Below are 288358 nucleotides of genomic sequence, written 5' to 3' on the forward strand. Positions count from 1 at the left end.
GGACAAGAACTAAGGGTGCACTGTGTAGCCATGTCTGGTCTCCTATATATTATGACAAGTACTAAGGGTGCACGGTGTAGCCATGTCTTGGTCCCCTGCATATTAGGACAAGCATTAGGGTGCACTGTGTAGTCATGTCTGGGTCCCCTATATTTGAGGACAAGTACTAAGGGTGCACTGTATAGTCATGTCTGGGTCTCCTGTATATTAGGATAAGTACTAAGGGTGCACTGTGTAGCCATGTCTGGGCCCCCTGTTTATTAGGACAAGTACTAAGGGGGCACTGTGTAGCCATGTCTGGTCCCCTATATATTAGGACAAGTACTAAGGGTGTACTGTGTAGTCATGTCTGGGTCCCCTGTGTATTAGGACAAGCATTAGGGTTCACTGTGTAGTCATGTCTGGGTCCCCTATATATTAGGACAAGTACTAAGGGTGCACTGTGTAGCCATGTCTGGATCCCCTATATATTAAGACAAGTACTAAGGGTGCACTGTGTAGCCATGTCTGCGCCCCTTATGTATTAGAACAAGTACTAAGGGTGCACTGTGTAGCCATGTCTTGGTCCCCTGCATATTAGGACAAGTACTAAAGGTGCACTGTGTAGCCATGTCTTTGTTCCCCCGCATATTAGGACAAGAACTAAGGGTGCACTGTGTAGCCATGTCTTGGTTCCCTGCATATTAAGACAAGTACTAAGGGTGAACTGTGTAGCCATGTCTGGGTCCCCTATATATTAGGACAAGTACTAAGGGTGCACTATGTACCCATATTTGGTCTCCTATATATTAGGACAAGTACGAAGGGTGCACTGTGTAGCCATATCTGGTCTCCTATATATTAGGACAAGTACTAAGGGTGCACTGTGTAGCCATGTCTGGGTCCCCTGCATATTAGGACAAGTACTAAGGGTGAACTGTGTAGCCATGTCTTTGTTCCCCTGCATATTAGGACAAGTACTAAGGGTGCACTGTGTGGCCATGTCTGGGTCCCCTATATATTAGGACAAGTACTAAGGGTGCACTGTGTAGCCATGTCTGGTCCCCTATATATAAGGACAAGTACTAAGGGTGTACTGTGTAGCCATGTCTGGTCCCCTATATATTAGGACAAGTACTAAGGGTGCACTGTGTAGTCATGTCTGGGTCCCCTATATATTAGGACAAGTACTAAGGGTGCACTGTGTAGCCATGTCTGGTCCCCTATATATTAGGACAAGTACTAAGGGTGCACTGTGTAGTCATGTCTGGGTCCCCTATATATTAGGACAAGTACTAAGGGTGTACTGTGTAGTCATGTCTGCCTCCCCTGTGTATTAGGGCAAGCATTAGGGTGCACTGTGTAGTCATGTCTGGGTCCCCTATATATTAGGACAAGTACTAAGGGTGCACTGTGTAGCCATGTCTGGGTCCCCTATATATTAGGACAAGTACTAATGGTGCACTGTGTAGCCATGTCTGCGCCCCTTAGGTATTAGAACAAGTACTAAGGCTGCACTGTGTAGCCACGTCTGGGTCCCTATGTATTAGGACAAGTACTAAGGGTGCACTGTGTAGCCATGTCTGGGTCTCCTATATATTAGGACAAGTACTAAGGGTGCACTGTGTTGCCATGTCTGTGTCCTCTGTATATTAGGACAAGTACTAAGGGTGCACTGTGTAGCCATGTCTGGGTCCCCTATATATTAGGACAAGTACTAAGGGTGCACTGTGTAGCCATATCTAGTATCCTATATATTAGGACAAGTACTAAGGGTGCACTGTGTAGCCATGTCTTTGTTCCCCTGCATATTAGGACAAGTACTAAGGGTGCACTGTGTACCCATATCTGGTCTCCTATATATTAGGACAAGTACCAAGGGTGCACTGTGAACCCGTATCTGGTCTCTTATATATTAGGACAAGTACTAAGGGTGCACTGTGTAGCCATATCTGGTCTCCTATATATTAGGACAAGTACTAAGGGTGCACTGTGTATTCACGTCTGGGTCCGCCGCATATTAGGACAAGTACTAAAGGTGCACTGTGTAGTCATGTCTGGGTCCCTATATATTAGGACAAGTACTAAGGGTGCACTGTGTAGCCATGTCTGGTCCCCTATATATGAGGACAAGTACTAAGGGTGCACTGTGTAGCCATATCTGGTCTCCTATATATTAGGACAAGTACTAAGGGTGCACTGTGTAGCCATATCTGGTCTCCTATATATTAGGACAAGTACTAAGGGTGCACTGTGTAGTCACGTCTGGGTCCGCCGCATATTAGGACAAGTACTAAAGGTGCACTGTGTAGTCATGTCTGGGTGCCTATATATTAGGACAAGTACTAAGGGTGCACTGTGTAGCCATGTCTGGTCCCCTATATATTAGGACAAGTACTAAGGGTACACTGTGTAGCTATATTGGGTCTCCTATATATTAGGACAAGTACTAAGGGTGCACTGTGTAGCCATATCTGGTCTCCTATATATTAGGACAAGTACTAAGGGTGCACTGTGTAGCCATGTCTGGGTCCCCTGCATATTAGGACAAGTACTAAGGGTGCACGGTGTAGCCATGTCTTGGTCCCCTGCATATTAGGACAAGCATTAGGGTGCACTGTGTAGTCATGTCTGGGTCCCCTATATATTAGGACAAGTACTAAGGGTGCACTGTGTAGCCATGTCTGGGTCTCCTATATATTAGGACAAGTACTAAGGGTGCACTGTGTAGTCATGTCTGGGTCCCCTATATATTAGGACAAGTACTAAGGGTGCACTGTGTAGCCATGTCTGGTCTCCTATATATTAGGACAAGTACTAAGGGTGCACTGTGTAGTCATGTCTGGGTCCCCTATATATTAGGACAAGTACTAAGGGTGCACTGTGTAGCCATGTCTGGGTCACCTATATATTAGGACAAGTACTAAGGGTGCACTGTGTAGCCATGTCGTGGTTCCCTGCATATTAGGACAAGCATTAGGGTGCACTGTGTAGTCATGTCTGGGTCCCTTATATATTAGGACAAGTACTAAGGGTGCACTGTGTAGCCATGTCTGGTCTCCTATATATTAGGACAAGTACTAAGGGTGCAATGTGTAGCCATGTATGGGTCGCCTATATATTAGGACAAGTACTAAGGGTGCACGGTGTAGCCATGTCTTGGTCCCCTGCATATTAGGACAAGCATTAGGGTGCACTGTGTAGTCATGTCTGGGTCACCTATATATTAGGACAAGTACTAAGGGTGCACTGTGTAGCCATGTCTGGTCTCCTATATATTAGGACAAGTACTAAGGGTGCACTGTGTAGCCATATCTGGTTTCCTATATATTAGGACAAGTACTAAGGGTGCACTGTGTAGCCATGTCGTGGTCCCCTGCATATTAGATCAAGCATTATGGTGCACTGTGTGGTCATGTATGGGCCCCCTGTATATTAGGACAAGTACTAAGGGTGCACTGTGTAGCCATGTCTGGGTCTCCTATATATTAGGACAAGTACTAAGGGTGCGCTGTGTAGTCATGTCTGGGTCTCCTGTATATTAGGACAAGTACTAAGGCTGCACTGTTTAGTCATGTCTGGTCCCCTATATATTAGGACAAGTACTAAGGGTGCACTGTGTAGTCATGTCTGGTCCCCTATATATTGGGAGAAGTACTAAGGGTGCACGGTGTAGCCATGTCTTGGTCCCCTGCATATTAGGACAAGCATTAGGGTGCACTGTGTAGTCATGTCTGGGTCACCTATATATTAGGACAAGTACTAAGGGTGCACTGTGTAGCCATGTATGGGTCGCCTATATATTAGGACAAGTACTAAGGGTGCACGGTGTAGCCATGTCTTGGTCCCCTGCATATTAGGACAAGCATTAGGGTGCACTGTGTAGTCATGTCTGGGTCACCTATATATTAGGACAAGTACTAAGGGTGCACCGTGTAGTCATGTCTTGGTTCCTATATATTAGGACAAGTACTAAGGGTGCACTGTGTAGTCATGTCTTGGTCCCTATATATTAGGACAAGTACTAAGGGTGCACTGTGTAGTCATGTCTGGGTCCCTATATATTAGGACAAGTACTAAGGGTGCACTGTGTAGCCATGTCTGGTCTCCTATATATTAGGACAAGTACTAAGGGTGCACTGTGTAGCCATGTCGTGGTCCCCTGCAAATTAGGACAAGCATTAGGGTGCACTGTTTAGTCATGTCTGGGTCCCCTATATATTAGGACAAGCACTAAGGGTGCACTGTGTAGCCATGTCTGGGTCTCCTGTATATTAGGATAAGTACTAAGGGTGCACTGTGTAGCCATGTCTGGGCCCCCTGTATATTAGGACAAGTACTAAGGGTGCACTGTGTAGCCATGTCTGGGCCCCCTGTATACTAGGACAAGTACTAAGGGGGCACTGTGTAGCCATGTCTGTTCCCCTATACATTAGGACAAGTACTAAGGGTGCACTGTGTAGTCATGTCTGGGTCTCCTGTATATTAGGATAAGTACTAAGGGTGCACTGTGTAGTCATGTCTGGGTCCCCTATATATTAGGACAAGTACTAAGGGTGCACTGTGTAGCCATGTCTGCGCCCCTTATGTATTAGGACAAGTACTAAGGGTGCACTGTGTAGCCATATCTGAGTCCCCTACATATATTAGAACAAGTACTAAGGGTGCACTGTGTAGTCATGTGTGGGTCCCTGTATATTAGGACAAGTACTAAGGGTGCACTGTGTAGCCATGTCTGGGTCTCCTGTATATTAGGACAAGTACTAAGGGTGCACTGTGTAGCCATGTCTTGGTCCCCTGCATATTAGGACCAGTACTAAGTGTGCACTGTGTAGCCATATCTGGCCTCCTATATATTAGGACAAGTACTAAGGGTGCACTGTGTAGCCATGTCTTTGTTCCCCTGCATATTAGGACAAGTACTAAGGGTGCACTGTGTAGTCATGTCTGGGTCTCCTATATATTAGGACAAGTACTAAGGGTGCACTGTGTAGCCATGTCTGAGTCATCTATGTATTAGGACAAGTACTAAGGGTGCACTGTGTAGCCATGTCTGGGTCTTCTGTATATTAGGACAAGTACTAAGGGTGCACTGTGTAGCCATGTCTGGTCTCCCATATATTAGGACAAGTACTAAGGGTGCACTGTTTAGTCATGTCTGGTCTGCTGTATATTAGGACAAGTACTAAGGGTGCACTGTGTAGCCATGTCTGGACTCCTATATATTAGGACAAGTACTAAGGGTGCACTGTTTAATCATGTCTGCCCTCCTGTATATTAGGATAAGTACTATACGTGCACTCTGTAGTCATGTCTGGGTCCCTATATATTAGGACAAGTACTTAGGTTGCACTGTGTAGTCATGTCTGGGTCCCTATATATTAGGACAAGTACTAAGGGTGCACTGTGTAGTCATGTGTGGTCTCCTGTATATTAGGACAAGTACTAAGGGTGCACTGTGTAGCCATGTCTGGGTCCCCTATATATTAGGACTAGTACTAACGGTGCACTGTGTAGCCATGTCTGGTCCCTATATATTAGGACAAGTACTAAGGGTGCACTGTGTAGTCACGTCTGGGTCCGCTGCATATATTAGGACAAGTACTAAGGGTGCACTGTGTAGTCATGTCTGGTTCCCCTATATATTAGGACTAGTACTAACGGTGCACTGTGTAGCCATGTCCGGTCACTATATATTAGGAGAAGTACTAAGGGTGCACTGTGTAGCCATATCTGGTCTCCTATATATATTAGGACAAGTACTAAGGGTGCACTGTGTAGCCATATCTGGTCTCCTATATATTAGGACAAGTACTAAGGGTGCACTGTGTAGCCATATCTGGTCTCCTATATATTAGGACAAGTACTAAGGGTGCACTGTGTAGTCATGTCTGGGTCCCCCGCATATTAGGACAAGTACTAAAGGTGCACTGTGTAGACATGTCTGGGTCCCTATATATTAGGACAAGTACTAAGGGTGCACTGTGTAGTTTTGTCTGGGTCTCCTGTATATTAGGACAAGTACTAAGGGTGCACTGTGTAGCCATGTCTGGGTCCCCTATATATTAGGACAAGTACTAAGGGTACACTGTGTAGCCATATTGGGTCTCCTATATATTAGGACAAGTACTAAGGCTGCTCTGTGTAGCCATATCTGGTCTCCTATATATTAGGACAAGTACTAAGCGTGCACTGTGTAGCCATGTCTGGGTCCCCTGCATATTAGGACAAGTACTAAGGGTGCACTGTGTAGCCATGTCTGGTCTCCTATATATTATGACAAGTACTAAGGGTGCACGGTGTAGCCATGTCTTGGTCCCCTGCATATTAGGACAAGCATTAGTGTGCACTGTGTAGTCATGTCTGGGTCCCCTATATTTGAGGACAAGTACTAAGGGTGCACTGTATAGTCATGTCTGGGTCTCCTGTATATTAGGATAAGTACTAAGGGGGCACTGTGTAGCCATGTCTGGTCCCCTATATATTAGGACAAGTACTAAGGGTGTACTGTGTAGTCATGTCTGGGTCCCCTGTGTATTAGGACAAGCATTAGGGTTCACTGTGTAGTCATGTCTGGGTCCCCTATATATTAGGACAAGTACTAAGGGTGCACTGTGTAGCCATGTCTGGATCCCCTATATATTAAGACAAGTACTAAGGGTGCACTGTGTAGCCATGTCTGCGCCCCTTATGTATTAGAACAAGTACTAAGGGTGCACTGTGTAGCCATGTCTTGGTCCCCTGCATATTAGGACAAGTACTAAAGGTGCACTGTGTAGCCATGTCTTTGTTCCCCCGCATATTAGGACAAGAACCAAGGGTGCACTGTGTAGCCATGTCTTGGTTCCCTGCATATTAAGACAAGTACTAAGGGTGAACTGTGTAGCCATGTGTGGGTCCCCTATATATTAGGACAAGTACTAAGGGTGCACTATGTACCCATATTTGGTCTCCTATATATTAGGACAAGTACGAAGGGTGCACTGTGTAGCCATATCTGGTCTCCTATATATTAGGACAAGTACTAAGGGTGCACTGTGTAGCCATGTCTGGGTCCCCTGCATATTAGGACAAGTACTAAGGGTGAACTGTGTAGCCATGTCTTTGTTCCCCTGCATATTAGGACAAGTACTAAGGGTGCACTGTGTGGCCATGTCTGGGTCCCCTATATATTAGGACAAGTACTAAGGGTGCACTGTGTAGCCCTGTCTGGTCCCCTATATATAAGGACAAGTACTAAGGGTGTACTGTGTAGCCATGTCTGGTCCCCTATATATTAGGACAAGTACTAAGGGTGCACTGTGTAGTCATGTCTGGGTCCCCTATATATTAGGACAAGTACTAAGGGTGCACTGTGTAGCCATGTCTGGTCCCCTATATATTAGGACAAGTACTAAGGGTGCACTGTGTAGTCACGTCTGGGTCCGCTGCATATATTAGGACAAGTACTAAGGGTGCACTGTGTAGTCATGTCTGGTTCCCCTATATATTAGGACTAGTACTAACGGTGCACTGTGTAGCCATGTCCGGTCACTATATATTAGGAGAAGTACTAAGGGTGCACTGTGTAGTCATGTCTGGGTCCCCTGTATATTAGGACAAGTACTAAGGGTGCACTGTGTAGCCATGTCTGAGTCCCTATATATTAGAACAAGTACTAACTGTGCCCTGTGGAGCCATGTCCGGTCCCTATATATTAGGAGAAGTACTAAGGGTGCACTGTGTAGTCATGTCTGGGTCTGCTGTATATTAGGACAAGTACTAAGGGTGCACTGTGTAGTCATGTCTGGTCCCTATATATTAGGACAAGTACTAAGGGTGCACTGTGTAGTCATGTGTGGTCTCCTATATATTAGGACAAGTACTAAGGGTGCACTGTGTAGCCATATCTGGTCTCCTATATATTAGGACAAGTACTAAGGGTGCACTGTGTAGCCGTATCTGGTCTCCTATATATTAGGACAAGTACTAAGCGTGCACTGTGTAGCCATGTCTTTGTTCCTCTGCATATTAGGACAAGTGCTAAGGGTGCACTGTGTAGCCATGTCTGCGCCCCTTATGTATTAGAACAAGTACTAAGGGTGCACTGTGTAGCCATGTCTGGGTCCTCTGTATATTAGGACAAGTACTAAGGGTGCACTGTGTAGCCATGTCTGGGTCCCCTATATATTAGGACAAGTACTAAGGGTGCACTGTGTAGCCATATCTGGTCTCCTATATATTAGGACAAGTACTAAGGGTGCACTGTGTAGCCATATCTGGTCTCCTATATATATTAGGACAAGTACTAAGGGTGCACTGTGTAGCCATATCTGGTCTCCTATATATTAGGACAAGTACTAAGGGTGCACTGTGTAGCCATATCTGGTCTCCTATATATTAGGACAAGTACTAAGGGTGCACTGTGTAGTCATGTCTGGGTCCCCCGCATATTAGGACAAGTACTAAAGGTGCACTGTGTAGTCATGTCTGGGTCCCTATATATTAGGACAAGTACTAAGGGTGCACTGTGTAGTTTTGTCTGGGTCTCCTGTATATTAGGACAAGTACTAAGGGTGCACTGTGTAGCCATGTCTGGGTCCCCTATATATTAGGACAAGTACTAAGGGTACACTGTGTAGCCATATTGGGTCTCCTATATATTAGGACAAGTACTAAGGCTGCTCTGTGTAGCCATATCTGGTCTCCTATATATTAGGACAAGTACTAAGCGTGCACTGTGTAGCCATGTCTGGGTCCCCTGCATATTAGGACAAGTACTAAGGGTGCACTGTGTAGCCATGTCTGGTCTCCTATATATTATGACAAGTACTAAGGGTGCACGGTGTAGCCATGTCTTGGTCCCCTGCATATTAGGACAAGCATTAGTGTGCACTGTGTAGTCATGTCTGGGTCCCCTATATTTGAGGACAAGTACTAAGGGTGCACTGTATAGTCATGTCTGGGTCTCCTGTATATTAGGATAAGTACTAAGGGTGCACTGTGTAGCTATGTCTGGGCCCCCTGTTTATTAGGACAAGTACTAAGGGGGCACTGTGTAGCCATGTCTGGTCCCCTATATATTAGGACAAGTACTAAGGGTGTACTGTGTAGTCATGTCTGGGTCCCCTGTGTATTAGGACAAGCATTAGGGTTCACTGTGTAGTCATGTCTGGGTCCCCTATATATTAGGACAAGTACTAAGGGTGCACTGTGTAGCCATGTCTGGATCCCCTATATATTAAGACAAGTACTAAGGGTGCACTGTGTAGCCATGTCTGCGCCCCTTATGTATTAGAACAAGTACTAAGGGTGCACTGTGTAGCCATGTCTTGGTCCCCTGCATATTAGGACAAGTACTAAAGGTGCACTGTGTAGCCATGTCTTTGTTCCCCCGCATATTAGGACAAGAACTAAGGGTGCACTGTGTAGCCATGTCTTGGTTCCCTGCATATTAAGACAAGTACTAAGGGTGAACTGTGTAGCCATGTCTGGGTCCCCTATATATTAGGACAAGTACTAAGGGTGCACTATGTACCCATATTTGGTCTCCTATATATTAGGACAAGTACGAAGGGTGCACTGTGTAGCCATATCTGGTCTCCTATATATTAGGACAAGTACTAAGGGTGCACTGTGTAGCCATGTCTGGGTCCCCTGCATATTAGGACAAGTACTAAGGGTGAACTGTGTAGCCATGTCTTTGTTCCCCTGCATATTAGGACAAGTACTAAGGGTGCAATGTGTGGCCATGTCTGGGTCCCCTATATATTAGGACAAGTACTAAGGGTGCACTGTGTAGCCATGTCTGGTCCCCTATATATTAGGACAAGTACTAAGGGTGCACTGTGTAGTCATGTCTGGGTCCCCTATATATTAGGACAAGTACTAAGGGTGTACTGTGTAGTCATGTCTGCCTCCCCTGTGTATTAGGGCAAGCATTAGGGTGCACTGTGTAGTCATGTCTGGGTCCCCTATATATTAGGACAAGTACTAAGGGTGCACTGTGTAGCCATGTCTGGGTCCCCTATATATTAGGACAAGTACTAAGGGTGCACTGTGTAGCCATGTCTGCGCCCCTTAGGTATTAGAACAAGTACTAAGGCTGCACTGTGTAGCCACGTCTGGGTCCCTATGTATTAGGACAAGTACTAAGGGTGCACTGTGTAGCCATGTCTGGGTCTCCTATATATTAGGACAAGTACTAAGGGTGCACTGTGTAGCCATGTCTGTGTCCTCTGTATATTAGGACAAGTACTAAGGGTGCACTGTGTAGCCATGTCTGGGTCCCCTATATATTAGGACAAGTACTAAGGGTGCACTGTGTAGCCATATCTAGTATCCTATATATTAGGACAAGTACTAAGGGTGCACTGTGTAGCCATGTCTGGGTCCCCTGCATATTAGGACAAGTACTAAGGGTGCACTGTGTAGCCATGTCTTTGTTCCCCTGCATATTAGGACAAGTACTAAGTGTGCACTGTGTACCCATATCTGGTCTCCTATATATTAGGACAAGTACCAAGGGGGCACTGTGAACCCGTTTCTGGTCTCTTATATATTAGGACAAGTACTAAGGGTGCACTGTGTAGCCATATCTGGTCTCCTATATATTAGGACAAGTACTAAAGGTGCACTGTGTAGTCATGTCTGGGTCCCTATATATTAGGACAAGTACTAAGGGTGCACTGTGTAGCCATGTCTGGTCCCCTATATATGAGGACAAGTACTAAGGGTGCACTATGTAGCCATATCTGGTCTCCTATATATTAGGACAAGTACTAAGGGTGCACTGTGTAGCCATATCTGGTCTCCTATATATTAGGACAAGTACTAAGGGTGCACTGTGTAGTCACGTCTGGGTCCGCCGCATATTAGGACAAGTACTAAAGGTGCACTGTGTAGTCATGTCTGGGTGCCTATATATTAGGACAAGTACTAAGGGTGCACTGTGTAGCCATGTCTGGTCCCCTATATATTAGGACAAGTACTAAGGGTACACTGTGTAGCTATATTGGGTCTCCTATATATTAGGACAAGTACTAAGGGTGCACTGTGTAGCCATATCTGGTCTCCTATATATTAGGACAAGTACTAAGGGTGCACTGTGTAGCCATGTCTGGGTCCCCTGCATATTAGGACAAGTACTAAGGGTGCACGGTGCAGCGATGTCTTGGTCCCCTGCATATTAGGACAAGCATTAGGGTGCACTGTGTAGTCATGTCTGGGTCCCCTATATATTAGGACAAGTACTAAGGGTGCACTGTGTAGCCATGTCTGGGTCTCCTATATATTAGGACAAGTACTAAGGGTGCACTGTGTAGTCATGTCTGGGTCCCCTATATATTAGGACAAGTACTAAGGGTGCACTGTGTAGCCATGTCTGGTCTCCTATATATTAGGACAAGTACTAAGGGTGCACTGTGTAGTCATGTCTGGGTCCCCTATATATTAGGACAAGTACTAAGGGTGCACTGTGTAGTCATGTCTGGGTCCCCTATATATTAGGACTAGTACTAATGGTGCACTGTGTAGCCATGTCTGGTCCCCTATATATTAGGACAATTACTAAGGGTGTACAGTGTAGTCATGTCTGCGTCCCCTGTGTATTAGGACAAGCATTAGGGTGCACTGTGTAGCCATGTCTGGGTCCCCTATATATTAGGACAAATACTAAGGGTGCACTGTGTAGCCACGTCTGGGTCCCTATGTATTAGAACAAGTACTAAGGGTGCACTGTGTATCCATATCTGGTATCCTATATATTAGGAGAAGTACTAAGGGTGCACTGTGTAGCCATGTCTGGGTCCCCTGCATATTAGGTCAAGTACTAAGGGTGCACGGTGTAGCCATGTCTTGGTCCCCTGCATATTAGGACAAGCATTAGGGTGCACTGTGTAGTCATGTCTGCGTCCCCTATATATTAGGACAAGTACTAAGGGTGCATTGTGTAGCCATGTCTGGGTCTCCTATATATTAGGACAAGTACTAAGGGTGCACTGTGTAGTCATGTCTGGGTGCCTATATATTAGGACAAGTACTAAGGGTGCACTGTGTAGCCATGTCTGGTACCCTATATATTAGGACAAGTACTAAAAGTACACTGTGTAGCCATATTGGGTCTCCTATATATTAGGACAAGTACTAAGGGTGCACTGTGTAGCCATATCTGGTCTCCTATATATTAGGACAAGTACTAAGGGTGCACTGTGTAGCCATGTCTGGGTCCCCTGCATATTAGGACAAGTACTTAGGGTGCACTGTGTAGCCATGTCTGCTCTCCTATATATTAGGACAAGTACTAAGGGTGCACGGTGTAGCCATGTCTTGGTCCCCTGCATATTAGGACAAGCATTAGGGTGCACTGTGTAGTCATGTCTGGGTCCCCTATATATTAGGACAAGTACTAAGGGTGCACTGTGTAGCCATGTCTGGGTCTCCTATATATTAGGACAAGTACTAAGGGTGCACTGTGTAGTCATGACTGGTCCCCTATATATTAGGACAAGTACTAAGGGTGCACTGTGTAGCCATGTCTGGTCCCCTATATATTAGGACAAGTACTAAGGGTGCACTGTGTAGTCATGTCTGGGTCCCCTATATATTAGGACAAGTACTAAGGGTGTACTGTGTAGCCATGTCTGGTCCCCTATATATTAGGACAAGTACTAAGGGTGCACTGTGTAGCCATGTCTGGTCCCCTATATATTAGGACAATTACTAAGGGTGTACAGTGTAGTCATGTCTGCGTCCTCTGTGTATTAGGACAAGCATTAGGGTGCACTGTGTAGTCATGTCTGGGTCCCCTATATATTAGGACAAGTACTAAGGGTGCACTGTGTAGCCATGTCTGGGTCCCCTATATATTAGGACAAATACTAAGGGTGCACTGTGCAACCATGTCTGCGCCCCTTATGTATTAGAACAAGTACTAAGGCTGCACTGTGTAGCAACGTCTGGGTCCCTATGTATTAGAACAAGTACTAAGGGTGCACTGTGTAGCCATATCTGGTATCCTATATATTAGGACAAGTACTAAGGGTGCACTGTGTAGCCATGTCTGGGTCCCCTGCATATTAGGACAAGTACTAAGGGTGCACTGTGTAGCCATGTCTTTGTTCCCCTGCATATTAGGACAAGTACTAAGGGTGCACTGTGTACCCATATCTGGTCTCCTATATATTAGGACAAGTACTAAGGGTGCACTGTGTAGTCATGTCTGGGTCCCCATATATTAGGACAAGTACTACGGGTGCACTTATGTAGTCATGTCTGGGTCCCTATATATTAGGACAAGTACTAAGGGTGCACTGTGTAGTCACGTCTGGGTCCCCCATATATTAGGACAAGTACTAAGGGTGCACTGTGTAGCCATGTCTGGGTACCCATATATTAGGAGAAGTACTAAGCGTGCACTGTGTAGTCATGTCTGGGTCCCTATATATTAGGACAAGTACTATAGTTGTCCTGTGTAGCTATGTCTTGGTCCATTGCATATTAGGACAAGTACTAAGGGTGCACTGTGTATCCATGTGTGGGTGCCCTATATATTAGGACAAGTACTAAGGATGCACTGTGTATCCATGTGTGGGTGCCCTATATATTAGGACAAGTATTAAGGGTGCCCTGTGTAGTAATGTCTGGGTCCTCATATATATAAGGACAAGTACTAAGGGTGCACTGTGTAGCCATGTCTGGGTCCCTATATATTAGGACAAGTACTAAGGGTGCACTGTGTAGTCATGTCTGGGTCTCCTGTATATTAGGACAAGTACTAAGGGTGCACTGTTTAGTCATGTCTGGTCCCCTATATATTAGGACAAGTACTAAGGGTACACTGTGTAGCCATATTGGGTCTCCTATATATTAGGACAAGTACTAAGGCTGCTCTGTGTAGCCATATCTGGTCTCCTATATATTAGGACAAGTACTAAGCGTGCACTGTGTAGCCATGTCTGGGTCCCCTGCATATTAGGACAAGTACTAAGGGTGCACTGTGTAGCCATGTCTGGTCTCCTATATATTATGACAAGTACTAAGGGTGCACGGTGTAGCCATGTCTTGGTCCCCTGCATATTAGGACAAGCATTAGGGTGCACTGTGTAGTCATGTCTGGGTCCCCTATATTTGAGGACAAGTACTAAAGGTGCACTGTATAGTCATGTCTGGGTCTCCTGTATATTAGGATAAGTACTAAGGGTGCACTGTGTAGCCATGTCTGGGCCCCCTGTTTATTAGGACAAGTACTAAGGGGGCACTGTGTAGCCATGTCTGGTCCCCTATATATTAGGACAAGTACTAAGGGTGTACTGTGTAGTCATGTCTGGGTCCCCTGTGTATTAGGACAAGCATTAGGGTTCACTGTGTAGTCATGTCTGGGTCCACTATATATTAGGACAAGTACTAAGGGTGCACTGTGTAGCCATGTCTGGATCCCCTATATATTAAGACAAGTACTAAGGGTGCACTGTGTAGCCATGTCTGCGCCCCTTATGTATTAGAACAAGTACTAAGGGTGCACTGTGTAGCCATGTCTTGGTCCCCTGCATATTAGGACAAGTACTAAAGGTGCACTGTGTAGCCATGTCTTTGTTCCCCCGCATATTAGGACAAGAACTAAGGGTGCACTGTGTAGCCATGTCTTGGTTCCCTGCATATTAAGACAAGTACTAAGGGTGAACTGTGTAGCCATGTCTGGGTCCCCTATATATTAGGACAAGTACTAAGGGTGCACTATGTACCCATATTTGGTCTCCTATATATTAGGACAAGTACGAAGGGTGCACTGTGTAGCCATATCTGGTCTCCTATATATTAGGACAAGTACTAAGTGTGCACTGTGTAGCCATGTCTGGGTCCCCTGCATATTAGGACAAGTACTAAGGGTGAACTGTGTAGCCATGTCTTTGTTCCCCTGCATATTAGGACAAGTACTAAGGGTGCACTGTGTGGCCTTGTCTGGGTCCCCTATATATTAGGACAAGTACTAAGGGTGCACTGTGTAGCCATGTCTGGTCCCCTATATATAAGGACAAGTACTAAGGGTGTACTGTGTAGCCATGTCTGGTCCCCTATATATTAGGACAAGTACTAAGGGTGCACTGTGTAGTCATGTCTGGGTCCCCTATATATTAGGACAAGTACTAAGGGTGCACTGTGTAGCCATGTCTGGTCCCCTATATATTAGGACAAGTACTAAGGGTGCACTGTGTAGTCATGTCTGGGTCCCCTATATATTAGGACAAGTACTAAGGGTGTACTGTGTAGTCATGTCTGCCTCCCCTGTGTATTAGGGCAAGCATTAGGGTGCACTGTGTAGTCATGTCTGGGTCCGCTATATATTAGGACAAGTACTAAGGGTGCACTGTGTAGCCATGTCTGGGTCCCCTATATATTAGGACAAGTACTAAGGGTGCACTGTGTAGCCATGTCTGCGCCCCTTAGGTATTAGAACAAGTACTAAGGCTGCACTGTGTAGCCACGTCTGGGTCCCTATGTATTAGGACAAGTACTAAGGGTGCACTGTGTAGCCATGTCTGGGTCTCCTATATATTAGGACAAGTACTAAGGGTGCACTGTGTAGCCATGTCTGTGTCCTCTGTATATTAGGACAAGTACTAAGGGTGCACTGTGTAGCCATGTCTGGGTCCCCTATATATTAGGACAAGTACTAAGGGTGCACTGTGTAGCCATATCTAGTATTCTATATATTAGGACAAGTACTAAGGGTGCACTGTGTAGCCATGTCTGGGTCCCCTGCATATTAGGACAAGTACTAAGGGTGCACTGTGTAGCCATGTCTTTGTTCCCCTGCATATTAGGACAAGTACTAATGGTGCACTGTGTAACCATATCTGGTCTCCTATATATTAGGACAAGTACCAAGGGTGCACTGTGAACCCGTATCTGGTCTCTTATATATTAGGACAAGTACTAAGGGTGCACTGTGTAGCCATATCTGGTCTCCTATATATTAGGACAAGTACTAAGGGTGCACTGTGTATTCACGTCTGGGTCCGCCGCATATTAGGACAAGTACTAAAGGTGCACTGTGTAGTCATGTCTGGGTCCCTATATATTAGGACAAGTACTAAGGGTGCACTGTGTAGCCATGTCTGGTCCCCTATATATGAGGACAAGTACTAAGGGTGCACTGTGTAGCCATATCTGGTCTCCTATATATTAGGACAAGTACTAAGGGTGCACTGTGTAGCCATATCTGGTCTCCTATATATTAGGACAAGTACTAAGGGTGCTCTGTGTAGTCACGTCTGGGTCCGCCGCATATTAGGACAAGTACTAAAGGTGCACTGTGTAGTCATGTCTGGGTGCCTATATATTAGGACAAGTACTAAGGGTGCACTGTGTAGTCATGTCTGGGTCCCCTATATATTAGGACAAGTACTAAGGGTGCACTGTGCAGCCATGTCTGGGTCTCCTATATATTAGGACAAGTACTAAGGGTGCACTGTGTAGTCATCTCTGGGTCCCCTATATATTAGGACAAGTACTAAGGGTGCACTGTGTAGCCATGTCTGGTCTCCTATATATTAGGACAAGTACTAAGGGTGCACTGTGTAGTCATGTCTGGGTCCCCTATATATTAGGACAAGTACTAAGGGTGCACTGTGTAGTCATGTCTGGGTCCCCTATATATTAGGACTAGTACTAATGGTGCACTGTGTAGCCATGTCTGGTCCCCTATATATTAGGACAATTACTAAGGGTGTACAGTGTAGTCATGTCTGCGTCCCCTGTGTATTAGGACAAGCATTAGGGTGCACTGTGTAGCCATGTCTGGGTCCCCTATATATTAGGACAAATACTAAGGGTGCACTGTGTAGCCACGTCTGGGTCCCTATGTATTAGAACAAGTACTAAGGGTGCACTGTGTATCCATATCTGGTATCCTATATATTAGGAGAAGTACTAAGGGTGCACTGTGTAGCCATGTCTGGGTCCCCTGCATATTAGGTCAAGTACTAAGGGTGCACTGTGTAGCCATGTCTGGTCCCCTATATATTAGGACAAGTACTAAGGGTTCACTGTGTAGCCATATTGGGTCTCCTATATATTAGGACAAGTACTAAGGGTGCACTGTGTAGCCATATCTGGTCTCCTATATATTAGGACAAGTACTAAGCGTGCACTGTGTAGCCATGTCTGGGTCCCCTGCATATTAGGACAAGTACTAAGGGTGCACTGTGTAGCCATGTCTGGTCTCCTATATATTAGGACAAGTACTAAGGGTGCACGGTGCAGCCATGTCTTGGTCCCCTGCATATTAGGACAAGCATTAGGGTGCACTGTGTAGTCATGTCTGGGTCCCCTATATATTAGGACAAGTACTAAGGGTGCATTGTGTAGCCATGTCTGGGTCTCCTATATATTAGGACAAGTACTAAGGGTGCACTGTGTAGTCATGTCTGGGTGCCTATATATTAGGACAAGTACTAAGGGTGCACTGTGTAGCCATGTCTGGTCCCCTATATATTAGGACAAGTACTAAAAGTACACTGTGTAGCCATATTGGGTCTCCTATATATTAGGACAAGTACCAAGGGTGCACTGTGTAGCCATATCTGGTCTCCTATATATTAGGACAAGTACTAAGGGTGCACTGTGTAGCCATGTCTGGGTCCCCTGCATATTAGGACAAGTACTTAGGGTGCACTGTGTAGCCATGTCTGCTCTCCTATATATTAGGACAAGTACTAAGGGTGCACGGTGTAGCCATGTCTTGGTCCCCTGCATATTAGGACAAGCATTAGGGTGCACTGTGTAGTCATGTCTGGGTCCCCTATATATTAGGACAAGTACTAAGGGTGCACTGTGTAGCCATGTCTGGGTCTCCTATATATTAGGACAAGTACTAAGGGTGCACTGTGTAGTCATGTCTGGTCCCCTTTATATTAGGACAAGTACTAAGGGTGCACTGTGTAGCCATGTCTGGTCCCCTATATATTAGGACAAGTACTAAGGGTGCACTGTGTAGTCATGTCTGGGTCCCCTATATATTAGGACAAGTACTAAGGGTGTACTGTGTAGCCATGTCTGGTCCCCTATATATTAGGACAAGTACTAAGGGTGCACTGTGTAGCCATGTCTGGTCCCCTATATATTAGGACAATTACTAAGGGTGTACAGTGTAGTCATGTCTGCGTCCCCTGTGTATTAGGACAAGCATTAGGGTGCACTGTGTAGTCATGTCTGGGTCCCCTATATATTAGGACAAGTACTAAGGGTGCACTGTGTAGCCATGTCTGGGTCCCCTATATATTAGGACAAATACTAAGGGTGCACTGTGCAACCATGTCTGCGCCCCTTATGTATTAGAACAAGTACTAAGGCTGCACTGTGTAGCAACGTCTGGGTCCCTATGTACTAGAACAAGTACTAAGGGTGCACTGTGTAGCCATATCTGGTATCCTATATATTAGGACAAGTACTAAGGGTGCACTGTGTAGCCATGTCTGGGTCCCCTGCATATTAGGACAAGTACTAAGGGTGCACTGTGTAGCCATGTCTTTGTTCCCCTGCATATTAGGACAAGTACTAAGGGTGCACTGTGTACCCATATCTGGTCTCCTATATATTAGGACAAGTACTAAGGGTGCACTGTGAAGTCATGTCTGGGTCCCCATATATTAGGACAAGTACTACGGGTGCACTGTGTAGTCATGTCTGGGTCCCTATATATTAGGACAAGTACTAAGGGTGCACTGTGTAGTCACGTCTGGGTCCCCCATATATTAGGACAAGTACTAAGGGTGCACTGTGTAGCCATGTCTGGGTACCCATATATTAGGAGAAGTACTAAGCGTGCACTGTGTAGTCATGTCTGGGTCCCTATATTTTAGGACAAGTACTATAGGTGTCCTGTGTAGCTATGTCTTGGTCCATTGCATATTAGGACAAGTACTAAGGGTGCACTGTGTATCCATGTGTGGGTGCCCTATATATTAGGACAAGTACTAAGGATGCACTGTGTATCCATGTGTGGGTGCCCTATATATTAGGACAAGTATTAAGGGTGCCCTGTGTAGTAATGTCTGGGTCCTCATATATATAAGGACAAGTACTAAGGGTGCACTGTGTAGCCATGTCTGGGTCGCTATATATTAGGACAAGTACTAAGGGTGCACTGTGTAGTCATGTCTGGGTCTCCTGTATATTAGGACAAGTACTAAGGGTGCACTGTTTAGTCATGTCTGGTCCCCTATATATTAGGACAAGTACTAAGGGTGCACTGTGTAGTCATGTCTGGTCCCCTATATATTAGGACAAGTACTAAGGGTGCACTGTGTAGCCATATCTGGTCCCCTATATATTAGGACAAGTACTAAGGGTGCACGGTGTAGCCATGTCTTGGTCCCCTGCATATTAGGACAAGCATTAGGGGGCACTGTGTAGTCATGTCTGGGTCACCTATATATTAGGACAAGTACTAAGGGTGCACTGTGTAGCCATGTCTAGGTCTCCTATATATTAGGACAAGTACTAAGGGTTCACTGTGTAGACATGTCTGGTCCCCTATATATTAGGACAAGTACTAAGGGTGCACGGTGTACACATGTCTTGGTCCCCTGCATATTAGGACAAGCATTAGGGTGCACTGTGTAGTCATGTCTGGGTCACCTATATATTAGGACAAGTACTAAGGGTGCACTGTGTAGCCATGTCTGGGTCTCCTATATATTAGGACAAGTACTGAGGGTGCACTGTGTAGCCATGTCTGGTCCCCTATATATTAGGACTAGTACTAAGGGTGCACTGTGTAGTCATGTCTGGGTCCCCTATATATTAGGACAAGTACTAAGGGTGTACTGTGTAGCCATGTCTGGTCCCCTATATATTAGGACAAGTACTAAGGGTGCACGGTGTAGTCATTTCTGGGTCCCCTATATATTAGGACAAGTACTAAGAGTGCACTGTGTAGCCATGTCTGGTCCCCTATATATTAGGACAAGTACTAAGGGTGTACTGTGTAGTCATGTCTGGGTCCCCTGTGTATTAAGACAAGCATTAGGGTGCACTGTGTAGTCATGTCTGGGTCCCCTATATATTAGGACAAGTACTAAGGGTGCACTGTGTAGTCATGTCTGGGTCCCCTATATATTAGGGCAAGTACTAAGGGTGCACTGTGTAGTCATGTCTGGGTCCCCTATATATTAGGACAAGTACTAAGGGTGCACTGTGTAGTCATGTCTGGGTCCCCCATATATTAGGACAAGTACTAAGGGTGCACTGTGTAGCCATGTCTGGGTACCCATATATTAGGAGAAGTACTAAGCGTGCACTGTGTAGTCATGTCTGGGTCCCTATATATTAGGACAAGTACTATAGGTGTCCTGTGTAGCTATGTCTTGGTCCATTGCATATTAGGACAAGTACTAAGGGTGCACTGTGTATCCATGTGTGGGTGCCCTATATATTAGGACAAGTACTAAGGATGCACTGTGTATCCATGTGTGGGTGCCCTATATATTAGGACAAGTATTAAGGGTGCCCTGTGTAGTATTGTCTGGGTCCTCATATATATAAGGACAAGTACTAAGGGTGCACTGTGTAGCCATGTCTGGGTCCCTATATATTAGGACAAGTACTAAGGGTGCACTGTGTAGTCATGTCTGGGTCTCCTGTATATTAGGACAAGTACTAAGGGTGCACTGTTTAGTCATGTCTGGGTCTCCTGTATATTAGGACAAGTACTTAGGGTGCACTGTGTAGCCATGTCTGAGTCCCTATATATTAGGATAAGTACTAAGGGTGCACTGTGTAGTCATGTCTGGGTCTCCTATATATTAGGACAAGTACTAAGGGTGCACTGTGTAGTCATGTCTGGGTCTCCTGTATATTAGGATAAGTACTAAGGGTGCACTGTGTAGCCATGTCTGGGCCCCCTGTATATTAGGACAAGTACTAAGGGGGCACTGTGTAGCCATGTCTGGTCCCCTATATATTAGGACAAGTACTAAGGGTGTACTGTGTAGTCATGTCTGGGTTCCCTGTGTATTAGGACAAGCATTAGGGTGCACTGTGTAGTCATGTCTGGGTCCCCTATATATTAGGACAAGTACTAAGGGTGCACTGTGTAGCCATGTCTGGTCCCCTATATATTAGGACAAGTACTAAGGGTGCACTGTTTAGTCATGTCTGGGTCTCCTATATATTAGGACAAGTACTAAGGGTGCACTGTGTAGTCATGTCTGGGTCTCCTGTATATTAGGATAAGTACTAAGGGTGCACTGTGTAGCCATGTCTGGGCCCCCTGTCTATTAGGACAAGTACTAAGGGGGCACTGTGTAGCCATGTCTGGTCCCCTATATATTAGGACAAGTACTAAGGGTGTACTGTGTAGTCATGTCTGGGTCCCTTGTGTATTAGGACAAGCATTAGGGTGCACTGTGTAGTCATGTCTGGGTCACCTATATATCAGGACAAGTACTAAGGGTGCACTGTGTAGCCATGTCTGGGTACCCTATATATTAGGACAAGTACTAAGGGTGCACTGTGTAGCCATGTCTTGGTCCCCTGCATATTAGGACAAGTACTAAGGGAGCACTGTGTAGCCATGTCTTTGTTCCCCTGCATATAAGGACAAGTACTAAGGCTGTATTGTGTAGCCATGTCTGCGCCCCTTATGTATTAGAACAAGTACTAAGGGTGCACTGTGTAGCCATGTCTGGGTCCTCTGTATATTAGGACAAGTACTAAGGGTGCACTGTGTAGCCATGTCTTGGTCCCCTGCATATTAGGACAAGTACTAAGGGTGCACTGTGTAGCCATGTCTTTGTTCCCCTGCATATAAGGACAAGTACTAAGGCTGTATTGTGTAGCCATGTCTGCGCCCCTTATGTATTAGAACAAGTAGTAAGGGTGCACTGTGTAGCCATGTCTGGGTCCTCTGTATATTAGGACAAGTACTAAGGGTGCACTGTGTAGCAATATCTGGTCTCCTATATATTAGGACAAGTACTAAGGGTGCACTGTGTAGCCATATCTGGTCTCCTATATATTAGGACAAGTACTAAGGGTGCACTGTGTAGCCGTATCTGGTCTCCTATATATTTGGACAAGTACTAAGGGTGTACTGTGTAGGTATGTCTGGGTCCCCTGCATATTAGGACAAGTACTAAGGGTGCACTGTGTAGCCATGTCTGGGTCCCCTGCATATTAGGACAAGCACTAAGGGTGCAATGTGTAGCCATGTCTTTGTTCCCCTGCATATTGGGACAAGTACTAAGGGTGCACTGTGTGGCCATGTCTGGGTCCCCTATATATTAGGACTAGTACTAAGGGTGCACTGTGTAGCCATGTCTGGTCCCCTATATATTAGGACAAGTACTAAGGGTGTACTGTGTAGCCATGTCTGGTCCCCTATATATTAGGACAAGTACTAAGGGTGCCCTTTGTTGTCATGTCTGGGTCCCCTATATATTAGGACAAGTACTAAGGGTGCACTGTGTAGCCATGTCTGGTCCCCTATATATTAGGACAAGTACTAAGGGTGCACTGTGTAGCCTTGTCTGGGTCCCCTATATATTAGGACAAGTACTAAGGGTGTACTGTGTAGCCCTGTCTTGGTCCCCTGCATATTAGGACAAGTACTAAGGGTGCACTGTGTAGCCATATCTGGTCTCCTATATATTAGGACAATTACTAAGGGTGCACTGTGTAGTCATGTCTGGGTCCCTATATATTAGGACAAGTACTAAAGGTGCACTCTGTAGTCATGTCTGGGTCACTATATATTAGGACAAGTACTAAGGGTGCACTGTGTAGTCATGTCTGGGTCCCTATATATTAGAACAAGTACTAAGTGTGCCCTGTGTAACCATGTCTGGGTCCCCAGTGTATTAGAACAAGCATTAGGGTGCACTGTGTATTCATGTCTGGGTCCCCTATATATTAGGACAAGTACTAAGGGTGCACTGTGTGCCCATATCTGGTCTCCTATATATTAGGACAAGTACTAAGCGTGCACTGTGTAGCCATATCTGGTCTGCTATATATTAGGATAAGTACTGAGGGTGCACTGTGTAGTCATGTCTGGGTCCCTATATATTAGGACAAGTACTAAGGGTGCACTGTGTAGCCATGTCTGGGTCCCTTTATATTAGGATAAGTACTAAGGGTGCACTGTGTAGCCATGTCTGGGTCCCTGTATATTAGGACAAGTACTAAGGGTGCACTCTGTAATCATGTCTGGGTCCCTATATATTAGGACAAGTACTAAGGGTGCACTGTGTAGTCATGTCTGGGTCCCTATATATTAGAACAAGTACTAAGGGTGCACTGTGTAGCCATGTCTTGGTCCCCTGCATATTAGGACAAGTACTAAGGGTGCACTGTGTAGCCATCTCTTTGTTCCCCTGCATATAAGGACAAGTACTAAGGCTGTATTGTGTAGCCATGTCTGCGCCCCTATGTATTAGAACAAGCACTAAGGGTGCACTGTGTAGCCATGTCTGGGTCCTCTGTATGTTAGGACAAGTACTAAGGGTGCACTGTGTAGCCATGTCTGAGTCCTCTATATATTAGGACAAGTACTAAGGGTGCACTGTGTCGCCATATCTGGTCTCCTATATATTAGGACAAGTACTAAGGGTGCACTGTGTAGCCATGTCTGGGTCCCCTGCATATTAGGACAAGTACTAAGGGTGCACTGTGTAGCCATGTCTTTGTTCCCCTACATATTAGGACAAGTACTAAGGGTGCACTGTGTGGCCATGTCTGGGTCCCCTATATATTAGGACAAGTACTAAGGGTGCACTGTGTAGCCATGTCTGGTCCCCTATATATTAGGACAAGTACTAAGGGTGTACTGTGTAGCCATGTCTGGTCCCCTATATATTAGGACAAGTACTAAGGGTGCACGGTGTAGTCATGTCTGGGTCCCCTATATATTAGGACAAGTACTAAGCGTGCACTGTGTAGCCATGTCTTGGTCCCCTGCATATTAGGACAAGCATTAGGGTGCACTGTGTAGTCATGTCTGGGTCCCCTATATATTAGGACAAGTACTAAGGGTGCACTGTGTAGCCATGTCTGGTCCCCTATATATTAGGACAAGTACTAAGGGTGCACTGTGTAGTCATGTCTGGGTCTCCTATATATTAGGACAAGTACTAAGGGTGCACTGTGTAGTCATGTCTGGGTCTCCTGTATATTAGGATAAGTACTAAGGGTGCACTGTGTAGCCATGTCTGGGCCCCCTGTCTATTAGGACAAGTACTAAGGGGGCACTGTGTAGCCATGTCTGGTCCCCTATATATTAGGACAAGTACTAAGGGTGTACTGTGTAGTCATGTCTGGGTCCCCTGTGTATTAGGACAAGCATTAGGGTGCACTGTGTAGTCATGTCTGGGTCACCTATATATCAGGACAAGTACTAAGGGTGCACTGTGTAGCCATGTCTGGGCCCCCTGTATATTAGGACAAGTACTAAGGGGGCACTGTGTAGCCATGTCTGGTCCCCTATATATTAGGACAAGTACTAAGGGTGTACTGAGTAGTCATGTCTGGGTCCCCTGTGTATTAGGACAAGCATTAGGGTGCACTGTGTAGTCATGGCTGGGTCCCCTATATATTAGGACAAGTACTAAGGGTGCACTGTGTAGCCATGTCTGGGTCCCCTATATATTAGGACAAGTACTAAGGGTGCACTGTGTAGCCATGTCTGGGTCTCCTATATATTAGGACAAGTACTAAGGGTGCACTGTGTAGTCATGTCTGGGTCCCCTATATATTAGGACAATAACTAAGGGTGCACTGTGTAGCCATGTCTGGTCCCCTATATATTAGGACAAGTACTAAGGGTGCACTGTGTAGTCATGTCTGGGTCTCCTGTATATTAGGATAAGTACTAAGAGTGTACTGTGTAGCCATGTCTGGTCCCCTATATATTAGGAAAAGTACTAAGGGTGCATTGTGTAGCCATGTCTGGTCCCCTATATATTAGGACAAGTACTAAGGGTGCACTGTGTAGTCATGTCTGGGTCCCCTATATATTAGGACAATAACTAAGGGTGCACTGTGTAGCCATGTCTGGTCCCCTATATATTAGGACAATAACTAAGGGTGCACTGTGTAGCCATGTCTGGTCCCCTATATATTAGGACAAGTACTAAGGGTGTACTGTGTAGCCATGTCTGGTCCCCTATATATTAGGAAAAGTACTAAGGGTGCATTGTGTAGCCATGTCTGGTCCCCTATATATTAGGACAAGTACTAAGGGTGCACTGTGTAGTCATGTCTGGGTCCCCTATATATTAGGACAAGTACTAAGGGTGTACTGTGTAGTCATGTCTGGGTCCCCTATATATTAGGACAAGTACTAAGGGTGCACTGTGTAGTCATTTCTGGGTCCCCTATATATTAGGACAAGTACTAAGAGTGCACTGTGTAGCCATGTCTGGTCCCCTATATATTAGGACAAGTACTAAGGGTGTACTGTGTAGTCATGTCTGGGTCCCCTGTGTATTAGGACAAGCATTAGGGTGCACTGTGTAGTCATGTCTGGGTCCCCTATATATTAGGACAAGTACTAAGGGTGCACTGTGTAGTCATGTCTGGGTCTCCTGTATATTAGGACAAGTACTAAGGGTGCACTGTGTAACCATATCTGGTCTCCTATATATTAGGACAAGTACTAAGGGTGCACTGGGTAGCCATATCTGGTCTCCTATATATTAGGACAAGTACTAAGGGTGCACTGTGTAGCCATATCTGGTCTCCTATATATTAGGACAAGTACTAAGGGTGTACTGTGTAGTCATGTCTGGGTCCCCTATATATTAGGACAAGTACTAAGGGTGCACTGTGTAGCCATGTCTGAGTCCCTATATATTAGGATAAGTACTAAGGGTGCACTGTGTAGTCATGTCTGGGTCTCCTGTATATTAGGATAAGTACTAAGGGTGCACTGTGTAGCCATGTCTGGGCCCCCTGTATATTAGGACAAGTACTAAGCGTGCACTGTGTAGCCATGTCTGGTCCCCTATATATTAGGACAAGTACTAAGGGTGTACTGTGTAGTCACGTCTGGGTCCCCTGTGTATTAGGACAAGCATTAGGGTGCACTGTGTAGTCATGTCTGGGTCCCCTATATATTAGGACAAGTACTAAGGGTGCACTGTGTAGCCATGTCTGGGTCCCCTATATTTTAGGACAAGTACTAAGGGTGCACTGTGTAGTCATGTCTGGGTCTCCTGTATATTAGGATAAGTACTAAGGGTGCACTGTGTAGTCATTTCCGGGTCCCCTATATATTAGGACAAGTACTAAGAGTGCACTGTGTAGCCATGTCTGGTCCCCTATATATTAGGACAAGTACTAAGGGTGTACTGTGTAGTCATGTCTGGGTCCCCTGCATATTAGGACAAGTACTAAGGGTGTACTGTGTAGCCATGTGTTGGTTCCCAGCATATTAAGACAAGTACTAAGGCTGTTTTGTGTAGCCATGTCTGCGCCCCTTATGTATTAGAACAAGTACTAAGGGTGCACTGTGTCGCCATGTCTAGGTCCCCTGCATATTAGGACAAGTACTAAGGGTGCACTATGTAGCCATGTCTGGGTCCCCTATATATTGGGAAAAGTACTAAGGGTGCACTATGTACCCATATTTGGTCTCCTATATATTAGGACAAGTACTAAGGGTGCACTATGTACCCATATTTGGTCTCCTATATATTAGGACAAATACTAAGGGTGCACTGTGTAGCCATATCTGGTCTCATATATATTAGGACAAGTACTAAGGGTGCACTGTGTAGCCATGTCTTTGTTCCCCTACATATTAGGACAAGTACTAAGGGTGCACTGTGTGGCCATATCTGGGTCCCCTATATATTAGGACAAGTACTAAGGGTGCACTGTGTAGCCATGTCTGTTCCCCTATATATTAGGACAAGTACTAAGGGTGTACTGTGTAGCCATGTCTGGTCCCCTATATATTAGGACAAGTACTAAGGGTGCACTGTGTAGTCATGTCTGGGTCCCCTATATATTAGGACAAGTACTAAGCGTGCACTGTGTAGCCATGTCTTGGTCCCCTGCCTATTAGGACAAGCATTAGGGTGCACTGTGTAGTCATGTCTGGGTCCCCTATATATTAGGACAAGTACTAAGGGTGCACTGTGTAGCCATGTCTGGTCCCCTATATATTAGGACAAGTACTAAGGGTGCACTGTGTAGTCATGTCTGGGTCTCCTAAATATTAGGACAAGTACTAAGGGTGCACTGTGTAGTCATGTCTGGGTCTCCTGTATATTAGGATAAGTACTAAGGGTGCACTGTGTAGCCATGTCTGGGCCCCCTGTATATTAGGACAAGTACTAAGGGGGCACTGTGTAGCCATGTCTGGTCCCCTATATATTAGGACAAGTACTAAGGGTGTACTGTGTAGTCATGTCTGGGTCCCCTGTGTATTAGGACAAGCATTAGGGTGCACTGTGTAGTCATGTCTGGGTCCCCTATATATTAGGACAAGTACTAAGGGTGCACTGTGTAGCCATGTCTGGGTCTCCTATATATTAGGACAAGTACTAAGGGTGCACTGTGTAGTCATGTCTGGGTCTCCTGTATATTAGGATAAGTACTAAGGGTGCACTGTGTAGCCATGTCTGGGCCCCCTGTCTATTAGGACAAGTACTAAGGGGGCACTGTGTAGCCATGTCTGGTCCCCTATATATTAGGACAAGTACTAAGGGTGTACTGTGTAGTCATGTCTGGGTCCCCTGTGTATTAGGACAAGCATTAGGGTGCACTGTGTAGTCATGTCTGGGTCACCTATATATCAGGACAAGTACTAAGGGTGCACTGTGTAGCCATGTCTGGGCCCCCTGTATATTAGGACAAGTACTAAGGGGGCACTGTGTAGCCATGTCTGGTCCCCTATATATTAGGACAAGTACTAAGGGTGTACTGAGTAGTCATGTCTGGGTCCCCTGTGTATTAGGACAAGCATTAGGGTGCACTGTGTAGTCATGGCTGGGTCCCCTATATATTAGGACAAGTACTAAGGGTGCACTGTGTAGCCATGTCTGGGTCCCCTATATATTAGGACAAGTACTAAGGGTGCACTGTGTAGCCATGTCTGGGTCTCCTATATATTAGGACAAGTACTAAGGGTGCACTGTGTAGTCATGTCTGGGTCCCCTATATATTAGGACAATAACTAAGGGTGCACTGTGTAGCCATGTCTGGTCCCCTATATATTAGGACAAGTACTAAGGGTGCACTGTGTAGTCATGTCTGGGTCTCCTGTATATTAGGATAAGTACTAAGAGTGTACTGTGTAGCCATGTCTGGTCCCCTATATATTAGGAAAAGTACTAAGGGTGCATTGTGTAGCCATGTCTGGTCCCCTATATATTAGGACAAGTACTAAGGGTGCACTGTGTAGTCATGTCTGGGTCCCCTATATATTAGGACAATAACTAAGGGTGCACTGTGTAGCCATGTCTGGTCCCCTATATATTAGGACAATAACTAAGGGTGCACTGTGTAGCCATGTCTGGTCCCCTATATATTAGGACAAGTACTAAGGGTGTACTGTGTAGCCATGTCTGGTCCCCTATATATTAGGAAAAGTACTAAGGGTGCATTGTGTAGCCATGTCTGGTCCCCTATATATTAGGACAAGTACTAAGGGTGCACTGTGTAGTCATGTCTGGGTCCCCTATATATTAGGACAAGTACTAAGGGTGTACTGTGTAGTCATGTCTGGGTCCCCTATATATTAGGACAAGTACTAAGGGTGCACTGTGTAGTCATTTCTGGGTCCCCTATATATTAGGACAAGTACTAAGAGTGCACTGTGTAGCCATGTCTGGTCCCCTATATATTAGGACAAGTACTAAGGGTGTACTGTGTAGTCATGTCTGGGTCCCCTGTGTATTAGGACAAGCATTAGGGTGCACTGTGTAGTCATGTCTGGGTCCCCTATATATTAGGACAAGTACTAAGGGTGCACTGTGTAGTCATGTCTGGGTCTCCTGTATATTAGGACAAGTACTAAGGGTGCACTGTGTAACCATATCTGGTCTCCTATATATTAGGACAAGTACTAAGGGTGCACTGGGTAGCCATATCTGGTCTCCTATATATTAGGACAAGTACTAAGGGTGCACTGTGTAGCCATATCTGGTCTCCTATATATTAGGACAAGTACTAAGGGTGTACTGTGTAGTCATGTCTGGGTCCCCTATATATTAGGACAAGTACTAAGGGTGCACTGTGTAGCCATGTCTGAGTCCCTATATATTAGGATAAGTACTAAGGGTGCACTGTGTAGTCATGTCTGGGTCTCCTGTATATTAGGATAAGTACTAAGGGTGCACTGTGTAGCCATGTCTGGGCCCCCTGTATATTAGGACAAGTACTAAGCGTGCACTGTGTAGCCATGTCTGGTCCCCTATATATTAGGACAAGTACTAAGGGTGTACTGTGTAGTCACGTCTGGGTCCCCTGTGTATTAGGACAAGCATTAGGGTGCACTGTGTAGTCATGTCTGGGTCCCCTATATATTAGGACAAGTACTAAGGGTGCACTGTGTAGCCATGTCTGGGTCCCCTATATTTTAGGACAAGTACTAAGGGTGCACTGTGTAGTCATGTCTGGGTCTCCTGTATATTAGGATAAGTACTAAGGGTGCACTGTGTAGTCATTTCCGGGTCCCCTATATATTAGGACAAGTACTAAGAGTGCACTGTGTAGCCATGTCTGGTCCCCTATATATTAGGACAAGTACTAAGGGTGTACTGTGTAGTCATGTCTGGGTCCCCTGCATATTAAGACAAGTACTAAGGGTGTACTGTGTAGCCATGTGTTGGTTCCCAGCATATTAAGACAAGTACTAAGGCTGTTTTGTGTAGCCATGTCTGCGCCCCTTATGTATTAGAACAAGTACTAAGGGTGCACTGTGTCGCCATGTCTAGGTCCCCTGCATATTAGGACAAGTACTAAGGGTGCACTATTTAGCCATGTCTGGGTCCCCTGCATATTAGGACAAGTACTAAGGGTGCACTATTTAGCCATGTCTGGGTCCCCTATATATTGGGAAAAGTACTAAGGGTGCACTATGTACCCATATTTGGTCTCCTATATATTAGGACAAGTACTAAGGGTGCACTATGTACCCATATTTGGTCTCCTATATATTAGGACAAATACTAAGGGTGCACTGTGTAGCCATATCTGGTCTCATATATATTAGGACAAGTACTAAGGGTGCACTGTGTAGCCATGTCTTTGTTCCCCTACATATTAGGACAAGTACTAAGGGTGCACTGTGTGGCCATATCTGGGTCCCCTATATATTAGGACAAGTACTAAGGGTGCACTGTGTAGCCATGTCTGGTCCCCTATATATTAGGACAAGTACTAAGGGTGTACTGTGTAGCCATGTCTGGTCCCCTATATATTAGGACAAGTACTAAGGGTGCACTGTGTAGTCATGTCTGGGTCCCCTATATATTAGGACAAGTACTAAGCGTGCACTGTGTAGCCATGTCTTGGTCCCCTGCCTATTAGGACAAGCATTAGGGTGCACTGTGTAGTCATGTCTGGGTCCCCTATATATTAGGACAAGTACTAAGGGTGCACTGTGTAGCCATGTCTGGTCCCCTATATATTAGGACAAGTACTAAGGGTGCACTGTGTAGTCATGTCTGGGTCTCCTAAATATTAGGACAAGTACTAAGGGTGCACTGTGTAGTCATGTCTGGGTCTCCTGTATATTAGGATAAGTACTAAGGGTGCACTGTGTAGCCATGTCTGGGCCCCCTGTATATTAGGACAAGTACTAAGGGGGCACTGTGTAGCCATGTCTGGTCCCCTATATATTAGGACAAGTACTAAGGGTGTACTGTGTAGTCATGTCTGGGTCCCCTGTGTATTAGGACAAGCATTAGGGTGCACTGTGTAGTCATGTCTGGGTCCCCTATATATTAGGACAAGTACTAAGGGTGCACTGTGTAGCCATGTCTGGGTCTCCTATATATTAGGACAAGTACTAAGGGTGCACTGTGTAGTCATGTCTGGGTCCCCTATATATTAGGACAATAACTAAGGGTGCACTGTGTAGTCATGTCTGGGTCCCCTATATATTAGGACAAGTACTAAGGGTGCACTGTGTAGCCATGTCTGGGTCTCCTATATATTAGGACAAGTACTAAGGGTGCACTGTGTAGTCATGTCTGGGTCCCCTATATATTAGGACAATAACTAAGGGTGCACTGTGTAGCCATGTCTGGTCCCCTATATATTAGGACAAGTACTAAGGGTGCACTGTGTAGTCATGTCTGGGTCTCCTGTATATTAGGATAAGTACTAAGGGTGTACTGTGTAGCCATGTCTGGTCCCCTATATATTAGGAAAAGTACTAAGGGTGCATTGTGTAGCCATGTCTGGTCCCCTATATATTAGGACAAGTACTAAGGGTGCACTGTGTAGTCATGTCTGGGTCCCCTATATATTAGGACAAGTACTAAGATTGTACTGTGTAGCCATGTCTGGTCCCCTATATATTAGGACAAGTACTAAGGGTGCACTGTGTAGTCATTTCTGGGTCCCCTATATATTAGGACAAGTACTAAGAGTGCACTGTGTAGCTATGTCTGGTCCACTATATATTATGACAAGTACTAAGGGTGTACTGTGTAGTCATGTCTGGGTCCCCTGTGTATTAGGACAAGCATTAGGGTGCACTGTGTAGTCATGTCTGGGTCCCCTATATATTAGGACAAGTACTAAGGGTGCACTGTGTAGTCATGTCTGGGTCTCCTGTATATTAGGACAAGTACTAAGGGTGCACTGTGTAACCATATCTGGTCTCCTATATATTAGGACAAGTACTAAGGGTGTACTGTGTAGCCATGTCTGGTCCCCTATATATTAGGACAAGTACTAAGGGTGCACTGTGTAGTCATGTCTGGGTCCCCTATATATTAGGACAAGTACTAAGCGTGCACTGTGTAGCCATGTCTTGGTCCCCTGCCTATTAGGACAAGCATTAGGGTGCACTGTGTAGTCATGTCTGGGTCCCCTATATATTAGGACAAGTACTAAGGGTGCACTGTGTAGCCATGTCTGGTCCCCTATATATTAGGACAAGTACTAAGGGTGCACTGTGTAGTCATGTCTGGGTCTCCTAAATATTAGGACAAGTACTAAGGGTGCACTGTGTAGTCATGTCTGGGTCTCCTGTATATTAGGATAAGTACTAAGGGTGCACTGTGTAGCCATGTCTGGGCCCCCTGTATATTAGGACAAGTACTAAGGGGGCACTGTGTAGCCATGTCTGGTCCCCTATATATTAGGACAAGTACTAAGGGTGTACTGTGTAGTCATGTCTGGGTCCCCTATGTATTAGGACAAGCATTAGGGTGCACTGTGTAGTCATGTCTGGGTCCCCTATATATTAGGACAAGTACTAAGTGTGCACTGTGTAGCCATGTCTGGGTCCCCTATATATTAGGACAAGTACTAAGGGTGCACTGTGTAGCCATGTCTGGGTCTCCTATATATTAGGACAAGTACTAAGGGTGCACTGTGTAGTCATGTCTGGGTCCCCTATATATTAGGACAATAACTAAGGGTGCACTGTGTAGCCATGTCTGGTCCCCTATATATTAGGACAAGTACTAAGGGTGCACTGTGTAGTCATGTCTGGGTCTCCTGTATATTAGGATAAGTACTAAGGGTGTACTGTGTAGCCATGTCTGGTCCCCTATATATTAGGAAAAGTACTAAGGGTGCATTGTGTAGCCATGTCTGGTCCCCTATATATTAGGACAAGTACTAAGGGTGCACTGTGTAGTCATGTCTGTGTCCCCTATATATTAGGACAAGTACTAAGATTGTACTGTGTAGCCATGTCTGGTCCCCTATATATTAGGACAAGTACTAAGGGTGCACTGTGTAGTCATTTCTGGGTCCCCTATATATTAGGACAAGTACTAAGAGTGTACTGTGTAGCTATGTCTGGTCCCCTATATATTATGACAAGTACTAAGGGTGTACTGTGTAGTCATGTCTGGGTCCCCTGTGTATTAGGACAAGCATTAGGGTGCACTGTGTAGTCATGTCTGGGTCCCCTATATATTAGGACAAGTACTAAGGGTGCACTGTGTAGTCATGTCTGGGTCTCCTGTATATTAGGACAAGTACTAAGGGTGCACTGTGTAACCATATCTGGTCTCCTATATATTAGGACAAGTACTAAGGGTGCACTGGGTAGCCATATCTGGTCTCCTATATATTAGGACAAGTACTAAGGGTGCACTGTGTAGCCATATCTGGTCTCCTATATATTAGGACAAGTACTAAGCGTGCACTGTGTAGCCATGTCTTGGTCCCCTGCATATTAGGACAAGCATTAGGGTGCACTGTGTAGTCATGTCTGGGTCCCCTATATATTAGGACAAGTACTAAGGGTGCACTGTGTAGCCATGTCTGAGTCCCTATATATTAGGATAAGTACTAAGGGTGCACTGTGTAGTCATGTCTGGGTTTCCTGTATATTAGGATAAGTACTAAGGGTGCACTGTGTAGCCATGTCTGGGCCCCCTGTATATTTGGACAAGTACTAAGCGTGCACTGTGTAGCCATGTCTGGTCCCCTATATATTAGGACAAGTACTAAGGGTGTACTGTGTAGTCATGTTTGGGTCCCCTGTGTATTAGGACAAGCATTAGGGTGCACTGTGTAGTCATGTCTGGGTCCCCTATATATTAGGACAAGTACTAAGGGTGCACTGTGTAGCCATGTCTGGGTCCCCTATATTTTAGGACAAGTACTAAGGGTGCACTGTGTAGTCATGTCTGGGTCTCCTGTATATTAGGATAAGTACTAAGGGTGCACTGTGTAGTCATTTCCGGGTCCCCTATATATTAGGACAAGTACTAAGAGTGCACTGTGTAGCCATGTCTGGTCCCCTATATATTAGGACAAGTACTAAGGGTGCACTGTGTCGCCATGTCTAGGTCCCCTGCATATTAGGACAAGTACTAAGGGTGCACTATGTAGCCATGTCTGGGTCCCCTATATATTAGGAAAAGTACTAAGGGTGCACTATGTACCCATATTTGGTCTCCTATATATTAGGACAAGTACTAAGGGTGCACTATGTACCCATATTTGGTCTCCTATATATTAGGACAAATACTAAGGGTGCACTGTGTAGCCATATCTGGTCTCATATAAATTAGGACAAGTACTAAGGGTGCACTGTGTAGCCATGTCTTTGTTCCCCTACATATTAGGACAAGTACTAAGGGTGCACTGTGTGGCCATGTCTGGGTCCCCTATATATTAGGACAAGTACTTAGGGTGCACTGTGTAGCCATGTCTGGTCCCCTATATATTAGGACAAGTACTAAAGGTGTACTGTGTAGCCATGTCTGGTCCCCTATATATTAGGACAAGTACTAAGGGTGCACTGTGTAGTCATGTCTGGGTCCCCTATATATTAGGACAAGTACTAAGCGTGCACTGTGTAGCCATGTCTTGGTCCCCTGCATATTAGGACAAGCATTAGGGTGCACTGTGTAGTCATGTCTGGGTCCCCTATATATTAGGACAAGTACTAAGGGTGCACTGTGTAGCCATGTCTGGTCCCCTATATATTAGGACAAGTACTAAGGGTGCACTGTGTAGTCATGTCTGGGTCTCCTATATAGTAGGACAAGTACTAAGGGTGCACTGTGTAGTCATGTCTGGGTCTCCTGTATATTAGGATAAGTACTAAGGGTGCACTGTGTAGACATGTCTGGGCCCCCTGTCTATTAGGACAAGTACTAAGGGGGCACTGTGTAGCCATGTCTGGTCCCCTATATATTAGGACAAGTACTAAGGGTGTACTGTGTAGTCATGTCTGGGTCCCCTGTGTATTAGGACAAGCATTAGGGTGCACTGTGTAGTCATGTCTGGGTCACCTATATATCAGGACAAGTACTAAGGGTGCACTGTGTAGCCATGTCTGGGTCCCCTATATATTAGGACAAGTACTAATGGTGCACTGTGTAGCCATGTCTTGGTCCCCTGCATATTAGGACAAGTACTAAGGGAGCACTGTGTAGCCATGTCTTTGTTCCCCTGCATATAAGGACAAGTACTAAGGCTGTATTGTGTAGCCATGTCTGCGCCCCTTATGTATTAGAACAAGTACTAAGGGTGCACTGTGTAGCCATGTCTGGGTCCTCTGTATATTAGGACAAGTACTAAGGGTGCACTGTGTAGCCATGTCTTGGTCCCCTGCATATTAGGACAAGTACTAAGGGTGCACTGTGTAGCCATGTCTTTGTTCCCCTGCATATAAGGACAAGTACTAAGGCTGTATTGTGTAGCCATGTCTGCGCCCCTTATGTATTTGAACAAGTACTAAGGGTGCACTGTGTAGCCATGTCTGGGTCCTCTGTATATTAGGACAACTACTAAGGGTGCACTGTGTAGCCATGTCTGGGTCCCCTATATATTAGGACAAGTACTAAGGGTGCACTGTGTAGCCATGTCTGCGCCCCTTATGTATTAGAACAAGTACTAAGGCTGCACTGTGTAGCCACGTCTGGGTCCCTATGTATTAGGACAAGTACTTAGGGTGCACTGTGTAGCCATGTCTGGGTCTCCTATATATTAGGACAAGTACTAAGGGTGTACTGTGTAGCAATGTCTGGGTCCCCTATATATTAGGACAAGTACTAAGGGTGCACTGTGTAGCCATGTCTTTGTTCCCCTGCATATTAGGACAAGTTCTAAGGGGGCACTGTGTAGCCATGTCTGCGCCCCTTATGTATTAGAGCAAGTACTAAGGCTGCAATGTGTAGCCACGTCTGGGTCCCTATGTATTAGGACAGGTACTAAGGGTGTACTGTGTAGCCATGTCTGCTCCCCTATATATTAGGACAAGTACTAAGGGTGCACTGCGTAGTCATGTCTGGGTCCCCTATATATTAGGACAAGTACTAAGGGTGCACTGTGTAGCCATGTCTGGTCCCCTATATATTAGGACAAGTACTAAGGGTGTACTGTGTAGTCATGTCTGGGTCCCCAGTGTATTAGAACAAGCATTAGGGTGCACTGTGTAGTCATGTCTGGGTCCCCTATATATTAGGACAAGTACTAACGGTGCACTGTGTAGCCATGTCTGGGTCCCCTATATATTGGGACAAGTACTAAGGGTGCACTGTGTAGCCATGTCTGCGCCCCTTATGTATTAGAACAATTACTAAGGCTGCACTGTGTAGCCACGTCTGGGTCCCTATGTATTAGGACAAGTATTACGGGTGCACTGTGTAGCCATGTCTGGGTCTCCTATATATTAGGACAAGTACTAAGGGTGCACTGTGTAGCTATGTCTGGGTCCCCTATATATTAGGACAAGTACTAAGGGTGCACTGTGTAGCCATGTCTTTGTTCCCCTGCATATTAGGACAAGTACTAAGGGTGCACTGTGTAGCCATGTCTTTGTTCCCCTACATATTAAGACAAGTACTAAGGCTGTATTGTGTAGCCATGTCTGCGCCCGTTATGTATTAGAACAAGTGCTAACTGTGCCCTGTGGAGCCATGTCTGGTCTCCTACATATTAGGACAAGTACTAAGGGTGCACTGTGTACCCATATCTGGTCTCCTATATATTAGGACAAGTACTAAGGGTGCACTGTGTAGCCATATCTGGTCTCCTATATATTAGGACAAGTACTAAGGGTGCACTGTGTAGTCACATCTGGGTCCCCTGCATATTACGACAAGTACTAAGGGTGCACTGTGTAGCCATATCTGGTCCCCTATATATTAGGAAAAGTACTAAGGGTGCACTGTGTACCCATATCTGGTCTCCTATATATTAGGACAAGTACTAAGGGTGCATTGTGTAGCCATGTCTGGGTCTCCTGTATATTAGGACAAGTACTAAGGGTGCACTTTGTAGCCATGTCTGGGTCCCTATATATAAGGACAAGTACTAAGCGTGCACTGTGTAGCCATATCTGGTCTCCTATATATTAGGATAAGTACTAAGGGTGCACTGTGTAGTCATGTCTGGGTCCCTATATATTAGGACAAGTACTAAGGGTGCACTTTGTAGCCATGTCTGGGTCCCTATATATAAGGATAAGTACTAAGGGTGCACTGTGTAGCCATGTCTAGGTCCCCTATAAATTAGGACAAGTACTAAGGGTGCACTGTGTAGTCATATCTGGGTCCCTATGTATTAGAACAAGTACTAAGGGTGCACTGTGTAGCCATGTCTGGGTCCCTATATATTAGGATAAGTACTAAGGGTGCACTGTGTAGCCATGTCTGGGTCCCTATATATTAGGATAAGTACTAAGGGTGCACTGTGTAGCCATGTCTGGTCCCCTATATATTAGGACAAGTACTAAGGGTGCACTGTGTAGTCATGTCTGGGTCTCCTGTATATTAGGATAAGTACTAAGGGTGCACTGTGTAGCCATGTCTGGGCCCCCTGTATATTAGGACAAGTACTAAGGGTGCACTGTGTAGCCATGTCTGGTCCCCTATATATTAGGACAAGTACTAAGGGTGTACTGTGCAGTCATGTCTGGGTCCCCTGTGTATTAGGACAAGCATTAGGGTGCACTGTGTAGTCATGTCTGGGTCCCCTACATATTAGGACAAGTACTAAGGGTGCACTGTGTAGCCATGTCTGGGTCCCCTATATATTAGGACAAGTACTAAGGGTGCACTGTGTAGCCATGTCTGCGCCCCTTATGCATTAGAACAACTACTAAGGGTGCACTGTGTAGCCATGTCTTGGTCCCCTGCATATTAGGACAAGTACTAAAGGTGCACTGTGTAGCCATGTCTTGGTCCCCTGCATATTAAGACAAGTACTAAGGCTGTATTGTGTAGCCATGTCTGCGCCCCTTATGTATTAGAACAAGTACTAAGGGTGCACTGTGTAGCCATGTCTGGGTCCTCTGTATATTAGGACAAGTACTAAGGGTGCACTGTGTAGCCATGTCTGGTCTCCTATATATTAGGACAAGTACTAAGAGTGTACTATGTAGCCATGTCTGGGTCCCCTGCATATTAGGACAAGTACTAAGGCTGTATTGTGTAGCCATGTCTGCGCCCCTTATGTATTAGAACAAGTGCTAACTGTGCCCTGTGGAGCCATGTCTGGTCTCCTACATATTAGGACAAGTACTAAGGGTGCACTGTGTACCCATATCTGGTCTCCTATATATTAGGACAAGTACTAAGGGTGCACTGTGTAGCCATATCTGGTCTCCTATATATTAGGACAAGTACTAAGGGTCCACTGTGTAGTCACATCTGGGTCCCCTGCATATTAGGACAAGTACTAAGGGTGCACTGTGTAGCCATATCTGGTCCCCTATATATTAGGACAAGTACTAAGGGTGCACTGTGTAGCCATGTCTTTGTTCCCCTGCATATTAGGACAAGTTCTAAGGGGGCACTGTGTAGCCATGTCTGCGCCCCTTATGTATTAGAGCAAGTACTAAGGCTGCAATGTGTAGCCACGTTTGGGTCCCTATGTATTAGGACAGGTACTAAGGGTGTACTGTGTAGCCATGTCTGCTCCCCTATATATTAGGACAAGTACTAAGGGTGCACTGCGTAGTCATGTCTGGGTCCCCTATATATTAGGACAAGTACTAAGGGTGCACTGTGTAGCCATGTCTGGTCCCCTATATATTAGGACAAGTACTAAGGGTGTACTGTGTAGTCATGTCTGGGTCCCCAGTGTATTAGAACAAGCATTAGGGTGCACTGTGTAGTCATGTCTGGGTCCCCTATATATTAGGACAAGTACTAACGGTGCACTGTGTAGCCATGTCTGGGTCCTCTGTATATTAGGTCAAGTACTAAGGGTGCACTGTGTAGCCATATCTGGTCTCCTATATATTAGGACAAGTACTAAGGGTGCACTGTGTGGCTTTGTCTGGGTCCCCTATATATTAGGACAAGTACTAAGGGTGCACTGTGTAGCCATGTCTGGTCCCCTATATATTAGGACAAGTACTAAGGGTGCACTGTGTTGTCATGTCTGGGTCCCCTATATATTAGGACAAGTACTAAGGGTGCACTGTGTAGCCATGTCTGCGCCCCTTATGTATTAGAACAAGTACTAAGGGTGCACTGTGTAGCCACGTCTGGATCCCTATGTATTAGGACAAGTACTAAGGGAGCACTGTGTAGCCATGTCTGGATCCCCTATATATTAGGACAAGTACTAAGGGTGCACTGTGTAGCCATGTCTGGGTCTCCTGTATATTAGGACAAGTACTAAGGGTGCACTGTGTAGCCATGTCTTTGTTCCCCTGCATATTAGGACAAGTACTAAGGCTGTATTGTGTAGCCATGTCTGCGCCCCTTATGTATTAGAACAAGTACTAAGGGTGCACTGTGTAGCCATGTCTGGGTCCCCTATATATTAGGACAAGTACTAAGGGTGCACTGTGTAGCCATGTCTGCGCCCCTTATGTATTAGAACAAGTACTAAGGCTGCACTGTGTAGCCACGTCTGGGTCCCTATGTATTAGGACAAGTATTACGGGTGCACTGTGTAGCCATGTCTGGGTCTCCTATATATTAGGACAAGTACTAAGGGTGCACTGTGTAGCTATGTCTGGGTCCCCTATATATTAGGACAAGTACTAAGGGTGCACTGTGTAGCCATGTCTTTGTTCCCCTGCATATTAGGACAAGTACTAAGGGTGCACTGTGTAGCCATGTCTTTGTTCCCCTGCATATTAAGACAAGTACTAAGGCTGTATTGTGTAGCCATGTCTGCGCCCGTTATGTATTAGAACAAGTGCTAACTGTGCCCTGTGGAGCCATGTCTGGTCTCCTACATATTAGGACAAGTACTAAGGGTGCACTGTGTACCCATATCTGGTCTCCTATATATTAGGACAAGTACTAAGGGTGCACTGTGTAGCCATATCTGGTCTCCTATATATTAGGACAAGTACTAAGGGTGCACTGTGTAGTCACATCTGGGTCCCCTGCATATTACGACAAGTACTAAGGGTGCACTGTGTAGCCATATCTGGTCCCCTATATATTAGGAAAAGTACTAAGGGTGCACTGTGTACCCATATCTGGTCTCCTATATATTAGGACAAGTACTAAGGGTGCATTGTGTAGCCATGTCTGGGTCTCCTGTATATTAGGACAAGTACTAAGGGTGCACTTTGTAGCCATGTCTGGGTCCCTATATATAAGGACAAGTACTAAGCGTGCACTGTGTAGCCATATCTGGTCTCCTATATATTAGGATAAGTACTAAGGGTGCACTGTGTAGTCATGTCTGGGTCCCTATATATTAGGACAAGTACTAAGGGTGCACTTTGTAGCCATGTCTGGGTCCCTATATATAAGGATAAGTACTAAGGGTGCACTGTGTAGCCATGTCTAGGTCCCCTATAAATTAGGACAAGTACTAAGGGTGCACTGTGTAGTCATATCTGGGTCCCTATGTATTAGAACAAGTACTAAGGGTGCACTGTGTAGCCATGTCTGGGTCCCTATATATTAGGATAAGTACTAAGGGTGCACTGTGTAGCCATGTCTGGGTCCCTATATATTAGGATAAGTACTAAGGGTGCACTGTGTAGCCATGTCTGGTCCCCTATATATTAGGACAAGTACTAAGGGTGCACTGTGTAGTCATGTCTGGGTCTCCTGTATATTAGGATAAGTACTAAGGGTGCACTGTGTAGCCATGTCTGGGCCCCCTGTATATTAGGACAAGTACTAAGGGTGCACTGTGTAGCCATGTCTGGTCCCCTATATATTAGGACAAGTACTAAGGGTGTACTGTGCAGTCATGTCTGGGTCCCCTGTGTATTAGGACAAGCATTAGGGTGCACTGTGTAGTCATGTCTGGGTCCCCTACATATTAGGACAAGTACTAAGGGTGCACTGTGTAGCCATGTCTGGGTCCCCTATATATTAGGACAAGTACTAAGGGTGCACTGTGTAGCCATGTCTGCGCCCCTTATGCATTAGAACAACTACTAAGGGTGCACTGTGTAGCCATGTCTTGGTCCCCTGCATATTAGGACAAGTACTAAAGGTGCACTGTGTAGCCATGTCTTGGTCCCCTGCATATTAAGACAAGTACTAAGGCTGTATTGTGTAGCCATGTCTGCGCCCCTTATGTATTAGAACAAGTACTAAGGGTGCACTGTGTAGCCATGTCTGGGTCCTCTGTATATTAGGACAAGTACTAAGGGTGCACTGTGTAGCCATGTCTGGTCTCCTATATATTAGGGCAAGTACTAAGAGTGTACTATGTAGCCATGTCTGGGTCCCCTGCATATTAGGACAAGTACTAAGGCTGTATTGTGTAGCCATGTCTGCGCCCCTTATGTATTAGAACAAGTGCTAACTGTGCCCTGTGGAGCCATGTCTGGTCTCCTACATATTAGGACAAGTACTAAGGGTGCACTGTGTACCCATATCTGGTCTCCTATATATTAGGACAAGTACTAAGGGTGCACTGTGTAGCCATATCTGGTCTCCTATATATTAGGACAAGTACTAAGGGTCCACTGTGTAGTCACATCTGGGTCCCCTGCATATTAGGACAAGTACTAAGGGTGCACTGTGTAGCCATATCTGGTCCCCTATATATTAGGACAAGTACTAAGGGTGCACTGTGTACCCATATCTGGTCTCCTATATATTAGGACAAGTACTAAGGGTGCACTGTGTAGCCATGTCTGGGTCTCCTGTATATTAGGACAAGTACTAAGGGTGCACTTTGTAGCCATGTCTGGGTCCCTATATATAAGGACAAGTACTAAGCGTGCACTGTGTAGCCATATCTGGTCTCCTATATATTAGGATAAGTACTAAGGGTGCACTGTGTAGTCATGTCTGGGTCCCTATATATTAGGACAAGTACTAAGGGTGCACTTTGTAGCCATGTCTGGGTCCCTATATATAAGGATAAGTACTAAGGGTGCACTGTGTAGCCATGTCTGGGTCCCTATATATTAGGACAATTACTAAGGGTGCACTGTGTAGTCATGTCTGGGTCCCTATGTATTAGAACAAGTACTAAGGGTGCACTGTGTAGCCATGTCTGGGTCCCTATATATTAGGATAAGTACTAAGGGTGCACTGTGTAGCCATGTCTGGGTCCCTATATATTAGGATAAGTACTAAGGGTGCACTGTGTAGCCATGTCTGGTCCCCTATATATTAGGACAAGTACTAAGGGTGCACTGTGTAGTCATGTCTGGGTCTCCCGTATATTAGGATAAGTACTAAGGGTGCACTGTGTAGCCATGTCTGGGCCCCCTGTATATTAGGACAAGTACTAAGGGTGCACTGTGTAGCCATGTCTGGTCCCCTATATATTAGGACAAGTACTAAGGGTGTACTGTGTAGTCTTGTCTGGGTCCCCTGTGTATTAGGACAAGCATTAGGGTGCACTGTGTAGTCATGTCTGGGTCCCCTACATATTAGGACAAGTACTAAGGGTGCACTGTGTAGCCATGTCTGGGTCCCCTATATATTAGGACAAGTACTAAGGGTGCACTGTGTAGCCATGTCTGCGCCCCTTATGCATTAGAACAACTACTAAGGGTGCACTGTGTAGCCATGTCTTGGTCCCCTGCATATTAGGACAAGTACTAAGGGTGCACTGTGTAGCCATGTCTTGGTCCCCTGCATATTAAGACAAGTACTAAGGCTGTATTGTGTAGCCATGTCTGCGCCCCTTATGTATTAGAACAAGTACTAAGTTGCACTGTGTAGCCATGTCTGGGTCCTCTGTATATTAGGACAAGTACTAAGGGTGCACTGTGTAGCCATGTCTGGTCTCCTATATATTAGGACAAGTACTAAGAGTGTACTATGTAGCCATGTCTGGGTCCCCTGCATATTAGGACAAGTACTAATGGAGCAGTATGTGGCCATGTCTTGGTCCCCTGCATATTAAGACAAGTACTAAGGCTGTATTGTGTAGCCATGTCTGCGCCCCTTATGTATTAGAACAAGTGCTAACTGTGCCCTGTGGAGCCATGTCTGGTCTCCTACATATTAGGACAAGTACTAAGGGTGCACTGTGTACCCATATCTGGTCTCCTATATATTAGGACAAGTACTAAGGGTGCACTGTGTAGCCATATCTAGTCTCCTATATATTAGGACAAGTACTAAGGGTGCACTGTGTAGTCACATCTGGGTCCCCTGCATATTAGGACAAGTACTAAGGGTGCACTGTGTAGCCATATCTGGTCCCCTATATATTAGGACAAGAACTAAGGGTGCACTGTGTACCCATATCTGGTCTCCTATATATTAGGACAAGTACTAGGGGTGCACTGTGTAGCCATGTCTGGGTCTCCTGTATATTAGGACAAGTACTAAGGGTGCACTGTATAGCCATGTCTGGTCTCCTATATATTAGGACAAGTACTAAGCGTGCACTGTGTAGCCATATCTGGTCTCCTATATATTAGGATAAGTACTAAGGGTGCACTGTGTAGTCATGTCTGGGTCCCTATATATTAGGACAAGTACTAAGGGTGCACTGTGTAGCCATGTCTGGGTCCCTATATATTAGGACAAGTACTAAGGGTGCACTGTGTAGTCATGTCTAGGTCCCTATGTATTAGGACAAGTACTAAGGGTGCACTGTGTAGCCATGTCTGGGTCCCTATATATTAGGATAAGTACTAAGGGTGCTCTGTGTAGCCATGTCTGGGTACCTATATATTAGGATAAGTACTAAGGGTGCACTGTGTAGCCATGTCTGGTCCCCTATATATTAGGACAAGTACTAAGGGTGCACTGTGTAGTCATGTCTGGGTCTCCTTTATATTAGGATAAGAACTAAGGGTGCACTGTGTAGCCATGTCTGGGCCCCCTGTATATTAGGACAAGTACTAAGGGGGCACTGTGTAGCCATGTCTGGTCCCCTATATATTAGGACAAGTACTAAGGGTGTACTGTGTAGTCATGTCTGGGTCCCCTGTGTATTAGGACAAGCATTAGGGTGCACTGTGTAGTCATGTCTGGGTCCCCTATATATTAGGACAAGTACTAAGGGTGCACTGTGTAGCCATGTCTGGGTCCCCTATATATTAGGACAAGTACTAAGGGTGCACTGTGTAGCCATGTCTGCGCCCCTTATGCATTAGAACAACTACTAAGGGTGCACTGTGTAGTCATGTCTTGGTCCCCTGCATATTAGGACAAGTACTAAGGGTGCACTGTGTAGCCATGTCTTTGTTCCCCTGCATATAAGGACAAGTACTAAGGCTGTATTGTGTAGCCATGTCTGCGCCCCTTATGTATTAGAACAAGTACTAAGGGTGCACTGTGTAGCCATGTCTGGGTCCTCTGTATATTAGGACAAGTACTAAGGGTGCACTGTGTAGCCATATCTGGTCTCCTATATATTAGGACAAGTACTAAGGGTGCACTGTGTAGCCATATCTGGTCCCCTATATATTAGGACAAGTACTAAGGGTGCACTGTGTAGCCGTATCTGGTCTCCTATATATTAGGACAAGTACTAAGGGTGTACTGTGTAGCCATGTCTAGGTCCCCTGCATATTAGGACAAGTACTAAGGGTGCACTGTGTAGCGATGTCAGGGTCCCCTGCATATTAGGACAAGTACTAAGGGTGCACTGTGTAGCCATGTCTTTGTTCCCCTGCATATTAGGACAAGTACTAAGGGTGCACTGTGTGGCCATGTCTGCGTACCCTATATATTAGGACAAGTACTAAGGGTGCACTGTGTAGTCATGTCTGGTCCCCTATATATTAGGACAAGTACTAAGGGTGAACTGTGTTGTCATGTCTGGGTCCCCTATATATTAGGACAAGTACTAAGGGTGCACTGTGTAGCCATGTCTGGCCCCCTATATATTAGGACAAGTACTAAGGGTGCACTGTGTAGCCATGTCTGGGTCCACTATATATTAGGACAAGTACTAAGGGTGTACTGTGTAGCCATGTCTGGTCCCCTAAATATTAGGACAAGTACTAAGGGTGCACTGTGTAGTCATGTCTGGGTCCCCTATATATTAGGACAAGTACTAAGGGTGCGTTGTGTAGCCATGTCTGGTCCCCTATATATTAGGACAAGTACTAAGGGTGCACTGTGTAGTCATGTCTGGGTCCCCTATACATTAGGACAAGTACTAAGGGTGCACTGTGTAGCCATGTCTGGGTCCCCTATATTTTAGGACAAGTACTAAGGGTGCACTGTGTAGCCATGTCTGGGTCCCCTATATATTAGGACAAGTACTAAGGGTGCACTGTGTAGCCATGTCTGCGCCCCTTATGTATTAGAACAAGTACTAAGGCTGCACTGTGTAGCCACGTCTGGGTCCCTATGTATTAGGACAAGTACTTAGGGTGCACTGTGTAGCCATGTCTGGGTCTCCTATATATTAGGACAAGTACTAAGGGTGTACTGTGTAGCAATGTTTGGGTCCCCTATATATTAGGACAAGTACTAAGGGTGCACTGTGTAGCCATGTCTTTGTTCCCCTGCATATTAGGACAAGTACTAAGGGGGCACTGTGTAGCCATGTCTGCGCCCCTTATGTATTAGAGCAAGTACTAAGGCTGCAATGTGTAGCCACGTCTGGGTCCCTATGTATTAGGACAGGTACTAAGGGTGTACTGTGTAGCCATGTCTGCTCCCCTATATATTAGGACAAGTACTAAGGGTGCACTGTGTAGCCATGTCTGGTCCCCTATATATTAGGACAAGTACTAAGGGTGTACTGTGTAGTCATGTCTGGGTCCCCAGTGTATTAGAACAAGCATTAGGGTGCACTGTGTAGTCATGTCTGGGTCCCCTATATATTAGGACAAGTACTAACGGTGCACTGTGTAGCCATGTCTGGGTCCCCTATATATTAGGACAAGTACTAAGGGTGCACTGTGTAGCCATGTCTGCGCCCCTTATGTATTAGAACAAGTACTAAGGCTGCACTGTGTAGCCACGTCTGGGTCCCTATGTATTAGGACAAGTACTAAGGGTGCACTGTGTAGCCATGTCTGGGTCTCCTATATATTAGGACAAGTACTAAGGGTGCACTGTGTAGCTATGTCTGGGTCCCCTATATATTAGGACAAGTACTAAGGGTGCACTGTGTAGCCATGTCTTTGTTCCCCTGCATATTAGGACAAGTACTAAGGGTGCACTGTGTAGCCATGTCTTTGTTCCCCTGCATATTAAGACAAGTACTAAGGCTGTATTGTGTAGCCATGTCTGCGCCCGTTATGTATTAGAACAAGTGCTAACTGTGCCCTGTGGAGCCATGACTGGTCTCCTACATATTAGGACAAGTACTAAGGGTGCACTGTGTACCCATATCTGGTCTCCTATATATTAGGACAAGTACTAAGGGTGCACTGTGTAGCCATATCTGGTCTCCTATATATTAGGACAAGTACTAAGGGTGCACTGTGTAGTCACATCTGGGTCCCCTGCATATTACGACAAGTACTAAGGCTGCACTGTGTAGCCATATCTGGTCCCCTATATATTAGGACAAGTACTAAGGGTGCACTGTGTACCCATATCTGGTCTCCTATATATTAGGACAAGTACTAAGGGTGCATTGTGTAGCCATGTCTGGGTCTCCTGTATATTAGGACAAGTACTAAGGGTGCACTTTGTAGCCATGTCTGGGTCCCTATATATAAGGACAAGTACTAAGCGTGCACTGTGTAGCCATATCTGGTCTCCTATATATTAGGATAAGTACAAAGGGTGCACTGTGTAGTCATGTCTGGGTCCCTATATATTAGGACAAGTACTAAGGGTGCACTTTGTAGCCATGTCTGGGTCCCTATATATAAGGATAAGTACTAAGGGTGCACTGTGTAGCCATGTCTGGGTCCCTATATATTAGGACAATTACTAAGGGTGCACTGTGTAGTCATGTCTGGGTCCCTATGTATTAGAACAAGTACTAAGGGTGCACTGTGTAGCCATGTCTGGGTCCCTGTATATTAGGATAAGTACTAAGGGTGCACTGTGTAGCCATGTCTGGGTCCCTATATATTAGGATAAGTACTAAGGGTGCACTGTGTAGCCATGTCTGGTCCCCTATATATTAGGACAAGTACTAAGGGTGCACTGTGTAGTCATGTCTGGGTCTCCTGTATATTAGGATAAGTACTAAGGGTGCACTGTGTAGCCATGTCTGGGCCCCCTGTATATTAGGACAAGTACTAAGGGTGCACTGTGTAGCCATGTCTGGTCCCCTATATATTAGGACAAGTACTAAGGGTGTACTGTGTAGTCATGTCTGGGTCCCCTGTGTATTAGGACAAGCATTAGGGTGCACTGTGTAGTCATGTCTGGGTCCCCTACATATTAGGACAAGTACTAAGGGTGCACTGTGTAGCCATGTCTGGGTCCCCTATATATTAGGACAAGTACTAAGGGTGCACTGTGTAGCCGTGTCTGCGCCCCTTATGCATTAGAACAACTACTAAGGGTGCACTGTGTAGCCATGTCTTGGTCCCCTGCATATTAGGACAAGTACTAAGGGTGCACTGTGTAGCCATGTCTTGGTCCCCTACATATTAAGACAAGTACTAAGGCTGTATTGTGTAGCCATGTCTGCGCCCCTTATGTATTAGAACAAGTACTAAGTTGCACTGTGTAGCCATGTCTGGGTCCTCTGTATATTAGGACAAGTACTAAGGGTGCACTGTGTAGCCATGTCTGGGTCCTCTGTATATTAGGACAAGTACTAAGAGTGTACTATGTAGCCATGTCTGGGTCCCCTGCATATTAGGACAAGTACTAATGGTGCAGTATGTGGCCATGTCTTGGTCCCCTGCATATTAAGACAAGTACTAAGGCTGTATTGTGTAGCCATGTCTGCGCCCCTTATGTATTAGAACAAGTGCTAACTGTGCCCTGTGGAGCCATGTCTGGTCTCCTACATATTAGGACAAGTACTAAGGGTGCACTGTGTACCCATATCTGGTCTCCTATATATTAGGACAAGTACTAAGGGTGCACTGTGTAGCCATATCTAGTCTCCTATATATTAGGACAAGTACTAAGGGTGCACTGTGTAGTCACATCTGGGTCCCCTGCATATTAGGACAAGTACTAAGGGTGCACTGTGTAGCCATATCTGGTCCCCTATATATTAGGACAAGAACTAAGGGTGCACTGTGTACCCATATCTGGTCTCCTATATATTAGGACAAGTACTAGGGGTGCACTGTGTAGCCATGTCTGGGTCTCCTGTATATTAGGACAAGTGCTAAGGGTGCACTGTATAGCCATGTCTGGTCTCCTATATATTAGGACAAGTACTAAGCGTGCACTGTGTAGTCATATCTGGTCTCCTATATATTAGGATAAGTACTAAGGGTGCACTGTGTAGTCATGTCTGGGTCCCTATATATTAGGACAAGTACTAAGGGTGCACTGTGTAGCCATGTCTGGGTCCCTATATATTAGGACAAGTACTAAGGGTGCACTGTGTAGTCATGTCTGGGTCCCTATGTATTAGGACAAGTACTAAGGGTGCACTGTGTAGCCAGGTCTGGGTCCCTATATATTAGGATAAGTACTAAGGGTGCTCTGTGTAGTCATGTCTGGGTACCTATATATTAGGACAAGTACTAAGGGTGCACTGTGTAGTCATGTCTGGGTCTCCTTTATATTAGGATAAGAACTAAGGGTGCACTGTGTAGCCATGTCTGGGCCCCCTGTATATTAGGACAAGTACTAAGGGGGCACTGTGTAGCCATGTCTGGTCCCATATATATTAGGTCAAGTACTAAGGGTGTACTGTGTAGTCATGTCTGGGTCCCCTGTGTATTAGGACAAGCATTAGGGTGCACTGTGTAGTCATGTCTGGGTCCCCTATATATTAGGACAAGTACTAAGGGTGCACTGTGTAGCCATGTCTGGTCCCCTATATATTAGGACAAGTACTAAGGGTGCACTGTGTAGTCATGTCTGGGTCTCCTTTATATTAGGATAAGAACTAAGGGTGCACTGTGTAGCCATGTCTGGGCCCCCTGTATATTAGGACAAGTACTAAGGGGGCACTGTGTAGCCATGTCTGGTCCCATATATATTAGGTCAAGTACTAAGGGTGTACTGTGTAGTCATGTCTGGGTCCCCTGTGTATTAGGACAAGCATTAGGGTGCACTGTGTAGTCATGTCTGGGTCCCCTATATATTAGGACAAGTACTAAGGGTGCACTGTGTAGCCATGTCTGGGTCCCCTATATATTAGGACAAGTACTAAGGGTGCACTGTGTAGCCATGTCTGCGCCACTTATGCATTAGAACAACTACTAAGGGTGCACTGTGTAGTCATGTCTTGGTCCCCTGCATATTAGGACAAGTACTAAGGGTGCACTGTGTAGCCATGTCTTTGTTCCCCTGCATATAAGGACAAGTACTAAGGCTGTATTGTGTAGCCATGTCTGCGCCCCTTATGTATTAGAACAAGTACTAAGGGTGCACTGTGTAGCCATGTCTGGGTCCTCTGTATATTAGGACAAGTACTAAGGGTGCACTGTGTAGCCATATCTGGTCCCCTATATATTAGGACAAGTACTAAGGGTGCACTGTGTAGCCGTATCTGGTCTCCTATATATTAGGAAAAGTACTAAGGGTGTACTGTGTAGCCATGTCTGGGTCCCCTGCATATTAGGACAAGTACTAAGGGTGCACTGTGTAGCGATGTCTGGGTCCCCTGCATATTAGGACAAGTACTAAGGGTGCACTGTGTAGCCATGTCTTTGTTCCCCTGCACATTAGGACAAGTACTAAGGGTGCACTGTGTGGCCATGTCTGGGTACCCTATATATTAGGACAAGTACTAAGGGTGCACTGTGTAGTCATGTCTGGTCCCCTATATATTAGGACAAGTACTAAGGGTGTACTGTGTAGCCATGTTTGGTCCCCTATATATTAGGACAAGTACTAAGGGTGAACTGTGTTGTCATGTCTGGGTCCCCTATATATTAGGACAAGTACTAAGGGTGCACTGTGTAGCCATGTCTGGCCCCCTATATATTAGGACAAGTACTAAGGGTGCACTGTGTAGCCATGTCTGGGTCCACTATATATTAGGACAAGTACTAAGGGTGTACTGTGTAGCCATGTCTGGTCCCCTAAATATTAGGACAAGTACTAAGGGTGCACTGTGTAGTCATGTCTGGGTCCCCTATATATTAGGACAAGTACTAAGGGTGCGTTGTGTAGCCATGTCTGGTCCCCTATATATTAGGACAAGTACTAAGGGTGCACTGTGTAGTCATGTCTGGGTCCCCTATACATTAGGACAAGTACTAAGGGTGCACTGTGTAGCCATGTCTGGGTCCCGTATATTTTAGGACAAGTACTAAGGGTGCACTGTGTAGCCATGTCTGGGTCCCCTATATATTAGGACAAGTACTAAGGGTGCACTGTGTAGCCACGTCTGGGTCCCTATGTATTAGGACAAGTACTATGGATGCACTGTGTAGCCATGTCTGGGTCCCCTATATATTAGGACAAGTACTAAGGGTGCACTGTGTAGCCATGTCTGCGCCCCTTATGTATTAGAACAAGTACTAAGGCTGCACTGTGTAGCCACGTCTGGGTCCCTATGTATTAGGACAAGTACTAAGGGTGCACTGTGTAGCCATGTCTGGGTCTCCTATATATTAGGACAAGTACTAAGGGTGTACTGTGTAGCAATGTCTGGGTCCCCTATATATTAGGACAAGTACTAAGGGTGCACTGTGTAGCAATGTCTTTGTTCCCCTGCATATTAGGACAAGTACTAAGGGGGCACTGTGTAGCCATGTCTACGCCCCTTATGTATTAGAGCAAGTACTAAGGCTGCAATGTGTAGCCACGTCTGGGTCCCTATGTATTAGGACAGGTACTAAGGGTGTACTGTGTAGCCATGTCTGCTCCCCTATATATTAGGACAAGTACTAAGGGTGCACTGCGTAGTCATGTCTGGGTCCCCTATATATTAGGACAAGTACTAAGGGTGCACTGTGTAGCCATGTCTGGTCCCCTATATATTAGGACAAGTACTAAGGGTGTACTGTGTAGTCATGTCTGGGTCCCCAGTGTATTAGAACAAGCATTAGGGTGCACTGTGTAGTCATGTCTGGGTCCCCTATATATTAGGACAAGTACTAACGGTGCACTGTGTAGCCATGTCTGGGTCCCCTATATATTAGGACAAGTACTAAGGGTGCACTGTGTAGCCATGTCTGCGCCCCTTATGTATTAGAACAAGTACTAAGGCTGCACTGTGTAGCCACGTCTGGGTCCCTATGTATTAGGACAAGTACTAAGGGTGCACTGTGTAGCCATGTCTGGGTCTCCGATATATTAGGACAAGTACTAAGGGTGCACTGTGTAGCTATGTCTGGGTCCCCTATATATTAGGACAAGTACTAAGGGTGCACTGTGTAGCCATGTCTTTGTTCCCCTGCATATTAGGACAAGTACTAAGGGTGCACTGTGTAGCCATGTCTTTGTTCCCCTGCATATTAAGACAAGTACTAGGGCTGTATTGTTTAGCCATGTCTGTTCCCCTTATGTGATTGTTCTCAGCAAGAGAAACGACGTAATCTTGTAGATATGATACCTTTTAATGGCTAACAAAAATACATGATGTTATAATAGCGAGCTTTCGTACCAACGCAGGGTACTTCTTCCGGCTAAAATGGATTGGATCTGAAGAGGCATGCATATTTATACACACTTATAACATACATACTTATGACAAGGCACAGATATGGATGTGATTGGTTCGCACTTAAAAGGAGTTCTGCAAAACAGAAAACAAACTTTTTTTGTCTAGGCACTGATAGCGGAGTGAAAGTTTTATGATCCCTAAATTACTGTTGGAGGGGGGGAGGTCAGCAGGCTTGACTTTCTACAAGAGATACACAAACATTTTTAGCTAAATACTGATAAGGGAGTGAAAGTTAATGGCCCCTGAATTACTGCTGATGGGGGTCTTATCTGTGCAATCAAGTCTCACACTTCCCATTCACGCATAAATCCTGGGGAATAATTTAACCCAGTATTCAGCGTGTCAAAGGTTGTTATCAATTTATATTCCCAAATTCTTCTGTGGTTTTGTGACTTGAAACCACCCTTCAATATCAAAACTCTCATATCTCCTATGTCATGACCGTGGTTAGAGAAGTGTTCGGCCACAGGTAATTCTCTTCTTCTGTGTTCAATCGTGTGGCGATGAGATCTCATCCTGGCTTTGAGTTTCTGTCCTGTTTCTCCAACATAAAGACCCCCAACAGGACATTTACTGCACATGATTAGGTACACCACATTGGACGAGGAACATGTAAATGTCCCTGGGATCTTATAGTCCTGCTGTGTGTTGGGAATCCGTATCCTGTCCGCAGTCAGTATATGTGAGCAGGTCTTACAGCTCCTTACATTACAGGGATAAGTTCCTTTTTGTGTGTCAGAGGGTAATGCACTCCTGATTATAAAGTTCCTCAAGTTAGGGGGTTGCCTGTAACACAGAAGCGGAGGGTCCGGGAATATGGTTTTCAGACGGTCATCCTTGTGCAGGGTATGGTGGAGTTTTCTTGCGGTTTTCCTTAGTACCTCTAGTTGCGGATTGTAGGTCACTACTAGAGGCACACGATTGTTTCTTTCCTTCTCCTTGTATTGGAGTAGTTGACTTCTGGGTATCCTGGTGGCTCTGGTGATTTGGTCATCAATTGAGGTGGGATGGTAGCCCTGATTTATAAATGTTCTTTTAAGATGGTACAAGTGTTCCTCTCTGTCTGTTGGGTTGGAGCAGATCCGGTTGTATCTGATGGCCTGGCTGTAGACAATGGACTTTTTGATGTGTTTAGGATGGAAACTGTCCCATCTGAGGTATGTAGGCCGATCAATCGGTTTTTGGTACAGGGATGTCTGTATTGAGTTATTTGAAATCTTTATGGTGGTGTCCAAAAAGTTGATTTCTGTATGCGAGTAGTTTAATGTCAGGTTTATGGTGGGGTGGAATGCATTGAATCTTTCATGGAATTTTATTAATTCTTGTTCGGTGTTGGTCCAGATGATCATGATGTCATCAATGTAGCGGAAGTAGGCCAATGGTTTGCTGGGGCAAGAGGCCAGAAAGTCACTCTCCAGTTTTGCCATAAAAAGGTTGGCATATTGCGGTGCCATTTTACTGCCCATGGCAGTCCCTGTGAGTTGCAGGAATTTCTCTTTGCCAAAGGAGAAATAATTGTGTGTGAGAATGAATCTTGTGAGTTGTAGCACTGCATCAGAGGCAACCCCATTGGCCTCAAGGTGCGCCTGGCAGGCAGTCAGTCCATCCTCGTGTGGGATGTTGGAATACAAGGATTCCACATCCATAGTGGCCAGGATGGTGCCATTGGGGAGGGGACCTACAGTTGACAGTTTGTTCAGTAGGTCCGTGGTGTCTTGCAGGTAGCTGATTGTGTTTCTCACCAGTGGTTTGAGGATGCCTTCCACCCATCCTGAGATTCCTTCAGTGAGGGTTCCCACACCTGAGATAATCGGTCTTCCTGGGTTGCCAGCTTTGTGTAGTTTTGGAAGCATGTAGAATGTCCCCACCTTGGGGTTCTCCGGTATCAAGTCCAGAAGTTTTGTGGAGCCCACAGACAGGCTTCTAATGACCCTTCTCAATTCCCTCACATATGTCTGAGTCGGGTCTTGATTCAGTTTGGTGTAGTATCTGGTGTCCGTCAGCTGTCTGTTTGCTTCCTTTTTGTAGTCCGATGTGTTCATGAGGACTATAGCACCACCCTTATCTGCAGGCTTAATTGTGATTTCCTTGTTGCTCTTAAGTGCATGGATGGCCCTTCTTTCCTGCATATTGATATTAAATGTTTCACTTCCATGCTTGTCCAGTATAGTGGATTGCACTGCATGCCTAAAGGAGTCTATGTATTTGTCCAAAGTGCGACTCCGGCCAGGAGGGGGCGTCCAATCAGACTTCTTTTTGGCCCCAAGTTTATCCTGTGTTTGTGTGCTTGAAAGGCCTGTGTCCTCTTTATCATGAAAGAATTCTTTCAGTCTTAGTCTTCTGAAATATTCCTCCATGTCACTACAAAGTTCCGTTTTGTCAAGTGTTTTAGTGGGACAGAATGAAAGTCCCCTGGAGAGGACACTGAGCTCCACCTTACTGGGGTTGTGAGATGACAGATTGATAACACAGCTGACTTTACCTTTGTCCGTGTCCCGTTGGGGGTTCTGTTCCCTCCCGCCAGACTCGGGGTGCTCCTGATCTGTGTTTGGGTACAGGCCTGCTTTGAGTCGAAGTCTCTGGAGTTTCTTTTCCTTGTTCTGAATAAGGCAGCATCGTAGTGTTGTGTAAAAGTGTTGCATTTCCAGGTTCACGTCCTCTGTAAGTGTATTTCTTAAAGTTTGTATGTCCATGAGGGCCTTATTCTTGTTGCTGTAGAAGACGTGGATAAGGTGATTCCGCAGTCTCTCAGAAGTCCTGTGGCAAAGACGTTGTGCATAACGAGTGTTGTAAGTGTGCAGAGTTGGGTTCTTTAGGCAGAGGCCTTTGGGAATTAGATGTTCCTTCTTGCATCTGGCTAGAAAGAAAATGTCGCTGTCCAGTTGTGCCAACTTCTTCAGAAGATGTTTCAGTTCCATTTTTGTACGGTACATTCTGGTATCCTCCATTAGGTATAATGAAAACAAAGATCTGGTACCGTGTTAGCCAGTAGAGCAAAATGTGATTGTTCTCAGCAAGAGAAACGACGTAATCTTGTAGATATGATACCTTTTAATGGCTAACAAAAATACATGATGTTATAATAGCGAGCTTTCGTACCAACGCAGGGTACTTCTTCCGGCTAAAATGGATTGGATCTGAAGAGGCATGCATATTTATACACACTTATAACATACATACTTATGACAAGGCACAGATATGGATGTGATTGGTTCGCACTTAAAAGGAGTTCTGCAAAACAGAAAACAAACTTTTTTTGTCTAGGCACTGATAGCGGAGTGAAAGTTTTATGATCCCTAAATTACTGTTGGAGGGGGGGAGGTCAGCAGGCTTGACTTTCTACAAGAGATACACAAACATTTTTAGCTAAATACTGATAAGGGAGTGAAAGTTAATGGCCCCTGAATTACTGCTGATGGGGGTCTTATCTGTGCAATCAAGTCTCACACTTCCCATTCACGCATAAATCCTGGGGAATAATTTAACCCAGTATTCAGCGTGTCAAAGGTTGTTATCAATTTATATTCCCAAATTCTTCTGTGGTTTTGTGACTTGAAACCACCCTTCAATATCAAAACTCTCATATCTCCTATGTCATGACCGTGGTTAGAGAAGTGTTCGGCCACAGGTAATTCTCTTCTTCTGTGTTCAATCGTGTGGCGATGAGATCTCATCCTGGCTTTGAGTTTCTGTCCTGTTTCTCCAACATAAAGACCCCCAACAGGACATTTACTGCACATGATTAGGTACACCACATTGGACGAGGAACATGTAAATGTCCCTGGGATCTTATAGTCCTGCTGTGTGTTGGGAATCCGTATCCTGTCCGCAGTCAGTATATGTGAGCAGGTCTTACAGCTCCTTACATTACAGGGATAAGTTCCTTTTTGTGTGTCAGAGGGTAATGCACTCCTGATTATAAAGTTCCTCAAGTTAGGGGGTTGCCTGTAACACAGAAGCGGAGGGTCCGGGAATATGGTTTTCAGACGGTCATCCTTGTGCAGGGTATGGTGGAGTTTTCTTGCGGTTTTCCTTAGTACCTCTAGTTGCGGATTGTAGGTCACTACTAGAGGCACACGATTGTTTCTTTCCTTCTCCTTGTATTGGAGTAGTTGACTTCTGGGTATCCTGGTGGCTCTGGTGATTTGGTCATCAATTGAGGTGGGATGGTAGCCCTGATTTATAAATGTTCTTTTAAGATGGTACAAGTGTTCCTCTCTGTCTGTTGGGTTGGAGCAGATCCGGTTGTATCTGATGGCCTGGCTGTAGACAATGGACTTTTTGATGTGTTTAGGATGGAAACTGTCCCATCTGAGGTATGTAGGCCGATCAATCGGTTTTTGGTACAGGGATGTCTGTATTGAGTTATTTGAAATCTTTATGGTGGTGTCCAAAAAGTTGATTTCTGTATGCGAGTAGTTTAATGTCAGGTTTATGGTGGGGTGGAATGCATTGAATCTTTCATGGAATTTTATTAATTCTTGTTCGGTGTTGGTCCAGATGATCATGATGTCATCAATGTAGCGGAAGTAGGCCAATGGTTTGCTGGGGCAAGAGGCCAGAAAGTCACTCTCCAGTTTTGCCATAAAAAGGTTGGCATATTGCGGTGCCATTTTACTGCCCATGGCAGTCCCTGTGAGTTGCAGGAATTTCTCTTTGCCAAAGGAGAAATAATTGTGTGTGAGAATGAATCTTGTGAGTTGTAGCACTGCATCAGAGGCAACCCCATTGGCCTCAAGGTGCGCCTGGCAGGCAGTCAGTCCATCCTCGTGTGGGATGTTGGAATACAAGGATTCCACATCCATAGTGGCCAGGATGGTGCCATTGGGGAGGGGACCTACAGTTGACAGTTTGTTCAGTAGGTCCGTGGTGTCTTGCAGGTAGCTGATTGTGTTTCTCACCAGTGGTTTGAGGATGCCTTCCACCCATCCTGAGATTCCTTCAGTGAGGGTTCCCACACCTGAGATAATCGGTCTTCCTGGGTTGCCAGCTTTGTGTAGTTTTGGAAGCATGTAGAATGTCCCCACCTTGGGGTTCTCCGGTATCAAGTCCAGAAGTTTTGTGGAGCCCACAGACAGGCTTCTAATGACCCTTCTCAATTCCCTCACATATGTCTGAGTCGGGTCTTGATTCAGTTTGGTGTAGTATCTGGTGTCCGTCAGCTGTCTGTTTGCTTCCTTTTTGTAGTCCGATGTGTTCATGAGGACTATAGCACCACCCTTATCTGCAGGCTTAATTGTGATTTCCTTGTTGCTCTTAAGTGCATGGATGGCCCTTCTTTCCTGCATATTGATATTAAATGTTTCACTTCCATGCTTGTCCAGTATAGTGGATTGCACTGCATGCCTAAAGGAGTCTATGTATTTGTCCAAAGTGCGACTCCGGCCAGGAGGGGGCGTCCAATCAGACTTCTTTTTGGCCCCAAGTTTATCCTGTGTTTGTGTGCTTGAAAGGCCTGTGTCCTCTTTATCATGAAAGAATTCTTTCAGTCTTAGTCTTCTGAAATATTCCTCCATGTCACTACAAAGTTCCGTTTTGTCAAGTGTTTTAGTGGGACAGAATGAAAGTCCCCTGGAGAGGACACTGAGCTCCACCTTACTGGGGTTGTGAGAGTGAGCTACCTGCAAGACACCACGGACCTACTGAACAAACTGTCAACTGTAGGTCCCCTCCCCAATGGCACCATCCTGGCCACTATGGATGTGGAATCCTTGTATTCCAACATCCCACACGAGGATGGACTGACTGCCTGCCAGGCGCACCTTGAGGCCAATGGGGTTGCCTCTGATGCAGTGCTACAACTCACAAGATTCATTCTCACACACAATTATTTCTCCTTTGGCAAAGAGAAATTCCTGCAACTCACAGGGACTGCCATGGGCAGTAAAATGGCACCGCAATATGCCAACCTTTTTATGGCAAAACTGGAGAGTGACTTTCTGGCCTCTTGCCCCAGCAAACCATTGGCCTACTTCCGCTACATTGATGACATCATGATCATCTGGACCAACACCGAACAAGAATTAATAAAATTCCATGAAAGATTCAATGCATTCCACCCCACCATAAACCTGACATTAAACTACTCGCATACAGAAATCAACTTTTTGGACACCACCATAAAGATTTCAAATAACTCAATACAGACATCCCTGTACCAAAAACCGATTGATCGGCCTACATACCTCAGATGGGACAGTTTCCATCCTAAACACATCAAAAAGTCCATTGTCTACAGCCAGGCCATCAGATACAACCGGATCTGCTCCAACCCAACAGACAGAGAGGAACACTTGTACCATCTTAAAAGAACATTTATAAATCAGGGCTACCATCCCACCTCAATTGATGACCAAATCACCAGAGCCACCAGGATACCCAGAAGTCAACTACTCCAATACAAGGAGAAGGAAAGAAACAATCGTGTGCCTCTAGTAGTGACCTACAATCCGCAACTAGAGGTACTAAGGAAAACCGCAAGAAAACTCCACCATACCCTGCACAAGGATGACCGTCTGAAAACCATATTCCCGGACCCTCCGCTTCTGTGTTACAGGCAACCCCCTAACTTGAGGAACTTTATAATCAGGAGTGCATTACCCTCTGACACACAAAAAGGAACTTATCCCTGTAATGTAAGGAGCTGTAAGACCTGCTCACATATACTGACTGCGGACAGGATACGGATTCCCAACACACAGCAGGACTATAAGATCCCAGGGACATTTACATGTTCCTCGTCCAATGTGGTGTACCTAATCATGTGCAGTAAATGTCCTGTTGGGGGTCTTTATGTTGGAGAAACAGGACAGAAACTCAAAGCCAGGATGAGATCTCATCGCCACACGATTGAACACAGAAGAAGAGAATTACCTGTGGCCGAACACTTCTCTAACCACGGTCATGACATAGGAGATATGAGAGTTTTGATATTGAAGGGTGGTTTCAAGTCACAAAACCACAGAAGAATTTGGGAATATAAATTGATAACAACCTTTGACACGCTGAATACTGGGTTAAATTATTCCCCAGGATTTATGCGTGAATGGGAAGTGTGAGACTTGATTGCACAGATAAGACCCCCATCAGCAGTAATTCAGGGGCCATTAACTTTCACTCCCTTATCAGTATTTAGCTAAAAATGTTTGTGTATCTCTTGTAGAAAGTCAAGCCTGCTGACCTCCCCCCCTCCAACAGTAATTTAGGGATCATAAAACTTTCACTCCGCTATCAGTGCCTAGACAAAAAAAGTTTGTTTTCTGTTTTGCAGAACTCCTTTTAAGTGCGAACCAATCACATCCATATCTGTGCCTTGTCATAAGTATGTATGTTATAAGTGTGTATAAATATGCATGCCTCTTCAGATCCAATCCATTTTAGCCGGAAGAAGTACCCTGCGTTGGTACGAAAGCTCGCTATTATAACATCATGTATTTTTGTTAGCCATTAAAAGGTATCATATCTACAAGATTACGTCGTTTCTCTTGCTGAGAACAATCACATTTTGCTCTACTGGCTAACACGGTACCAGATCTTTGTTTTCATTATACCTAATGGAGGATACCAGAATGTACCGTACAAAAATGGAACTGAAACATCTTCTGAAGAAGTTGGCACAACTGGACAGCGACATTTTCTTTCTAGCCAGATGCAAGAAGGAACATCTAATTCCCAAAGGCCTCTGCCTAAAGAACCCAACTCTGCACACTTACAACACTCGTTATGCACAACGTCTTTGCTACAGGACTTCTGAGAGACTGCGGAATCACCTTATCCACGTCTTCTACAGCAACAAGAATAAGGCCCTCATGGACATACAAACTTTAAGAAATACACTTACAGAGGACGTGAACCTGGAAATGCAACACTTTTACACAACACTACGATGCTGCCTTATTCAGAACAAGGAAAAGAAACTCCAGAGACTTCGACTCAAAGCAGGCCTGTACCCAAACACAGATCAGGAGCACCCCGAGTCTGGCGGGAGGGAACAGAACCCCCAACGGGACACGGACAAAGGTAAAGTCAGCTGTGTTATCAATCTGTCATCTCACAACCCCAGTAAGGTGGAGCTCAGTGTCCTCTCCAGGGGACTTTCATTCTGTCCCACTAAAACACTTGACAAAACGGAACTTTGTAGTGACATGGAGGAATATTTCAGAAGACTAAGACTGAAAGAATTCTTTCATGATAAAGAGGACACAGGCCTTTCAAGCACACAAACACAGGATAAACTTGGGGCCAAAAAGAAGTCTGATTGGACGCCCCCTCCTGGCCGGAGTCGCACTTTGGACAAATACATAGACTCCTTTAGGCATGCAGTGCAATCCACTATACTGGACAAGCATGGAAGTGAAACATTTAATATCAATATGCAGGAAAGAAGGGCCATCCATGCACTTAAGAGCAACAAGGAAATCACAATTAAGCCTGCAGATAAGGGTGGTGCTATAGTCCTCATGAACACATCGGACTACAAAAAGGAAGCAAACAGACAGCTGACGGACACCAGATACTACACCAAACTGAATCAAGACCCGACTCAGACATATGTGAGGGAATTGAGAAGGGTCATTAGAAGCCTGTCTGTGGGCTCCACAAAACTTCTGGACTTGATACCGGAGAACCCCAAGGTGGGGACATTCTACATGCTTCCAAAACTACACAAAGCTGGCAACCCAGGAAGACCGATTATCTCAGGTGTGGGAACCCTCACTGAAGGAATCTCAGGATGGGTGGAAGGCATCCTCAAACCACTGGTGAGAAACACAATCAGCTACCTGCAAGACACCACGGACCTACTGAACAAACTGTCAACTGTAGGTCCCCTCCCCAATGGCACCATCCTGGCCACTATGGATGTGGAATCCTTGTATTCCAACATCCCACACGAGGATGGACTGACTGCCTGCCAGGCGCACCTTGAGGCCAATGGGGTTGCCTCTGATGCAGTGCTACAACTCACAAGATTCATTCTCACACACAATTATTTCTCCTTTGGCAAAGAGAAATTCCTGCAACTCACAGGGACTGCCATGGGCAGTAAAATGGCACCGCAATATGCCAACCTTTTTATGGCAAAACTGGAGAGTGACTTTCTGGCCTCTTGCCCCAGCAAACCATTGGCCTACTTCCGCTACATTGATGACATCATGATCATCTGGACCAACACCGAACAAGAATTAATAAAATTCCATGAAAGATTCAATGCATTCCACCCCACCATAAACCTGACATTAAACTACTCGCATACAGAAATCAACTTTTTGGACACCACCATAAAGATTTCAAATAACTCAATACAGACATCCCTGTACCAAAAACCGATTGATCGGCCTACATACCTCAGATGGGACAGTTTCCATCCTAAACACATCAAAAAGTCCATTGTCTACAGCCAGGCCATCAGATACAACCGGATCTGCTCCAACCCAACAGACAGAGAGGAACACTTGTACCATCTTAAAAGAACATTTATAAATCAGGGCTACCATCCCACCTCAATTGATGACCAAATCACCAGAGCCACCAGGATACCCAGAAGTCAACTACTCCAATACAAGGAGAAGGAAAGAAACAATCGTGTGCCTCTAGTAGTGACCTACAATCCGCAACTAGAGGTACTAAGGAAAACCGCAAGAAAACTCCACCATACCCTGCACAAGGATGACCGTCTGAAAACCATATTCCCGGACCCTCCGCTTCTGTGTTACAGGCAACCCCCTAACTTGAGGAACTTTATAATCAGGAGTGCATTACCCTCTGACACACAAAAAGGAACTTATCCCTGTAATGTAAGGAGCTGTAAGACCTGCTCACATATACTGACTGCGGACAGGATACGGATTCCCAACACACAGCAGGACTATAAGATCCCAGGGACATTTACATGTTCCTCGTCCAATGTGGTGTACCTAATCATGTGCAGTAAATGTCCTGTTGGGGGTCTTTATGTTGGAGAAACAGGACAGAAACTCAAAGCCAGGATGAGATCTCATCGCCACACGATTGAACACAGAAGAAGAGAATTACCTGTGGCCGAACACTTCTCTAACCACGGTCATGACATAGGAGATATGAGAGTTTTGATATTGAAGGGTGGTTTCAAGTCACAAAACCACAGAAGAATTTGGGAATATAAATTGATAACAACCTTTGACACGCTGAATACTGGGTTAAATTATTCCCCAGGATTTATGCGTGAATGGGAAGTGTGAGACTTGATTGCACAGATAAGACCCCCATCAGCAGTAATTCAGGGGCCATTAACTTTCACTCCCTTATCAGTATTTAGCTAAAAATGTTTGTGTATCTCTTGTAGAAAGTCAAGCCTGCTGACCTCCCCCCCTCCAACAGTAATTTAGGGATCATAAAACTTTCACTCCGCTATCAGTGCCTAGACAAAAAAAGTTTGTTTTCTGTTTTGCAGAACTCCTTTTAAGTGCGAACCAATCACATCCATATCTGTGCCTTGTCATAAGTATGTATGTTATAAGTGTGTATAAATATGCATGCCTCTTCAGATCCAATCCATTTTAGCCGGAAGAAGTACCCTGCGTTGGTACGAAAGCTCGCTATTATAACATCATGTATTTTTGTTAGCCATTAAAAGGTATCATATCTACAAGATTACGTCGTTTCTCTTGCTGAGAACAATCACATTTTGCTCTACTGGCTAACACGGTACCAGATCTTTGTTTTCATTGTTCCCCTTATGTATTAGAACAAGTACTAAGGCTGCACTGTGTAGCCATGTCTTTGTTCCCCTGCAAATTAGGACAAGTACTAAGGGTGCACTGTGCAGCCATGTCTGCGCCCCTTATGTATTAGAACAACTACTAAGGGTGCACTGTGTAGCCACGTCTGGATCCCTATGTATTAGGACAAGTACGAAGGGAGCACTGTGTAGCCATGTCTGAGTCCCTATATATTAGGATAAGTACTAAGGGTGCACTGTGTAGCCATGTCTGGGTCCCCTATATATTTGGACAAGTACTAAGGGTGCACTGTGTAGCCATGTCTGGGTCTCCTGTATGTTAGGACAAGTACTAAGGGTGCACTGTGTAGCCATGTCTTGGTCCCCTGCATATTAGGACAAGTACTAAGGGTGCACTGTGTAGCCATGTCTTTGTTCCCCTGCATATAAGGACAAGTACTAAGGCTATATTGTGTAGCCATGTCTGCGCCCCTTATGTATTAGAACAAGTACTAAGGGTGCACTGTGTAGCCATGTCTGGGTCCTCTGTATATTAGGACAAGTACTAAGGGTGCACTGTGTAGCCATATCTGGTCTCCTATATATTAGGACAAGTACTAAGGGTGCACTGTGTAGCCATGTCTGGTCTCCCATATATTAGGACAAGTACTAAGGGTGCACTGTGTGGCCATGTCTTTGTTCCCCTGCATATTAGGACAAGTACTAAGGGTGCACTGTGTGACCATGTCTGGGTCCCCTATATATTAGGACAAGTACTAAGGGTGTACTGTGTAGCCATGTCTGGTCCCCTATATATTAGGACAAGTACTAAGGGTGTACTGTGTAGCCATGTCTGGTCCCCTATATATTAGGACAAGTACTAAGGGTGCACTGTGTTGTCATGTCTGTGTCCCCTATATATTAGGACAAGTACTAAGGGTGCACTGTGTAGCCATGTCTGGTCCCCTATATATTAGGACAAGTACTAAGGGTGTACTGTGTAGTCATGTCTGGGTCCCCTGTGTATTAGGACAAGCATTAGGGTGCACTGTGTAGTCATGTCTGGGTCCCCTATATATTAGGACAAGTACTAAGGGTGCACTGTGTAGCCATGTCTGGGTCCCCTATATATTAGGACAAGTACTAAGGGTTCACTGTGTAGCCATGTCTGGTCCCCTATATATTAGGACAAGTACTAAGGGTGCACTGTGTAGCCATGTCTGGGTCCCCTATATATTAGGACAAGTACTAAGGGTGCACTGTGTAGTCATGTCTGGGTCCCCTATATATTAGGACAAGTACTAAGGGTGCGTTGTGTAGCCATGTCTGGTCCCCTATATATTAGGACAAGTACTAAGGGTGCACTGTGTAGTCATGTCTGGGTCCCCTATACATTAGGACAAGTACTAAGGGTGCACTGTGTAGCCATGTCTGGGTCCCGTATATTTTAGGACAAGTACTAAGGGTGCACTGTGTAGCCATGTCTGGGTCCCCTATATATTAGGACAAGTACTAAGGGTGCACTGTGTAGCCACGTCTGGGTCCCTATGTATTAGGACAAGTACTATGGGTGCACTGTGTAGCCATGTCTGGGTCCCCTATATATTAGGACAAGTACTAAGGGTGCACTGTGTAGCCATGTCTGCGCCCCTTATGTATTAGAACAAGTACTAAGGCTGCACTGTGTAGCCACGTCTGGGTCCCTATGTATTAGGACAAGTACTAAGGGTGCACTGTGTAGCCATGTCTGGGTCTCCTATATATTAGGACAAGTACTAAGGGTGTACTGTGTAGCAATGTCTGGGTCCCCTATATATTAGGACAAGTACTAAGGGTGCACTGTGTAGCAATGTCTTTGTTCCCCTGCATATTAGGACAAGTACTAAGGGGGCACTGTGTAGCCATGTCTACGCCCCTTATGTATTAGAGCAAGTACTAAGGCTGCAATGTGTAGCCACGTCTGGGTCCCTATGTATTAGGACAGGTACTAAGGGTGTACTGTGTAGCCATGTCTGCTCCCCTATATATTAGGACAAGTACTAAGGGTGCACTGCGTAGTCATGTCTGGGTCCCCTATATATTAGGACAAGTACTAAGGGTGCACTGTGTAGCCATGTCTGGTCCCCTATATATTAGGACAAGTACTAAGGGTGTACTGTGTAGTCATGTCTGGGTCCCCAGTGTATTAGAACAAGCATTAGGGTGCACTGTGTAGTCATGTCTGGGTCCCCTATATATTAGGACAAGTACTAACGGTGCACTGTGTAGCCATGTCTGGGTCCCCTATATATTAGGACAAGTACTAAGGGTGCACTGTGTAGCCATGTCTGCGCCCCTTATGTATTAGAACAAGTACTAAGGCTGCACTGTGTAGCCACGTCTGGGTCCCTATGTATTAGGACAAGTACTAAGGGTGCACTGTGTAGCCATGTCTGGGTCTCCGATATATTAGGACAAGTACTAAGGGTGCACTGTGTAGCTATGTCTGGGTCCCCTATATATTAGGACAAGTACTAAGGGTGCACTGTGTAGCCATGTCTTTGTTCCCCTGCATATTAGGACAAGTACTAAGGGTGCACTGTGTAGCCATGTCTTTGTTCCCCTGCATATTAAGACAAGTACTAGGGCTGTATTGTTTAGCCATGTCTGTTCCCCTTATGTATTAGAACAAGTACTAAGGCTGCACTGTGTAGCCATGTCTTTGTTCCCCTGCAAATTAGGACAAGTACTAAGGGTGCACTGTGCAGCCATGTCTGCGCCCCTTATGTATTAGAACAACTACTAAGGGTGCACTGTGTAGCCACGTCTGGATCCCTATGTATTAGGACAAGTACGAAGGGAGCACTGTGTAGCCATGTCTGAGTCCCTATATATTAGGATAAGTACTAAGGGTGCACTGTGTAGCCATGTCTGGGTCCCCTATATATTTGGACAAGTACTAAGGGTGCACTGTGTAGCCATGTCTGGGTCTCCTGTATGTTAGGACAAGTACTAAGGGTGCACTGTGTAGCCATGTCTTGGTCCCCTGCATATTAGGACAAGTACTAAGGGTGCACTGTGTAGCCATGTCTTTGTTCCCCTGCATATAAGGACAAGTACTAAGGCTATATTGTGTAGCCATGTCTGCGCCCCTTATGTATTAGAACAAGTACTAAGGGTGCACTGTGTAGCCATGTCTGGGTCCTCTGTATATTAGGACAAGTACTAAGGGTGCACTGTGTAGCCATATCTGGTCTCCTATATATTAGGACAAGTACTAAGGGTGCACTGTGTAGCCATGTCTGGTCTCCCATATATTAGGACAAGTACTAAGGGTGCACTGTGTGGCCATGTCTTTGTTCCCCTGCATATTAGGACAAGTACTAAGGGTGCACTGTGTGACCATGTCTGGGTCCCCTATATATTAGGACAAGTACTAAGGGTGTACTGTGTAGCCATGTCTGGTCCCCTATATATTAGGACAAGTACTAAGGGTGTACTGTGTAGCCATGTCTGGTCCCCTATATATTAGGACAAGTACTAAGGGTGCACTGTGTTGTCATGTCTGTGTCCCCTATATATTAGGACAAGTACTAAGGGTGCACTGTGTAGCCATGTCTGGTCCCCTATATATTAGGACAAGTACTAAGGGTGTACTGTGTAGTCATGTCTGGGTCCCCTGTGTATTAGGACAAGCATTAGGGTGCACTGTGTAGTCATGTCTGGGTCCCCTATATATTAGGACAAGTACTAAGGGTGCACTGTGTAGCCATGTCTGGGTCCCCTATATATTAGGACAAGTACTAAGGGTTCACTGTGTAGCCATGTCTGGTCCCCTATATATTAGGACAAGTACTAAGGGTGCGCTGTGTTGTCATGTCTGGGTCCCCTATATATTAGGACAAGTACTAAGGGTGCACTGTGTAGCCATGTCTGGGTCCCCTATATATTAGGACAAGTACTAAGGGTTCACTGTGTAGCCATGTCTGCGCCCCTTATGTATTAGAACAAGTACTAAGGCTGCACTGTGTAGCCATGTCTTTGTTCCCCTGCATATTAGGACAAGTACTAAGGGTGCACTGTGTAGCCATATCTGGTCTCCTATATATTAGGACAAGTACTAAGGGTGCACTGTGTAGCCATGTCTGGGTCCCCTGCATATTAGGACAAGTACTAAGGGTGCACTGTGTAGCCATGTCTTTATTCCCCTGCATATTAGGACAAGTACTAAGGGTGCACTGTGTGGCTTTGTCTGGGTCCCCTATATATTAGGACAAGTACTAAGGGTGCACTGTGTAGCCATGTCTGGTCCCCTATATATTAGGACAAGTACTAAGGGTGCACTGTGTTGTCATGTCTGGGTCCCTTATATATTAGGACAAGTACTAAGGGTGCACTGTGTAGCCATGTCTGGGCCCCTTATGTCTTAGGACAAGTACTAAGGGTGCACTGTGTAGCCATGTCTGAGTCCCTATATATTAGGACAAGTATTAAGGGTGCACTGTGTAGTCATGTCTGGGTCTCCTGTGTATTAGGACAAGTACTAAGGGTGCACTGTGTTCCCATATCTGGTCTACTATATATTAGGACAAGTACTAAGGGTGCACTGTGTAGGCATGTCTGGGTCCCCTATATATTAGGACAAGTACTAAGGGTGCACTGTGTAGTCATGTCTGGGTCTCCTGTATATTAGGACAAGTACTAAGGGTGTACTGTGTAGCCATGTCCGGTTTCCTATATATTAGGACAAGTACTAAGGGTGCACTGTGTAGCCATATCTGGTCTACTATATATTAGGACAAGTACTAGGCGTGCACTGTGTAGCCATGTCTTGGTCCCCTATATATTAGGACAAGCATTAGGGTGCACTGTGTAGTCATGTCTTTGTTCCCCTATATATTAGGACAAGTACTAAGGGTGCACTGTGTAGCCATGTCTGAGTCCCTATATATTAGGATAAGTACTAAGGGTGCACTCTGTAGCCATGTCTGGGTCTCCTATATATTAGGACAAGTACTAAGGGTGCACTGTGTAGTCATGTCTGGGTCTCCTGTATATTAGTATAAGTACTAAGGGTGCCCTGTGTAGCCATGTCTGGGCCCCCTGTATATTAGGACAAGTACTAAGGGGGCACTGTGTAGCCATGTCTGGTCCCCTATATATTAGGAAAAGTACTAAGGGTGTACTGAGTAGTCATGTCTGGGTCCCCTGTGTATTAGGACAAGCATTAGGGTGCACTGCGTAGTCATGTCTGGGTCCCCTATATATTAGGACAAGTACTAAGGGTGCACTGTGTAGCCATGTCTGGGTCCCCTATATATTAGGACAAGTACTAAGGGTGCACTGTGTAGCCATGTCTGGATCCCTATGTATTAGGACAAGTACTAAGGGAGCACTGTGTAGCAATGTTTGAGTCCCTATGTATTAGAACAAGTACTAAGGGTGCACTGTGTAGCCATGTCTGGGTCCCCTATATATTAGGACAAGTACTAAGGGTGCACTGTGTAGCCATGTCTGGGTCTCCTGTATATTATGACACGTACTAAGGGTGCACTGTGTAGCCATGTCTTTGTTCCCCTGCATATTAGGACAAGTACTAAGGCTGTATTGTGTAGCCATGTCTGCGCCCCTTATGTATTAGAACAAGTACTAAGGGTGCACTGTGTAGCCATGTCTGGGTCCTCTGTATATTAGGTCAAGTACTAAGGGTGCACTGTGTAGCCATATCTGGTCTCCTATATATTAGGACAAGTACTAAGGGTGCACTGTGTAGCCATATCTGGTCTCCTATATATTAGGACAAGTACTAAGGGTGCACTGTGTAGCCATGTCTGGGTCCCCTGCATATTAGGACAAGTACTAAGGGTGCACTGTGTAGCCATGTCTTTGTTCCCCTACATATTAGGACAAGTACTAAGGGTGCACTGTGTGGCTTTGTCTGGGTCCCCTATATATTAGGACAAGTACTAAGGGTGCACTGTGTAGCCATGTCTGGTCCCCTATATATTAGGACAAGTACTAAGGGTGCGCTGTGTTGTCATGTCTGGGTCCCCTATATATTAGGACAAGTACTAAGGGTGCACTGTGTAGCCATGTCTGGGTCTCCTATATATTAGGACAAGTACTAAGGGTTCACTGTGTAGCCATGTCTGCGCCCCTTATGTATTAGAACAAGTACTAAGGCTGCACTGTGTAGCCATGTCTTTGTTCCCCTGCATATTAGGACAAGTACTAAGGGTGCACTGTGTAGCCATATCTGGTCTCCTATATATTAGGACAAGTACTAAGGGTGCACTGTGTAGCCATGTCTGGGTCCCCTGCATATTAGGACAAGTACTAAGGGTGCACTGTGTAGCCATGTCTTTATTCCCCTGCATATTAGGACAAGTACTAAGGGTGCACTGTGTGGCTTTGTCTGGGTCCCCTATATATTAGGACAAGTACTAAGGGTGCACTGTGTAGCCATGTCTGGTCCCCTATATATTAGGACAAGTACTAAGGGTGCACTGTGTTGTCATGTCTGGGTCCCTTATATATTAGGACAAGTACTAAGGGTGCACTGTGTAGCCATGTCTAAGCCCCTTATGTCTTAGGACAAGTACTAAGGGTGCACTGTGTAGCCATGTCTGAGTCCCTATATATTAGGACAAGTATTAAGGGTGCACTGTGTAGTCATGTCTGGGTCTCCTGTGTATTAGGACAAGTACTAAGGGTGCACTGTGTTCCCATATCTGGTCTACTATATATTAGGACAAGTACTAAGGGTGCACTGTGTAGTCATGTCTGGGTCCCCTATATATTAGGACAAGTACTAAGGGTGCACTGTGTAGTCATGTCTGGGTCTCCTGTATATTAGGACAAGTACTAAGGGTGTACTGTGTAGCCATGTCCGGTTTCCTATATATTAGGACAAGTACTTAGGGTGCACTGTGTAGCCATATCTGGTCTCCTATATATTAGGACAAGTACTAGGCGTGCACTGTGTAGCCATGTCTTGGTCCCCTATATACTAGGACAAGCATTAGGGTGCACTGTGTAGTCATGTCTGGGTCCCCTATATATTAGGACAAGTACTAAGGGTGCACTGTGTAGCCATGTCTGAGTCCCTATATATTAGGATAAGTACTAAGGGTGCACTCTGTAGCCATGTCTGGGTCTCCTATATATTAGGACAAGTACTAAGGGTGCACTGTGTAGCCATGTCTTTGGTCCCCTGCATATTAGGACAAGTACTAAGGCTGTATTGTGTAGCCATGTCTGCGCCCCTTATGTATTAGAACAAGTACTAAGGGTGCACTGTGTAGCCATGTCTGGGTCCTCTGTATATTAGGACAAGTACTAAGGGTGCACTGTGTAGCCATATCTGGTCTCCTATATATTAGGACAAGTACTAAGGGTGCACTGTGTAGCCATATCTGGTCTCCTATATATTAGGACAAGTACTAAGGGTGCACTGTGTAGCCATGTCTGGGTCCCCTGCATATTAGGAAAAGTACTAAGGGTGCACTGTGTAGCCATGTCTTTGTTCCCCTGCATATTAGGACAAGTACTAAGGGTGCACTGTGTGGCTTTGTCTGGGTCCCCTATATATTAGGACAAGTACTAAGGGTGCACTGTGTAGCCATGTCTGGTCCCCTATATATTGGGACAAGTATTAAGGGTGCACTGTGTAGTCATGTCTGGGTCTCCTGTATGTTATGACACGTACTAAGGGTGCACTGTGTAGCCATGTCTTTGTTCCCCTGCATAATAGGACAAGTACTAAGGCTGTATTGTGTAGCCATGTCTGCGCCCCTTATGTATTAGAACAAGTACTAAGGGTGCACTGTGTAGCCATGTCTGGGTCTCCTATATATTAGGACAAGTACTAAGGGTGCACTGTGTAGCCATATCTGGTCTCCTATATATTAGGACAAGTACTAAGGCTGCACTGTGTAGCCATGTCTGGGTCCCCTGCATATTAGGAAAAGTACTAAGGGTGCACTGTGTAGCCATGTCTTTGTTCCCCTGCATATTAGGACAAGTACTAAGGGTGCACTGTGTGGCTTTGTCTGGGTCCCCTATATATTAGGACAAGTACTAAGGGTGCACTGTGTAGCCATGTCTGGTCCCCTATATATTAGGACAAGTACTAAGGGTGCACTGTGTTGTCATGTCTGGGTCCCCTATATATTAGGACAAGTACTAAGGGTGCACTGTGTAGCCATGTCTGGTCCCCTATATATTAGGACAAGTACTAAGGGTGCACTGTGTAGCCATGTCTGCGCCCCTTATGTATTAGAACAAATACTAAGGGTGCACTGTGTAGCCACGTCTGGATCCCTATGTATTAGGACAAGTACTAAGGGAGCACTGTGTAGCCATGTCTGAGTCCCTATATATTAGGATAAGTATTAAGGGTGCACTGTGTAGCCATGTCTGGATCCCCTATATATTAGGACAAGTACTAAGGGTGCACTGTGTAGCCATGTCTGGGTCTCCTGTATATTAGGACAAGTACTAAGGGTGCACTGTGTAGCCATGTCTTTGTTCCCCTGCATATTAGGACAAGTACTAAGGCTGTATTGTGTAGCCATGTCTGCGCCCCTTATGTATTAGAACAAGTACTAAGGGTGCACTGTGTAGCCATGTCTGGGTCCTCTGTATATTAGGACAAGTACTAAGGGTGCACTGTGTAGCCATATCTGGTCTCCTATATATTAGGACAAGTACTAAGGGTGCACTGTGTAGCCATATCTGGTCTCCTATATATTAGGACAAGTACTAAGGGTGCACTGTGTAGCCATGTCTGGGTCCCCTGCATATTAGGACAAGTACTAAGGGTGCACTGTGTAGCCATGTCTTTATTCCCCTGCATATTAGGACAAGTACTAAGGGTGCACTGTGTGGCTTTGTCTGGGTCCCCTATATATTAGGACAAGTACTAAGGGTGCACTGTGTAGCCATGTCTGGTCCCCTATATATTAGGACAAGTACTAAGGGTGCACTGTGTTGTCATGTCTGGGTCCCCTATATATTAGGACAAGTACTAAGGGTGCACTGTGTAGCCATGTCTGAGTCCCTATATATTGGGACAAGTATTAAGGGTGCACTGTGTAGTCATGTCTGGGTCTCCTGTATATTAGGACAAGTACTAAGGGTGCACTGTTTACCCATATCTGGTCTACCATATATTAGGACAAGTACTAAGGGTGCACTGTGTACCCATATCTGGTCTCCTATATATTAGGGCAAGTACTAAGGGTGCACTGTTTAGTCACGTCTGGGTCCCCTGCATATTAGGACAAGTACTAAAGGTGCACTGTGTAGTTATGTCTGGGTCCCTATGTATTAGGACAAGTACTAAGGGTGCACTGTGTAGTCATGTCTGCGTCTCCTGTATATTAGGACAAGTACTAAGGGTGCACTGTGTAGCCATGTCTGCTCCCCTATATATTAGGACAAGTACTAAGCGTGCACTGTGTAGCCATATTGGGTCTCCTATATATTAGGACAAGTACTAAGGGTGCACTGTGTAGTCATGTCTGGGTCCCCTGCATATTAGGACAAGTACTAAGTTTGCACTGTGTAGCCATGTCTGGTCTCCTTAATATTAGGAGGACAAGTACTAAGCGTGCACTGTGTAGCCATGTCTGGTCTCCTATATATTAGGACAAGTACTAAGTTTACACTCTGTAGTCATGTCTGGGTCCCTATATATTAGGACAAGTACTAAGGGTGCACTGTGTACCCATATCTGGTCTCCTATATATTAGGACAACTACTAAGGGTGCACTGTGTACCCATATCCGGTCTCCTATATATTAGGACAAGTACTAAGGGTGCACTGTGTAGTCATGTCTGGGTCCCCTGCATATTAGGACAAGTACTAAGTTTGCACTGTGTAGCCATGTCTGGTCTCCTTAATATTAGGACAAGTAGTAAGCGTGCACTGTGTAGCCATGTCTGGTCTCCTATATATTAGGACAAGTACTAACTTTACACTCTGTAGTCATGTCTGGGTCCCTATATATTAGGACAAGTACTAAGGGTGCACTGTGTAGCCATGTCTGGTCCCCTATATATTTGGACAAGTACTAAGGGTGCACTGTGTAGTCATGTCTGGGTCTCCTGTATGTTATGACACGTACTAAGGGTGCACTGTGTAGCCATGTCTTTGTTCCCCTGCATAATAGGACAAGTACTAAGGCTGTATTGTGTAGCCATGTCTGCGCCCCTTATGTATTAGAACAAGTACTAAGGGTGCACTGTGTAGCCATGTCTGGGTCTCCTATATATTAGGACAAGTACTAAGGGTGCACTGTGTAGCCATATCTGGTCTCCTATATATTAGAACAAGTACTAAGGGTGCACTGTGTAGCCATGTCTGGGTCCCCTGCATATTAGGAAAAGTACTAAGGGTGCACTGTGTAGCCATGTCTTTGTTCCCCTGCATATTAGGACAAGTACTAAGGGTGCACTGTGTGGCTTTGTCTGGGTCCCCTATATATTAGGACAAGTACTAAGGGTGCACTGTGTAGCCATGTCTGGTCCCCTATATATTAGGACAAGTACTAAGGGTGCACTGTGTTGTCATGTCTGGGTCCCCTATATATTAGGACAAGTACTAAGGGTGCACTGTGTAGCCATGTCTGAGTCCCTATATATTAGGATAAGTACTAAGGGTGCACTCTGTAGCCATGTCTGGGTCTCCTATATATTAGGACAAGTACTAAGGGTGCACTGTGTAGCCACGTCTGGATCCCTATGTATTAGGACAAGTACTAAGGGAGCACTGTGTAGCCATGTCTGAGTCCCTATATATTAGGATAAGTATTAAGGGTGCACTGTGTAGCCATGTCTGGATCCCCTATATATTAGGACAAGTACTAAGGGTGCACTGTGTAGCCATGTCTGGGTCTCCTGTATATTAGGACAAGTACTAAGGGTGCACTGTGTAGCCATGTCTTTGTTCCCCTGCATATTAGGATAAGTACTAAGGCTGTATTGTGTAGCCATGTCTGCGCCCCTTATGTATTAGAACAAGTACTAAGGGTGCACTGTGTAGCCATGTCTGGTCCCCTATATATTAGGACAAGTACTAAGGGTGCACTGTGTAGCCATATCTGGTCTCCTATATATTAGGACAAGTACTAAGGGTGCACTGTGTAGCCATATCTGGTCTCCTATATATTAGGACAAGTACTAAGGGTGCACTGTGTAGCCATGTCTGGGTCCCCTGCATATTAGGACAAGTACTAAGGGTGCACTGTGTAGCCATGTCTTTATTCCCCTGCATATTAGGACAAGTACTAAAGGTGCACTGTGTGGCTTTGTCTGGGTCCCCTATATATTAGGACAAGTACTAAGGGTGCACTGTGTAGCCATGTCTGGTCCCCTATATATTAGGACAAGTACTAAGGGTGCACTGTGTTGTCATGTCTGGGTCCCCTATATATTAGGACAAGTACTAAGGGTGCACTGTGTAGCCATGTCTGAGTCCCTATATATTGGGACAAGTATTAAGGGTGCACTGTGTAGTCATGTCTGGGTCACCTGTATATTAGGACAAGTACTAAGGGTGCACTGTTTACCCATATCTGGTCTACTATATATTAGGACAAGTACTAAGGGTGCACTGTGTACCCATATCTGGTCTCCTATATATTAGGGCAAGTACTAAGGGTGCACTGTGTAGTCACGTCTGGGTCCCCTGCATATTAGGACAAGTACTAAAGGTGCACTGTGTAGTTATGTCTGGGTCCCTATGTATTAGGACAAGTACTAAGGGTGCACTGTGTAGTCATGTCTGCGTCTCCTGTATATTAGGACAAGTACTAAGGGTGCACTGTGTAGCCATGTCTGCTCCCCTATATATTAGGACAAGTACTAAGGGTGCACTGTGTAGCCATATTGGGTCTCCTATATATTAGGACAAGTACTAAGTTTGCACTGTGTAGCCATGTCTGGTCTCCTTAATATTAGGAGGACAAGTACTAAGCGTGCACTGTGTAGCCATGTCTGGTCTCCTATATATTAGGACAAGTACTAAGTTTACACTCTGTAGTCATGTCTGGGTCCCTATATATTAGGACAAGTACTAAGGGTGCACTGTGTACCCATATCTGGTCTCCTATATATTAGGACAACTACTAAGGGTGCACTGTGTACCCATATCCGGTCTCCTATATATTAGGACAAGTACTAAGGGTGCACTGTGTAGTCATGTCTGGGTCCCCTGCATATTAGGACAAGTACTAAGTTTGCACTGTGTAGCCATGTCTGGTCTCCTTAATATTAGGACAAGTACTAAGCGTGCACTGTGTAGCCATGTCTGGTCTCCTATATATTAGGACAAGTACTAACTTTACACTCTGTAGTCATGTCTGGGTCCCTATATATTAGGACAAGTACTAAGGGTGCACTGTGTAGCCATGTCTGGTCCCCTATATATTTGGACAAGTACTAAGGGTGCACTGTGTAGTCATGTCTGGGTCTCCTGTATGTTATGACACGTACTAAGGGTGCACTGTGTAGCCATGTCTTTGTTCCCCTGCATAATAGGACAAGTACTAAGGCTGTATTGTGTAGCCATGTCTGCGCCCCTTATGTATTAGAACAAGTACTAAGGGTGCACTGTGTAGCCATGTCTGGGTCTCCTATATATTAGGACAAGTACTAAGGGTGCACTGTGTAGCCATGTCTGGTCTCCTATATATTAGAACAAGTACTAAGGGTGCACTGTGTAGCCATGTCTGGGTCCCCTGCATATTAGGAAAAGTACTAAGGGTGCACTGTGTAGCCATGTCTTTGTTCCCCTGCATATTAGGACAAGTACTAAGGGTGCACTTTGTGGCTTTGTCTGGGTCCCCTATATATTAGGACAAGTACTAAGGGTGCACTGTGTAGCCATGTCTGGTCCCCTATATATTAGGACAAGTACTAAGGGTGCACTGTGTTGTCATGTCTGGGTCCCCTATATATTAGGACAAGTACTAAGGGTGCACTGTGTAGCCATGTCTGGTCCCCTATATATTAGGACAAGTACTAAGGGTGCACTGTGTAGCCATGTCTGCGCCCCTTATGTATTAGAACAAGTACTAAGGGTGCACTGTGTAGCCACGTCTGGATCCCTATGTATTAGGACAAGTACTAAGGGAGCACTGTGTAGCCATGTCTGAGTCCCTATATATTAGGATAAGTATTAAGGGTGCACTGTGTAGCCATGTCTGGGTCTCCTGTATATTAGGACAAGTACTAAGGGTGCACTGTGTAGCCATGTCTTTGTTCCCCTGCATATTAGGATAAGTACTAAGGCTGTATTGTGTAGCCATGTCTGCGCCCCTTATGTATTAGAACAAGTACTAAGGGTGCACTGTGTAGCCATGTCTGGGTCCTCTGTATATTAGGACAAGTACTAAGGGTGCACTGTGTAGCCATATCTGGTCTCCTATATATTAGGATAAGTACTAAGGGTGCACTGTGTAGCCATTTCTGGTCTCCTATATATTAGGACAAGTACTAAGGGTGCACTGTGTAGCCATGTCTGGGTCCCCTGCATATTAGGACAAGTACTAAGGGTGCACTGTGTAGCCATGTCTTTATTCCCCTGCATATTAGGACAAGTACTAAAGGTGCACTGTGTGGCTTTGTCTGGGTCCCCTATATATTAGGACAAGTACTAAGGGTGCACTGTGTAGCCATGTCTGGTCCCCTATATATTAGGACAAGTACTAAGGGTGCACTGTGTTGTCATGTCTGGGTCCCCTATATATTAGGACAAGTACTAAGGGTGCACTGTGTAGCCATGTCTGAGTCCCTATATATTGGGACAAGTATTAAGGGTGCACTGTGTAGTCATGTCTGGGTCACCTGTATATTAGGACAAGTACTAAGGGTGCACTGTGTACCCATATCTGGTCTCCTATATATTAGGACAAGTACTAAGGGTGCACTGTGTACCCATATCTGGTCTCCTATATATTAGGGCAAGTACTAAGGGTGCACTGTGTAGTCACGTCTGGGTCCCCTGCATATTAGGACAAGTACTAAAGGTGCACTGTGTAGTTATGTCTGGGTCCCTATGTATTAGGACAAGTACTAAGGGTGCACTGTGTAGTCATGTCTGCGTCTCCTGTATATTAGGACAAGTACTAAGGGTGCACTGTGTAGCCATGTCTGAGTCCCCTATATATTAGGACAAGTACTAAGGGTGCACTGTGTAGCCATATTGGGTCTCCTATATATTAGGACAAGTACTAAGGGTGCACTGTGTAGTCATGTCTGGGTCCCCTGCATATTAGGACAAGTACTAAGGTTGCACTGTGTAGCCATGTCTGGTCTCCTTAATATTAGGACAAGTACTAAGCGTGCACTGTGTACCCATATCTGGTCTCCTATATATTAGGACAAGTATTAAGGGTGCACTGTGTACCCATATCTGGTCTCCTATATATTAGGACAAGTACTAAGGGTGCACTGTGTAGCCATGTCTGGTCCCCTATATATTAGGACAAGTACTAAGGGTGCACTGTGTTGTCATGTCTGGGTCCCCTATATATTAGGACAAGTACTAAGGGTGCACTGTGTAGCCATGTCTGGTCCCCTATATATTAGGACAAGTACTAAGGGTGCACTGTGTAGCCATGTCTGCGCCCCTTATGTATTAGAACACGTACTAAGGGTGCACTGTGTAGCCACGTCTGGATCCCTACGTATTAGGACTAGTACTAAGGGAGCACTGTGTAGCCATGTCTGAGTCCCTATATATTAGGATAAGTACTAAGAGTGCACTGTGTAGCCATGTCTGGATCCCCTATATATTAGGACAAGTACTAAGGGTGCACTGTGTAGCCATGTCTGGGTCTCCTGTATGTTAGGACAAGTACTAAGGGTGCACTGTGTAGCCATGTCTTTGTTCCCCTGCATATTAGGACAAGTACTAAGGCTGTATTGTGTAGCCATGTCTGCGCCCCTTATGTATTAGAACAAGTACTAAGGGTGCACTGTGTAGCCATGTCTGGGTCCTCTGTATATTAGGACAAGTACTAAGGGTGCACTGTGTAGCCATATCTGGTCTCCTATATATTAGGACAAGTACTAAGGGTGCACTGTGTAGCCATATCTGGTCTCCTATATATTAGGACAAGTACTAAGGGTGCACTGTGTAGCCATGTCTGGGTCCCCTGCATATTAGGACAAGTACTAAGGGTGCACTGTGTAGCCATGTCTTTATTCCCCTGCATATTAGGACAAGTACTAAGGGTGCACTGTGTGGCTTTGTCTGGGTCCCCTATATATTAGGACAAGTACTAAGGGTGCACTGTGTAGCCATGTCTGGTCCCCTATATATTAGGACAAGTACTAAGGGTGCACTGTGTTGTCATGTCTGGGTCCCCTATATATTAGGACAAGTACTTAGGGTGCACTGTGTAGCTATGTCTTTGTACCACTGCATATTAGGACAAGTACTAAGGGTGCACTGTGTAGCCATGTCTTAGTCCCCTGCATATTAAGACAAGTACTAAGGCTCTATTGTGTAGCCATGTCTGCGCCCCTTATGTATTAGAACAAGTACTAAGGGTGCACTGTGTAGCCATGTCTGGGTCCTCTGTATATTAGGACAAGTACTAAGGGTGCACTGTGTAGCCATGTCTGGGTCCTCTGTATATTAGGACAAGTACTAAGGGTGCACTGTGTAGCCATGTCTGAGTCCTCTATATATTAGGACAAGTACTTAGGGTGCCCTGTGTAGCCATGTCTAGGTGCCCTATATATTAGTACAAGCACTAAGGGTGCACTATGTAGCCATATCAGGTCTCCTATATATTAGGACAAGTACTAAGAGTGCACTATGTAGCCATGTCTGGGTCCCCTGCATATTAGGACAAGTACTAAGGGTGCACTGTGTGGCCATGTCTTGGTCCCCTGCATATTAAGACAAGTACTAAGGCTGTATTGTGTAGCCATGTCTGTGCCCCTTATGTATTAGAACAAGTACTAAGGGTGCACTATGTAGCCACGTCAGGGTCCCTATGTATTAGGACAAGTACTAAGGGTGCACTGTGTAGCCATATCTGAGTCCCCTACATATATTACGACAAGTCCTAAGGGTGCACTGTGTAGCCATGTCTGGTCCCTTATATATTAGGACAAGTACTAAGGGTGCACTGTGTAGCCATGTCTTGGTCCCCTGCATATTAGGACAAGTACTAAGGGTGCACTGTGTAGCCATATCTGGTCTCCTATATATTAGGACAAGTACTAAGGGTGCACTGTGTAGCCATGTCTGGTCTCCTATATATTAGGACAAGTACTAAGGGTGCACGGCGTAGCCATGTCTGGGTCTCCTATTTATTAGGACAAGTACTAAGTGTGCACTGTGTAGCCATATCTGGTCCCCTATATATTAGGACAAATACTAAGGGTACACTGTGTAGCCATATCTGGTCTCCTATATATTAGGACAAGTACTAAGGGTGGACTGTGTACCCATATCTGGTCTCCTATATATTAGGACAAGTATTAAGGGTGCACTGTGTAGCCATATCTGGGTCCCCTGCATATTAGGACAAGTACTAAGGGTGCACTGTGTAGCCATATCTTTGTTCCCCTGCATATTAGGAAAAGTACTAAGGGTGCACTGTGTAGTCATGTCTGGGCCCCTATATATTAGGACAAGTACTAAGCGTGCACTGTGTAGCCATATCTGGTCTCCTATATATTAGGACAAGTACTAAGGGTGCACTGTGTACCCATATCTGGTCTCCTATATATTAGGACAAGTATTAAGGGTGCACTGTGTAGCCATATCTGGGTCCCCTGCATATTAGGACAAGTACTAAGGGTGCACTGTGTAGCCATATCTTTGTTCCCCTGCATATTAGGAAAAGTACTAAGGGTGCACTGTGTAGTCATGTCTGGGCCCCTATATATTAGGACAAGTACTAAGCGTGCACTGTGTAGCCATATCTGGGCCCCTATATATTAGGACAAGTACTAAGGGTGCACTGTGTAGCCATATTGGGTCTCCTACATATTATGACAAGTACTAAGGGTGCACTGTGTAGCCATGTCTGGGTCCCCTATATATTAGGACAAGTACTAAGGGTGCACTGTGTAGCCATGTCTGGGCCCCTTATGTCTTAGGACAAGTACTAAGGGTGCACTGTGTAGCCATGTCTGAGTCCCTATATATTTGGACAAGTATTAAGGGTGCACTGTGTAGTCATGTCTGGGTCTCCTGTATATTAGGACAAGTACTAAGGGTGCACTGTGTACCCATATCTGGTCTCCTATATATTAGGACAAGTACTAAGGTTGCACTCTGTAGTCATGTCTGGGTCCCTATATATTAGGACAAGTACTAAGGGTGCACTGTGTACCCATATCTGGTCTCCTATATATTAGGACAAGTACTAAGGGTGCACTGTGCACCCATATCTGGTCTCCTATATATTAGGACAAGTCCTAAGGGTGCACTGTGTAGCCATATTTGGTCTCCTATATATTAGGGCAAGTACTAAGGGTGCACTGTGTAGTCACGTCTGGGTCCCCTGCATATTAGGACAAGTACTAAAGGTGCACTGTGTAGTCATGTCTGGGTCCCTATGTATTAGGACAAGTACTAAGGGTGCACTGTGTAGTCATGTCTGGGTCTCCTGTATATTAGGACAAGTACTAAGGGTGCACTGTGTAGCCATATTGGGTCTCCTATATATTAGGACAAGTACTAAGGGTGCACTGTGTAGTCATGTCTGGGTCCACTGCATATTAGGACAAGTACTAAGGTTGCACTGTGTAGCCATGTCTGGTCTCCTATATATTAGGACAAGTACTAAGGGTGCACGGTGTAGCCATGTCTTGGTCCCCTACATATTAGGACAAGCATTAGGGTGCACTGTGTAGTCATGTCTGGTCTCCTATATATTAGGACAAGTACTAAGGGTGCACTGTGTTTCCATGTCTGAGTCCCTATATATTATGTTAAGTTCTAAGGGTGCACTGTGTAGTCATGTCTGGGTCCCCTGTATATTAGGACAAGTACTAAGGGGGCACTGTGTAGCCATGTCTGGGCCCCCTGTATATTAGGACAAGTACTAAGGGGGCACTGTGTAGCCATGTCTGGTCCCCTATATATTAGGACAAGTACTAAGGGTGTACTGTGTAGTCATGTCTGGGTCCCCTGTGTATTAGGACAAGCATTAGGGTGCACTGTGTAGTCATGTCTGGGTCCCCTATATATTAGGACAAGTACTAAGGGTGCACTGTGTAGCCATGTCTGCGCCCCTTATGTATTAGAACAAGTACTAAGGGTGCACTGTGTAGCCATGTCTGGGTCCCCTATATATTAGGACAAGTACTAAGGGTGCACTGTGTAGCCATGTCTGCGCCCCTTATGTATTAGAACAAGTACTAAGGGTGCCCTGTGTAGCCATGTCTGGTCCCCTACATATTAGGACAAGTACTAAGGGTGCGCTGTGTACCCATATCTGGTCTCCTATATATTAGGACAAGTACTAAGGGTGCACTGTGTAGTCATGTCAGGGTCCCTATATATTAGGACAAGTACTAAGGGTGCACTGTGTAGCCATGTCTGCGCCCCTTATGTATTAGAACAAGTACTAAGGGTGCACTGCGTGGCAACGTCTGGGTCCCTATGTGTTAGGACAAGTACTAAGGGTGCACTGTGTAGCCATATCTTAGTTCCATACATATATTAGGACAAGTACTAAGGGTGCACTGTGTAGTCACGTCTGGGTCCCCTGCATATTAGGACAAGTACTAAAGGTGCACTGTGTAGTCATGTCTGGGTCCCTATGTATTAGGACAAGTACTAAGGGTGCACTGTGTAGCCATGTCTGGGTCCCCTGCATATTAGGACAAGTACTAAGGGGGCACTGAGTAGCCATATCTGGTTCCTTATATATTAGGACAAGTACTAAGGGTGCACTGTGTACCCTTATCTGGTCTCATATATATTAGGACAAGTACTAAGGGTGCACTGTGTAGCCATATTGGGTCTCCTATATATTAGGACAAGTACTATGGGTGCACTGTGTAGCCATGTCTTGGTCCCCTATATATTAGGACAAGTACTAAGGGTGCACTGTGTACCCATATCTGGTCTCCTATATATTAGGACAAGTACTAAGGGTGCACTGTGTAGTCATGTCTGGGTCCCTATATATTAGGACAAGTACTAAGGGTGCACTGTTTAGTCATGTCTGGGTCCCTATATATTTGGACAAGTACTAAAGGTGCACTGTGTTGTCATGTATGGGTCCCCTGCATATTAGGACAAGTACTAAAGGTGCTGTGTATTTATGTCTGGGCCTCTGTACATTAGGACAATACTAAGGGTGCACTGTGTAATCATGTCTGGGTCTCCTGTATATTAGGACAAGTACTAAGGGTGCACTGTGTAGCCATATCTGGTCTCCTATATATTAGGACAAGTACTCAGGGTGCACTGTGTAGTCATGTCTGGGCCCCCTATATATTAGGACAAGTACTAAGGGTGCACTGTGTAGTCATGTCTGGGTCCCTATATATTAGAACAAGTACTAACTGTGCCCTGTGGAGCCATTTCTGGTCTCCTATATATTAGGACAAGTTCTAAGGGTGCACTGTGTAGCCATATCTGGTCTCCTATATATTAGTACAAGTACTAAGGGTGCACAGTGTAGTCACGTCTGGGTCCCCTGCATATTAGGACAAGTACTAAAGGTGCTGTGTAGTCATGTCTGGGCCCCCTGTATATTAGGACAAGTACTAAGGGTACACTGTGTAGTCATATCTGGGTCTCCAGTATATTAGGACAAGTACTAAGGGTGCACTGTGTAGCCATGTCTGGTCCCCTATATATTAGGACAAGTACTCAGGGTGCACTGTGTAGCCATGTCTGGGTCCCCTGTATATTAGGACAAGTACTTAGGGTGCACTGTGTAGTCATGTCTGGGTCTCTTATATGTTAGGACAAGTACTAAGGGTGCACTGTGTAGCCATGTCTGGGTCCCTGTATACAGGACAAGTACTAAGGGTGCACTGTGTAGTCATGCCTGGGTCTCTATATATTAGGACAAGTACTAAGGGTGCACTGTGTAGCTATGTCTGGGTCTTCTGTTTATTAGGAGAAGCACTAAGGGTGCACTGTGTAGCCATGTATGGTCCCCTATATATTAGGACAAGTACTAAGGGTGCACTGTGTAGCCATGGCTGGGTCCCCTATATATTAGGAGAAGCACTAAGGGTGCACTGTGCAGCCATGTCTGGGTCCCCTGTATATTAGGACAAGTACTAAGGGTGCACTGTGTAGTCATGTCTGGGTCCCTATATATTAGGACAAGTACTAAGGGTGCACTGTGTAGTCATGTCTGGGTTCCCTATATATTAGGACAAGTACTATTGGTGTACTGTGTAGTCATGTCTGGGTCCCCTGCATATTAGGACAAGCATTAGGGTGCACTGTGTAGCCATGTCTGGGTCCCCTATATATTAGGACAATTACTAAGGGTGCACTGTGTAGCCATGTCTGAGTCCCTATATATTAGGACAAGTACTAAGGGTGCACTGTGTAGCCATGTCTGAATCCCTATATATTAGGATAAGTACTAAGGGTGCACTGTGTAGCCATGTCTGGGTCTCCTATATATTAGGGCAAGTACTAAGGGTGCACTGTGTAGCCATGTCTGGTCCCCTATATATTAGGACAAGTAATAAGGGTGCACTGTGTAGCCATGTCTGGGTCCCCTATACATTAGGACAAGTACTAAGGGTGCACTGTGTAGTCATGTCTGGTCCCCTATATATTAGGACAAGTACTAAGGGTGCACTGTGTAGTCATGTCTGGGTCCCCTATATATTAGAACAAGTACTAACTGTGCCCTTTGGAGCCATTTCTGGTCTCCTATATATTAGGACAAGTTCTAAGGGTGCACTGTGTAGCCATATCTGGTCTCCTATATATTAGTACAAGTACTAAGGGTGCACAGTGTAGTCACGTCTGGGTCCCCTGCATATTAGGACAAGTACTAAAGGTGCTGTGTAGTCATGTCTGGGCCCCCTGTATATTAGGACAAGTACTAAGGGTACACTGTGTAGTCATATCTGGGTCTCCAGTATATTAGGACAAGTACTAAGGGTGCACTGTGTAGCCATGTCTGGTCCCCTATATATTAGGACAAGTACTCAGGGTGCACTGTGTAGCCATGTCTGGGTCCCCTGTATATTAGGACAAGTACTTAGGGTGCACTGTGTAGTCATGTCTGGGTCTCTTATATGTTAGGACAAGTACTAAGGGTGCACTGTGTAGCCATGTCTGGGTCCCTGTATACAGGACAAGTACTAAGGGTGCACTGTGTAGTCATGCCTGGGTCTCTATATATTAGGACAAGTACTAAGGGTGCACTGTGTAGCCATGTATGGTCCCCTATATATTAGGACAAGTACTAAGGGTGCACTGTGTAGCCATGGCTGGGTCCCCTATATATTAGGAGAAGCACTAAGGGTGCACTGTGCAGCCATGTCTGGGTCCCCTGTATATTAGGACAAGTACTAAGGGTGCACTGTGTAGTCATGTCTGGGTCCCTATATATTAGGACAAGTACTAAGGGTGCACTGTGTAGTCATGTCTGGGTTCCCTATATATTAGGACAAGTACTATTGGTGTACTGTGTAGTCATGTCTGGGTCCCCTATATATTAGGATAAGTACTAAGGGTGCACTGTGTATCCATGTGTGGGTCCCCTATATACTAGGACAAGTACTAAGGGTGCACTGTGTAGCCATGTCTTTGTTCCCTTGCATATTAGGACAAGTACTAAGGGTGCACTGTGTAGCCATGTATGGTCCCCTATATATTAGGACAAGTACTAAGGGTGCACTGTGTAGCCATGTCTTGGTCCCCTGCATATTAGGACAAGCATTAGGGTGCACTGTGTAGCCATGTCTGGGTCCCCTATATATTAGGACAATTACTAAGGGTGCACTGTGTAGCCATGTCTGAGTCCCTATATATTAGGACAAGTACTAAGGGTGCACTGTGTAGCCATGTCTGAATCCCTATATATTAGGATAAGTACTAAGGGTGCACTGTGTAGCCATGTCTGGGTCTCCTATATATTAGGGCAAGTACTAAGGGTGCACTGTGTAGCCATGTCTGGTCCCCTATATATTAGGACAAGTAATAAGGGTGCACTGTGTAGCCATGTCTGGGTCCCCTATACATTAGCCAAGTACTAAGGGTGCACTGTGTAGTCATGTCTGGTCCCCTATATATTAGGACAAGTACTAAGGGTGCACTGTGTAGTCATGTCTGGGTCCCCTATATATTAGGACAAGTACTAAGGGTGCACTGTGTAGTCATGTCTGGTCCCCTATATATTAGGACAAGTACTAAGGGTGTACTGTGTAGTCATGTCTGGGTCCCCTGTGTATTAGGACAAGCATTGGGGTGCACTGTGTAGTCATGTCTGGGTCCCCTATATATTAGGACAAGTACTAAGGGTGCACTGTGTAGCCATACTGCGCCCCTTATGTATTAGCACAAGTACTAAGGCTGCACTGTGTAGCCACGTCTGGGTCCCTATGTATTGGGACAAGTACTAAGGGTGTACTGTGTAGTCATGTCTGGGTCCCCTGTGTATTAGGACAAGCATTAGGGTGCACTGTGGAGCCATGTCTGGGTCTCCTATATATTAGGACAAGTACTAAGGGTGCACTGTGTAGCTATGTCTGGGTCCCATATATATTAGGACAAGTTTTAATGGTGCACTGTGTAGCCATGTCTTTGTTCCCCTGCATATTAGGACAAGTACTAAGGGTGCACTGTGTAGCCATGTCTTGGTCCCCTGCATATTAAGACAAGTACTAAGGCTGTATTGTGTAGCCATGTCTGCGCCCCTAATGTATTAGAACAAGTAATAAAGGTGCACTGTGTAGCCATGTCTGGGTCCTCTGTATATTAGGACAAGTACTAAGGGGGCACTGTGTAGCCATGTCTGAGGCCTCTATATATTAGGACAAGTACTTAGGGTGCACTGTTTAGTCATGTCTGGGTCCCTATATATTAGGACAAATACTAAGGGTGCACTGTGTAGTCATGTCTGGGTCCCTATATATTAGGACAAGTACTAAGGGTGCACTGTGTACTCACGTCTGGGTCCCCTGCATATTAGGACAAGTACTAAAGTTGCACTGTGTAGTCATGTTTGGCCCCCTGTATATTATGACAAGTACTAAGGGTGCACTGTGTAGTCATGTCGGGGTCTGCTGTATATTAGGACAAGTACTAAGTGTGTACTGTGTAGCCATGTCTGGGTCTCCTATATATTAGGACAAGTACTATGGGTGCGCTGTGTAGCCATATCTGGTCTCCTATATATTTAGACAAGTACTAAGCGTGCACTGTGTAGCCATGTCTGGGTCCCCTGCATATTAGGACAAGTACTAAGGGTGCACTGTGTAGCCATGTCTGGTCTCCTTTATATTAGGACAAGTACTAAGGGTGCACGGTGTAGCCATGTCTTGGTCCCCTGCATATTAGGACAAGTACTAAGGGTGCACTGTGTACCCATATCTGGTCTCCTATATATTAGGACCAGTACTAAGGGTGCACTGTGTACCCATATCTGGTCTCCTATATATTAGGACCAGTACTAAGGTTGCACTGTGTACCCATGTCTGGTCTCCTATATATTAGGACAAGTACTATGGGTGCACTGTGTAGTCATGTCTTGGTCCCCTGCATATTAGGACAAGTACTAAGGGTGCACTGTGTAGCCATATCTTTGTTCCCCTGCATATTAGGACAAGTACTAAGGGTGCACTGTGTAGCCATATCTTTGTTCCCCTGCATATTAGGACAAGTACTAAGGGTGCACTGTGTAGTCATGTCTTGGTCCCCTGCATATAAAGACAATTACTAAGGGTGCACTGTGTAGTCATGTCTGGCCCCCTATATATTAGGACAAGTACTAAGTGTGCACTGTATAGCCATATTGGGTTTCCTGTGTATTAGGACAAGTACTAAGGGTGCACTGTGTAGCCATATTGGGTCTCCTATATATTAGGACAAGTACTAAGGGTGCACTGTGTAGCCGTATCTGGTCTCCTATATATTAGGACAGGTTCTAAGGGCGCCCTGTGTAGCCATGTCTGGGTCCCCTATATATTAGGACAAGTACTAAGGGTGCACTGTGTAGCCATGTCTGAGTCCCTATATATTAGAATAAGTACTAACTGTGCCCAGTGGAGCCATGTCTGGTCTCCTATATATTAGGACAAGTACTAAGGGTGCACTGTGTAGTCATGTCTGGGTCCCTATATATTAGGACAAGTACTAAGGGTGCACTGTGTAGCCATGTCTTGGTCCCCTGCATATCAGGACAAGTACTAAGGGTGCACTGTGTAGCCATATCTGGTCCCCTATATATTAGGACAAGTACTAAGGGTGCACTGTGTAGCCATATCTGGTCTGCTACATATTAGGACAAGTACTAAGGGTGCACTGTGTAGCCATATCTGGTCTCCTATATATTAGGACCAGTACTAAGGGTGCACTGTGTAGCCATGTCTGGTCTCCTATATATTAGAACAAGTACTAAGGGTGCACAACGTAGCCATGTCTTGGTCCCCTGCATCTTAGGACAAGTACTAAGAGTGCACTGTGTACCCATATCTGGTCTCCTATATATTAGGACAAGTATTAAGGGTGCACTGTGTAGTCATATCTGGTCTCCTATATATTAGGACCAGTACTAAGGGTGCACTGTGTAGCCATGTCTGGTCTCCTATATATTAGAACAAGTACTAAGGGTGCACGGCGTAGCCATGTCTTGGTCCCCTGCATCTTAGGACAAGTACTAAGAGTGCACTGTGTACCCATATATGGTCTCCTATATATTAGGACAAGTACTAAGGGTGCACTGTGTAGCCATGTCTGGCCCCCTATATATTAGGACAAGTACTAAGCGTGCACTGTGTAGCCATATCTGGGTCCCTATATATTAGGACAAGTACTAAGGGTGCACTGTGTAGTCATGTCTGGGTCTCCTGTATATTAGGACAAGTACTAAGCGTGCACTGTGTAGCCATATTGGGTCTCCTATATATTATGACAAGTACTAAGGGTGCACTGTGTAGCCATGTCTGAGTCGCTATATATTAGGACAAGTATTAAGGGTGCACTGTGTAGTCATGTCTGGGTCCCCTGTATATTAGGACAAGTACTAAAGGTGCACTGTGTACCCATATCTGGTCTACTATATATTAGGACAGGTACTAAGGGTGCACTGTATAGCCATGTCTGGTCTCCTATATATTAGGACAAGTACTAAGGCTGCACTGTGCAGCCATATCTGGTCTCCTATATATTAGGACAAGTACTAAGGGTGCACTGTGTACCCATATCTGGTCTACTATATATTAGGACTACTACTAAGGGTGCACTGTATAGCCATGTCTGGTCTCCTATATATTAGGACAAGTACTAAGCGTGCACTGTGTAGCCATATCTGGTCTCCTATATATTAGGACAAGTACTAAGGGTGCACTGTGTAGCCATGTCTTGGTCCCCTGAATATTAAGACAAGTAGTAAGTCTGTGCTGTGTAGTCATGTCTGGGCCCCTTATGTATTAGAACAAGTAGTAAGGCTGTACTGTGTAGCCATGTCTGGGTCCCCTATATATTAGGACAAGTACTAAGGGTGCACTGTGTAGTCATGTCTGGGTCTCTATATATTAGGACAAGTACTAAGGGTGCACTGTGTAGTCATGTCTGGTCTCCTATATATTAGGACAAGTACTAAGGGTGCACTGTGTAGTCATGTTTGGGTCTCCTATATATTAGGACAAGTACTAAGGGTGCACTGTGTAGTCATGTCTGGGTCCCTATATATTAGGACAAGTACTAAGGGTGCACTGTGTAGTCATTTCTGGTCTCCTATATATTAGGACAAGTACTAAGGGTGCACTCTGTAGTCATGTCTGGGTCCCTATATATTAGGACAAGTACTAAGGGTGCACTGTGTAGCCATGTCTGGTCTCCTATTTATTAGGACAAGTACTAAGGGTGCACTGTGTAACCATGTCTGAGTCCCTATATATTAGGACAAGTACTAAGGGTGCACTGTGTAGTCATGTCTGGGTCACCTGCAAGGAGAGTTGCGGTGGAGCGGACAGCAAATGTTAGGTGACGCACTGATTTTTATGCAATCAGGGCTTATTTTTGGTGTACTCAGCTACTTAATAGCTCACTAGTGTGCAAATGAAGCCTTAGCTGAAAGCAGTTCATAGCCCGAAGGCTATGAACTGTATTCCGATCCTTTGTTCTCCAGCGGGAAACAATGCTATCAGCACTACCCGTGGAGAACTGCTGATAAGACTGAACAGCGATTTTTAGTTTGGCCTGAATGTAACGATCAGCTAGCAGTGCCCGAAAAGTGGATGATGGGTATGCATTTAGACGCAACGATTATTGCTAAAACGATCGCCTTTTAGCTTTTTTTAGTGATCATCGCTCCCTGTAAATGGGCCTTAAGCTTAACTGGAGCAACCAGTGTCAGGCAGCTGTAGCCAAAGCAAATAGGATCAAAGGGGTGCATAAAAATACATCTAGAGACACATGATGATAATATTGTTCTTCCTCTTTACAAGTCACTGATCAGACCACACATGGAATATTGTATACAGCTTTGTGTACTAGTACTCAAAAAGGACGTATAAAGTTTGAGCGGGTATAAAGGCGGGCAACAGAAATCGTTATCAAAATTGGGTTATTTAGCTTAGCAAAAAAGAGCACTGAGGGGCGACCTAATAACTATGTATAAGTATATCAGGGGATACAGAGATCTCTCCCATCATATATTTATACCCAGGACTGTGACTGTAACAAGGGGGCGCCCTCTAAGTCCAGAGGAAAGAAGGTTTCTACACCGACATAGAAGGGGGTTCTTTACTGTAAGAGCAGTGAGGCTATGGAACTCTCTGCCTGAGGGCTTAGTGATAGTGAACTTGATAAAAGAGTTTAAGAGGGGCCTGGACACCTTTCTTGAATAGTCACTGATTACTTCAGTAGGGTCGGTGATCCAGGGATTATTCTGATTGCCATATTAGAGTTGGGAAGGAATTTGTACCTCTAAAATTAGGAAAAATTACCTCATTGGATTTTTTTTGCCTTCCTGTGGATCAACATTACAGAAAAATAGGCTGGACTGGATGGGCACATGGTCTTTCTCAGTCCCACATGCTGTTCTACAATGTTAGCAGCACTTTAACCCATTCCCGCTGCAGGACGTAAGTTTACGTCCTGGGAGCCTGGTACTTCCCGCAACAGGACGTAAACTTACGTCCTGGAGATAGCGCGGGATCACATATGATTCCGCGCTATCCTGCAGCGGGAGCCGGCTGTCAGTCACAGCCGGCGTCCCGCTGCAACAGCGGGAGGACATCGGAGATGCGCCCCCCGCTGATAACCCCTTCCCTGCCGGAAAGGGTTCACAGAGGGAGCGGACTTCCTCTGTTTCTCTGGCCGGCTCTCGCAATGTTATTGCGAGAGCCCGGCCTGTCGCCATGGTAACAGGACGCCAGACACTGGCGTCCTGTGTTACCAGTGCCTGGGATCGCTGTATAAGCTATAAGGCATGGCAGAGCCACCCTTATGACAGCGATTATCAGGGCAGTGGTCAAAGTCCCCCAAGGGGACACAAACAGTGTAAAAAAAAACAAAGATTACAAAAAATGAATAAAAAAAATGTAAAAAAAAGGGTAAAAAAACACATTTTTTATGCTTTTTCTCAGATTAGCATTAAAAAGGTAAAAAAAACCAAAAAAACCCACAAACTTGATATTGTCGCATCCGTAACGACGCGTAAAATAAGATGCACATGCGTTTGACTATGCACGGAAAAAAACGCAAAAAAAAACCCGCTAAAAAACTGAGGCATCACTAAAATTGCAATAAAAGTGATCAAAAAAGCAGTATGTACCCCAAAATGGTAGCAATAAAGACTATAGCTCGTCTCGCGAAAAATAAGCCCTCATAGAGCTCCGTTCATCAAAAAATAAAAAAGTTACAGGACTTTGAATGCAGCGATTTAGAAAAAAAAAAGATTTCCAAAAAAAGGGTTTTTATTGCAGAAAAGTGGAAAAAAATAAAAAAAAATGTAAGAATTTTGGTATCGTTGTAACCGTACTGGTCCGCAGAAAAAATGGAATGTCTTATTTATGCTGCATGATTAACGCTGGAAAAAAAATAAAAAAAATCTATGGCAGAATTGATGCGTTTTCTCTCCCTGCTATCATAAAAAAATAATACAAGTTTTACAATATAGTCTATGTACCCAAAAATGACGCCGATAGAAACTAGAGTTTGCCTCGCAAAAAACAAGCCCTTATACGGCCGCGTCGACGGAAAAATAAAAAAGTTATGGCTTTTGATAAACGGTCAAGAAAATCCACCAAAAATTGTTGCGTCCTTAAGCCCAAAATAGGCCAATATCCTTAAGGGGTTAAATATAAATATATATGTTGGGAATACATTGGTGTCTTTTATCTTGTTCTGTATCTCACAGCCTTTTGGTCTCCATACTATATCAGTATATCTGCAGCTTATATTTCTTTCGTGATGTCACCTGCCTGAAGCTAAAAACATAAAAGCGAGAATCAATGGACAGAAAACGTCCCCCAGCTGAGTGTCAATCAAGTGTTGCTGTTATTTAGGATCTCTTCAAACCCATTTGAATAGGAACATTTACAATGTTTGTTCTTCTATTCGCCCCTCTATGTCTTCATTGTGGGCGCAGATTGTCTGTAATGAAGCCCCAGGTTGGCTCTGTAGTCAGTAAGGTAATCCTCCTGCTCTTGGTAGATCCCCATTGTCTTTGCAGTGTACCATATATTAAGTGTAAAGTATCTGGAAACCCCCAACAAGATGCTGTTGATGGATCCTGTGTGGTTATTTTGTGGCTATGAGAGCAGGATGATGTTCTGATGGGCCTAAAACTACATCTGTCTTTAATCAGCTGGTAGTGATGGCAGCGGTCAGGATTTTATCATTTTCTCTATGGCCATGTCATGGGGAGCGAGGGATCTGGAGACCCCGAACGTGTGTGCGCCAATTACAAGGAGAACCATGGAGGCACCTTGTAGAGAGATATTATCATTAATCACCATCTCTATACAAGAGACCCGGCCTGTGGTTAATCTATCATCAGGTCATATGGGGGAAAATGGGGACATATTGGGAAATCTGCCAAACAATGACACAACCGCAACGTGGATTATTACAGATGCTCATTTATATGTGAAGGTTAATATGGTGGATGGATGGATTATAATATAAGATTATATTCGGGAAAATAATAATATCTGGCAGTAAGAAAGAAGAATAAACTGTAAGAATGTGAATGTGGCCCCCAAATATCACCCCGCACCAAGTCCTGGACGGCTTCAGCACTCAGACATGACAAGATCCCACTATAATAATAAAGATTATTAGGAAAATGGTGAGAATATTCCTGTAAATGTCCTTCATCACATCTCAGTAACTGCGGACATACGATTTCAAACTTATCATGGTTGGCTGTGATTGGTCAGTTACTGATCACATGACTGCTGCCATGGTTACAGCCAGGGCAATTGTGTTGTCACGGCGGTTGGCAGTTGAGAGTGTTGGAGACTGGCGATGGAGAAGGAGGCGATGTCTGCTGGACCAGAGCAGAGCGATTTTATGGAGGGAGAGGAGGAGATTCGGAGGAAGAAAGGAGTGAGAAGACCAAGACATGTCTTGGATTCTTCAGATGACGCTTCAAGCAAGAGCCAGAGGAGGAAGAGGAGGAGGAAGTCATCGAGCTCAGCGAAGCCCATCGTTCCACCGACTGATTCGGTGAAGAAAGACCTCGTTGGGAAGAAGCGACCCAAGAAGAGGCATCTGGATTCTTCGGTGGGAGAAAAGGACCCACCTGTAAAGATACAGAAAGAAGACCCGGGAGGCTCAGGTACCGCTGGAGATCTGCGGAGCTGTAGGAGCGCATTCACACATGCCAGATATTGGTGCAGATCGGTGGCAGATTTCATCTTTTCATCTGAAGGGGTGAAGTCTGCTCAGGATTTGCATCAAAGTCCACATTAGAATCCACAGCAATGGTTTGTGTTTGGATGCAGAATTTAATGCGGATTTTGGTGCAGATTTTCAGTAAGTCCGCTAAGTGTGAGCGCAGCCTGAGGGTCCCACACTGTACCGCCATGTCTGGTAATTGATGGGGGTTGTCTGCCGGAGAGGAGGAGCGAGGAAAGTGATCCAAATGTTCCATTGTATTACACTGTATGTACATTGTATGATGTTCCTGCGGTTATGGATGAGCTGCTGAAATGGACCGTTTTCTGGTTCGTCGTCTTCTTACAATTCACGTGTTTTGTATTCTGGGGAGAAAATGATGGAAATGTTACATTGTATCAAACTGTATTTATGTACATTGTATAATGTGAAATGTCCAATATTACTGTGATAAGGGCTCCTGCACACGTGTGACGTGTAAACGCTCGCAAGGAGATGGCGTGATGGCGCTGTGTATGGAGCACTATTATATTTTCCCATGAACCTTTCTGCGCTGCTTACTGTACTTTTTGCGCTGCTGAGGTTGTTTATACCCGTTTTAGAACTGGCTGAGCGGCCTAAATAATCATCAGTGTTATCAAATAATACCGCAAAATCGCGCCGTTATGGTGGCTCGGGTGCTCAAATTTGCGTGAAAATAGAGCATGTTGCATATTTTTTTGCTCAACGGAAATACGGGTGCAAAAATGGTAAATTTTGCATTTGCTCAATCGCCCGTGTGCAGGAGCCCTTATAGATGAGCTGCTGGAATGTACCGTTTTCTGGTTCTTCTTACAATTCATGTGTTTTGTATTCTGGGGAGAAAAGACACAAATGTTCCATTGTATTATGTTGTATTTATGTATATTGTGACATGTCAGATGTTACTGCTGTTTAGGCCGGATTCACACGTCTGTATTTGTGCAGTATATTGCGCACGCAGTGAACAGTACCCATTCATTTTATCGGGACAATCAAATGTAGTTTTTCAGCTTACACCCAAAAATATGCCCTTTTTTCTGCAGATTTGAGCCCATCGATGCGCTTGTGTAAATGCGCGGTGAATACTCAGGAGACCGGCATTTTTGCAAAGCGTTAAGGCATAAAATCAATGAGATTGTCTGACTTTATATTTTTGTCTGCAGATGTAACATGTATGTGTGCATTTAAAAAAAAACACCTTGCCGGCCAAAATCCGTTTACACTGGCAGATTTGGGCCGGCCCGGCTTTCTTTTTAAAAAAAACAAACAACATTTGCTGCTGAAATGTACACTTTTTTGGTTACTCATCTTCTCCCATGTTTAGATGACCTGCTCTTCGGATACGTTCACACATCACTCATTTGCTGCAGATTTTTGCGCAGATCTGCCGCAGCAGTCACCCATGCAATTTGTATTTAAATGAAAGGATATAATCTGCTGCAGATCTGCATGAAAATCTGACAAAATTGGGCCAAAAATTGTGACTGAACCTTTAGGAAGTGTGTAGATTCAGCAATTGTTCCTCAGCGGAGGTGATCACAGCGCTATGGCTGCCCCCCACTGTGTAAGGGCTCCTACCCACTAGGGGTTCTTTAACGCTGCGATATCGCTGTGTTTTTTTTTAACGCGATTGTCAATGGGACTTTCTAATGTTAGAAACGCATCGCACAAAAATCATAAAGCGCCAACTTGTGATGAGTTTATAACATTAGAAATCCCATTAACAATTGTGTTAAAAAAGGGCAGCGTTAAAAAAATGCAAATGGGTAGGAGCCCTGACAATACCAAAATGGGGTGTTTTTGAAACAAAAATTGTGTTAGTTTTCCTGTGGGCAGCATGGGGGCTCAGTTGCCTTTCAGTAAGGGGGTATCCGGGTTCAAATCTGGGTTCATTGTCCAGTGTGAATATATAGATTGTGAGCCCCCAGGGGGACAAAGCCCGATATAATGCTAAACTGTGTACAGCGCTGTGGAATATGTATGTGCTATATATGTCAGTGCAATAAACAATAATGGACCGTGGTGGGTGATCTGCCGTCTATTAATGCCCTTACTATATATATGTTAGTAATGTATGTTATATAAGGAACGCCTCCGACTGCCCGTGTGCCACAGAAGGAGATGTCTGCCAGCCAGAAGCTGCGATAGATTCTCGCTATAATTTACGCCACTTTCCGGTCTTAGATGCGGCCAATCTGAGGGGTCCGCACCGCTGAGCCCCCGGCACGTTGGCTGGTTACATGGTTGGGCAGCAGCTCCTCAATAGACACATTAGACACACGTACGAGGGCCAACGCACCAAATATGTCTGAGTTCACCTGCGCAAGTGACTATACGACAGCCAGATGAAATAGATCTAGACCTAAGGGACATATATGAGTATACTGATATCACTCCAGCCTCAGTCACAGAGCAAACACTATAAATACTGACTCATATTCTATTGGATCTGAGGGGGAAAGAGAAATAATGTTTGTGTTATTACTGAGAGAAGAATGAAAGAAAACCATAAAGAACAAACTGCTACTAAGTGTAATCAGAGCCATGTATAGGGGTGCAGAATATATATACAATGGGCTGTACGGCCTACAGCGACCCTCCGGTCCTGGACAAACAGAGGTGGCGCCACTTCTCTGACCACCTGATACACGCTGTGCATTAGTATACATCATTAGTCGTAGACTCTACATGCTGATGGGACCGGCCAGGACTGCTCACAGATCCCTCTTCATCTCTACAGAGGTATATTGTTGGCCAGTCCCCGGTATCTCGGCCGGTGGGCAGTATATACAGCACTTGTATGTTATTGTGCTATGTGGCGCATGGACTGTGTAGCTACCCTCGCTTGCACACAATTTGATATTTTGCTGCTTTTTGATGGTATTTATTGCCACTTATTGAGTTTTATGTCTCGTTAAGAGTTTGTTTTTAATCAGTGTTGTTTATTAATAAAGCTGATATTTGTGGAGCGTGTAGATGTCATACTGTGTTTATTACATACCTCTACAGTGATGCTACCCTCACACGGGATAGATAATACAGACGCCACTTATACGCCGGGCACCTACTACTTACACACCGGACACCTACCACTTACACACCGGACATCTACCACTTACACACCGGACATCTACCACTTACACACCGGACACCTACCACTTACACACCGGACACCTACTACTTACACACCGGACACCTACCACTTACACACCGGACATGTACGACTTACACACCGGACATGTATCACTTACACACCGGACACCTACCACTTACACACCGGACATCTACCACTTACACACCGGACATCTACCACTTACACACCGGACATCTACCACTTACACACCGGACATGTATCACTTACACACCGGACATCTACCACTTACACACTGGACACCTAGCACTTACATACTGGACACCTACCACTTACACACCGGACATCTAGCACTTACACACCGGACACCTACCACTTACACACCGGACATCTAGCACTTACACACCGGACATCTACCACTTACACACCGGACACCTACCACTTACACACCGGACATGTACGACTTACACACCGGACATGTATCACTTACACACCGGACATCTACCACTTACACACCGGACATGTATCACTTACACACCGGACATCTAGCACTTACACACTGGACACCTACCACTTACACGCTGGACATGTATCACTTACACACCAACCATCTAGCACTTACATACTAGACACCTACCACTTACACACCGAGCACCTACCACTTACACACCGGACACGTATCACTTACATACTGGACACCTACCACTTACACACCGGACACGTATCACTTACATACTGGACACCTACCACTTACACACCGGACATGTATCACTTACATACTGGACACCTACCACTTACACGCTGGACATGTAAGCTATTGAATGACAGCTGAGAGCTGCCCCTGATTTGTCCCTGCGCTGAGCCAATCAGAGGCAGCACTCACTCACCCATTCATGAATTCATGAATGGGTGAGTGAGAGCTGCCTCTGATTGGTGAGGGCTGTGACCAATTAGAGGCAGCCCATTCAGCAGGCGGGGATTTTAAATCCCCGCCTGCTGAATAATACACAGAGCAGTTCAGGAGAACTGCCGGCCGGCCGCGGCTGAACTCTGGCTGCAGGGACAAAGTGAGTACATTTTTTTTTAACCATTTTTGGATGATTTTCAGGGAAGGGCTTATATGTTTAAGCCCTTTCCGAAAATTCATCCTGCGCTCGCCGGCAGCCCATTGCTTTCAATGGAGCCGGCTGTATTGCCGGCTCCATTGACTTTCAATGGGCGGACAGCGCTCCTTTGATCGGGCCCGTTTCGCCAAAAACGTTGCTAGCAGATTTTTCGGCGAATCGTCGGCCCCGGTCACGTGATTTGCGGATGCGCATCTGTCATGCGATCCGTAAATCGCGGCAAAAAACGGTCGTCTGACTGAGGCCTAAAGGGGATGTTTGGGAATACAACCAAATTGAGGCCATCTGTGCTGCCTGTGGTAACTCCTCCTAGGACAGGAGAATGTACTGTTACCATGTTTGGTAGTTTAAATCGCCTTAGTTGCCATTCTGCCAGACCTCTCCTCCTAACTCAGGGGTCATTTAAAGCCCCTTGTGTATGCAAAAAAATACACAATACAGTTCACCTGAAACAGTGAATCCTACAGAGCGGTTAGGAAGCATCAGCTGCAGTTCAGCGAGTTCATGAAGGCTGGATTCTTGTGCATCCAACTGAATGGTGGCCACATCAACACATCATAAAAAGCACTTTGTGAAACTTTTCCTCAATTAACTGCTGAGCAATAAAATTGGCAACACTGACCCTCCCATTGTGTGTCTGAGTCAAATCTAGCCAAGACTGTTATATTCCTAGGTATATTATTATATATATTATATCCAGGGAAGAGTTACCAAGATGGTGAGTGGTCTGCAAATCATGTCCTATGAGGAACGATCAAAGGATCTGGGAATGTTTAGGCTGAGAGGAGACTTAATAGCGGTCTACAAATATCTGAAGGGCTGTCACAGTGCAGAGGGATCAGCCCTATTCTCATCTGCACAAGGAAAGACTAGAAGCAATGGGATAAAACTGAAAGGGGGGAGACACAAATTAGATATTAGACAGTGAGGTTGATCAATGAGTGGAACGGGTTACCACGGGAGGTGGTGAGTTCCCCTTAAATGGAAGTGTTCAAACAAAGGCTGGAAAAACATCTGTCTGGGGTGATTTAGTGAAATCTGCACTGAGAAGGGGGTTGGACCCGATGACCCTGGAGGTCCCTTCCAACTCTACCATTCTATGACCGCTTCTTATTTGAAAAACCTAAGCTAATTCAATATGTTGGATGTCAAAATGGCCTCCTAAAACATCTCCACCAAGAAATGCAGCCACCTCCCCAACTAATACTTTTACACATTGGAAGTAAATTATCTCGTTATTATACCAGTTAAACGTGTGTGTCCAGACTTTTGCCTCAGTTGTATTGTTGTACCTGAGTGCTGTATACTTTATACCAAAAATCCAATGGAACCCAGGAGTAAGCAGGACAATCCTTCCGTAGGAGAAGGTTTTCCTGTTGTCTTATGGGGTCTGATGTGTTATTTATTTATTTTTTACACAATATATACAGCATTCGCAGTTACTGATCACATAACTAGGCAAATAAGGCCCGAATTAGTAAAATATGCATCTAAAGCCTACGTCACATGTCCATAATACAGATACAATACATACTGAGCCCCTTATAGGAGTGATAGTTAATACCTACAGACTATATAAGACGTTATCTTCTGTATTAAAGTGGTTGTCCTTCTGTTCCCGTGATGTGATGGTTGATTTTAACGTAGCAACTACAGTTCCCAGAGGAGCCTTGTATCTGACCGTCTGGCTGCAGGCACCTACCTCTATTATAACCTATAGCCTGTATATTGTGCTATTATAATCACTATTAGGAGGACCCAGCAGTGTTCGACCAACTGGCTCAGGAAGCACCACATCTACAACCATCCAAGAACGACTACGATTTCATCATGTGCTCGGCCGGGGAGCCTACGGAGAAGTCGTGCTGGCAGAAGACATCGTTACCTGTCAGCAGTTTGCGGTGAAGGTCATCAGGAAGAAGGCCCTACTAGCAGAAGTGGAGCTGGCGGACGTGATGGTGGAGCACCGCGTGTTGCAGATGACGTCAGGAAGTCCTTTCCTCATCCATGCAGAATTTGCATTTCAGACCAAGGTATAGTTGTTATCACACATCTCCAAGTATGTGCGATATCTCCAAGTATGTTATCGCACATCACTAGTATGTGTACCGTAGATGTGGACTTTGTAGCATAACTTCATATTAACCAACCTCCTTACATGTCTCTTCTACATTACAGACGCACGTTCTACTTGGATTAGAGTTTCTAAGCTGCGGGGACCTGAATCAACTCCTACAGTCAAAGGGACGGCTCGATATCAACAGTTCCAGGTAAAGATTTAGGGTGGTTTTACACGGCACATATTTTGCCTATTAACAAGCAACAACTGACAAGATAGCATGTTGGTTGTTGCTCGTTAAGGTGGTCTAACATGAGCAGATCATTAGTATGGCACATTCCGCTGTTTACATGGGGAGATGTGCTGCTGGTGAGCTAACACTTTTATGCTCACATAAAAGATCTGGTCAGCAGATGACAACCATTTGCGCACAATTGTCGGATCGCGAGCCTCCTCCTACATGGCTGATGATTAGTGATCCATCCAATAATCATACTTTAGCTACAGTTTAGGAAACAGTATTTTGTCGCTCCTCAGGATCTCACACCGACTACTTATTCTCTTTCTTACAGATTCTACGCTGCGGAGATGGTGTGCGGCATCCAACACCTCCACGCCAAGGGGATCATCCACAGAGACCTGAAGCCCGAAAACATCTTGGTGGCTGAGACAGGGCACCTGAAGATCACCGATTTCGGTCTCGCCCTGGACAACATGCTTGGAGGTCGAACAGCTACTGACTATGCTGGGACCGAAGACTATATTGCTCCTGAGGTGAGTGGAATAGAATCTTCTTACCAGTTGTTGACATAAGTGTATTTATGTTCTTGGGTTGTGGATCATGGAGACAGCAGTCCGAGATGGAATAGATGACTGCGGTCTCTACACAATGCTAGTCTAGAGCAGTGCACATATCCCATGTAATGCCTTTCTTTTAGGGCAGACGACTTATGTTATTAATGATGTAGAACTTATTTCCCAACTAACTAACTGTTGTCTGTTTATGGCAGATGGACGCCGGAGAGGAGTACAACGCCGCCGTAGACTGGTTTTCATTGGGAGTCATCATGAATCAAATGATCACCGGCGAGCGTAAGTATCATCAAAAACTCTTTAATGAGTCCACCTCCGGAGCGAAGAACATCATAATGCAGGTAAGCATGTTACTAATTTTGTATGCTTTTATTGTCTTTCTTTGTCAGATTCTTGTAATTGTAGTTAGTATTAAAAACTACATTTCTGATTTCAGCTCCTCAAGAAAAATCCAGCCAAGCGTCTAGGAGTCAATGGGAACATCCGTGGTCATCGGTTCTTCCAGCATGTAGAATGGGACTCTGTGGAAACCCTGAGGATGGCCCCGCCGCACATCCCTGCCCCAACTAAGTCGGAATTCTATCAGCAATTCGACTTAGACACCATCGAAGCAGAAGAGGCCAAGCAATCCGAGCTATCACCGGAAGACCAGGCCAAGTTCAGAGGGTTTTCATTCTCCAACATGAAGACCCTCTTAGACACCGGCTCTACAACCACCTGAGCGAGCGGCCCTCCTGAGCCCCTGCAACGACATCACAAGGAAGGACGGCGAGGGACCCCTGAGGAGAGAGCCAGCAGTACCACCCAGCTGGCGGTAAGTACAGGCGCCACAACATCTGCGCCCCATATACCCATAGACATGTGATGTATCTAAAAACCTTTTTTTCTTACCAGTAAATGGATTTCCCTGAACCAATGACAGCAGCAGCTGATGGTGCTGCCACAGGGGGCGGGAAACACATTGGTGCGCGATGGCCGGCTATTAAGGGGTGGAAGGAGGCCGGACATTTTTTTTTATCTTATGACATCTAAGCACATGTCTATGACTAGTTCACATTTACTGGTAATTGCATTTCCTCACGCCCATAACAGTATTGTAATGAGCGATGGGGAAATGAGGTGAGTGTTGGCCGGCTATTAAGGGGTGGAGGAGGCCGGATTTTTTTTTTTTTTTTACCCCTTGGTGACATCGACTATAAATGTACAGGGGATGTGTGTGGGGTCTGTATGGAATGGACTTGGCTCCCAAGCTCACTCCACATACTGAAGTGGCGCCGCCTGTCTTTGACAATTCACACCTAGAAGCAACAGCTATGATCAGAAATAACTTCAATTATGGCTGTTGAGTATTTTAATGCAGCTGTCAATTCTTACAGTGGCATTTGAATAACCTAATCAGCATTTAAATGTTCCAAATGGCCTTCACTGGGTTGTATAAGTGAATTAATGATCCCAAGTTCAAGCACCATTAGAGGCCTAAAAAAATAAGTGTAAAACATTTTTGAAAAAAGTTAAAAAAACCCTTGTCCTATATTTCTAAAAAAAAGAAAAGTAATTTGCATTGCAGCCTGCATAAAAGTCCGTTTAAAATATTGAATTATTTATCCCTGATAATGAACACCATTATGAAAAAAAATACATAACACCAGATTTGTATTTTTTCATTACCCTGGCTCCAAGAAAAAATATGAAATATAACGCCATCAAAAAGTTACACAACCACTAGTCATCCTGCAGAAATTGAGTCCACACATCCGCTGCATCAACAGTAAAATGAAAAAGTGATGGCGCCTTAAAATAGCAACAGAAACTAATTTTTTTTATATATTTCAATTTTTGAAGACAAAAAAAAAATGTAGTTTGGAAATTGTGGTAAATGTGCTGACACACACAGAATAAAGTTTTCATGTAATTTGTGCCACAGTGTGCACACCAAAAACAACAGGTCCAAAAATAAGCATAATTGAATTTTTTTTTCATTTCAGCCCACTGAGAAATCTGTAGTTTTTCAGCATATTTTATGGTATATTAAATTGTACCAGTGAAAAAACACAACTCACCCCACAAAAAGCACTCAGACAGCTAATCCCATGAAAAAACATCTTACTATTTAGACCCCAAACATTAGACCACAATTTAACAATTATATCAGAACAATGTGGTGCCCTTCTGATAAAATCTAGCGCCCCCTGCAGCTTTTCCCGTATGCCTCCTTGAATGTTGTCCCTTCCCACAGAGAGAACGTAAAGGGATTAGCCCAGCAGGCCTAAAGAGAGGTTAGTGTAGTGTAGGTCCCATCTACAAGAGGTCGCCTTGACGTGGCAGATGGGCTCACATGTTTTGATCAAAATGTGTGCTAAGAACCTCACATCTTCATATGTCAGTAAATATAACAAGAATGCCATTTAAATTCAGATATTAGGTGCTTGCAGTAGTGTTGCAGCCACTTGTATTTGCTTGTATCGTTGCAGCCATGATGTATGGTGCGCTAACACATATGGCCTATAAAAGGCTCTCGGAGGCTCCTTGTATGTAGTGAGTAAAGGAAATAAAAAAGGAGGGTGGAGCAAGACCCAGTGAGGGTGGTGGAATGTTTATGGAGTACAAAGAGCTTTCAATGATTGAGTATTTTGAATGGTGGAGGTGCTGCCAACCAGATGACGCTCCACCAGTGTGGGCGTAAGTGTAGCGAAAAGGATGTGAAAAGAACTGGTATGGAGGCGCAACCCTCTAAGCTACTAGAAGATGTAGATCAAAGTCCAATGTGTGAAGGTGAAAGCACTTCTTTTTTATTAATTTTTCACAAATTAAAAACCAGCAATAGAATACGCATTTCGGGGAAGAACCCCTTCGTCAGTTCGGCTGGATAGGACAACAGGATGCCTGGGGGTGACACGACTCCAAAGATGTATTGGATGTGTTGGAGGTCCTGTGTGCAGGAAGGCAGGGGAGACGCAATCAAAGAGACTTGTCTCTGTTAAAAGCGTATGAGAAGGAATGCATTATGGGGATGCAAAATGGTCTTTTAGAGAAATTGCCCGCCACCTGGACCATTCTGACCAGACTGTTAGGAGATCTAGAGGTTCAGGTACAGCAAATGTGGATCAATATGCGGTAGACTACCATACAAAACCTGTATTCCTCCATGCCCGCCCGTATCTCATCTTGCAATCAGGCTAGAGGAGCCCAACAGGGACTAGAGCCGCCCCTCAAGGGGTCAGTTTTCTGCAATAAAAGATCCTTTTGCTCTGATATTGTAATCCCTTATATCAACGTTACAATCACATAGAGAAAGTTTCATTTGATTCTGACAACTCCTTCTGGGAGGGGATCTTTTTTTACAATGTCCCTTAGAAAGATTCTTCCATCGCTGCAGCAGTGCTCCCCAGGACTAAAGGACCTTCCCTGAATTGAATTGGTCAATCAACAAGGGAAGGGATAGCGGGCATCAGCTGCATGTTCAAGGTAATGTTCAAGTCACACATCTGACTCCGGCTATCCCCTACTTTGCTGCTGAGCATGGCTGAAGGCCCTTTATCTGGTAAAATTCATAGCTAGCGGTTAGCGTGACATGACTGTGCCGCGGACTGTGGCATGACTATATTAAGAGGCGAGCGACTAGTCTCTTGACATCACAGCCATGTCACAGGCTGCCAGAAATCCTCTGCTGGGCCACTTGTGGCCAACGTGCCATATGTTGTGCAGGCCTGGTTTAGACACTGACTGCCCAATCTATCTGCAATAGGGCCAATCCACAGATGATGCAAGTCTGATTGGTGGGGGTCTCATCACTGAAGACCCCTTGTGGTCTCCAGAATGAGAGTCTGAAAGGTCCGCCTGTTTAAGCCCTCTTCTGTCACTCTGGGCTCACTGCCTGCCTTCACCCCTCGGCAGAGTGAGGAGTAGATTGAATAGAGCAGTGTCGCTGCATGTGTGGAGCTGCTCCATTGTTCTTTAATGCAGACGGCTGAGTGCTTGTACTAGCTATTTTCATCATCGCCATTGAAATAAATGCAGCTGCACTGTGCATGTGCAACCACTGCCAAGATGCCATCTCCACTTCACTGTAGAGGGTGTAGAGAGCCCACAGTTAGGAAAATGGGGGACACTGGACCCCAATTCTTTGGAATGATAGACCCTCACTGATTAGACCTTCATCACCCATCCTGTGGATAGCCAATATAAGCCAACCCTGGTATATCATCAGTAATAAAAGAGATGCAAACTGATTTTAGAAGAATTAGATCTAAAAAATTGTCAATTAAGATAATAAATCTAATACTTTGCCCATGACACCACTTGCCCCTCCTCCCCATATGTGCTTCTCTTCCATCTCTTGTCCCTCACATGCCACCCTCTCTCCTTATTCCACCATTTGTGCCACTTTTGGCTTTTCTCCTACTGTGCCACCATTTGTCTCCCCATGTTTCAACTTGGCCCTCCTCCCCATGTCTCTTTTACCCGCGGTACTACTTGTCCCCCGTGCCCCATCTTGCCCTGTGAAACCACTTGTCCCCACCCATACAATCCCATGTACCACCACTTGCCCCACCTCCTGTGTCCAATGTCCCTCTTTCTCCCTGTGCCACTTGTCCCCTGTAGGTCCTTTTCCCCCTGTTCAACCACTTGTTCCCCAGCCCATGCCCCTCACATCAGTCAGTCAGATAAACTTTTGTGACCAGGTCTCCCCGAAGCCTCAGTTCATTGTGGCCAAACTAATGGGCACTTTCCTCCTATTAAGAGGTTAAACAGATGGCCGTGCTTGTGGAGCTTTTTGTGGACGTAAAAAGTGATGAAGCAAAATCATTGATTTCCATGGTTTCATTTTGACTAGCGTAATTCTCATGAGATATTACTACACCGAGAGACTTTCCACTGGTTCATGTTCTAACACGCTCTGTAGCGGCGAGTGTTTTTGCGCATGCGCCCGTCTGTTTAAGCCCTGGAAGAAGCTTTCCCCAGATGGCAGCGGACAGATGGAACAGTTCACCAGGAGTAGGAGGGCTGCAAGCTGGGGGGGCTGAAATAATCCGAAGTGTAAGGCTATGTGCCGACATCAAAGAGGAAATCTGCACCAAAACCTGCATGTGGATTTTAGTGTTTGTGCCCAACACATAATTCAGCTCTGGCATCGCAATGAATGAAATCTGGGGAAAATCCATCACGTTTTCACATTTGATTTGAAAATCGGCTGCATGTCTGTTTTCTGCTGCAGATTTTCCCCACTGTGATTCATTTACATTGCACTGTGCATTGTTGCAGAACTTTGGTACCAAACTACTGCAACAGTTCTGCAGTGTGTGAACTCAACCTAAAAAGCAGCAGTCAGTAAGTCCGGGACATGGAGATGCTGTTGGTGTTTTCCCCCGAAAATAAGACCTACATTGAAAATAAGCCCTACCCTGATTTTGCAGGATTTTTGGGGAGGGTCTAAATATAAATATGTCACCGTGACAGAAGGATACCCTAAAAGAGCAGAATACGATATCACCGAGGGAATCACTAATAGATAAAATATAACTTTTATTAAATAACATTAAAAAATGTATTGGGCGTGATGCTTAATTATAACTAAGGTGCCCCAACTATAAGGGTTGGCACCATTCAAAAAATATATAGGTCCTTAGACACACTATATTGTCAGTGCACCAAAAGAGGGGACTGCACTGATAACAGTATAGTCCAACAGCTACCATGACGATGGCAAATGTAATTGGTGTATAGCCATGACCAGGGTATGGCCGACTCACCCAGTATTAAATAAATCCATACCTCTTTTTCCCGTTAATAAATCTCCGAACCACTTCTTAATTGGAATATTTTGGCCACAGCAGCCTTTATTAAACATACACAAAATAAACACCGTATCCATTAAACTATACGGGGAAGGAGGCCCTTGGAGTCCCATCCAATATAATAATAATAATAATAATAATAATAATAATAAGGGTCTGGCGTATAATAATCCATGAAACAAAACTGTACCTGGCTTCCAACCGTCACCCGGCTCGGATGCCCAAAAACCCCCTCTGGGAGGCAATCAACATATAAAATTGTAGGCCACCCGGGACCCCTTCCCTGGCCTGCTACCACCGCGCCAGACCCAACCAAAACCATTAGGGTGATAATCACTCCAGGTGAGGCCATCCCCACCGTAACTCCTTCCACCCAATATAAACTGCCTCCAAGGACCCCCCCCCCCGCCTGCCACAGCCAGCTGCCATGACGTGGTAAATACCTATAAATTATATAATCAACAGCTTCACTCATATCTTCTCATAAATATACTACCCGCCTAAACCAGTTAATATATATTCACTTATTCAAAAGAAAATTTTTTTTTTTTTTTTTATATAAATATATTTATCAACCTATCCACCAAAAATCGGGAGGGTGGGTGGGCTCTGAAACGTTCAAAAGATGGCGCTCCCGCCCAAATGCCCCTTTTTATAACTAACCCCCCCTGCAATTCCCCCCCCCCTTCTTTTCTCACTAACCAATCCCTTTAAACTACTTCCTAAGGAACCAGAAAGGGGGAGGGGTATGTCTGTACGTCAAATCGAACTTGAAGCCGAGGCTACGGGAGGATATAGGGGTAGGAGACGAACAGGTGGAATCTCTGTGGGTAGAAATACAGGGAGGAAAAAATAACAAAATCCTGATAGGGGTCTTCTATAGGCCACCAAAAGCAACAGAAGAAACTGAAGACTTACTACTAAGGCAGATAGAAGAGGTGTCAAAACGAAACGAAGTAATTATCATGGGGGACTTTAATTACCCAGATATAACATGGGAGAACGAAACCTGCAAATCTCACAGGGGTGATAAGTTCTTGAGAGTAATTAAAGACAATTACCTGAACCAACTTGTGCAGGAACCAACAAGAGGGAGGGCCATTCTGGACCTAGTGCTAACTAACAAACCGGAACGTATAAAGGGGGTGCAGGTTGAGGGGCACTTGGGGAACAGCGACCACAATATAATCAACTTCCAGCTGTCAATCAATAGGAAGCCCTATAAGGGAGTGACAAAGAAACTAAACTTTAGTAAAGCAAAATTTGATGAGCTTAGAACTACTATCGGTAACATTAATTGGGACAACATCCTCAAAAATATCAGTACGGAGGAAAAATGGGAAAAGTTCAAAAGGATCCTAATCGCCTCATGTGAGCAGTTCATTCCCTTTAAAAATAAAAGAAACTCAACTAAAAGGAAACCAATGTGGCTCGACAAGACGGTAAGAGGGGCAATAAACGAAAAGAAGAAAGCGTTCAAACTACTAAAGCAACAAGGCAGCGAAGAAGCGCTAAAATCATACAGGGAAAAAAACAAAATATGCAAAGATACGATCAAAACTGCCAAGGAGGAAGCAGAAAGACGGATCGCAAAAGAGAGCAGAAACAACCCGAAGCTATTTTTCAACTACATAAACAGCAAAAGGATTTGCAGGGAGAGCGCTGGCCCTTTAAAAAACAATGCAGGAGAAATCATTGATGATGACAAAGGGAAAGCAAATCTACTAAACAGTTTCTTCTCAAGTGTGTTCACCAAAGAAAAGGAAATGCCATACGAGATGCAGGGGAATAAAACGAACCCCTCACAAAATATCTCATACCTAACGCAGGAGGAGGTGCGGAAGCGTCTAAAGAAAACTAAAATTGATAAATCACCGGGCCCAGATGGATTACACCCAAGGATAATAAAGGAACTAAGTGACGAGATAGCTAGGCCGCTATACCTAATATTTCTAGACACTATTAAGACCGGAGTAGTACCATTGGACTGGCGCATTGCCAACGTGGTCCCAATTTACAAAAAAGGGAGCAAAAGTGAGCCTGGTAACTACAGGCCAGTAAGTCTCACTTCAGTAACGGGAAAAATTTTCGAGGGGATTCTGAGAGACGCAATCGATGAGTACCTCAAGGAGATTAAGGGAATAACTCCTCACCAACATGGATTCATGAAGGGTCGCTCATGTCAGACAAATCTGATCAGTTTCTACGATGAAGTAAGCTCTAAGCTGGACCAGGGAGAATCTATTGATCTTGTATATCTGGACTTCTCTAAAGCCTTTGACACCGTGCCTCATAATAGGCTAATATACAAAATGAGGCAGCTCGGACTGGGCGAAAACGTGTGTAAGTGGGTAAAAAATTGGCTCAACGATAGAAAGCAGAGGGTGGTAATAAATGGTTCGTACTCTGATTGGACCACAGTCGCTAGCGGGGTGCCACAGGGTTCAGTATTAGGCCCCACTCTGTTCAACATATTTATCAATGACCTGATAGAGGGGCTGCACAGCAAAATATCAATATTTGCAGATGACACAAAATTATACAATATAATTAATGCAACGGAGGACAATGTGCGGCTACAAACGGACCTGGATAAGCTGGGGGCTTGGGCAGAAAAATGGCAAATGAAGTTCAATGTTGAAAAATGTAAGACTATGCACATGGGCAGGAGGAACGGATGTAACCAATATTCACTTAATGGGGTACCACTAGGGAAAAGTGATATGGAAAAGGATCTGGGGGTACTAGTGGATAATAGACTAAACTGGAGTAACCAATGCAAGTCAGCCGCTGCAAAGGCAAATAAAGTCTTGGGGTGCATCAAAAGAGGTATAGGGGCGAAGGACGAGAACATTATCCTTCCATTATATAAGGCACTTGTCAGACCTCACATGGAATACTGCGTACAATTCTGGACACCGGTGCTCAGGAAAGATGTCACAGTGCTTGAGGGGGTTCAAAGAAGAGCGACTAAACTAATACATGGAATGACGGGACTGGAATACCCAGAGAGGCTATCCAAATTGGGACTATTTACTCTAGAAAAAAGAAGGTTAAGAGGCGACCAAATAACCATGTATAAGTACATGAGGGGACAACACATGGATCTCTCCCGCGATCTGTTTACACCCAGGACCACGACGGTAACAAGAGGACATCCGCTACGATTAGAGGAAAGTAGGTTTCATCACCAACACAGAAAGGGGTTCTTTACTGTAAGAGCAGTTAGAATGTGGAACTCTCTACCGGAGGAAGTGGTGATGGCAAAATCCTTAGAGAAGTTTAAAAGGGGACTTGATGTCTTTCTGGAGAAGGATATTACAGGATATAAATTTTAGTTTAAGTGTCAATCCTGGTATATAGGCAGGTAGGAACTATTAGGGGTTGATCCAGGGAACAGTCTGATTGCCATTAGGGAGTCGGGAAGGAATTTTTTCCCCAAAAGAGCCAATTGACTTCTGGCCTTGGGGTTTTTTGCCTTCCTCTGGATCAACACAGTAGGATAGACAGGCTGGACTAGATGGACAATGTCTTCATTCGGCCTTACATACTATGTTACTATGTTACTCCCCTCACCTTTACAGTTAACCCTATCCTAACTTTCTTGTTCCCGGCAAACCCTGTCATGCAGGGCCTACACGTATATGCCCCTCGCGGCACGTTCCGGCCCTTTTCTTGACCAGGGTATGGCCGACTCACCCAGTATTAAATAAATCCATACCTCTTTTTCCCGTTAATAAATCTCCGAACCACTTCTTAATTGGAATATTTTGGCCACAGCAGCCTTTATTAAACATACACAAAATAAACACCGTATCCATTAAACTATACGGGGAAGGAGGCCCTTGGAGTCCCATCCAATATAATAATAATAATAATAATAATAATAATAATAATAATAATAAGGGTCTGGCGTATAATAATCCATGAAACAAAACTGTACCTGGCTTCCAACCGTCACCCGGCTCGGATGCCCAAAAACCCCCTCTGGGAGGCAATCAACATATAAAATTGTAGGCCACCCGGGACCCCTTCCCTGGCCTGCTACCACCGCGCCAGACCCAACCAAAACCATTAGGGTGATAATCACTCCAGGTGAGGCCGTCCCCACCGTAACTCCTTCCACCCAATATAAACTGCCTCCAAGGACCCCCCCCCCCGCCTGCCACAGCCAGCACGACTTACCCCCTAAGTCTGCGCCGCCCTCCATACCATCAAGCCCTTTCTATCCCTTCTTGTATACGCAATGACCACATATCCAAGCCGACGTCATTTAAATGTACGCCGTCATCTAACCAATACCCCCCTACCCCACCTTCCAAAATCTCATGTCTAACTTTCACCCCTCCATTTCTAACCACAAAAGCTGAAATGTGTCTATTTATTTTTATTCTTGCTTTGTTAATTTTCAGAACTGATCTGGCCATCCTCCATGACTTTCTGGGCAAGATTTCGGACCACACAATTACCATGGCTGGGAATGCCCTACGGAGCCGCAGAAAGTCATGTTGGATGTCCCGCCTAACCTCTCTGGCTGGACGCCCCCCAAGGTCATTACCCCCTGCATGTATTACCAGAACGTCTGGAGCCCTATCAAGCTCTGCATAGGACGTGATTTCTGGTATGACCCTTCCCCACATCATACCCCGAGTACCCATCCAGCGGATTATGGCCTCCCTTCTGGAAAAACCCAGCTGTCTTCCTTCTGGTCTAACCTGTGCCCGCTCAGCTGCCCAAAACACAAAAGAGTGCCCTAATATCCACACGAGCGCCGGGCTTCCCTCTGTCAAGAAACACAATGAAAAAGGAACAAAAAAGAGGGAAAACAAAAATGGGGGCGTTAAGCAGGATAACTTTACATATGATCATCATAATGCAATCCATAACATAGGGTTTTTTTTTGTTTTTTTTTATATACTATATCTCTACGTATTATACATTCCCAAACCATCCTTCCGGCCTGACGTACAGCCGGTATCTATTGGATCTCCATCTGCCAATTTTTTGTAACACTCCCGGGCTCAGGCCTCGCTCGTATGCCTCCGTAGCTGCCCCTATTCGGAACGAATGCGAAGAAAATCCCATCCGCTCCATGCCCAATTCTTGCAACGCTTTTCCCAGCATTGCGCCAAATTGAAACTTAGATACAAAAGACCCGTCCCTATGCTGGAATAAAGGACCCTGGTCGCCCGGCACTTTTTCCATCAGGCTAATGAAACACGTTACGGGGCACATCCTAGCACCCGACACTCTATCCAATACAATCCTCTTCCCTTTTCGCATCTGATCTGTTTTTGAGTGTGTCAGCCAAATAACAACATTATCTTCACTCAAACTGACGTCTGTCCTTTGTAAACCGCCAGCAGTCGTTTTACTAGGTGACACCAGCTCGCTAATACGAAATGCCCCAAAAAATGCAAACGAAAAAACCGATTGAAATAGCGCAACTTCCGAATCATCCGAACAAACGTCTTCCAATATCCTACCAATCCTTTCTAACATCGAAAAAGAAATTGGCCTCCTCCTATCCTTCACCCTCCTCCCTTTCTTGAAACCCTTCAAAGTCTGGGATATAATAAAGCGCTTTGTAATATCCTCCGTACCCCTAAGTTTGAAGCCAAATGCTAAACCCGCCATTAATCTGTCGATCTTGGCCACCGACCAATTAGCACCATGCGCCTCACTTATCAATAACAACAATGCCCCTACCTGGTCCTCCTCAGAATATACCTCCCCTATATTCTCAATCCACTGCATCCATTCTCCCCAAGCTGCCTCATAAGCTTTCAATGTGCCGGCCGCCAGCGACCCCCGGATCAGGTGCTCCGCCGCACGTCGACCAATCGCCAAAGTTCTGGAGGGCACAGCCGTCCTTCCGTATCCGCCTCTGGCACCAGGGTCCGAAAGCGCTCCCACTGAAAGCGAGAGAGTGAGTCAGCTATGCAGTTTTTTACCCCAGGAACGTGTTCAGCCACAAACCAAGCGTTCAATGTTAACCCTGACAGAACCAATTGCCGCAACAAATCAATAACCGGAGCCGAAGACGCCGATCCCTTATTAATAGCCTGCACTACCCCCAGGTTATCGCAACCAAAATCACTTTTTTGTTTCTGAAAAATTCACCCCAAATAACTACCGCAGCCACAATCGGAAACAACTCAAGCAACGTTAGGTTTTTTGTTAAACCCGCTGTCACCCACTCCTCTGGCCAAGCTTCCGCACACCACTGACCCCTGAAAAATGCGCCAAAACCGGCGCTTCCCGCTGCATCAGTGAACAACTCACATACTGCACTATCGACCACTTCCTCAATCACCATGGTCCTCCCGTTGTACTTCTCCAGAAAGGACAACCAAACCTCCAAATCAGCCTTCAAACTCTTTGACACCCTTATAAAATGGTGAGGCTTTTTAACCCCTGTTGTCGCTCGTGCCATTCTTCTACCAAATATTCTTCCCATGGGCATAATTCTCCCAGCAAAGTTTAACTTTCCTAACAATGACTGCAACCGCTGCAATGTAATCTTTTTCCCTGCCTTTGCCTTCTGCAATTCCTCCCTTAAGACCTCTAACTTTTCCGTGGGTAACCTAAATTCCATTGCTTCGGTATCAATTGTAATCCCTAGAAAACTTAAAGATTTCGTTGGCCCTTCCGTCTTTTCAGGAGCCAATGGGACGCCAAAATGATTGGCCACCCATTGAACCGTTGATAACAAATTGCCACACATGGGCGAATCTGCCTCGCCAATGCATAAAAAATCATCCAAATAATGGATAATAGAACGCGCCCCTGACACCTCATGCATCACCCATTCCAAAAATGTGCTGAACATCTCAAAATACGCACAAGAAATAGAACAACCCATGGGCAAGCATCTGTCAACGTAATACTGCCCTTCCCAAAAACACCCCAGCAGTTTGCAACTTTCCGGATGAACCGGCAGCAAACGAAAAGCCGATTCGATATCGGTCTTGGCCAACAAAGCTCCCTTACCGAACTTTTGAACCCACTTAACCGCTGTGTCAAATGAGGTATAATCCACCGAACACAGCTCGGGGTCAATCCCATCATTGACCGAGGCCCCTTTTGGATAGGATAGATGCTGAATAAGCCGAAACTTGTTCGGCTCTTTTTTCGGCACCACCCCAAGCGGTGATACAATCAAATCGTCCCATGGTGGAGCTAAAAAGGGGCCCGCCATTCTCCCTAATCGTACCTCTTTCTCCAACTTTTCTTTTACCACCTCCTTGTGCAACAACGCTGACTTCAGGTTCCTTAACGTAACAGGAACTACATGCCCCGGAGGGGGAATACGAAAACCAACATCAAAACCATCAAACAATAAAGAACTTTTCTCCCGGTTCCCATATCTACTTAGATAAGGGGCCATCCTTTGTAGCATCACCGGCGTCATCCCTTTTTCCACCACTACCGGCACTTCTGGCCTTGTCTCTTTTAAAACAACGCGCTGCTCCGTGCGACACTCCGTCGCAAACTGAGCAGACGTGCTTGAATCGACAGGTGGCCCCAAACTTACATCTCCCCTCATTAAATGCCCAACACACGCCGGGCTTCTTAACATTTTGTTGGCCCACCTGCTGTCCCGTTCCTCCCCCTGATCCAACGCCGGCCCCGCCGGCCCCACCTTGAAAAGGATGCCCGTACCTGACCGGGGCCATCACCCTTAACCAAAGACCAATGTCTTTATTATCCCACCGTATGCTTGGCCTGACCGCCTTTCGTTGACGAAACTGTTCGTCATAACGAAGCCATGTCTGCCCGCCATACGTGCGATACGCTTCCGCTATCGCATCTAAATAACAAAAAAGGCCCGAACAATTCTCCGGGGCTTTTTCGCCTATCACACTAGCCAAAATCGCAAAAGCTTGCAACCAATTTTGAAACGTTTGCGGAATCAACCGCCACCGTTTCTTTTCTTCGTCCTCCTTCTTAGAATCAGTCCTTTTTCCTTTGTCCAAGTTAAACTTTTCCAAAGGTAAGAGGGAAAAAATCTCTACATATTCATCTCTCCAGATTTTCTCGCGAACCTCCTTCTTTAGATGGGCCCCTAGGGGCCCCTCAAAACAGACATAGACTTCACCCCTAGCCTTATCGTCCAGTCGGATCGCGTCCCCATCTTTCTCCGTCTGAATTCCTACCGTCACCCCCGACACCGCGGATCCTGTAGTCACCCCTTGACTCCCACCTACCGCGCCACTTCCTTGTGAAACACCTCTTGACCCTTCAGACAACCACGCCGCCACTGGCGATGCAACTGTCTGAGTCCCCAAACCCAGGCCCTGCTCACAGCGGACCAACATCTCCCTCATATTACCTAACAACGAGCGTAATTCAACTTCCCGCTGACCTCCACCTGCACTACCCCCGCTCCCCCCTAACATAAACTCCCCGCTCCCTCTAGGCAGATTAATATCATCAAAATTATAGCATTGTGTTAAACATTCATGCTCACCGGGCCGCATGGGCGCTGTGATCCCATCAGCCGTCATCCGCGGATCCGGTCGTCGTTCCTGCGCCCGACTTGCGCCAGCCGCCGTCTCGTCCCGCTGGTAGGGAAAAAGGCTCTCTCGCTGCCGTTGCTCCGGATCGTTTAACTGCTCCGGGCCCACTTGGCGCCCGTCTGGTAGTGGCACGAAGATGGCCGACCTGACCTGCCGACTACCTCCTGCCACCTCGCAATGCACTCCTGGAAATAAATCCCTGGGGCGCTCCGACAAGCTCCCCGTAGCCCTCGGCGGATCTTCCTGCTGATGAAACAATCCTGCTCCCTGCACCAAGTCCGAAACCTGGGGGCGCTCGGACGAGCTCCCCGTTGCCCTGGGCGGATTTTCAAAGCGACGCACTGCTCCTACCGCGCTTCGACCTCTCTCTCGCTGCCTGGCCCCCCCCCGGGCCGGCACTTCACCCTGGGGGGTAGCCGTGTCCTCTCCGTCTAAGATGGCGTCTGGCCGGGCAAGCCCCGCCCCCCGAGGAGAGCGAGACCTGCGGACGGCCGTTGGACCCGGGCGTTGTCTCGGATTCCTCCTGGCCGGTCTGTCCCCAGCCACCCTGGCTGTGGGTGATGAGCGACCGGCCAGAGGGTCCCCGGAGGGGCTCCTAACCCTGCGCCGGGTCCTGGGCTCCGCCTCCTCGGCTATTAACCTAGCCGGAGGACGTGTCCTGCGCGCACGCGCGCGCCTTGCCGGGGCTCCGTCTCCGCTGGCTGCTGCCGGCTCACCTCTCTCCGCTCCTGTCATCTGAGCCTGCAGCCACCCCGGGGGATGATTCACCGCCGCTGCCCGGAGGATCGCTAAGGCCGCTTCCACCGCTGACATCCCGGTAACCTGTTCTTCTCTGTACTCGGCGCTCACTCCGCTACCGCTCTTCCCAGCTGGGTCCTCCGCAAACACTAGCTCCGCTCCGCTGCCGATAAAACTTCTCTACCGGCTCCGCTATCTATTCTCTCTCTCTCTCACTTTCTCTGAAACGTTTCTCTCTCTCTGAAACGTTCAAAAGATGGCGCTCCCGCCCAAATGCCCCTTTTTATAACTAACCCCCCCCTGCAATTCCCCCCCCCCTTCTTTTCTCACTAACCAATCCCTTTAAACTACTTCCTAACAATCACTCCCCTCACCTTTACAGTTAACCCTATCCTAACTTTCTTGTTCCCGGCAAACCCTGTCATGCAGGGCCTACACGTATATGCCCCTCGCGGCACGTTCCGGCCCTTTTCTTTAGTCAAACATGTCGCTGTATACAGCTCTAACGAATCAATCGCTGTTTTTTTATTGACTGGTATAGGTAGATCACCAGCACTTTTATTTACGGGTTTCTATTGTATGGTGGCTCACTGAATGACCATGTAGTGTCCAACCAGAAACCAATAATGTAGCACCCCTGTCTACTATAATGTGCTACTACTAGTGGCTTTTGCTTGAATGAAAGCGGCTATATTCAGCCTTTATCTTTTGGCTGCATATAGTATTGTAGGTTCCTTAGAACAGGGTCGTGTTGCATAATTGACTCTGTTTTCAGGTTAGCCACTCTAATAAATGGGCATCGCATGACAGGGGTGCTACATTATTGGTTTCTGGTTGGACACTACATGGTCATTCAGTGAGCCACCATACAATAGAAACCCGTATGTGCTCTATTCCCAAAACGTATGAGTAGTCTAACCTACTTGTCAGCTCTACGACAGTATATTTATATAAATAAAAGTGCTGGTGATCTACCTATACCAGTCAATAACAAAAACAGCGATTGATTCGTTAGAGCTGTATACAGCTACATGTTTGACTAATGGCTATACACCAATTACATTTGCCATCGTCATTGTAGCTGTTGGACTATACTGTTATCAGTGCAGTCCCCTCTTTTGGTGCACTGACAATATAGTGTGTCTAAGGACCTATATATTTTTTGTATGGTGCGAACCCTTATAGTTGGGGCACATTGGTTATAATTAAGGATCACGCCCAATACATTTTAAAATATTATTTAATAAAAGTTATATTTTATCTATTAGTGATTCCCTTGGTGATATAGGGTCTAAATATAAGCCCTACTCCCAAAATAAGCCTTAACTGCATTACATTAAAAAAGGAATACCTACCTAGCAGGCTCGGTCCGGGTCCTCCATCTGCTGTCTGGAGCTCTGCCGTGCGTTCTGCAGTCCTCGTTCGCCCACTGAAGATCACTTTCTGGTTACGGGATTCATGAAAAAAACATCTCATCTCCAGAAAGCAATGGTTGTGATTGGCTGAGCAGTGCAAGAAGAACCAATCACAGCCATCGCATTGTGGAGGCAGGATTTATAATTGGCCAATCAATGTCATGGCTCAGCTCATTGAAGCTCCAAAGAGCAGCGGGAGGGACCTGCACCAAATCTCCTAGGTACGTTTAATAAGACATCCCCTGAAAATAAAACATAGAGCCTCTTTTGGGGCAAAAATTAATATGACAGGGTCTTATTTTCGTAGAAACACGATATTACGTTGCTAATAACCATGTCAGACGGTCGCACAGCTAGTCCATAGTTGCTCTGGTCTATGTGGTTGGAGAGTGCCGTAAGCTAGTGAGTAGAAGATGAGGACCTGCAGGTAGAGAGCGGGGGATGAACTAAAACATCTAGCGATCAATAGGGGGTAAGTAATAGTTCCTGGTCTCTGGGTAAATATGATGGCTTCCCAATATCACACAATACAAGGCATCTTTTACACGGAGCAACTATTACTCAGCTCATCCCTCCGAAAAAGTCGCTGAAGTCTATGAACAGCAGTCGTTTATTTGCCTGTACATAGAGTGATGATTGTTCATTAGTCGTTCGCCAAAATATTGTTTGTAGGGGGATCTCCATTCAAATTTGTTCATAATTTGCTCCAGTGCGACTTTACACCAGATGACTTTTGATCAATCAGCGACTATTTTTTAGTTGAGCGGAAGCAAAATGACGAGTGAGCAAATTATTCTGCATCATCTTTCTGCCATGTTTAAGCAGGACGACTATCCAGTCGCTGTGACCCTTACTGATCACAAGAATGGAGGGCCAAGGCACCTGTAGGAGGGCTGCTGCCCCTGATAGTGTAGACACATTTCTGCTCTCCTCTATTGGCAGTGTTGGGTATTGCAGCTCAGCCCTATCGCCATCATTGGCTCCTTCATTCTTATGACTGGTGGTGATCTCGGCGGTCGGACCGGCACTGATCACACATTGTGCTATTTTAGGGATACTTCAGTGATAGATGCCGATAAGAACATGGAGGAGATGATTCAGCATTATGAAGAGAATCGCGGGAAGATCCTTGCAGCTTTACAGAAGAACGGCGCCGTTACATTGTGCCTCATAATGCAAGAGGACATTTTAAAAAAGTAAAACGAAGAAGCGCGCCAATCCAAGAGCAGCCGCCATCTTTATGCAAGAGGAACTAAGTGGCTTCACTATATGGGAACAGATATGATATAAATCCAACTGCACCATTATGGGGGACCGAGAGCCGACTCACAAGGTGCTATCGGCGGACCAATGTTCCATCGCTTCCCATCAGTATCTGATGAGTCTAATAGAGGATATCATGTAAATAGTCATATTTATTCATCTCCGTTCACCTGTTATATTTCTTCCCTTTAGAGGGCCCATTTCCTTCTATTCCTTACACTGATGTTACTGCTGTCGTTTCTTCATGTTGGTTTACTGAATGTGGTAAATAAACTGGAAGTATTGTAAAGTACATGAGAGTTTTGTTCCCGCTGCATTCTCATGATGATTGGCTCACAGAAGGTTTGAACGTGATTTTTAAAAGGTGAGAAGAGTAAAGCCCGACTAAGGGCGGACACCCACTAGCGGTTTTTTTTCTCTTGCGCTGCGAGAATGAGAGAAAACACTCGCCTCGCAGCGCAAGAAAAACGCTGGGATAGCGCCATTGTTTTCCATGGGGCCAGCGGCAGCAGCACTAGCCCCATTGAAAACATAGGGAGAAGACCGCGAACTTTTGCCACAGCTGTCACAGCTGTGGCAGAAGTCCAGCATGCTATCCCATTGCTTTCAATGGGGTTGGCGCTGCTGCCAGCACCATTCAAAGAGGTGGTTTGTGGCAACCCCCGCAGCATGATTTTCGGGGAACGGCTTGAAATATAAGCCCTTCCCTGAAAATCATCATTAGCTGGTTAAAAAAAAAAAATGTACTCACCTCTCCGCCGCTCAGACGCGTCCTCCGGCTGGCTCCCCTGCACTGCTGTCCAGCACTTTCAGCAGGCGGGAATTTAAAAATCCCCGCCTCCTGAAAGGGCTGTGCTGATTGGCTGAGCGCTCAGCCAATTACAGCCGGCGCTTAGCTATTCATGAATGCAGGAGTACAGATGATTCCAAGATGGCGGTGAGAGATACAGTGTGTGGGCTTGATGAGTATGATAGGGATGCAGTGGGTGGTTTCAGTGCTGTGTATTGTGTAAATGGAGCCATAGGAGCCGGAAACTGCTGCAGACCAGAAGGCAAGGATACAAACAACCAACCCAACGAAGGGAGGACCCCCCAGCATCATGGAACAGGCTCAAATTTGTAAAAAAAAAAAAAAAAAGTATGTGAAGGTATTCCCAGCCATACATGTAATATGAGGAAGGCAAGATTAATACTTTATTTTAGCATCAGGAAAACCCCTTTAATTACAGTCTGAGGAACTGCAGAACAGGAGTATTAATATGGGTCACCTATAAACTGTAACTATGAATGGTGGCAGATAGTTCAGTCAAAACTTCACACTTTTAAATGTCTTTTTTCCAATATTAGCGCCCCTCTTGTCCACTGCTAGTGGCTGGTATTGCATGTCATCCCATTCTTTTGAATAAGAAAGACCTCCAATACACACAGGCAGTGTTCAAGAGAGGGGCTGTTTTGTAAGACGACTTGAGGTCATAGTGCATCTATAGTCCCCCATAGCTCTGTATACAATTTACAAAGACCCCGGAGCCATCCATATATATCCCACTTCTGTGCTCCATGCAGTCTTGCAGACATACAGAGAATCTTCAGCTGCGTACCCTCCTCCTCCTCATCTTATTAACTTCAACACTAAGGTGATTTGTGGAGGACTCAGGATGTTGCTGAATAAACCTAAATTATATCCTGTAGGGTTTGTAGTTTTCTTCTAGAGGGACTTTTCCCATCTGATACTTGGTTTTCCCATTTGCCAATCGGCATCAGAGGTGCTCATCTCCCTGCTTGCCTGGAGCCCACTGGGTATGATCACACAGGAACTGGAAAGATTAAGAGGCTCTTTCATTACTGCACAAAAAGCTACATAAACTTGGACTTCTCTCCCAGCTTTTGGTCAGTAGCCTCGTCTCCACACTGTAACTATATGGGAGCAAACCAAAGAGGAAAAACAGCTAAAACCGTAATAAATACCAAAGTGTTCACCAAGGTGTATTTTAGGACCTGCCTTATGGAAGCACTTATATCACAAACCAGGATGTTACTCTACTGGTACTGTAAGCCAGGGGTGCACAACATACCGCCCGGAGGACACATGTGGCCCACAGTGCCATTCTGTGCCGCCCAAGCCATCTGCACCCTGAAATATCTATGTGTGGCTGCTCACATGTAGTTTCCATGTCAGGGTGCAGAGTGGCGGCACATAGCAGGGCAACAAGAATGGGCAAGTACTAAGGGTGCGGTGTGTAGCCATGTCTGGTCCCATATATATTAGGACAAGTATTAAGGGTGCACTGTGTAGTCATGTCTGGGTCTCCTATATATTAGGACAAGTACTAAGGGTGCACTGTGTAGTCATGTCTGGGTCCCTATATATTAGGACAAGAACTAAGGGTGCACCGTGTAGTCATGTCTTGGTCCCTATATATTAGGACAAGTACTAAGGGTGCACTGTGTAGTCATGTCTTGGTCCCTATATATTAGGACAAGTACTAAGGGTGCACTGTGTAGCCATGTCTGGATCCCTATATATTAGGACAAGTACTAAGGGTGCACTGTGTAGCCATATCTGGTCTCCTATATATTAGGACAAGTACTAAGGGTGCACTGTGTAGCCATGTCTGGGTCCCCTGCATATTAGGACAAGTACTAAGGGTGCACTGTGTAGCCATGTCTGGTCTCCTATATATTAGGACAAGTACTAAGGGTGCACGGTGAAGCCATGTCTTGGTCCCCTGCATATTAGGACAAGCATTAGGGTGCACTGTGTAGTCATGTCTGGGTCCCCTATATATTAGGACAAGTACTAAGGGTGCACTGTGCAGCCATGTCTGGGTCTCCTATATATTAGGACAAGTACTAAGGGTGCACTGTGTAGTCTTGTCTGGGTCCCCTATATATTAGGACAAGTACTAAGGGTTTACTGTGTAGCCATGTCTGGTCCCCTATATATTAGGACAAGTACTAAGGGTGCACTGTGTAGTCATGTCTGGGTCCCCTATATATTAGGACAAGTACTAAGGGTGCACTGTGTAGCCATGTCTGGTCCCCTATATATTAGGACAATTACTAAGGGTGTACTGTGTAGTCATGTCTGCGTCCCCTGTGTATTAGGACAAGCATTAGGGTGCACTGTGTAGTCATGTCTGGGTCCCCTATATATTAGGACAAGTACTAAGGGTGCACTGTGTAGCCATGTCTGGGTCCCCTATATATTAGGACAAGTACTAAGGGTGCACTGTGTAACCATGTCTGCGCCCCTTATGTATTAGAACAAGTACTAAGGCTGCACTGTGTAGCCACGTCTGGGTCCCTATGTATTAGAACAAGTATTAAGGGTGCACTGTTTAGCCATATCTGGTATCCTATATATTAGGACAAGTACTAAGGGTGCACTGTGTAGCCATGTCTGGGTCCCCTGCATATTAGGACAAGTACTAAGGGTGCACTGTGTAGCCATGTCTTTGTTCCCCTGCATATTAGGACAAGTACTAAGGGTGCACTGTGTACCCATATCTGGTCTCCTATATATTAGGACAAGTACCAAGGGTGCACTGTGTACCCATATCTGGTCTCCCATATATTAGGACAAGTAATAAGGGTGCACTGTGTTGTCATGTCTGGGTCCCTATATATTAGGACAAGTACTAAGGGTGCACTGTGTAGCCATATCTGGTCTCCTATATATTAGGACAAGTACTAAGGGTGCACTGTGTAGTCATGTCTGGGTCCCTATATATTAGGACAAGTACTAAGGGTGCACTGTGTTGTCACGTCTGGGTCCCCCGCATATTAGGACAAGTACTAAGGGTGCACTGTGTAGTCATGTCTGGGTCACTATATATTAGGACAAGTACTAAGGGTGCACTGTGTAGTCATGTCTGGGTTTCCTGTATATTATGACAAGTACTAAGGGTGCACTGTGTAGCCATGTCTCTTCCCCTATATATTAGGACAAGTACTAAGGGTACACTGTGTAGCCATATTGGGTCTCCTATATATTAGGACAAGTACTAAGGGTGCACTGTGTAGCCATATCTGGTCTCCTATATATTAGGACAAGTACTAAGCGTGCATTGTGTAGCCATGTCTGGGTCCCCTGCATATTAGGACAAGTACTAAGGGTGCACTGTGTAGCCATGTCTGGTCTCCTATATATTAGGACAAGTACTAAGGGTGCACGTTGTAGCCGTGTCTTGGTCCCCTGCATATTAGGACAAGCATTAGGGTGCACTGTGTAGTCATGTCTGGGTCCCCTATATATTAGGACAAGTACTAAGGGTGCACTGTGTAGCCATGTCTGGGTCTCCTATATATTAGGACAAGTACTAAGGGTGCACTGTGTAGTCATGTCTGGGTCCCCTATATATTAGGACAAGTACTAAGGGTGCACTGTGTAGCCATGTCTGGGTCCTCTGTATATTAGGACAAGTACTAAGGGTGCACTGTGTAGCCATGTCTGGGTCCCCTATATATTAGGACAAGTACTAAGGGTGCACTGTGTAGCCATATCTGGTATCCTATATATTAGGACAAGTACTAAGGGTGCACTGTGTAGCCATGTCTGGGTCCCCTGCATATTAGGACAAGTACTAAGGGTGCACTGTGTAGCCATGTCTTTGTTCCACTGAATATTAGGACAAGTACTAAGGGTGCACTGTGTACCCATATCTGGTCTCCTATATATTAGGACAAGTACCAAGGGTGCATTGTGTACCCATATCTGGTCTCCTATATATTAGGATAAGTACTAAGGGTGCACTGTGTAGCCATATCTGGTCTCCTATATATTAGGACAAGTACTAAGGGTGCACTGTGTAGTCACATCTGGGTCCCACGCATATTAGGACAAGTACTAAAGGTGCACTGTGTAGTCATGTCTGGGTCCCTATATATTAGGACAAGTTCTAAGGGTGCACTGTGTAGTCATGTCTGTGTTTCCTGTATATTATGACAAGTACTAAGGGTGCACTGTGTAGCCATGTCTGGTCCCCTATATATTAGGACAAGTACTAAGGGTACACTGTGTAGCCATATTGGGCATCCTATATATTAGGACAACTACTAAGGGTGCACTGTGTAGCCATATCTGGTCTCCTATATATTAGGACAAGTACTAAGGGTGCACTGTGTAGCCATGTCTGGGTCCCCTGCATATTAGGACAAGTACTAAGGGTGCACTGTGTAGCCATGTCTGGTCTCCTATATATTAGGACAAGTACTAAGGGTGCACGGTGTAGCCATGTCTTGGTCCCCTGCATATTAGGACACGCATTAGGGTGCACTGTGTAGTCATGTCTGGGTCTCCTATATATTAGGACAAGTACTAAGGGTGCACTGTGTAGTCATGTCTGGGTCTCCTGTATATTAGGATAAGCACTAAGGGTGCACTGTGTAGCCATGTCTGGTCCCCTATATATTAGGACAAGTACTAAGGGTGTACTGTGTAGTCATGTCTGGGTCCCCTGTGTATTAGGACAAGCATTAGGGTTCACTGTGTAGTCATGTCTGGGTCCCCTATATATTAGGACAAGTACTAAGGGTGCACTGTGTAGCCATGTCTGGGTCCCCTATATATTAAGACAAGTACTAAGGGTGCACTGTGTAGCCATGTCTGGGTCCCCTATATATTAGGACAAGTACTAAGGGTGTACTGTGTAGTCATGTCTGGGTCCCCTCAGTATTAGGACAAGCATTAGGGTTCACTGTGTAGTCATGTCTGGGTCCCCTATATATTAGGACAAGTACTAAGGGTGCACTGTGTAGTCATGTCTGGGTCTCCTGTATATTAGGATAAGCACTAAGGGTGCACTGTGTAGCCATGTCTGGGCCCCCTGTATATTAGGACAAGTACTAAGGGGGCACTGTGTAGCCATGTCTGGTCCCCTATATATTAGGACAAGTACTAAGGGTGTACTGTGTAGTCATGTCTGGGTCCCCTGTGTATTAGGACAAGCATTAGGGTTCACTGTGTAGTCATGTCTGGGTCCCCTATATATTAGGACAAGTACTAAGGGTGCACTGTGTAGCCATGTCTGGGTCCCCTATATATTAAGACAAGTACTAAGGGTGCACTGTGTAGCCTTGTCTGGGTCCCCTATATATTAAGACAAGTACTAAGGGTGCACTGTGTAGCCATGTCTGGGTCCCTATGTATTAGGACAAGTACTTAGGGTGCACTGTGTAGCTATGTCTGGGTCCCCTATATATTAGGACAAGTACTAAGGGTGCACTGTGTAGCCATGTCTTGGTCCCCTGCATATTAGGACAAGTACTAAGGGTGCACTGTGTAGCCATGTCTTTGTTTCCCTGCATATTAGGACAAGTACTAAGGGTGGACTGTGTAGAAATGTCTTGGTTCCCTGCATATTAAGACAAGTACTAAGGCTGTTTTGTGTAGCCATGTCTGCACCCCTTATGTATTAGAACAAGTACTAAGGGTGCACTATGTAGCCACGTCTGGGTCCCTATGTATTAGGACAAGTACTAAGGGTGCACTGTGTCGCCATGTCTGGGTCCCCTGCAATTGAGGACAACTACTAAGGGTGCACTATGTAGCCTTGTCTGGGTCCCCTATATATTAGGGCAAGTACTAAGGGTGCACTATGTACCCATATTTGGTCTCCTATATATTAGGACAAGTACTAAGGGTGCACTGTGTAGCCATATCTGGTCTCCCTAATATTAGGACAAGTACTAAGGGTGCACTGTGTAGCCATGTCTTTATTCCCCTGCATATTAGGACAAGTACTAAGGGTGCACTGTGTGGCCATGTCTGGGTCCCCTATATATTAGGACAAGTACTAAGGGTGCACTGTGTAGCCATGTCTGGTCCCCTATATATTAGGACAAGTACTAAGGGTGTACTGTTTAGCCATGTCTGGTCCCCTATATATTAGGACAAGTACTAAGGGTGCACTGTGTAGTCATGTCTGTGTCCCCTATATATTAGGACAAATACTAAGGGTGCACTGTGTAGTCATGTCTGGGTCCCCCATATATTAGGACAAGTACTAAGGGTGCACTGTGTAGCCATGTCTGGGTCCCCATATATTAGGAGAAGTACTAAGCGTGCACTGTGTAGTCATGTCTGGGTCCCTATATATTAGGACAAGTACTATAGGTGTCCTGTGTAGCTATGTCTTGGTCCATTGCATATTAGGACAAGTAGTAAGGGTGCACTGTGTATCCATGTGTGGGTGCCCTATATATTAGGACAAGTACTAAGGATGCACAGTGTATCCATGTGTGGGTGCCCTATATATTAGGACAAGTATTAAGGGTGCCCTGTGTAGTAATGTCTGGGACCTCATATATATAAGGACAAGTACTAAGGGTGCACTGTGTAGCCATGTCTGGTTCCCTATATATTAGGACAAGTACTAAGGGTGCACTGTGTAGTCATGTCTGTTTTTCCTGTATATTAGGACAAGAACTAAGGGTGCACTGTTTAGTCATGTCTGGTCCACTATGTATTAGGACAAGTACTAAGGGTGCACTGTGTAGTCATGTCTGGCCCCCTATATATTAGGACAAGTACTAAGGGTGCACTGTGTAGCCATATCTGGTCCCCTATATATTAGGACAAGTACTAAGGGTGCACGGTGTAGCCATGTCTTGGTCCCCTGCATATTAGGACAAGCATTAGGGTGCACTGTGTAGTCATGTCTGGGTCACCTATATATTAGGACAAATACTAAGGGTGCACTGTGTAGCCATGTCTGGTCTCCTATATATTAGGACAAGTACTAAGGGTGCACTGTGTAGCCATATATGGTCTCCTATATATTTGGACAAGTACTAAGGGTGCACTGTGTAGCCATGTCGTGGTCCCCTGCATATTAGGACAAGCATTAGGGTGCACTGTGTAGTCATGTCTTTGTCCCCTATATATTAGGACAAGTACTAAGGGTGCACTGTGTAGCCATGTCTGGGTCACCTATATATTAGGACAAGTACAAAGGGTGCACTGTGTAGCCATGTCGTGGTCCCCTGCATATTAGGACAAGCATTAGGGTGCACTGTGTAGTCATGTCTGGGTCCCCTATATATTAGGACAAGTACTAAGGGTGCACTGTGTAGCCATGTCTGGGTCACCTATATATTAGGACAAGTACTAAGGGTGCACTGTGTAGCCATGTCTGGTCTCCTATATATTAGGACAAGTACTAAGGGTGCACTGTGTAGCCATGTATGGGTCGCCTATATATTAGGACAAGTACTAAGGGTGCACGGTGTAGCCATGTCCTGGTCCCCTGCATATTAGGACAAGCATTAGGGTGCACTGTAAAGTCATGTCTGGGTCACCTATATATTAGGACAAGTACTAAGGGTGCACTGTGTAGCCATGTCTGGTCTCCTATATATTAGGACAAGTACTAAGGGTGCACTGTGTACCCATATCTGGTCTCCTATATATTAGGACAAGTACCAAGGGTGCACTGTGTACCCATATCTGGTCTCCCATATATTAGGACAAGTAATAAGGGTGCACTGTGTAGTCATGTCTGGGTCCCTATATATTAGGACAAGTACTAAGGGTGCACTGTGTAGCCATATCTGGTCTCCTATATATTAGGACAAGTACCAAGGGTGCACTGTGTAGTCATGTCTGGGTCCCTATATATTAGGACAAGTACTAAGGGTGCACTGTGTAGTCACGTCTGGGGCCCCGCATATTAGGACAAGTACTAAAGGTGCACTGTGTAGTCATGTCTGGGTCACTATATATTAGGACAAGTACTAAGGGTGCACTGTGTAGTCATGTCTGGGTTTCCTGTATATTATGACAAGTACTAAGGGTGCACTGTGTAGCCATGTCTGGTCCCCTATATATTAGGACAAGTACTAAGGGTACACTGTGTAGCCATATTGGGTCTCCTATATATTAGGACAAGTACTAAGGGTGCACTGTGTAGCCATGTCTGGGTCTCCTATATATTAGGACAAGTACTAAGGGTGCACTGTGTAGTCATGTCTGGGTCCCCTATATATTAGGACAAGTACTAAGGGTGCACTGTGTAGCCATGTCTGGTCCCATATATATTAGGACAAGTACTAAGGGTGCACTGTGTAGTCATGTATGGGTCCCCTATATATTAGGACAAGTACTAAGGGTATACTGTGTAGCCATGTCTGGTCCCCTATATATTAGGACAAGTACTAAAGGTGCACTGTGTAGTCATGTCTGGGTCCCCTATATATTAGGACAAATACTAAGGGTGCACTGTGTAGCCATGTCTGGTTTCCTATATATTAGGACAATTACTAAGGGTGTACTGTGTAGTCATGTCTGCGTCCCCTGTGTATTAGGAAAAGCATTAGGGTGCACTGTGTAGTCATGTCTGGGTCCCCTATATATTAGGACAAGTACTAAGGGTGCACTGTGTAGTCATGTCTGTGTCCCCTACATATTAGGACAAATACTAAGGGTGCACTGTGTAGTCATGTCTGGGTCCCCCATATATTAGGACAAGTACTAAGGGTGCACTGTGTAGCCATGTCTGGGTCCCCATATATTAGGAGAAGTACTAAGCGTGCACTGTGTAGTCATGTCTGGGTCCCTATATATTAGGACAAGTACTATAGGTGTCCTGTGTAGCTATGTCTTGGTCCATTGCATATTAGGACAAGTAGTAAGGGTGCACTGTGTATCCATGTGTGGGTGCCCTATATATTAGGACAAGTACTAAGGATGCACAGTGTATCCATGTGTGGGTGCCCTATATATTAGGACAAGTATTAAGGGTGCCCTGTGTAGTAATGTCTGGGTCCTCATATATATAAGGACAAGTACTAAGGGTGCACTGTGTAGCCATGTCTGGTTCCCTATATATTAGGACAAGTACTAAGGGTGCACTGTGTAGTCATGTCTGTTTTTCCTGTATATTAGGACAAGAACTAAGGGTGCACTGTTTAGTCATGTCTGGTCCACTATGTATTAGGACAAGTACTAAGGGTGCACTGTGTAGTCATGTCTGGCCCCCTATATATTAGGACAAGTACTAAGGGTGCACTGTGTAGCCATATCTGGTCCCCTATATATTAGGACAAGTACTAAGGGTGCACGGTGTAGCCATGTCTTGGTCCCCTGCATATTAGGACAAGCATTAGGGTGCACTGTGTAGTCATGTCTGGGTCACCTATATATTAGGACAAATACTAAGGGTGCACTGTGTAGCCATGTCTGGTCTCCTATATATTAGGACAAGTACTAAGGGTGCACTGTGTAGCCATATATGGTCTCCTATATATTTGGACAAGTACTAAGGGTGCACTGTGTAGCCATGTCGTGGTCCCCTGCATATTAGGACAAGCATTAGGGTGCACTGTGTAGTCATGTCTTTGTCCCCTATATATTAGGACAAGTACTAAGGGTGCACTGTGTAGCCATGTCTGGGTCACCTATATATTAGGACAAGTACAAAGGGTGCACTGTGTAGCCATGTCGTGGTCCCCTGCATATTAGGACAAGCATTAGGGTGCACTGTGTAGTCATGTCTGGGTCCCCTATATATTAGGACAAGTACTAAGGGTGCACTGTGTAGCCATGTCTGGGTCACCTATATATTAGGACAAGTACTAAGGGTGCACTGTGTAGCCATGTCTGGTCTCCTATATATTAGGACAAGTACTAAGGGTGCACTGTGTAGCCATGTATGGGTCGCCTATATATTAGGACAAGTACTAAGGGTGCACGGTGTAGCCATGTCCTGGTCCCCTGCATATTAGGACAAGCATTAGGGTGCACTGTAAAGTCATGTCTGGGTCACCTATATATTAGGACAAGTACTAAGGGTGCACTGTGTAGCCATGTCTGGTCTCCTATATATTAGGACAAGTACTAAGGGTGCACTGTGTACCCATATCTGGTCTCCTATATATTAGGACAAGTACCAAGGGTGCACTGTGTACCCATATCTGGTCTCCCATATATTAGGACAAGTAATAAGGGTGCACTGTGTAGTCATGTCTGGGTCCCTATATATTAGGACAAGTACTAAGGGTGCACTGTGTAGTCACGTCTGGGGCCCCGCATATTAGGACAAGTACTAAAGGTGCACTGTGTAGTCATGTCTGGGTCACTATATATTAGGACAAGTACTAAGGGTGCACTGTGTAGTCATGTCTGGGTTTCCTGTATATTATGACAAGTACTAAGGGTGCACTGTGTAGCCATGTCTGGTCCCCTATATATTAGGACAAGTACTAAGGGTACACTGTGTAGCCATATTGGGTCTCCTATATATTAGGACAAGTACTAAGGGTGCACTGTGTAGCCATGTCTGGGTCTCCTATATATTAGGACAAGTACTAAGGGTGCACTGTGTAGTCATGTCTGGGTTTCCTGTATATTATGACAAGTACTAAGGGTGCACTGTGTAGCCATGTCTGGTCCCCTATATATTAGGACAAGTACTAAGGGTACACTGTGTAGCCATATTGGGTCTCCTATATATTAGGACAAGTACTAAGGGTGCACTGTGTAGCCATGTCTGGGTCTCCTATATATTAGGACAAATACTAAGGGTGCACTGTGTAGCCATGTCTGGTCTCCTATATATTAGGACAAGTACTAAGGGTGCACTGTGTAGCCATATATGGTCTCCTATATATTTGGACAAGTACTAAGGGTGCACTGTGTAGCCATGTCGTGGTCCCCTGCATATTAGGACAAGCATTAGGGTGCACTGTGTAGTCATGTCTTTGTCCCCTATATATTAGGACAAGTACTAAGGGTGCACTGTGTAGCCATGTCTGGGTCACCTATATATTAGGACAAGTACAAAGGGTGCACTGTGTAGCCATGTCGTGGTCCCCTGCATATTAGGACAAGCATTAGGGTGCACTGTGTAGTCATGTCTGGGTCCCCTATATATTAGGACAAGTACTAAGGGTGCACTGTGTAGCCATGTCTGGGTCACCTATATATTAGGACAAGTACTAAGGGTGCACTGTGTAGCCATGTCTGGTCTCCTATATATTAGGACAAGTACTAAGGGTGCACTGTGTAGCCATGTCTGGGTCTCCTATATATTAGGACAAGTACTAAGGGTGCACTGTGTAGTCATGTCTGGGTCCCCTATATATTAGGACAAGTACTAAGGGTGCACTGTGTAGCCATGTCTGGTCCCATATATATTAGGACAAGTACTAAGGGTGCACTGTGTAGTCATGTATGGGTCCCCTATATATTAGGACAAGTACTAAGGGTATACTGTGTAGCCATGTCTGGTCCCCTATATATTAGGACAAGTACTAAAGGTGCACTGTGTAGTCATGTCTGGGTCCCCTATATATTAGGACAAATACTAAGGGTGCACTGTGTAGCCATGTCTGGTTTCCTATATATTAGGACAATTACTAAGGGTGTACTGTGTAGTCATGTCTGCGTCCCCTGTGTATTAGGAAAAGCATTAGGGTGCACTGTGTAGTCATGTCTGGGTCCCCTATATATTAGGACAAGTACTAAGGGTGCACTGTGTAGCCATGTCTGGGCCCCCTATATATTAGGACAAGTACTAAGGGTGCACTGTGTAACCATGTCTGCGCCCCTTATGTATTAGAACAAGTACTAAGGCTGCACTGTGTAGCCACGTCTGGGTCCCTATGTATTAGGACAAGTACTAAGGGTGCACTGTGTAGCCATGTCTGGGTCTCCTATATATTAGGACAAGTACTAAGGGTGCACTGTGTAGCCATGTCTGGGTCCTCTGTATATTAGGACAAGTACTAAGGGTGCACTGTGTAGCCATGTCTAGGTCCCCTATATATTAGGACAAGTACTAAGGGTGCACTGTGTAGCCATATCTGGTATCCTATAAATTAGGACAAGTACTAAGGGTGCACTGTGTAGCCATGTCTGGGTCCCCTGCATATTAGGACAAGTACTAAGGGTGCACTGTGTAGCCATGTCTTTGTTCCACTGAATATTAGGACAAGTACTAAGGGTGCACTGTGTACCCATATCTGGTCTCCTATATATTAGGACAAGTACCAAGGGTGCACTGTGTACCCATATCTGGTCTCCTATATATTAGGATAAGTACTAAGGGTGCACTGTGTAGTCATGTCTGGGTCCCTATATATTAGGAAAAGTACTAACGGTGCACTGTGTAGCCATATCTGGTCTCCTATATATTAGGACAAGTACTAAGGGTGCACTGTGTAGCCATATCTGGTCTCCTATATATTAGGACAAGTACTAAGGGTGCACTGTGTAGTCACGTCTGGGTCCCCGCATATTAGGACAAGTACTAAAGGTGCACTGCGTAGTCATGTCTGGGTACCTATATATTAGGACAAGTTCTAAGGGTGCACTGTGTAGTCATGTCTGGGTTTCCTGTATATTATGACAAGTACTAAGGGTGCACTGTGTAGCCATGTCTGGTCCCCTATATATTAGGACAAGTACTAAGGGTACACTGTGTAGCCATATTGGGTCTCCTATATATTAGGACAACTACTAAGGGTGCACTGTGTAGCCATATCTGGTCTCCTATATATTAGGACAAGTACTAAGGGTGCACTGTGTAGCCATGTCTGGGTCCCCTGCATATTAGGACAAGTACTAAGGGTGCACTGTGTAGCTATGTCTTTGTTCCACTGAATATTAGGACAAGTACTAAGGGTGCACTGTGTACCCATATCTGGTCTCCTATATATTAGGACAAGTACCAAGGGTGCACTGTGTACCCATATCTGGTCTCCTATATATTAGGACAAGTACTAAGGGTGCACTGTGTAGTCATGTCTGGGTCCCTATATATTAGGACAAGTACTAAGGGTGCACTGTGTAGCCATATCTGGTCTCCTATATATTAGGACAAGTACTAAGGGTGCACTGTGTAGCCATATCTGGTCCCCTATATATTAGGACAAGTACTAAGGGTGCACTGTGTAGCCATGTCTGGGCCCCCTATATATTAGGACAAGTACTAAGGGTGCACTGTGTAACCATGTCTGCGCCCCTTATGTATTAGAACAAGTACTAAGGCTGCACTGTGTAGCCACGTCTGGGTCCCTATGTATTAGGACAAGTACTAAGGGTGCACTGTGTAGCCATGTCTGGGTCTCCTATATATTAGGACAAGTACTAATGGTGCACTGTGTAGCCATGTCTGGGTCCTCTGTATATTAGGACAAGTACTAAGGGTGCACTGTGTAGCCATGTCTAGGTCCCCTATATATTAGGACAAGTACTAAGGGTGCACTGTGTAGCCATATCTGGTATCCTATAAATTAGGACAAGTACTAAGGGTGCACTGTGTAGCCATGTCTGGGTCCCCTGCATATTAGGACAAGTACTAAGGGTGCACTGTGTAGCCATGTCTTTGTTCCACTGAATATTAGGACAAGTACTAAGGGTGCACTGTGTACCCATATCTGGTCTCCTATATATTAGGACAAGTACCAAGGGTGCACTGTGTACCCATATCTGGTCTCCTATATATTAGGATAAGTACTAAGGGTGCACTGTGTAGTCATGTCTGGGTCCCTATATATTAGGAAAAGTACTAACGGTGCACTGTGTAGCCATATCTGGTCTCCTATATATTAGGACAAGTACTAAGGGTGCACTGTGTAGCCATATCTGGTCTCCTATATATTAGGACAAGTACTAAGGGTGCACTGTGTAGTCACGTCTGGGTCCCCCGCATATTAGGACAAGTACTAAAGGTGCACTGCGTAGTCATGTCTGGGTCCCTATATATTAGGACAAGTTCTAAGGGTGCACTGTGTAGTCATGTCTGGGTTTCCTGTATATTATGACAAGTACTAAGGGTGCACCGTGTAGCCATGTCTGGTCCCCTATATATTAGGACAAGTACTAAGGGTACACTGTGTAGCCATATTGGGTCTCCTATATATTAGGACAACTACTAAGGGTGCACTGTGTAGCCATATCTGGTCTCCTATATATTAGGACAAGTACTAAGGGTGCACTGTGTAGCCATGTCTGGGTCCCCTGCATATTAGGACAAGTACTAAGGGTGCACTGTGTAGCCATGTCTTTGTTCCACTGAATATTAGGACAAGTACTAAGGGTGCACTGTGTACCCATATCTGGTCTCCTATATATTAGGACAAGTACCAAGGGTGCACTGTGTACCCATATCTGGTCTCCTATATATTAGGATAAGTACTAAGGGTGCACTGTGTAGTCATGTCTGGGTCCCTATATATTAGGACAAGTACTAAGGGTGCACTGTGTAGCCATATCTGGTCTCCTATATATTAGGACAAGTACTAAGGGTGCACTGTGTAGCCATATCTGGTCCCCTATATATTAGGACAATTACTAAGGGTGCACTGTGTAGCCATGTCTGGGCCCCCTATATATTAGGACAAGTACTAAGGGTGCACTGTGTAACCATGTCTGCGCCCCTTATGTATTAGAACAAGTACTAAGGCTGCACTGTGTAGCCACGTCTGGGTCCCTATGTATTAGGACAAGTACTAAGGTTGCACTGTGTAGCCATGTCTGGGTCTCCTATATATTAGGACAAGTACTAAGGGTGCACTGTGTAGCCATGTCTGGGTCCTCTGTATATTAGGACAAGTACTAAGGGTGCACTGTGTAGCCATGTCTAGGTCCCCTATATATTAGGACAAGTACTAAGGGTGCATTGTGTAGCCATATCTGGTATCCTATAAATTAGGACAAGTACTAAGGGTGCACTGTGTAGCCATGTCTGGGTCCCCTGCATATTAGGACAAATACTAAGGGTGCACTGTGTAGCCATGTCTTTGTTCCACTGAATATTAGGACAAGTACTAAGGGTGCACTGTGTACCCATATCTGGTCTCCTATATATTAGGACAAGTACCAAGGGTGCACTGTGTACCCATATCTGGTCTCCTATATATTAGGATAAGTACTAAGGGTGCACTGTGTAGTCATGTCTGGGTCCCTATATATTAGGAAAAGTACTAACGGTGCACTGTGTAGCCATATCTGGTCTCCTATATATTAGGACAAGTACTAAGGGTGCACTGTGTAGCCATATCTGGTCTCCTATATATTAGGACAAGTACTAAGGGTGCACTGTGTAGTCACGTCTGGGTCCCCCGCATATTAGGACAAGTACTAAAGGTGCACTGCGTAGTCATGTCTGGGTCCCTATATATTAGGACAAGTTCTAAGGGTGCACTGTGTAGTCATGTCTGGGTTTCCTGTATATTATGACAAGTACTAAGGGTGCACTGTGTAGCCATGTCTGGTCCCCTATATATTAGGACAAGTACTAAGGGTACACTGTGTAGCCATATTGGGTCTCCTATATATTAGGACAACTACTAAGGGTGCACTGTGTAGCCATATCTGGTCTCCTATATATTAGGACAAGTACTAAGGATGCACTGTGTAGCCATGTCTGGGTCCCCTGCATATTAGGACAAGTACTAAGGGTGCATTGTGTAGCCATGTCTTTGTTCCACTGAATATTAGGACAAGTACTAAGGGTGCACTGTGTAGCCATATCTGGTCTCCTATATATTAGGACAAGTACTAAGGGTGCACTGTGTAGTCACGTCTGGGTCCCCCGCATATTAGGACAAGTACTAAAGGTGCACTGCGTAGTCATGTCTGGGTCCCTATATATTAGGACAAGTTCTAAGGGTGCACTGTGTAGTCATGTCTGGGTTTCCTGTATATTATGACAAGTACTAAGGGTGCACTTTGTAGCCATGTCTGGTCCCCTATATATTAGGACAAGTACTAAGGGTACACTGTGTAGCCATATTGGGTCTCCTATATATTAGGACAAGTACTAAGGGTGCACTGTGTAGCCATGTCTGGGCCCCCTGTATATTAGGACAAGTACTAAGGGGGCACTGTGTAGCCATGTCTGGTCCCCTATATATTAGGACAAGTACTAAGGGTGTACTGTGTAGTCATGTCTGGGTCCCCTGTGTATTAGGACAAGCATTAGGGTTCACTGTGTAGTCATGTCTGGGTCCCCTATATATTAGGACAAGTACTAAGGGTGCACTGTGTAGCCATGTCTGGGTCCCCTATATATTAAGACAAGTACTAAGGGTGCACTGTGTAGCCATGTCTGGGTCCCCTATATATTAAGACAAGTACTAAGGGTGCACTGTGTAGCCATGTCTGGGTCCCTATGTATTAGGACAAGTACTAAGGGTGCACTGTGTAGCCATGTCTTGGTCCCCTGCATATTAGGACAAGTACTAAGGGTGCACTGTGTAGCCATGTCTTTGTTCCCCTGCATATTAGGACAAGTACTAAGGGTGCACTGTGTAGAAATGTCTTGGTTCCCTGCATATTAAGACAAGTACTAAGGCTGTTTTGTGTAGCCATGTCTGCGCCCCTTATGTATTAGAACAAGTACTAAGGGTGCACTGTGTCGCCATGTCTGGTCTCCTATATATTAGGACAAGTACTAAGGGTGCACTGTGTACCCATATCTGGTCTCCTATATATTAGGACAAGTACCAAGGGTGCACTGTGTACCCATATCTGGTCTCCCATATATTAGGACAAGTAATAAGGGTGCACTGTGTAGTCATGTCTGGGTCCCTATATATTAGGACAAGTACTAAGGGTGCACTGTGTAGCCATATCTGGTCTCCTATATATTAGGACAAGTACCAAGGGTGCACTGTGTAGTCATGTCTGGGTCCCTATATATTAGGACAAGTACTAAGGGTGCACTGTGTAGTCACGTCTGGGGCCCCGCATATTAGGACAAGTACTAAAGGTGCACTGTGTAGTCATGTCTGGGTCACTATATATTAGGACAAGTACTAAGGGTGCACTGTGTAGTCATGTCTGGGTTTCCTGTATATTATGACAAGTACTAAGGGTGCACTGTGTAGCCATGTCTGGTCCCCTATATATTAGGACAAGTACTAAGGGTACACTGTGTAGCCATATTGGGTCTCCTATATATTAGGACAAGTACTAAGGGTGCACTGTGTAGCCATGTCTGGGTCTCCTATATATTAGGACAAGTACTAAGGGTGCACTGTGTAGTCATGTCTGGGTCCCCTATATATTTGGACAAGTACTAAGGGTGCACTGTGTAGCCATGTCTGGTCCCATATATATTAGGACAAGTACTAAGGGTGCACTGTGTAGTCATGTATGGGTCCCCTATATATTAGGACAAGTACTAAGGGTATACTGTGTAGCCATGTCTGGTCCCCTATATATTAGGACAAGTACTAAAGGTGCACTGTGTAGTCATGTCTGGGTCCCCTATATATTAGGACAAATACTAAGGGTGCACTGTGTAGCCATGTCTGGTTTCCTATATATTAGGACAATTACTAAGGGTGTACTGTGTAGTCATGTCTGCGTCCCCTGTGTATTAGGAAAAGCATTAGGGTGCACTGTGTAGTCATGTCTGGGTCCCCTATATATTAGGACAAGTACTAAGGGTGCACTGTGTAGTCATGTCTGTGTCCCCTACATATTAGGACAAATACTAAGGGTGCACTGTGTAGTCATGTCTGGGTCCCCCATATATTAGGACAAGTACTAAGGGTGCACTGTGTAGCCATGTCTGGGTCCCCATATATTAGGAGAAGTACTAAGCGTGCACTGTGTAGTCATGTCTGGGTCCCTATATATTAGGACAAGTACTATAGGTGTCCTGTGTAGCTATGTCTTGGTCCATTGCATATTAGGACAAGTAGTAAGGGTGCACTGTGTATCCATGTGTGGGTGCCCTATATATTAGGACAAGTACTAAGGATGCACAGTGTATCCATGTGTGGGTGCCCTATATATTAGGACAAGTATTAAGGGTGCCCTGTGTAGTAATGTCTGGGTCCTCATATATATAAGGACAAGTACTAAGGGTGCACTGTGTAGCCATGTCTGGTTCCCTATATATTAGGACAAGTACTAAGGGTGCACTGTGTAGTCATGTCTGTTTTTCCTGTATATTAGGACAAGAACTAAGGGTGCACTGTTTAGTCATGTCTGGTCCACTATGTATTAGGACAAGTACTAAGGGTGCACTGTGTAGTCATGTCTGGCCCCCTATATATTAGGACAAGTACTAAGGGTGCACTGTGTAGCCATATCTGGTCCCCTATATATTAGGACAAGTACTAAGGGTGCACGGTGTAGCCATGTCTTGGTCCCCTGCATATTAGGACAAGCATTAGGGTGCACTGTGTAGTCATGTCTGGGTCACCTATATATTAGGACAAATACTAAGGGTGCACTGTGTAGCCATGTCTGGTCTCCTATATATTAGGACAAGTACTAAGGGTGCACTGTGTAGCCATATATGGTCTCCTATATATTTGGACAAGTACTAAGGGTGCACTGTGTAGCCATGTCGTGGTCCCCTGCATATTAGGACAAGCATTAGGGTGCACTGTGTAGTCATGTCTTTGTCCCCTATATATTAGGACAAGTACTAAGGGTGCACTGTGTAGCCATGTCTGGGTCACCTATATATTAGGACAAGTACAAAGGGTGCACTGTGTAGCCATGTCGTGGTCCCCTGCATATTAGGACAAGCATTAGGGTGCACTGTGTAGTCATGTCTGGGTCCCCTATATATTAGGACAAGTACTAAGGGTGCACTGTGTAGCCATGTCTGGGTCACCTATATATTAGGACAAGTACTAAGGGTGCACTGTGTAGCCATGTCTGGTCTCCTATATATTAGGACAAGTACTAAGGGTGCACTGTGTAGCCATGTATGGGTCGCCTATATATTAGGACAAGTACTAAGGGTGCACGGTGTAGCCATGTCCTGGTCCCCTGCATATTAGGACAAGCATTAGGGTGCACTGTAAAGTCATGTCTGGGTCACCTATATATTAGGACAAGTACTAAGGGTGCACTGTGTAGCCATGTCTGGTCTCCTATATATTAGGACAAGTACTAAGGGTGCACTGTGTACCCATATCTGGTCTCCTATATATTAGGACAAGTACCAAGGGTGCACTGTGTACCCATATCTGGTCTCCCATATATTAGGACAAGTAATAAGGGTGCACTGTGTAGTCATGTCTGGGTCCCTATATATTAGGACAAGTACTAAGGGTGCACTGTGTAGTCACGTCTGGGGCCCCGCATATTAGGACAAGTACTAAAGGTGCACTGTGTAGTCATGTCTGGGTCACTATATATTAGGACAAGTACTAAGGGTGCACTGTGTAGTCATGTCTGGGTTTCCTGTATATTATGACAAGTACTAAGGGTGCACTGTGTAGCCATGTCTGGTCCCCTATATATTAGGACAAGTACTAAGGGTACACTGTGTAGCCATATTGGGTCTCCTATATATTAGGACAAGTACTAAGGGTGCACTGTGTAGCCATGTCTGGGTCTCCTATATATTAGGACAAGTACTAAGGGTGCACTGTGTAGTCATGTCTGGGTTTCCTGTATATTATGACAAGTACTAAGGGTGCACTGTGTAGCCATGTCTGGTCCCCTATATATTAGGACAAGTACTAAGGGTACACTGTGTAGCCATATTGGGTCTCCTATATATTAGGACAAGTACTAAGGGTGCACTGTGTAGCCATGTCTGGGTCTCCTATATATTAGGACAAATACTAAGGGTGCACTGTGTAGCCATGTCTGGTCTCCTATATATTAGGACAAGTACTAAGGGTGCACTGTGTAGCCATATATGGTCTCCTATATATTTGGACAAGTACTAAGGGTGCACTGTGTAGCCATGTCGTGGTCCCCTGCATATTAGGACAAGCATTAGGGTGCACTGTGTAGTCATGTCTTTGTCCCCTATATATTAGGACAAGTACTAAGGGTGCACTGTGTAGCCATGTCTGGGTCACCTATATATTAGGACAAGTACAAAGGGTGCACTGTGTAGCCATGTCGTGGTCCCCTGCATATTAGGACAAGCATTAGGGTGCACTGTGTAGTCATGTCTGGGTCCCCTATATATTAGGACAAGTACTAAGGGTGCACTGTGTAGCCATGTCTGGGTCACCTATATATTAGGACAAGTACTAAGGGTGCACTGTGTAGCCATGTCTGGTCTCCTATATATTAGGACAAGTACTAAGGGTGCACTGTGTAGCCATGTATGGGTCGCCTATATATTAGGACAAGTACTAAGGGTGCACGGTGTAGCCATGTCCTGGTCCCCTGCATATTAGGACAAGCATTAGGGTGCACTGTAAAGTCATGTCTGGGTCACCTATATATTAGGACAAGTACTAAGGGTGCACTGTGTAGCCATGTCTGGTCTCCTATATATTAGGACAAGTACTAAGGGTGCACTGTGTACCCATATCTGGTCTCCTATATATTAGGACAAGTACCAAGGGTGCACTGTGTACCCATATCTGGTCTCCCATATATTAGGACAAGTAATAAGGGTGCACTGTGTAGTCATGTCTGGGTCCCTATATATTAGGACAAGTACTAAGGGTGCACTGTGTAGTCACGTCTGGGGCCCCGCATATTAGGACAAGTACTAAAGGTGCACTGTGTAGTCATGTCTGGGTCACTATATATTAGGACAAGTACTAAGGGTGCACTGTGTAGTCATGTCTGGGTTTCCTGTATATTATGACAAGTACTAAGGGTGCACTGTGTAGCCATGTCTGGTCCCCTATATATTAGGACAAGTACTAAGGGTACACTGTGTAGCCATATTGGGTCTCCTATATATTAGGACAAGTACTAAGGGTGCACTGTGTAGCCATGTCTGGGTCTCCTATATATTAGGACAAGTACTAAGGGTGCACTGTGTAGTCATGTCTGGGTCCCCTATATATTAGGACAAGTACTAAGGGTGCACTGTGTAGCCATGTCTGGTCCCATATATATTAGGACAAGTACTAAGGGTGCACTGTGTAGTCATGTATGGGTCCCCTATATATTAGGACAAGTACTAAGGGTATACTGTGTAGCCATGTCTGGTCCCCTATATATTAGGACAAGTACTAAAGGTGCACTGTGTAGTCATGTCTGGGTCCCCTATATATTAGGACAAATACTAAGGGTGCACTGTGTAGCCATGTCTGGTTTCCTATATATTAGGACAATTACTAAGGGTGTACTGTGTAGTCATGTCTGCGTCCCCTGTGTATTAGGAAAAGCATTAGGGTGCACTGTGTAGTCATGTCTGGGTCCCCTATATATTAGGACAAGTACTAAGGGTGCACTGTGTAGCCATGTCTGGGCCCCCTATATATTAGGACAAGTACTAAGGGTGCACTGTGTAACCATGTCTGCGCCCCTTATGTATTAGAACAAGTACTAAGGCTGCACTGTGTAGCCACGTCTGGGTCCCTATGTATTAGGACAAGTACTAAGGGTGCACTGTGTAGCCATGTCTGGGTCTCCTATATATTAGGACAAGTACTAAGGGTGCACTGTGTAGCCATGTCTGGGTCCTCTGTATATTAGGACAAGTACTAAGGGTGCACTGTGTAGCCATGTCTAGGTCCCCTATATATTAGGACAAGTACTAAGGGTGCACTGTGTAGCCATATCTGGTATCCTATAAATTAGGACAAGTACTAAGGGTGCACTGTGTAGCCATGTCTGGGTCCCCTGCATATTAGGACAAGTACTAAGGGTGCACTGTGTAGCCATGTCTTTGTTCCACTGAATATTAGGACAAGTACTAAGGGTGCACTGTGTACCCATATCTGGTCTCCTATATATTAGGACAAGTACCAAGGGTGCACTGTGTACCCATATCTGGTCTCCTATATATTAGGATAAGTACTAAGGGTGCACTGTGTAGTCATGTCTGGGTCCCTATATATTAGGAAAAGTACTAACGGTGCACTGTGTAGCCATATCTGGTCTCCTATATATTAGGACAAGTACTAAGGGTGCACTGTGTAGCCATATCTGGTCTCCTATATATTAGGACAAGTACTAAGGGTGCACTGTGTAGTCACGTCTGGGTCCCCGCATATTAGGACAAGTACTAAAGGTGCACTGCGTAGTCATGTCTGGGTACCTATATATTAGGACAAGTTCTAAGGGTGCACTGTGTAGTCATGTCTGGGTTTCCTGTATATTATGACAAGTACTAAGGGTGCACTGTGTAGCCATGTCTGGTCCCCTATATATTAGGACAAGTACTAAGGGTACACTGTGTAGCCATATTGGGTCTCCTATATATTAGGACAACTACTAAGGGTGCACTGTGTAGCCATATCTGGTCTCCTATATATTAGGACAAGTACTAAGGGTGCACTGTGTAGCCATGTCTGGGTCCCCTGCATATTAGGACAAGTACTAAGGGTGCACTGTGTAGCCATGTCTTTGTTCCACTGAATATTAGGACAAGTACTAAGGGTGCACTGTGTACCCATATCTGGTCTCCTATATATTAGGACAAGTACCAAGGGTGCACTGTGTACCCATATCTGGTCTCCTATATATTAGGACAAGTACTAAGGGTGCACTGTGTAGTCATGTCTGGGTCCCTATATATTAGGACAAGTACTAAGGGTGCACTGTGTAGCCATATCTGGTCTCCTATATATTAGGACAAGTACTAAGGGTGCACTGTGTAGCCATATCTGGTCCCCTATATATTAGGACAAGTACTAAGGGTGCACTGTGTAGCCATGTCTGGGCCCCCTATATATTAGGACAAGTACTAAGGGTGCACTGTGTAACCATGTCTGCGCCCCTTATGTATTAGAACAAGTACTAAGGCTGCACTGTGTAGCCACGTCTGGGTCCCTATGTATTAGGACAAGTACTAAGGGTGCACTGTGTAGCCATGTCTGGGTCTCCTATATATTAGGACAAGTACTAATGGTGCACTGTGTAGCCATGTCTGGGTCCTCTGTATATTAGGACAAGTACTAAGGGTGCACTGTGTAGCCATGTCTAGGTCCCCTATATATTAGGACAAGTACTAAGGGTGCACTGTGTAGCCATATCTGGTATCCTATAAATTAGGACAAGTACTAAGGGTGCACTGTGTAGCCATGTCTGGGTCCCCTGCATATTAGGACAAGTACTAAGGGTGCACTGTGTAGCCATGTCTTTGTTCCACTGAATATTAGGACAAGTACTAAGGGTGCACTGTGTACCCATATCTGGTCTCCTATATATTAGGACAAGTACCAAGGGTGCACTGTGTACCCATATCTGGTCTCCTATATATTAGGATAAGTACTAAGGGTGCACTGTGTAGTCATGTCTGGGTCCCTATATATTAGGAAAAGTACTAACGGTGCACTGTGTAGCCATATCTGGTCTCCTATATATTAGGACAAGTACTAAGGGTGCACTGTGTAGCCATATCTGGTCTCCTATATATTAGGACAAGTACTAAGGGTGCACTGTGTAGTCACGTCTGGGTCCCCCGCATATTAGGACAAGTACTAAAGGTGCACTGCGTAGTCATGTCTGGGTCCCTATATATTAGGACAAGTTCTAAGGGTGCACTGTGTAGTCATGTCTGGGTTTCCTGTATATTATGACAAGTACTAAGGGTGCACTGTGTAGCCATGTCTGGTCCCCTATATATTAGGACAAGTACTAAGGGTACACTGTGTAGCCATATTGGGTCTCCTATATATTAGGACAACTACTAAGGGTGCACTGTGTAGCCATATCTGGTCTCCTATATATTAGGACAAGTACTAAGGGTGCACTGTGTAGCCATGTCTGGGTCCCCTGCATATTAGGACAAGTACTAAGGGTGCACTGTGTAGCCATGTCTTTGTTCCACTGAATATTAGGACAAGTACTAAGGGTGCACTGTGTACCCATATCTGGTCTCCTATATATTAGGACAAGTACCAAGGGTGCACTGTGTACCCATATCTGGTCTCCTATATATTAGGATAAGTACTAAGGGTGCACTGTGTAGTCATGTCTGGGTCCCTATATATTAGGACAAGTACTAAGGGTGCACTGTGTAGCCATATCTGGTCTCCTATATATTAGGACAAGTACTAAGGGTGCACTGTGTAGCCATATCTGGTCCCCTATATATTAGGACAATTACTAAGGGTGCACTGTGTAGCCATGTCTGGGCCCCCTATATATTAGGACAAGTACTAAGGGTGCACTGTGTAACCATGTCTGCGCCCCTTATGTATTAGAACAAGTACTAAGGCTGCACTGTGTAGCCACGTCTGGGTCCCTATGTATTAGGACAAGTACTAAGGTTGCACTGTGTAGCCATGTCTGGGTCTCCTATATATTAGGACAAGTACTAAGGGTGCACTGTGTAGCCATGTCTGGGTCCTCTGTATATTAGGACAAGTACTAAGGGTGCACTGTGTAGCCATGTCTAGGTCCCCTATATATTAGGACAAGTACTAAGGGTGCATTGTGTAGCCATATCTGGTATCCTATAAATTAGGACAAGTACTAAGGGTGCACTGTGTAGCCATGTCTGGGTCCCCTGCATATTAGGACAAATACTAAGGGTGCACTGTGTAGCCATGTCTTTGTTCCACTGAATATTAGGACAAGTACTAAGGGTGCACTGTGTACCCATATCTGGTCTCCTATATATTAGGACAAGTACCAAGGGTGCACTGTGTACCCATATCTGGTCTCCTATATATTAGGATAAGTACTAAGGGTGCACTGTGTAGTCATGTCTGGGTCCCTATATATTAGGAAAAGTACTAACGGTGCACTGTGTAGCCATATCTGGTCTCCTATATATTAGGACAAGTACTAAGGGTGCACTGTGTAGCCATATCTGGTCTCCTATATATTAGGACAAGTACTAAGGGTGCACTGTGTAGTCACGTCTGGGTCCCCCGCATATTAGGACAAGTACTAAAGGTGCACTGCGTAGTCATGTCTGGGTCCCTATATATTAGGACAAGTTCTAAGGGTGCACTGTGTAGTCATGTCTGGGTTTCCTGTATATTATGACAAGTACTAAGGGTGCACTGTGTAGCCATGTCTGGTCCCCTATATATTAGGACAAGTACTAAGGGTACACTGTGTAGCCATATTGGGTCTCCTATATATTAGGACAACTACTAAGGGTGCACTGTGTAGCCATATCTGGTCTCCTATATATTAGGACAAGTACTAAGGATGCACTGTGTAGCCATGTCTGGGTCCCCTGCATATTAGGACAAGTACTAAGGGTGCATTGTGTAGCCATGTCTTTGTTCCACTGAATATTAGGACAAGTACTAAGGGTGCACTGTGTAGCCATATCTGGTCTCCTATATATTAGGACAAGTACTAAGGGTGCACTGTGTAGTCACGTCTGGGTCCCCCGCATATTAGGACAAATACTAAAGGTGCACTGCGTAGTCATGTCTGGGTCCCTATATATTAGGACAAGTTCTAAGGGTGCACTGTGTAGTCATGTCTGGGTTTCCTGTATATTATGACAAGTACTAAGGGTGCACTTTGTAGCCATGTCTGGTCCCCTATATATTAGGACAAGTACTAAGGGTACACTGTGTAGCCATATTGGGTCTCCTATATATTAGGACAAGTACTAAGGGTGCACTGTGTAGCCATGTCTGGGCCCCCTGTATATTAGGACAAGTACTAAGGGGGCACTGTGTAGCCATGTCTGGTCCCCTATATATTAGGACAAGTACTAAGGGTGTACTGTGTAGTCATGTCTGGGTCCCCTGTGTATTAGGACAAGCATTAGGGTTCACTGTGTAGTCATGTCTGGGTCCCCTATATATTAGGACAAGTACTAAGGGTGCACTGTGTAGCCATGTCTGGGTCCCCTATATATTAAGACAAGTACTAAGGGTGCACTGTGTAGCCATGTCTGGGTCCCCTATATATTAAGACAAGTACTAAGGGTGCACTGTGTAGCCATGTCTGGGTCCCTATGTATTAGGACAAGTACTAAGGGTGCACTGTGTAGCCATGTCTTGGTCCCCTGCATATTAGGACAAGTACTAAGGGTGCACTGTGTAGCCATGTCTTTGTTCCCCTGCATATTAGGACAAGTACTAAGGGTGCACTGTGTAGAAATGTCTTGGTTCCCTGCATATTAAGACAAGTACTAAGGCTGTTTTGTGTAGCCATGTCTGCGCCCCTTATGTATTAGAACAAGTACTAAGGGTGCACTGTGTCGCCATGTCTGGGTCCCCTGCAATTGAGGACAACTACTAAGGGTGCACTATGTAGCCTTGTCTGGGTCCCCTATGTATTAGGACAAGTACTAAGGGTGCACTATGTACCCATATTGGGTCTCCTATATATTAGGACAAGTACTAAGGGTGCACTGTGTAGCCATGTCTGGTCTCCTACATATTAGGACAAGTACTAAGGGTGCACGGTGTAGCCATGTCTTGGTCCCCTGCATATTAGGACAAGCATTAGGGTGCACTGTGTAGTCATGTCTGGGTCCCCTATATATTAGGACAAGTACTAAGCGTGCACTGTGTAGTCATGTCTGGGTCTACTGTATATTAGGATAAGCACTAAGGGTGCACTGTGTAGCCATGTCTGGGCCCCCTGTATATTAGGACTAGTACTAAGGGGGCACTGTGTAGCCATGTCTGGTCCCCTATATATTAGGACAAGTACTAAGGGTGTACTGTGTAGTCATGTCTGGGTCCCCTGTGTATTAGGACAAGCATTAGGGTTCACTGTGTAGTCATGTCTGGGTCCCCTATATATTAGGACAAGTACTAAGGGTGCACTGTGTAGCCATGTCTGGGTCCCCTATATATTAAGACAAGTACTAAGGGTGCACTGTGTAGCCATGTCTGGGTCCCCTATATATTAAGACAAGTACTAAGGGTGCACTGTGTAGCCATGTCTGGGTCCCTATGTATTAGGACAAGTACTAAGGGTGCACTGTGTAGCCATGTCTTGGTCCCCTGCATATTAGGACAAGTACTAAGGGTGCACTGTGTAGCCATGTCTTTGGTCCCCTGCATATTAGGACAAGTACTAAGGGTGCACTGTGTAGAAATGTCTTGGTTCCCTGCATATTAAGACAAGTACTAAGGCTGTTTTGTGTAGCCATGTCTGCGCCCCTTATGTATTAGAACAAGTACTAAGGGTGCACTGTATCGTCATGTCTGGGTCCCCTGCAATTGAGGACAACTACTAAGGGTGCACTATGTAGCCTTGTCTGGGTCCCCTATATATTAGGACACGTACTAAGGGTGCACTATGTACCCATATTTGGTCTCCTATATATTAGGACAAGTACTAAGGGTGCACTGTGTAGCCATATCTGGTCTCCTATATATTAGGACAAGTACTAAGGGTGCACTGTGTAGCCATGTCTTTATTCCCCTGCATATTAGGACAAGTACTAAGGGTGCACTGTGTGGCCATGTCTGGGTCCCCTATATATTAGGACAAGTACTAAGGGTGCACTGTGTAGCCATGTCTGGTCCCCTATATATTAGGACAAGTACTAAGGGTGTACTGTTTAGCCATGTCTGGTCCCCTATATATTAGGACAAGTACTAAGGGTGCACTGTGTAGTCATGTCTGTGTCCCCTATATATTAGGACAAATACTAAGGGTGCACTGTGTAGTCATGTCTGGGTCCCCCATATATTAGGACAAGTACTAAGGGTGCACTGTTGCCATGTCTGGGTCCCCATATATTAGGAGAAGTACTAAGCGTGCACTGTGTAGTCATGTCTGGGTCCCTATATATTAGGACAAGTACTATAGGTGTCCTGTGTAGCTATGTCTTGGTCCATTGCATATTAGGACAAGTAGTAAGGGTGCACTGTGTATCCATGTGTGGGTGCCCTATATATTAGGACAAGTATTAAGGGTGCCCTGTGTAGTAATGTCTGGGTCCTCATATATATAAGGACAAGTACTAAGGGTGCACTGTGTATCCATGTCTGGTTCCCTATATTTTAGGACAAGTACTAAGGGTGCACTGTGTAGTCATGTCTGGGTCTCCTGTATATTAGGACAAGAACTAAGGGTGCACTGTTTAGTCATGTCTGGTCCCCTATGTATTAGGACAAGTACTAAGGGTGCACTGTGTAGTGATGTCTGGCCCCCTATATATTAGGACAAGTACTAAGGGTGCACTGTGTAGCCATATCTGGTCCCCTATATATTAGGACAAGTACTAAGGGTGCACGGTGTAGCCATGTCTTGGTCCCCTGCATATTAGGACAAGCATTAGGGTGCACTGTGTAGTCATGTCTGGGTCACCTATATATTAGGACAAGTACTAAGGGTGCACTGTGTAGCCATGTCTGGTCTCCTATATATTAGGACAAGTACTAAGGGTGCACTGTGTAGCCATATCTGGTTTCCTATATATTAGGACAAGTACTAAGGGTGCACTGTGTAGCCATGTCGTGGTCCCCTGCATATTAGGACAAGCATTAGGGTGCACTGTGTAGTCATGTCTGGGTCCCCTATATATTAGGACAAGTACTAAGGGTGCACTGTGTAGCCATGTCTGGGTCACCTATATATTAGGACAAGTACTAAGGGTACACTGTGTAGCCATGTCTGGTCTCCTATATATTAGGACAAGTACTAAGGGTGCACTGTGTAGTCATGTCTGGGTCCCCTATATATTAGGACAAGTACTAAGGGTGCACTGTGTAGCTATGTCTGGGTCTCCTGTATATTAGGATTAGTACTAAGGCTGCACTGTGTAGCCATGTATGGGCCCCCTGTATATTAGGACAAGTACTAAGGGTGCACTGTGTAGCCATGTCTGGGTCTCCTATATATTAGGACAAGTACTAAGGGTGCGCTGTGTAGTCATGTCTGGGTCTCCTGTATATTAGGATAAGTACTAAGGGTGCACTGTGTAGCCTTGTCTGGGCCCCCTGTATATTAGGACAAGTACTAAGGGGGCACTGTGTAGCCATGTCTGTTCCCCTATATATTAGGACAAGTACTAAGGGTGCTCTGTGTAGTCATGTCTGGGTCTCCTGTATATTAGGACAAGTACTAAGGCTGCACTGTTTAGTCATGTCTGGTCCCCTATATATTAGGACAAGTACTAAGGGTGCACTGTGTAGTCATGTCTGGTCCCCTATATATTAGGACAAGTACTAAGGGTGCACTGTGTAGACATATCTGGTCCAATATATATTAGGACAAGTACTAAGAGTGCACGGTGTAGCCATGTCTTGGTCCCCTGCATATTAGGACAAGCATTAGGGTGCACTGTGTAGTCATGTCTGGGTCACCTATATATTAGGACAAGTACTAAGGGTGCACTGTGTAGCCATGTATGGGTCGCCTATATATTAGGACAAGTACTAAGGGTGCACGGTGTAGCCATGTCTTGGTCCCCTGCATATTAGGACAAGCATAAGGGTGCACTGTGTAGTCATATCTGGGTCACCTATATATTAGGACAAGTACTAAGGGTGCACTGTGTAGCCATGTCTGGGTCTCCTATATATTAGGACAAGTACTAAGGGTACACTGTGTAGTCATGTCTTGGTCCCTATATATTAGGACAAGTACTAAGGGTGCACTGTGTAGTCATGTCTGGGTCCCTATATATTAGGACAAGTACTAAGGGTGCACCGTGTAGTCATGTCTTGGTCCCTATATATTAGGACAAGTACTAAGGGTGCACTGTGTAGTCATGTCTGGGTCCCTATAAATTAGGACAAGTACTAAGGGTGCACTGTGTAGCCATATCTGGTCTCCTATATATTAGGACAAGCATTAGGGTGCACTGTGTAGTCATGTCTGGGTCCCCTATATATTAGGACAAGTACTAAGGGTGCACTGTGTAGCCATGTCTGGGTCACCTATATATTAGGACAAGTACTAAGGGTGCACTGTGTAGCCATGTCATGGTCCCCTGCATATTAGGACAAGCATTAGGGTGCACTGTGTAGTCATGTCTGGGTCCCCTATATATTAGGACAAGTACTAAGGGTGTACTGTGTAGCCATGTCTGGGTCACCTATATATTAGGACAAGTACTAAGGGTGCACTGTGTAGCCATGTCTGGTCTCCTATATATTAGGACAAGTACTAAGGGTGCACTGTGTAGCCATGTATTTGTCGCCTATATATTAGGACAAGTACTAAGGGTGCACGGTGTAGCCATGTCTTGGTCCCCTGCATATTAGGACAAGCATTAGGGTGCACTGTGTAGTCATGTCTGGGTCACCTATATATTAGGACAAGTACTAAGGGTGCACTGTGTAGCCATGTCGTGGTCCCCTGCATATTAGGACAAGCATTAGGGTGCACTGTGTAGTCATGTCTGGGTCCCCTATATATTAGGACAAGTACTAAGGGTGCACTGTGTAGCCATGTCTGGGTCACCTATATATTAGGACAAGTACTAAGGGTACACTGTGTAGCCATGTCTGGTCTCCTATATATTAGGACAAGTACTAAGGGTGCACTGTGTAGTCATGTCTGGGTCCCCTATATATTAGGACAAGTACTAAGGGTGCACTGTGTAGTCATGTCTGGGTCCCTATATATTAGGACAAGTACTAAGGGTGCACTGTGTAGCCATATCTGGTCTCCTATATATTAGGACAAGCATTAGGGTGCACTGTGTAGTCATGTCTGGGTCCCCTATATATTAGGACAAGTACTAAGGGTGCACTGTGTAGCCATGTCTGGGTCACCTATATATTAGGACAAGTACTAAGGGTGCACTGTGTAGCCATGTCGTGGTCCCCTGCATATTAGGACAAGCATTAGGGTGCACTGTGTAGTCATGTCTGGGTCCCCTATATATTAGGACAAGTACTAAGGGTGCACTGTGTAGCCATGTCTGGGTCACCTATATATTAGGACAAGTACTAAGGGTGCACTGTGTAGCCATGTCTGGTCTCCTATATATTAGGACAAGTACTAAGGGTGCACTGTGTAGCCATGTATGGGTCGCCTATATATTAGGACAAGTACTAAGGGTGCACTGTGTAGTCATGTCTGGGTCCCTATATATTAGGACAAGTACTAAGGGTGCACTGTGTAGCCATATCTGGTCTCCTATATATTAGGACAAGCATTAGGGTGCACTGTGTAGTCATGTCTGGGTCCCCTATATATTAGGACAAGTACTAAGGGTGCACTGTGTAGCCATGTCTGGGTCACCTATATATTAGGACAAGTACTAAGGGTGCACTGTGTAGCCATGTCGTGGTCCCCTGCATATTAGGACAAGCATTAGGGTGCACTGTGTAGTCATGTCTGGGTCCCCTATATATTAGGACAAGTACTAAGGGTGCACTGTGTAGCCATGTCTGGGTCACCTATATATTAGGACAAGTACTAAGGGTGCACTGTGTAGCCATGTCTGGTCCCCTATATATTAGGACAAGTACTAAGGGTGCACTGTGTAGCCATGTATGGGTCGCCTATATATTAGGACAAGTACTAAGGGTGCACGGTGTAGCCATGTCTTGGTCCCCTGCATATTAGGACAAGCATTAGGGTGCACTGTGTAGTCATGTCTGGGTCACCTATATATTAGGACAAGTACTAAGGGTGCACTGTGTAGCCATGTCTGGTCTCCTATTAATTAGGACAAGTACTAAGGGTGCACTGTGTAGCCATATCTGGTTTCCTATATATTAGGACAAGTACTAAGGGTGCACTGTGTAGCCATGTCGTGGTCCCCTGCATATTAGGACAAGCATTAGGGTGCACTGTGTAGTCATGTCTGGGTCCCCTATATATTAGGACAAGTACTAAGGGTGCACTGTGTAGCCATGTCTGGGTCACCTATATATTAGGACAAGTACTAAGGGTACACTGTGTAGCCATGTCTGGTCTCCTATATATTAGGACAAGTACTAAGGGTGCACTGTGTAGTCATGTCTGGGTCCCCTATATATTAGGACAAGTACTAAGGGTGCACTGTGTAGCCATGTCTGGGTCTCCTGTATATTAGGATTAGTACTAAGGCTGCACTGTGTAGCCATGTATGGGCCCCCTGTATATTAGGACAAGTACTAAGGGTGCACTGTGTAGCCATGTCTGGGTCTCCTATATATTAGGACAAGTACTAAGGGTGCGCTGTGTAGTCATGTCTGGGTCTCCTGTATATTAGGATAAGTACTAAGGGTGCACTGTGTAGCCTTGTCTGGGCCCCCTGTATATTAGGACAAGTACTAAGGGGGCACTGTGTAGCCATGTCTGTTCCCCTATATATTAGGACAAGTACTAAGGGTGCACTGTGTAGTCATGTCTGGGTCTCCTGTATATTAGGACAAGTACTAAGGCTGCACTGTTTAGTCATGTCTGGTCCCCTATATATTAGGACAAGTACTAAGGGCGCACTTTGTAGTCATGTCTGGTCCCCTATATATTAGGACAAGTACTAAGGGTGCACTGTGTAGACATATCTGGCCCAATATATATTAGGACAAGTACTAAGAGTGCACGGTGTAGCCATGTCTTGGTCCCCTGCATATTAGGACAAGCATTAGGGTGCACTGTGTAGTCATGTCTGGGTCACCTATATATTAGGACAAGTACTAAGGGTGCACTGTGTAGCCATGTATGGGTCGCCTATATATTAGGACAAGTACTAAGGGTGCACGGTGTAGCCATGTCTTGGTCCCATGCATATTAGGACAAGCATAAGGGTGCACTGTGTAGTCATATCTGGGTCACCTATATATTAGGACAAGTACTAAGGGTGCACTGTGTAGCCATGTCTGGGTCTCCTATATATTAGGACAAGTACTAAGGGTGCACTTTGTAGTCATGTCTTGGTCCCTATATATTAGGACAAGTACTAAGGGTGCACTGTGTAGTCATGTCTGGGTCCCTATATATTAGGACAAGTACTAAGGGTGCACTGTGTAGTCATGTCTTGGTCCCTATATATTAGGACAAGTACTAAGGGTGCACTGTGTAGTCATGTCTGGGTCCCTATATATTAGGACAAGTACTAAGGGTGCACTGTGTAGCCATATCTGGTCTCCTATATATTAGGACAAGTACTAAGGGTGCACTGTGTAGCCATGTCGTGGTCCCCTGTAAATTAGGACAAGCATTAGGGTGCACTGTTTAGTAATGTCTGGGTCCCCTATATATTAGGACAAGCACTAAGGGTGCACTGTGTAGCCATGTCTGGGTCTCCTGTATATTAGGATAAGTACTAAGGGTGCACTGTGTAGCCATGTCTGGGCCCCCTGTATATTAGGACAAGTACTAAGTTTGCACTGTGTACCCATGTCTGGGCCCCCTGTATACTAGGACAAGTACTAAGGGGGCACTGTGTAGCCATGTCTGTTCCCCTATATATTAGGACAAGTACTAAGGGTGCACTGTGTAGTCATGTCTGGGTCTCCTTTATATTAGGATAAGTACTAAGGGTGCACTGTGTAGTCATGTCTGGGTCCCCTATATATTAGGACAAGTACTAAGGGTGCACTGTGTAGCCATGTCTGCGCCCCTTATGTATTAGGACAAGCACTAAGGGTGCACTGTGTAGCCATATCTAAGTCCCCTACATATATTAGAACAAGTACTAAGGGTGCACTGTGTAGTCATGTGTGGGTCCCTGTATATTAGGACAAGTACTAAGGGTGCACTGTGTAGCCATGTCTGGGTCTCCTGTATATTAGGACAAGTACTAAGGGTGCACTGTGTAGCCATGTCTTGGTCCCCTGCATATTAGGACCAGTACTAAGTGTGCACTGTGTAGCCATATCTGGCCTCCTTTATATTAGGACAAGTACTAAGGGTGCACTGTGTAGCCATGTCTTTGTTCCCCTGCATATTAGGACAAGTACTAAGGGTGCACTGTGTAGTCATGTCTGGGTCTCCTATATATTAGGACAAGTACTAAGGGTGCACTGTGTAGCCATGTCTGAGTCATCTATATATTAGGACAAGTACTAAGGGAGCACTGTGTAGCCATGTCTGGGTCTCCTGTATATTAGGAGAAGTACTAAGGGTGCACTGTGTAGCCATGTCTGGTCTCCGATATATTAGGACAAGTACTAAGGGTGCACTGTTTAGTCATGTCTGGTCTGCTGTATATTAGGACAAGTACTAAGGGTGCACTGTGTAGCCATGTCTGGACTCCTATATATTAGGACAAGTACTAAGGGTGCACTGTTTAGTCATGTCTGCCCTCCTGTATATTAGGATAAGTACTATACGTGCACTCTGTAGTCATGTCTGGGTCCCTATATATTAGGACAAGTACTAAGGGTGCACTCTGTAGTCATGTCTGGGTCCCTATATATTAGGACAAGTACTAAGGGTGCACTGTGTAGTCATGTGTGGTCTCCTGTATATTAGGACAAGTACTAAGGGTGCACTGTGTAGCCATGTCTGGGTCCCCTATATATTAGGACTAGTACTAACGGTGCACTGTGTAGCCATGTCTGGTCCCTATATATTAGGACAAGTACTAAGGGTGCACTGTGTAGTCACGTCTGGGTCCGCTACATATATTAGGACAAGTACTAAGGGTGCACTGTGTATTCATGTCTGGTTCCCCTATATATTAGGACTAGTACTAACGGTGCACTGTGTAGCCATGTCCGGTCACTATATATTAGGAGAAGTACTAAGGGTGCACTGTGTAGTCATGTCTGGGTCCCCTGTATATTAGGACAAGTACTAAGGGTGCACTGTGTAGCCATGTCTGAGTCCCTATATATTAGAACAAGTACTAACTGTGCCCTGGGGAGCCATGTCCGGTCCCTATATATTAGGAGAAGTACTAAGGGTGCACTGTGTAGTCATGTCTGGGTCTGCTGTATATTAGGACAAGTACTAAGGGTGCACTGTGTAGTCATGTCTGGTCCCTATATATTAGGACAAGTACTAAAGGTGCACTGTGTAGCCATATCTGGTCTCCTATATATTAGGACAAGTACTAAGGGTGCACTGTGTAGCCATATCTGGTCTCCTATATATTAGGACAAGTACTAAGGGTGCACTGTGTAGCCGTATCTGGTCTCCTATATATTAGGACAAGTACTAAGCGTGCACTGTGTAGCCATGTCTTTGTTCCTCTGCATATTAGGACAAGTACTAAGGGTGCACTGTGTAGCCATGTCTGCGCCCCTTATGTATTAGAACAAGTACTAAGGGTGCACTGTGTAGCCATGTCTGGGTCCTCTGTATATTAGGAGAAGTACTAAGGGTGCACTGTGTAGCCATGTCTGGGTCCCCTATATATTAGGACAAGTACTAAGGGTGCACTGTGTAGCCATATCTGGTCTCCTATATATTAGGACAAGTACTAAGGGTGCACTGTGTAGCCATATCTGGTCTCCTATATATTAGAACAAGTACTAAGGGTGCACTGTGTAGCCATATCTGGTCCCCTATATATTAGGACAAGTACTAAGGGTGCACGGTGTAGCCATGTCTTGGTCCCCTGCATATGAGGACAAGCATTACGGTGCACTGTGTAGTCATGTCTGGGTCACCTATATATTAGGACAAGTACTAAGGGTGCACTGTGTAGCCATGTCTGGGTCTCCTATATATTATGACAAGTACTAAGGGTGCACTGTGTAGTCATGTCTTGGTCCCTATATATTAGGACAAGTACTAAGGGTGCACTGTGTAGTCATGTCTGGGTCCCTATATATTAGGACAAGTACTAAGGGTGCACCGTGTAGTCATGTCTTGGTCCCTATATATTAGGACAAGTACTAAGGGTGCACTGTGTAGTCATGTCTTGGTCCCTATATATTAGGACAAGTACTAAGGGTGCACTGTGTAGCCATGTCTGGGTCCCCTGCATATTAGGACAAGCACTAAGGGTACACTGTGTAACCATGTCTTTGTTCCCCTGCATATTAGGACAAGTACTAAGGGTGCACTGTGTGGCCATGTCTGGGTCCCCTATATATTAGGACAAGTACTAAGGGTGCACTGTGTAGCCATGTCTGGGTCTCCTGTATATTAGGAGAAGTACTAAGGGTGCACTGTGTAGCCATGTCTGGTCTCCTATATATTAGGACAAGTACTAAGGGTGCACTGTTTAGTCATGTCTGGTCTGCTGTATATTAGGACAAGTACTAAGGGTGCACTGTGTAGCCATGTCTGGACTCCTATATATTAGGACAAGTACTAAGGGTGCACTGTTTAGTCATGTCTGCCCTCCTGTATATTAGGATAAGTACTATACGTGCACTCTGTAGTCATGTCTGGGTCCCTATATATTAGGACAAGTACTAAGGGTGCACTCTGTAGTCATGTCTGGGTCCCTATATATTAGGACAAGTACTAAGGGTGCACTGTGTAGTCATGTGTGGTCTCCTGTATATTAGGACAAGTACTAAGGGTGCACTGTGTAGCCATGTCTGGGTCCCCTATATATTAGGACTAGTACTAACGGTGCACTGTGTAGCCATGTCTGGTCCCTATATATTAGGACAAGTACTAAGGGTGCACTGTGTAGTCACGTCTGGGTCCGCTACATATATTAGGACAAGTACTAAGGGTGCACTGTGTATTCATGTCTGGTTCCCCTATATATTAGGACTAGTACTAACGGTGCACTGTGTAGCCATGTCCGGTCACTATATATTAGGAGAAGTACTAAGGGTGCACTGTGTAGTCATGTATGGGTCCCCTGTATATTAGGACAAGTACTAAGGGTGCACTGTGTAGCCATGTCTGAGTCCCTATATATTAGAACAAGTACTAACTGTGCCCTGTGGAGCCATGTCCGGTCCCTATATATTAGGAGAAGTACTAAGGGTGCACTGTGTAGTCATGTCTGGGTCTGCTGTATATTAGGACAAGTACTAAGGGTGCACTGTGTAGTCATGTCTGGTCCCTATATATTAGGACAAGTACTAAAGGTGCACTGTGTAGCCATATCTGGTCTCCTATATATTAGGACAAGTACTAAGGGTGCACTGTGTAGCCATATCTGGTCTCCTATATATTAGGACAAGTACTAAGGGTGCACTGTGTAGCCGTATCTGGTCTCCTATATATTAGGACAAGTACTAAGCGTGCACTGTGTAGCCATGTCTTTGTTCCTCTGCATATTAGGACAAGTACTAAGGGTGCACTGTGTAGCCATGTCTGCGCCCCTTATGTATTAGAACAAGTACTAAGGGTGCATTGTGTAGCCATGTCTGGGTCCTCTGTATATTAGGAGAAGTACTAAGGGTGCACTGTGTAGCCATGTCTGGGTCCCCTATATATTAGGACAAGTACTAAGGGTGCACTGTGTAGCCATATCTGGTCTCCTATATATTAGGACAAGAACTAAGGGTGCACTGTGTAGCCATATCTGGTCTCCTATATATTAGGACTAGTACTAAGGGTGCACTGTGTAGCCATATCTGGTCCCCTATATATTAGGACAAGTACTAAGGGTGCACGGTGTAGCCATGTCTTGGTCCCCTGCATATGAGGACAAGCATTACGGTGCACTGTGTAGTCATGTCTGGGTCACCTATATATTAGGACAAGTACTAAGGTGCACTGTGTAGCCATGTATGGGTCGCCTATATATTAGGACAAGTACTAAGGGTGCACGGTGTAGCCATGTCTTGGTCCCCTGCATATTAGGACAAGCATTAGGGTGCACTGTGTAGTCATGTCTGGGTCACCTATATATTAGGACAAGTACTAAGGGTGCACTGTGTAGCCATGTCTGGGTCTCCTATATATTAGGACAAGTACTAAGGGTGCACTGTGTAGTCATGTCTGGGTCCCTATATATTAGGACAAGTACTAAGGGTGCACCGTGTTGTCATGTCTTGGTCCCTATATATTAGGACAAGTACTAAGGGTGCACTGTGTAGTCATGTCTGGGTCCCTATATATTAGGACAAGTACTAAGGGTGCACTGTGTAGCCATATCTGGTCTCCTATATATTAGGACAAGTACTAAGGGTGCACTGTGTAGCCATGTCGTGGTCCCCTGCATATTAGGACAAGCATTAGGGTGCACTGTGTAGTCATGTCTTGGTCCCTATATATTAGGACAAGTACTAAGGGTGCACTGTGTAGTCATGTCTGGGTCCCTATATATTAGGACAAGTACTAAGGGTGCACCGTGTAGTCATGTCTTGGTCCCTATATATTAGGACAAGTACTAAGGGTGCACTGTGTAGTCATGTCTGGGTCCCTATATATTAGGACAAGTACTAAGGGTGCACTGTGTAGCCATATCTGGTCTCCTATATATTAGGACAAGTACTAAGGGTGCACTGTGTAGCCATGTCTGGTCTCCTATATATTAGGACAAGTACTAAGGGTGCACTGTGTAGCCATATCTGGCCACCTATATATTAGGACAAGTACTAAGGGTGCACTGTGTAGCCATGTCGTGGTCCCCTGCAAATTAGGACAAGCATTAGGGTGCACTGTTTAGTCATGTCTGGGTCCCCTATATATTAGGACAAGCACTAAGGGTGCACTGTGTAGCCATGTCTGGGTCTCCTGTATATTAGGATAAGTACTAAGGGTGCACTGTGTACCCATGTCTGGGCCCCCTGTATACTAGGACAAGTACTAAGGGGGCACTGTGTAGCCATGTCTGTTCCCCTATATATTAGGACAAGTACTAAGGGTGCACTGTGTAGTCATGTCTGGGTCTCCTGTATATTAGGATAAGTACTAAGGGTGCACTGTGTAGTCATGTCTGGGTCCCCTATATATTAGGACAAGTACTAAGGGTGCACTGTGTAGCCATGTCTGCGCCCCTTATGTATTAGGACAAGTACTAAGGGTGCACTGTGTAGCCATATCTGACTCCCCTACATATATTAGAACAAGTACTAAGGGTGCACTGTGTAGTCATGTGTGTGTCCCTGTATATTAGGACAAGTACTAAGGGTGCACTGTGTAGCCATGTCTGGGTCTCCTGTATATTAGGACAAGTACTAAGGGTGCACTGTGTAGCCATGTCTTGGTCCCCTGCATATTAGGACCAGTACTAAGTGTGCACTGTGTAGCCATATCTGGCCTCCTTTATATTAGGACAAGTACTAAGGGTGCACTGTGTAGCCATGTCTTTGTTCCCCTGCATATTAGGACAAGTACTAAGGGTGCACTGTGTAGTCATGTCTGGGTCTCCTATATATTAGGACAAGTACAAAGGGTGCACTGTGTAGCCATGTCTGAGTCATCTATATATTAGGACAAGTACTAAGGGTGCACTGTTTAGTCATGTCTGGTCTGCTGTATATTAGGACAAGTACTAAGGGTGCACTGTGTAGCCATCTCTGGACTCCCATATATTAGGACAAGTACTAAGGGTGCACTGTTTAGTCATGTCTGCCCTCCTGTATATTAGGATAAGTACTATACGTGCACTCTGTAGTCATGTCTGGGTCCCTATATATTAGGACAAGTACTAAGGGTGCACTGTGTAGTCATGTCTGGGTCCCTATATATTAGGACAAGTACTAAGGGTGCACTGTGTAGTCATGTGTGGTCTCCTGTATATTAGGACAAGTACTAAGGGTGCACTGTGTAGCCATGTCTGGGTCCCCTATATATTAGGACTAGTACTAACGGTGCACTGTGTAGCCATGTCTGGTCCCTATAAATTAGGACAAGTACTAAGGGTGCACTGTGTAGTCACGTCTGGGTCCGCTACATATATTAGGACAAGTACTAAGGGTGCACTGTGTATTCATGTCTGGTTCCCCTATATATTAGGACTAGTACTAACGGTGCACTGTGTAGCCATGTCCGGTCACTATATATTAGGAGAAGTACTAAGGGTGCACTGTGTAGTCATGTCTGGGTCCCCTGTATATTAGGACAAGTACTAAGGGTGCACTGTGTAGCCATGTCTGAGTCCCTATATATTAGAACAAGTACTAACTGTGCCCTGTGGAGCCATGTCCGGTCCCTATATATTAGGAGAAGTACTAAGGGTGCACTGTGTAGTCATGTCTGGGTCTGCTGTATATTAGGACAAGTACTAAGGGTGCACTGTGTAGTCATGTCTGGTCCCTATATATTAGGACAAGTACTAAAGGTGCACTGTGTAGCCATATCTGGTCTCCTATATATTAGGACAAGTACTAAGGGTGCACTGTGTAGCCATATCTGGTCTCCTATATATTAGGACAAGTACTAAGGGTGTACTGTGTAGCCGTATCTGGTCTCCTATATATTCGGACAAGTACTATGCGTGCACTGTGTAGCCATGTCTTTGTTCCTCTGCATATTAGGACAAGTACTAAGGGTGCACTGTGTAGCCATGTCTGCGCCCCTTATGTATTAGAACAAGTACTAAGGGTGCACTGTGTAGCCATGTCTGGGTCCTCTGTATATTAGGACAAGTACTAAGGGTGCACTGTGTAGCCATGTCTGGGTCCCCTATATATTAGGACAAGTACTAAGGGTGCACTGTGTAGCCATATCTGGTCTCCTATATATTAGGACAACTACTAAGGGTGCACTGTGTAGCCATATCTGGTCTCCTATATATTAGGACAAGTACTAAGGGTGCACTGTGTAGCCATATCTGGTCTCCTATATATTAGGACAAGTACTAAGGGTGCACTGTGTAGCCATATCTGGTCTCCTATATATTAGGACAAGTACTAAGGGTGCACTGTGTAGTCATGTCTGGGTCCCCCGCATATTAGGACAAGTACTAAAGGTGCACTGTGTAGTCATGTCTGGGTCCCTATATATTAGGACAAGTACTAAGGGAGCACTGTGTAGTTTTGTCTGGGTCTCCTGTATATTAGGACAAGTACTAAGGGTGCACTGTGTAGCCATATTGGGTCTCCTATATATTAGGACAAGTACTAAGGCTGCTCTGTGTAGCCATATCTGGTCTCCTATATATTAGGACAAGTACTAAGCGTGCACTGTGTAGCCATGTCTGGGTCCCCTGCATATTAGGACAAGTACTAAGGGTGCACTGTGTAGCCATGTCTGGTCTCCTATATATTATGACAAGTACTAAGGGTGCACGGTGTAGCCATGTCTGGGTCCCCTGCATATTAGGACAAGCATTAGTGTGCACTGTGTAGTCATGTCTGGGTCCCCTATATTTGAGGACAAGTACTAAGGGTGCACTGTGTAGTCATGTCTGGGTCTCCTGTATATTAGGATAAGTACTAAGGGTGCACTGTGTAGCCATGTCTGGGCCCCCTGTTTATTAGGACAAGTACTAAGGGGGCACTGTGTAGCCATGTCTGGTCCCCTATATATTAGGACAAGTACTAAGGGTGTACTGTGTAGTCATGTCTGGGTCCCCTGTGTATTAGGACAAGCATTAGGGTTCACTGTGTAGTCATGTCTGGGTCCCCTATATATTAGGACAAGTACTAAGGGTGCACTGTGTAGCCATGTCTGGATCCCCTATATATTAAGACAAGTACTAAGGGTGCACTGTGTAGCCATGTCTGGGTCCCCTATATATTAGGAGAACTACTAAGCGTGCACTGTGTAGTCATGTCTGGGTCCCTATATATTAGGACAAGTACTATAGGTGTCCTGTGTAGCTATGTCTTGGTCCATTGCATATTAGGACAAGTACTAAGGGTGCACTGTGTATCCATGTGTGGGTGCCCTATATATTAGGACAAGTATTAAGGGTGCCCTGTGTAGTAATGTCTGGGTCCTCATATATATAAGGACAAGTACTAAGGGTGCACTGTGTAGCCATGTCTGGGTCCCTATATATTAGGACAAGTACTAAGGGTGCACTGTGTAGTCACGTCTGGATCCCCCGCATATTAGGACAAGTACTAAAGGTGCACTGTGTAGTCATGTCTGGGTCCCTATATATTAGGACAAGTACTAAGGGTGCACTGTGTAGTCATGTCTGGGTTTCCTGTATATTATGACAAGTACTAAGGGTGCACTGTGTAGCCATGTCTGGTCCCCTATATATTAGGACGAGTACTAAGGGTACACTGTGTAGCCATATTGGGTCTCCTATATATTAGGACAAGTACTAAGAGTGCACTGTGTAGCCATATCTGGTCTCCTCTATATTAGGACAAGTACTAAGCGTGCACTGTGTAGCCATGTCTGGGTCCCCTGCATATTAGGACAAGTACTAAGGGTGCACTGTGTAGCCATGTCTGGGTCTCCTGTATATTAGGACAAGTACTAAGGGTGCACTGTGTAGCCATATCTGGTCTCCTATATATTAGGACAAGTACTAAGGGTGCACTGTGTAGCCATATCTGGTCTCCTATATATTAGGACAAGTACTAAGGGTGCACTGTGTAGCCATATCTGGTTTCCTATATATTAGGACAAGTACTAAGCGTGCACTGTGAAGCCATGTCTTGGTCCCCTGCATATTAGGACAAGTACTAAGGGTGCACTGTGTGGCCATGTCTGGGTCCCCTATATATTAGGACAAGTACTAAGGGTGCACTGTGTAGCCATGTCTGGTCCCCTATATATTAGGACAAGTAGTAAGGGTGCACTGTGTAGCCATGTCTGGTCCCCTATATATTAGGACAAGTACTAAGGGTGCACTGTGTAGTCATGTCTGGGTCCCCTATATATTAGGACAAGTACTAAGGGTGCACTGTGTAGTCATGTCTGGGTCCCCCATATATTAGGACAAGTACTAAGGGTGCACTGTGTAGCCATGTCTGGGTACCCATATATTAGGAGAAGTACTAAGCGTGCACTGTGTAGTCATGTCTGGGTCCCTAAATATTAGGACAAGTACTATAGGTGTCCTGTGTAGCTATGTCTTGGTCCATTGCATATTAGGACAAGTACTAAGGGTGCACTGTGTATCCATGTGTGGGTGCCCTATATATTAGGACAAGTACTAAGGATGCACTGTGTATCCATGTGTGGGTGCCCTATATATTAGGACAAGTATTAAGAGTGCCCTGTGTAGTAATGTCTGGGTCCTCATATATATAAGGACAAGTACTAAGGGTGCACTGTATAGCCATGTCTGGGTCCCTATATATTAGGACAAGTACTAAGGGTGCACTGTGTAGTCATGTCTGGGTCTCCTGTATATTAGGACAAGTACTAAGGGTGCACTGTTTAGTCATGTCTGGGTCTCCTGTATATTAGGACAAGTACTTAGGGTGCACTGTGTAGCCATGTCTGGGTACCCATATATTAGGAGAAGTACTAAGCGTGCACTGTGTAGTCATGTCTGGGTCCCTAAATATTAGGACAAGTACTATAGGTGTCCTGTGTAGCTATGTCTTGGTCAATTGCATATTAGGACAAGTACTAAGGGTGCACTGTGTATCCATGTGTGGGTGCCCTATATATTAGGACAAGTACTAAGGATGCACTGTGTATCCATGTGTGGGTGCCCTATATATTAGGACAAGTATTAAGGGTGCCCTGTGTAGTAATGTCTGGGTCCTCATATATATAAGGACAAGTACTAAGGGTGCACTGTGTAGCCATGTCTGGGTCCCTATATATTAGGACAAGTACTAAGGGTGCACTGTGTAGTCATGTCTGGGTCTCCTGTATATTAGGACAAGTACTAAGGGTGCACTGTTTAGTCATGTCTGGGTCTCCTGTATATTAGGACAAGTACTTAGGGTGCACTGTGTAGCCATGTCTGAGTCCCTATATATTAGGATAAGTACTAAGGGTGCACTGTGTAGTCATGTCTGGGACTCCTATATATTAGGACAAGTACTAAGGGTGCACTGTGTAGTCATGTCTGGGTCTCCTCTATATTAGGATAAGTACTAAGGGTGCACTGTGTAGCCATGTCTGGGCCCCCTGTATATTAGGACAAGTACTAAGGGGGCACTGTGTAGCCATGTCTGGTCCCCTATATATTAGGACAAGTACTAAGGGTGTACTGTGTAGTCATGTCTGGGTCCCCTGTGTATTAGGACAAGCATTAGGGTGCACTGTGTAGTCATGTCTGGGTCCCCTATATATTAGGACAAGTACTAAGGGTGCACTGTGTAGCCATGTCTGGGTCCCCTATATATTAGGACAAGTACTAAGGGTGCACTGTGTAGCCATGTCTGGGTCTCCTATATATTAGGACAAGTACTAAGGGTGCACTGTGTAGTCATGTCTGGGTCCCCTATATATTAGGACAAGTACTAAGGGTGCACTGTGTAGCCATGTCTGGTCCCCTATATATTAGGACAAGTACTAAGGGTGCACTGTGTAGTCATGTCTGGGTCTCCTGTATAATAGGATAAGTACTAAGGGTGTACTGTGTAGCCATGTCTGGTCCCCTATATATTAGGAAAAGTACTAAGGGTGCATTGTGTAGCCATGTCTGGTCCCCTATATATTAGGACAAGTACTAAGGGTGCACTGTGTAATCATGTCTGGGTCCCCTATATATTAGCACAAGTACTAAGGGTGTACTGTGTAGCCATGTCTGGTCCCCTATATATTAGGACAAGTACTAAGGGTGCACTGTGTAGTCATTTCTGGGTCCCCTATATATTAGGACAAGTACTAAGAGTGCACTGTGTAGCCATGTCTGGTCCCCTATATATTAGGACAAGTACTAAGGGTGTACTGTGTAGTCATGTCTGGGTCCCCTGTGTATTAGGACAAGCATTAGGGTGCACTGTGTAGTCATGTCTGGGTCCCCTATATATTAGGACAAGTACTAAGGGTGCACTGTGTAGTCATGTCTGGGTCTCATGTATATTAGGACAAGTACTAAGGGTGCACTGTGTAACCATATCTGGTCTCCTATATATTAGGACAAGTACTAAGGGTGCACTGGGTAGCCATATCTGGTCTCCTATATATTAGGACAAGTACTAAGGGTGCACTGTGTAGCCATATCTGGTCTCCTATATATTAGGACAAGTACTAAGCGTGCACTGTGTAGCCATGTCTTGGTCCCCTGCATATTAGGACAAGCATTAGGGTGCACTGTGTAGTCATGTCTGGGTCCCCTATATATTAGGACAAGTACTAAGGGTGCACTGTGTAGCCATGTCTGAGTCCCTATATATTAGGATAAGTACTAAGGGTGCACTGTGTAGTCATGTCTGGGTCTCCTATATATTAGGACAAGTACTAAGGGTGCACTGTGTAGTCATGTCTGGGTCTCCTGTATATTAGGATAAGTACTAAGGGTGCACTGTGTAGCCATGTCTGAGCCCCCTGTATATTAGGACAAGTACTAAGCGTGCACTGTGTAGCCATGTCTGGTCCCCTATATATTAGGACAAGTACTAAGGGTGTACTGTGTAGTCATGTCTGGGTCCCCTGTGTATTAGGACAAGCATTAGGGTGCACTGTGTAGTCATGTCTGGGTCCCTTATATATTAGGACAAGTACTAAGGGTTCACTGTGTAGCCATGTCTGGGTCCCCTATATTTTAGGACAAGTACTAAGGGTGCACTGTGTAGTCATGTCTGGGTCTCCTGTATATTAGGATAAGTACTAAGGGTGCACTGTGTAGTCATTTCTGGGTCCCCTATATATTAGGACAAGTACTAAGAGTGAACTGTGTAGCCATGTCTGGTCCCCTATATATTAGGACAAGTACTAAGGGTGTACTGTGTAGTCATGTCTGGGTCCCCTGCATATTAGGACAAGTACTAAGGGTTTACTGTGTAGCCATGTCTTGGTTCCCAGCATATTAAGACAAGTACTAAGGCTGTTTTGTGTAGCCATGTCTGCGCCCCTTATGTATTAGAACAAGTACTAAGGGTGCACTGTGTCGCCATGTCTGGGTCCCCTGCATATTAGGACAAGTACTAAGGGTGCACTATGTAGCCATGTCTGGGTCCCCTATATATTAGGAAAAGTACTAAGGGTGCACTATGGACCCATATTTGGTCTCCTATATATTAGGACAAGTACTAAGGGTGCACTATGTACCCATATTTGGTCTCCTATATATTAGGACAAATACTAAGGGTGCACTGTGTAGCCATATCTGGTCTCCTATATATTAGGACAAGTACTAAGGGTGCACTGTGTAGCCATGTCTTTGTTCCCCTGCATATTAGGACAAGTACTAAGGGTGCACTGTGTGGCCATGTCTGGGTCCCCTATATATTAGGACAAGTACTAAGGGTGCACTGTGTAGCCATGTCTGGTCCCCTATATATTAGGACAAGTACTAAGGGTGCACTGTGTAGTCATGTCTGGGTCCCCTATATATTAGGACAAGTACTAAGGGTGCACTGTGCAGTCATATCTGGGTCCCCCATATATTAGGACAAATACTAAGGGTGCACTGTGTAGCCATGTCTGGGTCCCCATATATTAGGAGAAGTACTAAGCGTGCACTGTGTAGTCATGTCTGGGTCCCTATATATTAGGACAAGTACTATAGGTGTCCTGTGTAGCTATGTCTTGGTCCATTGCATATTAGGACAAGTACTAAGGGTGCACTGTGTATCCATGTGTGGGTGCCCTATATATTAGGACAAGTACTAAGGGTGCACTGTGTAGCCATGTCTGGGTCCCTATATATTAGGACAAGTACTATGGGTGCACTGTGTAGTCATGTCTGGGTCTCCTGTATATTAGGACAAGTACTAAGGGTGCACTGTTTAGTCATGTCTGGTCCCCTATATATTAGGACAAGTACTAAGGGTGCACTGTGTAGTCATGTCTGGTCCCCTATATATTAGGACAAGTACTTAGGGTGCACTGTGTAGCCATATCTGGTCCCCTATATATTAGGACAAGTACTAAGGGTGCACGGTGCAGCCATGTCTTGGTCCCCTGCATATTAGGACAAGCATTAGGGTGCACTGTGTAGTCATGTCTGGGTCACCTATATATTAGGACAAGTACTAAGGGTGCACTGTGTAGTCATTTCTGGGTCTCCTGTATATTAGGATAAGTACTAAGGGTGTACTGTGTAGCCATGTCTGGTCCCCTATATATTAGGACAAGTACTAAGGTTGCACTGTGTAGTCATGTCTGGGTCTCCTGTATATTAGGATAAGTACTAAGGGTGTACTGTGTAGCCATGTCTGGTCCCCTATATATTAGGACAAGTACTAAGGGTGCACTGTGTAGCCATGTCTGGTCCCCTATATATTAGGACAAGTACTAAGGGTGCACTGTGTAGTCATGTCTGGGTCCCCTATATATTAGGACAAGTACTAAGAGTGCACTGTGTAGTCATGTCTGGTCCCCTATATATTAGGACAAGTACTAAGGGTGTACTGTGTAGTCATGTCTGGGTCTCCTGTGTATTAGGACAAGCATTAGGGTGCACTGTGTAGTCATGTCTGGGTCCCCTATATATTAGGACAAGTACTAATGGTGCACTGTGTAGCCATGTCTGGGTCCCCTATATATTAGGACAAGTACTAAGGGTGCACTATGTAGCCATGTCTGGGTCTCCTATATATTAGGACAAGTACTAAGGGTGCACTGTGTAGTCATGTCTGGGTCCCCTATATATTAGGACAAGTACTAAGGGTGCACTGTGTAGCCATGTCTGGTCCCCTATATATTAGGACAAGTACTAAGGGTGCACTGTGTAGTCATGTCTGGGTCTCCTGTATATTAGGATAAGTACTAAGGGTGTACTGTGTAGCCATGTCTGGTCCCCTATATATTAGGACAAGTACTAAGGGTGCACTGTGTAGCCATGTCTGGTCCCCTATATATTAGGACAAGTACTAAGGGTGCACTGTGTAGTTATGTCTGGGTCCCCTGTGTATTAGGACAAGCATTAGGGTGCACTGTGTAGTCATGTCTCGGTCCCCTATATATTAGGACAAGTACTAAGGGTGCACTGTGTAGTCATGTCTGGGTCTCCTGTATATTAGGACAAGTACTAAGGGTGCACTGTGTAGCCATATCTGGCCTCCTATATATTAGGACAAGTACTAAGGGTGCACTGTGTAGCCATATCTGGTCTCCTATATATTAGGACAAGTACTAAGGGTGCACTGTGTAGCCATATCTGGTCTCCTATATATTAGGACAAGTACTAAGCGTGCACTGTGTAGCCATGTCTTGGTCCCCTGCATATTAGGACAAGCATTAGGGTGCACTGTGTAGTCATGTCTGGGTCCCCTATATATTAGGACAAGTACTAAGGGTGCACTGTGTAGCCATGTCTGAGTCCCTATATATTAGGATAAGTACTAAGGGTGCACTGTGTAGTCATGTCTGGGTCTCCTATATATTAGGACAAGTACTAAGGGTGCACTGTGTAGTCATGTCTGGGTCTCCTGTATATTAGGATAAGTACTAAGGGTGCACTGTGTAGCCATGTCTGGACCCCCTGTCTATTAGGACAAGTACTAAGGGGGCACTGTGTAGCCATGTCTGGTCCCCTATATATTAGGACAAGTACTAAGGGTGTACTGTGTAGTCATGTCTGGGTCCCCTGTGTATTAGGACAAGCATTAGGGTGCACTGTGTAGTCATGTCTGCGTCACCTATATATCAGGACAAGTACTAAGGGTGCACTGTGTAGCCATGTCTGGGTCCCCTATATATTAGGACAAGTACTAAGGGTGCACTGTGTAGCCATGTCTTGGTCCCCTGCATATTAGGACAAGTACTAAGGGAGCACTGTGTAGCCATGTCTGAGTCCCTATATATTAGAATAAGTACTAAGGGTGCACTGTGTAGCCATGTCTGGGTCTCCTGTATGTTAGGACAAGTACTAAGGGTGCACTGTGTAGCCATGTCTTGGTCCCCTGCATATTAGGACAAGTACTAAGGGTGCACTGTGTAGCCATGTCTTTGTTCCCCTGCATATAAGGACAAGTACCAAATCTGTATTGTGTAGCCATGTCTGCGCCCCTTATGTATTAGAACAAGTACTAAGGGTGCACTGTGTAGCCATGTCTGGGTCCTCTGTATATTAGGACAAGTACTAAGGGTGCACTGTGTAGCAATATCTGGTCTCCTATATATTAGGACAAGTACTAAGGGTGCACTGTGTAGCCATATCTGGTCTCCTATATATTAGGACAAGTACTAAGGGTGCACTGTGTAGCCGTATCTGGTCTCCTATATATTAGGACAAGTACTAAGGGTGTACTGTGTAGGTATGTCTGGGTCCCCTGCATATTAGGACAAGTACTAAGGGTGCACTGTGTAGCCATGTCTGGGTCCCCTGCATATTAGGACAAGCACTAAGGGTGCAATGTGTAGCCATGTCTTTGTTCCCCTGCATATTAGGACAAGTACTAAGGGTGCACTGTGTGGCCATGTCTGGGTCCCCTATATATTAGGACTAGTACTAAGGGTGCACTGTGTAGCCATGTCTGGTCCCCTATATATTAGGACAAGTACTAAGGGTGTATTGTGTAGCCATGTCTGGTCCCCTATATATTAGGACAAGTACTAAGGGTGCCCTTTGTTGTCATGTCTGGGTCCCCTATATATTAGGACAAGTACTAAGGGTGCACTGTGTAGCCATGTCTGGTCCCCTATATATTAGGACAAGTACTAAGGGTGCACTGTGTAGCCATGTCTGGTCCCCTATATATTAGGACAATTACTAAGGGTGCACTGTGTAGCCATATCTGGTCTCCTATATATTAGGACAAGTACTAAGGGTGCACTGTGTAGCCGTATCTGGTCTCCTATATATTAGGACAAGTACTAAGCGTGCACTGTGTAGCCATGTCTTTGTTCCTCTGCATATTAGGACAAGTACTAAGGGTGCACTGTGTAGCCATGTCTGCGCCCCTTATGTATTAGAACAAGTACTAAGGGTGCACTGTGTAGCCATGTCTGGGTCCTCTGTATAATAGGAGAAGTACTAAGGGTGCACTGTGTAGCCATGTCTGGGTCCCCTATATATTAGGACAAGTACTAAGGGTGCACTGTGTAGCCATATCTGGTCTCCTATATATTAGGACAAGTACTAAGGGTGCACTGTGTAGCCATATCTGGTCTCCTATATATTAGAACAAGTACTAAGGGTGCACTGTGTAGCCATATCTGGTCCCCTATATATTAGGACAAGTACTAAGGGTGCACGGTGTAGCCATGTCTTGGTCCCCTGCATATGAGGACAAGCATTACGGTGCACTGTGTAGTCATGTCTGGGTCACCTATATATTAGGACAAGTACTAAGGGTGCACTGTGTAGCCATGTATGGGTCGCCTATATATTAGGACAAGTACTAAGGGTGCACGGTGTAGCCATGTCTTGGTCCCCTGCATATTAGGACAAGCATTAGGGTGCACTGTGTAGTCATGTCTGGGTCACCTATATATTAGGACAAGTACTAAGGGTGCACTGTGTAGCCATGTCTGGGTCTCCTATATATTATGACAAGTACTAAGGGTGCACTGTGTAGTCATGTCTTGGTCCCTATATATTAGGACAAGTACTAAGGGTGCACTGTGTAGTCATGTCTGGGTCCCTATATATTAGGACAAGTACTAAGGGTGCACCGTGTAGTCATGTCTTGGTCCCTATATATTAGGACAAGTACTAAGGGTGCACTGTGTAGTCATGTCTTGGTCCCTATATATTAGGACAAGTACTAAGGGTGCACTGTGTAGCCATGTCTGGGTCCCCTGCATATTAGGACAAGCACTAAGGGTACACTGTGTAACCATGTCTTTGTTCCCCTGCATATTAGGACAAGTACTAAGGGTGCACTGTGTGGCCATGTCTGGGTCCCCTATATATTAGGACAAGTACTAAGGGTGCACTGTGTAGCCATGTCTGGGTCTCCTGTATATTAGGAGAAGTACTAAGGGTGCACTGTGTAGCCATGTCTGGACTCCTATATATTAGGACAAGTACTAAGGGTGCACTGTTTAGTCATGTCTGCCCTCCTGTATATTAGGATAAGTACTATACGTGCACTCTGTAGTCATGTCTGGGTCCCTATATATTAGGACAAGTACTAAGGGTGCACTCTGTAGTCATGTCTGGGTCCCTATATATTAGGACAAGTACTAAGGGTGCACTGTGTAGTCATGTGTGGTCTCCTGTATATTAGGACAAGTACTAAGGGTGCACTGTGTAGCCATGTCTGGGTCCCCTATATATTAGGACTAGTACTAACGGTGCACTGTGTAGCCATGTCTGGTCCCTATATATTAGGACAAGTACTAAGGGTGCACTGTGTAGTCACGTCTGGGTCCGCTACATATATTAGGACAAGTACTAAGGGTGCACTGTGTATTCATGTCTGGTTCCCCTATATATTAGGACTAGTACTAACGGTGCACTGTGTAGCCATGTCCGGTCACTATATATTAGGAGAAGTACTAAGGGTGCACTGTGTAGTCATGTCTGGGTCCCCTGTATATTAGGACAAGTACTAAGGGTGCACTGTGTAGCCATGTCTGAGTCCCTATATATTAGAACAAGTACTAACTGTGCCCTGTGGAGCCATGTCCGGTCCCTATATATTAGGAGAAGTACTAAGGGTGCACTGTGTAGTCATGTCTGGGTCTGCTGTATATTAGGACAAGTACTAAGGGTGCACTGTGTAGTCATGTCTGGTCCCTATATATTAGGACAAGTACTAAAGGTGCACTGTGTAGCCATATCTGGTCTCCTATATATTAGGACAAGTACTAAGGGTGCACTGTGTAGCCATATCTGGTCTCCTATATATTAGGACAAGTACTAAGGGTGCACTGTGTAGCCGTATCTGGTCTCCTATATATTAGGACAAGTACTAAGCGTGCACTGTGTAGCCATGTCTTTGTTCCTCTGCATATTAGGACAAGTACTAAGGGTGCACTGTGTAGCCATGTCTGCGCCCCTTATGTATTAGAACAAGTACTAAGGGTGCATTGTGTAGCCATGTCTGGGTCCTCTGTATATTAGGAGAAGTACTAAGGGTGCACTGTGTAGCCATGTCTGGGTCCCCTATATATTAGGACAAGTACTAAGGGTGCACTGTGTAGCCATATCTGGTCTCCTATATATTAGGACAAGAACTAAGGGTGCACTGTGTAGCCATATCTGGTCTCCTATATTATAGGACTAGTACTAAGGGTGCACTGTGTAGCCATATCTGGTCCCCTATATATTAGGACAAGTACTAAGGGTGCACGGTGTAGCCATGTCTTGGTCCCCTGCATATGAGGACAAGCATTACGGTGCACTGTGTAGTCATGTCTGGGTCACCTATATATTAGGACAAGTACTAAGGTGCACTGTGTAGCCATGTATGGGTCGCCTATATATTAGGACAAGTACTAAGGGTGCACGGTGTAGCCATGTCTTGGTCCCCTGCATATTAGGACAAGCATTAGGGTGCACTGTGTAGTCATGTCTGGGTCACCTATATATTAGGACAAGTACTAAGGGTGCACTGTGTAGCCATGTCTGGGTCTCCTATATATTAGGACAAGTACTAAGGGTGCACTGTGTAGTCATGTCTGGGTCCCTATATATTAGGACAAGTACTAAGGGTGCACCGTGTTGTCATGTCTTGGTCCCTATATATTAGGACAAGTACTAAGGGTGCACTGTGTAGTCATGTCTGGGTCCCTATATATTAGGACAAGTACTAAGGGTGCACTGTGTAGCCATATCTGGTCTCCTATATATTAGGACAAGTACTAAGGGTGCACTGTGTAGCCATGTCGTGGTCCCCTGCATATTAGGACAAGCATTAGGGTGCACTGTGTAGTCATGTCTTGGTCCCTATATATTAGGACAAGTACTAAGGGTGCACTGTGTAGTCATGTCTGGGTCCCTATATATTAGGACAAGTACTAAGGGTGCACCGTGTAGTCATGTCTTGGTCCCTATATATTAGGACAAGTACTAAGGGTGCACTGTGTAGTCATGTCTGGGTCCCTATATATTAGGACAAGTACTAAGGGTGCACTGTGTAGCCATATCTGGTCTCCTATATATTAGGACAAGTACTAAGGGTGCACTGTGTAGCCATGTCTGGTCTCCTATATATTAGGACAAGTACTAAGGGTGCACTGTGTAGCCATATCTGGCCACCTATATATTAGGACAAGTACTAAGGGTGCACTGTGTAGCCATGCCGTGGTCCCCTGCAAATTAGGACAAGCATTAGGGTGCACTGTTTAGTCATGTCTGGGTCCCCTATATATTAGGACAAGCACTAAGGGTGCACTGTGTAGCCATGTCTGGGTCTCCTGTATATTAGGATAAGTACTAAGGGTGCACTGTGTAGCCATGTCTGGGCCCCCTGTATATTAGGACAAGTACTAAGGGTGCACTGTGTACCCATGTCTGGGCCCCCTGTATACTAGGACAAGTACTAAGGGGGCACTGTGTAGCCATGTCTGTTCCCCTATATATTAGGACAAGTACTAAGGGTGCACTGTGTAGTCATGTCTGGGTCTCCTGTATATTAGGATAAGTACTAAGGGTGCACTGTGTAGTCATGTCTGGGTCCCCTATATATTAGGACAAGTACTAAGGGTGCACTGTGTAGCCATGTCTGCGCCCCTTATGTATTAGGACAAGTACTAAGGGTGCACTGTGTAGCCATATCTGACTCCCCTACATATATTAGAACAAGTACTAAGGGTGCACTGTGTAGTCATGTGTGTGTCCCTGTATATTAGGACAAGTACTAAGTGTGCACTGTGTAGCCATGTCTGGGTCTCCTGTATATTAGGACAAGTACTAAGGGTGCACTGTGTAGCCATGTCTTGGTCCCCTGCATATTAGGACCAGTACTAAGTGTGCACTGTGTAGCCATATCTGGCCTCCTTTATATTAGGACAAGTACTAAGGGTGCACTGTGTAGCCATGTCTTTGTTCCCCTGCATATTAGGACAAGTACTAAGGGTGCACTGTGTAGTCATGTCTGGGTCTCCTATATATTAGGACAAGTACAAAGGGTGCACTGTGTAGCCATGTCTGAGTCATCTATATATTAGGACAAGTACTAAGGGTGCACTGTTTAGTCATGTCTGGTCTGCTGTATATTAGGACAAGTACTAAGGGTGCACTGTGTAGCCATCTCTGGACTCCCATATATTAGGACAAGTACTAAGGGTGCACTGTTTAGTCATGTCTGCCCTCCTGTATATTAGGATAAGTACTATACGTGCACTCTGTAGTCATGTCTGGGTCCCTATATATTAGGACAAGTACTAAGGGTGCACTGTGTAGTCATGTCTGGGTCCCTATATATTAGGACAAGTACTAAGGGTGCACTGTGTAGTCATGTGTGGTCTCCTGTATATTAGGACAAGTACTAAGGGTGCACTGTGTAGCCATGTCTGGGTCCCCTATATATTAGGACTAGTACTAACGGTGCACTGTGTAGCCATGTCTGGTCCCTATATATTAGGACAAGTACTAAGGGTGCACTGTGTAGTCACGTCTGGGTCCGCTACATATATTAGGACAAGTACTAAGGGTGCACTGTGTATTCATGTCTGGTTCCCCTATATATTAGGACTAGTACTAACGGTGCACTGTGTAGCCATGTCCGGTCACTATATATTAGGAGAAGTACTAAGGGTGCACTGTGTAGTCATGTCTGGGTCCCCTGTATATTAGGACAAGTACTAAGGGTGCACTGTGTAGCCATGTCTGAGTCCCTATATATTAGAACAAGTACTAACTGTGCCCTGTGGAGCCATGTCCGGTCCCTATATATTAGGAGAAGTACTAAGGGTGCACTGTGTTGTCATGTCTGGGTCTGCTGTATATTAGGACAAGTACTAAGGGTGCACTGTGTAGTCATGTCTGGTCCCTATATATTAGGACAAGTACTAAAGGTGCACTGTGTAGCCATATCTGGTCTCCTATATATTAGGACAAGTACTAAGGGTGCACTGTGTAGCCATATCTGGTCTCCTATATATTAGGACAAGTACTAAGGGTGTACTGTGTAGCCGTATCTGGTCTCCTATATATTCGGACAAGTACTATGCGTGCACTGTGTAGCCATGTCTTTGTTCCTCTGCATATTAGGACAAGTACTAAGGGTGCACTGTGTAGCCATGTCTGCGCCCCTTATGTATTAGAACAAGTACTAAGGGTGCACTGTGTAGCCATGTCTGGGTCCTCTGTATATTAGGACAAGTACTAAGGGTGCACTGTGTAGCCATGTCTGGGTCCCCTATATATTAGGACAAGTACTAAGGGTGCACTGTGTAGCCATATCTGGTCTCCTATATATTAGGACAACTACTAAGGGTGCACTGTGTAGCCATATCTGGTCTCCTATATATTAGGACAAGTACTAAGGGTGCACTGTGTAGCCATATCTGGTCTCCTATATATTAGGACAAGTACTAAGGGTGCACTGTGTAGCCATATCTGGTCTCCTATATATTAGGACAAGTACTAAGGGTGCACTGTGTAGTCATGTCTGGGTCCCCCGCATATTAGGACAAGTACTAAAGGTGCACTGTGTAGTCATGTCTGGGTCCCTATATATTAGGACAAGTACTAAGGGAGCACTGTGTAGTTTTGTCTGGGTCTCCTGTATATTAGGACAAGTACTAAGGGTGCACTGTGTAGCCATATTGGGTCTCCTATATATTAGGACAAGTACTAAGGCTGCTCTGTGTAGCCATATCTGGTCTCCTATATATTAGGACAAGTACTAAGCGTGCACTGTGTAGCCATGTCTGGGTCCCCTGCATATTAGGACAAGTACTAAGGGTGCACTGTGTAGCCATGTCTGGTCTCCTATATATTATGACAAGTACTAAGGGTGCACGGTGTAGCCATGTCTGGGTCCCCTGCATATTAGGACAAGCATTAGTGTGCACTGTGTAGTCATGTCTGGGTCCCCTATATTTGAGGACAAGTACTAAGGGTGCACTGTGTAGTCATGTCTGGGTCTCCTGTATATTAGGATAAGTACTAAGGGTGCACTGTGTAGCCATGTCTGGGCCCCCTGTTTATTAGGACAAGTACTAAGGGGGCACTGTGTAGCCATGTCTGGTCCCCTATATATTAGGACAAGTACTAAGGGTGTACTGTGTAGTCATGTCTGGGTCCCCTGTGTATTAGGACAAGCATTAGGGTTCACTGTGTAGTCATGTCTGGGTCCCCTATATATTAGGACAAGTACTAAGGGTGCACTGTGTAGCCATGTCTGGATCCCCTATATATTAAGACAAGTACTAAGGGTGCACTGTGTAGCCATGTCTGGGTCCCCTATATATTAGGAGAACTACTAAGCGTGCACTGTGTAGTCATGTCTGGGTCCCTATATATTAGGACAAGTACTATAGGTGTCCTGTGTAGCTATGTCTTGGTCCATTGCATATTAGGACAAGTACTAAGGGTGCACTGTGTATCCATGTGTGGGTGCCCTATATATTAGGACAAGTATTAAGGGTGCCCTGTGTAGTAATGTCTGGGTCCTCATATATATAAGGACAAGTACTAAGGGTGCACTGTGTAGCCATGTCTGGGTCCCTATATATTAGGACAAGTACTAAGGGTGCACTGTGTAGTCACGTCTGGGTCCCCCGCATATTAGGACAAGTACTAAAGGTGCACTGTGTAGTCATGTCTGGGTCCCTATATATTAGGACAAGTACTAAGGGTGCACTGTGTAGTCATGTCTGGGTTTCCTGTATATTATGACAAGTACTAAGGGTGCACTGTGTAGCCATGTCTGGTCCCCTATATATTAGGACGAGTACTAAGGGTACACTGTGTAGCCATATTGGGTCTCCTATATATTAGGACAAGTACTAAGAGTGCACTGTGTAGCCATATCTGGTCTCCTCTATATTAGGACAAGTACTAAGCGTGCACTGTGTAGCCATGTCTGGGTCCCCTGCATATTAGGACAAGTACTAAGGGTGCACTGTGTAGCCATGTCTGGGTCTCCTGTATATTAGGACAAGTACTAAGGGTGCACTGTGTAGCCATATCTGGTCTCCTATATATTAGGACAAGTACTAAGGGTGCACTGTGTAGCCATATCTGGTCTCCTATATATTAGGACAAGTACTAAGGGTGCACTGTGTAGCCATATCTGGTTTCCTATATATTAGGACAAGTACTAAGCGTGCACTGTGAAGCCATGTCTTGGTCCCCTGCATATTAGGACAAGTACTAAGGGTGCACTGTGTGGCCATGTCTGGGTCCCCTATATATTAGGACAAGTACTAAGGGTGCACTGTGTAGCCATGTCTGGTCCCCTATATATTAGGACAAGTAGTAAGGGTGCACTGTGTAGCCATGTCTGGTCCCCTATATATTAGGACAAGTACTAAGGGTGCACTGTGTAGTCATGTCTGGGTCCCCTATATATTAGGACAAGTACTAAGGGTGCACTGTGTAGTCATGTCTGGGTCCCCCATATATTAGGACAAGTACTAAGGGTGCACTGTGTAGCCATGTCTGGGTACCCATATATTAGGAGAAGTACTAAGCGTGCACTGTGTAGTCATGTCTGGGTCCCTAAATATTAGGACAAGTACTATAGGTGTCCTGTGTAGCTATGTCTTGGTCCATTGCATATTAGGACAAGTACTAAGGGTGCACTGTGTATCCATGTGTGGGTGCCCTATATATTAGGACAAGTACTAAGGATGCACTGTGTATCCATGTGTGGGTGCCCTATATATTAGGACAAGTATTAAGAGTGCCCTGTGTAGTAATGTCTGGGTCCTCATATATATAAGGACAAGTACTAAGGGTGCACTGTATAGCCATGTCTGGGTCCCTATATATTAGGACAAGTACTAAGGGTGCACTGTGTAGTCATGTCTGGGTCTCCTGTATATTAGGACAAGTACTAAGGGTGCACTGTTTAGTCATGTCTGGGTCTCCTGTATATTAGGACAAGTACTTAGGGTGCACTGTGTAGCCATGTCTGGGTACCCATATATTAGGAGAAGTACTAAGCGTGCACTGTGTAGTCATGTCTGGGTCCCTAAATATTAGGACAAGTACTATAGGTGTCCTGTGTAGCTATGTCTTGGTCAATTGCATATTAGGACAAGTACTAAGGGTGCACTGTGTATCCATGTGTGGGTGCCCTATATATTAGGACAAGTACTAAGGATGCACTGTGTATCCATGTGTGGGTGCCCTATATATTAGGACAAGTATTAAGGGTGCCCTGTGTAGTAATGTCTGGGTCCTCATATATATAAGGACAAGTACTAAGGGTGCACTGTGTAGCCATGTCTGGGTCCCTATATATTAGGACAAGTACTAAGGGTGCACTGTGTAGTCATGTCTGGGTCTCCTGTATATTAGGACAAGTACTAAGGGTGCACTGTTTAGTCATGTCTGGGTCTCCTGTATATTAGGACAAGTACTTAGGGTGCACTGTGTAGCCATGTCTGAGTCCCTATATATTAGGATAAGTACTAAGGGTGCACTGTGTAGTCATGTCTGGGACTCCTATATATTAGGACAAGTACTAAGGGTGCACTGTGTAGTCATGTCTGGGTCTCCTCTATATTAGGATAAGTACTAAGGGTGCACTGTGTAGCCATGTCTGGGCCCCCTGTATATTAGGACAAGTACTAAGGGGGCACTGTGTAGCCATGTCTGGTCCCCTATATATTAGGACAAGTACTAAGGGTGTACTGTGTAGTCATGTCTGGGTCCCCTGTGTATTAGGACAAGCATTAGGGTGCACTGTGTAGTCATGTCTGGGTCCCCTATATATTAGGACAAGTACTAAGGGTGCACTGTGTAGCCATGTCTGGGTCCCCTATATATTAGGACAAGTACTAAGGGTGCACTGTGTAGCCATGTCTGGGTCTCCTATATATTAGGACAAGTACTAAGGGTGCACTGTGTAGTCATGTCTGGGTCCCCTATATATTAGGACAAGTACTAAGGGTGCACTGTGTAGCCATGTCTGGTCCCCTATATATTAGGACAAGTACTAAGGGTGCACTGTGTAGTCATGTCTGGGTCTCCTGTATAATAGGATAAGTACTAAGGGTGTACTGTGTAGCCATGTCTGTTCCCCTATATATTAGGAAAAGTACTAAGGGTGCATTGTGTAGCCATGTCTGGTCCCCTATATATTAGGACAAGTACTAAGGGTGCACTGTGTAATCATGTCTGGGTCCCCTATATATTAGCACAAGTACTAAGGGTGTACTGTGTAGCCATGTCTGGTCCCCTATATATTAGGACAAGTACTAAGGGTGCACTGTGTAGTCATTTCTGGGTCCCCTATATATTAGGACAAGTACTAAGAGTGCACTGTGTAGCCATGTCTGGTCCCCTATATATTAGGACAAGTACTAAGGGTGTACTGTGTAGTCATGTCTGGGTCCCCTGTGTATTAGGACAAGCATTAGGGTGCACTGTGTAGTCATGTCTGGGTCCCCTATATATTAGGACAAGTACTAAGGGTGCACTGTGTAGTCATGTCTGGGTCTCATGTATATTAGGACAAGTACTAAGGGTGCACTGTGTAACCATATCTGGTCTCCTATATATTAGGACAAGTACTAAGGGTGCACTGGGTAGCCATATCTGGTCTCCTATATATTAGGACAAGTACTAAGGGTGCACTGTGTAGCCATATCTGGTCTCCTATATATTAGGACAAGTACTAAGCGTGCACTGTGTAGCCATGTCTTGGTCCCCTGCATATTAGGACAAGCATTAGGGTGCACTGTGTAGTCATGTCTGGGTCCCCTATATATTAGGACAAGTACTAAGGGTGCACTGTGTAGCCATGTCTGAGTCCCTATATATTAGGATAAGTACTAAGGGTGCACTGTGTAGTCATGTCTGGGTCTCCTATATATTAGGACAAGTACTAAGGGTGCACTGTGTAGTCATGTCTGGGTCTCCTGTATATTAGGATAAGTACTAAGGGTGCACTGTGTAGCCATGTCTGAGCCCCCTGTATATTAGGACAAGTACTAAGCGTGCACTGTGTAGCCATGTCTGGTCCCCTATATATTAGGACAAGTACTAAGGGTGTACTGTGTAGTCATGTCTGGGTCCCCTGTGTATTAGGACAAGCATTAGGGTGCACTGTGTAGTCATGTCTGGGTCCCTTATATATTAGGACAAGTACTAAGGGTTCACTGTGTAGCCATGTCTGGGTCCCCTATATTTTAGGAAAAGTACTAAGGGTGCACTGTGTAGTCATGTCTGGGTCTCCTGTATATTAGGATAAGTACTAAGGGTGCACTGTGTAGTCATTTCTGGGTCCCCTATATATTAGGACAAGTACTAAGAGTGAACTGTGTAGCCATGTCTGGTCCCCTATATATTAGGACAAGTACTAAGGGTGTACTGTGTAGTCATGTCTGGGTCCCCTGCATATTAGGACAAGTACTAAGGGTTTACTGTGTAGCCATGTCTTGGTTCCCAGCATATTAAGACAAGTACTAAGGCTGTTTTGTGTAGCCATGTCTGCGCCCCTTATGTATTAGAACAAGTACTAAGGGTGCACTGTGTCGCCATGTCTGGGTCCCCTGCATATTAGGACAAGTACTAAGGGTGCACTATGTAGCCATGTCTGGGTCCCCTATATATTAGGAAAAGTACTAAGGGTGCACTATGGACCCATATTTGGTCTCCTATATATTAGGACAAGTACTAAGGGTGCACTATGTACCCATATTTGGTCTCCTATATATTAGGACAAATACTAAGGGTGCACTGTGTAGCCATATCTGGTCTCCTATATATTAGGACAAGTACTAAGGGTGCACTGTGTAGCCATGTCTTTGTTCCCCTGCATATTAGGACAAGTACTAAGGGTGCACTGTGTGGCCATGTCTGGGTCCCCTATATATTAGGACAAGTACTAAGGGTGCACTGTGTAGCCATGTCTGGTCCCCTATATATTAGGACAAGTACTAAGGGTGCACTGTGTAGTCATGTCTGGGTCCCCTATATATTAGGACAAGTACTAAGGGTGCACTGTGCAGTCATATCTGGGTCCCCCATATATTAGGACAAATACTAAGGGTGCACTGTGTAGCCATGTCTGGGTCCCCATATATTAGGAGAAGTACTAAGCGTGCACTGTGTAGTCATGTCTGGGTCCCTATATATTAGGACAAGTACTATAGGTGTCCTGTGTAGCTATGTCTTGGTCCATTGCATATTAGGACAAGTACTAAGGGTGCACTGTGTATCCATGTGTGGGTGCCCTATATATTAGGACAAGTACTAAGGGTGCACTGTGTAGCCATGTCTGGGTCCCTATATATTAGGACAAGTACTATGGGTGCACTGTGTAGTCATGTCTGGGTCTCCTGTATATTAGGACAAGTACTAAGGGTGCACTGTTTAGTCATGTCTGGTCCCCTATATATTAGGACAAGTACTAAGGGTGCACTGTGTAGTCATGTCTGGTCCCCTATATATTAGGACAAGTACTTAGGGTGCACTGTGTAGCCATATCTGGTCCCCTATATATTAGGACAAGTACTAAGGGTGCACGGTGCAGCCATGTCTTGGTCCCCTGCATATTAGGACAAGCATTAGGGTGCACTGTGTAGTCATGTCTGGGTCACCTATATATTAGGACAAGTACTAAGGGTGCACTGTGTAGTCATTTCTGGGTCTCCTGTATATTAGGATAAGTACTAAGGGTGTACTGTGTAGCCATGTCTGGTCCCCTATATATTAGGACAAGTACTAAGGTTGCACTGTGTAGTCATGTCTGGGTCTCCTGTATATTAGGATAAGTACTAAGGGTGTACTGTGTAGCCATGTCTGGTCCCCTATATATTAGGACAAGTACTAAGGGTGCACTGTGTAGCCATGTCTGGTCCCCTATATATTAGGACAAGTACTAAGGGTGCACTGTGTAGTCATGTCTGGGTCCCCTATATATTAGGACAAGTACTAAGAGTGCACTGTGTAGTCATGTCTGGTCCCCTATATATTAGGACAAGTACTAAGGGTGTACTGTGTAGTCATGTCTGGGTCTCCTGTGTATTAGGACAAGCATTAGGGTGCACTGTGTAGTCATGTCTGGGTCCCCTATATATTAGGACAAGTACTAATGGTGCACTGTGTAGCCATGTCTGGGTCCCCTATATATTAGGACAAGTACTAAGGGTGCACTATGTAGCCATGTCTGGGTCTCCTATATATTAGGACAAGTACTAAGGGTGCACTGTGTAGTCATGTCTGGGTCCCCTATATATTAGGACAAGTACTAAGGGTGCACTGTGTAGCCATGTCTGGTCCCCTATATATTAGGACAAGTACTAAGGGTGCACTGTGTAGTCATGTCTGGGTCTCCTGTATATTAGGATAAGTACTAAGGGTGTACTGTGTAGCCATGTCTGGTCCCCTATATATTAGGACAAGTACTAAGGGTGCACTGTGTAGCCATGTCTGGTCCCCTATATATTAGGACAAGTACTAAGGGTGCACTGTGTAGTTATGTCTGGGTCCCCTGTGTATTAGGACAAGCATTAGGGTGCACTGTGTAGTCATGTCTCGGTCCCCTATATATTAGGACAAGTACTAAGGGTGCACTGTGTAGTCATGTCTGGGTCTCCTGTATATTAGGACAAGTACTAAGGGTGCACTGTGTAGCCATATCTGGCCTCCTATATATTAGGACAAGTACTAAGGGTGCACTGTGTAGCCATATCTGGTCTCCTATATATTAGGACAAGTACTAAGGGTGCACTGTGTAGCCATATCTGGTCTCCTATATATTAGGACAAGTACTAAGCGTGCACTGTGTAGCCATGTCTTGGTCCCCTGCATATTAGGACAAGCATTAGGGTGCACTGTGTAGTCATGTCTGGGTCCCCTATATATTAGGACAAGTACTAAGGGTGCACTGTGTAGCCATGTCTGAGTCCCTATATATTAGGATAAGTACTAAGGGTGCACTGTGTAGTCATGTCTGGGTCTCCTATATATTAGGACAAGTACTAAGGGTGCACTGTGTAGTCATGTCTGGGTCTCCTGTATATTAGGATAAGTACTAAGGGTGCACTGTGTAGCCATGTCTGGACCCCCTGTCTATTAGGACAAGTACTAAGGGGGCACTGTGTAGCCATGTCTGGTCCCCTATATATTAGGACAAGTACTAAGGGTGTACTGTGTAGTCATGTCTGGGTCCCCTGTGTATTAGGACAAGCATTAGGGTGCACTGTGTAGTCATGTCTGCGTCACCTATATATCAGGACAAGTACTAAGGGTGCACTGTGTAGCCATGTCTGGGTCCCCTATATATTAGGACAAGTACTAAGGGTGCACTGTGTAGCCATGTCTTGGTCCCCTGCATATTAGGACAAGTACTAAGGGAGCACTGTGTAGCCATGTCTGAGTCCCTATATATTAGAATAAGTACTAAGGGTGCACTGTGTAGCCATGTCTGGGTCTCCTGTATGTTAGGACAAGTACTAAGGGTGCACTGTGTAGCCATGTCTTGGTCCCCTGCATATTAGGACAAGTACTAAGGGTGCACTGTGTAGCCATGTCTTTGTTCCCCTGCATATAAGGACAAGTACCAAATCTGTATTGTGTAGCCATGTCTGCGCCCCTTATGTATTAGAACAAGTACTAAGGGTGCACTGTGTAGCCATGTCTGGGTCCTCTGTATATTAGGACAAGTACTAAGGGTGCACTGTGTAGCAATATCTGGTCTCCTATATATTAGGACAAGTACTAAGGGTGCACTGTGTAGCCATATCTGGTCTCCTATATATTAGGACAAGTACTAAGGGTGCACTGTGTAGCCGTATCTGGTCTCCTATATATTAGGACAAGTACTAAGGGTGTACTGTGTAGGTATGTCTGGGTCCCCTGCATATTAGGACAAGTACTAAGGGTGCACTGTGTAGCCATGTCTGGGTCCCCTGCATATTAGGACAAGCACTAAGGGTGCAATGTGTAGCCATGTCTTTGTTCCCCTGCATATTAGGACAAGTACTAAGGGTGCACTGTGTGGCCATGTCTGGGTCCCCTATATATTAGGACTAGTACTAAGGGTGCACTGTGTAGCCATGTCTGGTCCCCTATATATTAGGACAAGTACTAAGGGTGTATTGTGTAGCCATGTCTGGTCCCCTATATATTAGGACAAGTACTAAGGGTGCCCTTTGTTGTCATGTCTGGGTCCCCTATATATTAGGACAAGTACTAAGGGTGCACTGTGTAGCCATGTCTGGTCCCCTATATATTAGGACAAGTACTAAGGGTGCACTGTGTAGCCATGTCTGGTCCCCTATATATTAGGACAATTACTAAGGGTGCACTGTGTAGCCATATCTGGTCTCCTATATATTAGGACAAGTACTAAGGGTGCACTGTGTAGCCGTATCTGGTCTCCTATATATTAGGACAAGTACTAAGCGTGCACTGTGTAGCCATGTCTTTGTTCCTCTGCATATTAGGACAAGTACTAAGGGTGCACTGTGTAGCCATGTCTGCGCCCCTTATGTATTAGAACAAGTACTAAGGGTGCACTGTGTAGCCATGTCTGGGTCCTCTGTATAATAGGAGAAGTACTAAGGGTGCACTGTGTAGCCATGTCTGGGTCCCCTATATATTAGGACAAGTACTAAGGGTGCACTGTGTAGCCATATCTGGTCTCCTATATATTAGGACAAGTACTAAGGGTGCACTGTGTAGCCATATCTGGTCTCCTATATATTAGAACAAGTACTAAGGGTGCACTGTGTAGCCATATCTGGTCCCCTATATATTAGGACAAGTACTAAGGGTGCACGGTGTAGCCATGTCTTGGTCCCCTGCATATGAGGACAAGCATTACGGTGCACTGTGTAGTCATGTCTGGGTCACCTATATATTAGGACAAGTACTAAGGGTGCACTGTGTAGCCATGTATGGGTCGCCTATATATTAGGACAAGTACTAAGGGTGCACGGTGTAGCCATGTCTTGGTCCCCTGCATATTAGGACAAGCATTAGGGTGCACTGTGTAGTCATGTCTGGGTCACCTATATATTAGGACAAGTACTAAGGGTGCACTGTGTAGCCATGTCTGGGTCTCCTATATATTATGACAAGTACTAAGGGTGCACTGTGTAGTCATGTCTTGGTCCCTATATATTAGGACAAGTACTAAGGGTGCACTGTGTAGTCATGTCTGGGTCCCTATATATTAGGACAAGTACTAAGGGTGCACCGTGTAGTCATGTCTTGGTCCCTATATATTAGGACAAGTACTAAGGGTGCACTGTGTAGTCATGTCTTGGTCCCTATATATTAGGACAAGTACTAAGGGTGCACTGTGTAGCCATGTCTGGGTCCCCTGCATATTAGGACAAGCACTAAGGGTACACTGTGTAACCATGTCTTTGTTCCCCTGCATATTAGGACAAGTACTAAGGGTGCACTGTGTGGCCATGTCTGGGTCCCCTATATATTAGGACAAGTACTAAGGGTGCACTGTGTAGCCATGTCTGGGTCTCCTGTATATTAGGAGAAGTACTAAGGGTGCACTGTGTAGCCATGTCTGGACTCCTATATATTAGGACAAGTACTAAGGGTGCACTGTTTAGTCATGTCTGCCCTCCTGTATATTAGAGAATAACAATGGTGTCGGGATCAGTGGAAGCGCTCCTGCAGTGCTAATGATTATAAAAATGTATAAGGAGAAGGACTTACCCGGCACTAGGTGAGCAACCCTATGAAGGGTTAACTCACTAGTACCTCCAAATCCGGGACAGCCTGTAGATAAATTGGACGGACTTCCTTCCCAATCCTGTCTGGAGAGCTGCTTGGATGTCTGGGGTCCCCAGGACCAGGGAGCCCAGTGTGTTCAGGAATCAAAGAAAAAATATCCAAAATAGCGCTTCACGGGAAGAAGTATATTTTTCTGCACCTTAAAAGGTGTAGTTTTAATGCAACGCGTTTCAACCCACTCAAGGGTCTTTTTCAAGCACAAGTGCACCCTTAGTACTTGTCCTAATATACAGGGGACCCAGACATGACTACACAGTGCACCCTTAGTACTTCTCCTAATATATAGTGACCGGACATGGCTACACAGTGCACCGTTAGTACTAGTCCTAATATATAGGGGAACCAGACATGAATACACAGTGCACCCTTAGTACTTGTCCTAATATATGTAGCGGACCCAGACGTGACTACACAGTGCACCCTTAGTACTTGTCCTAATATATAGGGACCAGACATGGCTACACAGTGCACCGTTAGTACTAGTCCTAATATATAGGGGACCCAGACATGGCTACACAGTGCACCCTTAGTACTTGTCCTAATATACAGGAGACCACACATGACTACACAGTGCACCCTTAGTACTTGTCCTAATATATAGGGACCCAGACATGACTACAGAGTGCACCCTTAGTACTTGTCCTAATATATAGGGACCCAGACATGACTACAGAGTGCACGTATAGTACTTATCCTAATATACAGGAGTCAAAGAAAAAATATCCAAAATAGCGCTTCACGGGAAGAAGTATATTTTTCTGCACCTTAAAAGGTGTAGTTTTAATGCAACGCGTTTCAACCCACTCAAGGGTCTTTTCCAAGTCATGTCTTGGTCCCTATATATTAGGACAAGTACTAAGGGTGCACTGTGTAGTCATGTCTGGGTCCCTATATATTAGGACAAGTACTAAGGGTGCACCGTGTAGTCATGTCTTGGTCCCTATATATTAGGACAAGTACTAAGGGTGCACTGTGTAGTCATGTCTGGGTCCCTATATATTAGGACAAGTACTAAGGGTGCACTGTGTAGCCATATCTGGTCTCCTATATATTAGGACAAGTACTAAGGGTGCACTGTGTAGCCATGTCTGGTCTCCTATATATTAGGACAAGTACTAAGGGTGCACTGTGTAGCCATATCTGGCCACCTATATATTAGGACAAGTACTAAGGGTGCACTGTGTAGCCATGCCGTGGTCCCCTGCAAATTAGGACAAGCATTAGGGTGCACTGTTTAGTCATGTCTGGGTCCCCTATATATTAGGACAAGCACTAAGGGTGCACTGTGTAGCCATGTCTGGGTCTCCTGTATATTAGGATAAGTACTAAGGGTGCACTGTGTAGCCATGTCTGGGCCCCCTGTATATTAGGACAAGTACTAAGGGTGCACTGTGTACCCATGTCTGGGCCCCCTGTATACTAGGACAAGTACTAAGGGGGCACTGTGTAGCCATGTCTGTTCCCCTATATATTAGGACAAGTACTAAGGGTGCACTGTGTAGTCATGTCTGGGTCTCCTGTATATTAGGATAAGTACTAAGGGTGCACTGTGTAGTCATGTCTGGGTCCCCTATATATTAGGACAAGTACTAAGGGTGCACTGTGTAGCCATGTCTGCGCCCCTTATGTATTAGGACAAGTACTAAGGGTGCACTGTGTAGCCATATCTGACTCCCCTACATATATTAGAACAAGTACTAAGGGTGCACTGTGTAGTCATGTGTGTGTCCCTGTATATTAGGACAAGTACTAAGTGTGCACTGTGTAGCCATGTCTGGGTCTCCTGTATATTAGGACAAGTACTAAGGGTGCACTGTGTAGCCATGTCTTGGTCCCCTGCATATTAGGACCAGTACTAAGTGTGCACTGTGTAGCCATATCTGGCCTCCTTTATATTAGGACAAGTACTAAGGGTGCACTGTGTAGCCATGTCTTTGTTCCCCTGCATATTAGGACAAGTACTAAGGGTGCACTGTGTAGTCATGTCTGGGTCTCCTATATATTAGGACAAGTACAAAGGGTGCACTGTGTAGCCATGTCTGAGTCATCTATATATTAGGACAAGTACTAAGGGTGCACTGTTTAGTCATGTCTGGTCTGCTGTATATTAGGACAAGTACTAAGGGTGCACTGTGTAGCCATCTCTGGACTCCCATATATTAGGACAAGTACTAAGGGTGCACTGTTTAGTCATGTCTGCCCTCCTGTATATTAGGATAAGTACTATACGTGCACTCTGTAGTCATGTCTGGGTCCCTATATATTAGGACAAGTACTAAGGGTGCACTGTGTAGTCATGTCTGGGTCCCTATATATTAGGACAAGTACTAAGGGTGCACTGTGTAGTCATGTGTGGTCTCCTGTATATTAGGACAAGTACTAAGGGTGCACTGTGTAGCCATGTCTGGGTCCCCTATATATTAGGACTAGTACTAACGGTGCACTGTGTAGCCATGTCTGGTCCCTATATATTAGGACAAGTACTAAGGGTGCACTGTGTAGTCACGTCTGGGTCCGCTACATATATTAGGACAAGTACTAAGGGTGCACTGTGTATTCATGTCTGGTTCCCCTATATATTAGGACTAGTACTAACGGTGCACTGTGTAGCCATGTCCGGTCACTATATATTAGGAGAAGTACTAAGGGTGCACTGTGTAGTCATGTCTGGGTCCCCTGTATATTAGGACAAGTACTAAGGGTGCACTGTGTAGCCATGTCTGAGTCCCTATATATTAGAACAAGTACTAACTGTGCCCTGTGGAGCCATGTCCGGTCCCTATATATTAGGAGAAGTACTAAGGGTGCACTGTGTTGTCATGTCTGGGTCTGCTGTATATTAGGACAAGTACTAAGGGTGCACTGTGTAGTCATGTCTGGTCCCTATATATTAGGACAAGTACTAAAGGTGCACTGTGTAGCCATATCTGGTCTCCTATATATTAGGACAAGTACTAAGGGTGCACTGTGTAGCCATATCTGGTCTCCTATATATTAGGACAAGTACTAAGGGTGTACTGTGTAGCCGTATCTGGTCTCCTATATATTCGGACAAGTACTATGCGTGCACTGTGTAGCCATGTCTTTGTTCCTCTGCATATTAGGACAAGTACTAAGGGTGCACTGTGTAGCCATGTCTGCGCCCCTTATGTATTAGAACAAGTACTAAGGGTGCACTGTGTAGCCATGTCTGGGTCCTCTGTATATTAGGACAAGTACTAAGGGTGCACTGTGTAGCCATGTCTGGGTCCCCTATATATTAGGACAAGTACTAAGGGTGCACTGTGTAGCCATATCTGGTCTCCTATATATTAGGACAACTACTAAGGGTGCACTGTGTAGCCATATCTGGTCTCCTATATATTAGGACAAGTACTAAGGGTGCACTGTGTAGCCATATCTGGTCTCCTATATATTAGGACAAGTACTAAGGGTGCACTGTGTAGCCATATCTGGTCTCCTATATATTAGGACAAGTACTAAGGGTGCACTGTGTAGTCATGTCTGGGTCCCCCGCATATTAGGACAAGTACTAAAGGTGCACTGTGTAGTCATGTCTGGGTCCCTATATATTAGGACAAGTACTAAGGGAGCACTGTGTAGTTTTGTCTGGGTCTCCTGTATATTAGGACAAGTACTAAGGGTGCACTGTGTAGCCATATTGGGTCTCCTATATATTAGGACAAGTACTAAGGCTGCTCTGTGTAGCCATATCTGGTCTCCTATATATTAGGACAAGTACTAAGCGTGCACTGTGTAGCCATGTCTGGGTCCCCTGCATATTAGGACAAGTACTAAGGGTGCACTGTGTAGCCATGTCTGGTCTCCTATATATTATGACAAGTACTAAGGGTGCACGGTGTAGCCATGTCTGGGTCCCCTGCATATTAGGACAAGCATTAGTGTGCACTGTGTAGTCATGTCTGGGTCCCCTATATTTGAGGACAAGTACTAAGGGTGCACTGTGTAGTCATGTCTGGGTCTCCTGTATATTAGGATAAGTACTAAGGGTGCACTGTGTAGCCATGTCTGGGCCCCCTGTTTATTAGGACAAGTACTAAGGGGGCACTGTGTAGCCATGTCTGGTCCCCTATATATTAGGACAAGTACTAAGGGTGTACTGTGTAGTCATGTCTGGGTCCCCTGTGTATTAGGACAAGCATTAGGGTTCACTGTGTAGTCATGTCTGGGTCCCCTATATATTAGGACAAGTACTAAGGGTGCACTGTGTAGCCATGTCTGGATCCCCTATATATTAAGACAAGTACTAAGGGTGCACTGTGTAGCCATGTCTGGGTCCCCTATATATTAGGAGAACTACTAAGCGTGCACTGTGTAGTCATGTCTGGGTCCCTATATATTAGGACAAGTACTATAGGTGTCCTGTGTAGCTATGTCTTGGTCCATTGCATATTAGGACAAGTACTAAGGGTGCACTGTGTATCCATGTGTGGGTGCCCTATATATTAGGACAAGTATTAAGGGTGCCCTGTGTAGTAATGTCTGGGTCCTCATATATATAAGGACAAGTACTAAGGGTGCACTGTGTAGCCATGTCTGGGTCCCTATATATTAGGACAAGTACTAAGGGTGCACTGTGTAGTCACGTCTGGGTCCCCCGCATATTAGGACAAGTACTAAAGGTGCACTGTGTAGTCATGTCTGGGTCCCTATATATTAGGACAAGTACTAAGGGTGCACTGTGTAGTCATGTCTGGGTTTCCTGTATATTATGACAAGTACTAAGGGTGCACTGTGTAGCCATGTCTGGTCCCCTATATATTAGGACGAGTACTAAGGGTACACTGTGTAGCCATATTGGGTCTCCTATATATTAGGACAAGTACTAAGAGTGCACTGTGTAGCCATATCTGGTCTCCTCTATATTAGGACAAGTACTAAGCGTGCACTGTGTAGCCATGTCTGGGTCCCCTGCATATTAGGACAAGTACTAAGGGTGCACTGTGTAGCCATGTCTGGGTCTCCTGTATATTAGGACAAGTACTAAGGGTGCACTGTGTAGCCATATCTGGTCTCCTATATATTAGGACAAGTACTAAGGGTGCACTGTGTAGCCATATCTGGTCTCCTATATATTAGGACAAGTACTAAGGGTGCACTGTGTAGCCATATCTGGTTTCCTATATATTAGGACAAGTACTAAGCGTGCACTGTGAAGCCATGTCTTGGTCCCCTGTATATTAGGACAAGTACTAAGGGTGCACTGTGTAGTCATGTCTGGGTCCCCTATATATTAGGACAAGTACTAAGGGTGCACTGTGTAGTCATGTCTGGGTCCCCCATATATTAGGACAAGTACTAAGGGTGCACTGTGTAGCCATGTCTGGGTACCCATATATTAGGAGAAGTACTAAGCGTGCACTGTGTAGTCATGTCTGGGTCCCTAAATATTAGGACAAGTACTATAGGTGTCCTGTGTAGCTATGTCTTGGTCCATTGCATATTAGGACAAGTACTAAGGGTGCACTGTGTATCCATGTGTGGGTGCCCTATATATTAGGACAAGTACTAAGGATGCACTGTGTATCCATGTGTGGGTGCCCTATATATTAGGACAAGTATTAAGAGTGCCCTGTGTAGTAATGTCTGGGTCCTCATATATATAAGGACAAGTACTAAGGGTGCACTGTATAGCCATGTCTGGGTCCCTATATATTAGGACAAGTACTAAGGGTGCACTGTGTAGTCATGTCTGGGTCTCCTGTATATTAGGACAAGTACTAAGGGTGCACTGTTTAGTCATGTCTGGGTCTCCTGTATATTAGGACAAGTACTTAGGGTGCACTGTGTAGCCATGTCTGGGTACCCATATATTAGGAGAAGTACTAAGCGTGCACTGTGTAGTCATGTCTGGGTCCCTAAATATTAGGACAAGTACTATAGGTGTCCTGTGTAGCTATGTCTTGGTCAATTGCATATTAGGACAAGTACTAAGGGTGCACTGTGTATCCATGTGTGGGTGCCCTATATATTAGTACAAGTACTAAGGATGCACTGTGTATCCATGTGTGGGTGCCCTATATATTAGGACAAGTATTAAGGGTGCCCTGTGTAGTAATGTCTGGGTCCTCATATATATAAGGACAAGTACTAAGGGTGCACTGTGTAGCCATGTCTGGGTCCCTATATATTAGGACAAGTACTAAGGGTGCACTGTGTAGTCATGTCTGGGTCTCCTGTATATTAGGACAAGTACTAAGGGTGCACTGTTTAGTCATGTCTGGGTCTCCTGTATATTAGGACAAGTACTTAGGGTGCACTGTGTAGCCATGTCTGAGTCCCTATATATTAGGATAAGTACTAAGGGTGCACTGTGTAGTCATGTCTGGGACTCCTATATATTAGGACAAGTACTAAGGGTGCACTGTGTAGTCATGTCTGGGTCTCCTCTATATTAGGATAAGTACTAAGGGTGCACTGTGTAGCCATGTCTGGGCCCCCTGTATATTAGGACAAGTACTAAGGGGGCACTGTGTAGCCATGTCTGGTCCCCTATATATTAGGACAAGTACTAAGGGTGTACTGTGTAGTCATGTCTGGGTCCCCTGTGTATTAGGACAAGCATTAGGGTGCACTGTGTAGTCATGTCTGGGTCCCCTATATATTAGGACAAGTACTAAGGGTGCACTGTGTAGCCATGTCTGGGTCCCCTATATATTAGGACAAGTACTAAGGGTGCACTGTGTAGCCATGTCTGGGTCTCCTATATATTAGGACAAGTACTAAGGGTGCACTGTGTAGTCATGTCTGGGTCCCCTATATATTAGGACAAGTACTAAGGGTGCACTGTGTAGCCATGTCTGGTCCCCTATATATTAGGACAAGTACTAAGGGTGCACTGTGTAGTCATGTCTGGGTCTCCTGTATAATAGGATAAGTACTAAGGGTGTACTGTGTAGCCATGTCTGGTCCCCTATATATTAGGAAAAGTACTAAGGGTGCATTGTGTAGCCATGTCTGGTCCCCTATATATTAGGACAAGTACTAAGGGTGCACTGTGTAATCATGTCTGGGTCCCCTATATATTAGCACAAGTACTAAGGGTGTACTGTGTAGCCATGTCTGGTCCCCTATATATTAGGACAAGTACTAAGGGTGCACTGTGTAGTCATTTCTGGGTCCCCTATATATTAGGACAAGTACTAAGAGTGCACTGTGTAGCCATGTCTGGTCCCCTATATATTAGGACAAGTACTAAGGGTGTACTGTGTAGTCATGTCTGGGTCCCCTGTGTATTAGGACAAGCATTAGGGTGCACTGTGTAGTCATGTCTGGGTCCCCTATATATTAGGACAAGTACTAAGGGTGCACTGTGTAGTCATGTCTGGGTCTCATGTATATTAGGACAAGTACTAAGGGTGCACTGTGTAACCATATCTGGTCTCCTATATATTAGGACAAGTACTAAGGGTGCACTGGGTAGCCATATCTGGTCTCCTATATATTAGGACAAGTACTAAGGGTGCACTGTGTAGCCATATCTGGTCTCCTATATATTAGGACAAGTACTAAGCGTGCACTGTGTAGCCATGTCTTGGTCCCCTGCATATTAGGACAAGCATTAGGGTGCACTGTGTAGTCATGTCTGGGTCCCCTATATATTAGGACAAGTACTAAGGGTGCACTGTGTAGCCATGTCTGAGTCCCTATATATTAGGATAAGTACTAAGGGTGCACTGTGTAGTCATGTCTGGGTCTCCTATATATTAGGACAAGTACTAAGGGTGCACTGTGTAGTCATGTCTGGGTCTCCTGTATATTAGGATAAGTACTAAGGGTGCACTGTGTAGCCATGTCTGAGCCCCCTGTATATTAGGACAAGTACTAAGCGTGCACTGTGTAGCCATGTCTGGTCCCCTATATATTAGGACAAGTACTAAGGGTGTACTGTGTAGTCATGTCTGGGTCCCCTGTGTATTAGGACAAGCATTAGGGTGCACTGTGTAGTCATGTCTGGGTCCCTTATATATTAGGACAAGTACTAAGGGTTCACTGTGTAGCCATGTCTGGGTCCCCTATATTTTAGGACAAGTACTAAGGGTGCACTGTGTAGTCATGTCTGGGTCTCCTGTATATTAGGATAAGTACTAAGGGTGCACTGTGTAGTCATTTCTGGGTCCCCTATATATTAGGACAAGTACTAAGAGTGAACTGTGTAGCCATGTCTGGTCCCCTATATATTAGGACAAGTACTAAGGGTGTACTGTGTAGTCATGTCTGGGTCCCCTGCATATTAGGACAAGTACTAAGGGTGTACTGTGTAGCCATGTCTTGGTTCCCAGCATATTAAGACAAGTACTAAGGCTGTTTTGTGTAGCCATGTCTGCGCCCCTTATGTATTAGAACAAGTACTAAGGGTGCACTGTGTCGCCATGTCTGGGTCCCCTGCATATTAGGACAAGTACTAAGGGTGCACTATGTAGCCATGTCTGGGTCCCCTATATATTAGGAAAAGTACTAAGGGTGCACTATGGACCCATATTTGGTCTCCTATATATTAGGACAAGTACTAAGGGTGCACTATGTACCCATATTTGGTCTCCTATATATTAGGACAAATACTAAGGGTGCACTGTGTAGCCATATCTGGTCTCCTATATATTAGGACAAGTACTAAGGGTGCACTGTGTAGCCATGTCTTTGTTCCCCTGCATATTAGGACAAGTACTAAGGGTGCACTGTGTGGCCATGTCTGGGTCCCCTATATATTAGGACAAGTACTAAGGGTGCACTGTGTAGCCATGTCTGGTCCCCTATATATTAGGACAAGTACTAAGGGTGTACTGTGTAGCCATGTCTGGTCCCCTATATATTAGGACAAGTACTAAGGGTGCACTGTGTAGTCATGTCTGGGTCCCCTATATATTAGGACAAGTACTAAGGGTGCACTGTGCAGTCATATCTGGGTCCCTCATATATTAGGACAAATACTAAGGGTGCACTGTGTAGCCATGTCTGGGTCCCCATATATTAGGAGAAGTACTAAGCGTGCACTGTGTAGTCATGTCTGGGTCCCTATATATTAGGACAAGTACTATAGGTGTCCTGTGTAGCTATGTCTTGGTCCATTGCATATTAGGACAAGTACTAAGGGTGCACTGTGTATCCATGTGTGGGTGCCCTATATATTAGGACAAGTACTAAGGGTGCACTGTGTAGCCATGTCTGGGTCCCTATATATTAGGACAAGTACTATGGGTGCACTGTGTAGTCATGTCTGGGTCTCCTGTATATTAGGACAAGTACTAAGGGTGCACTGTTTAGTCATGTCTGGTCCCCTATATATTAGGACAAGTACTAAGGGTGCACTGTGTAGTCAAGTCTGGTCCCCTATATATTAGGACAAGTACTTAGGGTGCACTGTGTAGCCATATCTGGTCCCCTATATATTAGGACAAGTACTAAGGGTGCACGGTGCAGCCATGTCTTGGTCCCCTGCATATTAGGACAAGCATTAGGGTGCACTGTGTAGTCATGTCTGGGTCACCTATATATTAGGACAAGTACTAAGGGTGCACTGTGTAGTCATTTCTGGGTCTCCTGTATATTAGGATAAGTACTAAGGGTGTACTGTGTAGCCATGTCTGGTCCCCTATATATTAGGACAAGTACTAAGGTTGCACTGTGTAGTCATGTCTGGGTCTCCTGTATATTAGGATAAGTACTAAGGGTGTACTGTGTAGCCATGTCTGGTCCCCTATATATTAGGACAAGTACTAAGGGTGCACTGTGTAGCCATGTCTGGTCCCCTATATATTAGGACAAGTACTAAGGGTGCACTGTGTAGTCATGTCTGGGTCCCCTATATATTAGGACAAGTACTAAGAGTGCACTGTGTAGTCATGTCTGGTCCCCTATATATTAGGACAAGTACTAAGGGTGTACTGTGTAGTCATGTCTGGGTCTCCTGTGTATTAGGACAAGCATTAGGGTGCACTGTGTAGTCATGTCTGGGTCCCCTATATATTAGGACAAGTACTAATGGTGCACTGTGTAGCCATGTCTGGGTCCCCTATATATTAGGACAAGTACTAAGGGTGCACTATGTAGCCATGTCTGGGTCTCCTATATATTAGGACAAGTACTAAGGGTGCACTGTGTAGTCATGTCTGGGTCCCCTATATATTAGGACAAGTACTAAGGGTGCACTGTGTAGCCATGTCTGGTCCCCTATATATTAGGACAAGTACTAAGGGTGCACTGTGTAGTCATGTCTGGGTCTCCTGTATATTAGGATAAGTACTAAGGGTGTACTGTGTAGCCATGTCTGGTCCCCTATATATTAGGACAAGTACTAAGGGTGCACTGTGTAGCCATGTCTGGTCCCCTATATATTAGGACAAGTACTAAGGGTGCACTGTGTAGCCATGTCTGGGTCTCCTATATATTAGGACAAGTACTAAGGGTGCACTGTGTAGTCATGTCTGGGTCCCCTGTGTATTAGGACAAGCATTAGGGTGCACTGTGTAGTCATGTCTCGGTCCCCTATATATTAGGACAAGTACTAAGGGTGCACTGTGTAGTCATGTCTGGGTCTCCTGTATATTAGGACAAGTACTAAGGGTGCACTGTGTAGCCATATCTGGCCTCCTATATATTAGGACAAGTACTAAGGGTGCACTGTGTAGCCATATCTGGTCTCCTATATATTAGGACAAGTACTAAGGGTGCACTGTGTAGCCATATCTGGTCTCCTATATATTAGGACAAGTACTAAGCGTGCACTGTGTAGCCATGTCTTGGTCCCCTGCATATTAGGACAAGCATTAGGGTGCACTGTGTAGTCATGTCTGGGTCCCCTATATATTAGGACAAGTACTAAGGGTGCACTGTGTAGCCATGTCTGAGTCCCTATATATTAGGATAAGTACTAAGGGTGCACTGTGTAGTCATGTCTGGGTCTCCTATATATTAGGACAAGTACTAAGGGTGCACTGTGTAGTCATGTCTGGGTCTCCTGTATATTAGGATAAGTACTAAGGGTGCACTGTGTAGCCATGTCTGGACCCCCTGTCTATTAGGACAAGTACTAAGGGGGCACTGTGTAGCCATGTCTGGTCCCCTATATATTAGGACAAGTACTAAGGGTGTACTGTGTAGTCATGTCTGGGTCCCCTGTGTATTAGGACAAGCATTAGGGTGCACTGTGTAGTCATGTCTGCGTCACCTATATATCAGGACAAGTACTAAGGGTGCACTGTGTAGCCATGTCTGGGTCCCCTATATATTAGGACAAGTACTAAGGGTGCACTGTGTAGCCATGTCTTGGTCCCCTGCATATTAGGACAAGTACTAAGGGAGCACTGTGTAGCCATGTCTGAGTCCCTATATATTAGAATAAGTACTAAGGGTGCACTGTGTAGCCATGTCTGGGTCTCCTGTATGTTAGGACAAGTACTAAGGGTGCACTGTGTAGCCCTGTCTTGGTCCCCTGCATATTAGGACAAGTACTAAGGGTGCACTGTGTAGCCATGTCTTTGTTCCCCTGCATATAAGGACAAGTACCAAATCTGTATTGTGTAGCCATGTCTGCGCCCCTTATGTATTAGAACAAGTACTAAGGGTGCACTGTGTAGCCATGTCTGGGTCCTCTGTATATTAGGACAAGTACTAAGGGTGCACTGTGTAGCAATATCTGGTCTCCTATATATTAGGACAAGTACTAAGGGTGCACTGTGTAGCCATATCTGGTCTCCTATATATTAGGACAAGTACTAAGGGTGCACTGTGTAGCCGTATCTGGTCTCCTATATATTAGGACAAGTACTAAGGGTGTACTGTGTAGGTATGTCTGGGTCCCCTGCATATTAGGACAAGTACTAAGGGTGCACTGTGTAGCCATGTCTGGGTCCCCTGCATATTAGGACAAGCACTAAGGGTGCAATGTGTAGCCATGTCTTTGTTCCCCTGCATATTAGGACAAGTACTAAGGGTGCACTGTGTGGCCATGTCTGGGTCCCCTATATATTAGGACTAGTACTAAGGGTGCACTGTGTAGCCATGTCTGGTCCCCTATATATTAGGACAAGTACTAAGGGTGTACTGTGTAGCCATGTCTGGTCCCCTATATATTAGGACAAGTACTAAGGGTGCCCTTTGTTGTCATGTCTGGGTCCCCTATATATTAGGACAAGTACTAAGGGTGCACTGTGTAGCCATGTCTGGTCCCCTATATATTAGGACAAGTACTAAGGGTGCACTGTGTAGCCATGTCTGGGTCCCCTATATATTAGGACAAGTACTAAGGGTGTACTGTGTAGCCCTGTCTTGGTCCCCTGCATATTAGGACAAGTACTAAGGGTGCACTGTGTAGCCATATCTGGTCTCCTATATATTAGGACAATTACTAAGGGTGCACTGTGTAGTCATGTCTGGGTCCCTATATATTAGGACAAGTACTAAAGGTGCACTCTGTAGTCATGTCTGGGTCCCTATATATTAGGACAAGTACTAAGGGTGCACTGTGTAGTCATGTCTGGGTCCCTATATATTAGAACAAGTACTAAGTGTGCCTTGTGGAGCCATGTCTGGTCTCCTATATATTAGGACAAGTACTAAGGGTGCACTGTGTAGCCATGTCTGCGTCACCTATATATCAGGACAAGTACTAAGGGTGCACTGTGTAGCCATGTCTGGGTCCCCTATATATTAGGACAAGTACTAAGGGTGCACTGTGTAGCCATGTCTTGGTCCCCTGCATATTAGGACAAGTACTAAGGGAGCACTGTGTAGCCATGTCTGAGTCCCTATATATTAGAATAAGTACTAAGGGTGCACTGTGTAGCCATGTCTGGGTCTCCTGTATGTTAGGACAAGTACTAAGGGTGCACTGTGTAGCCATGTCTTGGTCCCCTGCATATTAGGACAAGTACTAAGGGTGCACTGTGTAGCCATGTCTTTGTTCCCCTGCATATAAGGACAAGTACCAAATCTGTATTGTGTAGCCATGTCTGCGCCCCTTATGTATTAGAACAAGTACTAAGGGTGCACTGTGTAGCCATGTCTGGGTCCTCTGTATATTAGGACAAGTACTAAGGGTGCACTGTGTAGCAATATCTGGTCTCCTATATATTAGGACAAGTACTAAGGGTGCACTGTGTAGCCATATCTGGTCTCCTATATATTAGGACAAGTACTAAGGGTGCACTGTGTAGCCGTATCTGGTCTCCTATATATTAGGACAAGTACAAAGGGTGTACTGTGTAGGTATGTCTGGGTCCCCTGCATATTAGGACAAGTACTAAGGGTGCACTGTGTAGCCATGTCTGGGTCCCCTGCATATTAGCACAAGCACTAAGGGTGCAATGTGTAGCCATGTCTTTGTTCCCCTGCATATTAGGACAAGTACTAAGGGTGCACTGTGTGGCCATGTCTGGGTCCCCTATATATTAGGACTAGTACTAAGGGTGCACTGTGTAGCCATGTCTGGTCCCCTATATATTAGGACAAGTACTAAGGGTGTACTGTGTAGCCATGTCTGGTCCCCTATATATTAGGACAAGTACTAAGGGTGCCCTTTGTTGTCATGTCTGGGTCCCCTATATATTAGGACAAGTACTAAGGGTGCACTGTGTAGCCATGTCTGGTCCCCTATATATTAGGACAAGTACTAAGGGTGCACTGTGTAGCCATGTCTGGGTCCCCTATATATTAGGACAAGTACTAAGGGTGTACTGTGTAGCCCTGTCTTGGTCCCCTGCATATTAGGACAAGTACTAAGGGTGCACTGTGTAGCCATATCTGGTCTCCTATATATTAGGACAATTACTAAGGGTGCACTGTGTAGTCATGTCTGGGTCCCTATATATTAGGACAAGTACTAAAGGTGCACTCTGTAGTCATGTCTGGGTCCCTATATATTAGGACAAGTACTAAGGGTGCACTGTGTAGTCATGTCTGGGTCCCTATATATTAGAACAAGTACTAAGTGTGCCTTGTGGAGCCATGTCTGGTCTCCTATATATTAGGACAAGTACTAAGGGTGCACTGTGTAGCCATGTCTGAGTCCTCTATATATTAGGACAAGTACTAAGGGTGCACTGTGTAGCCATATCTGGTCTCCTATATATTAGGACAAGTACTAATGGTGCACTGTGTAGCCATGTCTGGGTCCCCTGCATATTAGGACAAGTACTAAGGGTGCACTGTGTGGCCATGTCTGGGTCCCCTATATATTAGGACAAGTACTAAGGGTGCACTGTGTAGTCATGTCTGGGTCCCCTATATATTAGGACAAGTACTAAGGGTGCACTGTGTAGCCATATCTGGTCCCCTATATATTAGGACAAGTACTAAGGGTGCACTGTGTAGTCATGTCTGGGTCCCCTATATATTAGGACAAGTACTAAGGGTGTACTGTGTAGCCAAGTCTGGTCCCCTATATATTAGGACAAGTACTAAGGGTGCACTGTGTAGTCATTTCTGGGTCCCCTATATATTAGGACAAGTACTAAGAGTGCACTGTGTAGCCATGCCTGGTCCCCTATATATTAGGACAAGTACTAAGGGTGTACTGTGTAGTCATGTCTGGGTCCCCTGTGTATTAGGTCAAGCATTAGGGTGCACTGTGTAGTCATGTCTGGGTCCCCTATATATTAGGACAAGTACTAAGGGTGCACTGTGTAGTCATGTCTGGGTCTCCTGTATATTAGGACAAGTACTAAGGGTGCACTGTGTAGCCATATCTGGTCTCCTATATATTAGGACAAGTACTAAGGGTGCACTGTGTAGCCATATCTGGTCTCCTATATATTAGGACAAGTACTAAGGGTGCACTGTGTAGCCATATCTGGTCTCCTATATATTAGGACAAGTACTAAGCGTGCACTGTGTAGCCATGTCTTGGTCCCCTGCATATTAGGACAAGCATTAGGGTGCACTGTGTAGTCATTTCTGGGTCCCCTTTATATTAGGACAAGTACTAAGGGTGCACTGTGTAGCCATGTCTGAGTCCCTATATTTTAGGATAAGTACTAAGGGTGCACTGTGTAGTCTTGTCTGGGTCTCCTATATATTAGGACAAGTACTAAGGGTGCACTGTGTAGTCATGTCTGGGTCTCCTGTATATTAGGATAAGTTCTAAGGGTGCACTGTGTAGCCATGTCTGGGCCCCCTGTATATTAGGACAAGTACTAAGGGGGCACTGTGTAGCCATGTCTGGTCCCCTATATATTAGGACAAGTACTAAGGGTGTACTGTGTAGTCATGTCTGGGTCCCCTGTGTATTAGGACAAGCATTAGGGTGCACTGTGTAGTCATGTCTGGGTCCTCTATATATTAGGACAAGTACTAAGGGTGCACTGTGTAGCCATGTCTGAGTCCCTATATATTAGGATAAGTACTAAGGGTGCACTGTGTAGTCATGTCTGGGTCTCCTATATATTAGGACAAGTACTAAGGGTGCACTGTGTAGTCATGTCTGGGTCTCCTGTATATTAGGATAAGTACTAAGGGTGCACTGTGTAGCCATGTCTGGGCCCCCTGTATATTAGGACAAGTACTAAGTGGGCACTGTGTAGCCATGTCTGGTCCCCTATATATTAGGAGAAGTACTAAGGGTGTACTGTGTAGTCATGTCTGGGTCCCCTGTGTATTAGGACAAGCATTAGGGTGCACTGTGTAGTCATGTCTGGGTCCCCTATATATTAGGACAAGTACTAAGGGTGCACTGTGTAGCCATGTCTGGGTCCCCTATATATTAGGACAAGTACCAAGGGTGCACTGTGTAGCCATGTCTTGGTCCCCTGCATATTAGGACAAGTACTAAGGGAGCACTGTGTAGTCATGTCTGGGTCTCCTGTATATTAGGACAAGTACTAAGGGTGCACTGTGTAGCCATATCTGGCCTCCTATATATTAGGACAAGTACTAAGGGTGCACTGTGTAGCCATATCTGGTCTCCTATATATTAGGACAAGTACTAAGGGTGCACTGTGTAGCCATATCTGGTCTCCTATATATTAGGACAAGTACTAAGCGTGCACTGTGTAGCCATGTCTTGGTCCCCTGCATATTAGGACAAGCATTAGGGTGCACTGTGTAGTCATGTCTGGGTCCCCTATATATTAGGACAAGTACTAAGGGTGCACTGTGTAGCCATGTCTGAGTCCCTATATATTAGGATATGTACTAAGGGTGCACTGTGTAGTCATGTCTGGGTCTCCTATATATTAGGACAAGTACTAAGGGTGCACTGTGTAGTCATGTCTGGGTCTCCTGTATATTAGGATAAGTACTAAGGGTGCACTGTGTAGCCATGTCTGGACCCCCTGTCTATTAGGACAAGTACTAAGGGTGCACTGTGTAGTCATGTCTGGGTCCCCTGTGTATTAGGACAAGCATTAGGGTGCACTGTGTAGTCATGTCTGCGTCACCTATATATCAGGACAAGTACTAAGGGTGCACTGTGTAGCCATGTCTGGGTCCCCTATATATTAGGACAAGTACTAAGGGTGCACTGTGTAGCCATGTCTTGGTCCCTATATATTAGGACAAGTACTAAAGGTGCACTCTGTAGTCATGTCTGGGTCCCTATATATTAGGACAAGTACTAAGGGTGCACTGTGTAGTCATGTCTGGGTCCCTATATATTAGAACAAGTACTAAGTGTGCCTTGTGGAGCCATGTCTGGTCTCCTATATATTAGGACAAGTACTAAGGGTGCACTGTGTAGCCATGTCTGCGTCACCTATATATCAGGACAAGTACTAAGGGTGCACTGTGTAGCCATGTCTGGGTCCCCTATATATTAGGACAAGTACTAAGGGTGCACTGTGTAGCCATGTCTTGGTCCCCTGCATATTAGGACAAGTACTAAGGGAGCACTGTGTAGCCATGTCTGAGTCCCTATATATTAGAATAAGTACTAAGGGTGCACTGTGTAGCCATGTCTGGGTCTCCTGTATGTTAGGACAAGTACTAAGGGTGCACTGTGTAGCCATGTCTTGGTCCCCTGCATATTAGGACAAGTACTAAGGGTGCACTGTGTAGCCATGTCTTTGTTCCCCTGCATATAAGGACAAGTACCAAATCTGTATTGTGTAGCCATGTCTGCGCCCCTTATGTATTAGAACAAGCACTAAGGGTGCACTGTGTAGCCATGTCTGGGTCCTCTGTATATTAGGACAAGTACTAAGGGTGCACTGTGTAGCAATATCTGGTCTCCTATATATTAGGACAAGTACTAAGGGTGCACTGTGTAGCCATATCTGGTCTCCTATATATTAGGACAAGTACTAAGGGTGCACTGTGTAGCCATATCTGGTCTCCTATATATTAGGACAAGTACAAAGGGTGTACTGTGTAGGTATGTCTGGGTCCCCTGCATATTAGGACAAGTACTAAGGGTGCACTGTGTAGCCATGTCTGGGTCCCCTGCATATTAGCACAAGCACTAAGGGTGCAATGTGTAGCCATGTCTTTGTTCCCCTGCATATTAGGACAAGTACTAAGGGTGCACTGTGTAGCCATGTCTGAGTCCCTATATATTAGGATATGTACTAAGGGTGCACTGTGTAGTCATGTCTGGGTCTCCTATATATTAGGACAAGTACTAAGGGTGCACTGTGTAGTCATGTCTGGGTCTCCTGTATATTAGGATAAGTACTAAGGGTGCACTGTGTAGCCATGTCTGGACCCCCTGTCTATTAGGACAAGTACTAAGGGGGCACTGTGTAGCCATGTCTGGTCCCCTATATATTAGGACAAGTACTAAGGGTGTACTGTGTAGTCATGTCTGGGTCCCCTGTGTATTAGGACAAGCATTAGGGTGCACTGTGTAGTCATGTCTGCGTCACCTATATATCAGGACAAGTACTAAGGGTGCACTGTGTAGCCATGTCTGGGTCCCCTATATATTAGGACAAGTACTAAGGGTGCACTGTGTAGCCATGTCTTGGTCCCCTGCATATTAGGACAAGTACTAAGGGAGCACTGTGTAGCCATGTCTGAGTCCCTATATATTAGAATAAGTACTAAGGGTGCACTGTGTAGCCATGTCTGGGTCTCCTGTATGTTAGGACAAGTACTAAGGGTGCACTGTGTAGCCATGTCTTGGTCCCCTGCATATTAGGACAAGTACTAAGGGTGCACTGTGTAGCCATGTCTTTGTTCCCCTGCATATAAGGACAAGTACCAAATCTGTATTGTGTAGCCATGTCTGCGCCCCTTATGTATTAGAACAAGCACTAAGGGTGCACTGTGTAGCCATGTCTGGGTCCTCTGTATATTAGGACAAGTACTAAGGGTGCACTGTGTAGCAATATCTGGTCTCCTATATATTAGGACAAGTACTAAGGGTGCACTGTGTAGCCATATCTGGTCTCCTATATATTAGGACAAGTACTAAGGGTGCACTGTGTAGCCGTATCTGGTCTCCTATATATTAGGACAAGTACTAAGGGTGTACTGTGTAGGTATGTCTGGGTCCCCTGCATATTAGGACAAGTACTAAGGGTGCACTGTGTAGCCATGTCTGGGTCCCCTGCATATTAGGACAAGCACTAAGGGTGCAATGTGTAGCCATGTCTTTGTTCCCCTGCATATTAGGACAAGTACTAAGGGTGCACTGTGTGGCCATGTCTGGGTCCCCTATATATTAGGACTAGTACTAAGGGTGCACTGTGTAGCCATGTCTGGTCCCCTATATATTAGGACAAGTACTAAGGGTGTACTGTGTAGCCATGTCTGGTCCCCTATATATTAGGACAAGTACTAAGGGTGCCCTTTGTTGTCATGTCTGGGTCCCCTATATATTAGGACAAGTACTAAGGGTGCACTGTGTAGCCATGTCTGGTCCCCTATATATTAGGACAAGTACTAAGGGTGCACTGTGTAGCCATGTCTGGGTCCCCTATATGTTAGGACAAGTACTAAGGGTGTACTGTGTAGCCCTGTCTTGGTCCCCTGCATATTAGGACAAGTACTAAGGGTGCACTGTGTAGCCATATCTGGTCTCCTATATATTAGGACAATTACTAAGGGTGCACTGTGTAGTCATGTCTGGGTCCCTATATATTAGGACAAGTACTAAAGGTGCACTCTGTAGTCATGTCTGGGTCCCTATATATTAGGACAAGTACTAAGGGTGCACTGTGTAGTCATGTCTGGGTCCCTATATATTAGAACAAGTACTAAGTGTGCCTTGTGGAGCCATGTCTGGTCTCCTATATATTAGGACAAGTACTAAGGGTGCACTGTGTAGCCATGTCTGCGTCACCTATATATCAGGACAAGTACTAAGGGTGCACTGTGTAGCCATGTCTGGGTCCCCTATATATTAGGACAAGTACTAAGGGTGCACTGTGTAGCCATGTCTTGGTCCCCTGCATATTAGGACAAGTACTAAGGGAGCACTGTGTAGCCATGTCTGAGTCCCTATATATTAGAATAAGTACTAAGGGTGCACTGTGTAGCCATGTCTGGGTCTCCTGTATGTTAGGACAAGTACTAAGGGTGCACTGTGTAGCCATGTCTTGGTCCCCTGCATATTAGGACAAGTACTAAGGGTGCACTGTGTAGCCATGTCTTTGTTCCCCTGCATATAAGGACAAGTACCAAATCTGTATTGTGTAGCCATGTCTGCGCCCCTTATGTATTAGAACAAGCACTAAGGGTGCACTGTGTAGCCATGTCTGGGTCCTCTGTATATTAGGACAAGTACTAAGGGTGCACTGTGTAGCAATATCTGGTCTCCTATATATTAGGACAAGTACTAAGGGTGCACTGTGTAGCCATATCTGGTCTCCTATATATTAGGACAAGTACTAAGGGTGCACTGTGTAGCCATATCTGGTCTCCTATATATTAGGACAAGTACAAAGGGTGTACTGTGTAGGTATGTCTGGGTCCCCTGCATATTAGGACAAGTACTAAGGGTGCACTGTGTAGCCATGTCTGGGTCCCCTGCATATTAGCACAAGCACTAAGGGTGCAATGTGTAGCCATGTCTTTGTTCCCCTGCATATTAGGACAAGTACTAAGGGTGCACTGTGTGGCCATGTCTGGGTCCCCTATATATTAGGACTAGTACTAAGGGTGCACTGTGTAGCCATGTCTGGTCCCCTATATATTAGGACAAGTACTAAGGGTGTACTGTGTAGCCATGTCTGGTCCCCTATATATTAGGACAAGTACTAAGGGTGCCCTTTGTTGTCATGTCTGGGTCCCCTATATATTAGGACAAGTACTAAGGGTGCACTGTGTAGCCATGTCTGGTCCCCTATATATTAGGACAAGTACTAAGGGTGCACTGTGTAGCCATGTCTGGGTCCCCTATATATTAGGACAAGTACTAAGGCTGTACTGTGTAGCCCTGTCTTGGTCCCCTGCATATTAGGACAAGTACTAAGGGTGCACTGTGTAGCCATATCTGGTCTCCTATATATTAGGACAATTACTAAGGGTGCACTGTGTAGTCATGTCTGGGTCCCTATATATTAGGACAAGTACTAAAGGTGCACTCTGTAGTCATGTCTGGGTCCCTATATATTAGGACAAGTACTAAGGGTGCACTGTGTAGTCATGTCTGGGTCCCTATATATTAGAACAAGTACTAAGTGTGCCTTGTGGAGCCATGTCTGGTCTCCTATATATTAGGACAAGTACTAAGGGTGCACTGTGTAGCCATGTCTGCGTCACCTATATATCAGGACAAGTACTAAGGGTGCACTGTGTAGCCATGTCTGGGTCCCCTATATATTAGGACAAGTACTAAGGGTGCACTGTGTAGCCATGTCTTGGTCCCCTGCATATTAGGACAAGTACTAAGGGAGCACTGTGTAGCCATGTCTGAGTCCCTATATATTAGAATAAGTACTAAGGGTGCACTGTGTAGCCATGTCTGGGTCTCCTGTATGTTAGGACAAGTACTAAGGGTGCACTGTGTAGCCATGTCTTGGTCCCCTGCATATTAGGACAAGTACTAAGGGTGCACTGTGTAGCCATGTCTTTGTTCCCCTGCATATAAGGACAAGTACCAAATCTGTATTGTGTAGCCATGTCTGCGCCCCTTATGTATTAGAACAAGTACTAAGGGTGCACTGTGTAGCCATGTCTGGGTCCTCTGTATATTAGGACAAGTACTAAGGGTGCACTGTGTAGCAATATCTGGTCTCCTATATATTAGGACAAGTACTAAGGGTGCACTGTGTAGCCATATCTGGTCTCCTATATATTAGGACAAGTACTAAGGGTGCACTGTGTAGCCGTATCTGGTCTCCTATATATTAGGACAAGTACAAAGGGTGTACTGTGTAGGTATGTCTGGGTCCCCTGCATATTAGGACAAGTACTAAGGGTGCACTGTGTAGCCATGTCTGGGTCCCCTGCATATTAGCACAAGCACTAAGGGTGCAATGTGTAGCCATGTCTTTGTTCCCCTGCATATTAGGACAAGTACTAAGGGTGCACTGTGTGGCCATGTCTGGGTCCCCTATATATTAGGACTAGTACTAAGGGTGCACTGTGTAGCCATGTCTGGTCCCCTATATATTAGGACAAGTACTAAGGGTGTACTGTGTAGCCATGTCTGGTCCCCTATATATTAGGACAAGTACTAAGGGTGCCCTTTGTTGTCATGTCTGGGTCCCCTATATATTAGGACAAGTACTAAGGGTGCACTGTGTAGCCATGTCTGGTCCCCTATATATTAGGACAAGTACTAAGGGTGCACTGTGTAGCCATGTCTGGGTCCCCTATATATTAGGACAAGTACTAAGGCTGTACTGTGTAGCCCTGTCTTGGTCCCCTGCATATTAGGACAAGTACTAAGGGTGCACTGTGTAGCCATATCTGGTCTCCTATATATTAGGACAATTACTAAGGGTGCACTGTGTAGTCATGTCTGGGTCCCTATATATTAGGACAAGTACTAAAGGTGCACTCTGTAGTCATGTCTGGGTCCCTATATATTAGGACAAGTACTAAGGGTGCACTGTGTAGTCATGTCTGGGTCCCTATATATTAGAACAAGTACTAAGTGTGCCTTGTGGAGCCATGTCTGGTCTCCTATATATTAGGACAAGTACTAAGGGTGCACTGTGTAGCCATGTCTGAGTCCTCTATATATTAGGACAAGTACTAAGGGTGCACTGTGTAGCCATATCTGGTCTCCTATATATTAGGACAAGTACTAATGGTGCACTGTGTAGCCATGTCTGGGTCCCCTGCATATTAGGACAAGTACTAAGGGTGCACTGTGTGGCCATGTCTGGGTCCCCTATATATTAGGACAAGTACTAAGGGTGCACTGTGTAGTCATGTCTGGGTCCCCTATATATTAGGACAAGTACTAAGGGTGCACTGTGTAGCCATATCTGGTCCCCTATATATTAGGACAAGTACTAAGGGTGCACTGTGTAGTCATGTCTGGGTCCCCTATATATTAGGACAAGTACTAAGGGTGGTCTGTGTAGCCAAGTCTGGTCCCCTATATATTAGGACAAGTACTAAGGGTGCACTGTGTAGTCATTTCTGGGTCCCCTATATATTAGGACAAGTACTAAGAGTGCACTGTGTAGCCATGCCTGGTCCCCTATATATTAGGACAAGTACTAAGGGTGTACTGTGTAGTCATGTCTGGGTCCCCTGTGTATTAGGTCAAGCATTAGGGTGCACTGTGTAGTCATGTCTGGGTCCCCTAATATATTAGGACAAGTACTAAGGGTGCACTGTGTAGCCATGTCTGGGTCCCCTATATATTAGGACAAGTACCAAGGGTGCACTGTGTAGCCATGTCTTGGTCCCCTGCATATTAGGACAAGTACTAAGGGAGCACTGTGTAGTCATGTCTGGGTCTCCTGTATATTAGGACAAGTACTAAGGGTGCACTGTGTAGCCATATCTGGCCTCCTATATATTAGGACAAGTACTAAGGGTGCACTGTGTAGCCATATCTGGTCTCCTATATATTAGGACAAGTACTAAGGGTGCACTGTGTAGCCATATCTGGTCTCCTATATATTAGGACAAGTACTAAGCGTGCACTGTGTAGCCATGTCTTGGTCCACTGCATATTAGGACAAGCATTAGGGTGCACTGTGTAGTCATGTCTGGGTCCCCTATATATTAGGACAAGTACTAAGGGTGCACTGTGTAGCCATGTCTGAGTCCCTATATATTAGGATATGTACTAAGGGTGCACTGTGTAGTCATGTCTGGGTCTCCTATATATTAGGACAAGTACTAAGGGTGCACTGTGTAGTCATGTCTGGGTCTCCTGTATATTAGGATAAGTACTAAGGGTGCACTGTGTAGCCATGTCTGGACCCCCTGTCTATTAGGACAAGTACTAAGGGGGCACTGTGTAGCCATGTCTGGTCCCCTATATATTAGGACAAGTACTAAGGGTGTACTGTGCAGTCATGTCTGGGTCCCCTGTGTATTAGGACAAGCATTAGGGTGCACTGTGTAGTCATGTCTGCGTCACCTATATATCAGGACAAGTACTAAGGGTGCACTGTGTAGCCATGTCTGGGTCCCCTATATATTAGGACAAGTACTAAGGGTGCACTGTGTAGCCATGTCTTGGTCCCCTGCATATTAGGACAAGTACTAAGGGAGCACTGTGTAGCCATGTCTGAGTCCCTATATATTAGAATAAGTACTAAGGGTGCACTGTGTAGCCATGTCTGGGTCTCCTGTATGTTAGGACAAGTACTAAGGGTGCACTGTGTAGCCATGTCTTGGTCCCCTGCATATTAGGACAAGTACTAAGGGTGCACTGTGTAGCCATGTCTTTGTTCCCCTGCATATAAGGACAAGTACCAAATCTGTATTGTGTAGCCATGTCTGCGCCCCTTATGTATTACAACAAGCACTAAGGGTGCACTGTGTAGCCATGTCTGGGTCCTCTGTATATTAGGACAAGTACTAAGGGTGCACTGTGTAGCAATATCTGGTCTCCTATATATTAGGACAAGTACTAAGGGTGCACTGTGTAGCCATATCTGGTCTCCTATATATTAGGACAAGTACTAAGGGTGCACTGTGTAGCCGTATCTGGTCTCCTATATATTAGGACAAGTACTAAGGGTGTACTGTGTAGGTATGTCTGGGTCCCCTGCATATTAGGACAAGTACTAAGGGTGCACTGTGTAGCCATGTCTGGGTCCCCTGCATATTAGGACAAGCACTAAGGGTGCAATGTGTAGCCATGTCTTTGTTCCCCTGCATATTAGGACAAGTACTAAGGGTGCACTGTGTGGCCATGTCTGGGTCCCCTATATATTAGGACTAGTACTAAGGGTGCACTGTGTAGCCATGTCTGGTCCCCTATATATTAGGACAAGTACTAAGGGTGTACTGTGTAGCCATGTCTGGTCCCCTATATATTAGGACAAGTACTAAGGGTGCCCTTTGTTGTCATGTCTGGGTCCCCTATATATTAGGACAAGTACTAAGGGTGCACTGTGTAGCCATGTCTGGTCCCCTATATATTAGGACAAGTACTAAGGGTGCACTGTGTAGCCATGTCTGGGTCCCCTATATGTTAGGACAAGTACTAAGGGTGTACTGTGTAGCCCTGTCTTGGTCCCCTGCATATTAGGACAAGTACTAAGGGTGCACTGTGTAGCCATATCTGGTCTCCTATATATTAGGACAATTACTAAGGGTGCACTGTGTAGTCATGTCTGGGTCCCTATATATTAGGACAAGTACTAAAGGTGCACTCTGTAGTCATGTCTGGGTCCCTATATATTAGGACAAGTACTAAGGGTGCACTGTGTAGTCATGTCTGGGTCCCTATATATTAGAACAAGTACTAAGTGTGCCTTGTGGAGCCATGTCTGGTCTCCTATATATTAGGACAAGTACTAAGGGTGCACTGTGTAGCCATGTCTGCGTCACCTATATATCAGGACAAGTACTAAGGGTGCACTGTGTAGCCATGTCTGGGTCCCCTATATATTAGGACAAGTACTAAGGGTGCACTGTGTAGCCATGTCTTGGTCCCCTGCATATTAGGACAAGTACTAAGGGAGCACTGTGTAGCCATGTCTGAGTCCCTATATATTAGAATAAGTACTAAGGGTGCACTGTGTAGCCATGTCTGGGTCTCCTGTATGTTAGGACAAGTACTAAGGGTGCACTGTGTAGCCATGTCTTGGTCCCCTGCATATTAGGACAAGTACTAAGGGTGCACTGTGTAGCCATGTCTTTGTTCCCCTGCATATAAGGACAAGTACCAAATCTGTATTGTGTAGCCATGTCTGCGCCCCTTATGTATTAGAACAAGTTCTAAGGGTGCACTGTGTAGCCATGTCTGGGTCCTCTGTATATTAGGACAAGTACTAAGGGTGCACTGTGTAGCAATATCTGGTCTCCTATATATTAGGACAAGTACTAAGGGTGCACTGTGTAGCCATATCTGGTCTCCTATATATTAGGACAAGTACTAAGGGTGCACTGTGTAGCCGTATCTGGTCTCCTATATATTAGGACAAGTACAAAGGGTGTACTGTGTAGGTATGTCTGGGTCCCCTGCATATTAGGACAAGTACTAAGGGTGCACTGTGTAGCCATGTCTGGGTCCCCTGCATATTAGCACAAGCACTAAGGGTGCAATGTGTAGCCATGTCTTTGTTCCCCTGCATATTAGGACAAGTACTAAGGGTGCACTGTGTGGCCATGTCTGGGTCCCCTATATATTAGGACTAGTACTAAGGGTGCACTGTGTAGCCATGTCTGGTCCCCTATATATTAGGACAAGTACTAAGGGTGTACTGTGTAGCCATGTCTGGTCCCCTATATATTAGGACAAGTACTAAGGGTGCCCTTTGTTGTCATGTCTGGGTCCCCTATATATTAGGACAAGTACTAAGGGTGCACTGTGTAGCCATGTCTGGTCCCCTATATATTAGGACAAGTACTAAGGGTGCACTGTGTAGCCATGTCTGGGTCCCCTATATATTAGGACAAGTACTAAGGCTGTACTGTGTAGCCCTGTCTTGGTCCCCTGCATATTAGGACAAGTACTAAGGGTGCACTGTGTAGCCATATCTGGTCTCCTATATATTAGGACAATTACTAAGGGTGCACTGTGTAGTCATGTCTGGGTCCCTATATATTAGGACAAGTACTAAAGGTGCACTCTGTAGTCATGTCTGGGTCCCTATATATTAGGACAAGTACTAAGGGTGCACTGTGTAGTCATGTCTGGGTCCCTATATATTAGAACAAGTACTAAGTGTGCCTTGTGGAGCCATGTCTGGTCTCCTATATATTAGGACAAGTACTAAGGGTGCACTGTGTAGCCATGTCTGAGTCCTCTATATATTAGGACAAGTACTAAGGGTGCACTGTGTAGCCATATCTGGTCTCCTATATATTAGGACAAGTACTAATGGTGCACTGTGTAGCCATGTCTGGGTCCCCTGCATATTAGGACAAGTACTAAGGGTGCACTGTGTGGCCATGTCTGGGTCCCCTATATATTAGGACAAGTACTAAGGGTGCACTGTGTAGTCATGTCTGGGTCCCCTATATATTAGGACAAGTACTAAGGGTGCACTGTGTAGCCATATCTGTTCCCCTATATATTAGGACAAGTACTAAGGGTGCACTGTGTAGTCATGTCTGGGTCCCCTATATATTAGGACAAGTACTAAGGGTGGTCTGTGTAGCCAAGTCTGGTCCCCTATATATTAGGACAAGTACTAAGGGTGCACTGTGTAGTCATTTCTGGGTCCCCTATATATTAGGACAAGTACTAAGAGTGCACTGTGTAGCCATGCCTGGTCCCCTATATATTAGGACAAGTACTAAGGGTGTACTGTGTAGTCATGTCTGGGTCCCCTGTGTATTAGGTCAAGCATTAGGGTGCACTGTGTAGTCATGTCTGGGTCCCCTATATATTAGGACAAGTACTAAGGGTGCACTGTGTAGTCATGTCTGGGTCTCCTGTATATTAGGACAAGTACTAAGGGTGCACTGTGTAGCCATATCTGGTCTCCTATATATTAGGACAAGTACTAAGGGTGCACTGTGTAGCCATATCTGGTCTCCTATATATTAGGACAAGTACTAAGGGTGCACTGTGTAGCCATATCTGGTCTCCTATATATTAGGACAAGTACTAAGCGTGCACTGTGTAGCCATGTCTTGGTCCCCTGCATATTAGGACAAGCATTAGGGTGCACTGTGTAGTCATGTCTGGGTCCCCTATATATTAGGACAAGTACTAAGGGTGCACTGTGTAGCCATGTCTGAGTCCCTATATTTTAGGATAAGTACTAAGGGTGCACTGTGTAGTCTTGTCTGGGTCTCCTATATATTAGGACAAGTACTAAGGGTGCACTGTGTAGTCATGTCTGGGTCTCCTGTATATTAGGATAAGTTCTAAGGGTGCACTGTGTAGCCATGTCTGGGCCCCCTGTATATTAGGACAAGTACTAAGGGGGCACTGTGTAGCCATGTCTGGTCCCCTATATATTAGGACAAGTACTAAGGGTGTACTGTGTAGTCATGTCTGGGTCCCCTGTGTATTAGGACAAGCATTAGGGTGCACTGTGTAGTCATGTCTGGGTCCCCTATATATTAGGACAAGTACTAAGGGTGCACTGTGTAGCCATGTCTGAGTCCCTATATATTAGGATAAGTACTAAGGGTGCACTGTGTAGTCATGTCTGGGTCTCCTATATATTAGGACCAGTACTAAGGGTGCACTGTGTAGTCATGTCTGGGTCCCTATATATTAGGACAAGTACTAAAGGTGCACTCTGTAGTCATGTCTGGGTCCCTATATATTAGGACAAGTACTAAGGGTGCACTGTGTAGTCATGTCTGGGTCCCTATATATTAGAACAAGTACTAAGTGTGCCTTGTGGAGCCATGTCTGGTCTCCTATATATTAGGACAAGTACTAAGGGTGCACTGTGTAGCCATGTCTGCGTCACCTATATATCAGGACAAGTACTAAGGGTGCACTGTGTAGCCATGTCTGGGTCCCCTATATATTAGGACAAGTACTAAGGGTGCACTGTGTAGCCATGTCTTGGTCCCCTGCATATTAGGACAAGTACTAAGGGAGCACTGTGTAGCCATGTCTGAGTCCCTATATATTAGAATAAGTACTAAGGGTGCACTGTGTAGCCATGTCTGGGTCTCCTGTATGTTAGGACAAGTACTAAGGGTGCACTGTGTAGCCATGTCTTGGTCCCCTGCATATTAGGACAAGTACTAAGGGTGCACTGTGTAGCCATGTCTTTGTTCCCCTGCATATAAGGACAAGTACCAAATCTGTATTGTGTAGCCATGTCTGCGCCCCTTATGTATTAGAACAAGTTCTAAGGGTGCACTGTGTAGCCATGTCTGGGTCCTCTGTATATTAGGACAAGTACTAAGGGTGCACTGTGTAGCAATATCTGGTCTCCTATATATTAGGACAAGTACTAAGGGTGCACTGTGTAGCCATATCTGGTCTCCTATATATTAGGACAAGTACTAAGGGTGCACTGTGTAGCCGTATCTGGTCTCCTATATATTAGGACAAGTACAAAGGGTGTACTGTGTAGGTATGTCTGGGTCCCCTGCATATTAGGACAAGTACTAAGGGTGCACTGTGTAGCCATGTCTGGGTCCCCTGCATATTAGCACAAGCACTAAGGGTGCAATGTGTAGCCATGTCTTTGTTCCCCTGCATATTAGGACAAGTACTAAGGGTGCACTGTGTGGCCATGTCTGGGTCCCCTATATATTAGGACTAGTACTAAGGGTGCACTGTGTAGCCATGTCTGGTCCCCTATATATTAGGACAAGTACTAAGGGTGTACTGTGTAGCCATGTCTGGTCCCCTATATATTAGGACAAGTACTAAGGGTGCCCTTTGTTGTCATGTCTGGGTCCCCTATATATTAGGACAAGTACTAAGGGTGCACTGTGTAGCCATGTCTGGTCCCCTATATATTAGGACAAGTACTAAGGGTGCACTGTGTAGCCATGTCTGGGTCCCCTATATATTAGGACAAGTACTAAGGCTGTACTGTGTAGCCCTGTCTTGGTCCCCTGCATATTAGGACAAGTACTAAGGGTGCACTGTGTAGCCATATCTGGTCTCCTATATATTAGGACAATTACTAAGGGTGCACTGTGTAGTCATGTCTGGGTCCCTATATATTAGGACAAGTACTAAAGGTGCACTCTGTAGTCATGTCTGGGTCCCTATATATTAGGACAAGTACTAAGGGTGCACTGTGTAGTCATGTCTGGGTCCCTATATATTAGAACAAGTACTAAGTGTGCCTTGTGGAGCCATGTCTGGTCTCCTATATATTAGGACAAGTACTAAGGGTGCACTGTGTAGCCATGTCTGAGTCCTCTATATATTAGGACAAGTACTAAGGGTGCACTGTGTAGCCATATCTGGTCTCCTATATATTAGGACAAGTACTAATGGTGCACTGTGTAGCCATGTCTGGGTCCCCTGCATATTAGGACAAGTACTAAGGGTGCACTGTGTGGCCATGTCTGGGTCCCCTATATATTAGGACAAGTACTAAGGGTGCACTGTGTAGTCATGTCTGGGTCCCCTATATATTAGGACAAGTACTAAGGGTGCACTGTGTAGCCATATCTGTTCCCCTATATATTAGGACAAGTACTAAGGGTGCACTGTGTAGTCATGTCTGGGTCCCCTATATATTAGGACAAGTACTAAGGGTGGTCTGTGTAGCCAAGTCTGGTCCCCTATATATTAGGACAAGTACTAAGGGTGCACTGTGTAGTCATTTCTGGGTCCCCTATATATTAGGACAAGTACTAAGAGTGCACTGTGTAGCCATGCCTGGTCCCCTATATATTAGGACAAGTACTAAGGGTGTACTGTGTAGTCATGTCTGGGTCCCCTGTGTATTAGGTCAAGCATTAGGGTGCACTGTGTAGTCATGTCTGGGTCCCCTATATATTAGGACAAGTACTAAGGGTGCACTGTGTAGTCATGTCTGGGTCTCCTGTATATTAGGACAAGTACTAAGGGTGCACTGTGTAGCCATATCTGGTCTCCTATATATTAGGACAAGTACTAAGGGTGCACTGTGTAGCCATATCTGGTCTCCTATATATTAGGACAAGTACTAAGGGTGCACTGTGTAGCCATATCTGGTCTCCTATATATTAGGACAAGTACTAAGCGTGCACTGTGTAGCCATGTCTTGGTCCCCTGCATATTAGGACAAGCATTAGGGTGCACTGTGTAGTCATGTCTGGGTCCCCTATATATTAGGACAAGTACTAAGGGTGCACTGTGTAGCCATGTCTGAGTCCCTATATTTTAGGATAAGTACTAAGGGTGCACTGTGTAGTCTTGTCTGGGTCTCCTATATATTAGGACAAGTACTAAGGGTGCACTGTGTAGTCATGTCTGGGTCTCCTGTATATTAGGATAAGTTCTAAGGGTGCACTGTGTAGCCATGTCTGGGCCCCCTGTATATTAGGACAAGTACTAAGGGGGCACTGTGTAGCCATGTCTGGTCCCCTATATATTAGGACAAGTACTAAGGGTGTACTGTGTAGTCATGTCTGGGTCCCCTGTGTATTAGGACAAGCATTAGGGTGCACTGTGTAGTCATGTCTGGGTCCCCTATATATTAGGACAAGTACTAAGGGTGCACTGTGTAGCCATGTCTGAGTCCCTATATATTAGGATAAGTACTAAGGGTGCACTGTGTAGTCATGTCTGGGTCTCCTATATATTAGGACAAGTACTAAGGGTGCACTGTGTAGTCATGTCTGGGTCTCCTGTATATTAGGATAAGTACTAAGGGTGCACTGTGTAGCCATGTCTGGGTCTCCTGTATGTTAGGACAAGTACTAAGGGTGCACTGTGTAGCCATGTCTTGGTCCCCTGCATATTAGGACAAGTACTAAGGGTGCACTGTGTAGCCATGTCTTTGTTCCCCTGCATATAAGGACAAGTACTAAGGCTGTATTGTGTAGCCATGTCTGCGCCCCTTATGTATTAGAACAAGTACTAAGGGTGCACTGTGTAGCCATGTCTGGTTCCTCTGTATATTAGGACAAGTACTAAGGGTGCACTGTGTAGCCATATCTGGTCTCCTATATATTAGGACAAGTACTAAGGGTGCACTGTGTAGCCATACCTGGTCTCCTATATATTAGGACAAGTACTAAGGGTGCACTGTGTAGCCGTATCTGGTCTCCTATATATTAGGACAAGTACTAAGGGTGTACTGTGTAGCCATGTCTGGGTCCCCTGCATATTAGGACAAGTACTAAGGGTGCACTGTGTAGCCATGTCTGGGTCCCCTGCATATTAGGACAAGCACTAAGGGTGCAATGTGTAGCCATGTCTTTGTTCCCCTGCATATTAGGACAAGTACTAAGGGTGCACTGTGTGGCCATGTCTGGGTCCCCTATATATTAGGACTAGTACTAAGGGTGCACTGTGTAGCCATGTCTGGTCCCCTATATATTAGGACAAGTACTAAGGGTGTACTGTGTAGCCATGTCTGGTCCCCTATATATTCGGACAAGTACTAAGGGTGCACTGTGTTGTCATGTCTGGGTCCCCTATATATTAGGACAAGTACTAAGGGTGCACTGTGTAGCCATGTCTGGTCCCCTATATATTAGGACAAGTACTAAGGGTGCACTGTGTAGCCATGTCTGGGTCCCCTATAAATTAGGACAAGTACTAAGGGTGTACTGTGTAGCCATGTCTTGGTCCCCTGCATATTAGGACAAGTACTAAGGGTGCACTGTGTAGCCATATCTGGTCTCCTATATATTAGGACAATTACTAAGGGTGCACTGTGTAGTCATGTCTGGGTCCCTATATATTAGGACAAGTACTAAGGGTGCACTCTGTAGTCATGTCTGGGTCCCTATATATTAGGACAAGTACTAAGGGTGCACTGTGTAGTCATGTCTGGGTCCCTATATATTAGAACAAGTACTAAGTGTGCCCTGTGGAGCCATGTCTGGTCTCCTATATATTAGGACAAGTACTAAGGGTGCACTGTGTAGCCATGTCTGGGTCCCTATATATTAGGACAAGTACTAAGTGTGCCCTGTGGAGCAATGTCTGGTCTCCTATATATTAGGACAAGTACTAAGGGTGCACTGTGTAGCCATGTCTGGGTCCCTATATATTAGGAAAAGTACTAAGGGTGCACTGTGTAGCCATGTCTGGGTCCCCTGCATATTAGGACAAGTACTAAGGGTGCACTGTGTAGTCATGACTGGGTCCCTATATATTAGGACAAGTACTAAGGGTGCACTGTGTACCCATATCTGGTCTTCTATATATTAGTACAAGTACTAAGGGTGCACTGTGTAGTGATGTCTGGGTCCCTATATATTAAGACAAGTACTAAGGGTGCACTGTGTAGTCATGTCTGCGTCTCTATATATTAGAACAAGTGCTAACTGTGCCCTGTGGAGCCATGTCTGGTCTCCTACATATTAGGACAAGTACTAAGGGTGCACTGTGTACCCATATCTGGTCTCCTATATATTAGGACAAGTACTAAGGGTACACTGTGTAGCCATATCTGGTCTCCTATATATTAGGACAAGTACTAAAGGTGCACTGTGTAGTCACGTCTGGGTCGCCTGCATATTAGGACAAGTACTAAGGGTGCACTGTGTACCCATATCTGGTCTCCTATATATTAGGACAAGTACTAAGCGTGCACTGTGTAGCCATATCTGGTCCCCTATATATTAGGATAAGTACTGAGGGTGCACTGTGTAGCCATGTCTGGTCCCCTATATATTAGGACAAGTACTAAGGGTGCACTGTGTTGTCATGTCTGGGTCCCCTATATATTAGAACAAGTACTAAGGGTGCACTGTATAGCCATGTCTGGTCCCCTATATATTAGGACAAGTACTAAGGGTGCACTGTGTAGCCATGTCTGGGTCCCCTATATATTAGGACAAGTACTAAGGGTGTACTGTGTAGCCATGTCTTGGTCCCCTGCATATTAGGACAAGTACTAAGGGTGCACTGTGCAGCCATATCTGGTCTCCTATATATTAGGACAAGTACTAAGGGTGTACTGTGTAGCCATGTCTGGGTCCCCTGCATATTAGGACAAGTACTAAGGGTGCACTGTGTAGCCATGTCTGGGTCCCCTGCATATTAGGACAAGCGCTAAGGGTGCAATGTGTAGCCATGTCTTTGTTCCCCTGCATATTAGGACAAGTACTAAGGGTGCACTGTGTGGCCATGTCTGGGTCCCCTATATATTAGGACTAGTACTAAGGGTGCACTGTGTAGCCATGTCTGGTCCCCTATATATTAGGACAAGTACTAAGGGTGTACTGTGTAGCCATGTCTGGTCCCCTATATATTCGGACAAGTACTAAGGGTGCACTGTGTTGTCATGTCTGGGTCCCCTATATATTAGGACAAGTACTAAGGGTGCACTGTGTAGCCATGTCTGGTCCCCTATATATTAGGACAAGTACTAAGGGTGCACTGTGTAGCCATGTCTGGGTCCCCTATAAATTAGGACAAGTACTAAGGGTGTACTGTGTAGCCATGTCTTGGTCCCCTGCATATTAGGACAAGTACTAAGGGTGCACTGTGTAGCCATATCTGGTCTCCTATATATTAGGACAATTACTAAGGGTGCACTGTGTAGTCATGTCTGGGTCCCTATATATTAGGACAAGTACTAAGGGTGCACTCTGTAGTCATGTCTGGGTCCCTATATATTAGGACAAGTACTAAGGGTGCACTGTGTAGTCATGTCTGGGTCCCTATATATTAGAACAAGTACTAAGTGTGCCCTGTGGAGCCATGTCTGGTCTCCTATATATTAGGACAAGTACTAAGGGTGCACTGTGTAGCCATGTCTGGGTCCCTATATATTAGGACAAGTACTAAGTGTGCCCTGTGGAGCAATGTCTGGTCTCCTATATATTAGGACAAGTACTAAGGGTGCACTGTGTAGCCATGTCTGGGTCCCTATATATTAGGAAAAGTACTAAGGGTGCACTGTGTAGCCATGTCTGGGTCCCCTGCATATTAGGACAAGTACTAAGGGTGCACTGTGTAGTCATGACTGGGTCCCTATATATTAGGACAAGTACTAAGGGTGCACTGTGTACCCATATCTGGTCTTCTATATATTAGTACAAGTACTAAGGGTGCACTGTGTAGTGATGTCTGGGTCCCTATATATTAGGACAAGTACTAAGGGTGCACTGTGTAGTCATGTCTGCGTCTCTATATATTAGAACAAGTGCTAACTGTGCCCTGTGGAGCCATGTCTGGTCTCCTACATATTAGGACAAGTACTAAGGGTGCACTGTGTACCCATATCTGGTCTCCTATATATTAGGACAAGTACTAAGGGTACACTGTGTAGCCATATCTGGTCTCCTATATATTAGGACAAGTACTAAGGGTGCACTGTGTAGTCACGTCTGGGTCGCCTGCATATTAGGACAAGTACTAAGGGTGCACTGTGTACCCATATCTGGTCTCCTATATATTAGGAAAAGTACTAAGCGTGCACTGTGTAGCCATATCTGGTCCCCTATATATTAGGATAAGTACTGAGGGTGCACTGTGTAGCCATGTCTCGTCCCCTATATATTAGGACAAGTACTAAGGGTGCACTGTGTTGTCATGTCTGGGTCCCCTATATATTAGAACAAGTACTAAGGGTGCACTGTATAGCCATGTCTGGTCCCCTATATATTAGGACAAGTACTAAGGGTGCACTGTGTAGCCATGTCTGGGTCCCCTATATATTAGGACAAGTACTAAGGGTGTACTGTGTAGCCATGTCTTGGTCCCCTGCATATTAGGACAAGTACTAAGGGTGCACTGTGTAGCCATGTCTGGGTCCCAATATATTAGGACAAGTACTAAGTGTGCCCTGTGGAGCAATGTCTGGTCTCCTATATATTAGGACAAGTACTAAGGGTGCACTGTGTAGCCATGTCTGGGTCCCTATATATTAGGACAAGTACTAAGGGTGCACTGTGTAGCCATGTCTGGGTCCCTTTATATTAGGATAAGTACTAAGGGTGCACTGTGTAGCCGTGTCTGGGTCCCTATATATTAGGACAAGTACTAAGGTTGCACTGTGTAGTCATGTCTGGGTCCCTATATATTAGAACAAGTACTAAGGGTGCACTGTGTAGCCATGTCTTGGTCCCCTGCATATTAGGACAAGTACTAAGGGTGCACTGTGTAGCCATGTCTGGGTCCCCTGCATATTAGGACAAGTACTAAGGGTGCACTGTGTAGTCATGTCTGGGTCCCTATATATTAGGACAAGTACTAAGGGTGTACTGTGTAGACATGTCTGGTCCCCTATATATTAGGACAAGTACTAAGGGTGCACTGTGTTGTCATGTCTGGGTCCCCTATATATTAGGACAAGTACTAAGGGTGCACTGTGTAGCCATGTCTGGTCCCCTATATATTAGGACAAGTACTAAGGGTGCACTGTGTAGCCATGTCTGGGTCCCCTATAAATTAGGACAAGTACTAGGGGTGTAGTGTGTAGCCATGTCTTGGTCCCCTGCATATTAGGACAAGTACTAAGGGTGCACTGTGTAGCCATATCTAGTCTCCTATATATTAGGACAATTACTAAGGGTGCACTGTGTAGCCATGTCTGGGTCCCCTGCATATTAGGACAAGTACTAAGGGTGCACTGTGTAGTGATGTCTGGGTCCCTATATATTAGGACAAGTACTAAGGGTGCACTGTGTAGTCATGTCTGCGTCTCTATATATTAGAACAAGTGCTAACTGTGCCCTGTGGAGCCATGTCAGGTCTCCTACATATTAGGACAAGTACTAAGGGTGCACTGTGTACCCATATCTGGTCTCCTATATATTAGGACAAGTACTAAGGGTACACTGTGTAGCCATATCTGGTCTCCTATATATTAGGACAAGTACTAAGGGTGCACTGTGTAGTCACGTCTGGGTCGCCTGCATATTAGGACAAGTACTAAGGGTGCACTGTGTACCCATATCTGGTCTCCTATATATTGGGACAAGTACTAAGCGTGCACTGTGTAGCCATATCTGGTCTCCTATATATTAGGATAAGTACTGAGGGTGCACTGTGTAGCCATGTCTGGTCCCCTATATATTAGGACAAGTACTAAGGGTGCACTGTGTTGTCATGTCTGGGTCCCCTATATATTAGAACAAGTACTAAGGGTGCACTGTATAGCCATGTCTGGTCCCCTATATATTAGGACAAGTACTAAGGGTGCACTGTGTAGCCATGTCTGGGTCCCCTATATATTAGGACAAGTACTACGGGTGTACTGTGTAGCCATGTCTTGGTCCCCTGCATATTAGGACAAGTACTAAGTGTGCACTGTGTAGCCATATCTGGTCTCCTATATATTAGGACAAGTACTAAGGGTGCACTGTGTAGCCATGTCTGGGTCCCAATATATTAGGACAAGTACTAAGTGTGCCCTGTGGAGCAATGTCTGGTCTCCTATATATTAGGACAAGTACTAAGGGTGCACTGTGTAGCCATGTCTGGGTCCCTATATATTAGGAAAAGTACTAAGGGTGCACTGTGTAGCCATGTCTGGGTCCCCTGCATATTAGGACAAGTACTAAGGGTGCACTGTGTAGTCATGTCTGGGTCACTATATATTAGGACAAGCACTAAGGGTGCCCTGTGTACCCATATCTGGTCTTCTATATATTAGGACAAGTACTAAGGATGCACTGTGTAGTGATGTCTGGGTCCCTATATATTAGGACAAGTACTAAGGGTGCACTGTGTAGTCATGTCTGGGTCCCCTGCATATTAGGACAAGTACTAAGGGTGCACTGTGTAGTCATGTCTGCGTCTCTATATATTAGAACAAGTGCTAACTGTGCCCTGTGGAGCCATGTCTGGTCTCCTACATATTAGGACAAGTACTAAGCGTGCACTGTGTAGCCATATCTGGTCTCCTATATATTAGGATAAGTACTGAGGGTGCACTGTGTAGTCATGTCTGGGTCCCTATATATTAGGACAAGTACTAAGGGTGCACTGTGTAGCCATGTCTGGGTCCCTTTATATTAGGATAAGTACTAAGGGTGCAATGTGTAGCCATGTCTGGGTCCCTATATATTAGGACAAGTACTAAGGGTGCACTCTGTAATCATGTCTGGGTCCCTATATATTAGGACAAGTACTAAGGGTGCACTGTGTAGTCATGTCTGGGTCCCTATATATTAGAACAAGTACTAAGGGTGCACTGTGTAGCCATGTCTTGGTCCCCTGCATATTAGGACAAGTACTAAGGGTGCACTGTGTAGCCATCTCTTTGTTCCCCTGCATATAAGGACAAGTACTAAGGCTGTATTGTGTAGCCATGTCTGCGCCCCTTATGTATTAGAACAAGTACTAAGGGTGCACTGTGTAGCCATGTCTGGGTCCTCTGTATATTAGGACAAGTACTAAGGGTGCACTGTGTAGCCATGTCTGAGTCCTTTATATATTAGGACAAGTACTAAGGGTGCACTGTGTAGCCATATCTGGTCTCCTATATATTAGGACAAGTACTAAGGGTGCACTGTGTAGCCATGTCTTTGTTCCCCTGCATATTAGGACAAGTACTAAGGGTGCACTGTGTGGCCATATCTGGTCTCCTATATATTAGGACAAGTACTAAGGGTGCACTGTGTAGCCATACCTGGTCTCCTATATATTAGGACAAGTACTAAGGGTGCACTGTGTAGCCGTATCTGGTCTCCTATATATTAGGACAAGTACTAAGGGTGTACTGTGTAGCCATGTCTGGGTCCCCTGCATATTAGGACAAGTACTAAGGGTGCACTGTGTAGCCATGTCTGGGTCCCCTGCATATTAGGACAAGCACTAAGGGTGCAATGTGTAGCCATGTCTTTGTTCCCCTGCATATTAGGACAAGTACTAAGGGTGCACTGTGTGGCCATGTCTGGGTCCCCTATATATTAGGACTAGTACTAAGGGTGCACTGTGAAGCCATGTCTGGTCCCCTATATATTAGGACAAGTACTAAGGGTGTACTGTGTAGCCATGTCTGGTCCCCTATATATTAGGACAAGTACTAAGGGTGCACTGTGTTGTCATGTCTGGGTCCCCTATATATTAGGACAAGTACTAAGGGTGCACTGTGTAGCCATGTCTGGTCCCCTATATATTAGGAAAAGTACTAAGGGTGCACTGTGTAGCCATGTCTGGGTCCCCTATATATTAGGACAAGTACTAAGGGTGTACTGTGTAGCCATGTCTTGGTCCCCTGCATATTAGGACAAGTACTAAGGGTGCACTTTGTAGCCATATCTGGTCTCCTATATATTAGGACAATTACTAAGGGTGCACTGTGGAGTCATGTCTGGGTCCCTATATATTAGGACAAGTACTAAGGGTGCACTCTGTAGTCATGTCTGGGTCCCTATATATTAGGACAAGTACTAAGGGTGCACTGCGTAGTCATGTCTGGGTCCCTATATATTAGAACAAGTACTAAGTGTGCCCTGTGGAGCCATGTCTGGTCTCCTATATATTAGGACAAGTACTAAGGGTGCACTGTGTAGCCATGTCTGGGTCCCTATATATTAGGACAAGTACTAAGTGTGCCCTGTGGAGCAATGTCTGGTCTCCTATATATTAGGACAAGTACTAAGGGTGCACTGTGTAGCCATGTCTGGGTCCCTATATATTAGGAAAAGTACTAAGGGTGCACTGTGTAGCCATGTCTGGGTCCCCTGCATATTAGGACAAGTACTAAGGGTGCACTGTGTAGTCATGACTGGGTCCCTATATATTAGGACAAGTACTAAGGGTGCACTGTGTACCCATATCTGGTCTATATATTAGGACAAGTACTAAGGGTGCACTGTGTACCCATATCTGGTCTATATATTAGGACAAGTACTAAGGGTGCACTGTGTAGTGATGTCTGGGTCCCTATATATTAGGACAAGTACTAAGGGTGCACTGTGTAGTCATGTCTGCGTCTCTATATATTAGAACAAGTGCTAACTGTGCCCTGTGGAGCCATGTCTGGTCTCCTACATATTAGGACAAGTACGAAGGGTGCACTGTGTACCCATATCTGGTCTCCTATATATTAGGACAAGTACTAAGGGTACACTGTGCAGCCATATCTGGTCTCCTATATATTAGGACAAGTACTAAGGGTGCACTGTGTAGTCACGTCTGGGTCGCCTGCATATTAGGACAAGTACTAAGGGTGCACTGTGTACCCATATCTGGTCTCCTATATATTAGGACAAGTACTAAGCGTGCACTGTGTAGCCATATCTGGTCTCCTATATATTAGGATAAGTACTGAGGGTGCACTGTGTAGCCATGTCTGGTCCCCTATATATTAGGACAAGTACTAAGGGTGCACTGTGTTGTCATGTCTGGGTCCCCTATATATTAGAACAAGTACTAAGGGTGCACTGTATAGCCATGTCTGGTCCCCTATATATTAGGACAAGTACTAAGGGTGCACTGTGTAGCCATGTCTGGGTCCCTTTATATTAGGATAAGTACTAAGGGTGCAATGTGTAGCCATGTCTGGGTCCCTATATATTAGGACAAGTACTAAGGGTGCACTCTGTAATCATGTCTGGGTCCCTATATATTAGGACAAGTACTAAGGGTGCACTGTGTAGTCATGTCTGGGTCCCTATATATTAGAACAAGTACTAAGGGTGCACTGTGTAGCCATGTCTTGGTCCCCTGCATATTAGGACAAGTACTAAGGGTGCACTGTGTAGCCATCTCTTTGTTCCCCTGCATATAAGGACAAGTACTAAGGCTGTATTGTGTAGCCATGTCTGCGCCCCTTATGTATTAGAACAAGTACTAAGGGTGCACTGTGTAGCCATGTCTGGGTCCTCTGTATATTAGGACAAGTACTAAGGGTGCACTGTGTAGCCATGTCTGAGTCCTTTATATATTAGGACAAGTACTAAGGGTGCACTGTGTAGCCATATCTGGTCTCCTATATATTAGGACAAGTACTAAGGGTGCACTGTGTAGCCATGTCTGGGTCCCCTGCATATTAGGACAAGTACTAAGGGTGCACTGTGTAGCCATACCTGGTCTCCTATATATTAGGACAAGTACTAAGGGTGCACTGTGTAGCCGTATCTGGTCTCCTATATATTAGGACAAGTACTAAGGGTGTACTGTGTAGCCATGTCTGGGTCCCCTGCATATTAGGACAAGTACTAAGGGTGCACTGTGTAGCCATGTCTTGGTCCCCTGCATATTAGGACAAGCACTAAGGGTGCAATGTGTAGCCATGTCTTTGTTCCCCTGCATATTAGGACAAGTACTAAGGGTGCACTGTGTGGCCATGTCTGGGTCCCCTATATATTAGGACTAGTACTAAGGGTGCACTGTGAAGCCATGTCTGGTCCCCTATATATTAGGACAAGTACTAAGGGTGCACTGTGTTGTCATGTCTGGGTCCCCTATATATTAGGACAAGTACTAAGGGTGCACTGTGTAGCCATGTCTGGTCCCCTATATATTAGGAAAAGTACTAAGGGTGCACTGTGTAGCCATGTCTGGGTCCCCTATATATTAGGACAAGTACTAAGGGTGTACTGTGTAGCCATGTCTTGGTCCCCTGCATATTAGGACAAGTACTAAGGGTGCACTTTGTAGCCATATCTGGTCTCCTATATATTAGGACAATTACTAAGGGTGCACTGTGGAGTCATGTCTGAGTCCCTATATATTAGGACAAGTACTAAGGGTGCACTCTGTAGTCATGTCTGGGTCCCTATATATTAGGACAAGTACTAAGGGTGCACTGCGTAGTCATGTCTGGGTCCCTATATATTAGAACAAGTACTAAGTGTGCCCTGTGGAGCCATGTCTGGTCTCCTATATATTAGGACAAGTACTAAGGGTGCACTGTGTAGCCATGTCTGGGTCCCTATATATTAGGACAAGTACTAAGTGTGCCCTGTGGAGCAATGTCTGGTCTCCTATATATTAGGACAAGTACTAAGGGTGCACTGTGTAGCCATGTCTGGGTCCCTATATATTAGGAAAAGTACTGAGGGTGCACTGTGTAGCCTTGTCTGGGTCCCCTGCATATTAGGACAAGTACTAAGGGTGCACTGTGTAGTCATGACTGGGTCCCTATATATTAGGACAAGTACTAAGGGTGCACTGTGTACCCATATCTGGTCTATATATTAGGACAAGTACTAAGGGTGCACTGTGTAGTGATGTCTGGGTCCCTATATATTAGGACAAGTACTAAGGGTGCACTGTGTAGTCATGTCTGCGTCTCTATATATTAGAACAAGTGCTAACTGTGCCCTGTGGAGCCATGTCTGGTCTCCTACATATTAGGACAAGTACTAAGGGTGCACTGTGTACCCATATCTGGTCTCCTATATATTAGGACAAGTACTAAGGGTACACTGTGCAGCCATATCTGGTCTCCTATATATTAGGACAAGTACTAACGGTGCACTGTGTAGTCACGTCTGGGTCGCCTGCATATTAGGACAAGTACTAAGGGTGCACTGTGTACCCATATCTGGTCTCCTATATATTAGGACAAGTACTAAGCGTGCACTGTGTAGCCATATCTGGTCCCCTATATATTAGGATAAGTACTGAGGGTGCACTGTGTAGCCATGTCTGGTCCCCTATATATTAGGACAAGTACTAAGGGTGCACTGTGTTGTCATGTCTGGGTCCCCTATATATTAGAACAAGTACTAAGGGTGCACTGTATAGCCATGTCTGGTCCCCTATATATTAGGACAAGTACTAAGGGTGCACTGTGTAGCCATGTCTGGGTCCCCTATATATTAGGACAAGTACTAAGGGTGTACTGTGTAGCCATGTCTTGGTCCCCTGCATATTAGGACAAGTACTAAGGGTGCACTGTGTAGCCATATCTGGTCTCCTATATATTAGGACAAGTACTAAGGGTGCACTGTGTAGCCATGTCTGGGTCCCAATATATTAGGACAAGTACTAAGTGTGCCCTGTGGAGCAATGTCTGGTCTCCTATATATTAGGACAAGTACTAAGGGTGCACTGTGTAGCCATGTCTGGGTCCCTATATATTAGGAAAAGTACTAAGGGTGCACTGTGTAGCCATGTCTGGGTCCCCTGCATATTAGGACAAGTACTAAGGGTGCACTGTGTAGTCATGTCTGGGTCCCTATATATTAGGACAAGTACTAAGGGTGCACTGTGTACCCATATCTGGTCTTCTATATATTAGGACAAGAACTAAGGGTGCACTGTGTAGTGATGTCTGGGTCCCTATATATTAGGACAAGTACTAAGGGTGCACTGTGTAGTCATGTCTGGGTCCCTATATATCAGGAGAAGTACTAAGGGTGCACTGTGTAGTCATGTCTGCGTCTCTATATATTAGAACAAGTGCTAACTGTGCCCTGTGGAGTCACGTCTGGGTCGCCTGCATATTAGGACAAGTACTAAGGGTGCACTGTGTGCCCATATCTGGTCTCCTATATATTAGGACAAGTACTAAGCGTGCACTGTGTAGCCATATCTGGTCTCCTATATATTAGGATAAGTACTGAGGGTGCACTGTGTAGTCATGTCTGGGTCCCTATATATTAGGACAAGTACTAAGGGTGCACTGTGTAGCCATGTCTGGGTCCCTTTATATTAGGATAAGTACTAAGGGTGCACTGTGTAGCCGTGTCTGGGTCCCTATATATTAGGACAAGTACTAAGGTTGCACTGTGTAGTCATGTCTGGGTCCCTATATATTAGAACAAGTACTAAGGGTGCACTGTGTAGCCATGTCTTGGTCCCCTGCATATTAGGACAAGTACTAAGGGTGCACTGTGTAGCCATCTCTTTGTTCCCCTGCATATAAGGACAAGTACTAAGGCTGTATTGTGTAGCCATGTCTGCGCCCCTTATGTATTAGAACAAGTACTAAGGGTGCACTGTGTAGCCATGTCTGGGTCCTCTGTATATTAGGACAAGTACTAAGGGTGCACTGTGTAGCCATGTCTGAGTCCTCTATATATTAGGAAAAGTACTAAGGGTGCACTGTGTAGCCATATCTGGTCTCCTTTATATTAGGACAAGTACTAAGGGTGCACTGTGTAGCCATGTCTGGGTCCCCTGCATATTAGGACAAGTACTAAGGGTGCACTGTGTAGCCATGTCTTTGTTCCCCTGCATATTAGGACAAGTACTAAGGGTGCACTGTGTGGCCATATCTGGTCTCCTATATATTAGGACAAGTACTAAGGGTGCACTGTGTAGCCATATCTGGTCCCCTATATATTAGGACAAGTACTAAGGGTGCACTGTGTAGCCTTACCTGGTCTCCTATATATTAGGACAAGTACTAAGGGTGTACTGTGTAGCCATGTCTGGGTCCCCTGCATATTAGGACAAGTACTAAGGGTGCACTGTACAGCGATGTCTGGGTCCCCTGCATATTAGGACAAGTACTAAGGGTGCACTGTGTAGCCATGTCTTTGTTCCCCTGCATGTTAGGACAAGTACTAAGGGTGCACTGTGTGGCCATGTCTGGGTCCCCTATATATTAGGACAAGTACTAAGGGTGCACTGTGTAGCCATGTCTGGTCCCCTATATATTAGGACAAGTACTAAGGGTGAACTGTGTTGTCATGTCTGGGTCCCCTATATATTAGGACAAGTACTAAGGGTGCACTGTGTAGCCATGTCTGGTCCCCTATATATTAGGACAAGTACTAAGGGTGCACTGTGTAACCATGTCTGGGTCCCCAGTGTATTAGAACAAGCATTAGGGTGCACTGTGTATTCATGTCTGGGTCCCCTATATATTAGGACAAGTACTAAGGGTGCACTGTGTAGTCATGTCTGGGTCCCCTATATATTAGGACAAGTACTAAGGGTGCACTGTGTAGCCATGTCTGGTCCCCTATATATTAGGACAAGTACTAAGGGTGCACTGTGTAGTCATGCCTGGGTCCCCTATACATTAGGACAAGTACTAAGGGTGCACTGTGTAGCCATGTCTGGGTCCCCTATATTTTAGGACAAGTACTAAGGGTGCACTGTGTAGCCATGTCTGGGTCCCCTATATATTAGGACAAGTACTAAGGGTGCACTGTGTAGCCATGTCTGTGCCCCTTATGTATTGGAACAAGTACTAAGGCTGCACTGTGTAGCCATGTCTGGGTCCCTATATATTAGGACAAGTACTAAGTGTGCCCTGTGGAGCAATGTCTGGTCTCCTATACATTAGGACAAGTACTAAGGGTGCACTGTGTAGCCATGTCTTTGTTCCCCTGCATGTTAGGACAAGTACTAAGGGTGCACTGTGTGGCCATGTCTGGGTCCCCTATATATTAGGACAAGTACTAAGGGTGCACTGTGTACCCATATCTGGTCTCCTATATATTAGGACAAGTACTAAGGGTGCACTGTGTAGCCATATCTGGTCTCCTATATATTAGGACAAGTACTAAGGGTGCACTGTGTAGTCACGTCTGGGTCGCCTGCATATTAGGACAAGTACTAAGGGTGCACTGTGTGCCCATATCTGGTCTCCTATATATTAGGACAAGTACTAAGCGTGCACTGTGTAGCCATATCTGGTCTCCTATATATTAGGATAAGTACTGAGGGTGCACTGTGTAGTCATGTCTGGGTCCCTATATATTAGGACAAGTACTAAGGGTGCACTGTGTAGCCATGTCTGGGTCCCTTTATATTAGGATAAGTACTAAGGGTGCACTGTGTAGCCGTGTCTGGGTCCCTATATATTAGGACAAGTACTAAGGTTGCACTGTGTAGTCATGTCTGGGTCCCTATATATTAGAACAAGTACTAAGGGTGCACTGTGTAGCCATGTCTTGGTCCCCTGCATATTAGGACAAGTACTAAGGGTGCACTGTGTAGCCATCTCTTTGTTCCCCTGCATATAAGGACAAGTACTAAGGCTGTATTGTGTAGCCATGTCTGCGCCCCTTATGTATTAGAACAAGTACTAAGGGTGCACTGTGTAGCCATGTCTGGGTCCTCTGTATATTAGGACAAGTACTAAGGGTGCACTGTGTAGCCATGTCTGAGTCCTCTATATATTAGGACAAGTACTAAGGGTGCACTGTGTAGCCATATCTGGTCTCCTTTATATTAGGACAAGTACTAAGGGTGCACTGTGTAGCCATGTCTGGGTCCCCTGCATATTAGGACAAGTACTAAGGGTGCACTGTGTAGCCATGTCTTTGTTCCCCTGCATATTAGGACAAGTACTAAGGGTGCACTGTGTGGCCATATCTGGTCTCCTATATATTAGGACAAGTACTAAGGGTGCACTGTGTAGCCATATCTGGTCCCCTATATATTAGGACAAGTACTAAGGGTGCACTGTGTAGCCTTACCTGGTCTCCTATATATTAGGACAAGTACTAAGGGTGTACTGTGTAGCCATGTCTGGGTCCCCTGCATATTAGGACAAGTACTAAGGGTGCACTGTACAGCGATGTCTGGGTCCCCTGCATATTAGGACAAGTACTAAGGGTGCACTGTGTAGCCATGTCTTTGTTCCCCTGCATGTTAGGACAAGTACTAAGGGTGCACTGTGTGGCCATGTCTGGGTCCCCTATATATTAGGACAAGTACTAAGGGTGCACTGTGTAGCCATGTCTGGTCCCCTATATATTAGGACAAGTACTAAGGGTGAACTGTGTTGTCATGTCTGGGTCCCCTATATATTAGGACAAGTACTAAGGGTGCACTGTGTAGCCATGTCTGGTCCCCTATATATTAGGACAAGTACTAAGGGTGCACTGTGTAACCATGTCTGGGTCCCCAGTGTATTAGAACAAGCATTAGGGTGCACTGTGTATTCATGTCTGGGTCCCCTATATATTAGGACAAGTACTAAGGGTGCACTGTGTAGTCATGTCTGGGTCCCCTATATATTAGGACAAGTACTAAGGGTGCACTGTGTAGCCATGTCTGGTCCCCTATATATTAGGACAAGTACTAAGGGTGCACTGTGTAGTCATGCCTGGGTCCCCTATACATTAGGACAAGTACTAAGGGTGCACTGTGTAGTCATGCCTGGGTCCCCTATACATTAGGACAAGTACTAAGGGTGCACTGTGTAGCCATGTCTGGGTCCCCTATATTTTAGGACAAGTACTAAGGGTGCACTGTGTAGCCATGTCTGGGTCCCCTATATATTAGGACAAGTACTAAGGGTGCACTGTGTAGCCATGTCTGTGCCCCTTATGTATTGGAACAAGTACTAAGGCTGCACTGTGTAGCCATGTCTGGGTCCCTATATATTAGGACAAGTACTAAGTGTGCCCTGTGGAGCAATGTCTGGTCTCCTATACATTAGGACAAGTACTAAGGGTGCACTGTGTAGCCATGTCTTTGTTCCCCTGCATGTTAGGACAAGTACTAAGGGTGCACTGTGTGGCCATGTCTGGGTCCCCTATATATTAGGACAAGTACTAAGGGTGCACTGTGTAGCCATGTCTGGTCCCCTATATATTAGGACAAGTACTAAGGGTGAACTGTGTTGTCATGTCTGGGTCCCCTATATATTAGGACAAGTACTAAGGGTGCACTATGTAGCCATGTCTGGTCTCCTATATATTAGGACAAGTACTAAGGGTGCACTGTGTAGCCATGTCTGGGTCCCTATATATTAGGACAAGTACTAAGTGTGCCCTTGTGGAGCAATGTCTGGTCTCCTATACATTAGGACAAGTACTAAGGGTGCACTGTGTAGCCATGTCTGGGTCCCTATATATTAGGAAAAGTACTAAGGGTGCACTGTGTAGCCATGTCTGGGTCCCCTGCATATTAGGACAAGTACTAAGGGTGCACTGTGTAGTCACGTCTGGGTCGCCTGCATATTAGGACAAGTACTAAGGGTGCACTGTGTACCCATATCTGGTCTCCTATATATTAGGACAAGCACTAAGCGTGCACTGTGTAGCCATATCTGGTCTCCTATATATTAGGATAAGTACTGAGGGTGCACTGTGTAGTCATGTCTGGGTCCCTATATATTAGGACAAGTACTAAGGGTGCACTGTGTAGCCATGTCTGGTTCCCTTTATATTAGGAAAAGTACTAAGGGTGCACTGTGTAGCCATGTCTGGGTCCCTATATATTAGGACAAGTACTAAGGGTGCACTCTGTAATCATGTCTGGGTCCCTATATATTAGGACAAGTACTAAGGGTGCACTGTGTAGTCATGTCTGGGTCCCTATATATTAGAACAAGTACTAAGGGTGCACTGTGTAGCCATGTCTGGGTCCCTTTATATTAGGATAAGTACTAAGGGTGCACTGTGTAGCCGTGTCTGGGTCCCTATATATTAGGACAAGTACTAAGGTTGCACTGTGTAGTCATGTCTGGGTCCCTATATATTAGAACAAGTACTAAGGGTGCACTGTGTAGCCATGTCTTGGTCCCCTGCATATTAGGACAAGTACTAAGGGTGCACTGTGTAGCCATCTCTTTGTTCCCCTGCATATAAGGACAAGTACTAAGGCTGTATTGTGTAGCCATGTCTGCGCCCCTTATGTATTAGAACAAGTACTAAGGGTGCACTGTGTAGCCATGTCTGGGTCCTCTGTATATTAGGACAAGTACTAAGGGTGCACTGTGTAGCCATGTCTGAGTCCTCTATATATTAGGACAAGTACTAAGGGTGCACTGTGTAGCCATATCTGGTCCCCTATATATTAGGACAAGTACTAAGGGTGCACTGTGTAGCCTTATCTGGTCTCCTATATATTAGGACAAGTACTAAGGGTGTACTGTGTAGCCATGTCTGGGTCCCCTGCATATTAGGACAAGTACTAAGGGTGCACTGTGCAGCCATGTCTGGGTCCCCTGCATATTAGGACAAGTACTAAGGGTGCACTGTGTAGCCATGTCTTTGTTCCCCTGCATATTAGGACAAGTACTAAGGGTGCACTGTGTGGCCATGTCTGGGTCCCCTATATATTAGGACAAGTACTAAGGGTGCACTGTGTAGCCATGTCTGGTCCTCTATATATTAGGACAAGTACTAAGGGTGAACTGTGTTTTCATGTCTGGGTCCCCTATATATTAGGACAAGTGCTAAGGGTGCACTGTGTAGCCATGTCTGGTCCCCTATATATTAGGACAAGTACTAAGGGTGCACTGTGTAACCATGTCAGGGTCCCCTATATATTAGGACAAGTACTAAGGGTGTACTGTGTAGCCATGTCTGGTCCCCTATATATTAGGACAAGTACTAAGGGTGCACTGTGTAGTCATGTCTGGGTCCCCTATATATTAGGACAAGTACTAAGGGTGCACTGTGTAGCCATGTCTGGTCCCCTATATATTAGGACAAGTACTAAGGGTGCACTGTGTAGTCATGTCTGGGTCCCCTATACATTAGGACAAGTACTAAGGGTGCACTGTGTAGCCATGTCTGGGTCCCCTATATTTTAGGACAAGTACTAAGGGTGCACTGTGTAGCCATATCTGGGTCCCCTATATATTAGGACAAGTACTAAGGGTGCACTGTGTAGCCATGTCTGCGCCCCTTATGTATTAGAACAAGTACTAAGGCTGCACTGTGTAGCCACGTCTGGGTCCCTATGTATTAGGACAAGTACTAAGGGTGCACTGTGTAGCCATGTCTTTGTTCCTCTGCATATTAGGACAAGTACTAAGGGTGCACTGTGTAGCCATGTCTGCGCCCCTTATGTATTAGAACAAGTACCAAGGCTGCACTGTGTAGCAACGTCTGGGTCCCTATGTATTAGGACAAGTACTAAGGGTGCACTGTGTAGCCATGTCTGGGTCTTCTATATATTAGGACAAGTACTAAGGGTGCACTGTGTAGCTATGTCTGGGTCCCCTATATATTAGGACAAGTACTAAGGGTGCACTGTGTAGGCATGTCTTTGTTCCCCTGCATATTAGGACAAGTACTAAGGGTGCACTGTGCAGCCATGTCTGGGTCCCCTATATATTAGGACAAGTACTAAGGGTGTACTGTGTAGCCATGTCTGGTACCCTATATATTAGGACAAGTACTAAGGGTGCACTGCGTAGTCATGTCTGGGTCCCCTATATATTAGGACAAGTACTAAGGGTGCACTGTGTAGCCATGTCTGGTCCCCTATATATTAGGACAAGTACTAAGGGTGCACTGTGTAGCCATGTCTGCGCCCCTTATGTATTAGAACAAGTACTAAGGCTGCACTGTGTAGCCACGTCTGGGTCCCTATGTATTAGGACAAGTACTAAAGGTGCACTGTGTAGCCATGTCTGGGTCTCCTATATATTAGGACAAGTACTAAGGGTGCACTGTGTAGCTATGTCTGGGTCCCTATATATTATGGCCAAGTACTAAGGGTGCACTGTGTAGCCATGTCTTTGTTCCCCTGCATATTAGGACAAGTACTAAGGGTGCACTGTGTTGCCATTTCTGCGCCCCTTATGTATTAGAACAAGTACTAAGGCTGCACTGTGTAGCCACGTCTGGGTCCCTATGTATTAGGACAAGTACTAAGGTTGCACTGTGTAGCCATGTCTGGGTCTTCTATATATTAGGACAAGTACTAAGGGCGAGCACCCACTGGCGTTTTTTTACCTGCGTTTTGCGTTTTGCGTTTTGCGTTTTTCCTGCACAGGCATAGAGATAACATGTGTTCCTGTCCACTGGCGTTTTTTTTGCATTGCGTTTGCGTTTTTAACATAGGAACTGTCAGTTGCATATGTGTCCTTATTTTTCTCCATGGAAATTAATGGCAAAGCCGCGAAAACGCCGCGAAAACGCCGCGAAAAACGCTGCGTTTTTTCCCCGCGGGAAACGCAAACGCCAGTGGGTGCTCGCCCTTAGGGTGCACTGTGTAGCTATGTCTGGGTCCCCTATATATTAGGACAAGTACTAAGGGTGCACTGTGTAGCCATGTCTTTGTTCCCCTGCATATTAGGACAAGTACTAAGGGTGCACTGTGCAGCCATGTCTGGGTCCCCTATATATTAGGACAAGTACTAAGGGTGCACTGTGCAGCCATGTCTGGGTCCCCTATATATTAGGACAAGTACTAAGGGTGTACTGTGTAGCCATGTCTGGTCCCCTATATATTAGGACAAGTACTAAGGGTGCACTGCGTAGTCATGTCTGGGTCCCCTATATATTAGGACAAGTACTAAGGGTGCACTGTGTAGCCATGTCTGGTCCCCTATATATTAGGACAAGTACTAAGGGTGTACTGTGTAGTCATGTCTGGGTCCCCAGTGTATTAGAACAAGCATTAGGGTGCACTGTGTATTCATGTCTGGGTCCCCTATATATTAGGACAAGTATTAAGGGTGCACTGTGCAGCCATGTCTGGGTCCCCTATATACTAGGACAAGTACTAAGGGTGCACTGTGTAGCCATGTCTGCGCCCCTTATGTATTAGAACAAGAACTAAGGCTGCACTGTGTAGCCACGTCTGGGTCCCTATGTATTAGGACAAGTACTAAGGGTGCACTGGGCAGCCATGTCTGGGTCTCCTATATATTAGGACAAGTACTAAGGGTGCACTGTGTAGCTATGTCTGAGTCCCCTATATATTAGGACAAGTACTAAGGGTGCACTGTGTAGCCATGTCTTTGTTCCCCTGCATAGTAGGACAAGTACTAACGGTGCACTGTGTAGCCATGTCTTGGTCTCCTGCATATTAAGACAAGTACTAGGGCTGTATTGTTTAGCCATGTCTGCTCCCCTTATGTATTAGAACAAGTACTAAGGGTGCACTGTGTAGCCATGTCTGGGTCCCCTATATATTAGGACAAGTACTAAGGGTGCACTGTGTAGCCATGTCTGCGCCCCTTATGTATTAGAACAACTACTAAGGGTGCACTGTGTAGCCACGTCTGGATCCCTATGTATTAGGACAAGTACGAAGGGAGCACTGTGTAGCCAAGTCTGAGTCCCTATATATTAGGATAAGTACTAAGGGTGCACTGTGTAGCCATGTCTGGGTCCCCTATATATTAGGACAAGTACTAAGGGTGCACTGTGTAGCCATGTCTGGGTCTCCTGTATGTTAGGACAAGTACTAAGGGTGCACTGTGTAGCCATGTCTTGGTCCCCTGCATATTAGGACAAGTACTAAGGGTGCACTGTGTAGCCATGTCTTTGTTCCCCTGCATATAAGGACAAGTACTAAGGCTGTATTGTGTAGCCATGTCTGCGCCCCTTATGTATTAGAACAAGTACTAAGGGTGCACTGTGTAGCCATGTCTGGGTCCTCTGTATATTAGGACAAGTACTAAGGGTGCACTGTGTAGCCATATCTGGTCTCCTATATATTAGGACAAGTACTAAGGGTGCACTGTGTAGCCATGTCTGGTCTCCTATATATTAGGACAAGTACTAAGGGTGCACTGTGTAGCCATGTCTGGGTCCCCTATATATTAGGACAAGTACTAAGGGTGCACTGTGTTGTCATGTCTGGTCCCCTATATATTAGGACAAGTACTAAGGGTGCACTGTGTTGTCATGTCTGGGTCCCCTATATATTAGGACAAGTACTAAGGGTGCACTGTGTAGCCATGTCTGGTCCCCTATATATTAGGACAAGTACTAAGGGTGTACTGTGTAGTCATGTCTGGGTCCCCTGTGTATTAGGACAAGCATTAGGGTGCACTGTGTAGTCATGTCTGGGTCCCCTATATATTAGGACAAGTACTAAGGCTGTATTGTGTTGCCATGTCTGCGCCCCTTATGTATTAGAACAAGTACTTAGGGTGCACTGTGTAGCCTTGTCTGGGTCCTCTGTATATTAGGACAAGTACTAAGGGTGCACTGTGTAGCCATGTCTGAGTCCTCTATATATTAGGACAAGTACTAAGGGTGCACTGTGTAGCCATGTCTAGGTCCCCTATATATTAGGACAAGTACTAAGAGTGCACTATGTAGCCATGTCTGGGTACCCTGCATATTAGGACAAGTACTAAGGGTGCAGTGTGTGGCCATGTCTTGGTTCCCTGCATATTAAGACAAGTACTAAGGCTGTATTGTGTAGCCATGTCTGCGCCCCTTATGTATTAGAACAAGTGCTAACTGTGCCCTGTGGAGCCATGTCTGGTCTCCTACTTATTAGGACAAGTACTAAGGGTGCACTGTGTACCCATATCTGGTCTCCTATATATTAGGACAAGTACTAAGGGTGCACTGTGTAGCCATATCTGGTCTCCTATATATTAGGACAAGTACTAAGGGTGCACTGTGTAGTCACGTCTGGGTCGCCTGCATATTAGGACAAGTACTAAGGGTGCACTGTGCAGCCATGTCTGGGTCCCCTATATATTAGGACAAGTACTAAGGGTGCACTGTGTAGCCATGTCTGCGCCCCTTATGTATTAGAACAAGAACTAAGGCTGCACTGTGTAGCCACGTCTGGGTCCCTATGTATTAGGACAAGTACTAAGGGTGCACTGGGTAGCCATGTCTGGGTCTCCTATATATTAGGACAAGTACTAAGGGTGCACTGTGTAGCTATGTCTGAGTCCCCTATATATTAGGACAAGTACTAAGGGTGCACTGTGTAGCCATGTCTTTGTTCCCCTGCATATTAGGACAAGTACTAACGGTGCACTGTGTAGCCATGTCTTGGTCCCCTGCATATTAAGACAAGTACTAGGGCTGTATTGTTTAGCCATGTCTGCTCCCCTTATGTATTAGAACAAGTACTAAGGGTGCACTGTGTAGCCATGTCTGGGTCCCCTATATATTAGGACAAGTACTAAGGGTGCACTGTGTAGCCATGTCTGCGCCCCTTATGTATTAGAACAACTACTAAGGGTGCACTGTGTAGCCACGTCTGGATCCCTATGTATTAGGACAAGTACGAAGGGAGCACTGTGTAGCCATGTCTGAGTCCCTATATATTAGGATAAGTACTAAGGGTGCACTGTGTAGCCATGTCTGGGTCCCCTATATATTAGGACAAGTACTAAGGGTGCACTGTGTAGCCATGTCTGGGTCTCCTGTATGTTAGGACAAGTACTAAGGGTGCACTGTGTAGCCATGTCTTGGTCCCCTGCATATTAGGACAAGTACTAAGGGTGCACTGTGTAGCCATGTCTTTGTTCCCCTGCATATATGGACAAGTACTAAGGCTGTATTGTGCAGCCATGTCTGCGCCCCTTATGTATTAGAACAAGTACTAAGGGTGCACTGTGTAGCCATGTCTGGGTCCTCTGTATATTAGGACAAGTACTAAGGGTGCACTGTGTAGCCATATCTGGTCTCCTATATATTAGGACAAGTACTAAGGGTGCACTGTGTAGCCATGTCTGGTCTCCTATATATTAGGACAAGTACTAAGGGTGCACTGTGTAGCCATGTCTGGGTCCCCTATATATTAGGACAAGTACTAAGGGTGCACTGTGTTGTCATGTCTGGTCCCCTATATATTAGGACAAGTACTAAGGGTGCACTGTGTTGTCATGTCTGGGTCCCCTATATATTAGGACAAGTACTAAGGGTGCACTGTGTAGCCATGTCTGGTCCCCTATATATTAGGACAAGTACTAAGGGTGTACTGTGTAGTCATGTCTGGGTCCCCTGTGTATTAGGACAAGCATTAGGGTGCACTGTGTAGTCATGTCTGGGTCCCCTATATATTAGGACAAGTACTAAGGCTGTATTGTGTAGCCATGTCTGCGCCCCTTATGTATTAGAACAAGTACTAAGGGTGCACTGTGTAGCCATGTCTGGGTCCTCTGTATATTAGGACAAGTACTAAGGGTGCACTGTGTAGCCATGTCTGAGTCCTCTATATATTAGGACAAGTACTAAGGGTGCACTGTGTAGCCATGTCTAGGTCCCTTATATATTAGGACAAGTACTAAGAGTGCACTATGTAGCCATGTCTGGGTACCCTGCATATTAGGACAAGTACTAAGGGTGCAGTGTGTGGCCATGTCTTGGTTCCCTGCATATTAAGACAAGTACTAAGGCTGTATTGTGTAGCCATGTCTGCGCCCCTTATGTATTAGAACAAGTGCTAACTGTGCCCTGTGGAGCCATGTCTGGTCTCCTACTTATTAGGACAAGTACTAAGGGTGCACTGTGTACCCATATCTGGTCTCCTATATATTAGGACAAGTACTAAGGGTGCACTGTGTAGCCATATCTGGTCTCCTATATATTAGGACAAGTACTAAGGGTGCACTGTGTAGTCACGTCTGGGTCGCCTGCATATTAGGACAAGTACTAAGGGTGCACTGTACAGCCATGTCTGGGTCCCCTGCATATTAGGACAAGTACTAAGGGTGCACTGTGTAGCCATGTCTTTGTTCCCCTGCATGTTAGGACAAGTACTAAGGGTGCACTGTGTGGCCATGTCTGGGTCCCCTATATATTAGGACAAGTACTAAGGGTGCACTGTGTAGCCATGTCTGGTCCCCTATATATTAGGACAAGTACTAAGGGTGCACTGTGTAGCCATGTCTGCGCCCCTTATGTATTAGAACAAGTACTAAGGCTGCACTGTGTAGCAACGTCTGGGTCCCTATGTATTAGGACAAGTACTAAGGGTGCACTGTGTAGCCATGTCTGGGTCTTCTATATATTAGGACAAGTACTAAGGGTGCACTGTGTAGCTATGTCTGGGTCCCCTATATATTAGGACAAGTACTAAGGGTGCACTGTGTAGCCATGTCTTTGTTCCCCTGCATATTAGGACAAGTACTAAGGGTGCACTGTGCAGCCATGTCTGGGTCCCCTATATATTAGGACAAGTACTAAGGGTGTACTGTGTAGCCATGTCTGGTCCCCTATATATTAGGACAAGTACTAAGGGTGCACTGCGTAGTCATGTCTGGGTCCCCTATATATTAGGACAAGTACTAAGGGTGCACTGTGTAGCCATGTCTGGTCCCCTATATATTAGGACAAGTACTAAGGGTGCACTGTGTAGCCATGTCTGCGCCCCTTATGTATTAGAACAAGTACTAAGGCTGCACTGTGTAGCCACGTCTGGGTCCCTATGTATTAGGACAAGTACTAAGGGTGCACTGTGTAGCCATGTCTGGGTCTCCTATATATTAGGACAAGTACTAAGGGTGCACTGTGTAGCTATGTCTGGGTCCCTATATATTATGGCCAAGTACTAAGGGTGCACTGTGTAGCCATGTCTTTGTTCCCCTGCATATTAGGACAAGTACTAAGGGTGCACTGTGTAGCCATGTCTGCGCCCCTTATGTATTAGAACAAGTACTAAGGCTGCACTGTGTAGCCACGTCTGGGTCCCTATGTATTAGGACAAGTACTAAGGTTGCACTGTGTAGCCATGTCTGGGTCTTCTATATATTAGGACAAGTACTAAGGGTGCACTGTGTAGCTATGTCTGGGTCCCCTATATATTAGGACAAGTACTAAGGGTGCACTGTGTAGCCATGTCTTTGTTCCCCTGCATATTAGGACAAGTACTAAGGGTGCACTGTGCAGCCATGTCTGGGTCCCCTATATATTAGGACAAGTACTAAGGGTGTACTGTGTAGCCATGTCTGGTCCCCTATATATTAGGACAAGTACTAAGGGTGCACTGCGTATTCATGTCTGGGTCCCCTATATATTAGGACAAGTACTAAGGGTGCACTGTGTAGCCATGTCTGGTCCCCTATATATTAGGACAAGTACTAAGGGTGTACTGTGTAGTCATGTCTGGGTCCCCAGTGTATTAGAACAAGCATAAGGGTGCACTGTGTATTCATGTCTGGGTCCCCTATATATTAGGACAAGTATTAAGGGTGCACTGTGCAGCCATGTCTGGGTCCCCTATATATTAGGACAAGTACTAAGGGTGCACTGTGTAGCCATGTCTGCGCCCCTTATGTATTAGAACAAGAACTAAGGCTGCACTGTGTAGCCACGTCTGGGTCCCTATGTATTAGGACAAGTACTAAGTGTGCACTGGGTAGCCATGTCTGGGTCTCCTATATATTAGGACAAGTACTAAGGGTGCACTGTGTAGCTATGTCTGAGTCCCCTATATATTAGGACAAGTACTAAGGGTGCACTGTGTAGCCATGTCTTTGTTCCCCTGCATATTAGGACAAGTACTAACGGTACACTGTGTAGCCATGTCTTGGTCTCCTGCATATTAAGACAAGTACTAGGGCTGTATTGTTTAGCCATGTCTGCTCCCCTTATGTATTAGAACAAGTACTAAGGGTGCACTGTGTAGCCATGTCTGGGTCCCCTATATATTAGGACAAGTACTAAGGGTGCACTGTGTAGCCATGTCTGCGCCCCTTATATATTAGAACAACTACTAAGGGTGCACTGTGTAGCCACGTCTGGATCCCTATGTATTAGGACAAGTACGAAGGGAGCACTGTGTAGCCATGTCTGAGTCCCTATATATTAGGATAAGTACTAAGGGTGCACTGTGTAGCCATGTCTGGGTCCCCTATATATTAGGACAAGTACTAAGGGTGCACTGTGTAGCCATGTCTGGGTCTCCTGTATGTTAGGACAAGTACTAAGGGTGCACTGTGTAGCCATGTCTTGGTCCCCTGCATATTAGGACAAGTACTAAGGGTGCACTGTGTAGCCATGTCTTTGTTCCCCTGCATATAAGGACAAGTACTAAGGCTGTATTGTGTAGCCATGTCTGCGCCCCTTATGTATTAGAACAAGTACTAAGGGTGCACTGTGTAGCCATGTCTGGGTCCTCTGTATATTAGGACAAGTACTAAGGGTGCACTGTGTAGCCATATCTGGTCTCCTATATATTAGGACAAGTACTAAGGGTGCACTGTGTAGCCATGTCTGGTCTCCTATATATTAGGACAAGTACTAAGGGTGCACTGTGTAGCCATGTCTGGGTCCCCTATATATTAGGACAAGTACTAAGGGTGCACTGTGTTGTCATGTCTGGTCCCCTATATATTAGGACAAGTACTAAGGGTGCACTGTGTTGTCATGTCTGGGTCCCCTATATATTAGAACAAGTACTAAGGGTGCACTGTGTAGCCATGTCTGGTCCCCTATATATAAGGACAAGTACTAAGGGTGTACTGTGTAGTCATGTCTGGGTCCCCTGTGTATTAGGACAAGCATTAGGGTGCACTGTGTAGTCATGTCTGGGTCCCCTATATATTAGGACAAGTACTAAGGCTGTATTGTGTAGCCATGTCTGCGCCCCTTATGTATTAGAACAAGTACTAAGGGTGCACTGTGTAGCCATGTCTGGGTCCTCTGTATATTAGGACAAGTACTAAGGGTGCACTGTGTAGCCATGTCTGAGTCCTCTATATATTAGGACAAGTACTAAGGGTGCACTGTGTAGCCATGTCTAGGTCCCCTATATATTAGGACAAGTACTAAGAGTGCACTATGTAGCCATGTCTGGGTACCCTGCATATTAGGACAAGTACTAAGGGTGCAGTGTGTGGCCATGTCTTGGTTCCCTGCATATTAAGACAAGTACTAAGGCTGTATTGTGTAGCCATGTCTGCGCCCCTTATGTATTAGAACAAGTGCTAACTGTGCCCTGTGGAGCCATGTCTGGTCTCCTACTTATTAGGACAAGTACTAAGGGTGCACTGTGTACCCATATCTGGTCTCCTATATATTAGGACAAGTACTAAGGGTGCACTGTGTAGCCATATCTGGTCTCCTATATATTAGGACAAGTACTAAGGGTGCACTGTGTAGTCACGTCTGGGTCGCCTGCATATTAGGACAAGTACTAAGGGTGCACTGTACAGCCATGTCTGGGTCCCCTGCATATTAGGACAAGTACTAAGGGTGCACTGTGTAGCCATGTCTTTGTTCCCCTGCATGTTAGGACAAGTACTAAGGGTGCACTGTGTGGCCATGTCTGGGTCCCCTATATATTAGGACAAGTACTAAGGGTGCACTGTGTAGCCATGTCTGGTCCCCTATATATTAGGACAAGTACTAAGGGTGCACTGTGTAGCCATGTCTGCGCCCCTTATGTATTAGAACAAGTACTAAGGCTGCACTGTGTAGCAACGTCTGGGTCCCTATGTATTAGGACAAGTACTAAGGGTGCACTGTGTAGCCATGTCTGGGTCTTCTATATATTAGGACAAGTACTAAGGGTGCACTGTGTAGCTATGTCTGGGTCCCCTATATATTAGGACAAGTACTAAGGGTGCACTGTGTAGCCATGTCTTTGTTCCCCTGCATATTAGGACAAGTACTAAGGGTGCACTGTGCAGCCATGTCTGGGTCCCCTATATATTAGGACAAGTACTAAGGGTGTACTGTGTAGCCATGTCTGGTCCCCTATATATTAGGACAAGTACTAAGGGTGCACTGCGTAGTCATGTCTGGGTCCCCTATATATTAGGACAAGTACTAAGGGTGCACTGTGTAGCCATGTCTGGTCCCCTATATATTAGGACAAGTACTAAGGGTGCACTGTGTAGCCATGTCTGCGCCCCTTATGTATTAGGACAAGTACTAAGGGTGCACTGTGTAGCCACGTCTGGGTCCCTATGTATTAGGACAAGTACTAAGGGTGCACTGTGTAGCCATGTCTGGGTCTCCTATATATTAGGACAAGTACTAAGGGTGCACTGTGTAGCTATGTCTGGGTCCCTATATATTATGGCCAAGTACTAAGGGTGCACTGTGTAGCCATGTCTTTGTTCCCCTGCATATTAGGACAAGTACTAAGGGTGCACTGTGTAGCCATGTCTGCGCCCCTTATGTATTAGAACAAGTACTAAGGCTGCACTGTGTAGCCACGTCTGGGTCCCTATGTATTAGGACAAGTACTAAGGTTGCACTGTGTAGCCATGTCTGGGTCTTCTATATATTAGGACAAGTACTAAGGGTGCACTGTGTAGCTATGTCTGGGTCCCCTATATATTAGGACAAGTACTAAGGGTGCACTGTGTAGCCATGTCTTTTTTCCCCTGCATATTAGGACAAGTACTAAGGGTGCACTGTGCAGCCATGTCTGGGTCCCCTATATATTAGGACAAGTACTAAGGGTGTACTGTGTAGCCATGTCTGGTGCCCTATATATTAGGACAAGTACTAAGGGTGCACTGCGTATTCATGTCTGGGTCCCCTATATATTAGGACAAGTACTAAGGGTGCACTGTGTAGCCATGTCTGGTCCCCTATATATTAGGACAAGTACTAAGGGTGTACTGTGTAGTCATGTCTGGGTCCCCAGTGTATTAGAACAAGCATTAGGGTGCACTGTGTATTCATGTCTGGGTCCCCTATATATTAGGACAAGTATTAAGGGTGCACTGTGCAGCCATGTCTGGGTCCCCTATATATTAGGACAAGTACTAAGGGTGCACTGTGTAGCCATGTCTGCGCCCCTTATGTATTAGAACAAGAACTAAGGCTGCACTGTGTAGCCACGTCTGGGTCCCTATGTATTAGGACAAGTACTAAGTGTGCACTGGGTAGCCATGTCTGGGTCTCCTATATATTAGGACAAGTACTAAGGGTGCACTGTGTAGCTATGTCTGAGTCCCCTATATATTAGGACAAGTACTAAGGGTGCACTGTGTAGCCAAGTCTTTGTTCCCCTGCATATTAGGACAAGTACTAACGGTACACTGTGTAGCCATGTCTTGGTCTCCTGCATATTAAGACAAGTACTAGGGCTGTATTGTTTAGCCATGTCTGCTCCCCTTATGTATTAGAACAAGTACTAAGGGTGCACTGTGTAGCCATGTCTGGGTCCCCTATATATTAGGACAAGTACTAAGGGTGCACTGTGTAGCCATGTCTGCGCCCCTTATATATTAGAACAACTACTAAGGGTGCACTGTGTAGCCACGTCTGGATCCCTATGTATTAGGACAAGTACGAAGGGAGCACTGTGTAGCCATGTCTGAGTCCCTATATATTAGGATAAGTACTAAGGGTGCACTGTGTAGCCATGTCTGGGTCCCCTATATATTAGGACAAGTACTAAGGGTGCACTGTGTAGCCATGTCTGGGTCTCCTGTATGTTAGGACAAGTACTAAGGGTGCACTGTGTAGCCATGTCTTGGTCCCCTGCATATTAGGACAAGTACTAAGGGTGCACTGTGTAGCCATGTCTTTGTTCCCCTGCATATAAGGACAAGTACTAAGGCTGTATTGTGTAGCCATGTCTGCGCCCCTTATGTATTAGAACAAGTACTAAGGGTGCACTGTGTAGCCATGTCTGGGTCCTCTGTATATTAGGACAAGTACTAAGGGTGCACTGTGTAGCCATATCTGGTCTCCTATATATTAGGACAAGTACTAAGGGTGCACTGTGTAGCCATGTCTGGTCTCCTATATATTAGGACAAGTACTAAGGGTGCACTGTGTAGCCATGTCTGGGTCCCCTATATATTAGGACAAGTACTAAGGGTGCACTGTGTTGTCATGTCTGGTCCCCTATATATTAGGACAAGTACTAAGGGTGCACTGTGTTGTCATGTCTGGGTCCCCTATATATTAGGACAAGTACTAAGGGTGCACTGTGCAGCCATGTCTGGTCCACTATATATTAGGACAAGTACTAAGGGTGTACTGTGTAGTCATGTCTGGGTCCCCTGTGTATTAGGACAAGCATTAGGGTGCACTGTGTAGTCATGTCTGGGTCCCCTATATATTAGGACAAGTACTAAGGCTGTATTGTGTAGCCATGTCTGCGCCCCTTATGTATTAGAACAAGTACTAAGGGTGCACTGTGTAGCCATGTCTGGGTCCTCTGTATATTAGGACAAGTACTAAGGGTGCACTGTGTAGCCATGTCTGAGTCCTCTATATATTAGGACAAGTACTAAGGGTGCACTGTGTAGCCATGTCTAGGTCCCCTATATATTAGGACAAGTACTAAGAGTGCACTATGTAGCCATGTCTGGGTACCCTGCATATTAGGACAAGTACTAAGGGTGCAGTGTGTGGCCATGTCTTGGTTCCCTGCATATTAAGACAAGTACTAAGGCTGTATTGTGTAGCCATGTCTGCGCCCCTTATGTATTAGAACAAGTGCTAACTGTGCCCTGTGGAGCCATGTCTGGTCTCCTACTTATTAGGACAAGTACTAAGGGTGCACTGTGTACCCATATCTGGTCTCCTATATATTAGGACAAGTACTAAGGGTGCACTGTGTAGCCATATCTGGTCTCCTATATATTAGGACAAATACTAAGGGTGCACTGTGTAGTCACGTCTGGGTCGCCTGCATATTAGGACAAGTACTAAGGGTGCACTGTACAGCCATGTCTGGGTCCCCTGCATATTAGGACAAGTACTAAGGGTGCACTGTGTAGCCATGTCTTTGTTCCCCTGCATGTTAGGACAAGTACTAAGGGTGCACTGTGTGGCCATGTCTGGGTCCCCTATATATTAGGACAAGTACTAAGGGTGCACTGTGTAGCCATGTCTGGTCCCCTATATATTAGGACAAGTACTAAGGGTGAACTGTGTTGTCATGTCTGGGTCCCCTATATATTAGGACAAGTACTAAGGTTGCACTGTGTAGCCATGTCTGGTCCCCTATATATTAGGACAAGTACTAAGGGTGCACTGTGTAACCATGTCTGGGTCCCCAGTGTATTAGAACAAGCATTAGGGTGCACTGTGTATTCATGTCTGGGTCCCCTATATATTAGGACAAGTACTAAGGGTGCACTGTGTAGTCATGTCTGGGTCCCCTATATATTAGGACAAGTACTAAGGGTGCACTGTGTAGCCATGTCTGGTCCCCTATATATTAGGACAAGTACTAAGGGTGCACTGTGTAGCCATGTCTGGGTCCCCTATACATTAGGACAAGTACTAAGGGTGCACTGTGTAGCCATGTCTGGGTCCCCTATATTTTAGGACAAGTACTAAGGGGTGCACTGTGTAGCCATGTCTGGGTCCCCTATATATTAGGACAAGTACTAAGGGTGCACTGTGTAGCCATGTCTGCGCCCCTTATGTATTAGAACAAGTACTAAGGCTGCACTGTGTAGCCACGTCTGGGTCCCTATGTATTAGGACAAGTACTAAGGGTGCACTGTGTAGCCATGTCTGGGTCTCCTATATGTTAGGACAAGTACTAAGGGTGCACTGTGTAGCTATGTCTGGGTCCCCTATATATTAGGACAAGTACTAAGGGTGCACTGTGTAGCCATGTCTTTGTTCCCCTGCATATTAGGACAAGTACTAAGGGTGCACTGTGTAGCCATGTCTGAGTCCTCTATATATTAGGACAAGTACTAAGGGTGCACTGTGTAGCCATGTCTAGGTCCCCTATATATTAGGACAAGTACTAAGAGTGCACTATGTAGCCATGTCTGGGTACCTGCATATTAGGACAAGTACTAAGGGTGCAGTGTGTGGCCATGTCTTGGTTCCCTGCATATTAAGACAAGTACTAAGGCTGTATTGTGTAGCCATGTCTGCGCCCCTTATGTATTAGAACAAGTGCTAACTGTGCCCTGTGGAGCCATGTCTGGTCTCCTACTTATTAGGACAAGTACTAAGGGTGCACTGTGTACCCATATCTGGTCTCCTATATATTAGGGCAAGTACTAAGGGTGCACTGTGTAGCCATATCTGGTCTCCTATATATTAGGACAAGTACTAAGGGTGCACTGTGTAGTCACGTCTGGGTCGCCTGCATATTAGGACAAGTACTAAGGGTGCACTGTGCAGCCATGTCTGGGTCCCCTATATATTAGGACAAGTACTAAGGGTGCACTTTGTAGCCATGTCTGCGCCCCTTATATATTAGAACAAGAACTAAGGCTGCACTGTGTAGCCACGTCTGGGTCCCTATGTGTTAGGACAAGTACTAAGGGTGCACTGGGTAGCCATGTCTGGGTCTCCTATATATTAGGAAAAGTACTAAGGGTGCACTGTGTAGCTATGTCTGAGTCCCCTATATATTAGGACAAGTACTAAGGGTGCACTGTGTAGCCATGTCTTTGTTCCCCTGCATATTAGGACAAGTACTAACGGTGCACTGTGTAGCCATGTCTTGGTCCCCTGCATATTAAGACAAGTACTAGGGCTGTATTGTTTAGCCATGTCTGCTCCCCTTATGTATTAGAACAAGTACTAAGGGTGCACTGTGTAGCCATGTCTGGGTCCCCTATATATTAGGACAAGTACTAAGGGTGCACTGTGTAGCCATGTCTGCGCCCCTTATATATTAGAACAACTACTAAGGGTGCACTGTGTAGCCACGTCTGGATCCCTATGTATTAGGACAAGTACGAAGGGAGCACTGTGTAGCCATGTCTGAGTCCCTATATATTAGGATAAGTACTAAGGGTGCACTGTGTAGCCATGTCTGGGTCCCCCATATATTAGGACAAGTACTAAGGGTGCACTGTGTAGCCATGTCTGGGTCTCCTGTATGTTAGGACAAGTACTAAGGGTGCACTGTGTAGCCATGTCTTGGTCCCCTGCATATTAGGACAAGTACTAAGGGTGCACTGTGTAGCCATGTCTTTGTTCCCCTGCATATAAGGACAAGTACTAAGGCTGTATTGTGTAGCCATGTCTGCGCCCCTTATGTATTAGAACAAGTACTAAGGGTGCACTGTGTAGCCATGTCTGGGTCCTCTGTATATTAGGACAAGTACTAAGGGTGCACTGTGTAGCCATATCTGGTCTCCTATATATTAGGACAAGTACTAAGGGTGCACTGTGTAGCCATGTCTGGTCTCCTATATATTAGGACAAGTACTAAGGGTGCACTGTGTAGCCATGTCTGGGTCCCCTATATATTAGGACAAGTACTAAGGGTGCACTGTGTTGTCATGTCTGGTCCCCTATATATTAGGACAAGTACTAAGGGTGCACTGTGTTGTCATGTCTGGGTCCCCTATATATTAGGACAAGTACTAAGGGTGCACTGTGTAGCCATGTCTGGTCCCCTATATATTAGGACAAGTACTAAGGGTGTACTGTGTAGTCATGTCTGGGTCCCCTGTGTATTAGGACAAGCATTAGGGTGCACTGTGTAGTCATGTCTGGGTCCCCTATATATTAGGACAAGTACTAAGGCTGTATTGTGTAGCCATGTCTGCGCCCCTTATGTATTAGAACAAGTACTAAGGGTGCACTGTGTAGCCATGTCTGGGTCCTCTGTATATTAGGACAAGTACTAAGGGTGCACTGTGTAGCCATGTCTGAGTCCTCTATATATTAGGACAAGTACTAAGGGTGCACTGTGTAGCCATGTCTAGGTCCCCTATATATTAGGACAAGTACTAAGAGTGCACTATGTAGCCATGTCTGGGTACCCTGCATATTAGGACAAGTACTAAGGGTGCAGTGTGTGGCCATGTCTTGGTTCCCTGCATATTAAGACAAGTACTAAGGCTGTATTGTGTAGCCATGTCTGCGCCCCTTATGTATTAGAACAAGTGCTAACTGTGCCCTGTGGAGCCATGTCTGGTCTCCTACTTATTAGGACAAGTACTAAGGGTGCACTGTGTACCCATATCTGGTCTCCTATATATTAGGACAAGTACTAAGGGTGCACTGTGTAGCCATATCTGGTCTCCTATATATTAGGACAAGTACTAAGGGTGCACTGTGTAGTCACGTCTGGGTCGCCTGCATATTAGGACAAGTACTAAGGGTGCACTGTACAGCCATGTCTGGGTCCCCTGCATATTAGGACAAGTACTAAGGGTGCATTGTGTAGCCATGTCTTTGTTCCCCTGCATGTTAGGACAAGTACTAAGGGTGCACTGTGTGGCCATGTCTGGGTCCCCTATATATTAGGACAAGTACTAAGGGTGCACTGTGTAGCCATGTCTGGTCCCCTATATATTAGGACAAGTACTAAGGGTGCACTGTGTAGCCATGTCTGCGCCCCTTATGTATTAGAACAAGTACTAAGGCTGCACTGTGTAGCAACGTCTGGGTCCCTATGTATTAGGACAAGTACTAAGGGTGCACTGTGTAGCCATGTCTGGGTCTTCTATATATTAGGACAAGTACTAAGGGTGCACTGTGTAGCTATGTCTGGGTCCCCTATATATTAGGACAAGTACTAAGGGTGCACTGTGTAGCCATGTCTTTGTTCCCCTGCATATTAGGACAAGTACTAAGGGTGCACTGTGCAGCCATGTCTGGGTCCCCTATATATTAGGACAAGTACTAAGGGTGTACTGTGTAGCCATGTCTGGTCCCCTATATATTAGGACAAGTACTAAGGGTGCACTGCGTAGTCATGTCTGGGTCCCCTATATATTAGGACAAGTACTAAGGGTGCACTGTGTAGCCATGTCTGGTCCCCTATATATTAGGACAAGTACTAAGGGTGCACTGTGTAGCCATGTCTGCGCCCCTTATGTATTAGAACAAGTACTAAGGCTGCACTGTGTAGCCACGTCTGGGTCCCTATGTATTAGGACAAGTACTAAGGGTGCACTGTGTAGCCATGTCTGGGTCTCCTATATATTAGGACAAGTACTAAGGGTGCACTGTGTAGCTATGTCTGGGTCCCTATATATTATGGCCAAGTACTAAGGGTGCACTGTGTAGCCATGTCTTTGTTCCCCTGCATATTAGGACAAGTACTAAGGGTGCACTGTGTAGCCATGTCTGCGCCCCTTATGTATTAGAACAAGTACTAAGGCTGCACTGTGTAGCCACGTCTGGGTCCCTATGTATTAGGACAAGTACTAAGGTTGCACTGTGTAGCCATGTCTGGGTCTTCTATATATTAGGACAAGTACTAAGGGTGCACTGTGTAGCTATGTCTGGGTCCCCTATATATTAGGACAAGTACTAAGGGTGCACTGTGTAGCCATGTCTTTGTTCCACTGCATATTAGGACAAGTACTAAGGGTGCACTGTGCAGCCATGTCTGGGTCCCCTATATATTAGGACAAGTACTAAGGGTGTACTGTGTAGCCATGTCTGGTCCCCTATATATTAGGACAAGTACTAAGGGTGCACTGCGTATTCATGTCTGGGTCCCCTATATATTAGGACAAGTACTAAGGGTGCACTGTGTAGCCATGTCTGGTCCCCTATATATTAGGACAAGTACTAAGGGTGTACTGTGTAGTCATGTCTGGGTCCCCAGTGTATTAGAACAAGCATTAGGGTGCACTGTGTATTCATGTCTGGGTCCCCTATATATTAGGACAAGTATTAAGGGTGCACTGTGCAGCCATGTCTGGGTCCCCTATATATTAGGACAAGTATTAAGGGTGCACTGTGTAGCCATGTCTGCGCCCCTTATGTATTAGAACAAGAACTAAGGCTGCACTGTGTAGCCACGTCTGGGTCCCTATGTATTAGGACAAGTACTAAGTGTGCACTGGGTAGCCATGTCTGGGTCTCCTATATATTAGGACAAGTACTAAGGGTGCACTGTGTAGCTATGTCTGAGTCCCCTATATATTAGGACAAGTACTAAGGGTGCACTGTGTAGCCATGTCTTTGTTCCCCTGCATATTAGGACAAGTACTAACGGTACACTGTGTAGCCATGTCTTGGTCTCCTGCATATTAAGACAAGTACTAGGGCTGTATTGTTTAGCCATGTCTGCTCCCCTTATGTATTAGAACAAGTACTAAGGGTGCACTGTGTAGCCATGTCTGGGTCCCCTATATATTAGGACAAGTACTAAGGGTGCACTGTGTAGCCATGTCTGCGCCCCTTATATATTAGAACAACTACTAAGGGTGCACTGTGTAGCCACGTCTGGATCCCTATGTATTAGGACAAGTACGAAGGGAGCACTGTGTAGCCATGTCTGAGTCCCTATATATTAGGATAAGTACTAAGGGTGCACTGTGTAGCCATGTCTGGGTCCCCTATATATTAGGACAAGTACTAAGGGTGCACTGTGTAGCCATGTCTGGGTCTCCTGTATGTTAGGACAAGTACTAAGGGTGCACTGTGTAGCCATGTCTTGGTCCCCTGCATATTAGGACAAGTACTAAGGGTGCACTGTGTAGCCATGTCTTTGTTCCCCTGCATATAAGGACAAGTACTAAGGCTGTATTGTGTAGCCATGTCTGCGCCCCTTATGTATTAGAACAAGTACTAAGGGTGCACTGTGTAGCCATGTCTGGGTCCTCTGTATATTAGGACAAGTACTAAGGGTGCACTGTGTAGCCATATCTGGTCTCCTATATATTAGGACAAGTACTAAGGGTGCACTGTGTAGCCATGTCTGGTCTCCTATATATTAGGACAAGTACTAAGGGTGCACTGTGTAGCCATGTCTGGGTCCCCTATATATTAGGACAAGTACTAAGGGTGCACTGTGTAGTCATGTCTGGTCCCCTCTATATTAGGACAAGTACTAAGGGTGCACTGTGTTGTCATGTCTGGGTCCCCTATATATTAGGACAAGTACTAAGGGTGCACTGTGTAGCCATGTCTGGTCCCCTATATATTAGGACAAGTACTAAGGGTGTACTGTGTAGTCATGTCTGGGTCCCCTGTGTATTAGGACAAGCATTAGGGTGCACTGTGTAGTCATGTCTGGGTCCCCTATATATTAGGACAAGTACTAAGGCTGTATTGTGTAGCCATGTCTGCGCCCCTTATGTATTAGAACAAGTACTAAGGGTGCACTGTGTAGCCATGTCTGGGTCCTCTGTATATTAGGACAAGTACTAAGGGTGCACTGTGTAGCCATGTCTGAGTCCTCTATATATTAGGACAAGTACTAAGGGTGCACTGTGTAGCCATGTCTAGGTCCCCTATATATTAGGACAAGTACTAAGAGTGCACTATGTAGCCATGTCTGGGTACCCTGCATATTAGGACAAGTACTAAGGGTGCAGTGTGTGGCCATGTCTTGGTTCCCTGCATATTAAGACAAGTACTAAGGCTGTATTGTGTAGCCATGTCTGCGCCCCTTATGTATTAGAACAAGTGCTAACTGTGCCCTGTGGAGCCATGTCTGGTCTCCTACTTATTAGGACAAGTACTAAGGGTGCACTGTGTACCCATATCTGGTCTCCTATATATTAGGACAAGTACTAAGGGTGCACTGTGTAGCCATATCTGGTCTCCTATATATTAGGACAAGTACTAAGGGTGCACTGTGTAGTCACGTCTGGGTCGCCTGCATATTAGGACAAGTACTAAGGGTGCACTGTACAGCCATGTCTGGGTCCCCTGCATATTAGGACAAGTACTAAGGGTGCACTGTGTAGCCATGTCTTTGTTCCCCTGCATGTTAGGACAAGTACTAAGGGTGCACTGTGTGGCCATGTCTGGGTCCCCTATATATTAGGACAAGTACCAAGGGTGCACTGTGTAGCCATGTCTGGTCCCCTATATATTAGGACAAGTACTAAGGGTGAACTGTGTTGTCATGTCTGGGTCCCCTATATATTAGGACAAGTACTAAGGGTGCACTGTGTAGCCATGTCTGGTCCCCTATATATTAGGACAAGTACTAAGGGTGCACTGTGTAACCATGTCTGGGTCCCCAGTGTATTAGAACAAGCATTAGGGTGCACTGTGTATTCATGTCTGGGTCCCCTATATATTAGGACAAGTACTAAGGGTGCACTGTGTAGTCATGTCTGGGTCCCCTATATATTAGGACAAGTACTAAGGGTGCACTGTGTAGCCATGTCTGGTCCCCTATATATTAGGACAAGTACTAAGGGTGCACTGTGTAGTCATGTCTGGGTCCCCTATACATTAGGACAAGTACTAAGGGTGCACTGTGTAGCCATGTCTGGGTCCCCTATATTTTAGGACAAGTACTAAGGGTGCACTGTGTAGCCATGTCTGCGCCCCTTATGTATTAGAACAAGTACTAAGGCTGCACTGTGTAGCCACGTCTGGGTCCCTATGTATTAGGACAAGTACTAAGGGTGCACTGTGTAGCCATGTCTGGGTCTCCTATATATTAGGACAAGTACTAAGGGTGCACTGTGTAGCTATGTCTGGGTCCCCTATATATTAGGACAAGTACTAAGGGTGCACTGTGTAGCCATGTCTTTGTTCCCCTGCATATTAGGACAAGTACTAAGGGTGCACTGTGTAGCCATGTCTGCGCCCCTTATGTATTAGAACAAGTACTAAGGCTGCACTGTGTAGCCACGTCTGGGTCCCTATGTATTAGGACAAGTACTAAGGGTGCACTGTTTAGCCATGTCTGGTCTCCTATATATTAGGACAAGTACTAAGGGTGCACTGTGTAGCCATGTATGGGTCCCTATATATTAGGACAAGTACTAAGTGTGCCCTGTGGATCAATGTCTGGTCTCCTATACATTAGGACAAGTACTAAGGGTGCACTGTGTAGCCATGTCTGGGTCCCTATATATTAGGAAAAGTACTAAGGGTGCACTGTGTAGCCATGTCTGGGTCCCCTATATTTTAGGACAAGTACTAAGGGTGCACTGTGTAGCCATGTCTGGGTCCCCTATATATTAGGACAAGTACTAAGGGTGCACTGTGTAGCCATGTCTGCGCCCCTTATGTATTAAAACAAGTACTAAGGCTGCACTGTGTAGCCACGTCTGGGTCCCTATGTATTAGGACAAGTACTAAGGGTGCACTGTGTAGCCATGTCTGGGTCTCCTATATATTAGGACAAGTACTAAGGGTGCACTGTGTAGCTATGTCTGGGTCCCCTATATATTAGGACAAGTACTAAGGGTGCACTGTGTAGCCATGTCTTTGTTCCCCTGCATATTAGGACAAGTACTAAGGGTGCACTGTGTAGCCATGTCTGCGCCCCTTATGTATTAGAACAAGTACTAAGGCTGCACTGTGTAGCCACGTCTGGATCCCTATGTATTAGGACAAGTACGAAGGGAGCACTGTGTAGCCATGTCTGAGTCCCTATATATTAGGATAAGTACTAAGGGTGCACTGTGTAGCCATGTCTGGGTCCCCTATATATTAGGACAAGTACTAAGGGTGCACTGTGTAGCCATGTCTGGGTCTCCTGTATGTTAGGACAAGTACTAAGGGTGCACTGTGTAGCCATGTCTTGGTCCCCTGCATATTAGGACAAGTACTAAGGGTGCACTGTGTAGCCATGTCTTTGTTCCCCTGCATATAAGGACAAGTACTAAGGCTGTATTGTGTAGCCATGTCTGCGCCCCTTATGTATTAGAACAAGTACTAAGGGTGCACTGTGTAGCCATGTCTGGGTCCTCTGTATATTAGGACAAGTACTAAGGGTGCACTGTGTAGCCATATCTGGTCTCCTATATATTAGGACAAGTGCTAAGGGTGCACTGTGTAGCCATGTCTGGTCTCCTATATATTAGGACAAGTACTAAGGGTGCACTGTGTAGCCATGTCTGGGTCCCCTATATATTAGGACAAGTACTAAGGGTGCACTGTGTTGTCATGTCTGGTCCCCTATATATTAGGACAAGTACTAAGGGTGCACTGTGTTGTCATGTCTGGGTCCCCTATATATTAGGACAAGTACTAAGGGTGCACTGTGTAGCCATGTCTGGTCCCCTATATATTAGGACAAGTACTAAGGGTGTACTGTGTAGTCATGTCTGGGTCCCCTGTGTATTAGGACAAGCATTAGGGTGCACTGTGTAGTCATGTCTGGGTCCCCTATATATTAGGACAAGTACTAAGGCTGTATTGTGTAGCCATGTCTGCGCCCCTTATGTATTAGAACAAGTACTAAGGGTGCACTGTGTAGCCATGTCTGGGTCCTCTGTATATTAGGACAAGTACTAAGGGTGCACTGTGTAGCCATGTCTGAGTCCTCTATATATTAGGACAAGTACTAAGGGTGCACTGTGTAGCCATGTCTAGGTCCCCTATATATTAGGACAAGTACTAAGAGTGCACTATGTAGCCATGTCTGGGTACCCTGCATATTAGGACAAGTACTAAGGGTGCAGTGTGTGGCCATGTCTTGGTTCCCTGCATATTAAGACAAGTACTAAGGCTGTATTGTGTAGCCATGTCTGCGCCCCTTATGTATTAGAACAAGTGCTAACTGTGCCCTGTGGAGCCATGTCTGGTCTCCTACTTATTAGGACAAGTACTAAGGGTGCACTGTGTACCCATATCTGGTCTCCTATATATTAGGACAAGTACTAAGGGTGCACTGTGTAGCCATATCTGGTCTCCTATATATTAGGACAAATACTAAGGGTGCACTGTGTAGTCACGTCTGGGTCGCCTGCATATTAGGACAAGTACTAAGGGTGCACTGTACAGCCATGTCTGGGTCCCCTGCATATTAGGACAAGTACTAAGGGTGCACTGTGTAGCCATGTCTTTGTTCCCCTGCATGTTAGGACAAGTACTAAGGGTGCACTGTGTGGCCATGTCTGGGTCCCCTATATATTAGGACAAGTACTAAGGGTGCACTGTGTAGCCATGTCTGGTCCCCTATATATTAGGACAAGTACTAAGGGTGAACTGTGTTGTCATGTCTGGGTCCCCTATATATTAGGACAAGTACTAAGGTTGCACTGTGTAGCCATGTCTGGTCCCCTATATATTAGGACAAGCACTAAGGGTGCACTGTGTAACCATGTCTGGGTCCCCAGTGTATTAGAACAAGCATTAGGGTGCACTGTGTATTCATGTCTGGGTCCCCTATATATTAGGACAAGTACTAAGGGTGCACTGTGTAGTCATGTCTGGGTCCCCTATATATTAGGACAAGTACTAAGGGTGCACTGTGTAGCCATGTCTGGTCCCCTATATATTAGGACAAGTGCTAAGGGTGCACTGTGTAGCCATGTCTGGGTCCCCTATACATTAGGACAAGTACTAAGGGTGCACTGTGTAGCCATGTCTGGGTCCCCTATATTTTAGGACAAGTACTAAGGGGTGCACTGTGTAGCCATGTCTGGGTCCCCTATATATTAGGACAAGTACTAAGGGTGCACTGTGTAGCCATGTCTGCGCCCCTTATGTATTAGAACAAGTACTAAGGCTGCACTGTGTAGCCACGTCTGGGTCCCTATGTATTAGGACAAGTACTAAGGGTGCACTGTGTAGCCATGTCTGGGTCTCCTATATGTTAGGACAAGTACTAAGGGTGCACTGTGTAGCTATGTCTGGGTCCCCTATATATTAGGACAAGTACTAAGGGTGCACTGTGTAGCCATGTCTTTGTTCCCCTGCATATTAGGACAAGTACTAAGGGTGCACTGTGTAGCCATGTCTGAGTCCTCTATATATTAGGACAAGTACTAAGGGTGCACTGTGTAGCCATGTCTAGGTCCCCTATATATTAGGACAAGTACTAAGAGTGCACTATGTAGCCATGTCTGGGTACCCTGCATATTAGGACAAGTACTAAGGGTGCAGTGTGTGGCCATGTCTTGGTTCCCTGCATATTAAGACAAGTACTAAGGCTGTATTGTGTAGCCATGTCTGCGCCCCTTATGTATTAGAACAAGTGCTAACTGTGCCCTGTGGAGCCATGTCTGGTCTCCTACTTATTAGGACAAGTACTAAGGGTGCACTGTGTACCCATATCTGGTCTCCTATATATTAGGGCAAGTACTAAGGGTGCACTGTGTAGCCATATCTGGTCTCCTATATATTAGGACAAGTACTAAGGGTGCACTGTGTAGTCACGTCTGGGTCGCCTGCATATTAGGACAAGTACTAAGGGTGCACTGTGCAGCCATGTCTGGGTCCCCTATATATTAGGACAAGTACTAAGGGTGCACTTTGTAGCCATGTCTGCGCCCCTTATATATTAGAACAAGAACTAAGGCTGCACTGTGTAGCCACGTCTGGGTCCCTATGTGTTAGGACAAGTACTAAGGGTGCACTGGGTAGCCATGTCTGGGTCTCCTATATATTAGGAAAAGTACTAAGGGTGCACTGTGTAGCTATGTCTGAGTCCCCTATATATTAGGACAAGTACTAAGGGTGCACTGTGTAGCCATGTCTTTGTTCCCCTGCATATTAGGACAAGTACTAACGGTGCACTGTGTAGCCATGTCTTGGTCCCCTGCATATTAAGACAAGTACTAGGGCTGTATTGTTTAGCCATGTCTGCTCCCCTTATGTATTAGAACAAGTACTAAGGGTGCACTGTGTAGCCATGTCTGGGTCCCCTATATATTAGGACAAGTACTAAGGGTGCACTGTGTAGCCATGTCTGCGCCCCTTATATATTAGAACAACTACTAAGGGTGCACTGTGTAGCCACGTCTGGATCCCTATGTATTAGGACAAGTACGAAGGGAGCACTGTGTAGCCATGTCTGAGTCCCTATATATTAGGATAAGTACTAAGGGTGCACTGTGTAGCCATGTCTGGGTCCCCCATATATTAGGACAAGTACTAAGGGTGCACTGTGTAGCCATGTCTGGGTCTCCTGTATGTTAGGACAAGTACTAAGGGTGCACTGTGTAGCCATGTCTTGGTCCCCTGCATATTAGGACAAGTACTAAGGGTGCACTGTGTAGCCATGTCTTTGTTCCCCTGCATATAAGGACAAGTACTAAGGCTGTATTGTGTAGCCATGTCTGCGCCCCTTATGTATTAGAACAAGTACTAAGGGTGCACTGTGTAGCCATGTCTGGGTCCTCTGTATATTAGGACAAGTACTAAGGGTGCACTGTGTAGCCATATCTGGTCTCCTATATATTAGGACAAGTACTAAGGGTGCACTGTGTAGCCATGTCTGGTCTCCTATATATTAGGACAAGTACTAAGGGTGCACTGTGTAGCCATGTCTGGGTCCCCTATATATTAGGACAAGTACTAAGGGTGCACTGTGTTGTCATGTCTGGTCCCCTATATATTAGGACAAGTACTAAGGGTGCACTGTGTTGTCATGTCTGGGTCCCCTATATATTAGGACAAGTACTAAGGGTGCACTGTGTAGCCATGTCTGGTCCCCTATATATTAGGACAAGTACTAAGGGTGTACTGTGTAGTCATGTCTGGGTCCCCTGTGTATTAGGACAAGCATTAGGGTGCACTGTGTAGTCATGTCTGGGTCCCCTATATATTAGGACAAGTACTAAGGCTGTATTGTGTAGCCATGTCTGCGCCCCTTATGTATTAGAACAAGTACTAAGGGTGCACTGTGTAGCCATGTCTGGGTCCTCTGTATATTAGGACAAGTACTAAGGGTGCACTGTGTAGCCATGTCTGAGTCCTCTATATATTAGGACAAGTACTAAGGGTGCACTGTGTAGCCATGTCTAGGTCCCCTATATATTAGGACAAGTACTAAGAGTGCACTATGTAGCCATGTCTGGGTACCCTGCATATTAGGACAAGTACTAAGGGTGCAGTGTGTGGCCATGTCTTGGTTCCCTGCATATTAAGACAAGTACTAAGGCTGTATTGTGTAGCCATGTCTGCGCCCCTTATGTATTAGAACAAGTGCTAACTGTGCCCTGTGGAGCCATGTCTGGTCTCCTACTTATTAGGACAAGTACTAAGGGTGCACTGTGTACCCATATCTGGTCTCCTATATATTAGGACAAGTACTAAGGGTGCACTGTGTAGCCATATCTGGTCTCCTATATATTAGGACAAGTACTAAGGGTGCACTGTGTAGTCACGTCTGGGTCGCCTGCATATTAGGACAAGTACTAAGGGTGCACTGTACAGCCATGTCTGGGTCCCCTGCATATTAGGACAAGTACTAAGGGTGCATTGTGTAGCCATGTCTTTGTTCCCCTGCATGTTAGGACAAGTACTAAGGGTGCACTGTGTGGCCATGTCTGGGTCCCCTATATATTAGGACAAGTACTAAGGGTGCACTGTGTAGCCATGTCTGGTCCCCTATATATTAGGACAAGTACTAAGGGTGCACTGTGTAGCCATGTCTGCGCCCCTTATGTATTAGAACAAGTACTAAGGCTGCACTGTGTAGCAACGTCTGGGTCCCTATGTATTAGGACAAGTACTAAGGGTGCACTGTGTAGCCATGTCTGGGTCTTCTATATATTAGGACAAGTACTAAGGGTGCACTGTGTAGCTATGTCTGGGTCCCCTATATATTAGGACAAGTACTAAGGGTGCACTGTGTAGCCATGTCTTTGTTCCCCTGCATATTAGGACAAGTACTAAGGGTGCACTGTGCAGCCATGTCTGGGTCCCCTATATATTAGGACAAGTACTAAGGGTGTACTGTGTAGCCATGTCTGGTCCCCTATATATTAGGACAAGTACTAAGGGTGCACTGCGTAGTCATGTCTGGGTCCCCTATATATTAGGACAAGTACTAAGGGTGCACTGTGTAGCCATGTCTGGTCCCCTATATATTAGGACAAGTACTAAGGGTGCACTGTGTAGCCATGTCTGCGCCCCTTATGTATTAGAACAAGTACTAAGGCTGCACTGTGTAGCCACGTCTGGGTCCCTATGTATTAGGACAAGTACTAAGGGTGCACTGTGTAGCCATGTCTGGGTCTCCTATATATTAGGACAAGTACTAAGGGTGCACTGTGTAGCTATGTCTGGGTCCCTATATATTATGGCCAAGTACTAAGGGTGCACTGTGTAGCCATGTCTTTGTTCCCCTGCATATTAGGACAAGTACTAAGGGTGCACTGTGTAGCCATGTCTGCGCCCCTTATGTATTAGAACAAGTACTAAGGCTGCACTGTGTAGCCACGTCTGGGTCCCTATGTATTAGGACAAGTACTAAGGTTGCACTGTGTAGCCATGTCTGGGTCTTCTATATATTAGGACAAGTACTAAGGGTGCACTGTGTAGCTATGTCTGGGTCCCCTATATATTAGGACAAGTACTAAGGGTGCACTGTGTAGCCATGTCTTTGTTCCACTGCATATTAGGACAAGTACTAAGGGTGCACTGTGCAGCCATGTCTGGGTCCCCTATATATTAGGACAAGTACTAAGGGTGTACTGTGTAGCCATGTCTGGTCCCCTATATATTAGGACAAGTACTAAGGGTGCACTGCGTATTCATGTCTGGGTCCCCTATATATTAGGACAAGTACTAAGGGTGCACTGTGTAGCCATGTCTGGTCCCCTATATATTAGGACAAGTACTAAGGGTGTACTGTGTAGTCATGTCTGGGTCCCCAGTGTATTAGAACAAGCATTAGGGTGCACTGTGTATTCATGTCTGGGTCCCCTATATATTAGGACAAGTATTAAGGGTGCACTGTGCAGCCATGTCTGGGTCCCCTATATATTAGGACAAGTATTAAGGGTGCACTGTGTAGCCATGTCTGCGCCCCTTATGTATTAGAACAAGAACTAAGGCTGCACTGTGTAGCCACGTCTGGGTCCCTATGTATTAGGACAAGTACTAAGTGTGCACTGGGTAGCCATGTCTGGGTCTCCTATATATTAGGACAAGTACTAAGGGTGCACTGTGTAGCTATGTCTGAGTCCCCTATATATTAGGACAAGTACTAAGGGTGCACTGTGTAGCCATGTCTTTGTTCCCCTGCATATTAGGACAAGTACTAACGGTACACTGTGTAGCCATGTCTTGGTCTCCTGCATATTAAGACAAGTACTAGGGCTGTATTGTTTAGCCATGTCTGCTCCCCTTATGTATTAGAACAAGTACTAAGGGTGCACTGTGTAGCCATGTCTGGGTCCCCTATATATTAGGACAAGTACTAAGGGTGCACTGTGTAGCCATGTCTGCGCCCCTTATATATTAGAACAACTACTAAGGGTGCACTGTGTAGCCACGTCTGGATCCCTATGTATTAGGACAAGTACGAAGGGAGCACTGTGTAGCCATGTCTGAGTCCCTATATATTAGGATAAGTACTAAGGGTGCACTGTGTAGCCATGTCTGGGTCCCCTATATATTAGGACAAGTACTAAGGGTGCACTGTGTAGCCATGTCTGGGTCTCCTGTATGTTAGGACAAGTACTAAGGGTGCACTGTGTAGCCATGTCTTGGTCCCCTGCATATTAGGACAAGTACTAAGGGTGCACTGTGTAGCCATGTCTTTGTTCCCCTGCATATAAGGACAAGTACTAAGGCTGTATTGTGTAGCCATGTCTGCGCCCCTTATGTATTAGAACAAGTACTAAGGGTGCACTGTGTAGCCATGTCTGGGTCCTCTGTATATTAGGACAAGTACTAAGGGTGCACTGTGTAGCCATATCTGGTCTCCTATATATTAGGACAAGTACTAAGGGTGCACTGTGTAGCCATGTCTGGTCTCCTATATATTAGGACAAGTACTAAGGGTGCACTGTGTAGCCATGTCTGGGTCCCCTATATATTAGGACAAGTACTAAGGGTGCACTGTGTAGTCATGTCTGGTCCCCTATATATTAGGACAAGTACTAAGGGTGCACTGTGTTGTCATGTCTGGGTCCCCTATATATTAGGACAAGTACTAAGGGTGCACTGTGTAGCCATGTCTGGTCCCCTATATATTAGGACAAGTACTAAGGGTGTACTGTGTAGTCATGTCTGGGTCCCCTGTGTATTAGGACAAGCATTAGGGTGCACTGTGTAGTCATGTCTGGGTCCCCTATATATTAGGACAAGTACTAAGGCTGTATTGTGTAGCCATGTCTGCGCCCCTTATGTATTAGAACAAGTACTAAGGGTGCACTGTGTAGCCATGTCTGGGTCCTCTGTATATTAGGACAAGTACTAAGGGTGCACTGTGTAGCCATGTCTGAGTCCTCTATATATTAGGACAAGTACTAAGGGTGCACTGTGTAGCCATGTCTAGGTCCCCTATATATTAGGACAAGTACTAAGAGTGCACTATGTAGCCATGTCTGGGTACCCTGCATATTAGGACAAGTACTAAGGGTGCAGTGTGTGGCCATGTCTTGGTTCCCTGCATATTAAGACAAGTACTAAGGCTGTATTGTGTAGCCATGTCTGCGCCCCTTATGTATTAGAACAAGTGCTAACTGTGCCCTGTGGAGCCATGTCTGGTCTCCTACTTATTAGGACAAGTACTAAGGGTGCACTGTGTACCCATATCTGGTCTCCTATATATTAGGACAAGTACTAAGGGTGCACTGTGTAGCCATATCTGGTCTCCTATATATTAGGACAAGTACTAAGGGTGCACTGTGTAGTCACGTCTGGGTCGCCTGCATATTAGGACAAGTACTAAGGGTGCACTGTACAGCCATGTCTGGGTCCCCTGCATATTAGGACAAGTACTAAGGGTGCACTGTGTAGCCATGTCTTTGTTCCCCTGCATGTTAGGACAAGTACTAAGGGTGCACTGTGTGGCCATGTCTGGGTCCCCTATATATTAGGACAAGTACCAAGGGTGCACTGTGTAGCCATGTCTGGTCCCCTATATATTAGGACAAGTACTAAGGGTGAACTGTGTTGTCATGTCTGGGTCCCCTATATATTAGGACAAGTACTAAGGGTGCACTGTGTAGCCATGTCTGGTCCCCTATATATTAGGACAAGTACTAAGGGTGCACTGTGTAACCATGTCTGGGTCCCCAGTGTATTAGAACAAGCATTAGGGTGCACTGTGTATTCATGTCTGGGTCCCCTATATATTAGGACAAGTACTAAGGGTGCACTGTGTAGTCATGTCTGGGTCCCCTATATATTAGGACAAGTACTAAGGGTGCACTGTGTAGCCATGTCTGGTCCCCTATATATTAGGACAAGTACTAAGGGTGCACTGTGTAGTCATGTCTGGGTCCCCTATACATTAGGACAAGTACTAAGGGTGCACTGTGTAGCCATGTCTGGGTCCCCTATATTTTAGGACAAGTACTAAGGGTGCACTGTGTAGCCATGTCTGCGCCCCTTATGTATTAGAACAAGTACTAAGGCTGCACTGTGTAGCCACGTCTGGGTCCCTATGTATTAGGACAAGTACTAAGGGTGCACTGTGTAGCCATGTCTGGGTCTCCTATATATTAGGACAAGTACTAAGGGTGCACTGTGTAGCTATGTCTGGGTCCCCTATATATTAGGACAAGTACTAAGGGTGCACTGTGTAGCCATGTCTTTGTTCCCCTGCATATTAGGACAAGTACTAAGGGTGCACTGTGTAGCCATGTCTGCGCCCCTTATGTATTAGAACAAGTACTAAGGCTGCACTGTGTAGCCACGTCTGGGTCCCTATGTATTAGGACAAGTACTAAGGGTGCACTGTTTAGCCATGTCTGGTCTCCTATATATTAGGACAAGTACTAAGGGTGCACTGTGTAGCCATGTATGGGTCCCTATATATTAGGACAAGTACTAAGTGTGCCCTGTGGATCAATGTCTGGTCTCCTATACATTAGGACAAGTACTAAGGGTGCACTGTGTAGCCATGTCTGGGTCCCTATATATTAGGAAAAGTACTAAGGGTGCACTGTGTAGCCATGTCTGGGTCCCCTATATATTAGGACAAGTACTAAGGGTGCACTGTGTAGCCATGTCTGCGCCCCTTATGTATTAAAACAAGTACTAAGGCTGCACTGTGTAGCCACGTCTGGGTCCCTATGTATTAGGACAAGTACTAAGGGTGCACTGTGTAGCCATGTCTGGGTCTCCTATATATTAGGACAAGTACTAAGGGTGCACTGTGTAGCTATGTCTGGGTCCCCTATATATTAGGACAAGTACTAAGGGTGCACTGTGTAGCCATGTCTTTGTTCCCCTGCATATTAGGACAAGTACTAAGGGTGCACTGTGTAGCCATGTCTGCGCCCCTTATGTATTAGAACAAGTACTAAGGCTGCACTGTGTAGCCACGTCTGGATCCCTATGTATTAGGACAAGTACGAAGGGAGCACTGTGTAGCCATGTCTGAGTCCCTATATATTAGGATAAGTACTAAGGGTGCACTGTGTAGCCATGTCTGGGTCCCCTATATATTAGGACAAGTACTAAGGGTGCACTGTGTAGCCATGTCTGGGTATCCTGTATGTTAGGACAAGTACTAAGGGTGCACTGTGTAGCCATGTCTTGGTCCCCTGCATATTAGGACAAGTACTAAGGGTGCACTGTGTAGCCATGTCTTTGTTCCCCTGCATATAAGGACAAGTACTAAGGCTGTATTGTGTAGCCATGTCTGCGCCCCTTATGTATTAGAACAAGTACTAAGGGTGCACTGTGTAGCCATGTCTGGGTCCTCTGTATATTAGGACAAGTACTAAGGGTGCACTGTGTAGCCATATCTGGTCTCCTATATATTAGGACAAGTACTAAGGGTGCACTGTGTAGCCATGTCTGGTCTCCTATATATTAGGACAAGTACTAAGGGTGCACTGTGTAGCCATGTCTGGGTCCCCTATATATTAGGACAAGTACTAAGGGTGCACTGTGTTGTCATGTCTGGTCCCCTATATATTAGGACAAGTACTAAGGGTGCACTGTGTTGTCATGTCTGGGTCCCCTATATATTAGGACAAGTACTAAGGGTGCACTGTGTAGCCATGTCTGGTCCCCTATATATTAGGACAAGTACTAAGGGTGTACTGTGTAGTCATGTCTGGGTCCCCTGTGTATTAGGACAAGCATTAGGGTGCACTGTGTAGTCATGTCTGGGTCCCCTATATATTAGGACAAGTACTAAGGCTGTATTGTGTAGCCATGTCTGCGCCCCTTATGTATTAGAACAAGTACTGAGGGTGCACTGTGTAGCCATGTCTGGGTCCTCTATATATTAGGACAAGTACTAAGGGTGCACTGTGTAGCCATGTCTAGGTCCCCTATATATTAGGACAAGTACTAAGAGTGCACTATGTAGCCATGTCTGGGTACCCTGCATATTAGGACAAGTACTAAGGGTGCAGTGTGTGGCCATGTCTTGGTTCCCTGCATATTAAGACAAGTACTAAGGCTGTATTGTGTAGCCATGTCTGCGCCCCTTATGTATTAGAACAAGTGCTAACTGTGCCCTGTGGAGCCATGTCTGGTCTCCTACTTATTAGGACAAGTACTAAGGGTGCACTGTGTACCCATATCTGGTCTCCTATATATTAGGACAAGTACTAAGGGTGCACTTTGTAGCCATATCTGGTCTCCTATATATTAGGACAAGTACTAAGGGTGCACTGTGTAGTCACGTCTGGGTCGCCTGCATATTAGGACAAGTACTAAGGGTGCACTGTACAGCCATGTCTGGGTCCCCTGCATATTAGGACAAGTACTAAGGGTGCACTGTGTAGCCATGTCTTTGTTCCCCTGCATGTTAGGACAAGTACTAAGGGTGCACTGTGTGGCCATGTCTCGGTCCCCTATATATTAGGACAAGTACTAAGGGTGCACTGTGTAGCCATGTCTGGTCCCCTATATATTAGGACAAGTACTAAGGGTGCACTGTGTAGCCATGTCTGGGTCCCCTATATTTTAGGACAAGTACTAAGGGTGCACTGTGTAGCCATGTCTGGGTCCCCTATATATTAGGACAAGTACTAAGGGTGCACTGTGTAGCCATGTCTGCGCCCCTTATGTATTAGAACAAGTACTAAGGCTGCACTGTGTAGCCACGTCTGGGTCCCTATGTATTAGGACAAGTACTAAGGGTGCACTGTGTAGCCATGTCTGGGTCTCCTATATATTAGGACAAGTACTAAGGGTGCACTGTGTAGCTATGTCTGGGTCCCCTATATATTAGGACAAGTACTAAGGGTGCACTGTGTAGCCATGTCTTTGTTCCCCTGCATATTAGGACAAGTACTAAGGGTGCACTGTGTAGCCATGTCTGCGCCCCTTATGTATTAGAAAAAGTACTAAGGCTGCACTGTGTAGCCACGTCTGGATCCCTATGTATTAGGACAAGTACGAAGGGAGCACTGTGTAGCCATGTCTGAGTCCCTATATATTAGGATAAGTACTAAGGGTGCACTGTGTAGCCATGTCTGGGTCCCCTATATATTAGGACAAGTACTAAGGGTGCACTGTGTAGCCATGTCTGGGTCTCCTGTATGTTAGGACAAGTACTAAGGGTGCACTGTGTAGCCATGTCTTGGTCCCCTGCATATTAGGACAAGTACTAAGGGTGCACTGTGTAGCCATGTCTTTGTTCCCCTGCATATAAGGACAAGTACTAAGGCTGTATTGTGTAGCCATGTCTGCGCCCCTTATGTATTAGAACAAGTACTAAGGGTGCACTGTGTAGCCATGTCTGGGTCCTCTGTATATTAGGACAAGTACTAAGGGTGCACTGTGTAGCCATATCTGGTCTCCTATATATTAGGACAAGTACTAAGGGTGCACTGTGTAGCCATGTCTGGTCTCCTATATATTAGGACAAGTACTAAGGGTGCACTGTGTAGCCATGTCTGGGTCCCCTATATATTAGGACAAGTACTAAGGGTGCACTGTGTTGTCATGTCTGGTCCCCTATATATTAGGACAAGTACTAAGGGTGCACTGTGTTGTCATGTCTGGGTCCCCTATATATTAGGACAAGTACTAAGGGTGCACTGTGTAGCCATGTCTGGTCCCCTATATATTAGGACAAGTACTAAGGGTGTACTGTGTAGTCATGTCTGGGTCCCCTGTGTATTAGGACAAGCATTAGGGTGCACTGTGTAGTCATGTCTGGGTCCCCTATATATTAGGACAAGTACTAAGGCTGTATTGTGTAGCCATGTCTGCGCCCCTTATGTATTAGAACAAGTACTAAGGGTGCACTGTGTAGCCATGTCTGGGTCCTCTGTATATTAGGACAAGTACTAAGGGTGCACTGTGTAGCCATGTCTGAGTCCTCTATATATTAGGACAAGTACTAAGGGTGCACTGTGTAGCCATGTCTAGGTCCCCTATATATTTTAGGACAAGTACTAAGAGTGCACTATGTAGCCATGTCTGGGTACCCTGCATATTAGGACAAGTACTAAGGGTGCAGTGTGTGGCCATGTCTTGGTTCCCTGCATATTAAGACAAGTACTAAGGCTGTATTGTGTAGCCATGTCTGCGCCCCTTATGTATTAGAACAAGTGCTAACTGTGCCCTGTGGAGCCATGTCTGGTCTCCTACTTATTAGGACAAGTACTAAGGGTGCACTGTGTACCCATATCTGGTCTCCTATATATTAGGACAAGTACTAAGGGTGCACTGTGTAGCCATATCTGGTCTCCTATATATTAGGACAAGTACTAAGGGTGCACTGTGTAGTCACGTCTGGGTCGCCTGCATATTAGGACAAGTACTAAGGGTGCACTGTACAGCCATGTCTGGGTCCCCTGCATATTAGGACAAGTACTAAGGGTGCACTGTGTAGCCATGTCTTTGTTCCCCTGCATGTTAGGACAAGTACTAAGGGTGCACTGTGTGGCCATGTCTGGGTCCCCTATATATTAGGACAAGTACTAAGGGTGCACTGTGTAGCCATGTCTGGTCCCCTATATATTAGGACAAGTACTAAGGGTGAACTGTGTTGTCATGTCTGGGTCCCCTATATATTAGGACAAGTACTAAGGGTGCACTGTGTAGCCATGTCTGGTCCCCTATATATTAGGACAAGTACTAAGGGTGCACTGTGTAACCATGTCTGGGTCCCCAGTGTATTAGAACAAGCATTAGGGTGCACTGTGTATTCATGTCTGGGTCCCCTATATATTAGGACAAGTACTAAGGGTGCACTGTGTAGTCATGTCTGGGTCCCCTATATATTAGGACAAGTACTAAGGGTGCACTGTGTAGCCATGTCTGGTCCCCTATATATTAGGACAAGTACTAAGGGTGCACTGTGTAGTCATGTCTGGGTCCCCTATACATTAGGACAAGTACTAAGGGTGCACTGTGTAGCCATGTCTGGGTCCCCTATATTTTAGGACAAGTACTAAGGGTGCACTGTGTAGCCATGTCTGCGCCCCTTATGTATTAGAACAAGTACTAAGGCTGCACTGTGTAGCCACGTCTGGGTCCCTATGTATTAGGACAAGTACTAAGGGTGCACTGTGTAGCCATGTCTGGGTCTCCTATATATTAGGACAAGTACTAAGGGTGCACTGTGTAGCTATGTCTGGGTCCCCTATATATTAGGACAAGTACTAAGGGTGCACTGTGTAGCCATGTCTTTGTTCCCCTGCATATTAGGACAAGTACTAAGGGTGCACTGTGTAGCCATGTCTGCGCCCCTTATGTATTAGAATAAGTACTAAGGCTGCACTGTGTAGCCACGTCTGGGTCCCTATGTATTAGGACAAGTACTAAGGGTGCACTGTTTAGCCATGTCTGGTCTCCTATATATTAGGACAAGTACTAAGGGTGCACTGTGTAGCCATGTCTGGGTCCCTATATATTAGGACAAGTACTAAGTGTGCCCTGTGGATCAATGTCTGGTCTCCTATACATTAGGACAAGTACTAAGGGTGCACTGTGTAGCCATTTCTGGGTCCCTATATATTAGGAAAAGTACTAAGGGTGCACTGTGTAGCTATGTCTGGGTCCCCTATATATTAGGACAAGTACTAAGGGTGCACTGTGTAGCCATGTCTTTGTTCCCCTGCATATTAGGACAAGTACTAAGGGTGCACTGTGTAGCCATGTCTGCGCCCCTTATGTATTAGAAAAAGTACTAAGGCTGCACTGTGTAGCCACGTCTGGATCCCTATGTATTAGGACAAGTACGAAGGGAGCACTGTGTAGCCATGTCTGAGTCCCTATATATTAGGATAAGTACTAAGGGTGCACTGTGTAGCCATGTCTGGGTCCCCTATATATTAGGACAAGTACTAAGGGTGCACTGTGTAGCCATGTCTGGGTCTCCTGTATGTTAGGACAAGTACTAAGGGTGCACTGTGTAGCCATGTCTTGGTCCCCTGCATATTAGGACAAGTACTAAGGGTGCACTGTGTAGCCATGTCTTTGTTCCCCTGCATATAAGGACAAGTACTAAGGCTGTATTGTGTAGCCATGTCTGCGCCCCTTATGTATTAGAACAAGTACTAAGGGTGCACTGTGTAGCCATGTCTGGGTCCTCTGTATATTAGGACAAGTACTAAGGGTGCACTGTGTAGCCATATCTGGTCTCCTATATATTAGGACAAGTACTAAGGGTGCACTGTGTAGCCATGTCTGGTCTCCTATATATTAGGACAAGTACTAAGGGTGCACTGTGTAGCCATGTCTGGGTCCCCTATATATTAGGACAAGTACTAAGGGTGCACTGTGTTGTCATGTCTGGTCCCCTATATATTAGGACAAGTACTAAGGGTGCACTGTGTTGTCATGTCTGGGTCCCCTATATATTAGGACAAGTACTAAGGGTGCACTGTGTAGCCATGTCTGGTCCCCTATATATTAGGACAAGTACTAAGGGTGTACTGTGTAGTCATGTCTGGGTCCCCTGTGTATTAGGACAAGCATTAGGGTGCACTGTGTAGTCATGTCTGGGTCCCCTATATATTAGGACAAGTACTAAGGCTGTATTGTGTAGCCATGTCTGCGCCCCTTATGTATTAGAACAAGTACTAAGGGTGCACTGTGTAGCCATGTCTGGGTCCTCTGTATATTAGGACAAGTACTAAGGGTGCACTGTGTAGCCATGTCTGGGTCCTCTGTATATTAGGACAAGTACTAAGAGTGCACTATGTAGCCATGTCTGGGTACCCTGCATATTAGGACAAGTACTAAGGGTGCAGTGTGTGGCCATGTCTTGGTTCCCTGCATATTAAGACAAGTACTAAGGCTGTATTGTGTAGCCATGTCTGCGCCCCTTATGTATTAGAACAAGTGCTAACTGTGCCCTGTGGAGCCATGTCTGGTCTCCTACTTATTAGGACAAGTACTAAGGGTGCACTGTGTACCCATATCTGGTCTCCTATATATTAGGACAAGTACTAAGGGTGCACTGTGTAGCCATATCTGGTCTCCTATATATTAGGACAAGTACTAAGGGTGCACTGTGTAGTCACGTCTGGGTCGCCTGCATATTAGGACAAGTACTAAGGGTGCACTGTACAGCCATGTCTGGGTCCCCTGCATATTAGGACAAGTACTAAGGGTGCACTGTGTAGCCATGTCTTTGTTCCCCTGCATGTTAGGACAAGTACTAAGGGTGCACTGTGTGGCCATGTCTGGGTCCCCTATATATTAGGACAAGTACTAAGGGTGCACTGTGTAGCCATGTCTGGTCCCCTATATATTAGGACAAGTACTAAGGGTGAACTGTGTTGTCATGTCTGGGTCCCCTATATATAAGGACAAGTACTAAGGGTGCACTGTGTAGCCATGTCTGGTCCCCTATATATTAGGACAAGTACTAAGGGTGCACTGTGTAACCATGTCTGGGTCCCCAGTGTATTAGAACAAGCATTAGGGTGCACTGTGTATTCATGTCTGGGTCCCCTATATATTAGGACAAGTACTAAGGGTGCACTGTGTAGTCATGTCTGGGTCCCCTATATATTAGGACAAGTACTAAGGGTGCACTGTGTAGCCATGTCTGGGTCCCCTATATTTTAGGACAAGTACTAAGGGTGCACTGTGTAGCCATGTCTGGGTCCATTATATATTAGGACAAGTACTAAGGGTGCACTGTGTAGCCATGTCTGCGCCCCTTATGTATTAGAACAAGTACTAAGGCTGCACTGTGTAGCCACGTCTGGGTCCCTATGTATTAGGACAAGTACTAAGGGTGCACTGTGTAGCCATGTCTGGGTCTCCTATATATTAGGACAAGTACTAAGGGTGGACTGTGTAGCTATGTCTGGGTCCCCTATATATTAGGACAAGTACTAAGGGTGCACTGTGTAGCCATGTCTTTGTTCCCCTGCATATTAGGACAAGTACTAAGGGTGCACTATGTAGCCATGTCTGCGCCCCTTATGTATTAGAACAAGTACTAAGGCTGCACTGTGTAGCGACGTCTGGGTCCCTATGTATTAGGACAAGTACTAAGGGTGCACTGTGTAGCCATGTCTGGGTCTTCTATATATTAGGACATGTACTAAGGGTGCACTGTGTAGCTATGTCTGGGTCCCCTATATATTAGGACAAGTACTAAGGGTGCACTGTGTAGCCATGTCTTTGTTCCCCTGCATATTAGGACAAGTACTAAGGGTGCACTGTGCAGCCATGTCTGGGTCCCCTATATATTAGGACAAGTACTAAGGGTGTACTGTGTAGCCATGTCTGGTCCCCTATATATTAGGACAAGTACTAAGGGTGCACTGTGTAGCCATGTCTGGGTCCCTTTATATTAGGATAAGTACTAAGGGTGCACTGTGGAGCCATGTCTGGGTCCCTATATATTAGGACAAGTACTAAGGGTGCACTGTGTAGTCATGTCTGGGTCCCTATATATTAAAACAAGTACTAAGGGTGCACTGTGTAGCCATGTCTTGGTCCCCTGCATATTAGGACAAGTACAAAGGGTGCACTGTGTGGCCATGTCTGGGTCCCCTATATATTAGGACAAGTACTAAGGGTGCACTGTGTAGCTATGTCTGGGTCCCCTATATATTAGGACAAGTACTAAGGGTGCACTGTGTAGCCATGTCTTTGTTCCCCTGCATATTAGGACAAGTACTAAGGGTGCACTATGTAGCCATGTCTGCGCCCCTTATGTATTAGAACAAGTACTAAGGCTGCACTGTGTAGCGACGTCTGGGTCCCTATGTATTAGGACAAGTACTAAGGGTGCACTGTGTAGCCATGTCTGGGTCTTCTATATATTAGGACATGTACTAAGGGTGCACTGTGTAGCTATGTCTGGGTCCCCTATATATTAGGACAAGTACTAAGGGTGCACTGTGTAGCCATGTCTTTGTTCCCCTGCATATTAGGACAAGTACTAAGGGTGCACTGTGCAGCCATGTCTGGGTCCCCTATATATTAGGACAAGTACTAAGGGTGTACTGTGTAGCCATGTCTGGTCCCCTATATATTAGGACAAGTACTAAGGGTGCACTGTGTAGCCATGTCTGGGTCCCTTTATATTAGGATAAGTACTAAGGGTGCACTGTGGAGCCATGTCTGGGTCCCTATATATTAGGACAAGTACTAAGGGTGCACTCTGTAATCATGTCTGGGTCCCTATATATTAGGACAGGTACTAAGGGTGCACTGTGTAGTCATGTCTGGGTCCGTATATATTAGAACAAGTACTAAGGGTGCACTGTGTAGCCATGTCTTGGTCCCCTGCATATTAGGACAAGTACTAAGGGTGCACTGTGTGGCCATGTCTGGGTCCCCTATATATTAGGACAAGTACTAAGGGTGCACTGTGTAGCCATGTCTGGTCCCCTATATATTAGGACAAGTACTAAGGGTGAACTGTGTTGTCATGTCTGGGTCCCCTATATATTAGGACAAGTACTAAGGGTGCACTGTGTAGCCATGTCGGGTCCCCTATATATTTGGACAAGTACTAAGGGTGCACTGTGTAACCATGTCTGGGTCCCCTATATATTAGGACAAGTACTAAGGGTGTACTGTGTAGCCATGTCTGGTCCCCTATATATTAGGACAAGTACTAAGGGTGCACTGTGTAGTGATGTCTGGGTCCCTATATATTAGGACAAGTACTAAGGGTGCACTGTGTAGTCATGTCTGGGTCCACTATACATTAGGACAAGTACTAAGGGTGCACTGTGTAGCCATGTCTGGGTCCCCTATATTTTAGGACAAGTACTAAGGGTGCACTGTGTAGCCATGTCTGGGTCCCCTATATATTAGGACAAGTACTAAGGGTGCACTGTGTAGCCATGTCTGCGCCCCTTATGTATTAGAACAAGTACTAAGGCTGCACTGTGTAGCCACGTCTGGGTCCCTATGTATTAGGACAAGTACTAAGGGTGCACTGTGTAGCCATGTCTGGGTCTCCTATATATTAGGACAAGTACTAAGGGTGCACTGTGTAGCTATGTCTGGGTCCCCTATATATTAGGACAAGTACTAAGGGTGCACTGTGTAGCCATGTCTGCGCCCCTTATGTATTAGAACAAGTACTAAGGCTGCACTGTGTAGCGACGTCTGGGTCCCTATGTATTAGGACAAGTACTAAGGGTGCACTGTGTAGCCATGTCTTTGTTCCCCTGCATATTAGGACAAGTACTAAGGGTGCACTGTGCAGCCATGTCTGGGTCCCCTATATATTAGGACAAGTGCTAAGGGTGTACTGTGTAGCCATGTCTGGTCCCCTATGTATTAGGACAAGTTCTAAGGGTGCACTGCGTAATCATGTCTGGGTCCCCTATATATTAGGACAAGTACTAAGGGTGCACTGTGTAGCCATGTCTGGTCCCCTATATATTAGGACAAGTACTAAGGGTGCACTGTGTAGCCATGTCTGGGTCCCTATATATTAGGACAAGTACTAAGTGTGCCCTGTGGAGCAATGTCTGGTCTCCTATATATTAGGACAAGTACTAACGGTGCACTGTGTAGCCATGTCTGGGTCCCCTGCATATTAGGACAAGAACTAAGGGTGCACTGTGTAGTCATGTCTGCGTCACTATGTATTAGGACAAGTACTAAGGGTGCACTGTGTACCCATATCTGGTCTTCTATATATTAGGACAAGTACTAAGGGTGCACTGTGTAGTGATGTCTGGGTCCCTATATATTAGGACAAGTACTAAGGGTGCACTGTGTAGTCATGTCTGCGTCTCTATATATTAGAACAAGTGCTAACTGTGCCCTGTGGAGCCATGTCTGGTCTCCTACATATTAGGACAAGTACTAAGGGTGCACTGTGTACCCATATCTGGTCTCCTATATATTAGGACAAGTACTAAGGATGCACTGTGTAGTCATATCTGGTCTCCTATATATTAGGACAAGTACTAAGGGTGCACTGTGTAGTCACGTCTAGGTCGCCTGCATATTAGGACAAGTACTAAGGGTGCACTGTGTACCCATATCTGGTCTCCTATATATTAGGACAAGTACTAAACGTGCACTGTGTAGCCATATCTGGTCTCCTATATATTAGGATAAGTACTGAGGGTGCACTGTGTAGTCATGTCTGGGTCCCTATATATTAGGACAAGTACTAAGGGTGCACTGTGTAGCCATGTCTGTGTCCCTTTATATTAGGATAAGTACTAAGGGTGCACTGTGTAGCCATGTCTGGGTCCCTATATATTAGGACAAGTACTAAGGGTGCACTCTGTAATCATGCCTGGGTCCCTATATATTAGGACAAGTACTAAGGGTGCACTGTGTAGTCATGTCTGGGTCCCTATATATTAGAACAAGTACTAAGGGTGCACTGTGTAGCCATGTCTTGGTCCCCTGCATATTAGGACAAGTACTAAGGGTGCACTGTGTAGCCATCTCTTTGTTCCCCTGCATATAAGGACAAGTACTAAGGCTGTATTGTGTAGCCATGTCTGCGCCCCTTATGTATTAGAACAAGTACTAAGGGTGCACAGTGTAGTCATGTCTGGGTCCTCTGTATACTAGGACAAGTACTAAGGGTGCACTGTGTAGCCATGTCTGAGTCCTCTATATATTAGGACAAGTACTAAGGGTGCACTGTGTAGCCATGTCTGGGTCCCCTGCATATTAGGACAAGTACTAAGGTTGCACTGTGTAGCCATGTCTTTGTTCCCCTGCATATTAGGACAAGAACTAAGGGTGCACGGTGTGGCCATATCTGGTCTCCTATATATTAGGACAAGTACTAAGGGTGCACTGTGTAGCCTTATCTGGTCTCCTATATATTAGGACAAGTACTTAGGGTGTACTGTGTAGCCATGTCTGGGTCCCCTGCATATTAGGACAAGTACTAAGGGTGCACTGTGCAGCCATGTCTGGGTCCCCTGCATATTAGGACAAGTACTAAGGGTGCACTGTGTAGCCATGTCTTTGTTCCCCTGCATATTAGGACAAGTACTAAGGGTGCACTGTGTGGCCATGTCTGGGTCCCCTATATATTAGGACAAGTACTAAGGGTGCACTGTGTAGCCATGTCTGGTCCCCTATATATTAGGACAAGTACTAAGGGTGAACTGTGTTGTCATGTCTGGGTCCCCTATATATTAGTACAAGTGCTAAGGGTGCACTGTGTAGCCATGTCTGGTCCCCTATATATTAGGACAAGTACTAAGGGTGCACTGTGTAACCATGTCTGGGTCCCCTATATATTAGGACAAGTACCAAGGGTGTACTGTGTAGCCATGTCTGGTCCCCTATATATTAGGACAAGTACTAAGGCTGCACTGTGTAGCCACGTCTGGGTCCCTATGTATTAGGACAAGTACTAAGGGTGCACTGTGTAGCCATGTCTGGGTCTTCTATATATTAGGACAAGTACTAAGGGTGCACTGTGTAGCTATGTCTGGGTCCCCTATATATTAGGACAAGTACTAAGGGTGCACTGTGTAGCCATGTCTTTGTTCCCCTGCATATTAGGACAAGTTCTAAGGGTGCACTGTGCAGCCATGTCTGGGTCCCCTATATATTAGGACAAGTACTAAGGGTGTACTGTGTAGCCATGTCTGGTCCCCTATATATTAGGACAAGTACTAAGGGTGCACTGCGTAGTCATGTCTGGGTCCCCTATATATTAGGACAAGTACTAAGAGTGCACTGTGTAGCCATGTCTGGTCCCCTATATATTAGGACAAGTACTAAGGGTGCACTGTGTAGCCATGTCTGCGCCCCTTATGTATTAGAACAAGTACTAAGGCTGCACTGTTTAGCCACGTCTGGGTCCCTATGTATTAGGACAATTACTAAGGGTGCACTGTGTAGCCATGTCTGGTCTCCTATATATTAGGACAAGTACTAAGGGTGCACTGTGTAGCCATGTCTGGGTCCCTATATATTAGGACAAGTACTAAGTGTGCCCTGTGGAGCAATGTCTGGTCTCCTATATATTAGGACAAGTACTAACGGTGCACTGTGTAGCCATGTCTGGGTCCCCTGCATATTAGGACAAGAACTAAGGGAGCACTGTATAGTCATGTCTGGGTCCCTATATATTAGGACAAGTACTAAGGGTGCACTGTGTACCCATATCTGGTCTTCCATATATTAGGACAAGTACTAAGGGTGTACTGTGTAGTGATGTCTGGGTCCCTATTTATTAGGACAAGTACTAAGGGTGCACTGTGTAGTCATGTCTGCGTCTCTATATATTAGAACAAGTGCTAACTGTGCCCTGTGGAGCCATGTCTGGTCTCCTACATATTAGGACAAGTACTAAGGGTGCACTGTGTACCCATATCTGGTCTCCTATATATTAGGACAAGTACTAAGGATGCACTGTGTAGCCATATCTGGTCTCCTATATATTAGGACAAGTACTAAGGGTGCACTGTGTAGTCACGTCTAGGTCGCCTGCATATTAGGACAAGTACTAAGGGTGCACTGTGTAACCATGTCTGGGTCCCCTATATATTAGGACAAGTACTAAGGGTGTACTGTGTAGCCATGTCTGGTCCCCTATATATTAGGACAAGTACTAAGGGTGCACTGTGTAGTCATGTCTGGGTCCCCTATATATTAGGACAATTACTAAGGGTGCACTGTGTAGCCATGTCTGGTCCCCTATATATTAGGACAAGTACTAAGGGTGCACTGTGTAGTCATGTCTGGGTCCCCTATACATTAGGACAAGTACTAAGGGTGCACTGTGTAGCCATGTCTGTGCCCCTTATGTATTAGAACAAGTACTAAGGCTGCACTGTGTAGCCACGTCTGGGTCCCTATGTATTAGGACAAGTACTAAGGGTGCACTGTGTAGCCATGTCTGGGTCTTCTATATATTAGGACAAGTACTAAGGGTGCACTGTGTAGCTATGTCTGGGTCCCCTATATATTAGGACAAGTACTAAGGGTGCACTGTGTAGCCATGTCTTTCTTCCCCTGCATATTAGGACAAGTACTAAGGGTGCACTGTGCAGCCATGTCTGGGTCCCCTATATATTAGGACAAGTACTAAGGGTGTACTGTGTAGCCATGTCTGGTCCCCTATATATTAGGACAAGTACTAAGGGTGCACTGCGTAGTCATGTCTGGGTCCCCTATATATTAGGACAAGTACTAAGGGTGCACTGTGTAGCCATGTCTGGGTCCCTATATATTAGGAAAAGTACTAAGGCTGCACTGTGTAGCCACGTCTGGGTCCCTATGTATTAGGACAAGTACTAAGGGTGCACTGTGTAGCCATGTCTGGGTCTCCTATATATTAGGACAAGTACTAAGGGTGCACTGTGTAGCTATGTCTGGGTCCCCTATATATTAGGACAAGTACTAAGGGTGCACTGTGTAGCCATGTCTTTGTTCCCCTGCATATTAGGACAAGTACTAAGGGTGCACTGTGTAGCCATGTCTGCGCCCCTTATGTATTAGAACAAGTACTAAGGCTGCACTGTGTAGCGACGTCTGGGTCCCTATGATTTAGGACAAGTACTAAGGGTGCACTGTGTAGCCATGTCTGGGTCTTCTATATATTAGGACAAGTACTAAGGGTGCACTGTGTAGCTATGTCTGGGTCCCCTATATATTATGACAAGTACTAAGGGTGCACTGTGTAGCCATGTCTTTGTTCCGCTGCATATTAGGACAAGTACTAAGGGTGCACTGTGCAGCCATGTCTGGGTCCCCTATATATTAGGACAAGTACTAAGGGTGTACTGTGTAGCCATGTCTGGTCCCCTATATATTAGGACAAGTACTAAGGGTGCACTGCGTAGTCATGTCTGGGTCCCCTATATATTAGGACAAGTACTAAGGGTGCACTGTGTAGCCATGTCTGGTCCCCTATATATTAGGACAAGTACTAAGGGTGCACTGTGTAGCCATGTCTGCGCCCCTTATGTATTAGAACAAGTACTAAGGCTGCACTGTGTAGCCACGTCTGGGTCCCTATGTATTAGGACAAGTACTAAGGGTGCACTGTGTAGCCATGTCTGGTCTTCTATATATTAGGACAAGTACTAAGGGTGCACTGTGTAGCCATGTTTGGTTTCCTATATATTAGGACAAGTACTAAGTGTGCCCTGTGGAGCAATGTCTGGTCTCCTATATATTAGGACAAGTACTAACGGTGCACTGTGTAGCCATGTCTGGGTCCCTATATATTAGGAAAAGTACTAAGGGTGCACTGTGTAGCCATGTCTGGGTCCCCTGCATATTAGGACAAGAACTAAGGGTGCACTGTGTAGTCATGTCTGGGTCCCTATATATTTGGACAAGTACTAAGGGTGCACTGTGTACCCATATCTGGTCTTCTATATATTAGGACAAGTACTAAGGGTGCACTGTGTAGTGATGTCTGGGTCCCTATATATTAGGACAAGTACTAAGGGTGACTGTGTAGTCATGTCTGCGTCTCTATATATTAGAACAAGTGCTAACTGTGCCCTGTGGAGCCATGTCTGGTCTCCTACATATTAGGACAAGTACTAAGGGTGCACTGTGTACCCATATCTGGTCTCCTATATATTAGGACAAGTACTAAGGGTGCACTGTGTAGCCATATCTGGTCTCCTATATATTAGGACAAGTACTAAGGGTGCACTGTGTAGTCACGTCTAGGTCGCCTGCATATTAGGACAAGTACTAAGGGTGCACTGTGTACCCATATCTGGTCTCCTATATATTAGGACAAGTACTAAGCGTGCACTGTGTAGCCATATCTGGTCTCCTATATATTAGGATAAGTACTGAGGGTGCACTGTGTAGTCATGTCTGGGTCCCTATATATTAGGACAAGTACTAAGGGTGCACTGTGTAGCCATGTCTGGGTCCCTTTATATTAGGATAAGTACTAAGGGTGCACTGTGTAGCCATGTCTGGGTCCCTATATATTAGGACAATTACTAAGGGTGCACTCTGTAATCATGTCTGGGTCCCTATATATTAGGACAAGTACTAAGGGTGCACTGTGTAGTCATGTCTGGGTCCCTATGTATTAGAACAAGTACTAAGGGTGCACTGTGTAGCCATGTCTTGGTCCCCTGCATATTAGGACAAGTACTAAGGGTGCACTGTGTAGCCATCTCTTTGTTCCCCTGCATATAAGGACAAGTACTAAGGCTGTATTGTGTAGCCATGTCTGCGCCCCTTATGTATTAGAACAAGTACTAAGGGTGCACTGTGTAGCCATGTCTGAGTCCTCTATATATTAGGACAAGTACTAAGGGTGCACTGTGTAGCCATATCTGGTCTCCTATATATTAGGACAAGTACTAAGGGTGCACTGTGTAGCCATGTCTGGGTCCCCTGCATATTAGGGCAAGTACTAAGGGTGCACTGTGTAGCCATGTCTTTGTTCCCCTGCATATTAGGACAAGTACTAAGGGTGCACTGTGTGGCCATATCTGGTCTCCTATATATTAGGACAAGTACTAAGGGTGCACTGTGCAGCCATGTCTGGGTCCCCTGCATATTAGGACAAGTACTAAGGGTGCACTGTGTAGCCATGTCTTTGTTCCCCTGCATATTAGGACAAGTACTAAGGGTGCACTGTGTGGCCATGTCTGGGTCCCCTATATATTAGGACAAGTACTAAGGGTGCACTGTGTAGCCATGTCTGGTCCCCTATATATTAGTACAAGTACTAAGGGTGCACTGTGTAGCCATGTCTGGTCCCCTATATATTAGGACAAGTACTAAGGGTGCACTGTGTAACCATTTCTGGGTCCCCTATATATTAGGACAAGTACTAAGGGTGCACTGTGTAGCCATGTCTGGTCCCCTATACATTAGGACAAGTACTAAGGCTGCACTGTGTAGCCACGTCTGGGTCCCTATGTATTAGGACAAGTACTAAGGGTGCACTGTGTAGCCATGTCTGGGTCTTCTATATATTAGGACAAGTACTAAGGGTGCACTGTGTAGCTATGTCTGGGTCCCCTATATATTATGACAAGTACTAAGGGTGCACTGTGTAGCCATGTCTTTGTTCCGCTGCATATTAGGACAAGTACTAAGGGTGCACTGTGCAGCCATGTCTGGGTCCCCTATATATTAGGACAAGTACTAAGGGTGTACTGTGTAGCCATGTCTGGTCCCCTATATATTAGGACAAGTACTAAGGGTGCACTGCGTAGTCATGTCTGGGTCCCCTATATATTAGGACAAGTACTAAGGGTGCACTGTGTAGCCATGTCTGGTCCCCTCTATATTAGGACAAGTACTAAGGGTGCACTGTGTAGCCATGTCTGCGCCCCTTATGTATTAGAACAAGTACTAAGGCTGCACTGTGTAGCCACGTCTGGGTCCCTATGTATTAGGACAAGTACTAAGGGTGCACTGTGTAGCCATGTCTGGTCTTCTATATATTAGGACAAGTACTAAGGGTGCACTGTGTAGCCATGTTTGGTTTCCTATATATTAGGACAAGTACTAAGTGTGCCCTGTGGAGCAATGTCTGGTCTCCTATATATTAGGACAAGTACTAACGGTGCACTGTGTAGCCATGTCTGGGTCCCTATATATTAGGAAAAGTACTAAGGGTGCACTGTGTAGCCATGTCTGGGTCCCCTGCATATTAGGACAAGAACTAAGGGTGCACTGTGTAGTCATGTCTGGGTCCCTATATATTTGGACAAGTACTAAGGGTGCACTGTGTACCCATATCTGGTCTTCTATATATTAGGACAAGTACTAAGGGTGCACTGTGTAGTGATGTCTGGGTCCCTATATATTAGGACAAGTACTAAGGGTGACTGTGTAGTCATGTCTGCGTCTCTATATATTAGAACAAGTGCTAACTGTGCCCTGTGGAGCCATGTCTGGTCTCCTACATATTAGGACAAGTACTAAGGGTGCACTGTGTACCCATATCTGGTCTCCTATATATTAGGACAAGTACTAAGGGTGCACTGTGTAGCCATATCTGGTCTCCTATATATTAGGACAAGTACTAAGGGTGCACTGTGTAGTCACGTCTAGGTCGCCTGCATATTAGGACAAGTACTAAGGGTGCACTGTGTACCCATATCTGGTCTCCTATATATTAGGACAAGTACTAAGCGTGCACTGTGTAGCCATATCTGGTCTCCTATATATTAGGATAAGTACTGAGGGTGCACTGTGTAGTCATGTCTGGGTCCCTATATATTAGGACAAGTACTAAGGGTGCACTGTGTAGCCATGTCTGGGTCCCTTTATATTAGGATAAGTACTAAGGCTGCACTGTGTAGCCATGTCTGGGTCCCTATATATTAGGACAATTACTAAGGGTGCACTCTGTAATCATGTCTGGGTCCCTATATATTAGGACAAGTACTAAGGGTGCACTGTGTAGTCATGTCTGGGTCCCTATGTATTAGAACAAGTACTAAGGGTGCACTGTGTAGCCATGTCTTGGTCCCCTGCATATTAGGACAAGTACTAAGGGTGCACTGTGTAGCCATCTCTTTGTTCCCCTGCATATAAGGACAAGTACTAAGGCTGTATTGTGTAGCCATGTCTGCGCCCCTTATGTATTAGAACAAGTACTAAGGGTGCACTGTGTAGCCATGTCTGAGTCCTCTATATATTAGGACAAGTACTAAGGGTGCACTGTGTAGCCATATCTGGTCTCCTATATATTAGGACAAGTACTAAGGGTGCACTGTGTAGCCATGTCTGGGTCCCCTGCATATTAGGGCAAGTACTAAGGGTGCACTGTGTAGCCATGTCTTTGTTCCCCTGCATATTAGGACAAGTACTAAGGGTGCACTGTGTGGCCATATCTGGTCTCCTATATATTAGGACAAGTACTAAGGGTGCACTGTGCAGCCATGTCTGGGTCCCCTGCATATTAGGACAAGTACTAAGGGTGCACTGTGTAGCCATGTCTTTGTTCCCCTGCATATTAGGACAAGTACTAAGGGTGCACTGTGTGGCCATGTCTGGGTCCCCTATATATTAGGACAAGTACTAAGGGTGCACTGTGTAGCCATGTCTGGTCCCCTATATATTAGTACAAGTACTAAGGGTGCACTGTGTAGCCATGTCTGGTCCCCTATATATTAGGACAAGTACTAAGGGTGCACTGTGTAACCATTTCTGGGTCCCCTATATATTAGGACAAGTACTAAGGGTGTACTGTGTAGCCATGTCTGGTCCCCTATATATTAGGACAAGTACTAAGGGTGCACTGTTTGGCCATGTCTGGGTCCCCTATATATTAGGACAAGTACTAAGGGTGCACTGTGTAGCCATGTCTGGTCCCCTATATATTAGGACAAGTACTAAGGGTGCACTGTGTAGTCATGTCTGGGTCCCCTATACATTAGGACAAGTACTAAGGCTGCACTGTGTAGCCACGTCTGGGTCCCTATGTATTAGGACAAGTACTAAGGGTGCACTGTGTAGCCATGTCTGGGTCTTCTATATATTAGGACAAGTACTAAGGGTGCACTGTGTAGCTATGTCTGGGTCCCCTATATATTAGGACAAGTACTAAGGGTGCACTGTGTAGCCATGTCTTTGTTCCCCTGCATATTAGGACAAGTACTAAGGGTGCACTGTGCAGCCATGTCTGGGTCCCCTATATATTAGGACAAGTACTAAGGGTGTACTGTGTAGCCATGTCTGGTCCCCTATATATTAGGACAAGTACTAAGGGTGCACTGCGTAGTCATGTCTGGGTCCCCTATATATTAGGACAAGTACTAAGGGTGCACTGTGTAGCCATGTCTGGTCCCCTATATATTAGGACAAGTACTAAGGGTGTACTGTGTAGCCATGTCTGGTCCCCTATATATTAGGACAAGTACTAAGGGTGCACTGCGTAGTCATGTCTGGGTCCCCTATATATTAGGACAAGTACTAAGGGTGCACTGTGTAGCCATATCTGGGTCCCCTATATATTAGGACAAGTACTAAGGGTGCACTGTGTAGCCATGTCTGGTCCCCTATATATTAGGACAAGTACTAAGGGTGCACTGTGCAGCCATGTCTGGGTCCTCTGTATATTAGGACAAGTACTAAGGGTGCACTGTGTAGCCATGTCTGAGTCCTCTATATATTAGGACAAGTACTAAGGGTGCACTGTGTAGCCATATCTGGTGTCCTATATATTAGGACAAGTACTAAGGGTGCACTGTGTAGCCATGTCTGGGTCCCCTGCATATTAGGACAAGTACTAAGGGTGCACTGTGTAGCCATGTCTTTGTTCCCCTGCATATTAGGACAAGTACTAAGGGTGCACTGTGTGGCCATATCTGGTCTCCTATATATTAGGACAAGTACTAAGGGTGCACTGTGTAGCCTTATCTGGTCTCCTACATATTAGGACAAGTACTAAGGGTGTACTGTGTAGCCATGTCTGGGTCCCCTGCATATTAGGACAAGTACTAAGGGTGCACTGTGCAGCCATGTCTGGGTCCCCTGCATATTAGGACAAGTACTAAGGGTGCACTGTGTAGCCATGTCTTTGTTCCCCTGCATATTAGGACAAGTACTAAGGCTGCACTGTATAGTCATGTCTGGCTCCCCTATATATTAGGACAAGTAACAAGGCTGCACTGTGTAGTCATGTCTGGGTCCATTATATACTAGGACAAGTTCTAAGGCTGCACTGTGTAGTCATGTCTGGGTCCCCTATATATTAGGACAAGTACTAAGGGTGCACTGTGTAGCCATGTCTGGGTCCCCTGTATATTAGGACAAGTACTAAGGGTGCACTGTGTAGCCATGTCTGGGTCCCCTATATATTAGGACAAGTACTAATGGTGCACTGTGTAGCCATGTCTGGGTCCCCTATATATTAGGACAAGTACTAAGGCTGCACTGTGCAGTCATGTCTAGGTCCCCTATGTATTAGGACAAGTACTAGGGGTGCACTGTGTAGCCATGTCTGCGTCCCCATATATATTAGGAGAAGTACTAAGGGTGCACTGTGTAGCCATGTCTGGGTCCACTATATATTAGGACAAGTACTAAGGGTGCACTGTGTAGTCATGTGTGGGTCCCCTATATATTAGGACAAGTACTAAGGCTGCACTGTGTAGTCATGTCTGGCTCCCCTATTTATTAGGACACGTACTAGCGGTGCATTGTGTAGTCCTGTCTGGATCCCCTATATATTAGGACAAGTACTAAGGCTGAACTGTGTAGTCATGTCTGGCTCCCCTATATATTAGGACACCTACTAACGGTGCATTGTGTAGTCATGTCTAGGTCCCCAATATATTACGGCAAGTACTAAGGTTGCACTGTGTAGTCTTGTCTGGGTCCCCTATATATTAGGACAAGTACTAAGGCTGCACTGTGTAGTCATGTCTGGGTCCCTTATATACTAGGAAAAGTACTAAGGCTACACTGTGTAGTCATGCCTGGATCCCCTATATATTAGGACAAGTACTAACGGTGCACTGTGTAGTCATGTCTGGCTCCCCTATATATTAGGACAAGTACTAACGGTGCACTGTGTAGCCATCTCTGGGTCCCCTATACAGTAAGACAAGTACTAAGGCTGCACTGTGTAGTCATGTCTGGGTCCACTATATATTAGGACAAGTACTAATAGTGCACTGTGTAGTCATGTCTGGATCCCCTATATTTTAGGACAAGTACTAAGGCTGCACTGTGTAGTCATGTCTGGGTCCACTATAAATTAGGAAAAGTACTAAGGATTCACTGTGTAGTCATGTCTGGGTCCCCTATCTATTAGGACTAGTACTAACGATGCACTGTGTAACCATGTCTGGGTCCCCTATATATTAGGACAAGTACTAAGGCTGCACTGTGTAGTCATGTCTGGGTCCCCTATCTATTAGGACTAGTACTAACGATGCACTTTGTAGCCATGTCTGGGTCCCCTATATATTAGGACACGTACTAACGGTGCATTGTGTAGTCATGTCTGGGTCCCCTATATATTACGGCAAGTACTAAGGCTGCACTGTGTAGTCATGTCTGGGTCCCTATATATATTAGGACAAGTACTAATGGTGCACTGTGTAGTCAAGTCTGGGTCCCCTATATATTGGGACAAGTACTAATGGTGCACTGTGCAGCCATGTCTGGGTCCCCTATATATTAGGAGAAGTACTAAGGCTGCACTGTGCAGTCATGTCTAGGTCCCCTATGTATTAGGACAAGTACTAGGGGTGCACTGTGTAGCCAGGACTGGGTCCCCATATATATTAGTACAAGTACTAAGGGTGCACTGTGTAGTCATGTGTGGGTCCCCTATATATTAGGACAAGTACTAAGCGTGCGGTGTGTAGTCATGTCTGGCTCCCCTATATATATGGACAAGTACTAAGGCTGCACTGTGTAGTCATGTCTGGGACCCTTATATACTAGGACAAGTACTAAGGCTGCATTGTGTAGTCATGTGTGGGTCCCCTATATATTAGGACAAGTACTAAGGCTGCACTGTGTAGTCATGTCTGGCTCCCCTACATATTAGGACAAGTACCAAGGCTGCACTGTGTAGTCATGTCTGGGTCCCTTATATATTAGGACAAGTACTAAGGCTGCACTGTGTAGTCATGTCTGGGTCCCCTATATATTAGGACAAGTACTAAGGCTGCACTGTGTAGTCATGTCTGGGTCCCTTATATACTAGGACAAGTACTAAGGCTGCACTGTGTAGTCATGTCTGGGTCCCCTATATATTAGGACAAGTACTAAGGGTGCACTGTGTAGCCATGTCTGGATCCCCTATATATTAGGACAAGTGCTAACGGTGCACTGTGTAGTCATGTCTGAGTCCCCTATATATTAGGCCAAGTATTAACGGTGCACTGTGTAGCCATGTCTGGTCCCCTATATATTAGGACAAGTACTAAGCGTGCACTGTGTAGCCATGTCTGCGCCCCTTATGTATTAGAACAAGTACTAAGGCTGCACTGTGTAGCCACGTCTGGGTCCCTATGTATTAGGACAAGTACTAAGGGTGCACTGTGTAGCCATGTCTGGTCTCCTATATTTTAGGACAAGTACTAAGGGTGCACTGTGTAGCCATGTCTGGGTCCCTATATATTAGGACAAGTACTAAGTGTGCCCTGTGGAGCAATGTCTGGTCTCCTATATATTAGGACAAGTACTAACGGTGCACTGTGTAGCCATGTCTGGGTCCCCTGCATATTAGGACAAGAACTAAGGGTGCACTGTGTAGTCATGTCTGGGTCCCTATATATTAGGACAAGTACTAAGGGTGCACTGTGTACCCATATCTGGTCTTCTATATATTAGGACAAGTACTAAGGGTGCACTGTGTAGTGATGTCTGGGTCCCTATATATTAGGACAAGTACTAAGGGTGCACTGTGTAGTCATGTCTGCGTCTCTATATATTAGAACAAGTGCTAACTGTGCCCTGTGGAGCCATGTCTGGTCTCCTACATATTAGGACAAGTACTAAGGGTGCACTGTGTACCCATATCTGGTCTCCTATATTTTAGGACAAGTACTAAGCGTGCACTGTGTAGCCATATCTGGTCTCCTATATATTAGGATAAGTACTGAGGGTGCACTGTGTAGTCATGTCTGGGTCCCTATATATTAGGACAAGTACTAAGGGTGCACTGTGTAGCCATGTTTGGGTCCCTTTATATTAGGATAAGTACTAAGGGTGCACTGTGTAGCCATGTCTGGGTCCCTATATATTAGGACAAGTACTAAGAGTGCACTCTGTAATCATGTCTGGGTCCCTATATATTAGGACAAGTACTAAGGGTGCACTGTGTAGTCATGTCTGGGTCCCTATATATTAGAACAAGTACTAAGGGTGCACTGTGTAGCCATGTCTTGGTCCCCTGCATATTAGGACAAGTACTAAGGGTGCACTGTGTAGCCATGTCTGGGTCCCCTGCATATTAGGACAAGTACTAAGGGTGCACTGTGTAGCCATGTCTTTGTTCCCCTGCATATTAGGACAAGTACTAAGGGTGCACTATGTGTGGCCATATCTGGTCTCCTATATATTAGGACAAGTACTAAGGGTGCACTGTGTAGCCTTATCTGGTCTCCTATATATTAGGACAAGTACTAAGGGTGTACTGTGTAGCCATGTCTGGGTCCCCTGCATATTAGGACAAGTACTAAGGGTGCACTGTGCAGCCATGTCTGGGTCCCCTGCATATTAGGACAAGTACTAAGGGTGCACTGTGTAGCCATGTCTTTGTTCCCCTGCATATTAGGACAAGTACTAAGGGTGCACTGTGTGGCCATGTCTGGGTCCCCTATATATTAGGACAAGTACTAAGGGTGCACTGTGCAGCCATGTCTGGTCCCCTATATATTAGGACAAGTACTAAGGGTGAACTGTGTTGTCATGTCTGGGTCCCCTATATATTAGTACAAGTACTAAGGGTGCACTGTGTAGCCATGTCTGGTCCCCTATATATTAGGACAAGTACTAAGGGTGCACTGTGTAACCATGTCTGGGTCCCCTATATATTAGGACAAGTACTAAGGGTGCACTGTGTAGCCATGTCAAGGTCCTCTGTATATTAGAACAAGTACTAAGGGTGCACTGTGTAGCCATGTCTGGGTCCTCTGTATATTAGGACAAGTACTAAGGGTGCACTGTGTAGCCATGTCTTTGTTCCCCTGCATATTAGGACAAGTACTAAGGGTGCACTGTGCAGCCATGTCTGGGTCCCCTATATTTTAGGACAAGTACTAAGGGTGCACTGTGTAGCCATGTCTGGGTCCCCTATATATGAGGACAAGTACTAAGGGTGCACTGTGTAGCCATGTCTGCGCCCCTTATGTATTAGAACAAGTACTAAGGCTGCACTGTGTAGCCACGTCTGGGTCCCTATGTATTAGGACAAGTACTAAGGGTGCACTGTGTAGCCATGTCTGGGTCTTCTATATATTAGGACAAGTACTAAGGGTGCACTGTGTAGCTATGTCTGGGTCCCCTATATATTAGGACAAGTACTAAGGGTGCACTGTGTAGCCATGTCTTTGTTCCCCTGCATATTAGGACAAGTACTAAGGGTGCACTGTGCAGCCATGTCTGGGTCCCCTATATATTAGGACAAGTACTAAGGGTGTACTGTGTAGCCATGTCTGGTCCCCTATATATTAGGACAAGTACTAAGGGTGCACTGCGTAGTCATGTCTGGGTCCCCTATATATTAGGACAAGTACTAAGGGTGCACTGTGTAGCCATGTCTGGTCCCCTATATGTTAGGACAAGTACTAAGGGTGCACTGTGTAGCCATGTCTGCGCCCCTTATGTATTAGAACAAGTACTAAGGCTGCACTGTGTAGCCACGTCTGGGTCCCTATGTATTAGGACAAGTACTAAGGGTGCACTGTGTAGCCATGTCTGGTCTCCTATATATTAGGACAAGTACTAAGGGTGCACTGTGTAGCCATGTCTGGGTCCCTATATATTAGGACAAGTACTAAGTGTGCCCTGTGGAGCAATGTCTGGTCTCCTATATATTAGGACAAGTACTAACTGTGCACTGTGTAGCCATGTCTGGGTCCCTATATATTAGGGAAAGTATTAAGGCTGCACTGTGTAGCCACGTCTGGGTCCCTATGTATTAGGACAAGTACTAAGGGTGCACTGTGTAGCCATGTCTGGGTCTCCTATATATTAGGACAAGTACTAAGGGTGCACTGTGTAGCTATGTCTGGGTCCCCTATATATTAGGACAAGTACTAAGGGTGCACTGTGTAGCCATGTCTTTGTTCCCCTGCATATTAGGACAAGTACTAAGGGTGCACTGTGTAGCCATGTCTGCGCCCCTTATGTATTAGAACAAGTACTAAGGCTGCACTGTGTAGCGACGTCTGGGTCCCCTATATATTAGGACAAGTACTAAGGGTGCACTGTGTAGCCATGTCTGGGTCCCTATATATTAGGACAAGTACTAAGGGTGCACTCTGTAATCATGTCTGGGTCCCTATATATTAGGACAAGTACTAAGGGTGCACTGTGTAGTCATGTCTGGGTCCCTATATATTAGAACAATTACTAAGGGTGCACTGTGTAGCCATGTCTTGGTCCCCTGCATATTAGGACAAGTACTAAGGGTGCACTGTGTAGCCATCTCTTTGTTCCCCTGCATATAGGGACAAGTACTAAGGCTGTATTGTGTAGCCATGTCTGCGCCCCTTATGTATTAGAACAAGTACTAAGGGTGCACAGTGTAGCCATGTCTGGGTCCTCTGTATATTAGGACAAGTACTAAGGGTGCACTGTGTAGCCATGTC

Source organism: Eleutherodactylus coqui, chromosome 11 (assembly GCF_035609145.1).
Source record: "Eleutherodactylus coqui strain aEleCoq1 chromosome 11, aEleCoq1.hap1, whole genome shotgun sequence".
NCBI classification, from domain to species: domain Eukaryota; kingdom Metazoa; phylum Chordata; class Amphibia; order Anura; family Eleutherodactylidae; genus Eleutherodactylus; species Eleutherodactylus coqui.